This window comes from Genypterus blacodes, unplaced genomic scaffold (genome assembly GCF_046128005.1).
Source record: "Genypterus blacodes isolate CSIRO-AG114 ecotype Tasmania unplaced genomic scaffold, CSIRO-AGI_Gbla_v1 ptg000147l_1, whole genome shotgun sequence".
Lineage (NCBI taxonomy): Eukaryota > Metazoa > Chordata > Actinopteri > Ophidiiformes > Ophidiidae > Genypterus > Genypterus blacodes.
The window spans coordinates 404168-617500 of NW_027466949.1; the positions used below are offsets into that span (position 1 = coordinate 404168).

Sequence of the window (213333 nt, forward strand, 5' to 3'; positions counted from 1 at the left end):
TGAAATGATCATATTGTCCCACAGCTGCCTAAGATCTTCCATACTATGACAACAACTGAGAAGGGTCAAAGGTCGGATTTTGTTGACTTGATCCGAGGATTTGAAGTGGAACGATGAGAGGAATAAAGATTTGAGACGTTGACAAGGATACATTTTACTAATAGGACAATATTTGCACAGTAAATGTAATGTTCTTCCTGTCTTCTCCTCCCAGTCTAATGAAGAGTCTGAGTGAAGAGAGAGATCATACGGGAAGGAGTCAAAACACCAATCAACTTCAGGATACACTTGCTGAAAATACAGCGCCCCCTATCAAAGAGAGGGGAAATAACAAAGCAAAATGCATTTACAATGGAAAACAAGCGTTGACGCAAAGTGGCCACAAGATGTCGCTTTTGTCCGTAGAATAAGCAGGGGACAGCATCTGAGTCTTATCGAGTCGCTCATTAAGTGGATGGATTGAAAATGATTTTCCTTCCATGAAAGACGGATTAGATGAACATTAACATTACACTCAACATACTTAACCAACATTTATATGTTCATTATCAGAGCTTGCATGGTTTTAATGATGAGGGAGTGACTGTGCCTGCTAATGCTTCATTTCTGATGTGTAATCTTATACGTCATGATTCCACATATATCCCAACTTGGAAATGTGCTAAACCAATAATAATACTGTAGAAAACCGTAGAAAATAAATCAAAACATTTTAAAATGTAAGCATGTATGGTAAAGTGTTCTGTGTTTGTGATGCAGGTGCTGTGTGTCTTTGCCAAAACACTTAAAGGCCAAATCCTTGTACTGCCGGAGCTTTGCTGAAAGATGAATGAATAAGGATGAAGAAAAAGAGATGATTGGAGCAATGATTTCTTTTCTGTGGTGCAATACGTCTGGAGAGCAGCGCCCCTCTCTGTTCATTTGGACTACATGCAGCTGCTCGACATAAACAGCTGCACATCTGGGCAGGCAGAGATGCCTGAGGGAGCGAGGGGGGGGGATTGAGCAGCGACCGCACGACGTGTAAATGAACGAGGCCCTGAAGGGGACGGCAGTCGACAAACACCCGTTGTCCTCTTGGCCGCGTTTCCAAGGAGAATAAAGTTTCCTCTTGGATTCTGGATGTCCCAAATAGTGATTTCTCTTCTCCGTGTTCATGTCCTTCGTCAATGTGGTTCTCTGCTTTTCTCATTGCTTCATGAGAGAGTGGAAGAGACTTACTGCTCACTGTGGAGCAACATGTAATAACTTTGCCACTCTGCACAGCTCTCAGATAAACATTGTACATCTACATTATCATTGAACTAATAATCATTATTGGAAATCTGCAGTAATGTTCTGTATCTCACATATCTGCAGGACATGGAGGGAATCACTCCTCCCACATTTGAGTTTGAGTCTTTCCATGTTCACAATGTTTCTTTCCTTGTGTGTTTACGTCCATTACAGTAAGCATTAGCAGGCCTGCAGGGTTGTCCTGTGAGGGGACGCTGGCGATCTTTGGACCTATTTTTTGGGTGTGTGCGCATGTGTGTTGCTGTGGGACATCTGATCTCAGGGCTCGCCGCACGCCACGCTTGCTTGCAGGTGGTCTGTCCGCACTTGGGGGCCGAGCAGATTTAATATTTCATGGGAGCGCAGCACGCCCCTGGACGCCATCATTGAGTCCACATGGCTGGCCGGAAAGCTGCTCTGTGAACACTTGGCTGAAATATGCGGCCTGCGAGCCCCCTCTCGCTCCACCATGCTGCTTGCTCACTTGCTGGGCCTCACAATTAAAAGCTAACCACAGCTACAGATGTTGGCAGCTGTCTTTAACCCATTAGATGCCACTCTGAGTTTGATACAGTTTGAGCTGGAGTTGCACAGCCTGGGTGGGAGTGAAACAGAAAGAACGGAAGAAAGGAGAAAAGACAAGAGCTGCCCGATGCATTTCATTGTGAAATCTTCCAGGCAAAGTGTGTTTGCTGAGCCGCCAGCTTTTCCAGTTTCGATACCTCCCCATACCATATAAACAGGAAACCCAAACCAAACCTGTTTATGACCACCATCCAAAATCCGGAGTTGGGAATTCAAGTTCTGCTCAGAATTCTATTCACCATTCATAAAATTCCAGTGAGGCCGAGCCTTGTTCCGTGTTTGCAGTATGAAGCTGAACACATCATGTATGGCGTGGAGTTGGACTACGGCCAAAGAGAACAGAGGGAACTTCACCAGCACCATTATTCAACAAGGTCAAACCCGATTTGGATTTGAAACCAAAGCCAAAACAGGGCATCTTGAAGCTGTTAGGAAACTATTCCAGATCTTAAACAGACCAGGGGGACTGTGTACATCTCCCTAATTGCACATGTCAATTTATGTACAAGCACTTGGTTTAGTCAAGCTCCATTACCCCCCCACCCCACCCCGGCCCAGCCCTTCTCTTTCATGCCGGCTCACTGTCAGTCAATACGTTTACATGCACTTTAAAACTTCGCTTGTCCTGTCTCACTCTCTCATCATCTTTAGTTTCCTCCATCTATGCCCCCCCCCCCACACACACACAGAGCTTCCAACACAATCCACACATTTGCAGCTGATGTCCTCATGCAGACGCACCAAAATATACACACACACACACATGCGCGTGCAGAATGTTGGGCAAACCAACAAGTCACTGAGACAAACCATGTCAGTTCACAGCTTGACAGCTTGTTAATGTTGTGTGACTTCCCTGGGAACGAAGAATGCATTGCAGAAACCCAAGACTGCATGTAATTAATCCAACGCTGGCAATAACTCCCTCAAATATTTACTGTATTCCTCTATCGGCGGCGAGGGAGACAAATTAAGATGCCTGACAAAGACCTCACACGTCCATGGGAGTCGTCAGAAGAGAGAGCAGGTGAAAAGAGGCAGTTTGGAGTCCTTGCTCACTTCTCCAACCGTCAAGGGCCTGTATAATGTTTTAACACACTCGCCGTAACCCTTCGCAGGCCCGACTACACAATAATACTGTCATCGCCCGGTTTGAGAGTCCAGTCCGGATTGGGGGAGGCGCGGAAATTCAGCATCCATGGGAGACTGACCAGAGAAAACACACAGGCTGATGGCCTCTTATTGACGGTTTGAACCCTTGTACTCTAATTTGGCCTACATACATAATTGGGAAGTCATTTACCTTGACATCATCATGAAGGCAGACAGGTGGATTCAAACGCCTCACATTTCCCTCTCCACCTCCGTACGATGGATCCTAATCTCCAGATAGGATTAATTAAAAGCTTTAAGCGTACAGTTACAGCAGAAAGATTAACCCTAATCCCACAACTCGTGATTTTATATCATATTTAATGATATCTTGTGTGTGGAAAGCTTTTCTTTTAGTTCTATTTCAGAATCCGTCCATAGATTCCAATTAAATCTACCGTAAAGTAAGACAAGTAAGACAAACGATTTGTGTTAGAGTAGATCCAGATTGTGATTTGTTGACCCAAGTCATCAAAATCTGGCACACGTGTCCCGTGACTATCTACATTATCTATCCTGCGTGTTTTGGAACAGACTGAAGATTTAAAAAGAGATTTAAGGGACTCATTTAAGGGAATCAGATGTGAGTGTTTTCCAGTTTGAGCGATTCGCAGCACGACACTCACTTAACTACGATTAATCCCGGTTTGTATGGAGACTTGTAACGAGCCATAATGACTTTAAACACTAGAGGGTAGCCTATTCAAGCAGGATTAGGTGTTTTCCACCTCATACAGATGAAATTACCCTGCCCCGCCAAACATTTCAATAGTGGGTAGATAGGGCCATTAAAATGCCTTTAAAAGGTCACAGTAAGCCAACTTCAAGGTTTGTTGTCTTGCCAGTTGTGAGTTACACCGAGAGGCGGTCGGGACGTCTTATGGGCTTTGCGAGGAGGGGGGTCCTGCCATTCTACAGGTTCACAGGAAAGATGGCCAAACATGTTTGCTCATGCCATGGGACACAATGTTTTCAGAGGAACAGCAGGAGCAAGCGGAGGAGGGAGGAGGGAGGGGGGAGGGGGGTGCTGGAGGGTGGCGGATTTGCAGAGAGAGGCAGGGAGTAGGGGAGGGGAGGGGAGGAACAGGTCTGAGGGAGTCTGGTGGCCACATGTCGCCCTTGCTTGCTCAGAGCTGGGATACGGCCGGGGGAGGCTTTCGTGCTAAACATCTACGACTGAGGCTGAAAATAAAAACCCCTGTACAAATACAAGGGCTGGGTGGCGGACTGGTGAAGGAAGGGCCCAGACCAGACTTGGACCCTGACCCCCACCCCCTGCCCTGGCCCCGACATCCGACTCCAGCCAGTTGTGGTTGCATGAATGGAGCCCACTTCCTCCTTTATTGTGTTTCTGTTTCACATATTAAAGATGTCCTCCGCTGCGGTTTGAAACATCAGAACCCAATAAACAGTTTTCCTCCTTCTATCTCCATCTCCGACATAACAGCCGAGCTCAGTAGTCATGTCAGCGGCTGACACGTCTACATTAGTGTCAGAGAGGTATGTCACATTACAACACAGTCAAACAGGTTAAAGAGCACCTTAATTACTCGGTTACTGTCCTTCAAAAAGGCTCCGTGTTTGCTTGGAAAAGAAGTTTCCAAAAGCGGAGAAGTCAAGGTTGAAGCAGAAGGAGCGAGCCACATCAAACGAGGAGCGCGCATGAATCTGTCAGCGATGAAGGGCTATTACTACAGTAGCAGTGCCCTGCCTTAGGGAATATGCTGTCAGCTTCCTCATTAAAACACTGACCTGGGCAGGAAGGAGCCTTGGGGAAGCTCACATGTTCAGCTCCACTTCTCCACCGCTGCCGCCGCCGCCGCCGAACACAAGTAAACATGACGACAGGGAAGATCATCTGTGATATTCATTGTTTTGATGTGTAGTGGAGCTGATAGTGGTGGAAGAAGAAGCTCAGATGTATACAGAAGTACTGCTTGACTTAAACAGAGGTGGCAAAACTGCAATGGAAAAATCTCCCATGATGAGAAAAAGTGCTGCGTTCAAAAGTGTACTTGTGTAAAAGCAAATGTACTTAAGTATCAGAGCTAAAAGTACTTAAAGGAAAAGCTAGAGGAACAATGAAAATCACTCAAACTCAGAACTCCTATGTCCAATTTAAGAGAGTTTGGGAATGAAATGATCAAATTTCCAAAGATTCCAGGAGAAAAATGTTTGTAATTTTGGATAAACATAGCAGCATAAAAACTCTTATCTCTGAAATGTAGAGATGTACAAGCAGAAAGTAACACAAAATGGAAATGGAAATACTTATGCACAAGTACCTGAAAATTATACTTAAGTATAGTTCTTGAGTAAATGGCCATGTGTGTGTGTGTGTGTGTGTGTGTGTGTGTGTGTGTGTGTGTGTGCGTGTGGTAGAGGAAGAGAGCCAGAGTGAGATAAACCGTGTGTGTGTGTGTGTGTGTGTGTGTGCGCGTGCGTGCGTGCGTGCGTTTGCATCCTGTCTCTGAAATTAGTAACACAAACACATCACATCTTAAACAAGCTTACCACATCCAACTTCTGCGAGCAATTAGAAAAGCATCAACACCATTACACACTCTGACACGCTATGCCCGAACCCTTCCCCTTCTCCCGATGAGTCAACACACACACACACACACACACACACACACACACACACACACACACACACACACACACACACACACGCGCATCAGCGATAAAGCTAATGGGGCTCCTGCAGCTCCGGGCTTCTGAGACAAGCAAAACCAGGAGCCCGGTCCTGTCCGGTGTGCGGGGGAACAGAACCATCATGGAGGCTGTGCAGTAGTTAGTGAACCTGTCTGTCTCCTGTCACACTGCTGTCACACACACACATCTACCCAAGCATCAATACGGCTTCCCCCCCTTTGCCAAGGTCTATATGCGGCGAACGCACATGTTTTGATTGCTGACGGCCATGTCAGGAGTCAAGTAGAGCCTCTTAAAATGTGGCCCGGGGTCAAAGGTCACCCGCTAATGAGTAAAAGCTTTTGCTTTTTTGGGGGGGTGAGGGCGGGGGGCTTTGTTGGCAGAGAGGGAGTACGGAAATGTGCTCACTAGGTGGTAAGGAGGTGAGGAGGGGGAGAGAAGGTGTGAAAGGATGGGTAGTGGCAGGGGAGAGGAGGGGTGAAAGGGCCCAGAGGTGGTCAGGGGCGGGGTGTCAGGAAGTGAAGCGAGAGGGGAAACAAGAGGTGAGGTCTCAGGTGAGAGGGGTGATAATGATATACTGTGTTTTCTCTGAGGCGTCTGAAAAGAAGGAGGGTGAAACACGGCGTCCATCTTTAATCCTATAGTGTCCGTCTTGATTTATAAGAACATTTGTTTTAGCTCTGTTCCAAAAGCTTTGTTCAATCTTTCATTTTGAGTACAGGCACTACAATAATGCAGTTTTAATGAAGTTATGCTGACAAACTACCTAACTGAATCTTAAGTTAGTTACCACCCCCAAATAGAGAAGCTATTCATTTATTTGTCTTTCTCCATTCTGGTTTCTTGACCATTTGAAGAGATAATAATTGCAAAACATCTTCTTCTTCTTTATCTACAGGTAGTACAACACTGAGTCATGAGTGGAGTCTGTCTACTTTAAACTATAAATAAGCCTTAAATAGAACTATGACTGTACTACAGAATCAGACAGAAGGCAAAAATAGAGACGTGGAGGCTGAATTGTTGGATAAAGGTCAACGTCAAGCTGCCATTTCATCCTCCAACACCATTCTTCTCTCCGTTTTATGTTTATTTTCTTGTCTGCCAATTGGTTTTGCAGCAGTTGTGTGTATTTATGCCTCAGAGACATTAATCCACCTCTTGTTACCTGTAAGTGTTGAGCAGACGTGCAGGTCTCCCTCTCCACTGTACTGTGAGGGCCTTTGTCAGAGGCCCTGACATACTGAGGCATGTTCTCCCCAATGCCCCTCGGATCTCTCTGTGTGGGTCTGCGGGGACCCTGGTCAGTGTAGTACATATACGTGTACATATATGTTTGAGGATGTGTAGACGAGACACTGGGGGAGAAGAAGGCCGGCCCTTGTGCTGGGAGAGTTAACTTTAAGTGCTGCAATACCACTGAGCGCAAGAGAGACGTTCTTTGTTCCCAAGCGCTCATCTGATCTGGCCATTTACCTCTGAAACCAAGAGGTGTGTGTGCGTGAGAATATATATATGTGAGGGTGTGTGTGTGTGTGTGTGTGTGTGTGTGTGTGTGTGTGTGTTTGTGTTAGCAGTGGCGGCCTGTTTGAAGCCTCTCTGATGGTTCTTTTGGCGCTCTCCAGGAAACGTTTGTCTGTGCATTGGATGAGCTCCTCCAGATGTTCTCACAATTCTGCAGGAAGTGTGTACGCGCCTGGCTGGAGTGTGTGTGTGTGCGCGTGCCGAGCGTGTCGGTGTACGCGTATCCGTGCGTACTAGTGTGTCTACGTGTTTAGATAGAAGGAGAAGGGAGGGGGGCATGTTCCAATTAGAGATAGGTAAACTGTTGATGTAAAAGAAACTAAAGCTAACATTTACAGGCCGTGACTCTGTGATGTCTCCCATTGTGACTTCAGTCTGCGCTGTGGCGTAGAGCCTAAAGCGCGGCTCAAGAGAGACGGGTTTGAAGGATTGTTATTAAATTCCATGTTATGGCTTCCAGAGTGCACTTGAGTGCTCTAAACACATTCTAATGTACAATCACAGCAGAAAACACTTAAGAGTGCTATTTTTCCTCCCAGACTTTAACGGCCCCGTTGAAGTGTCCACGAGCAAGTCACCCCATCCCTAAAAGAGTCCAGGTGTGCTGATCTATAGCTGACCTCTGTGCTCTGACCTCCCTGTGGACACGAGGAGGGAGTTAAAATATGATTTTACCTTTGCGAAAATGGAGCTCCACTATACAGCCGTAAAAAAAAAAAGCTCAGAGTTTTAACGGCCATTAAGAGACGAGAGAAGGTCCGTACATACCAAGGTTCATCGCACCAGAGACGGAAACCAATCACGCGTCTTGATTTCAGGGCTCTGGGGTAAATTCTGAAGATATAAGGCGTCTTTGTTTTGGGTCATTCGGGATCGGAGTCTATCTCTCACTGCAGTTGAGGTACACAGTGTTACCAAATGACGTAAATACAGGTGGATAAAGTAAACAGATAGTGAGGAAGTTTACCTGAAAGGACACAATGAGTGACAGATAAGCACAGGAAACACCAGGAGGAAAATACCTGCATCCCTTCATCAAAGGTACACAACGATGGGATGAGAGAGATTTGTGTATTTTGACGATTTAAGTCAATTTGAAACAATAAAGTTGTTGTTTTCAGGTCCAAGCTGGCATAAATTGAAACAACAGACCTTGAATATGTGATGATAAATTAACTTACTTGTGTATTTCAGACATGCATGCAGCAGGTGATGTGATTTAATGGGGTGCTCATGTTGCTGTGTGTCCGCTGCAGTTCTATTAAGGCAACTGGCTTATAAGTGAAAAGGTTTTATTGCTGTGTTTGTGTTTTTCTGTCTTTCTATCACATTGTGGTTCTAATCCCATAATGTGGCTTTATTGCCCACAGGTGCAGGTTCCTCACAGCTATCACCATTACGTTTGTTTGCGCTGAACAACATCTTACTCCAGCCGTTTGGTTTCAGTCTCTGCTCCGTCGCATGTGCCAGGTGTAAATTAATTTGGATGTCAGTGATTCCCGTCAGCTCGATCTCCCCCCCGTAAATTCCAATCTCCCTTCACTTCTGAAGAGCCACACTTGAGCTGTGACCTCATTTGGACTGCGAGCACCTGTGGAGTGAAAACAATTACCCCATTAGTGCTAAGAGGGGCCGTGCTTGCTCACCTAGAGACCCTCTTATCCCCCCTGTCCCAACCCACTGCCCCACTGTCACCCGCCCACCACCACCACTCCATCCTCCAGACAGCTTTGGTTTCTTCCAGCTCCCACATCTGAAGCTGGGGAGTATCTTGGAGGTGTGGTAGCACTCTGAAGGGGAGAGGGGGGGAGTCACTGGGATCAATGGTGTTCTCCTGGTTGACAAAGCTCAGACAAAAAGGGCCTTCTCTGCCTGAGACAGACGGGCCAGCCCACACACACCTGGATGGCCAGGGGAATCGTAAGAAGGCTCGCAGAGCTTCAAAGCCACCCTGCCACCTGGGCTCATCGCCAGGAACAGGGAGGGGTGTGTGTGTGTGTGTGTGTGTGTGTGTGTGTGTGTGTGTGTGGATGTGGCACACACACACATACACCTAAGGGGTTTAAATGTTAAGTCTCAGCAACTGAAGTCATACTTATCTCAAAGTGATAGACACAGACACCGAGACAAGCAGCTATACATCCACATGTACAGACCAAACAAACACTTAGCCACAAATCCACACATATCCACACACACACACACACACACACACACACACACACACACACACACACACACACACACACACACACACACACACACAGATACAAATACATACACACTCACAGCCTCTTGCTGAGGCTGGGAACCTGGGTGCAGGCTGCTGTAGGAGCTGTTTGAAGCCAGCTGTCACAACCTGACAGCCTGTTGTTTTAGAGGCCTTTGGTATGGCCGAGGGGCCGAGGGGAGAAAAACAACACCAGGAATGTGTACAAGTCAGGACCCAACAGTAAATCCTTCGTCCGTTTCCTTTCTCCCAATGCAGACAGAGGGGAGCAGGGTCGTCCAAGGGAGAGAGCAGAGGGACGTGGGAGAGCCTTGCGTCGACCAGAGCGGCCACTGTAGTGATCTACTTCTCTCTCCATGTCTCCCCTCTCTCTCTCTCACACACACACACACGCAGAACCTAAATATGTCGACTTTCTCACACCTTCTATTTCCTTTATCCTCTTCTCTTCTCTTCTCTTCTCTTCTCTTCTCTTCTCTTCTCTTCTCTTCTCTTCTCTTCTCTTCTCTTCTCTTCTCTTCTCTTCTCTTCGTCCCCTATGCTGCCTCCCACATGTGCTTAATTGTGATTGTTTTATCATGTGGCTGTTTATCCTGTGGTCGCCTTCATTAGGCGCAGATGCACACAAACAACCACTTAGACGGAGAAAAGAAATGGTGGGAATTCACAAACACACAAATACGTTGGGACGCACATATGCACGGACTGATGGCTGCAAACACACCCGCAAAACCTCACTAATCCAGCTAACGTAATACAAACACGATGAACGAAAACATGGAGCAACATCCAAGTGCTTCCACCATGAGCACATTTTAGGCACTCGCAGATGTGGACGCACGATCTGGCCTCGCTCTCTCTTCTGGAAACACAGTTCCCGTTTCAATATGCAAATACGCGTCCATAACATGCACCGACACAAACTTTGTCAAACTCATGCATGCGGAGACGCGGCCGTCCATACTAAGGAGATGCAGTGAGTTTTGTGTCTTGGGACAAGAGCGTGAGACTTTATCTGATATTGACCTCACTTTCTTTTTTCTCTCTCGCTGCTCGTTGCTCCGTCGCCTCTTTAACCTTCACACACCCCCAACTTGCAAACACTGTCAATAAATAAACAGAAGTAGACACACATTTACACACAAATGCGTCACATTTGGACTTTTGCTTTTGCTTCTGGTCAAGTTCAACTCCATCGCTTCTGGACAGCTCCTACTTCCTGCTTCTACGTCATTCACACAATGAAGTGAAATTGGAGGTTTACTCAGATTAAAAAGTTATCCAGGTAGAACGCATCACCAACATTAATTAAACTAAGATAACCTTTGAGAAACAATTCCCTGCTCTTTCTCAGTATTTGGGTGGGGCAGCATGAGGTCATTCTTAGCTGTGGGGTGTGATTAACACTAATACCAAATGGAATAAACATTATTCGACTATTTATGATCCGTTTTACTTGCGTTGAGCATAATAACAGCACTGAGGTAATGACAAGGTTGTTCTTTTAAAAAGTAAATTCACTCGCTACACAACACTATTAATGACTGTTTTTTGCATGTCTGTGTGTGTGTGTGTGTGTGTGTGTGTGTGTGTGTGTCTGTGTGTGTGTCTGTGTGTGTGTGTCTGTGTGTGAAAATACACCCTGTACCAGATCACACACTCGTACGGTACACTAAAGCCATGTTCCATGACCCCGGTGGTCCAGCTTGCTATGCAGGCCTATACATCATCGTCCTCAACACCCCTCCGACTCCTCTCCGAGCTTTGAACTGAACGCGGTTCACTGAACAAGCTGCTGCCTCCCTATAGGGATGCATAGAGAAGCCCAGAAAATCACCAGAAAACTCTTGTGGTGAAACTTTATGGAGCTCTCAAAGGAAAACCCAACAGATGTTACAGAATGAGAGAAAGTTGTTCGATGTTCGAGGGAAGATTCTTACAGTCTGTGATCTGTATTCAATTAATAAGGGAACATATGATTCTTTCTTAGGATGATGAAGTAGTAAATCTCGTTTTCTTGCTTTCTTACTAATTAGAGGTGCCTGGGTAATTACATCATGGCTGGGAGAGGGGGGGTGGAGGGGTGGAGGGGGAGGTCGGAGAGCAATATTGGTGTTTACACAATTAAGACTGATACATCTTGACTGTGTGTGTGTGTGTGTGTGTGTGTGTGTGTGGTCTGTGAACATTTGTTTCCCTCCCTACCCAACATGTAAGTACAGCGCAAGCGAGTGTTCTGACAGTTGAGCACCTGAGCCAACATTACTCCCTTTTTCTACTTCTGCAGTGACTAGACAGAATGAGATATTGAGGGATAGAGAGAGAGAGAGATAGAGCGAGAGGGAGAGAGAGAGAGAGGGGAGGGGGGGGATTGTAAATGTGAGGTAAATGTGAGAATATCACATTTTCTTGCACATATTTGTGGTTTGGTGCCTCTCCAGGTTGTGTGGGATGAAAGTGAAATCTGTGGTGTTTTCAAGTTCTAATGTTCTATCCATCTGTGTCGTGAAATGAGGTGAAATGCATCAAAGTGTGCTGTTACTGTGTTTGCAGATGCTTTATCCTATATTTTCTCAATTGTAATGCTGAGAACAATGTTTCCTGGCTGGATATGTATTATTAAGCACACACAGGATCAGAAAAGCTTCTTGTTGATGAACATTTGTGACTGATTTCCCTTCTGAATACAATCTGTAACCTGACCTACTTACAAAACCCTAATTATTTACAAAGAGCACCTAGCCACCTATTTCATAAACACATTCTTAAGCATGATGTAAATGCCTCTAACAGGATATCAATAATAAACATGCAGCACCAGGACGCTGCATAGTCTGCTGACAGCTGCTCTGAGTTGTTTATGTGCGGCCCTGTACATAAATGCTAACATGGGGGTCTTTGAGTTTCCAGTCCCGTATTCCAGCCTGACCCTAAATCTGAGCCGCCTCCCCCCCGGCCCCCCTCCCATCTCAGACTGCGTGCACCGGGGGTCGGCCCGCTGGGACAAACTAGCTGGCCTTTGGGTGCTGCCCCCTGGCCTGAGGTTCGCACCCCCACACACGCACACACACCTCGCCAGGCCTCCGCATTGCCTTGTGCAGCTTCGGTCCTCGGGGAGCTATGTTAAGCCCCCCCGCTCCCCCATGTGTCTGTGGCTCTCTCACCACCAGGAAACAGGGGCCTTCTCCTGCACCTCTCGGCCGCAGCATTTGACAGCTAATATTTTTCTGCCGAATCCGCGTCTGTAATCCGCACTTCCATGTAGGGATCCCGTTACGACCTGTCTCGAGTCGGCCAGCTGTTCAAACAGGGTGATTAATTAAAGGAATTCTGTTTGTAAAACAATCCCTGACCCCTCTCTCTCTCCTGCCATCTCATAGTCTCTCTTTCCTTCATCCTATCCTCTCTCCCTCTTTCTCCATCATCATTCATTCTCTCTCTCTCTCGCTCTCTCCCCGTCGCTCTGGCTCGCTCCCCTCGGACTCCCTGTCCTGCTCTGGCCAAGCTCGGCGAGCGGTTAGTTCTTATTAAGACCCCAGAGCGCAGAGTTTGCAGTCTCCTTGCATTAAGTCTGATTCTCCCTGAGGAACTACACATTAGCAAGACAAACATCTCAAATAAAGGGGGGTTGAACTACGCTGCGTGTGTGTCTGTGTGTGTGTGTGTGTGTGTGTTTATGTGTGTATGGTAGTGTTAGGGAGGAAGGGTGATGGAGGCTGAAGCGCTCGGGGGGAAGGCAGGATGGGAGGTTTGCAGGGAGGCTGCGTTATTTTTTTTATTGCTCCATGCTTTGTAGCAGGTGAGGTCTCTTGTTGCCAATTTCGGAGCTGAACACTCACTCTCTTTCCTCCCCTCCTCTCCATCTCTCAATCTCACTGCTTTCCGTGAGTAGTGCAGGTGCCTGCTATCCATCACGGGCCAGACAGATGCCTCAACTCCCATCAGGCCGCAGTGCACGGTGACCCCGCTCGTTCACGGCATCCTGCAGCGCCGGGGCGGCAGGGTCACGCAGGCTCTGAGCGGCACCGGGGAGGAGAGGTGTGGCGTCCTGCGCTTACACACTTTTTGTATATGGCCCTCAAACAATCGTCGTTGCACACATACACTCTTGCACAGCTGTCTCATCACAGGGACCCCCGGAGCACATAAACCCCCCTGGCTAAAGTGCTTATAGAGGAACCGGAGCGTGGAGTGCTCACAGGACGTGTACCACTCTGGTGAAAACACAGCACAGACACGGGCCAAGATGTAAACAGCTCGAGCCGCACCTAGTACACACGAGACATGTATGCACCCGGTGCTCTCCACTGTACTCTGGACTCGCAAACGCGCACAGATGTTTCATCACAAGACACAAAAGAGGCCGTAAAACCAATTGGACCCAAACCCGTAGCACACACGACCTTACACATGCCTCGCAATCGGTTCTCTCCCTAAAAAGCCAACAGGGAGTTTTTGAAAGTATTTCTATTAGGAGTCTGGGTTTTGTCTGTCTAACAACATCTGTTGTGAGAAAGGACTTGGTGAAAGAATTAAGGCAAGGCCCCGGATAAAGGCCCCTCGCTACCAGGGTTACCGAGCGACTCTGCTTATGAGCGCCGACCGCACCACCTGGTCACCTCAGGTCTTACATCAAACACATCCTGTCACGGAGCGCGGGGCTTAGATCCTGCACCTGACCTCCTTCACACCAACATCCCAGTCTTACAATCCCAGGGAGGGAACTCTGCCAAATGCCTGGTTTAAATCCGTGAATCTGGCCTGGCTTATGCAAAAAAAAAAAAAAAAAGCCTGCCTCTTCCCGAGAAGTTATCATGGGAACAGAATCAATTAAAATCAGAATGCTCAGGGAAAGTCGTACGCTTAGGGATTTTGCAAAGCTGAAAAATTGGTAAACCGATTTGATCTTTCCCTTCCACTTTTGAGGATAGAGCAATTCCAAGCGGACAGAAGGGAAGGTGAAAGTTAAAAGTGGAATTATAACATTGCCGGGTGAGTTTATAGTTTGCTGACGCTCTTCCGCAACTCTGGATTCCAGAACTCTGAGATTCCTGGGAGGTATTAGGTGACTCTAACCGGAAATCCCCTCTCTGTGACCGCTGGCGTTTGTTTTCCTTAGCTGAGCTCCGAGATGGGTGGCATTGCGGGCCCGGGCCTCACTCATTCTCCTCTCTCCCACTTCCAGATGCCCAGGAGGGAATCGTTAGTGCTGCCTTCATGCCCGGCTGGCATCGTGTGGACGGGATCCAGCTCCTAACATGCTGTGCTGCCTGGTTACAGTTTACAGTCCTCCGCCACTCCCTCCCTTCCTCTCCCTTTTCCATCTGGCCCTGCGGCCAAGGCTGTACCACCAAAAAGGAGGCTCAATATTCACCGCGGCTAAAGGTGGAAAGCCCTTCCTGTGTGATCATCCACACACACACACACACACACACACATATATTCACTTTTTTTGTGGCGAATTGGTGATCTCACACCTTTGCTCTGCTGGCTGCACGACTGTTCTTCAGATGTGAGCCAAAGGTTCAGGCACAGTCAAGATGTGGTTTTACGAGAGAAAACCTGGGCCGGGTTCCTGGCCAGACGCAGCGGTTTTGGAGGGGGACAGAATCCTGCCTTTCCTAAAAGAAAACAAAAAAAAACAACAAAAACCACGTGTTGCTCTCACGTATACGACTTTGCTGTTTACCTTCAGCGGCAAGAGAGAGAGAGAGAGAGAGAGAGAGAGAGAGAGAGAGAGAGAGAGAGAGAGAGGAACATTGCATCGCATCAACTACAAAGGAGCGAACGGACGCGCAAGGGAAGGAAGAATGAGACGAGGAGAGAAAAAAGAGAGCGAGAGGAAAAAAGGAAAGAGAGGAGAAAAACATCTTGAGCTGGAAGCGTTCCTTTATCCTGGCCAATCTCGACTGCACCTGTGATGACAACCCCTTGTGTGCAGTGCAGTGATTGTGTAACCTGGAATGAAGGGGAGGGTGTGTGTATGTGTGTATATGTGTGTGTGTGTGTAGATGGTGTAAGGGGCTGTAGAGGGGGGCAGGGGGGTGAGGGGGATGACAGTAAACGCCCCCCCCCTCCCCTGTTCCCCTTAACTTGTAAATCCATGACAAGACCCAGACAGTCACCCTGAAACCCCCACCCAGCGTCCCCCTGCAGGGCATAGATGGGAGAGAGAAGGGAGGGTGCCGGGGCAAACATCCAACATACACCCTCCCTACTCCTGTTACCCTCCTTACTCCCCTCCAGCCCTCTCTCTCACCCTCCAACACACATCCTTCCCTACACACACACACACACACACACACACACACACACACAGAGAGTCAGCGCTGCAGTGCGTTTCTTCCATTCCTCACAAGCTGTTGTTTTAAATCATAATAGTAACCAGACTGTAATCACATTATTGCACACATGGTGATTTTGACAAGTGGTGGGAGTCATGTGCTGAGGCTTTGGCAGGGTTAGCACACCATTCTCCCAGCTGTGAGCACCCCCACCCCACGCGCCCCCACCCCTTATAAATACACACACACACACACGGACACACACACACACACACACACATATCAGGAAGAAAGAAAAGCTTCTCCGCTCTGCTCCACTCTAACCTGCATGCATTAGCGCGGCCTAATCCGAATCAGATTTCTATAAATTGTGTAGTTACACATGTGTATTCTATAAATAGCGCATTTTTTGAAGCATACACACATAGTTAGCTGCCTCTCAGTGCATTCAGAAGAATATTAAAAATTCCAATTCGACTCAGGCATAATCAGATCCAAACCAGCTATTGTTATAAACTTTGGTGAACTTTCTAGATTATTATCCTTTCCTCAGACACGCAATCTGCTCTTTGCCTCGTCTACGTCAGCGATCTCAGCACCTGCCACGCTTCCCCCTGTAGGCAAAAAGTCGTGGATATTTGATGAATGGATTTGATCGTTTCTGTCACTATAGATGTATTTCTTCTACTTAATCACAACAGTACAGAACGCCTTAAAAACATTCTAACTCCCTTTGCTTCTTAAAGGTTTTCTGCCTGGAATCGTTAACTGGTTAAGAGGTTCAAGCAGCATTTGATCAGCCATGATGGCATGTGCCCACACACACACACACACACACATACACACGTGGAGGGACGACTTATCGTTGACGCTGTTAATTGAATTGTGGCGTCAGCAGGCCAGTTAACTCGCCACAGAGCCTCGGGGTAACGTGAGAGAGACGAGGGGTCGAACCCAACACGCTGCTCTCTCTCTCTCTCTCTCTCTCTCTCTCTCTCTCTCTCTCTCAATCCCATCTTCTGAGGTGTGGCTGCTCTCTCCACCACACTGCTAACTAGATCAGGCTGCGGGGTGGTCCTCATCTAAGCTGGCTCTTTGTGTGTGTGAGTGTTTATGTGTGTTTGGGACCGATTTAGTCATTGAAAATAGTTGTACGAGAGGCTTTGTCGAAAACATCATCACGCCTGAGTGTTTGCCAAAGGGAGGAAAACCACCGAAATGCCCAAATCTTTCCACAATTTGAACGCCAATCAGGCAGATCATTTAGAGTTTAAGAGGAGGAAAGATGGAGAGTAAATTAATGACATCCACCACCGTTTCCCTAAAACATTTAGCTAACAAACAGAATGGATTTAATCATTTATACTAACAAGGGCACGCTATTTCCCCCCTCCGCCCTCCGCAGTCTACTTCCTGCTGAGAAGACAAACAAGCAGATGAGTGTTTCCAGAATAAAGGCATTGTAAAAGATGGATAGACAAGAGTGACAGGCGGGACAGATGGACAGGCGGGGAGTCGGCGCAAACAAATGCATCAAAGCGTAAACATAGACTGCGTCTGCTGGTGAGATGTACTACAGAGCTGTCCCTGACTTTTATTCACTGTGCCATTGTGGTCTCTGATTTATGGCGGAGGAGAAAGATGAGAGAGAACATTTCTCTCTAAACAAAGAAAGCAGATGTAAACCCGCTGCTCGAAAAAACATACCGTTCTTTCGGGTTGTTAGACGTCAAAAACATTTTCGTGCAACTTGAACCGCTCAGATCCACCTTTAAAAGCTCGCAGGTTGGGATGTGAGGCGGTGGTCCAAACAGCAGATAGCGTTCAGAGTCCTGGAATCCCCGGAATGGTTTTGTTTAACTTTGCCTCCAGGGAGAAATATATTATGACGATCGGTGGAAATATGATGCCCATATACGCCTCCATATCTGCGAAAGGGCCCAAAGTGAAACTGCTCTATCAAACTTTAAGAACCGAAACGAGATAGTAATGGTTTGTGGCAGAGTGATTGGAAGAGAGGCTTTGAGACGTGTAGTTGTCAACATTTTGAACTCTGGCACAGGTTGTTATCAGGCCTCCAGCATGCAGCGTCGGCACCGTGCGTGTTGCAAATCTGCAGATAAAGAGGCTGAAGGGAAAAACGAGAGGAATCGAGACTCGTTTAGAGGCGCATCTTCTTACTAACACACATGTGGGCGTCTTAAATCTCACCCAGGCGTTACATTAAGGCGTGTGAATGCATGTGCGTGCGTGCAAGTGTGTATTCTTTGACGTACCTGAACGTCTCTGCTGATGTCTTTAACCTGAAATATGCCTAATCGTTATTTATGATCTGATAAATACGACGGGCGCGATGGAGGAGGAGGAGGAGGAGGAGGAGGAGGGCACTGCGTTTCCTTTAGAATACACCCCCTATTGGCTCGGAAAGCAAAGGAAAAACAATAGGTTTGGATGGTTGGAAAACATGTGTTTCATTGGTTTTGTATTTGCCTGTTTTGTATTTGCGGGTGTATTTATTTCAGATGACAGAGAGCCAAGGAGAGAGCCAAGGAGAGTATGCCAGGCCCCAGTTAGTGTGCAGGCTATAATTTCTGTTCCCTTTGAAGTCTGTGTGTGTGTGTGTGTGTGTGTGTGTGTGTGTGTGTGTGTGTGTGTGTGTGTGTAGCATAAGCGTATTTCCGTAGACGTCTCCTATGTTTACCACTACATAAGCGTTTGTATTGGATTTAACACAGAATCAAACGTTCAAATTCCCTTAAAATGAGCATTGGCATTTTTTCATTCGTAAAAATTGATATAACAGCTTCTTCTGCTACCGTTACCATGACGACTGCTGCCAATGTCATTACTACAACTCCACTGCTGCAGGTGTCAACACTGGTTAAATGCACTATATTAAAGATCCTGATTAATCTTTCAAAGATGAAAGAAGAGACATTCAACTTTTAAACTTTGATTGAAGCATTCGGTCCGTTTGGCATATACCGTTGAATGGAATGCTTTAAATGTGTGGTCCATTATCAATCATTCACAAGATAAAGTGAAATAGAAGGATTTATTTGGTATGATATCTTATTTAACGTCTCTGAAGACAATGTTAAGCCTGGCAAAGGTCAGATTTATCGCGGGGCATGCTGTGCAGGTTCGGGCGTTTGGGCGGTGCGGCTTCATCTTAGCACGTCGACAAAAAGCACAAATTGAATCGTCTGGGCTGAACTGAACTGAGCTGAACTGAAAATGAGTCTGTTATTAACGTTAAACAACAAACAGCCAACACTCGCGCAGCTCCTCACTCAGCGGCAGCGGAGAAACTACTTGAGCAGATGGAGCCGGTTCTTCCTGTCTGCAGCCACTCAGGTCGTGATGATGGAACCAAAACCTCTGCTCTCAGCACTCCAGAGATAGAGGTGCATGAAAGGGGGCAGAGGTAAGTGTGTGTGTGTGTGTGTGTGTGTGTGTGTGTGTGTGTGTGTGTGTGAGGATACCATCGGCAGTGAGTCAGGGGCCGGTTTACTGACTTACCCAGGACAGTCATCCAGTTAATATTGCCATTTAGTGGCTGTGGTTTTAGGATCTTGTAAGATTGTAAAAAAATAAAAGGTAAACGTATTGGAACATATGGGCAAACACTTTGTGAGAGACCATAACATCACACACACACACACACACACACACACACACACACACACACACACACACACACACACACACACACACACTCCTAAGACTTTGGAGAAGTGAGTGTGTAGAGAGAGAGAGAGGGAGGGAGGGAGGGAGGGAGGGAGATTGTCATTAGTTCATGTTGCCTGCTGAGTGATGCTACACAGACGAAACCTTTAACCATGGACATCAAAGCGAGGTCAATTAGGGGCGCTATTCTGTCCAAACAGTGGGGACGTAAAAGAAAAATAGAGAAAAAAAAATGTAGAAAGTCACTTTGTGTTTGCGGGAAACGCAAAGCCTCTGCTGGTTGAGTCACAGAGGAAAATGGCCCCCACAAAGTGAGTCACACACACTAATTGACTCGCTTACACACGTAATTGAGTCACTATCTGGGAACTCTGCGTGACCCTGAGACCAAAACTACACCCCCCTCCCTCCCTCTCTCTTGCTCTCTCTCTCTCGCTCTCTCTCTCACTCTCTCTCTCTCTCTTGCTCTCTGTCTCTCTCTCTCTTTCGTGGTAAGGTGTTTTTACGGGAAGACAGGTTGCAGGTGTTTCTCAAATCGGAACGGATCAGCGACAAACGGAACCAGATTTAGAAACCTCTAAGCACCGATGTGTGTGTGTGTGTGGATGTGTGTATGTGTTTACGATGTGCTTCAACTTGCAATTTTATTGATCAGTTAAAAGAAAAAAGATGCTGCGGTTAACAAGAAGTAGGGGGTGCGGTGGAGGGGGGGATGTCTCTTCCCGCTGATGCTACCTGCGGTCGCACGTTGATGATGTCACTCAAAGATGACTAAAGCCACCGAAATGTTGGCCGGCCTTGGCTTCATTGTTTGGGGCCAGATTGCGCCTCAACCCTTGGTGAGTGTTTGCTTTTATTGGAGCGATTCAACAAGAATTTAGCATAATTACTGTGTTCAAGTTCCCTGTTTTGCCCCACAAATGGTTTAATTGCATAGCTCATTGTGTTTTTGCTCTACCTACCATGTGCAGCACGAGCGTCAACACAGCTTATAAATGCTTCTTGCTCTGATTATGAGATTTATTCCCCCTCGTGTTTGGTCTTCAAAGAATTTTTACAATCCGTCTTTGGTTTGAAGCACAGGGCAAAGCGTGACATCTCTCCCCCGTTGCTCAGACAGCCTAAGGTGTTAGGAAACCCAAATAATGTTCTGCTTCAAAGCCAAACATCTTTCCTCTGGTTCGGTGTAAAAACCTTTCCATCAAATGTTTGATAGCTTCAATCTGCTCATCTGTAATCCAGAGGTTTGTAACATCATCTCAGCAACAGCGGGCATATCGTGGCATGGGTTTCTACCGCCGTGTCTGATCTTGTAAGTTGTGGACATGTCCGGCCCCGTATGAAGATAACTGTTATGAATCAGAGTCCAGATAGTGGCCCGTGAGCTGTGAAACCCCACGCTTGGCAGGATGCAGGACAGCAGAGATAACTCACCTGTGTGCTGATAGGAGGGGAGACAATGTCCCAAACAGATTAAAGGCAGGAACGATCGCAGAACAAGATGCACAGCTTCCCAGGGGATAAACACGGGGGTTGGAGAAAAAAAATCCTAAACAAACCAGATGAAAGAACTGCTGCTGGATGTTTTTATCTAACTGTCTTTGATTCATTTCTGGGTTTGCACATGTTTGTCATTTATACAGAATATCAGGGTCTATTCATGTTTGGGTTTGAAAAGTCTACCCGGCCAAAAACATGACACGTTCAAATCTGCTTTCCACAGCTCGACTTCAGAACCACATTCTTCCGTGGCACAAATTCAAAACCGCATTCTGACAAGATATAAAACTCTGAAATGTCAACAATGATATAAGTCGGGCGCAGAGCTGCTGAGAGTCTGATCTCCATCTCGCTCTTTTCCTTCGGTCCCCCCGGGGAGAGACTGTTGTGTTGTCACGTAACGGTCTTCACAGTCTGCTGGCAAAAATGTCATTTGGACGGGCCTATCTGCGTCTCCTGTCAGTGCAGGCAGCAGATAGGCTCGGCTAATCTCTGACCACAGGGAGTGTGCGATGAGTTTCGGGGAGGTTTTGGCCTGGAGATGTGTGAATGTTTGTGTCTATCGCTCTGCAAGATAAACTGCAGGTGTGGCGATACAGATGGTGTCACTGGACCTCTGAGACATTCCACCGCCACGATCCAAGTCCAAGTTAGTGTCTACAGCTGTCAGCGTGCCGTATCCCCCAATGGATGACGATCGCATGAGAGATTTTGTCTCCTCAGCACGTAACGTTGGCTTGTATCGCTGCATAAATCTCATCCGATGGCGGCGATGCGGAATCTGACAGAACGTGTTAACGATGGAGCGCATCATCAATCACTGTACGCTCGCCTGGATTAGAAACGACTTCAGTGATGACACAAAACAAATAACAGTGAACCGTCTGACACTTTCAATCACACAATGTCTCCTTCAATGTTGCACCGAGCCAATCAGCATTTCAGTGCAGTTAGTTTGGCTTGAGCTCATTCTATGAGTAAAGGGATATGTCAGCTCCACCCTCACAGTGTTCATGAGTTTCATTGAACATACTGTAAAAAATAATTACTCAATATGGAGTGACATCATTGTCCACAGGCGTGGGTCTCCGGATTCGCTGCTTTGGGGATCACAAAGCCGCTCACATGGGTAAATCATGAAGTAGAACGTCACTGCCCGGGGTGTGAATTTTTTGCTGCCCTGCGCAAAGTTCCAACAGCTCTGGGGTCGATTCAAGCGCAATTGTGAAATAAAAGACAAGCCAAATAAACATCTCTGTACAAATGCACAAACAATCAAACGGATTCCGATTAAGAAATGAAATGAGGAAACGCGCTAAGCGATCGCAGCCTCTGCAGAGGGGAAAATCACGCAGCGGGCCTGAACGAGCCCTGAGAGTGTGTGTCTCTATGCATCTGAGAGTGTTTATGGACTGGCTCTAAGTGGAAGTCATTATGGGACGTTTGAGTATACTCGCGCTGATAGCAATGGTTCTGGGTCCACCCAAGCCTCCTAACGTAGGTGGTCCGGGCCAGGGAGAGAGATGAGGGACAGAAGGAAGGAGGCTAAAGAGAATGAGACACAGAACACAAATGTGTGTGTGAGAGAGAGAGAGAGAGAAGGAGAGAGAGAGAGAGAGGCAGAAACGTTGGCCTCCACCCTTCCTCTACTATTTATTTGCCTCTGTTGCAGATGTGGTCGTAAGGAGGGGAAGGAAAAAAATCTCCATAAAGTTATAATTATCCACATGAATGCAGACCAAATTCTGGAAAACTGCAAACACACACACACACACACACACACACACACACACACACACACACACACACACACACACACACACACACACACACACACAAAAACAGATGCAGGTTATGCGCTCACCACACAGTTTTTCCACAATGAATTGTTGAACTTTCTCACATCCTTTTAAAAAGTCAAAACGCCTTTGATGCATCACCTGGATTGTCATCTGCTCCGACAAAAAACCTCATAGTCCTGTTAAGATTTAAGACGGGCACAAGTCGACGAAACAACGTGTAATCCTCTAAAAACACAAAGGCTTGTAAAAGTTCAGACACCGGATTCCTTGAAGGCAAAGTCCAGCTTAGTTCTTGCACATTATGAGAAAAACCTGCTATTCCTGATTTGGCTTGGTGGAGCAGACAGAGTGCAGCACACTGTTGCAACGCAGGCGGCAACCATTTCATGAGCGGCTAAAAAATCTGTTTACTATTGCATGCCTACAACTGGTTTGTATCAGCTAAGTTTACTTAACAGTATATTTCACCTCAGGACATTTGGAGAGATAACCAAATAAACCTTTCAAGGCAGGAATGTTCCCTGTAGTTGCCAGGTTCAAAGTGAAGCCCTTGACGGCCCCTGAGCCTCGCGCGGTGGGTGCCTGCGCTCGGTGTGGACATGTTTTACTGAGGTCTCACTGGTCACTGAGACATGGGGGTGTAATGAGAAAAAGGAAGTGCATTTACTATTGAAAGACGAGCGTGAGGGCGGTGGGATGGAGTGCGGTTTGGCTTGCGGGCTGGCGGTGGGAAGGCCAGAATAGTCCAGCAGCAGCAGCAGCCACCCCGGCTTTGACACTTAGCCCAGAAGAGCACACTGAGAATTCAAACATCGTCTCTCAGATGTTCCACTTCCTCTTGTAAATTGCAGGAATTCTTTCATGTTACAAGTGCTTTTGTTTTATGGCCACGGCCCTGGAGAGTGGCTCTGCAGAGCCCCACAGCTCGCAAATTTCTCCACCCGGATGGCTGCCGCAGGATTTGAGACTGTATGCGTGCATGTGTGCGCGTTTACAGATTTGATTAAGGGTGTAGTGGGAGAGAGGGAGGAGGTGAAGGAGAAGGTTGAGTGTGTGGGCATATCCCTTCCTCACTAGCTGCTCCATTAATCACTTTGTTGTCCCAGCTGCAGTTTAAACCGCAGCGTGGTGCATCCCTTCTGTAAAGTCAACATGATAAGAATTCCTGGATTGAAGTGGCACACCCCGCACTTCCCTGGCACATGGGCCGCCTCCTCTGAAGACGAACTGGGGCTCTGAAAGCACTCTGAGGTCGGCTCACTCACACCCTAAACGCATCACTTCCTGCCAATCATGCCAATGATAGGGTGTCCTGGCACCCAGACTGTGATGTCACCGCGTGACACACAGGAAAGGGAAGAACCCCGTCTAGCCCTCGCCAACAGTCGTCTGGGTACCCCAACCATCTAATTAAGATGGAGCATACATGCGTCAGCGTGACGACAACCCTGAACCACCAGGAAGGGCAGAGCTGACACCAGCAGGTCTCTCAATCATCACACATTTCTTCTTTTTCCTTCTTTTTCCCTCTTGTGTTGAAGTGCACTGCAAGAAATGCCAAGCTAGAAACCAGCAGAACAAACATTTGCACTGTGTTTTCTTCAACAACATGGCAGCTCCAAATGTCAACACAAAACAAAAAGGCAACATTGCTTCGATCTGCCAATGGGTTGGGACACATGTTGGCAATGTTCCTGTCAGGTTGCATAGTTAGGCAGCTTTGGAAAATCGGACCGCAGATCTGCTAACACTGACAGACAACCGACCAAAATGTCTTGTGGAAGACTCTGGACATTGAGCGGACATTGAAACCCCACACACACTGCACATCAAACGACAAGCGATGAGGCGTGTCTGCTCGGCTTTATATACTAAACACGCCTCCCTGGGGAGGTATTTCACGTATGTCTGGATAGGTAGAGGCCAGACGCAGAATACACTGGAGGGATTTTATCTGGCTGCAAAATGGAACATCTGGGCTAGTTTACTTAGGCTGCTTCCTCCGTGACCTGCACCTGGAGGTGGCAAACGGATGGGCGGGTGGATGGCTGGGGAGTTACTGTCCAAAGAAAAAAGATTCTAATTTCTCCTTCTGAGAATGTACTTTACAGACTTGTTTGGAATGTGTAATAATGTAGTGCCTTGGCTCACAAAAACTACTTATGATTAAATGTGCGACATAAAATATCAGCTTTTATAGCAACTAAATCCACGGCAGGAGAATTCTCACTAAGATCAGACTAAGATCAGCAGTGTTCTCCCCGCTTTTGGGATTTCCGAAAACCTACTGACCTCAGCCATTTTGTGTTTTGGCGTCGTTTACCGATAGAATCCATCATATGTCCCACAGACAGCTCTAAGGCCAGACAACTACCAGATGGAGTATCTATTTGCTCCTCTTTAACTGTAGTCTGTACATCAGATAGATAGACAGACATGCAGACCTGCAGAGGGAAGAGAATTGGCCGAGGACCAGAAAGGCTGCGCAGTGAATTTGCTCTCTGTTTTTAATCCACTTGGGTTCAGAGAGAAAAGGGCTTTTGGTCCGGGTCCATGCTGGCAGGTGGGACTGTGTCAAAGGTGATCTCAGGGCAGACTGACGTACGGTCCTTTCTCCTTCCCCTGCTGGACTGAGCTGTTCTCTCCATCCTGCTTTTCTTTCTCATTCCCCTTGTGTGCCAGTGCACCTGTGCTCAGCGGGGGGAGCTTTAGAAATGCGAGGCATTAACGCAGACATCCAGAGCGCGCATGCTTTCGTGATTGATCTTTCAACCGGGTCGTATTTAAAACGCGTAAGTAGCATGACGTGTGTGTTTTTGTCCGTGTATGTGTGTGTGCAGGGTGAGCAAATATGTACTCTTGATGTTTATTTGCTCGTGTGTGTGCTGGTATTCCAGTTCTCATTTGTGTGCAAGTGAGTTCATAAGATCGAGTGGTGTGTGTGTGTGTGTGTGTGTGTGTGTGTGTGTGTGTGTGTGTGTGTATTCTCGGCAGCGCATGTGCAAGAAGCTGGCTGCTGGGATCCATCCGCTGCCAACTACCCAAACACCATAAATCAAAACAGGTGTTTCAATATGTAGACGGCTGTAACATGAAGGCCAGAGACGTGCCAAGCAATTCCTTTCCTCCTCTGCTGCGCGGATAAAGGCAAGATGTCAGAGACGATTCCTCGGCAGCTACAGCTTCACTGTCTTACTGAGTATTGTCCCAAACTTGTGTATGGAAATGAGACAAATTAATACAAGAGAGCTTCAGCTTCAAGAACAGAGGCGTGGTGATCCAAAACACACACACACACACACACACACTGCAAATCGACTTACCTCCTCCTCACTAAACAAAATCTGGTAGTATTTTTGTGGTTGAGTGATGCACACAGATGACTCACATGATACTCTCACAAAAAGCTCTATGTTCGCTGCGGATTGAGACCGGTGGATGAAGGCGAAATTGTTAACCTGCTGAGAAGACATGTTTGTGAACTTTGACCTCCCAGCTGTGCCGTTTGGCCGGCTGTCCAACACCACGTTTTCTACTGCAGGGCAAGAAAATAAAGACAAAAACAGAATCTTTCTACGGATTCATTTTGATAGTAAGTGCTGCTTCCAGTAAATCTAACCTCCCACTCAAAGTATGACAACAGCTTTTCCCAGCTATAGTTGGCTTCCTCCTCCCACTCTCCCACGGCATTTCCACAATTTGCCAGTGATCTCTACAGAAGCATTACGACCTTCACTCATTCTGGACAAAACCTTATATATCTATACTGTGTGATTTATCGTCCAGGGGCTCTCGCACCTGGTGCTGTTTACTTGGGCAGGTCTGAACCCAGCAATTGCACAGAGACCATTTTGAGGAGGTGGTCTTGGCCCGGTCACAAGTGAACTCTGGAGAGGTTTGTTTGTATTGTGAACACGATCAAGAGTCTGTTCTGTAGCACCAACGAGGTGATCTTTTTATCTATTCATCGTTCTAGAACCGGAGGGACCGTTGTGTATACACCTTTGATTACCCATAATACATCTGCTTTTGTTGTTGTGCGCGCTCAATATGTGGCTTCATTGACCGGTTCAACCATCTCCAGGCAGCAGCTTTATGAGGAAGCAGGGTGCATTCAGTTTCTGGATTCTGTTAGCATAGTTTTGCTTGTTATATGGTCCAAATGAGGACCGTCTGGCAGTTCTGCGTGTTGCTCCATGTTACCCCCTGAATTTCTGAAATCTCAACCTGACTGGGCTTAGCGGCGGTGCTGAACACTGCTCATTAGAGGTCTGCGTGGGCCTGTTTTTTTTAAGACCTCACCTGCCGCCTCCAGCTGATTTCGCAACTCTAGCCAGCTGCACCTGCAGGACTTGTCTACCGCTTCCAAGCAAGCTTGCCAAGTCCACAATCTGAAGTCGGAGCCAGTTACCATCACATTTCACCAAATGATTTACGAGTCATGATTGACAAGCTCTGTAAAAGATTCCCATAAGGGCTCTCAGTGTGACAAAGAAAACCTATGATTTACAAACTGTTGCAATTTTGGTGCGTGTGAGGTGAACTATGGCACACGAACAGAAGGCAGCGCAGCCCACACCATGACTGCACAGTGCAACGTGACCACCAGGCAGCTTTGGAAAACAGAGTGAACCGCCAACATCTGCTGCAGGTCTCCCAGGACCTGCGGGCTTTGACAATGCACGCCGCTCCACACTCGGTCGTTAGGTTACATGTTTTGTGTACTCATGCAAACGTTGCTTCAGTCTCCGGCAATTTCTTATTCCAGCTTCTATCATTATATTGCATTTGTTTTCTGTATTTACTGAAATTAAATGAAGTGTTGCGTTTGATTCTTTTTCCGTATGACCTCAGGCTTTATGTTCATTTTTAACAAATGTCTTGATTCAGCAGATAAGATTGGTCTTTTCTTTTTGTCTTTTGTTTATGTCAGCTAATCCGTCTCACTCAGTCTTCATGTCTGCTTTTCATTGTCTCATCTCTCTGCCTGTCCTGTCCCTGAATGGTACATCAATCTCTTTCCATTCTACTCTTTTTATTTGTGTGTTCATCCTCTGAGTAAATGAAGTGAATTAATGCAGGAGGACATGTTTACTGAACTGACTGTCATTTTATTGTCTCATTAAGCCCCAAAGAGATTCTTGATGGCTTTGTTTGGAACGTGCCATTCCACAGTCCCATTGACAGAAATAGTGGCTTTCCTGTCAAGCTCATATATTTTTGGGAGCGACTTCCAGGCAGAGCAGTGGTGCAAACTTTCATCCTTCCACTGTGGTCTTTCAACCGTGCAAGCACCACTGTGGAAGTTGCAAAAGAAAAGACCTCAGTTTTCCCTAAATGCAACATTGTGAGCAGGATTTTGAGGAACAAACAATGACTTTTTGCAATTCTAGTGGCACTTGCATGAAAGACCCTGGAGAAAGAGGGAAGTTTGGGCCACCAGAGCCTCCACTTGGAAGCCACTCGCATAGGAAATTTGCTTAACACTCTCATCGGGACTGGGAATGGTACATCATAAACAAAGCCATCTAGGGTCTCCTGTTAGCTGTCAGTTGTAACGATGTGACACAGGTGTGATCATTTTCCTTCCTTGTCTCACTCTCGTCCTCGTCTCTCCTTCCTTCCCTCTCCCTGGTTTGATAGCCGCCTGTGCTTGTAAGGGTTACAGTACCCAGCCCATAATGCACTCCAGACGGCCTGACTTCCTAATGACTGGTTGCGCTCCAAGCCTTTCCGGGCACGGCTGTGGCCGCGAGCCTCACACAAACACACACACATGCATGCATAAACACAGGCATGCTCGCACACTCCACGTGTTGACCAGTCAATTGGGGTTCCTCTGTCATGTGTATTGTCTTCACATTTTCACACATACACACCCCAACAACACCCAGCGCCTCTACTGTTGCAGTTTTTTCCACTTGTCCCTTTCTACTGTGGTTCCACCTCAACACCTCTGCATCTTTCTGCGCTCCTCCGCCTCTAACGTGTCTTTAAAATGTGTTTGATGGCAGGTACATGGTGCCTCGGCAACACATGCACTGTGTACATCCTCTCCCCAACGTAAAGCACAAACCAATTAGTTCACTGGAAAGCCCCTGACTGCATCCAGTGGAGCAGACCATCATCTGGAGCAGCCTGGTCTTCATTATGATGCCTCTCTTCTCTACCTTTTCCACAGCATGTTAAACAGCGGCGTTCTCACTCAGCTTGCCCGCTCCTCTTTCTTCTACACATTCCTCATTCTTATACCTTCCTCCGACAACTCATTCCAAATCTGGAGGGCCTATGTGCACCACCTCAGCAGGGGCTTTGTCCATCACCACGGCAACAGGTCTGTTTGTTTGGTGCGTCTCTCTTCCCCTCGCTTTTTTTTTATGACCGGCTGAAATGTTTAATTGAGACTTTGTGTTTTCACTGTTTTCCTCACTTTCCAGCTTTTTACAGGTCCCAGTCACTCACTCATAAAGTGACTAAGTGATTACAAAAAGGTGTGATTTTGAGTAGACTACAGAGGACACACTTGTAAAGTTTTATGATTTTGCTCCTGAACGTCCTTCGATAAAAGTCACAAATCCATGTCAGAGGTGGACGCAGTCATGTCGTATAGTTTAGACCTTGGACTGGAGTGGACTGTTTTTTTTGTTTTCTCAGCAAAACACAGAATGCAGCGACATGTTACCTGAATTGTATATTTGTCACCCGCTCACTTTCTGGTTGGTGTACAAAGTGAACATGATTTTTCCACACTTGGGAGTGGTAATAATATCTGACGTGTATGATCAGCATTCAATTGCACAGCCAGGCTGTCCCCCAGGGTTCACGGCTGCAGGCCTTAAGTGCTGGGGCCATATGTTAATGATCTCACTCCTGAATGCCCCAGCGTCCACGACTAAATGTATACAGTTGTGTGTGTTCATGCCAAGAGCAACAAACAGCCTCTTGACGATCACTCGCAAAAGGAGGGAGTGTCAAGAGTTTATTCAGGCTTTAACCTAAATCTCTGGAAAGTGCTGGATTATTTTCTCTCTACACTTGCTTGAATATGCAAATACACACAGATACACGCGTGGTTGAAACAATACCGCTCCATTAGAGGCCGGACTGCACACATGGCACTCGCCGCCATTACGTTTGAATCCGTTTCGGTGACATTTTCTTTCTGACACTAATGCTGTTATTCTTTTCTCTACTTTCCACCAGCCTCCACCCGCCTCCATCTCCAGGTGGTTCGGGCCCCACTCGCCCACTGAAATGAATAATGTTGCTTTTGGCTGAAGTCAAAAACCTGTAATTGTAAGCCAGGGTCTCCTATCTTTGTCAGATGATGATGGGTGGCCTCCCCATACAAATATTTGGTATTGTGCTCTCACCTGAGGAAGCGCGACCTTTTACTGCCTCCAGACTGACATACAAACACACAACCATACTCTGTGCACAAGCAGGTACCTCACACACACACACACACACACACACACACACACACACACACACACACACACACACACACACACACACACACACACACACACACACACACACAGGTTGTGCTGTTGCATCCTGCCAGCAGAGGGTGCAGACAATGTGCCCCCATCCTCCTGGCTTCAGCCCCAGATTCCTTTTAGGAAGCAAAGAATGAAGCTCCGGATGTTGGAGCAGCTAAATGATTCAACCAGAGAACAATAAACTGTGATGGCACACACAAGCTTCACACACACGGTCACATGTTTACGGATATGAATACAGTTTAAAGATGCACTGGGTGATACAAGCCTTTTCAAACAAGACCTCTGTGTCCAAGTCTCTTTCTTATTCTCTCCGTCTGTCTTGTAGGCTCTCTCGTCTCTCACACACACACACACACCCACACACACACTTATTCCCACTGGAGATCTGGTAAAGCAGAAGCAGCACATTTTTGTCGATCCTGGAACAGCAATCCTCCATTCACCTCAAATGAAACCCAAAAGCTCTGGCCGCATTCCCTCCCCTATGTTTTTTCATTCCACTTCACTTTTATTTACATTCACTTTTATATACTCAGCTGATTCTCTCATTTCAACTAAATATTTTTTTTTTCCTTTTATGATTTAAGGAATCCCCTAAATAAATACTATTGATAACGACTGTATGAGTAAAACTGACACGTCGCTCCTCCTTGGCTTATTTCTCGTTCTTTCAGTCTCCTTTCATATCTTAAATATCCATTATTGTTTCTTTAATGAATGAAAAATTACACATTTTGATGCGACTGTAGTTTCAATGAGGAAAAAAACCTGAGCTGAACTTTGGTAGCGTAAATGTCTGTCTTAACTGGCTGCAGTCATAGGAAACATCTGACAGAGAGAGAATCCTACTTGAAGGAAGTCTGGCCAGCACACACACACACACACACACACACACACACACACACACACATAGGCAGTAGCATTAGCTCAAGGCCAACACGTGCTAAAAACACTGACCGCTCTGTTTTCATGCTTCGTCCTTGTCCTCGCTTGTTTTTCTCTTTGGCATTAAAGAGTTTACATCTCTGAATCCAAAGGTTTAGAAGTCCTGCAAACAAGCGCAGGTTATCCAATCAAAGCTCAACGCTGCACAGCTGAGTGTGTGTTAGCTCAACGACACACACCTGTGACCAATCGGTGTAACGAGCGGCTTTAAAACAGGAGCTGCTTGAACACAGGTGTGTATCTGAACATGAAACACAACACAAGAATGCTGCTAGACTGAATAGCAAATGTTTAAAATGGAAAATGATATGTAAAGATGATCATTCATGCAGAGTGGTAACTATTAGCTGTTTTATTCCTTTATTGCTACAAAGTTGGGAATTGTTTTTTATCATGCGTGAAGAAGTAAAGGCAAAAATAAACAAAAGAAGTTATCTCAGACCGTTTGAAAGATTAATCACAACTCACAAATTACATTGGTCAGGCCTCCGACTCCATTTGTATCAGTTTTCTTATTTTTCGCTGTTCATTTCCTGGGTGGAGAAAGAGGAAGACGCACACATGCACTTTTACCAACATTCACCCCTCCTGCCTCTCTCTCCTGCCCTCCAGCCTATAGATATGGCCTTAAGCACACACGCACGCACACGCACACACACACACACACACACACACACGATATCTTTGCAAAGCCACAGGAGACAGTGTACCAACACAACACAAACCTTCATCAGTGGTCTCCTTCCCCAATGATTCTTGATAACCTCTGTGGCTCTTGTTAGTTCAGAGCAGAACCAGACCACCACTTTACAAACACACACACACACACATACACACATATATGCACACACCACAAATATCCCACCCCCAGCGTCCCTAACTGTGGCTGACACATCAAAGGCCTGTGTCCGAGGAGGGAAGTCAGGGAGGGTCTGGGGAATCATGGGAGACAAAGGAAGCGATTAAGAGATAAGGATCAGTCTAAGATATGACATTTCATCCTGGGCAGATCCGGTAGACACACTCCATTCAGGGAAGAGTACAGCAACGGAAGGGAGGAGGGAAGGAAGGAGGAGGGAAGCTGCAGGGTCTCTCTCTCTCGCTCTCTCTCTTTTCCAGGCCTCCATGCACTTCTTTCATTTCCACACGCTGACTGCAAACATGGGAAAGGGTCCGTGGCAATGCAGCTCCCCCCAAAATGGAGTCCATTAGTCTTCCATACTCCGCCCCACCCTTGCACACACTCAGACCCCCCCTCCCCTCCTCCTCATCTTTGTATGTAGACAGGACAACAAGGTAGAGCAACATCAAAGGAGAAGCATACATTAGAGAGCGACTCCTTCAACTTATAGACAGACAGTGGCAGAAAAGTTGTAGTGTTGCCGATTCGCCGCGTGGTTGTGAATTATTTTCCTCAGTCATTTGCCAAAGCACTCGCAGTTCCTCATTTTTTCCTCTTAAATAGTATTTAGCAATACAAAAGGAGTGAATGCGAAAAAAACGTCCTCATTGTGGGCCTAATTGCCTCGGGGTCGCGTTACATCTCCGGTTTCACGTTGTTGCTTTCAAACTGTAGCCCGCAAGCCCGAGGCACAATCCACCTGCCTCTCAGAGAACCACACAAAGGGTCAGCGTATGAACACAGAGGGAGTCTGTTAGCAAATAAACACTGAGATCTAAACCCCGGCCGTGCTGCAGCCAAACACCCGGTCCTCTTTTCAGGAACGACTGCACCTGAATCGCTGCCCGGTAGCCAAAATAAGCATCTGGAACGCCAACCGTCCCTAAACACAAGTGTCACTAAACAACACCACAGATCAGCTGTTATCGTGTTTAAATAAAAGCAAATTTTTTCCTCATATGTAAGATAACTCAACAACCAGATAAAGCAGTGAGGCATAAACAACTTTGCCACATAACAGGAGGCTTTGAACAACTTTTGAACGCGGCTTTCAATAGTGAACCCCATGTCTTTAATTTCCAACTTTATTAGAGCGACAAGATGGGAGAAAAATATGACTTCGATGCGACTTCCTTAAGTAGAAGTAAGAAAACTGTCTGCAGAGCGATAAATACTCTTTTTGTTGTTGTTATTGGTGACATTTATGTGAGCTGGAGGCGAGCGGAGCTTCATAAATAAATGTTTCAGTGCTCGACATGTGTGATCTGTGGCTTATGGATAAGTGCCTAATGAAACCAAATACTACACATAAATACAAACACCTGTTGTAAGGTTTAGGACAACAACAACAAATCCTTTTAAAAAAAACCTTAAATGGAAGAAAACAACTTTAAATTACTTTAAATGTGACTTTAAAACAAACTAATGTTGTAAAATCGCCTTGTGAAAATAAAGCCCTGTGGGCCATTAGGGGGACGATGTGGGTTAAAAGTTTTTTTTTTTGCTGAGTTGCAGTGTGGGAGAGGCTGCCAGCACACCTGTTCAGTGGGAGATGCGAGGCAGGGGCTCTAAATACAGGCCAGAGGAGCGTCGGGGGGCCGGGCTGTCCAGCAGCCATCTTTTCATTAGCCGTATCTAATGAAACTGCACAGGGCTTGTGGAAGAAAGGCCTACTGCAGGGACACCCTGCCCTGCCCAAAATTACACCAGAGACTCGCCCACAAAAGAAGCATTCCGTCCGCACAGCGACACCGGCACTTGACACCAAATTTTAAACCTGCAGTTTGTTTCTTGGACAAGTGGAAATTTCCACTGCGATCCGTTCACAGTTGGGGAGGGTTAGGAGGGGAGAGAGATGGCTGTCAAGGGGGTTTAATCACACGGTGCACCCCCCTGCTCCACCCCCCCCACACACACACACACACACACACACTCCATGCCCCTGACCTGCCGTCCCTTTGCGTTTTGTTTGGCAACAGTTGTCAAGATGGAAATATCTGATACTCTTTCTAATCACTCAAGCAACAATTACTGTTATTAAGCCTTCTTTGAGAGCACTTCATTGTTTTTCCCCTAACACCACTGACAGACACCAGGGGTGTTAACGGCCAGAACAGAGCGAGCAACTGGAGATTTGTGCTTGTGCCCACGTACTTAAATGTGCACGTGGAAACAAGCACGCACACACACAGATTATAAATCAAAGATAGACAAAAGTTCAGTGTCTGACAAAATTATAGCAAGAACGATAAAAAACCCTCACAAATGTCAGTCAAAGATACAGGATTTTAAGTTTCTGCCTTTTGATGAATAAAAAGTGTTTTTGTGGGTCTGTAAGGTCACCAGGGCGATCGCACTCAATAAGAAACAGATTATATTTTATGGTGACATGACCTCTGTCTAAACACTGAAGAGTAAAAACACATATCAATGGATTACATCGCCCATCTGGGGCTTATTCTAACAGGTACCGTGTAATTCCTGGGAAAGTTGGACCTTAAAAGAGTCAAAAAGTACAATATCTCTGGTCTTCATCAAAGCTGAAGATGTGCCCTGGAGTACATATGTGCATGTGTGATACGCCGCTGACCCCGAGGTCATAGTATTCCATCGATGACAGGCCCATCCTCTTAAATGCACTGCGGAGCATCGCGGCTGCCATGTGCCAGCGCAGAGGTGTGTATGATGAGTGGAGATGAGTCACAGACGGGGGTGAGAGGAGGTGTCACACAGATAACCCCTACAGATGGACAGCGGTAAGAGTCTAGGGTTTCAGACCTGCTTGTGTGCGAGTGTGTGTGTGTAAAAATGATATACCCTGAAAAGAGTGTAAGAAAGAATGTGTGTGTGTGGAAGAGTGAAACCAGAGGCCATGACCTGGAGCAGCAGTGACACAAGCTCTCATCACGATTAACTCCTCCTGATTCTCCGCCTAACAGAGGGAACGGAACAATGCTGAGAGCGTCGACTAACTCTTTCCAGTTTGGGAATGTGGCAGAGCACACAGCGTGACGCACTTTGTCCTCAGCACACACACTTCACACACACCCAGAAGAGAATCAGTGTTGAATGATATTGAATAAATGCTGTTATATGCCTCCACGCTTGTTACATCTGCACTGATGCTAAACAGGCTGGAGGTATTGAAGGCTTATAACTGAGTTTAATGAAACAAATACTGACGGATTTCCACTGATGATATGTAAATAGAAACGTATTTGGAGTGAAAATGTGCGTACACACTTTCATTATTGGTGTAAAGTTGATTGTAAAAGTTGTTCATATGGTAGATTCTTAAGAAATGTCTGGATGAATGTGGTTTAAAATGCAAATTCATCAAAGTTTGGAACACATCAATATTTCCACAGAATCCACTTCCCTTACTGAAGTAAGAAATAAGATAATTATCAGCAGGATTAATGTACAATTGTTACTGAAGTACTCTTTTACCTCATGTTTAACATAGGTTGGCTCCATTGTGAGAATGTGAACATATAAAAGAGAGTGAAAGTAGAAATAGAGACGCACTTCAGCTTAACGTACAAACTGAAGAATTTAATGGATAGTTTGTATTCTACTGTGTGGCCTCTTGGTTGATTGGACCTAGTTTGTATGAGGAAATATTACCTTTATGTATTATTGCTGGTGAGTAACCACAAAAAATGCATATTGTTTTTAAGTTTCTAATATTCTGCCACCCTTCCTGTTTGAATTGATACAGCAGTTCGGTCGCGTGGTTCACCTGAGAGTTGATTTAAGTCTCTCTCTCTCTCTCTCTCTCTCTCACACACACACACACACACACACACACACACACACACATACACTCACTCACATTCAAGATTCAAGTCTTGAACATCTGGGAACCGTGAGGAAAAAAGGAAATTTCAAGCGATAGAAGAATGGAGTGCGCCCACCCAAACAAGGCAATACAAGCTGGGATCATCTTCCTTTGTTCCCGTAGGAAGGTTTACTGTCTATAAACACTCGGCTTTTACGGCGGAACGTCCAAATAAAAAGCTTTTTGAAGAGTTCACCCAGTCAATTAGTTGAGCAGTGTCAATAGACCCGCTGCATAATGACTCACCTGTAATTGCGTGAGAACGGGCACTCACAGGAGACTGAGTGGCACGTCACATAGGAATGACAAAGCCCTCCATCTCAAGTACTCACACACACACACACACACACACACAAACACGCAGGCTACGTCTACATCTCAGCTAAAGTTGGTAACAATGGGAAGTGTGGCTGAAGACACCGAGTGAAACATTTGGGTCGGTGTAACAAACCTTCCCCTCCCCTCTCCTCTTCCAAACATAAACTTTAAGGGCTCGACACAGGCCGGCGGTAAACTAAATGGCAGGCTCGCCGGGTGTGCTGAGCCTACATAAACGTTCCCTCTGCGGGCCTTTTAATAAACATGCATCCTCTGTGTGTGTGTGTGTGTAGGGTAGGTGGGATAATGAACAGGCAAGACAATTACCATAACTGGCTGATGTTATCTCAACTTCAGTGGGAGATCAGTTGAAATGTTGTAATTGCACTGTCAAGCTGCTGAAAAGGACAACCCCCCCCCACACACACACACTCAAACACGAGTATACCTCCCACCCATCGTCCTTCTCCTCTGCCTTCAGCCACTTCAAAATTAAATTCTTTCATCCTTTACCAGTCTCCCTCTGTTTCTTTTGACAAGTGCAGGCATCAAAGAGAAGCCCAGCGGCCATCTGAACGCCTGCACGAGCGCCACGTACTGAAGACGGACGGCCTCAAACTAACTAACCCTGCTTATTTGAGTACTTCCTTATCTCACTCTTTCTCTCTTTTAGTGTAGAACTTTCCAACAACCCCCAAAAAAATCAATTTGCCCCGAGTTTGACACCAATTCATCGTAAATATACATACAAATGATCAACAACACATTTCCTCTAAGGTGTTAAGATACTGCCTGTGTTATATTTAAATAACGTGCGACTCTGCGGCGTACAGAGCACTCGCTGTGGAACAATACAGAGCCAACGTCCCCCAACAGTTCAAAGGAGTCGCTCTCTCTAAACATTATCATATAATTTGGGCCAGCCGTCAGCTTGTAAATAAGTGATGTAGAAGCCTATTGTGTGATGGGGCACAGGTTGGAGACAGGCGTCTTTACTCTGCCGGCATGAGCCGCTGAAGACAAAGGCAGGAGACAGAGCGTCTAACCTTTGATTCTTCTGAGGACACAGCCGCCTTGTATCAGGGCAGGACGCATCGGCCACAATCATGCCCCCAATGTGGGGACGTCAAGAACAATAGAATCACTCTCCACAGTCAGTCTCGGCAACCCGCCCCGGCTGCAATTGGATTAGTGAGTGTCCAACCACCACGTTAGCCTAATTGACATAAAAGTGAAATTTGAGAACAATAAGGAGTAACCCAAAGGGCTTGCTCCTGTGTAGTGGCGTCTTTGAAATCGCAAACCATTCCCATAACAGAAATGGCTGTTAGGAAAAACAGAGAGGGAAAACGGGAGGTAAAGGTAATGATTTCCACTATTTTCTCATTCTTTACTGAGACGCAAATCCTTAAATGTCGGTGAGATTCCACATTAAAAACCAAACATTCTTTTATTTGGGAGAGACAGAGCGTCAGGGAGATTTCTCTGCTGGTTTTTTTCCTTTGATTTGAACACAATAAAAGGCCACCAGGATAAATATCAGTCAATCTTAATCCAAATTCATGTCAAACAGGAAAAGCAGCTTGTGGTCAACTTTTCTTCTTTTTTTTTACAACCCCTGTTAACTTAATATTTCATGATAATAACACATATTTCAAGAGGGTAAGACTGAGTTTGGTTTCACGGGGGCTTCTTAAAAAAGAGATTAATTTAAGTCAATGCACAAATCTGATTATTTCAACTGATTCATTCCACAAAATCAGTGTGACAAATCCACGCAGTGCTCCAATTTACGCAAAATACACAAAGGGGGTGCATCTCGTGATCCGCTTGAACGTGTTACTGGAAGCAATTCATGTTTTTATTTTTCTTCAAAATGTATAATATGAAAGCAATAAATATTACCAGTAAATAAACTTTTGACTTTTTAGATTGTTTTTACTATTTTCTCAATAAAAAAAACTTAATACAATCTAATGTACATTATGAAAAGTTGTACAGCTTTTTATTTATGTTTAAAATAAGGACTCAATTTATTTTTAATATGTAGATATAAATATATATATTTTGTCAAAATATATGATCATATTGTCAAGGAAACAAAAAAAAGTGAGACAAACATACACCTCAACATAAAAGTTATAAATAAGGGTCCAAGTGAACATTTTTGGGAGTAAAGACCTTCTGATTTTTTTTTTAGCGTCTGTGTTGCTTGTTTCAAGTCGCCCAGTCCAAGTTCGAGTTAGTCTGTGTGTTAGCGGCAGCCGCAGCCCTCCACTACCATTTCCTGGTAGTTTTTTAGGACCACCTTGTCGTGTTCGTCTAGGTAGAGCATGGAGATGGCGCTGAGCTCTGTCGGCACGCAGCAGGCCTTGGGAATGTTGTTGTTCACAGAGTTCACCAGTGTCTGAACAATGGCGTGGTTGGTTGAGTTCAGGTGATCTGCCAGAGGAAAAGGGCATTCCCCGTGGCAGTAATAGGCCTGGTAACCAGGGGGCGCCACGATCCAGTCATTCCAGCCTACGTCGCTGAAGTCCACGTACAGCGCGTGGCGTCTGCAGTTGCGGTTGCGCTTGCGGCCCCGCTGCTTGGGGCTGCGTTTGGTCCGGCGGGTCAACGGGTGACCCTTGCCGTCGTGGCCGAAGGTAACCAGGAGGGGGCGTAGCTGCTCCCAGTCCTCGCCAGGCTCCTGGTGTAGCGAGCGGCTGACGCGAACATGTCGGCCCTGGTGGTGCGGCGTCTGGTCAAGGTGCTGGACCTCCACGGCCAGCCCGTAATTGGGGAGGCGCTCGCGCGTCCAGCGCAGCACGGCCGGGCTGACATCGAAACTCTCCCAGCGCGACGCGTTGTGCTGCACCAGCCGCGTATCCAGGAGCTGCGTGATCAGTTGCCCCGGCCGCGGAGGCTTCAGCACCTCGTACACGTTTATCCGGTGGAGCCCCCGGTCAGCCAAGTGGGCGTCGGCGAGGGCCTCGTCAATCTGATGACGGTAGAGCCTCAGCTCGGCCGACGACAGCAGCTCGTCCTCTGGGATGCTGCTGAGGTTGAACAGGAAGCGGAGGGGCATGGTTTCTCCATCCTTCGGCGTGCCCTCGTGCACCTTCTCCATGTGCTCTGAAAAAACAGCAGGAGGAGGAAATGTCACATCAAAACTTCTCCTCCCAACATTCTGACACCAGCAGCTGAGATTGTGGAACGGCGACTGCGAGTGGGAGCTTCCACGGTCTTAAGATACACCAATTGATACGAGGGAACGTCCGCGCTAGCTCCTCAAGGCCTTCTGGATATTCAGGAACACAAATACGCATCATCCATCCTCCCTTATCTCTCTATAAGGATTATCCAGCACTTCTCTCAATGCCTTTCTCTGAGCACTTTGCTGAAACACGCATTACCGAGGAGGGTGGTGATTAACGTACCACAGCTACAGTATAAACACAGTGGAGGCTCCCTGTTCCACGCTCAGTCTGCAGATTTCTGGCAAGATCACCATTGTTGGGGAAAGGAATGTTGTGTCTACTATTTTCCTGCTCAATCCACCCCTGTTATTTCACACCCAGGCCTTAATCTTGCCCAGGTGGTTCTCGTTATTAAAACCCGCTGTGTTTTTGATTAGCTCGGCAGTTTGTTCACTTAAGACATTTATCATTTTCATCATGAATAATCATTAGGGATTCAGACGGTGCTGTAGAATGTCATTTATCTTAAGCCCGTGGGAAAGGACGGCTTACGGGGGAATACAGTTTGGAAACGGGCGCTCACACACACACACAGACACACACACACACACACACACACCTATTGGTCTCCTCCTGTGCTGTCTACTTTGTACTTTACATCTAAAAGTAAAATGACTAAAAAGGAAATAGAAGAAAATAAAATGTACTTTCCCTTTACAGTTTGACTGCCTATCAGGTTTAATTTAAGGGTCATATTAAGGATCTGAAATCAGGGTGGAGGGATGAAGATCGTGTCTCTCTTGAACCATCTAACCTCACTTTGCTTTGAAGACGTCGGCTGAGTTACACCATCGCACAATGGTGCTTCCATGAAAGCCAGCAACAAGTCCACACTCCCACTCCGACGACTTCAAAGCATATTATTAACATAGTTTAGCAAAGGAGAAGGAGGGTAAATGCCTGTAGAGAGCAGCAGCAACACACGCACACGCACACGCACACACGCACACACACACACACACACACAGGGGCGTGCACATATTGCATCATAGGCGGCAGTTCCTCCTCCAGCGGCGGTGCTCCTTTCTTCCCCACTAGCCTTGGTGCGCTGCTGTGTTAGTGTGTGTTTGTGTGTGTATGTATGTGTGTGTGTATGTGTGTGTGTGTTACCACTAGCAGTGTGTTAGACAAGCCCCATTAAGGCTGACTCATCCCTCCTTCCTCACTCCTCCCCCTAAGGGCGGACATGTTCTGCAGCCCTGAAGCTCCCCGTTTCTCAGCTCTACTACGCGATAAGTCCAAGTTTTGTTGTTTTTTTTCTTCACCCAAGGCCGATCCGTCTTGCGTTCCATCCTCGCTGTATTTTCGACAGAGCGGTCATAATTAAGTAAACAGAAACCCCTCTAGCCCCCCCTCCACCCCCCCCCAGCTGCAGCTTCTGAGACTGTTTTTCCGTCTCTCCAGAGGGCTGCAGCATCTGCTCTCGGCACCCACATTGTTGGCAGCGGGGGCTTTATTTAGAAGGCTGCAGAGTAGCATTAAAGATAATTGCACGTTGAGGAAGGTCCTTCTAAAAGAGCCCTCGCTATAAACTGGAGACGTACGAGCGAGGAGCACACACACACACACACACACACACTCCGATTCTAGGCCAAGACGGGGCTTTTTTAAGCTGTGTTCTTCTGGGTGGGGTGAGAAGTGTAGCTCAGTAATATGAAGGTATGCTTTCCCTTCAGCTGCTAACCAAATACGCAGACTTCTGTCAGATGAGGCTCTTGAGAGAGGGGAAGCCTGTCTAGCAGAAGGCTTTTTTGCCCAATTTTAGACAGTGTTTTGCGACCACATCCTTAGATTCCTTGGTTGATGGTGAGATGGGTGGAGCTGCCTTACAATCGTGTTTCTTAAGATGTAGGAAATGTGTTTTATTTTGCCTTGAATACTTTACAAGTCCATGCCGGCACTGAAGAAATTCGCTACAACCTAAATTATTTAAATGCCAGCAGACAATAACCTCAATTGTGATTTAAATGTTCTTCTTCTTCTAATCGATCGTTCCCTGCCTCCATTCTGGTATTACCTTCATGGTGGAAGCCCCTCACAGTGTTGGCTCTGCTGGCCGACCTCTCCGGGTACTCAAAGGCGATGTCGTGCACGCCTGCCTCCTCGGCCTCGCCCGACTGCAGGCGGTAGAGGTCCAGCAGGTAGTGCGGCACCGTGGTGGAGCGGCTGGGCCTGGGCCGCCTCTTGAGGCCGAACATGTGCAGCAGCGTGGCCTCAAAGTCCCGCAGCAGTTCATGGCTCTGAGCGGCCGAACGACCCTGCAGGCCCGGCACTTTCTTCTTCCCTTCCTCAGGTATCAGACTAGCATGGTTGCTCTCTCCCAGCAGGACTTGGCATATTAAAATGACCATCAGCATTCGATTACCAGGAATCATGATGTCTCTGAGGGCAGCAGATGGCACAGGGAGATAAAGGATTAGGAGTGGACGGAACAGGCCAGAGGGGGGAAAAAAAAGAAAGATACACGCTTTCTTCATAATTTCAAGGCGACTCTTCAAAACTTTCCTGCAATGTCCCCGCTGAGGGAACATTCTAATTAGTTTTAATAGCGCAGTCGGGCTTGTTTACAGTAAAGCGCTCCCTGATCAGATAGCCCTCTCGCAGTTTATCTTTGGCGACATCCTCCAAAGGTAAACAGCCACTTTCAGAACTTGTCTTTCTGAATGGAATTTAAGGACCATTTCTCTTCGCTCTCGCCCTTCCCTCCCCCTCTCGTCTCCCCTATGATTAGACAAATAAAAGACGGAGCCCCCGGGGGGTCAGAGCAAACTCGATAAGGGGAGTCGCAGGTCCCCGTCAAGCCTGATCCAACGAGGGGAGGGGCGGGGCCAAATTCACGCAAGTCTGAGACAGTCCAGGTCTGGATGAATGCCACGTGAATTAGTGAGTCAGTGGACAGAGAAAAAGGGGGGAAATGCCAAGATGCTGCTGCTCGTCACATGCCTCGTCAATTGAAACGGCATGGTCCACTTTACTTACCGACAGAAAATAAAGCATGGGAAAACAGTCCATGTTTGTTGGGAGCAGGCAATGGACACGTTCTTCCAGGAAATGTTAGGTGGTGGTGGGAGGCTGCGGGAGAACGTTGGAGTGACCCTGTTCCTGAAAAACACAGAGAAGAACAGGAGGGAATTATGAACAGAACGCAGTCACGAGCGTGTTATTAAGTCTAAAAAGGAGCAGAGCGACTGTCTGTGCGTGTGTGAGACCCGGTGTCTCTTTAAGGCTTATCATTTTGGCTCATGGGGCTAAGCTAGCTATTTACTGTAACAGGAATGTAAGGAGGTATGTGCCACAACACAGACAGCAGATCCCCCAGTGCCTCACACTCACCTCAAACACACACAATGCACCTTATCAAATAATGACATCTATTCTCTGAGATTACCCAGAAGCCCTTTCAGCCCCCTTTTTTTTCTTCTTATACGTTTTTTTTTACTCTGCAGCGATGGCAGGTCATTGTCCAAGAAAAGAAAATCATTACCAAAGCAACACTCTCCTTTCATGTCCAGTCAAGAGAGCAAAGAGGCCGATAACGCAACTTTGATGGTGAGTGGTTAAAATCTATATCCAAAAAAGGAGGAGGGTGTTTGCTTACAGAAAGTGTCTCCGAGTGAACTCACCCAACCTTTATCCCTCCAAACAACTGAGATCACACAAGGAACCGCATACACTCGCTTACAAAAACAAAAAAAGAGAGCTTCATCTCTTCGTGTCTGCTTCCTCACTTCAGGGATCAGCGGGGTTAGAGTGGCGCTTACGGCAGGATTTACCGCCAATAGGAGTTACTTCAGTCCACCGCAGACTCACATAGTCAGCATTATGTTTTTGAATCAGACATATTTAGCTCTGGAATCTGATTTGACAACAATATAATAGAAAGTTCTTGGATGAAAACGCCAGAAGTCTGTGTTGTAATCGCATCTGACTCTTCGACTGCTCCCTTTCTATATGTAATGCTGCTGAATCAGGTCTGGTCAAGCGGCGGCACCACTGCACTAAAGGTCTGGCCTGCGTGTTCCAGCGTGACGCGGGTCTTTGGTCATCCTTTGGATCGCGTTCCACTGGAAGGCACCCAAGCATTACTACAGCGAGGATGCACATTAACAGGAACATGTGTGTGTTTGTTAACTTACAGTTTTGCGAGTGTGTGTGAGCATGTCTGGGTTCATATCTGTGTGATTATCTCGGCCCCTGCATGGCTCAGTGTACACGCAATCAAGAATCTTTTTTTTTTCTCCCCCAACAGCATTAGACTTTGACCTCTGATTGACCCCCCTCTTTCTCGGTCATGACACTAGATCCTGTGTGTGCCAAAGACCGATGTGCAGTTTGTGTATGCGAGCTAAATAGTGTGTGTGTGAGTGTGCGTGCACGCGACTGTGTGCCATTGCTCGAATGTTCGTGAGAACTGTGGCAGAGAGAGAAGAGGGTTCAGAACATGATCAGCTCTATTACCCATGGGGTGGGGGGATACCGTGCGTGTGTGTGTGTGACTGTGTGAGTGTGTGTGCACATCTCTGACAACAAACGCTCATTGTACAGAGAGGGCCTCTCCCATGATTACAGGGATTCATAGCACTCAAAAACACTGACCATACAGAACATCTTGTAACTGTAACCAGCCACTGACAAAGCTGCAGGCTAAAACAGACAGACACTCAAAGTGGTGCGATGATGATGAAAGAAGATGTAAGACAGACAGGGAGTAACTTTCAACTCTGGAAAAAGTCATCGTGTTCATGCTTGCTGGCCTGTTTTCACCAGGCACGATAAAGAAAGAAAGAAAGGCCAAAAGTTAGGAGCTAGAATAAAAACCAACATGTCTGAACATTTTTAATTTTCCTGATTTACCACTGAGTCTGTGACATCATGTGCTCCAATTACTCATTACTACAGAAAAGACTCTATATTCCCACATCATGCATTTTTGGGTAGCGTCTATTTTCTGAAAGCCGAGACGTAGTTTGAAACAAATGCAGACCAGGGTGCAATTAGGTCGGAGCAGTCCTGCCCTTGGCTTTGCTTGGTCCCCCTTGGCCTCTCTCGCTCGCTCTCTCTCTCTCTCTCTCTCGCTCCCTGACCAGAGATAATGTGATCAGACTATGCACATGGCTCTTCAGATGTGTTTCCTGAGGAATCTGACAGTGATGGTGGGAGGGGGGGGAGGGAGGGAGGGAGGGAGTGAGGGAGGAGGGCAGCAGGTTACCAAGGGAACGGACGAATCTCTGGCCTGATTTTACCATTTTGTGGTCAGTTCACCAACATGGCGCCAAATCAATCGCCATCATGGGAATTGTAGTTTATTTTCAATGAATGGTTAGTTGCAAGGTGCATTCAGGTACATAATGGGAAAAATGGATACATCTTGCAAATGTTAAAAAATAAAGTTTACTAAAAAAGTAAAAAGAAATATAAATTGTGTTGTTTACCTTCCAGATAACAGATAAATGTAAACTAAATAGTGCCTGGATTAAAACTAAGGCTTCACACTGAGCCATTGTAAATGCAAAATCCTAATTTGTGCAGAAAATGAAGAGAAAAAAAAGAATCCAGAGTCCAGTTCTGTCTCCTGTTGTTTCATAGTGTAACTTTGGGATTTTATTTGCTCCCAGTGAGCAATTCAGCAGTAAGAACATTCACAGTCGGTGAGATCACTGAGAGCAGGTTAATGGTTTTGTTGCTGTATAAAAATGATGAGCTGCACGACTTTGGAGATGTGAATGTCTTCCAAACTTATTGTGTTGATTTCGCTGAAACAAGGAAATCAAGTCGCCTCAGCTGATTTTTTTTCCTGAAGTGCAATCATCATTTATTACTCATCTGTTTAACTCCAAAACAGCAATTAGAATCAACAAAAGCCAGCAGCTGGAACCGAAACTCCCCTAAAACATGCAAATGTAGCCCAGCTGCGAACAACGACGGAAGTTGCGTTTTAAATAGAAAAATAAATAAATAAAGTTTGTTCAGATCAGTTACGGTACTTAAAAAAAACGCACTGAAATGTGTGTGTAAAAGTAAATATGTGTGCCAAGGACGCCATGCGCCCGCAGGCCTCTGGGTGCCCGTTGCCCCCTCGGTGTATAAAACGATACACTCCGGTCCTTTATCATCCACAACGCTGATTTAAAATGAGGATAACAGGTGTGAGCTCAAGTCCTTGAAGTAACGATGTCCATTCCTCCTTTATTGCAACTATATGACGTCAATTTCCTCGCAGGAAAAAGATGATCCAGCCTTTGTAAGTAGCGATTAAATTACGCACGAAGCATGATTAAATCTCTACCCACCTGAATTCTTAAATTTAGAATTTTAAAAGTTGAACGTTGTGTGTAACAGCCAGATTTCCGTCTTCTGATGGTCACGTTTCCATCTTTACACATTACGCACCGCTGAGTGAGAAGATGACGAGGAGGAGACGCAGGTGTCCAAATGTGGCACTAAACGCGGCGTAAATTCAGGAAAAAGCAACAAGTCTGAGTCACGTGAAGATTAAAAGTTGTGTGTCACAAATATAAACGCAGAGGGTTTGGGAGAATGACCTCATCGCTCAAGTCTGCCGGCACTAAACTCTTTAACCTGCTGCACTAAAACTTCTTTATTTTACTTGACTCACTTTCCGTGGATTACATTTAAGATTGTGAAATATCTTTGTACATTTAAAGCAGGAATGACGTTTAGCTCACAATAAAGTCGGAGAAATACTCAAACCAAAAGCCGAACTTTCTTGGGTTCTGTTGTGTTTCTAAACGGTGAATTCTCTTATTCTGTGTGTGTATGCGTGTCTGTGATCCGTGTGTGTGTGTGCAGACTGGCGCTTACCATCAGTAGAGGTACAGGTATCCTCAAAGCGAGTGAAGAGTGTGAAGGTGTAACGGCAGTCCAGGCGTAAAGCCCAAAATCGGCCTTTAAAGCAGCAGCAGCAGCAGCTCGGTGCCGCTTTGGCTCATTAATCCCTTTGTGACGAGGCGAGGACGCGGTTGCGGTGCCGGAGCGCAGGTCCAACCCGGCGCTGAGGCTCTGCAGCGGGGTTCCTATCTGTCTCCAGTGCGGTTCATGAGGGCGGTGCGGTGCGCAGGGGGGACTCAGCCAAGACTCTCCAAAAACTGATCCAGCATCTATGGCCCCTTGCAGTTTTTATGTGTCCGCCCAATTTACCCTCCCTGCCTCCTCCTCCTCCTCCTCCTCCTCCTCCTCCTCCTGCTGCCCTCCTCCCCTCTCCCCGACCCCCACCTCCCTCATCCGTCTCAAACACCTTGGATAACCCCCCTTCCCTTCCCTACCCTTCCCTCCTCCTCCAACTTTACATAGAGGACGATCGTTGCGCGCACTATTTGTTTTCATTCATTTTGTGAATCTTTTGTAATTTGACCATGAATAACGGCCGAGGGGGGTGCAAATGCTCCATAGAGTCAATAGGCTGCATCTGCATAAGAACGCCGGGATCCCTACAGACAGTAAGCGAGTTTATCTTAGTTGCATGTGGTTTAAGTAACGTCACGGGTCCGAGTACCTGCGTTTGTAAACAACGAGTTAAAAACAAGTCCAACTTGATCTTTATCTTTGGAAGACTTGTTGATAGTAATAACAGAAATCAAATGGAAAATTACTAAACGTGGATTGTTCTCGTTTGTTTGTCCACTAATACATCATATTAATTCAGTAAGAGTTCAATCGGTTATGGAGATATGGGTGAATATTTGCCTCAAACTGAATCGTCTCACCTCAAATTCTAACCCCATTTATTTCCAAGTTATAGCTCATAATTCTTCTCTCAGTCCTGTGTGGGGTTTTTGACAGATTCGACCTCCCTTGACCCTGTAATTATGTATTAATTAGGCTGGTTGTATTTCTCCACTTCATCACTGATGGCAAATTGACAAAACTCAAACCGACTACACCCAGTCGCTCTACAACTCAACAACTTCTCTGTTTATTGGTTTCATTTTGGTTATGTCATCAGGGATAAAGTATTCCAGTTGTAAAGTCAGCGGAGACAAGTTTTCTTATCATGGAACCCGAGTAGATCAGACGAAGATGCAATAGATTTTTTTAAAATGATTTGGTTAGAGTTGCATGAATTTTGTTAAGTGGAGCATAAAGTAGAGCGACTAAGGTGACAGTTACAGCAAGAATGAACTTAAGAGGAAGTTATTCTTGTGTCCTGCTCCTTTTTCAAGGGAGCAACAATTAGGTCAAAGGCAAATCTGTTCTCATTCTGCTGGGTGTCCAAAAGAGCGTCCCCAGGGACTACTGGGAGGTCCCCAACCCCACTTTGAGAACCACTGTGCAGCTGGAATATCTTTGGATTGGCCCATAAAAAGTGGATTAAAGTGCACAAAAAGGTCTCGGCAAATAATAACACAAGACGAGACGATAATAATTTCACTGATGTGCAATTCTTTATCTTACGGTCAAAAGAACAACAACCTCTGCTCGAACAATTTGGTTTTTTCCTTCCAAAGCATCAAGACCGACAACCCAAACCCACAAAAAGCTCTGAAAAGCTCTGACGTGTTTGCTTTATTTGTCTTTGTGTTTAAATGAGACATTTTCAGCTAGAGTGCGTTGACAATATCTCAGAGAGGAAAAGTTTACCTCCTTTAAACATGTTTTGAAGTTCCTAAACACCATTTATGCTTAATGAGGTGTAAGTCACAGTTATTTAAGGCAGCAAAATTGGCCACAACGATTCCTTCCTGCTTAAATCCGCTCTGGTTCTGCGGCTGCGGTCATATAAGCTCCCTGAAATACAGAATACTTTCCTTGCTTCCCTTCCTTTTTGCCATGCTGGGGGATTGACCCAGGAAGGAGACTGAACAGGAAGCAGTGGTCAGCGATACTCAGATGATCTATCGCTTGTCAAGTTACATTTGCTTTCCCTAGTCGTGCTTGTTGTCTCTGCTCGGAGCCCGTTTAGAGTGAGCAGGGACTTAACTTTTGTTAATCATTATTGAACGTCTCAGTCACCCTGACAGACCAGAATGCATTAAGGCTTTGCTTGGAAAGCCTCTCGTACCAGTCAGCTCTTAACTGCATTGCCTTAAGGATAAATACAAAAAGTTATGCAAAAGCTGCAGATAATTGGCATGGACTGTGTGTGTGTGTGTGTGTGTGTGTGTGTGTGTGTGTGTGTGTGTGTGGCTTTTAGGATGTGCTTTGTGACTCACTCAGCCCAGTATTCCTCACCTTCTAGCGCATGCTTTCTGCATGACGCCCGACCTTGGATCTCAAGCTGTGATTGTCTCGTTTCAACACCATTACTGAAACCATTTGTGTTGTGTCTCTTTGATGGGGACCCTGTCAAACGCAATTTATTTCTGGTCCAACTCGCAGCCTTTCTTGTGGGATCATCATGTCCTATTTTCACTTTCAAGTCATAATGAATGAGAGTATTCATGTTTGTTGACCTTATATTGCACCAGTGTATTCAAATATGTATTAGATTTTCATTTCCTCAGCCTCACTTCATGATTTGACATCATAGGAGTATTGGAGCTACATTATGTTCAGAATTTTGTACAGTCACTCAGTGTTTAATGCCTCCCTTGTGATAATTAATGTGATTTTATGTGACACGTATAAATATTATAACCCTTTTAATATGACACTATAGTTTTGAATAATGCATGAACACACAAACACACACTTCATTTAACTAAGAACTAACATAAACTGGACCATCACATGTTCTATACACTCTTTGATGTGTTTGACAGATAATGTTATTTGATAGAAATACATAAATATTTTAATTGTAGTTTCAGATTCTTTGTCATTTGGTATCTAATTTCACCCATAGTAATAGATTTACTTAATAACCCGTGGCCTTGTTCCACAATCTTTCACCGCTGAATTGTTTAATTGATCGATTTGAAACTATGGTCAGTTTCAGTTCCATGTTCAGGTTGCCGTCTTACACTTCCAGGTGTATTTCCTGATAGGAGTGCATTGATTTTAGCGTGGGTGGCCGGTGTGGCTCCTCTACAGGCCAGGTTGCAGTCGCAGATCTGCTATGGATGTTGGTTCCTGGGTGTTGACCGGGCTTAGCCCCCTTGAGCCCCTTCAGTTCCGAAGGAGATTACCAACTGCGGGTGGCTCAGACCCACAGGCACTGACTAACTGACTGACTGACTTATTTCACTACTTATAATATGAATCTATGATCCCAAAGTCTGGGGTTTTACTTACTTTTCAAAGTAACTCAGTAGGTTTCACTCAAGCTTCCATCCCTCTTTTCTGCGTGAGCACAGCACATTCACAGAGCTCAGTTATCTCCTGACATTTGCCTTTGGCCATTTGGGAAAGAGGTCAACAGAGCTTTGGTGCCTTGACGTTCAGGAGAGAGAGAGAGAGAGTGGGGTGCTTTCACCTCTGCGCCCGTGTCACTAAATCCTGCTCGGAGCCGCTCACCTGTGAACATCAGCCCTTAATCAGCAACAGCTCAAAGGTGACCCGGCTGCCCAGACCCCAAGCCCGATGTCATAACACACCTTCATTTTCTCTTTCTTCTCTTTTCAGACGCTCCGCGAAGTGCTCACCAGTGCAGACACGCGCCACAGCCATTGATCAAACCTCAGCTTTCACTAATGCCATGACTCCTCATTGGAACATTCTTCAACACATCTGCCTCGCGTTTCCCAGGGCTCTCTGGCTGCAGCGCGTTTGTCCTGTAATCCCTTCACCCAGCCCTGGGACCTGAAAGCCTGTAAGTGGTGTGAGGGGTTAAGGGAGGGAGAAGGACAAGAGACACAGAGTTTGAGGATGGATTGGACAAACTATTTTAATCCCTGTAATGGAATTGGCATGTAAACTCATGAACCCAGAAGTAAACAGAAAGAAAATGGAGAGGGATGGATGTTGAATTGGTCTGAGGCTTTCCGGGGGAGCTGTGTTGAAACTCACATTTTGCCCCCTCCGAGCTCCCTGCTCCCCCTTCAGCAGAACAAAGATAGGTCCAAGTCTTTTCCGGCCCATCTCCCTCAACGGACGTCACTGTTTAGATAAACACTGTAAGTTTCCTTCTGTAAAGAATGTTTAGGTTTCAAGTCACTGATATCTTGCGGGTTCTGCGAGCCAAGAATTCACATGTTATTCTGAATCCACATTTGGTAAATTGAAACTATTTCCAACCCCCACACCACCAAATCCGCAGCCATACCATTGTATATCAGTGGTGTGTAACATTTCATTCTGTTTGTGATCATTACACTCATTCCTCACTATGTTTACATGCACACTATAGACCATTTCCCCCCAAATCACATTGTGGCACTACTATCATATACACCACTCACTAATTAATTGACTTGTAACATCATCAATTTCATAGCAATTTCATTCTGATTAGTGTACGGTATTGCTCTATGGCCTACAGCTTTAGTTAGAGTAGAACGGAGCATTTAATATGCATGGGAAATGAATAAGAAGTCCTCCATTGTATTCTCCATGACATAATCACAGCCCTGTAGTGAAACATGCATTAGCTCCGGTTGTTTTAATGATAAGTTGATGTCATTTCTGTTCTGAATAAAAAAGAGTACGCGCTGGAGAATATCATGGGGTCCATTAGAAAGCGAGATCATCAGTGACACTCCAGTGTGTGTGACTGAGGTTAGGACTGTGAATGATGTGGAATGGCTGGCCACACTCCTGCCAAGTGAGTGACAGGACTTTAATGTCCCCCATCTCCTGCTGTCGCTGGTGCAAACCTGCCCCTTCCAGATGTTATCAAAGGGAGCTGGTCAAGTGAGTGGAGGAAGGGGCCCTCTCTCTCTCTCTCTCTCTCTCTCTCTCTCTCTCTCTCTCTGTGTCTGTCTGTCTCTCTCTCTCTCTCTCTGGCTTCAACACTGTCCAGACGCAGCCTCCTGAGTGGGGCAACGCCTGATGCCGGGACTCTGGGGGGTTACGCCGGGAAACTTTATCGATGGATTAAAAAGCTTTTTTATCACCATTTGGATTGGCACTTAAGATACTCCTTTAATCTGAGAGGGGGGACTGACTTTGCATCCAGCGCAGTCACTAAGAGGCAGGCCAAGTTAATGCTCTGGTGGTGGTGCTTCTTGGAGATATCGGGTTCGCCACAAGTGCTGTGTTCTGGTGCTCGAGAGAAAAGGAGATTACACTTGAACAGATGGAAATCGGCCAGAATAGAACATAATTAAGTCAAATGAAATTCCGGAGATAGTCAAACAGTACGCCGAGAGGTCGTGTGACCACAATGTCAAAATAGAATATCAGTGTGAAATCCCTAAGGAAAACAACCATATTACTCTGAAAGAAGACAGATGTTTAAGTATCACTTTAAAATGCAAATGGGGAAACTATTAAATCTGTCTTTTAATGAATTCTAAGAGATAGCAGGTTTAAACAGGGCCTCAAATCAATCAAATCATGCCATTTTCTTGATTCTAATGCAGCAATCTGTCAACATCTATCCAGATCCTGCTATTTTTACTCTCATCAAGTTTTGCAAAATATTCCTTATACATCACAGACTTCAAACTGTATGTTATTAACACTATATAGCAGCTGTGGCAATCCATGTAATCTCATAAATCATCAATTAACTGTGGAGCAGCCACAGCGATCTTAAGAGACCTCTGTGAAGTAAGACATCAACATGAGCGGCCTTTACAGAGTATTCTCTTTTTTTTTTACACCACGCCTGCGCGATTCATATCTCTTTTTGCAAGTCGAAGCTGTCGAGAAGCTCTTAAATATCAACACGCCTTTTCAAACCATGACATTTAATATAGCAAGTAAATCACTCCAGGGACCTGTTATTCCTTCAAAGAATGTAATTACATACTTTCAAATAAAACTTGAAAGGGCCCAACAACTTTTAAAATGCAGTGTGTGCTCCCAAGACAGCGGGAAGGAATTCCAAGCAGTCAGAATATGCTAACATCCCTGTGTGGGCGAACCACGGGCAAGAGGTAAGAGGAGAGGAGTGGAGGAGAGGAGGAGAGGAGAGGAGAGGTGTGAGAAACAATTATCGCAACATTTCAGTTACATTCGCCCCATTTGATAGATGTGATTTATGCCTTCTACCGCATTAATCATAAATCTGTCTCGGTATATTAATTAAGAATAAACCCAGAGAATAACCACAACTGCTTTGCTTTCTCTTTGTTAAGTATTTAAGTTTGCTTGAAGGGTGTGAAACTGATTTTCGATTGTTAATATCTCCTGGTCCGCCCTCCTGGTATGAGCGGATTGCTTGCAATGTTATCAATGTGTGGGAGATATGACAGCATTGCAAACAGTTGTGCACATTTTGCTACTTGCTATTAAGAAGGAAGGAAGGAAGGAAGGAAGACAGGAAGGAAGGACATTTAGATCAGAATGAATTGTGGACTTACTCTATGCAAACAAACAAGAAAATGAGCTTTAACCTGTGCAGCAAATACATTAAAAAAAGGTGAAACATGAACATAAAATGATACAGATGTATAAGATTCTGAGGTGTCTGTACTTACTGGTAAAGGCGTGTGAATGGTGGTGTTCTTGCTCTGTGAGTAATCTACAGATGCTGTGCAATCAGCTCCCTGACTGATTATGTGCTTGACTGATACGTCAAAACAGTAATAAAAGCAACATGAGCTGAATTATTAGGAGAGACGGATTTGTTTATCTAACTTGGTGTCTTCAGCTTGCATATTTGTCCAGGAGAATTTGTTTGTAATGTCAACAGCGCACAACAGCTGGACACAGAATAGAGGGAAGATTTTTTTTGGGGCCGTCTTGAAACTTATCAAGAAATATGTGTGTGATTAAGCGGAGCGTGATGATACATGTTTGTCACTCCATAAAACAAGTAACAGACGCGGTGAAACGAAGTGCCGCTCGCTTTGCTTTGAAATATTTCTCTAAATTGCTACTTCCAAAGTGTAGCCAATTATTTCACAACACTGGAAATACCTCATCCATTCATCCATTCATCCACCTTTCCATATTTGATCCTGCTCGGGGTCACAGGGGGCAGGATCCCATCCCGGCAGTCACAGGGAGGGAGGCCTGATATACCTGATTGAAAACTGGGATTCGAACCCATGACCATGTTGCTGTGAGGTGACATTTGTAAGTCTTACAATAATTTTCCGACATCCTTTTCCAACAATAAGTCATCATGTTGTTACAGTAATAATTAGATCAGGATTCAACAAAAGTCTGATCGTTGTTGTTTCTTTCTGTTTAGACGAGTATATTATTCATTTTTAAACTTGTAAGTTAATTTTAAGAATCTCCATCATCTCCATGTGTCGTAGAGATCCTATTAAACGAGTTTCCTGTCAGTGATCCGGGTTTCTCGGCAGTTGAATCCCGTCTGTGTTTGTGAGTATATAAAGCTGCTCCAACCGTGGCTCTGTATCCGATGACTCACTCCTGATGTAATATTTCATGCTGCAGTCGGATGTTACTCTCAGGGGTGTCTGGTCTGCTGTTGGGATTTGGCACGGAGCGGTAGGTGGTCAGGCGATGAGGTCACCACACTCCTCAGAGATCCAGCAATGTTGTAACCTAGGTTGGGGATCCACTGTGCTCCCGATCTCTCTGTGGGAACCAATATGTTGCAGGCTTGTGCCATGGAAAATGCTCTTATGGAGCACAGCGGAGAGTCGCCTCCAGGTTCCACCCAGCACCACATAATTAAACTAGGCGGGAATTTTACACACTTTAAAGACAGAACCTCTCCACTTTGCTTTCAGGACAGCAGCATGTAATTGCTTCTGCTGGAATGGTTGACGTTTTAGGAGCGGTCGGAATATCTCGCTTGAGCCGGTAACAACAAAGCTCTCGTGCTTGCATGTCTGAGGTCGATGACGTCGTTATGGGTGGAAATGTTACATATATGAGCATGATGCACATCCACATACATATATACACATTTCACAAGCTACCACAACTTCACACATGTGCTGCTCAAAGTCACCAAGAGGCCACGGGAACATCAGGAAGCTTCTCACAAGACCAAACATTGCTTCTTACTCAGATGCAAACCTCTTCCAGTCCAATCAGGCATCCAATCAAACCACCATTTTTTTTGTATGTAGCAAAACAGCAACTGTGAGGATTAAAGGCTTTTGAAGAAAACAGAAAACTACATGATACTAAAGCCCTCTTTTCCTTTCATCTCCTCTCTTTCTGGAGTGAACAAATTTCTTTCTCAAGCTTGCGGTTTTCTCTGTTTGATGTCTTTGTTCCCTCTTTCCAACATCAGGAATTCCAAATAGAACAAAGAAATCTCCTCAATTCCCTCCATTGTTATATATGATATTCTATGATATTAGTTGCTTCCATTTCCAAAATTTTCACAGTATTTGAAGTGCCAGAAAGAAACCACAACATTTCTACTGCAGTTGTGAACTTGAGGTCCAAACGTGCATCATATCAGTAAATAGGGAGCTAAAGGAAGGTAGGAAGGGAGGAAAGACTGCTGAAGAATTCCCATTTGTAGGATATCCTATGATCTTTTTCTGGACGGCTGACTGAAAAGTTAATTTCTAGCCTGGCTTGTAATTGTAGGTCATTTTGCTCTATGAGAGCAATTGCAGATTTGATAAACAAGGTCCTCTGGCAGGACAGTGTTTACTTTCTGGGCCTTGATTTGAGAGCTGAAGCTCCAGGGTGGGACACACTTTACCCCACATACACTCACGCAGACACGCTTACCTAACATGCTACACGCAGAGGTAGAAAGTATTTAGGTGGACTCGAGGACAATTTTGAGGTTATGTGTGCGTTATGTGTAATACTTTCTGCTCACACTCCACTGTTTTTCATGAGGAATTACTAAATGTATGTTTAACTCCTCTACATCTGATGACTCTAGCTACTTCACACATTCAGATTATACATTTACATTTACATACAAGAAAACAATTCAGTACCTTTACTCTAACTCTACATTTCACACTGACTTTTCACCCCAAAATAGATTTATTCAATACTTTCTTAGTATTTCATTCTTGAATTTCTGTTTTTGGTAACTGAATACATTTTGTTTTCAGACCAGAGATAATTGTGACCAAAGATGCAAGCTTATCCAGATCAGTTTCAATCATATCTCCATCAGAGCAGAATCTTAGTCATGAATGAATGTGCAGGTCTTCATTCAGCCTGGTTAAAGTTATGGTCTGGAACTGGGGTGGGCTGGTGCAGATCTTAAATCAGATAGTTACGAGGCCGGATGTAATTCGAGTTGTTGACTGCTGGGAAGCTCTTAAAAGCATTCTTAGTCATACTACCTGTAATTCCACGTCAAATCGAGCCTCTTGTTGAAAAGCCACCTTCAGGGAGGAGACTCATCGCTGTAATGCCCTGCGACCGGAGAGGAAGTGCGTTACCTTGTGATGATGCTTCAAGGCTCAACAAACAAACAACGGCGTGTCCGAAAAGTAAAGTCACAGGGAATCCGATTCATCTTCAGCTGCAGTTTTAGAGACACGGTAATGGGCCCCGGCTAACTGAAGCCACATTTGATCCTCTCTCGCGCTTCCTCCCTCGTCCCCGGGGCGAGTTGACGTGACACAATTGTTCCTCTGTCAATAAGATGAATAAAGGAATAAAGAAATAAATAGAGAAAGGTTGGGTGATTCCAAAAATGAGTCAGCAGCAGCAGCATTGCTCCTGATGGTTGGAGAGCGGATTTGAGGCTGACATACAGACTTTACAAAGACGAGGCCGGGGCTCCTTCAGAGTGTTTACATCCATACCAATATCCCTTTATCATTCAGCAAACCCAAACAGGCCATTTCTATTCTGACGCACGCAAACAACATATCCTTAAGCGGTTTCGGATAAGAGCTTATGGGAAACTGGGAAAATATCCTCCGGTTTCAGCGATATTAGCCTGGGAATGATACATGTGTTCATGTGAATCCGGTTGTTGTTGGTTTTTGTGGTTTGGCTCATGTGAATTTGAATCTGAGGGCTCATTGGAAATGTTCTGTTTATTTACGCGTGTGGGGATATCCGTCTAGAACTGATATGTATAAACATATTTTCCAAAATTTGATCTTAACCAGAGCTATCAACCGCCACCCAGAAAACTGCTTGTGTGTGTGTGTCCGTAAACCTATCCACACACCCCTCCTTTCCTCCCTCCATCATATTTTACTTTGTTCCTGTAACCAACACCTTCCGTCCCTCCTTGGGAGACATAGGTGCGAAAAACGGGAAGCCCGAACCTCGCCGCGGGGGGCGGCTGGTCGCCATGGCAACTGCTCAGACACGACCGGTGGTTGGTGTTGGGTTAGCTGCCAAATTTGTTGCGTTACTCCACTAGTTTCCCCTCCAGTGCTTCACCCCACCCACAGGGAGGCTGGGTCGCAGCGGGAGAGACGAGGTGAGAACATCCAGGAGGGATGGCAAGGGGGGAGTGACAAGGGAGTGAGAGAGGGAGAGAGAGAGAGAGAGAGAGAGAGGGAGCAGGTGAGAAAAAGAGGAGGGGAACGAGGGCGGCCCGGTGACTTCTCAGGGGTTTCCTACACTCACACAGGCTGATTTGGGTAGACAGGGACACACATAGCTATGGCGTCTCTTCCCTGTTCTCCAGCCTGTGAAGACAGACTGTGATTATTCAGGAGTGTATTTGTGTGTGTGTGTGTGTGTGTGTGTGTGTGTGTGTGCGTGTGTGTGTGTGTGTGTGTGTGTGTGTGTGCGTGTGTGTGTGTGTGTGTGTGTGTGTGTGTGTGTGTGTGTGTGTGTGTGTGTGTGTGTGTGTGTGTGTGTGCGCGTGTGTGTGTGTGTGTGTGTGTGTGTGTGCGTGTGTGTGTGTGTGAGTGTGTGTGTGTGTGCGTGTGTGTGTGTGTGTGTGTGTGTGTGTGTGTGTGTGTGTGTGTGTGTGTGTGTCTCATTATTGTGGCTATGTTCACTCTATTACAAGATTTGAGGCCACTTGCTAATGATTTGGATTCATTTTCAACAGAACAACATTACATTCTCATTTCATAATCCACTTACCTCTTCACTGATCCACATTGTTTCTTTAGCATGATGGTGCAGTGTCCGCTAGATGATTTAGCTTTTCAGCAACATAAGAAATAACATACTTCTTATTTTAGCAGGCAAATAGCTCAAATGTCTCTATTGACCTCTATAATGTTCAGAGGTCATATGAAACAGGATTAACAGGTGTGTTACATACTCTGACTAACGGCTTTAGAGAGAGACACACCTGGATTCACCTAACAATCAATCACAAGTCCCTGTAGTGCCTTGCTCAAGGGCAATTCAGCAGTGGTTGCTGAGCATACAGTAAGGACATGTGTCTGAGGTTCGTCTACCTTTTTGTTATTTCTCCACGATACTAAATCACTAGAAATGCTTCAACGAAGGGTTCACCAAGAGAAGCTGTTGACAACAAAGGACAACAAACATTTACAGAAGCCGCTGCAACCTTCTTGGCAACGCACGCAGGAGATGACATCAGAAGGAAACATGGTAATTCACTGTTTACGTGGTGTATTTTGGGCTTGATTGTGTGTAACTCTGCAGCGTTTTGGGAGTCTTTAAGAACACTTCTAAGCATCGTCCCTCAGCCGCTGTTATTATTGCCTGCATCTGTGGAAAGCCAAATAATGGTGGGTGGTCACCTTTCATCATGGAATGATGGGAATGGGTTCTGTAAGGTGAAACCATACGACGCAGGCATGGCTGTGACATCATTGCTTTTACATTTTTTTTGGTGCATGCTCTTGTAGTGACAGGAACCATCTGGGCTGCTTGGAGGAGGTCGGATGATCAAGGGAGTAGCGGCGTGTGTGTGTGTGTGTGTGTTCTTGTGATAGTGTCTGAAGAACACTGCATGTGATGGAGATTTTTTTCTTCTTTCTTTAAGCTTGTGTGTTTTTTTGTGCACTTTTCCCACATCTGCGCTCTCTGACAGATGGTTTAGCCCACTTAAACTTTTGAGATTTTAGGGTCTTGCGGGGAAATGGTGTGCAGGACTGTGAGGAATGTGGGTTTCTGGGTAAAACACCAGATAACTTGGAGCTGAAGTCACACAGCGCTGATCCACCTTAAAACTCCTTGACGCTCTTCCTGTCTTTTCCACTAAAAGGTTGCTATTTGTGCAAGCCTGCCTGCATTAAACACACATACATGGCTGTATATACAAAATATATACATATATATAGTATATACACATACACACATACAACCATGGAGACAGGCACACACACACACACACACACACACACACACACACACACACACACACACACACACACACACACACACACACACACACACACACACACCACACACACACACACACACACACACACACATACACACACACACACACACACACACACACACACACACACACACACACACACACACACACACACACACACAAAGCTACCCACTAACGCCACCCTGCCCACACTCTATTTCAGTCTGGACTTTACCGTTCCAGAGACCACAGGCCCCACCACATAGAGAGGACTGTGTTGGGCTTTCTAACCCCAGTCAGACCAGGCGATTCGGCCGGGGTGGGGTAGGGCTGTGGTGGCGGGGGGTGCAATGCTATCTCGCAGCTGTTTTGCTATGGCCGGTGAGGTCTCTCAGCATAAATTTCACTGATATCACCTCCATCAGAGGGCCATAAAGCTGATTTATTATAAATACAGCTCTTGTGTGTTTACTGCGCGCATTCTTGGCTCTGCAACATCTTTCAAAGTGAGCACTTGCAGGTGCTCTGGCTCAGTCTCCATGGGGCAGACTGGAGGAAATCAAGGGAAAAGAGGAAAAACATAATGAGTGCAAGGCAGAGAACAGGGGGGCGATGGACAGGGAGGAAGAGAGAAAGGGATAAGTAATGAAGGTGGCAAGCTAGGAAAACACGGCAGACATTACAGAGGTGATTTAACTGAGTCTGAGGTGATAAGGATATAATCTATTCACTAGTCACTTCAACTTCCACAGCAAGGATATAATGTGCAAAAGTACTGAGTTACTCTATCAAGCCCAGAAAATAAACCTGAAGGCAAAATTCCGGATAATCGTCCTGAGCTGCAGACATTGAATTCCTCACCACCACATGTACAGTCACAGCGTTGCCAGGTCCTGTCTGGTGGCACGCAGGAGGCCACAGTAGCAGGTTGGAGTTCAGGGTGGTTTCAAGTGGAGCACAGAGGGTTGGGAAATGTAAAAATGCAAAATGTTATTTATGTGAGTGTAAAGGCGACATATCATGCATCCCCTTACTGTTGTCATCTAGTTAGCTTTGGATGTAATGTGGTAATGGATGCTTACAATTCTGTTAATGAAAACAATATACTGTACATTTAGGCTTTAGAGCTCAAATAAACCATACATAATCTATAAATAAACTTAACATTCCTCCATTACATTCCTCTACCACTGATAATGACATCAAATCAGCTAATGGTTACAAAATAGGCCACATATAAAGGTTGTATTTTCTGTTGTAGAGTGTAGAAGTGTAGAAAATAAAAAAAACAATGGAGAATTATCTACTTAGCCTATACACAACATTATGGTACTGTCAATAAAGCAGTCTGAAGTACTGTATTTAATTACAGTTCTGGGATATCTGTGTTTTTTTTATTTTGTGTGCACTTTTACTACACTACAATTAAGATGCATATACTTTTTACTACTTGGATCCATTCACTTACTTTCAAAACTAACCTCTAAATGAATAAACTACAAAAATATTGTCATTACCAGGTTCAAATGTTTGGGTATTACATGGGGTTGGGTTTTATCTCCACATTTTAAGATTTTGTATTATTTCACTCCTAAATTTCCATTTATTTCAGGCCAAACTCTCAATATTCTATGTTAAGTAGATTTTTGATACAGGATCAACATGATAATATAACTTTAACTTGAATAAAGGTTTGCATACTTCATCTCCTGCTGCAAATCCACACAGTATCTTAGCCAGGCTTCTCTCTCATAATCACCCTTTCATCTTGTGCTATGCATCTCTATCGAGTAACTGTTTCTGTTCACAGGCGAGCGGTGAGATAAAATCTCATCTCTCCGTTTGTGGACATGAATCTGTTTTTGTATACTATCAGCTGTCAGAGGGCATGGGAAACATGCCTCAGTATTACATCCAGTAGTATTTAATCTTGTTTATGAAATCAATAAAGATTTGGCGCTGGTGCTGTACAGTTCAGCAAATTAACAGTTCTCATATTACAACTCCTGTTTAGTTTAAACACTTTAATCCACTCACATAATAGGCTTTTCTTTGCTTAATCTTGCCTCTGTGTGTTTGATTGCAAAAGCAGTATAAAGAAGATAACATCGAGAGGCAACAAAATGGAGTCCAGATGGAGTATCCTTCACTATACGGCTCCACCGATCCCATCTGGGCATTTTCTAGATTTCGCCTCAATTTCCGACATGTTTCCCAAACTTAAAGTGGATCCGAAATAATGAGAGAAAAGAAAAAGAGAGAGGGATGAGAAATCTGAGTCATCCCAGAAATGCGAGGGAGCTGCTTGCTTTGTGGATACAACAGGAGGTTGACGGACTCTAACACCGGGAAATGTGCATGCACCACTGATCTGCATCTTTGTGTTTGTCCTGCCTGATGTAACACACACACACACACACACACACACACACACACACATACATACATACACACATACGCACACAGGATCAGCATGAGATACAGATTTTTGGCTGGTGAACAGAAAGGGTAGATTATGAGGGAATCTTTTAGCAAACCCGTCAGCAATGAATGTGTTCAAGTTAAGCTCAAACAATCCAACCCTTCTCTCCGTCCCCACGAATCAATCTTCCCGTCTTTCCTTGTATTTGTTAAACACTTCACTGTAAAAGGAGAGGAAACAGCTTCGGTAAACAGTAACATTACGCTACCATTGTTTTAGAAGCACCTGCTATGCCATGGAGAGCGGTTAAGCTTGGTATTTATTTGCCAAGGCACACACACACACACACACGCAGAGCAGCATGTAAACAAATACCCACAATCGTCCTACCGCTAGTCCACAATCTGGCTTGTGTTTGCTTTCCGGCATTTTTTCACGGGGTGGAAATATTTAACCCTGATGAAACATGCATTTATCTAGCTTTTTTCTCCCCAACCACAACCTCTAAAATCAAATAAACGAGGGAGCGCTATTCTTTTTTTCCCTCCATAAAACCCCATCAAGAGGAATGCTGGTAATCCATGTCTACTCCTCCATCATGCCTAGTTCCTCTCATTACCAGCCATGTTGTTCCTATTACGCCTCAACATCCTCTGCTCTTATCAAGATGAATGCACTGAGATATCATTTCATGTTCCCCCATTTCGCTTATTGCCTGGCCAAACACAGAACACAGGTTCACTGCACTGAACCAATTTGCTGCATGGTTGTGGTGTGGGAGTCTCTATTTTTCCTTCCATCCCCCTGTTCTCTCCTTCTTTCTCTCCCTCCGTGAAAAGCTTTTCCACTGACGTTCCTGGCTGCTGGGCTGTTTCTTCTTTAACATAAGGAGTTGTTTACTTGGCTCTTGTTAAAGATGGAACACTAGCCTCAGAGACTCGAGTTTGTTAAATTGATGCAGAGAAAGAATGGCAACAACAGGCGCATATGACAGATATCCATAACAAAGAGGAGGGTTGGTGTTCAGTAAGGGGATACAGGATTACAATACGTTTTGACAGGTTCCACATCACAGGAAGTATCTGGGGATTTTCATAAACCGGTATGTGTACGCTACACATCACAGATGCATGTTGTGAAATTCCCTTTTGCGGTCACTTTTTGATCCTGTAGACTAATGGAACACACACTGATTGTTTGATCTCTCTAAAAGGTTGAAATAACCCAGCAGAGGTTCTGGTGGATGGTCACTGTGACTTAGTGTTATTCACTTAACAGTAACAAGTTTTGTTCTGTTAGCAGTGAAAGAATTACATTTTTTTAATTATAAAGAAAATACTACCTAGGTATCAAAAGCAAATGTGAAAAAACTCCCTAAAAAATTTAAGAAAATGAAATGAAAGTATTTAAAATTGAAATTTACAAAGAAAAACACAAAATCAACAAAAAAAATAATAAGTAAAATAAAAAATTCACAGGTTGAAACTAACTTAGTCGTCTCCACACACAGACACTCAAATACATAAATCAGTGTTACAGTTGCTTCCAAATACGTCCATCCCATAATTCCCATCATATCTGTCTTCTCCAGACTGCAGAGATGCTACGGAGGACAAGAGACATAGAAAGTCACTGCACGGGCGAGAGAGAGCGAGCAAGAACAACAACGAGTACAATTAGCCAGTGTGTGAACAAGCTCTTGTTTATTGACTTTCAGGGGGAAACTTTATTAACCTGCCCTGTCTTGAATAGGAGACACCTGCTGTTGGCACTTAGGCTGTCATTACTGCTGTAGAGAGCCCCAGGAAGGGCCCTCGCCATGCCCATCGCTGCCTGCTGTTCCATTGTCCAGCACCCCATCATCCAGCAATTGAGTGCTACAACGTTTACAATGAGATTGCCCTTTGTTGGGTATCATCGCTAAGCTGACAGACCTTTTTCCCCTCACTTGTCAGCAATCAAATTATGGCGGACAAACCCACTCACTCTGGTTTTGTTCCCTTTGTCTGTTGGTAAAAATAGGAGCTGACCGTGATTGACTTTTTTTGTTGAGGTTGCTATTGGTGAAGTGGGCGATAGCGAAAGAATCATAACCACGACAACACGGACTAAAAAAACAACCAGTTTGGACGGATAATGATCCCAGATGGGAGATACGGAGTCATTGTGAGCGCAATGGGAGAGACGAAGGCTCCTTAGGTAAGACCGGGTAGTCCGGTTTCACACATCACCCTGTCAAAGAGGAATTCAATGTCACTACACTTGTTGTCATTTGCAGTTGCCCAGTCATAAGCACCTGTGTGCAGTGCTGGAAAAAGTACTCAGATCCTTTGTCTGTAAAACTACGAATAAAGCAATTGCCATATTCTGTATTACCAGTTAAATCTCCTCCTTTCAAAAGTATTGGCAGTAAAATAAGTGTATGTATAGTGTACGATTCCCTATCATAACAACAATTGATTTATATGTATGTGGTTCATTGTGTTACATGAAGGAAAATCCTTCAAATTAGAGGTTTATAGAGTTTTTATTGTGGTGTGAATATAATGAAGATTTTGGAATGAATTGTATAAATTCTGGAATTTAATGATAAAAACCCCTAAATTACAGAATCTTGCCACGACATCGTCCAAATTTGGGGTATTTTGTTTTTCAAACGATTTTTGTTTATCTCGTAATTCTGCTCAGTTTTATTCACTAACTGGCCACTGCAGGTATGAGAAAAATGTAATGTAGTAAAATCTGAAATCTAGTACAATGGTAGTTACAAGTAGATTGAATACACAAAAATAAACACAAATATCATTATAATATAAAATTGTTAAGTACTTCTACCTCTGGGAGTATTTGCATAGCACAGGTCCAGTTTGGTTTCTATTTGCTGTCTGTAACACCGCTGTACTTGGTGAATAAATACGATTCTCACCTCGCTCCAGAAAGGGCCTCTAACTGTCAGTGAGGAGAGGAGGGGATGGAAGGGTCCTCGTACTGAGTGATACTTCCTCTAAAGTGCATAGTGTCAATGGCTGACTTTCAGCAGAGCAGATAAAACCCAACTCTCCTGGCTTTTATCATGGTTCCCGGGCTCAGGGAGCGCTGATACTGCCCATTACAAGGACAGCACCGAGGCGAGCCTGGATGCGTGGGCTTCGGCATGTCTGCAGCTAAAAGGAGTATCTGTGTGTAGTTGTGTTTGTGCCCGTGCATACGCTGATGTAAAGAAAAAAAAACGAGGTAAAGGAGGGAGATTAACGGCGATAAACTGAGCACGCTAAGCTGGCTGAAGTCTCTTTATGCAAGTGTGTATTTATTTATTTGTTCTCTCTCAGGATGTTAGGTAACTGGAGCCCAAGAGCCATTTACAACCAAATATCCACAAATATACAAGCTGTGGACATCCAGCTTCTGACCTTATTGGGGGCAATATATATAAACTGAGGGCCCCTTGGGCAAACATGATGTTGATGATCACAGCTCAACAAAAACAATGTTGGGAAAGTCAGCAATCAGCTTCTCCTTCCGCCCCCCCAGTGCCCAACAACAAACTATTCACTTATTTATACACTGTTTAAAAAAAAAAAAAAAAGGTTTAATAAGTGAATTCCCTGCTTTTACTTCTGCTATCATTCCTGTCAAACGCACCCACAACTTCTGAACACAGTTGCAAGCACTGAAGTGATTAGCTGTAGCAAATTCCAGAGGGTTACCAGTGAAGTTACAGTTACAGGTCAGCCAATCCTGCCTTTAGAAATACCTACCGGTAAACAAGTCAAAGCATGACATAAGCACATGTTTGCGGTAAACCTGCATTCTGCTTCCCTTCGCTCATGTTGCTTGCTGATTTAATTTAAAGGAAATGCATACGGACCCACACACACACACACACACACACACACACACACACACACACACACACACACACATATTGAGGCGTCTCAGCGGGTGTGTTTGTGTGTGCATGTGGAGAGAGCGGGGAGTGTTAATTAGGTGTGGAATGATGACCTTTGCCTGGCCTAAAGGGACCTTTATGCATAGCAGCCATGGAGAGATTAATAGGTATTGCTAGGCAACATGAATGAGTGGTCTGCAAATTCTGTCTCAAGTCATTAAAAACACTTCATTTGCCCATGCCAACACCAAAACTATGTGCGGTGTTTAGATATGGACTGTAAAGCTATGATTTAGATTATGAATATGGATTTAGTTCATCTATTATCCATGTGTGACAGCTGTTTTTATAGAGTTCATGCGATTATGGGCTGCCACAACTGTGAGAGACGTCGGGACCAAATCTCTACGTCCAAAAACGTCGGCCTGTCCTAGATTGCAGGATGAGACGCAAAACCACAGACGTCCAGCTGTACATTTCTGTCAATGTGGGAAATATAAGAGCAAACTCTCACAATATCACTGCAGCAACCACCCACATTGATAAAGCAGCCAATGGGAACGGAGGCCAAAAACTCCAGAGGATGTCGTTCAGGTTCGCGCTCCCTCCCTCCTCCAACTTTCTTGTTCATAACTTATAGCGTGAGTTTGTGTGTGTGTGTGTGTGTGTGTTTGTGACAGAGAAAGAGCGAGACGGCGTTATGACCAAAGCTTGTTTTTTACGTTTGCTCATTTTTTAAAGCCGTGACAGCGAAACAAATGGATGACAAGCTGATGACGCGTCCCTGCATTTGTTCCTGCCGGTTTTCCTTGCTGGTTGTAGCGCTTCCATTCCCCTCAGCATACATCGAACATCAAACTTGATATAGTGCGGCGTGACACCCGGCTCACACAGCGTAACATGCAATTAACTTATACTATATTTCTGTAACCACGCAGTCTTTAGGAGACTTGAACAATGCAAAGAAGCAGCAGCTGAGGGTATTCGTGTCAGTGGGGGAATGAAAAGTGTTGTTGAAGCTTTTGTGCATTGTTCTCTATTTTTAACATTAATAACATGCCTATATCTTAAAAGCAGATGCTCTGTGTGAATATAAATGTATTGTTTCCTCCCCTCGGCCGCTGCCAGACTCTGCTAACCGGCCCGCACGCACCAGAACGCACACAAAACCTAGTGTGGCGGATCGACCTGTATAAATAGATACTATAACATAAAGGCACCGCCATTCTCTCTCTCTCTCGCTGCCTCTCTCTCTTTTTATCTTCGTCGTTCTATCTGCTCCCTTATGTGTTTGAGAACCTCAGCTGAAGGCACTTTTGTGGCGCTTTTAAAGAGGAACCCCTTTGAGAGGCAGCTCCTCGGGGACTGGGGACAGGCAGTCGGCCAGCTTCCAGAGTAAACATATAATCATCCTTTGGACAGCTATAATTATATCTGGGACGTGAAGGAACAGAAGCAAGCGAGAGCCAGCCAGATACACAGCAGCAGAGGTAAAGCAGAAAGCCGTGCACTTAATATTTGTTTTCTACGGCGAAATAAAGCTCGGGTTGTGTTCAGGCAAAACAGTGAAGATCTGGGCGTGTGGAAGAGAGAAGATCCATTCGCGGCTTGTCGAGGCGAGTTTTGGAGTTCGGTCCTGGTCAGTGCAAAGTTTACGCAAACACACGTAGACATACAGACGTAGACATTTACCGCCAAGACACGTCTTCATACGAACACACACATACACACACCTTGCATGCACATCTCCACCCACGTACTGTTGAACCACACTAGAAACAGTGGGTGGTTTCAGGGCCAGTATGGGGAGCTCCACTTAGGCCTGTTCTTTAATCCAACATCTCTCAACAGAGCAACTTTAATGCGGTTAACTAACTAGCAGGCTTTGTGGTCAACAATCATTCCAACAGGCCCCACTAAAGAGAAATTGATTACAGCGCCTGGCTGGAAAACCAAATGACTTCCAGGATATTTTTTCTGTAATTAAAAATGAATTTGTTGCTACCGAGCAGCAGAAATGAACCTGGCCCATAAATACCTGTTTTCCTTCGCATCACCTGATTTGGTTTGAAACCAGCCAAGCCTTCGTCTTTTATGTGAAAGTTCCCCTCTAATTTTCCTTGTCTAGGGTGCCCCAAGGCTGGCTGGGTGGGGGCGGAGAAGGGTGACATCACACCATTTAGGCAAATTCCATATGAAAGAGAAAAAAAAGCAATGGTTTAAGCTATTCTCAATAAAACAGCGGAAACACTATAAAGTTATAGGAAGTGATTAGATGATAATTAAGCAAACTAAACAAACCCCCCGCTGCTCTCGCACATCATTATGGCCTCATCGCCTACAAAGCAAAGCGCACATGTGCACACCAACACACCAATGTGAGTGCAGAGAGACAGAGAGAGAGAGAGAGAGAGGGAGGCTGTCTCTTGGGCTGGAGGTTCAGGCATCGGGAGCAGCAGGGACCGTGGAGGGAGGGCTGAGGGAGCAGGCTGCAGCTGGGGTCAGGAGAAGGCACGTTAATCACCCCTATCCTGTCAACAACAAAGAGTGGGCCTCACCCAAATGCTCTGCTCAGTAGTCATAATAACACCACGTAGGTATCAGGGTGAGTCAGGTTGAGGTGTCAGTACGGAACCAAAAAGGGGGACTCGTGTGTGTGTGTGTGTGTGTGTGATGATGCAACTAGAGTTAAAAAGGAGAAGGGGAGGAACCCAGAGGAAAAAAATCTCAAGTGGTTCCTTTTCTTGCTTAAGTATCACTTAATTACAACCACAGGGTTTTTTTTCTTCTTTCGACCGAGATCCCACACAGTCACTCACCCCCCAGTGAAAATGTTATAAATTACCATCATTGGCTGGTGTTTGACATGACTTATTGGTTGTATGCTCCACCCATCCCTGTAAGCACAGCTCCTCTCTTCACCAACACATAGACACTCATCCTGCACACACGCATGTTAAACATTCCTTATTTGTATTGTTCCGCTATGACTTCTGCTTTAATCATCATCTCTGCTCTTGATGAGTTGCCTGTTCAAGTCAGCGACATTGCAACAGTGTGTCTGTGTATACCAATGGTCCTCAAAATGGGATAGATTGTAGTTTGTAGGAGGGAGACACGGACATTTGGACGATTTCTTATGTGGTGACAATAAGTAAAAATTACTAAGTCAAAAAAAAGATGAAACACTGAAGACATTTCCAAGTTGTTATAGCTCAGCGGCTATGAAAGAGCTCTTATCATGTACTAACACTGACTCCCAATTTGTTTTTATGATTAAGATCCAATCGTTCCCACAAGAAAACAAGACAAATGTTAACCTTGCTTGGAATGGATCATTTCCATATTTTGCATATTATTGGCAGTTCACAAAGTAAAACAAGTCACATTTTGACATTTTAACATTGTGTGATAATACTGTATAAACCTGCACCTAATGCATGCTCATCATTTTTCACAGCCTTAGAAGTTTATCCCAGCAATGTGTTGTTTCAAGCTTCAGTAATTGAAACACAAGTCTTTCCTGAAGTGACCAGACTCTGACCCCACATGGGGTCACATTACTGAGCAACGGACATGTTTAGATTTTGCGCTCCGAAAGAAAACATCATTAGGATCTGAGAGTACATTTCACTTTTCCCTCATGTCCGCAACTCGGAGGTAATGGCCACCTCCCCCCCAGCAAGGACCGTGGCCTTAGACCTGACCTTCAACCTACTGACCCGAAAGAGTGTGCACACGCACACACACACACGCACACACACAAACATGCATATACACACACATACACCCCAAGTTTCCACATTTACAATTTAAAGCAGCACTTACACAAGTGCAAACTGTCTCCAAGTGGTCAATGTTTTTCTCTTCCATCTGGACTGTTTCTGCTTCAGCAGTTGTCTGATCTGACACTCAGCCTGATAATAGGGTCGGGCCCAAGTGAAACCAGAAACAATTTGTTTTGGTCTGAGCTATCATTCCATTTCCCATAAGCCATGCCTCTCCCTTCTCTCCTCTCAGCCCCTCTTTGTATCTCTTGCCAAGAATTAAAAGGCATGACTTTAGACACAGTTACAAAAAGCAGCTGGTGAGTAACTTTCCTCTTAGAAACATACTAAAGGCCATTCCAGATTTACATATCTTATTCCAAATCACAGACTGCATGCTTTTTACAGAGCCCCAAGGCTGAAACAAGGTCTTCTGCTCCCTCAGATGGAGCAGCACTTGAGAGCCCTCCTCTGGAATGAATAAGGGAGGAAGTGGAGAGGCCACACTAACCCTAAGGCAGGAAGTGACATACACTCAATGACGCTCGGCAGCAGTTGTTTTGAATCTTGTAAGACAAAAAGAAAGTTCTTAAGAGCAATGATAGAGAGAAAGAGGGAGAGAGAAGAAAGGAAAAAGGTAATTTGATTAAAGTCATTGCCTACAGCAGCATTTCCAATTCTAAACATGTCCGTCCTAAACCCGCTGATGTAAACACAGCATGCTCTCTGACCTTTGTGGTAAACATCTGCTCAGGGATTGGCTTTCACCCGTATTCAAGCACTGCCTGACATGACATTGATGAATACGCTTTTAATCACCAAAAGCAACACATAAAATGAATCTTCATTATCTACTTAAGTAACTAAGTAAACACTGGTGTCCTGTGAGTACCAGAGACACAAGTGAAGCTGTGCAAGGAGAATATACTGACACAAACAAAACACAGACGTTTCAAGATTGTGATTTATTTTTAAGTTTCTTCCAAAACAGATTTCGTCTGAAATATGAAAATCAATTTGGTGTGAAGTATCTAAAGTTTCCTTCAGTTCTTCATTATTTGTTCCCACTGTGCCTTTATCTCTCTACCACATACAATTTACATGTTAGACGGTCCTGCTTGTTTCAACGATGAATGGAGAGAAGTCTCAGCGCCTGAGGGTCCAGAGAGACGTGCCTGAGGAGAGAAGGAAGACCCTCAAAAGGCCGAGCGGCAGCCGCTGGGCCTGGGCCTCGTAAAAAAGAGCCGCAGCCGGCTGGGCCGAGGGGGAGGAAGGAGGCAATTAAAAGACCCACAAGTGGCCTGAGCACCGGGCACCAGCTGACTTTTATCATGTCATGAAATAACTAAACGCGAAGGCTAGCAAAGAGAGAGCTGAACAGAGATGGAGGGAGATGGGTGTTGTGAGTGCGTTGCTGGATAGGGGCTAGGGCCTGGCCGGACCACCGCTGAGAAAAGGGGCAGGCTATCAAGACAGACGACTTCCTACTGCAGTCTGATTATCCCCTAGAGGCCCGAGGAGAAGCCCTATAAAAGCCTCCTCATTAAGACTGGACCATTTATAGACGGCTTAATGAGTCTAGGCCACCAAAAGAAAAGAGGGAACGAGGGACTGATAAAGAGAGTGTCCACTTACTTCTTTGGGGGTTCCTGTCTCCGCACCTCCCGGCCCTCAGAGGTCTAGCCGAAATATTATATCAGTCCGCCGGTGAAACAGACTGATCGCAGACGCTGATTTGGGTTACATCAGCTGATTTTTGCTGATGATGTCTTTTGTAGTGGTGATGCCATTTGTCCATCAAAGCAGATTTTGAGCCCCATGATGAAGTAGGTTTCCTACAGTTGTAACACCCGTCTCTCTCATTTCAGTTGGTCATATCTACAGCTCTAGCCCTGAACTGGATTGATGACGTGTCCAGTGTTTCCCCCCCAGACCCCTCATACCCCTGATCGTGTTTAATAGGATGAAAGAGAGGGATAGCTACTTGTGTAACACCAGTTCTTGATCACAACTCTGCATCCAAATCATTCCGAATCAAACATTGTCCTTGATGTTTTTGTGAATTACGTTAGTGACTGCAACATTCCTGCTTCTGCTTGCTAATTTTTCCACGCCGATCACCTACACCTCCAGACAGTTTCACTTTGAGGTTAAACTGAGCTCAAACCAAGCGACTGGATGCTGAGCCTTATGCATCTGATAAGTCCTACAGTACAAACACAGTGATAAGCTCCTATAGGTCATTCGTCACACCACTCCCCCTCAAGCTCCGTGCATCCTGGTCACCGCCCTCCATGCCTGATAACCCACTCTGATCCTATCTGTCGCTCTGAGAACAACAAACACTACATCTTAACGCCACCATTTTCCAGTCAACCACAAACGTATACACACACACACACACATACACGCATGCTTGCACACCTGCATATAATTACGCATGTGCAAACCATATAGTACCTTCATAACCTTAATTAGAATTGAATGCTTCTCTGTGGGGAGAGAAATCAACATAAATGGAGAGAAAAATAACACAACCTTTAAGGGGACTCTGTATTTACGCTTTATTCTAGACCACACTCACAACCACATTGTAAAATCCCTGTGAGAATAATCATGCAATACTTATTATAATGCAATGCCCATAAAAGGTGCAATAAAAGCGCTGGCAGTCCTCCTGGAATCCTTTCACGGGGCACTTGTAATGACTGCAGATGGATCGGTCTCGACCTCTTCTCTCGCCTTGTGGCACACTGGGTGTTTTTCTCCCCCGAGGAAAATAAAGAGGTGTTTTGTTCTGTCAGGGAAAGGCTGAGAGGTGGTATCAGTGCGCCACTTTGTGCCAAGGCAGAGGAAAAGAAAGTCAGAGAAGAAGAAGCGCTGAGCCACGGAGGAGTGAATGATTATTGGTGTCTTTCAGTCCTTCCGAGCAGACGGTGGTCAGACAAAAGGGCTGACTGATCAAAATCTTACACAGTTAATAAGATATTTCCCCTCCTGCAGATCTCTTTAGCATTTGAATCGCTAAGGAGGCACCTTGGAGCATGAAATGTGGCTCCAATTGTTTCTCTGTGTGTGTATCCACCCATAGCGCTCGAGAAGGGTTATTGGCAAACAGGAGGAGGGGAGTTTGGGGAGGGGATGCTGAGCTGAGAATGCGAGGAATGTCCAACCCTGTTTACAGCTCGGGCCGGTTCACACCTGCAGGTCAGGGTGCTATCACCAGCCCCGGCCCCTCCTCTCCCTTCTGCCCCCCTCATTACAAGAGGGTCAAGCTCAGAGGTGACCTAATTAGAAGCTCATTACATCACAGACAATCTCCATTAGCATGCCAAGCTGGCCTGTTAATCCATTAGCACCACAGAGGCCCCCAGTGCTGCCTTTACATTCCAGCTCACCCAGGAACACACCATACATAAACACACGGTTGCATACACACCTATACTTGTTTAGATGGGAGACACTCAGAATGTTTACATGCGCTCAAATAACTTGCAAATATTTCCTTACTGCTATTACAGGGGAAAGATGTGATTCAGACATATACAAGAACAGAAACAATTGCATTTCTTTGTACACTCGATGTGTGTTGCGCAATTGCAGTATGAGGCGAGTCTGCCCTTTGAGGTGACATCATATGTGAGGCATAAGGTGCGTTAAAAAATTGCTTTACATTCACATAATCTAAGTGTGTTACTTATAGAAGAAGAAGAAGAAGAAGAACACCCTTTTATTATCCGAGACTGAGAAGTTTCTTTTCCAAACAAACGCACTTTACATTTCATGCAGTTTCACCGTGTATACATACATACATACTGTTACACAATGTTTTTCCACAAAAATGCAAATTGAACCGCCCAGCCTCTGCTTCCAAAGACAGGTCCCCAACAAACTGAGAATTTGTACATGACCATTTCACTGATAATCTCTGTAAGAAGGCACAGATGGGGTTCGAACCCATGATCTTTGGTTTACGAGACCAACGCCTTACCACTTGGCCACTGCGCCGTGCTGAAAATGCAATTCAGTCACATTAAAATTGTTAATCTTGAAGATTATGATTGGGTTCTGCGTCTGACAAAACCTGTGACTCTGTGATCACCTCTTTAGTGTTACATGTTTCTCAGCAGTTCAAGCAGTAGGAAGTCTCTGCTCAGTCTGCTGTATCTCATCATAGGGTCGTTTTGTTAATACAGGTGACTTTGATGAAAAAACTGCTCATATCCAATCCATGTACATTGGATTCTGAGAATTGAACAATGTCCCTGTTGCGTGTGTAACTGTGGTTCACTTCCAATGCCAGCTCATTGCCATTGGGATTCAGTAGAATAAGGTTAAGAAAATGCACACTTGCACTTGCCATTTGAAGAGGAAGGGATGGCCTGAAACAAGGTCTTCGGGCACAGAGGGAGGAGGGAGGAGGAGAAGTGTCAGCTACTTCTAACTTTTTATATGACTGCCATCTCTGAGCAGAGCTCCACCTGAGTGTTTTGGCTGCAGAACAGGCCGGAGGCAAACTCAAAGCATGTTAGCTCTCCTGTCTTTCTACATCTGCAGAAGAGCATGTGCAGATCTAAGATAAATCCTTTCCCCCCCTTTTGACCATTAGAGAGAAATGAAAAAAAAGATTACACACACACACACACACACACACACAACTGAAAGCCATATTTCAGCAAGCTATTTTTTGGCACTGAAATTGTAAAGTTACAACCCTATAATACTTGGGAGTATTTTTCCTAGGTCTGCTTGACATTATCTTACACTTCCAACTGAAGTTTAAAAGATTTATAAGTTAAAAAAAGTTTAAAAAATAGAAGAAAGATACATATCCTATCCCAACAAGGTGCCGGAGGTGGACTCAAGTATCTGTCAATGGATTCCTGTGCTTCATTATCCACAGTTTTCTTCCCATATTAATGAACTGGCCGTGCTGTGTCTTTGTTGTATAAAGTGCTGGGTGCAGCTGTGGGGTTGTGGCCCAGTACTGGGGACTGAAAGAATCAGTATCTATCTCCTCACTGGGGACCTGGGAGACACTGAACCCCTCTGCCTTCCCTTTGAAACGTCTCCCCTCTGGTGACTGGCAGACCATACAACGCTCAGTGCTTTGTAAGTGACTCCATTGTCGGGGGCAGATTGAGAGGAAAAAAGGGGGCTAGCCTTGGGGATAGAAAAGCAAGGTGAAACAAAAAGGTCTGGCTCTGTGGACTGAGGAGGGCAGGAATGGATCAAAGGGCTGGGTGCTGACCTGCGGCCTTTGTCCGTCAGACAGCCTTGGCTTCATTTAACCTCTCTCTGGAGGCCGGCAAAGCCCGCTGGGATATCGAGCTACACAGAAGCCGTGCCCTATGGGGACATTTCAGTGCCTCCTCTGCAACCCCTCCACCTATCCCTCTGTCTCCTCCTCCACCCCTCCACCTGGGACAATATCACAGGTGAAAGTGGATGGGAGGGGCTGGACTGTGCATCGCCCCAACCTGTCAGGGATCCTCCACAAAGGGTGCTGAGCCCTCTCTCCGGATGCCCGGCGGCCAAGTCTTACCTTTCTGAACAGCATTCACATGGCCTTACTGCCTCCCTGCCCTGACTCCACTGGGAGAACCACAGCATGGAGGGAATCAGAACAGAGAGCAGCTCTCAGTCACTCACCTGGGGATGGTAAACCTCAGCTATGTGGCAAACAAAGGTGAACTTAGTGGATCTTTGCTGCATTGTTTGGTTGTGGAAACTTAAATCTTCTAGCCTTAATGAACTGTTGAATAGGGAGGATTTTCTATGGTTTAAGGGGCCATGTGTGACTTTTAAAAACCTGTCCATCATGTCTTCTATAGGAGCAGGCCTGCAAAACAGGCTGTACACAAAACATCCAAGGACCTCTTCTGAGATAGCCAAATACATTTTTCAGCATCTGTGCTGCATCTGTGCAGCTGTTGTTACTCCAACGGGCCTATTATATAAATTAAATATGAGCAAGGCATTCACACATGAAACTAATGAAGTCTATGTCTATGCAGCTGGTCAGAGGAGAAGAACAAACCCCTCTCAGCGATTTAGAAATTCAATTTTAATAGAGACGCAACAAATATCAGGTTAGTTTGTGCTTTGTAGGCTAATCGCATTATTAAAGTGGATTTGGAGCAACAGGCGAGCATTTCTATAAGATTTGGCAAACAAAAGCAATTTGCAGGATTACTTGGTTGCTCATGGGGCCCCACAAGAAAAAGAGAGGTCAAGGTGTGGAGCAACTGCAGAGGAAGACGGAAGTTGGGGATGGGAGGCAAATGGGAGCAGGAGTACCTGCACTGAAATGGGGATGGGGGGTCTAACTACGTTGGGAACGAAAGCGGCCAAATTGTACTGCTTTCATTAGTGCGCTGAGTGAAGCCTCTGCCGAGGCCTCGATTCCCAAGACTCTCAGATAACAAGTGGCTTCCCACACTGAGGCTTTCTGTTTTCTGTTTCCTCTCCAATAAAACCAGCCAGAGAAAGAGAGAGAAAGAGATGGAGGAACAAGAGTGATAGACGGGTGGGGAAAGAGGAGAGGGGACCCCCGTGGTCTGCTGTTATCTGTCTAACTCAGTCATTTCGGGGGCGGTTTGGTTTATTTCCCCCAAGCCCAATGAATGGCCGCCGACAAGGCATTTCTGATGGCCTTGATAAGATATCCCACCCCCAGCGTCTAACCCCTCTAGCCCCCGACCAGACCTCCAGCCCCGGCCTTTCAAGTAACCAGGTTAACCTTCCCTGCAAGAGCTGGTACTGAAAGACAAAGTAAGGTGGTCCGCTGCTGAAATGCACAAATGTAGCAGACCTGAGTGAAAGCGGAAGACGACAAGTGGAGGTCAGTTCCATGACCTCCCACACACAGTAATGCAGGGAATCAGACAAAAGCATTCCATAGGCCATGCCAGCCATCCTGTTAGTGATAGGCTCTAGATAGGGTCTATATAGGAGTCTACTCCAGCTGGCTGGTGTATGCAGAGAATGTTGTGTTTGTCTGAGGCCCAGCTTCGGTCATATGGATGTAGGCTTTTGAATGTACAGAGGTCAGCACTGTTGACTGTTTAACCAGCTGCCAGCTGCTATCATACTGTACAATCAATGTGTTTTCTTTATATGCAGCGGGAATGGTAACAGTCAAAGCACACCGCAGAAAAGAAAAGTCCTGTAAAGAAAAGTTCAGTCGTGCATTTGTTTTTTGTTTTACATGAGCGAAAGGGGGATTAGGAAGAAGTTTAAAGAGAATTAGATTCTCTGAACAGCACCTGGCAAGAATTTGCTGCACGGAATTTGTAGTGGTTGAACACAATGTTAAATATGTGGGTTAAAAAAAACAGGTTTGATGGTGCAGGTGCCGTCGCACGAGCTTCGTCGCGACAGCATGGATGGCCACGTCTCCTCGGCTCTGTGGAAACGGCTCGTTTAACGCCAGATTAAAAAGAAATTAGGATGCGGCCTAAAACGGGACGGCGGAGAGCGTCTGTCATGTTACTTCCTCTCACGCACCGTATTCTCTTCTTCCACTTCCCTTACAGACAGGAACACGATCGAAAATATGCTCACACACAACTGACAAAGAAAGATTCTTTACTTCAACTTGGTTTCTTGTTAAAATCGAGAATACGGAGGGAAGGAATTAAGTGAGACACGGTGAGATAAGAGACAGCACAAGCGCAGAGGCGAAACACACGTGCAGGAATACACAGAAACGCCGGCGCAGCTTCGGCATACTGAGCCAAGCTGCTTCTCATTTAGAGGTTCCATTACAAAGCGCTCACACACGCACACCACCAAATGGTCCTAATCGAACCTCCCTGCTTTGCCCTGTCCGCTCACCTCTGCTGATAGCAGCTGCTCGGCTCCCCCTCGCCCTCAGCACGGAGGGAGTGATGGAGAGGAGAGCGAGCGGGTGTTTGTGTTGGAGAGGTAGGGTGGCAGGGGTGATAAACTGTGACCTTCTCCCCGCACTGCGACATGCCTAATGGCTGCCCTGAGTGCTCCAGCTCAAGGTGTCTGAGCCTCTAAAAGGAGGGGTATTTTTATCCTCCTCACTTACACACTCACAAACACACACACACGCACTCATACATATTAGCAAACAAGAGTAGTGTGTGTGTGTGTATAGCTATAGCTGACGTCCGGGTGCACCACAGGGTGAGTGAGGGCTGGAGAGTTGGCACGCAGCGCTGGCAGTACTCAAGTTCCTGATAGCTTTCAGGGGCCTTTGATGTTCTCTGCATCAACCACCCCCCAACCCCACTAGCCCCCTCACTGCTACACCACCACCCCCCCCCCCCCCCCCCCACCAACCACCTCCACCCCCACCCCCGGCCTCCCCCTCGCAGGAAATTGCATTCTGTCCGCTGCCATAGCAGATAAATGAGGCAGGAGAGGGGCTGCATACTGTCACCAGCCGACCTGGCCTGTCTCACACTGCATCCTGCAGTGTGTTAGCCGCGTGTGCTTCCATCCGGCACCCACGGCTGGCTTGGGGGAGAGAGAATGCACAGACACACACTTGCACACACACACACACACGGGCACACAGAAACACAAACACAGACATAGACCATAGACAAGCATGCCATTGTATAGTCTCACACACCGAGCTCAGTACCTTAGAACCTTAGAAGAAATGTAGATGCCAAGAACAGGCTTTTGGTTAGTTTAACACATTAGATACGTTAGATAAGGTATATGTAGCCATTCATATGTACTAACTTTACTGTCAAAAGCAGAGAAGACACACACACACACACACACACTGGCAGTCGGGTAGCCGCAATGCCTCTCCTTATTGACGATTTGCGACACAAGATAACAGTTATTAACAATAACAACGCTCTTCGCACTTGCAGCTAACATGTCACGTCAGATTACATCATGATGAGATTCCTAAGATCCCTCCATGGAGATTGTCTGGGAATGTCGAGGAATAATACGGCTAAAAAGGATCGCTCACGCAATGGGGACCCCAATGGTACTTATGGGCATGGAGGCCACCAGAAATTTTACGGGAAGCTGCGCGTGAGCACGTGTGTGTGTGTGTGTGAGATCATGTTTTTGTGGCGTATAATATTGTGTGTGTGTGTGTGTGTGTATCTATGCACATGTGTGGCTAGGTACATGTCTGAGATCATGGGCGTATGTGCAAGCAACTCGCCTCAGCCAACAAGTATGTTTGATTAGTGTTGTGCTACATGCAACAGAGTCCACTGCAGCAAAATGAGTTACAGCTCCAAGGTGATGTCAGACCTATTGGAGCCCAGCGGTGCGACCCCACCCTCCCTCCACGTTGTAGGCTTGGGGCCCTTACACCAGGGGGGGGCCACTATGTCAAACACTTAACCGGTCCTTTCAAAAGTTAAACTATTTCACGTTTATTTATCAAATATGTCAATTCAATTCACCGCGTCCAAGTATTTGCATGCATGCTTTTCCACCTTTGCCCTCAAATTATCGAGAGTTTATTGAGTTCTTGAAAACATAATTGTGGAAATTTAGGTTGCTATGCCTCAGTCATTCCACATGTAAATTTTATGTTTTCTATGACTCATTGAGGCCGTGGGCATGTTTATTATATACAGTAGAACATTTATTACCTTAATATATTGCCATTTGTAAGCCTGCTGACCACCCCCACCCCACCCTGCTATAATGATTGAAATCTGCCCCTCGCTCTAAACTGTGTGTGTGTGTGTGTGTGGACCAAACCCAGAGGAAGACGTACCAATTCACACATCAGGTGGACAACATTCGAACATCTGCTCGGGTGTTTATTCGCAACATTGTGACCACATGACAGTTTTTAAATCATTTTCTCAATGTTTACTGCCCGTAGCCCAAAGCGCCAGAAACAATAGAAATAGGGGAATGATATTATTTTGTTCCTTTGGCTGGCAAACAAAATAGTTGTAACATTACTACCATCATCATCTGGTGAGGGACACGGTTAGATAATAAGACTGTTTTGTCCAAATCGGAGCTGTTGCTGTTTGCGATCACTCAAGTACTCCATGTAATATCCAAGAATAACAGTAATTTCACTTAACTTAAAAGGAAAAGACTGATTTTCAATTGGCAATCTTGGCCTCATTCTCTCACCCGGGGCTCCTGCTCGCAACGGGCCGCCATCCCAACCCTGCTACGCTCAGGAGAGTGTTGCTGTTGATGGGAGCGATCCTACATGTGGTGAGTGAGGAGAGCAAGGACACCATGTGGTTCTCTGCTGTGCACACACACACACACACACACACACCTTCCCAGTTACCCTCCACCACCACCATCGCCGCCTCCGCAACTGCCCCACATGACCCCTCATCCTCTTCTGAGCTGTAGCAGAGCCCCCCTACACATCAGCAGCCTTCTGATTGACAGGCCGTGAAGATACACCAACATGGTCTCCATTTAGCTCAAGTACCGCACCACAAACACCTCGCGCGGCCCCCCCAACCCCCCACCCCCATCCACACGTCCCAGGAGAAAACACACTTGAGCCGAAGTGTTTCAGAGCAGGATGTTTCCTGGGGAGAAAAGGTTTCGTCTCGGGTCAGCGTGCACCGCTGCGATGGAGGGTGCTTTTTCACGAGGGTGTGGGAGGGGTTGCTCGGCTTAGGGTGAGAGGATGGAGGAAGAGCGAAGAAGTGGAGGGGTGGGGGTGGCGAGAGCTGGAAGCAGGTCATGTGAATGTTTAAAGAAGAGAAGCATGGCACTGGCAGGGTGGCAAACGCGTGTGTGTGTACGCGGAGGAGGGCTCTAAGTGGAGGCTGGGGGCGTCTAGGGGGGTTACAGAGTTTGGAGAGGTGAGCTGGCGGAGGGGGGGTGCTGTGGGTGTTTAGTCCTGAGAGGAAACATTAGCAAAGCGAGGAGGAAAAGCTGCCAAATTAACTTCTCACCCTTTCAATCACACCCCTGAGAGTTCCTGCCCCACTTTACTTCTGCTGATCTGGCTCCACTTTTTGGGATGAAGGGGTTGTTTCTTATCCTTTCTTGACTGTAAAAAAAACATTGCACCCTCACACCAACCCTAGCTCACCCCTCTGACCCCCACCCACCCACCCGCCTCCCTCCGACCCCACTGCACCCACCAGCCCAAAAACATGACTGCAAAAAGATCATTTCTGCACCCAATCCACTCCCAGGGACCTCCTCGCTATTCTGCTGCCCTCAAATCTGCAACTGGTTGAAGGTTTTTTGGTTGAAAAACGTGGCCAGACCAAAATAACAGTAATCAAATTCATATCTTGTTAAATACATCCACTCCCAAACGATGTCTGACCCAATGAATGGAGCCCTGGAGAGAGAGAACGAGGAGGAGGAGGGGGAGGAGAAACTGCTCTGTGCATCGCATCATTCCATAAAGAAGAAAAACCTGCATTAATGTGGTTTTAAATATCATCAGAGGAGCCGAGCAGATGGTCTTTCATGACTGGTGCTTTTGTAAAACCATCCATGTGCATTCTGCTCAACAGCATGGTGTGGACGGTGGTAAGTCCAGACCTCCCTCTCTCTCTCTCTCTCTCTCTCTCTCTCTCTCTCTCTCTCTCTCTCTCTCTCTCTCCCTCTCTCTCTCTCTCCCTCTCTCTCTCTCTCTCTCCTCTGTCCCCCTTCTACACCGCCTAATTTGTTTGTATCTGTGCTTTTTTTGTTTTTTCATCTTTCCCCCCCGCCTGCATTCCCTCCTTCTTTCTTCTCCTGCTCCCTCTCTATCATGTACCAGATTAGGTGCTTGGTTCCTCCTCTTTAGGTCCCTTCAATCTAAAATAGATGATTAGAGTCATTCTGCAAGACAAATGTAACTTTTCTGGACGCTCTAAATCTGTTTAGGCACATTTAATAGTGTCAATTATTGTGGGGCCAGACGGGGGACTTGGGCCTTTCTGTAGTCAGGGCCCTTAATAACATTGGCTACAATGAGAAGCAGATGCTGACCCGCTTGGTCCCTTTGAAAAAAGACATTTGAGTAGCTCTGCTTCTAATTTATGAGCCCCCCTCCACATCTGGAATTCTTTATAATTAAAACATAAACCCCAAAGTTCTACTTCCACCTGTCAAACGTTGAGAAGATGAACATAGTAATGGGCTTCTCCTGCATTGGTGGAGAGATGGAGAGACTGGTTTTGCTTTTTCATTTTTAAGGGGGGAATGGGGGCAATAAGGGGGTGCAAAGAGAGGCCTTCTCTTGTGATTGTTTTGCTTTACGGCGAGGTCTGCCACACCGCATGATCCTCAGCTCTGCAACTCTGTAGGTTTAACCCACGCCACTACAAATATGCCTTCAGATGTAAGTGGCCATCATTTGGTTTCAAGTGTGCAAATTGAAATTCAAAACTAACAAATGAGGACTTTTATTGTCACAATTGGCTTCAAAGTGATATGAGACTTAAACATTACGGTAAATGAAAACAAAGTTTTCCGATCTGGCTCTGAAAAGCAACAGGAAGCGTCACATTCAAGCTAAATAGGTTTACTTTCCTTGTATTAGCCAGTAATGAAAGCAAAGAAATGGATTTGCCATGGCTGATGAAAAACATAATTGCCCATAATAGGGTTTGTTCCAACAGATCAATAGGACCTACATGAGTGAGCCCTGGCCGTGAGTGTGTGTGTGTGTGTGTGTGTGTGTGTGTGTGTGTGTGTGTGTGTGTGTGTGTGTGTGTGTGTGTGTGTGTGTGTGTGTACACGTGTGTGTGTACGTGTGTGTGTGTCTGGATGTTAAACTATGCGGTACGTGTGTGGAGGTGTGTGAGAGCAAATCCCCTCAGACTTCTAGTTGCCTTCATTAAATCGAATTAAGATCCAGCACCCAGCAGATTAATTTTCATTCTTTTGTTTTTTTCTTCTCTTTTCTTCCTCTCGCTCTCCTCCCTCCTCGCACCCTCCTCCCTCGGAGCGCGAGGCGAAAGCAGCTGTGAGAGGGGCCGCGGAGCCTGTGGAGGTTGGAGAGTGCAGCTCGTGCAGTTAATCCTGCTGTGAGTATGACCATGTGGACAGCATTCCTTCCATTTTCTCTGCTATTACCAGATCACCATAATTAAGTCTTCAGTGTTAACGGGCGACCAGACTCGAACAGGGAAGGAGCTGATCTGCACAAGCTTCCTGTGGCTACTGGTGGAAATGAGGAGGAGGAGGAGAAGGAGGAGAGGGGTACCCACATGTAGCAGGGTGAGGGTGTCTGAGAATCTACTCCTGAAAGCCCATGCACAGCACCTGTAATCTGGAGGACACACAACCACACTTGATGAGAGATGAAAACACAACCAGGCATATAAGTTGTATTCACAAAGTAAAAGTCGGCATCCTGTAGGAATCTAGCTCCTGAAGACGACTCCACAAATCCTCTGCAGTACTGTCATGAAGACAACCGGCCTCTGCTGCTACTGTTAACTCATACTGTCAGCTGTGATGGAGAGAGGCAACGGTATCTGCAGGTGTGAGGCCGTTGAAGCCAGACCAAAGTAATTCCCAACAACGACATAAAAAGCCTCAAAGGAGATGGAGGCGGGTGTTTTCAAAAGGAAGGAGGTTACACTGTTGTCCTGGGGGGGAGTGGGGAGTGGGGGGGGAGTGGTGGGGGTGAGCGTAGTGTGCAAGAGGTCTGATGAAAGGGAGGGAAGAGTGAGAGAGAGAGAGGGGTGAGTGACTAACACGAGGGAGGGATGGAGCGAAAGGGGAATGAGCTAAATGAGGGTGACGGTGGAGGCGGGGGTGAAAAATGGGGAGAGACGGACACAAAGGACGAGAGAGGAAGAGAAGGGGAGAGGAAAAGAGAGAGAGAGGAAGAGAGAGAGAGAGCGAGCAAGCTTTGACACGGGGGAGGCAGCGAGAGAGGAGGGCCTCTTTGTGGATCATTGGCAGATAATGGGCTCATTAGGCCAAATGTAGCTTAAAAAGGCTCCGGCTCTCTAAACAAACAGAACGGGCGCTGAGGAGACGGACTTAAGGGCCCGACATGGAGAGAGATATAATGAGGCCCTGTGCCCGCCCCCCTCTGTCCTACACAGACAGAGGGGGACCTACCAACCGGCTGCCCGCTCAAATTCCCTAAATATCAGTCGTGCCCTCATTCAAGTCACCGTAGCGGAGATCAAACCAGCCTGCTTCAACCCCAGCTGCCCTCATAAACGCATCTCCCAGTTCATACCCGTGTTCTTCATTCACTTTCTCTCAGTCTCTTTCTCTTGCTCACACACAAACACAAAACCCCTTCACTTCTTCGGTGGCCCGGCCCACACAGCGGCAGGCCAGACCTCCTTGTTGCTGAGTGGTAAATACTCAATTTGACTCATGCGTCAGATTGATTTTCCTTCACGAAACACCTGGAATTGCTTTCTAGCACCTTGTAAAATGTTGTCAACATGCAACATCATGGCGTATTAATCACTCATTAGGCTTAACAACCCAGCACTGTCTTCATCTCCAGCTCCCTCCACGGGGCAGTAATTGCTGGGGAAAAAGCTCAGTGATGCAAATAAAATGTTACTGAGAAGGCGAAAGAAATGTGAGCTGTCGTGCTCAATGCTTGTGGTCAGAGGATGGTGTTCCAACAAAGACATTTGTGGGAAACACAAATTCCTATTAAGCAATGGGGACGTGAGTTGCATTGCCACAAGGGGAAAGGATGTTTGCTCACTCTGTTGCCACTTAAAGATCCATCTCTTTGCAGCAATGGCTTCGGTGAATAAGAAATTCTTTTAGAGGGGAAAATTGATAATGTATGACAGTGTGTGTGACTGAAGTGCTCCACTATAACACACTATTAGGTACCATGGCTGTTAGCAATAACAGAGCAGTTCGCCTTGAACTCCTTTGTAATCAACTCAGGGAAATGTTAACACAGAGCACGGCCATCCAACTATTGAAACTGCCATGAGATTTATAGTGAGGGGAAGTAAAGAGGCTGCTGCCTGGTTCTCCGGGAAACCAAAGTACCGTCTTTCCACTGCTCCCTCTCCCATTACAGAATGTTTGCCTTTGTTTGCCTTTATTAATACCAATATATTACACTGGGAAAAGCAGCAGAGCAATACTTGAAGCGACAGAAATGGGGATAAAAAATGGAGGTATTGTGAGGGGGGCCGGGGTGGTTTCTGTTCATCTCCAGCTGCTTCCCTGCTCATCATGCTGAGAACTAACATGAAACACACTCACGCTATGGCCTCCTCTCACACACATCTGACATCCATTACAGATACTGATGGAGGACCAAGCCTCTGAGGGGACTTGCGGTCCCATCTCCCAGCTTCTCTCATAGAAAAGAAAGGAGGGGAGGAGGAGGAGGAAAGATATTGAAGGAAGGAGAATGGATAGTTCTGACAACCTGACTTGGGTCCAAACTTGAGTTACAATGCGTGCTTTTGCTCCTTCAGATGTGTGTGAAACCCCATTGTAGCGCAGCAACTTCAGCATGTGCAGTTTTTTTTACCAAGCTCAGATAACAAAACATGCACTTTTGACACAAAGCACCTCGTATTTGTAACATGGTTTCGTTTATTGGATTCTAGGCTACCAAATTTTAAGGATTATTGACCAAAAACATTCAAACGGATACTGAAAAGACCTGTGTATAGTTCAGTGGATAAGATGCATACCAGAACGTCATGCTCCACAGGGTTTTGTGGTATGTCTCTCTACTTTACCAGCCATTTAGACAGTTAACCGAACATCATTTCATTAACTTGCAAACAGACAAATGGAAGAACAAGGACTTTGTAAAAAACAAATAGGCTGAGATGGCTAGAAAAGATACAAATGTGGAGGATTTTGTAACAACAAATAGAAAATATACCAATAGAAAGAAAAAGATTGCAGCTAAACCAAGGTTACACATTTGCAGAATCTGGAGCAGAACCATCTTCAAGGGTCCCGAGGCCATTCTGTGAAAACATTCCAAAGCTGTCTGTGGGATATGTCTATTCCCTGGGAATTTTCCCCACTCAGATAAGTCAACCCTGACAGTGTGAAACATCATCTGAAAACACTAAGGATTGGCCCAACACATGTAGGTCTCCATGTGAGGCCGCAGAGGTCCTAAGGGCAGAACACTCACCTTATAGATGACAGGCACATCTAAAAGAGATGGTTCACTCCTTGACAAAGTATTAGACACCACCCTCCTGCTTTTCATGGGTTTGCCATATGTTCTGGAAGGGAGGATAAACGCAGCACAGGTACAGACTACAGTGATAAATGCAAACATCAGCGTCAAATTTCAACAGAAACTGGCACAAAATATTAGGAATCAAAGAGTGAGAGTTCATCCGGACGATCCCGAGTTAATGATAGATAATAGTAGAGTTGGTTGAAGAAGCTTGCATTGGGATAAAATGAGCAGGGAGAAGGTGTCTGTCTAAACAAGGTAACACTAGCTCCCTGTTTGATGTGTATGAATGTGAGTGCGAGGAACAGCAGCCTGCTGTCTCTTCTACATGTTTACTTCGTCGTGTTACCCCATCGGGCCACCCCACACATATTGACCCACACCCTGCACAGACAAACAGTGGGATAAAGAGAACGATAGTGTGAAAGAGAGGGAAGGCACACCTCATTAATCTTCCTGGCACTTTCCACTCCACGGCTGTCTGTTTTAGCGGCAAGTTTACTTTTACATGGAGGTGAAAGTGACTGATACCCAAACGGCCGCCTCAAAATGCAAAATGTTCAACGTCACCCACAAGTAATATTTTACACAGTTTGTAATTTCCATGCCATCCTGTTTTCTGAACTCTTTCTTGCCCTCTGTCTTGTTCTTGTCTCTTAAATTGAATTCTCAATAGGTTTAGATACAAACACTCTCTTCATGGCATGTTGAGGAGCGGGCCGGTTTATTATGACGTGCTAAAGAGAGCACATCAAAACGTACATGTATAGTTACTACACTTTCCTCAGAAGTTTCACTGTCTGAAGATGGTGTTTGCGATGTGTTCTGACTCACTCACGTCCAGTTATTTCACTTCAGCGAGAAAATTCTGTCTGCAGACATAAACCAGGCAAGTGGTCTTGTCCAATGCATATAAAGGCGCAATATGTGCCTTTGTTCTGCTGGAGCTGACAAAAACGAATCCATTTAAAGCCATTCCACATGAAATCATTTGAGTGTCTCGCCCACTGCAGACTTGAAAGGTGGCGATAAGATATAACAGAAACAGCATAAATTCATTCAGTCAAAGATCAGTTTATACTGTGCAAAAGAATGCAAAGGTGCATAGAAACCTCAGTCTGGAGCATAGTTCTGCTGTCAATCCATACACTCAGGTTTGGAGCACACTAAGCATGTGATTGAGAGGTTGTTTGGTGAAATATTACTTAAATCACATTGAATTAAAATGCACTCACTCATTCAGCCTTTCTCTCACTCACAGACAGACAAACATTGTGGCAGCGGTCAGCCAGCCCATCCCAGGTCAGGCTCCAATGCGGAGGGACATCAGACCTGTGAATTGTAGGGGAGGTGGGATGGGGGGTGCAGGGGGTGAATGACAATGGGAGCGGTAGCCCTGGAGGAGGTCGTTATGGGCAGCGAGACCAGGCAGCGGCTGCCGTGTGCTGAAGTCAACAGCCCCCAATCACCCACCTGGAACCTGGAGCCCAGACGGCCAGGGGGAGGTGGAGCCACTTGCATGACTTCGGCTACAGTCTGCAGGGATGGAGGAGCCCCAGCTCAGTCAAGCAAACCCCCCTCGTCCCAACCTGCATGCCCCCCGCCGCTCCATCCCACATCCACACAAACAGCCTTAAAAAAACAGCCTTCACTTCATCTGTACCCAGCAGTACCCTGTTGACTATACCCACCTATCTCCACCTAGCAGCTCCGCTCCAGTTTAATCACCTCTGGATGTGGGTGCAGGAAGGTGGGGTGGGGGCCTCGGGTGGAGGTGAAACCACACATTACATCATGTATTTACTTATCCAGGGTAGCCAGCTTAGTGTTGGCCATGACATGGAGAGTGGAGCTGGAGGTGAAAGGTGAAGGATTCAGGAGTAAACGAATCATGACCAAACCAAAGAGCGGGGGGCAGGGTGCTTATCAACACCCTAAGGTGCACAGTACTTATATACTCACATATATGTGACTGGAACGTAAATTTGCGTAACCTTCTCACTTGGATGTGGGGTTCCTGTGATTGCTACAGACAAATTTCTAAACTAATCTTTCGAGACTTTCCAGATGTACAAGTCTCTCAGATAACTCCATAATGTTTCCCAGAATACAGAGTAAGCACTTTGTGATTATTTGCTATTAATGAAAACAATTAAGGGCTCAGAACTTTGGTTGCCTGCCAACTACTGTTTCAACATTTTTCCTTTCTTGCAAGGGGAATTTGAACTCTCTAAATTGCTTCCTTTTAGTAACCATATAGTAAACACCCTCGAAACCACTCTCAGCCATCTGTCCATGGTCAGCATCACCTCAGTAAGTGCTTGTGACAGGTCAGCCTTGTAGTGTATCCAACTACCCCACCTTAGCAAGGTGATGCGGCTCAGGAAAACCAAAACAGAGCAAGCAAAGTAAGCCTGCAGACTGTTTCATTACCGGCAACATGGGGTTCCTTTATCACAACGGTGAGGTCTCCTTCCTGTGGAAATGGATGGCTAAGAAAGGGTGGAACAGAGGTAAAAGCAAAGATAGAAGAGGTGTGGAAGAAAAGGGAAAGCAGAAGAAAACAGAATAAGGACAACAGAAATGGGTGGATGGATTTCCACTCATTCATCTCCCATGTCCCAGCAACCTTTGCCTGTGTGTTGGAGCGGCAATGGCCTGTGCGGAGACATCAAGCACATTCCAAGAGTCGGCCCAATTACGGGCAGATGAGGGGCAGTTCTCTTTGTTTAAGAACAAAGCCAGAAGTGACACAACTGGTCTTTAAAAGGGGGCTCTCTCAGTCAAAGCTGAGGAGAGGGGGGGGCAGTGTGTGTGTGTGTAAGGGGGGGTGGGAGGTGACCAGCTGGTTATAAATATCTATTTGGTCAGTTACTGGAAGGAAAATTTGCAGTTTGTTTGTCATCCACTCGTCCAGGTGGCGGACCCGGCAGTTGCAAAACATCAGAGCAGGCCGAGGGAGAGAGAGAGAGAGAGAGAGAGAGAGAGAGAGAGAGAGAGAGAGAGAGAGAGAGAGAGAGAGAGAGAGAGCGAAAGAGAGAGAGAGGACAACCTGTTTGAGTCGGACTGCCAGAAATGAGGAATTTGACTAATTCTTATATGAAAGCCACATGTCATCCTCTACTCCAAACCTGCACTGAGAGAAAAATCTTGGAGCGATCTCATGCATATTTAACCCGGTAATTATTCCGGTCATACACATTAGCTATTACTGCAATGTGAATTCATCTTCTGATAATCATTGTCAGAGTGATCTTTAATGACTATCATCTGGAAAATACATAAATCAGAATGTTCATGTTGAGTTTGCAGGGCCTCAGTAGATCATCTATCTAGCAACCAAGAACTAAGAAGAAACAAAGCAATCAGAAGTTTAAGCACCAGGAAATGTTTGCGTTTTTCACCTGAAGTCAATCTGTTCAGAGCCATGAACAACAATAATATGCTAGTGTGGGTAAAGAACTGTCGGGGGTGCTTCAAATTATCCCACTTTAATAATGTACATTGTGCAATTGGTTGTTGATGGCCAGAAGAACGGAGCATTGGACTGCAGAGGGGCGGGACGAGTTTAAAGTTTAATTCCCACTCTGCAGTAAATTAGAACACAGCAGGGTAATGTCTGTTTATTCCAAATACAGCTGCATGGGCCTCTCTCCTATCCCTCTCTCTCTCCCCCACAGACCATACCAAACACCCGGGATCACCTGGACCAGAAGTACACACAGAAATTGTGCTACACAAAACACACATTATGCAAACACACGCACATGCATAAACAAACAAACGGCCATATGCACGCACATGAACACACACACGCGTTCTTTCTAAATGTCACACACGCACACACATTTACAGAGGTACAGTTTAATAGCAAAAGTTTCTCTAGAGTGCAATGACATCAATACATGTTAACATTTTAGAGTATCTACCTGATTTAAATATCCACACTGTCATATACGTCATCGGTGTTATATAAACGTCAGAGCAAAGTCTGTGGTGTTGCTTTTCCGTTTTTATATAATTTATAAGAGCCCAAAGGAATCCACAAGTTACAGTCCAGAGGATGCTAGTGTTTATCTCTTGAGTAGGGCTTTGCTGCCCTCTAGTGCAGAGTCAAGCTACGTACAACCTGATATCAGTGGTGAGTGTGTGTCTCCCTCCAGTGTCCAGTAAGAGACATGCACTTCAAAGGAGTGACACGAAGAATCGTTTCGTCACGCTCGCGCAACTCGTACGTGCGCGTTCACGGCGGAACCCTGTGATCCTATGCGTCAGCTGTGACCTCGTGAACACGCGTACTACTGATTCTAGTCAAGCCGGTGATGTGTTTAGAAACGAAGGAATTCATATTTCAACTTCAGCTGCGGGACTGGAAGTGTTGTGACTGCATTCCTTCTCCAAGACTGGACTGAGACGACTCGGTAACAGGAACGCAATTTGTCGCCCATTGTTGTACGACGGGGAGAGAAAAAAGGCGAACAGGTTTTCCGGTTTTATCGCTGAAGCTAAGCTAACATCTCTAAGGGTCCACAACCGGCTGCGCTAAGCTAGATAGCTAAATTAGCTACAGCTGTTTGTTGTACAGTGAAGCTTTTAAACTTTTTAACTTAGACCTGTGGCGGTGTTTGTGTCGGTGGGGTGACTAATGAGGAGGCAGTTACGTTAGAATGCTCAAATAGTTATGAGCAGATACAACGTAACATCCAAACCCTCCACTTTAAGCTCTTCTCTGAGCGCTGACAGGTATTCATCACTCAGCGTCGGCGGCAACAACAACACACAGTGGGATTTGGGCAATGATGTGCTTTCGTACTGTGCAGAGACTCCCATGGGTGAAACCATCCAGTTAGGGATGTCCTCAGTCCAGCAGGGACTGGATGGACACCTGCCTCTTATGCATGCGGCCCAGGAAGGGTTGTTGTTGGGCCTGAACGAGACGTACCCCGTCGGATGTCACAGTCAGAGTTCCCCCGCTGGTTTCCTGGACAGTAGCTCTCTGGACTACGGCGATGACGATCAAAACAACGACGGCCCGTTGTTCGACAGGAGGAAGAGGTCGAGGTCCGTCAGCTCCAGGCAGCGCTACCATGAGATCGTAGAGGAGCTCGGCCCGGAGGAGGTGCGATGGTTTTATAAAGAAGACAAGAAAACGTGGAAGCCATTCGTCGGGTATGACTCATTGAAAATCGAGCTCATGTACCGTAAATACTGCGAACTGAACCCGGGAGTTGTGGGAACCCGGGTCAGCAGCGGCGGCGGCGAGGAGTCCGGTCTCGGCCTCGGCCTGGAGATCAGCGGGCTGAATGGAGGAGCGGCGGTGTCCGTGGAGACGAGGACCAGCACTGTGCACGGAGGACCAGGCTCCGCGGAGACATCGACCCTGTCTTCAGATGAGAGGGACCCTGACAGCATTGACATCACCGTGGAGCCTGTGTGTGTGCGGGGAGGACTGTATGAGGTGGACATCAAAGAGAGGACATGTTATCCTGTCTACTGGAAACGTAAGTAAACACTCCAATGTCCACAACTCTCCTATATGTTTCACAATGTTTGTTATCTGTGCCACTGTGTCACAAGTCCACTCATTTCTTAAAGTGTCCTCTTCTTATGTAGCTCTCCTAAACTGTGCTAATTAATTCATGGGGATTTACAGGAAAAGGCCGTTGAGTTCCAGTTACTATAAGGCCTCAGCAAACCTGACCTCTCTGAATGGGGTCATGTTCTAAAGTGCTTTTGAAGGTTAGGCTAACTATGTCTAAGTGACAGACTTATTTTCTGAATGTTCATGCTGGAGATGGATGTTTTGTTGCCTTCATCCCATGGATAAATCAATGTAATATGAGTTAAGGAGTATATATTAGGGCAGGGGAGGGAGGGATTGTTTATTTCCTCGGCTGTCTCAGTGTGTGTTCATCAGTCTTAGCTTTAGTGGTATGATAATACTGTCTATGATGTGGTTTTGCAGTTGCTGTAAGACTATAATTGTCACTGAGAGTGGGATAGTAAAACACACATCAGACTTCATGCTGATTTGTTTGACTTGAAGAACTGTGAATATGCTCTAAATTACCACCAGAGGATCAGTTAATCGTGCCAGTCAAGACTGTAATCAAAGCTGAGCCACTGAGACTTGGCCCTCCTGGATTTGCCATACTTGTTGTGTTTAATTGTGAGTAGTTGAATGATGTGCTTTGTGATGAAACTGACTGATGCAACTCTCTTCCTTGGGAGAACTTTTATTATACAAGAACATAATTGAATTGAATACTTTTGAAGATATACTTCAAACCCTAGCCATAAGTGTCAGACGCCATAGTTTGCAACAACCACAGGAACTCTGTATGTCTCCTTACCACTCTCATTTTTCTTGATGTATACAGAACAGGACCACATTCCAGTGATGAGAGGCCAGTGGTTCACTCACGGAACCTGGCTTACATTAGACGAAGAGGAGAGCGACCTCATCGAGCTGGAGCACCTGAACCATTTCCGGGGGCAGCAGATGCAGGACACCTTCGAGGCTGATATGGTGGTCAAGACTGTGGACAGTAAAGATGGTGAGAACAGAGGGTGGGTGTGGGTAGAACAATAACGATGTGGTAGCGTCATTTTAAGCTGAAAGAATCTGCAGTAGAATGCTCAATATCTAGCCATACTGACTGTATTAGATGTTTTCCACAGCATATCAATTACACACTTCTCTGGTAACTATAGCTTCAGTGACCTTGCACCATTTTCATTCCAGGTAAGCAAACCTGGATATGTGTTTTAAAAGAACACAAATGTGGTGCTGGGCTAGGGCAGCGAGGAGCAGAATGATATTTCTTTACACAACAGTTAAGGCTGTGTGGGTTTCATCATGTCATCTCAATGTCAAGCAGGTGCAGCTTGTGTATCTTGGCACGTCTCTCTTGCAGGACAGGCTGAGGTGAGGCAGCCTTTAGCTGTGAAAGGCAGTAAGAAAGGGGCTCTTTGATTCAGCAGTGTTATTGAGGCAGCTGACTCTTCTGTCTGCTCAGGACCTCCATCGATGGATGTTGAACGTGTGGGTGTGTGAATGTCGCAGAGAAAGGGAAAAGATGCAGCAAATGCAGATGCACTGCAGAGTAGTTCACTTTTATACAGGCCTTCAGAAAGAGGAAAGATCTGCATAAAGGTATCAGCAGAGGAGACAAAAGTGACTTCAGGCCACTGTCATCTGCATCATCACTCCTGCATGCAAGGTCACTTCTGTTCCAAAAGCATGCGTGCGTATACACAAATACAGCCTGAGAATTCTGTGCACGCAGACGTTCACGGAGGGCAGAGTGATCATAATAAGATTATCTGCTTGGAAGAGTGCCACTGGTTTACAGGAGGAATAGATCATATGATCATAAGTCTGGCCAGTGGGGGAGATGTATTACAGCCCAAGGTAGACCTAAATATTGCAGCATAACTCAATGTGTCATGTGGTTGGAAATGAGTTTGTATGATAAGCTAGAAGTTCTTTCAGAGCATGGAAGTCAAATCCTTCAGCTTCCTGTTGGAAACAGACTGCTCTTGTTGATAAAGCGTGGAACACACCCACTGTGTCCGCCCGAGCATGGAGGCAATAGATAGATCCTCAGGTCTGTCTGTTACAGTGAGCCATGGCTGTACAGTAGTTCATCCTAAAACTAATAATTGGAAGGTACTTGGAGATGTTAGTAGGCCATCTTGAACCACAACACACTTGACAAATGGTTATAAAATGATTTCTCGGTTCTCTTCTGTCTCCCCTTCTCCTTGTGCTTCAGTCCCTATTTGAGATTTTAAAGCTTAGGGAAGCTGAAGACACATGGCAGACATACCATGCTGCTATGCAGGCATAACATCAGAATGCGGGAAGGACTACTAGGTAGAAAAAGTACACTGATGTCATCGTGCGATCCAGGTTTAACTTTCTGCTGATTCTTAGACAATACTGAATACAAACCAGCATAGAGGCAGAAAGTGATGAATGATATTAGCTATTTTTTCTACCAGATAATGGCCAGCAAATACATTTTGTAGTAATCATAAATGAAATTAGATAATGGTTAAATAATGAAAAAAATGGTTAAAAATCCAACTTCTTGTAGTATTTTTTTCTTACCATTGTTTGTATGTAAATCGTAGGTAGTTTATTTTCCACAGGTCATAGTTGATTGTCACTATTTGAATGCAGAGGAAAGTCGACAGGAGGTCATTGATAGAGAAGTAACTATCCGCAGAGACTCGTAGCTCTTATTGCAGTCATTAAAGCTGAAAATGCTCACAAAGCATGGTGTTGGTGTTTGCATTACTCAGCTGTTTCGCCTGAATCAGTGGAGAGACAGGGAGGGACATTTTTACCTCTAAAGCTTAGTATTGGTTCAGGGACAAACATACGCAGCACATTATATTTGGGTATCACTCACTAGATGTTCCATTCCACATTTGAGTGGTTGACAAGCTCACTACATATCAAGACACCATGTCTGTTCTGCATCGTCATAACAACAACGTGACTCTGGTGGTCTGATCTGGAAATTGCTACTTATGGTCCAGTTGTGCTTGTAGCTGACTTCGATGTCACGCGTCCTCACCCAAGGGACAGCCAGTGCCTAGTAGATCCATGGTCTTAGGAGAAAGCCTGTCGACCGATCCGTCAGCGCTGTAAGGCCCACATGGACCTCACTGAAAGCTTTGGTAGCTTTTACGTCAAACGCATCCTGTGCACTCAGCAAGTTTCCCCTCCGCAGACGTCCAGCTCTGCTGAGGGAGGCACTGCTGACATTTGCAAGTCTGATCTCTTTGGTATCACTGATTGAAAGATTTTGTCAAGTCTGAGCCTTGTGGACTTCACTCATTTGATTACCAAATGCCGACAGGGCCTTTTAAATGTCACATCGAGCTTTGTGTGTTGACTGTAAACCTTGTGAAGAAGAGCTATGATTACTCTGATGTTGATCTTAGCCATGTATGTGATTGATTTATTGTGTTTATGATTCACACTGTACGAACGTTAGACAAGATACGAGACACAATTACCAACAATGATACTATAATGCAAAATGAACTAACATTCATTTCTGTTTGTCAGCATGCATGTTTTATTTCCTAACAAACCCCAACCTGTTTGGTCATTGAAGTGTTTTTATTCAGTGGTTTAACAATTATATAAGTATTTCTAAAGTTTACCAAAGTGCTGTTATTTTTGGTTTTAGTTTAATCATATTTGATGTTAATTTTTTATATAGTTTTTCCTTAAATCCATTATTTAATCATTCAAAGCTTCCTTTTCTGTGAATCAAAAGATTGTTGTTCCTTGTGGCATATTTAAGTCTTGACTCAGAACACATTGAGGATTTTGTAGAAAATATTAAAGGTCATTACACCTTATTATCTTATCAGTACATAAAGTTGCTTAAGTACAGTTCAGACGCTACCTCAGTAATCTTGGGCATACTGTATGTCAAGCAGCATTGCGTTTGGACTTTTGGGTCCAGGCTCTTTTACCGCAGCCTAATACGTAGTCGTTCGCCTACTTATTGCTCTCATCTGTACCTGGAGTCATCGGGTAACTAAGAGAGAGTGTCCGGCGAGTGTGAAGCGGTAACCATGATAGCATTGCAGCTTGACAGACGGCCCTGTTTAAGAGTGAGGTAGCCTGAATGCCTGACACAAGACCATGGCCCTTACTTACTCTCTTTTGGTTGTTAGTTTTCTCCCACCTGCCCCCCATCTACTTCCCCTTTCTGTTCAAATGGAGTGGATATCAGACGAGTGCTAAAACTACATGTCTCAAGCGCAAATGGTGCCAAGGTACAGTAAACAGCAAGCTTTTCTTTTCCTTTTCTTTTTTTTTTTACTTGATTCTACTATGTTAGATCTGCAAGCTTGTTTGCTATATCCTTGTAGATCTAGCTTTCTGTGGAAGTAGAATGTCCTCTGTTGTGGCGCATACCTATGATATCAGCTTATAATTAGAAAACGATCTAGGCTCAGTTAAGAATGGTTGTATGGAAATAGATGACAGCTATGGTCTCAGCTCTCCATTTCAGCCTAACTGGGCCTAGGTGCTAGAGCCTCTCCCTGTTTTCACTGCTGTGGTAGCTTTTACTGCCTTTTCCCCGGACACTTCCTCTCATCCGTTAGACAATCCAGTCCCGACAGAAACCTCTCAAACCAGTGGATCTGGGATAAATAAGATGGCCCTCAAAAAAAACCCCACCCTACTCCCGTACTGTCCAGCCTGACCCCAACTGCACTCTCGCCCCTTCTGGCAATATGAGCATGTCATTAATAAATCACTGTCACCAGCTCCCGCTTCCAACGCAACAAACAAAGCTCTCTGTTAAGAGCCAAACACAAGTGGTGAGGCGAACAGAGTGGTCATTGTGGCCTGTTACTATATAGACCCTAGCATGTTGGGCTGTGTAGAATCAGCTGCTTTGATATTCCAGCACTGTCCTAGTTCTGGGTCTATTGAACCTTATCAAGAATGCTGAATAAAGCGGTCATGAGGTCAGCATCCTCATTTCATACTAGAGCCAAGGGGCTGTTTCCCAGAATCTTCATGTTCAAAGTAGTCCTCTAAATAGCCAAACAACTACTCATTATCCTGTATTACACACCCTATGGTTGCCTTTGAATGTTCAGTGTTGAGAGTAGTACTAACAAGCACCAACATTACCCCGGTACAACCTCTCTTCCATAAGGCGTGGAAGCCCTTTCATGTTAGATCTGACCTTAGTCTAGCATCGTTTGTTCTATGATCATTTCCCATGATCACTTCCCATGTTCTCCCGTTACTCCCTGTTAACCCTCTCCCTCCTCCTCCTGTGTCCCTCAGTTATTCTCTGAGGTATTTTTGACTGCCAGATCCACACTTTGACCCCCTTCCCCCACTTTCCTTTCAAAACTCTGCTTTGCCTTTCACTGTAAAACAGGAAGCGTCTGTATAATTTAGCACCTCTCCATCTAAATGGCTGCGTTTCCACCTACTGTTTGTACTCTGCGCCATGCAGCCAACAATCAGTATTGATAGGAAAGGCTAAGTGGATATGTTCAACTAATCTGCTTCCTCAGCTGGTTTCTGAGACCTCCTGTTTTACAGTGGAGTTAAGACCACAGGTAAACCCAAGAGTCTGAAATGACTCCATCTGTCTGCCACCTTCTCCTCCTGTGTCTTAACTTATGAAGTAGTGTAGATGAGGAAAGAAGGCCAGATTATACTGATTGAGATTCAGCCTAACTAGATTGCTGCTGCTGCTGCTGCTGTGATAGAGCGGTACAATGCCGCTCTGTGTTGCGATAGAGGGTAAGCCTGTGTGTGTTTTGCTGCACGGTGGTTTTCCTTTGAGGATCTGCAAAGATAAATGAAAATGTGTGACAGAGAAATCTGCATATGTCACTAAGGTCCAACACTTATATCCATTGTGACAATGACAAACTTTCAGCTCCTGCTTGTCATTCTCCTTCAGTGACGGACTCGCTCAGTTTCACGCTGTGTGAAAAGAGCAGAGCGGAGGTGCAGGAATGCTTCTACTCCCCCCACCCACCAGTCATGCTTATCTAGTGAATAGTGAAGAAATGAATCTCGAAGGCTACAGAGGCTACAGTGTAACTTTGCGTGACATACACACACTCTCAAGGCCGGAGAAAGTTTTTATTCATTTGATTCAGTTATTTATGTCTTTAGCAGTCTGTTGAATACAAAGGACTGACAGTGGAGACACAATGTGTGTGGTTACCTCGTTGTTTTCCTTACAGAAGACATTGAGGAAATTCCTTTGTTGAAAATATTAATTTTCTAGCTCAAAAATGAACCCAAATCTAGATGTTTGGTTTCCACATTCTCAGAGCATTTTGCCTGGCATGTGTCGCAATAATGTGTTACAAAAAGTAATCTGGAACATTTCATCCCACCCGGTACTTTCCCCTGTTATTAAGGCTTTTAATCTGCTGATTGGTTCAGAGCAACACAAAGCCTCATGACTGTGCACTGGACTAACGCCAAAGTCTAACGCCATCAAGATGAATTTGATTGTAGAGGATATCTAAAGGACAGGCTGCAGACTTGGAAATAACTCAGTCAACCAGTTTCATTTATCGTTCTTCTCTTCTGTAGCCAATAGTCTCCCTTTGAGTCATAGCTCTGCTCTTGCCCTCGTCACTTGAAACAACAATGCGGAGAAAAGCAAAAGTGGATGCCATTGCGTCTAAACCATAAAAGTATCCCCATCCAACCCAATCAAGACGGACAAGCAAGAGCTGAGATATGCAGTGGTGTGTGATAGTGTGGTGTGTTTCTCCTAGTATACAGCAGATCAATGCTCTAGTCTGCATATGATTAAGCTGTCTAGATTGATTTGATTTACTGTTTCATTGCAATAAAGACAATGAAAATTGCAGTGTGTGACCGTGCGGTTCCCGTCTGTATTCACGATTACTCCTTTCTGTCCCTGACATTTATAAACCCTCTACTTCCCCGTCTGTGTCGGTGAACCTGTTTCCTACACCTTGTTTTGCAATTTCACCGCCTTCATCGTCAAACTGTCATCGTACCTGCTAATGTTCGCATCTCTTCTCTTCCCTTTTCTGTTCATTCGCTCACACCTCACTCACTTCCCTCCCCCACCCCCTGCAGCCGTGCACAGTCTGAAGCTGAGTCGCACCCATGTGGATTGGCACAGCGTGGACGAGGTCTATCTCTACAGTGACGCCACCACATCCAAAATTGCACGCACCGTCACCCAGAAACTGGGCTTCTCTAAAGGTCTGTGATCACCCACTGTCATCATCTCTGCAACATATAGAAAATTCATACAAAGACACACTCCCGTTTACTGCATTCACAATCAGCAGTTCTTTGCTCTCATTCAGGCATTGATTGAACATGTCCATGTATAGATACAGGTCATTGGAGTGGATTAGCCCAGATAATCACACATTCAAATCCACAAAAGTAACCGAAAAGCAACTGGACGCCTGAAATCTGAGCTGTAAGGATCACTCCAGCCCGATCTACAATCTCCCACTTCTCCAGCACAGTTTTATCTCCAGCTTGCAGATTAAGAGGAGTTGACATTGGTTATCCTCAATCTGCCTTGACATTCAAAAGCTCAGTGGGAGAAAATCTCCTTAGTGCTATCCAGACGGCAAGAATCCCATTGGCTGCCATCTTGGTGCACATGACTGGACTTGACTGTTGATTCTAAGTACAGACACACACTTTTCCTGGTAGACACGGCACAACTGTTGCCACACAGGGGGGCACGGCAGCTTTCCTCACCTGCTGCTCCCTTCGGATGCAGAACAGCTTGTTACTGAAAACAGCATCATTCGGTTATATGTCGGTTATTTCCCACCTTTAAAGGCTGAAGTGTAAATATGTAAAATACAAGAAAAACTTCTGTTCCCTGTCTGTGATATTCCGCCCAATCATGTCCTCCCTCCTCCCCCAGCCTCTAGCAGTGGAACGCGGCTGCATCGAGGTTATGTTGAGGAGGCCTCCCTGGAGGACCGACCACCTCAGACTACACACGTCGTCTTTGTGGTCCACGGCATTGGACAGAAGATGGACCAGGGACGCATCATAAAAAACACTGGAATGTGAGTGCCAGCGTTGTCCTTCATTGATTTAGTTCATTTGCTTGTACTTTTGCATGTCTGCATATTGTTGTATGCCTGTGTTTTCCATTGGAATCTGTTTTGCCGTATGCAGACATCCTTACAAAGACAACATCAACCTTTTTGTCAGACAGTATAACATAATACATACTTCATTCTGATTCTTCCAAGGACTTTACAAGGCAACTTACAACTTGCACTAGTGTATAATCAACATTACTATCTATTAAAGTCGCTGTGCTGGTGCACTAGCCTGCAGTCACTCCTGTCCAAACCTGCATTGGGTGCCGCAGTCACAGGCCAAATCACCTAAAAGCCACTCTCAGCCTCAATTTACCCCCCGTCAGCAGTTAGCCTCACCATCTTACTCTTTGTGTATTTAGTGTATCTTGCGAGATAACGCGCCACTATAAAGGACTCACTGCAGTGTGTGTGCAGGCAGCTGCTGCATCAGTGAGCAACAAGACATTAGTGACTGTCAGAAAGAGAAGAATGACTGAGGAGAAGGATGCAAGCACAGCCTGGGATAGAGTTAAGACAGAAACATTTTTTGTTTGTTTCTAAAGCTTAACTGATTTTAGAGCCAATACTGCAGATGGGTAGGACTAAACATGCCAGTCATAACATATTTCTCTAGAATATAAATACGTAATGGAGTGCATTTCTGCAGACTAATTTGATTGAGGCGCCGTTGTGACATACAGTATTTCACGTTGGAGCAATGACTTCATTGCACCAAAATGTGACCTGCTGCTCTGTCCGCTAAGGGGCTAAATACTGCAGAATTTAGTTTCCTGCTAGAAAAGCTGTGTAATAAATACACAGATTAATGCACCTAAATATTGTTGTTTCTTACTGCATTGCATACTGATTTATATTTATTTAATGTATATATCATATGCATATCAGCATGATAATGCAGATCCATTATCAGTGATAATACCAATTGTATTGATCTTCTGATGTAGCTGTCAGACTCTTATTAGATGTTCCGTACTGTGACGTGTCTCTTCAGGCTGAGGGAGGCAGCGAGGAAAATGGAGGAGAAACACTTCTCCGAGCACAGCGACGAGCACGTGGAGTTCCTGCCGGTGGAGTGGCGCTCCAAACTGGCACTGGATGGAGGTAAAGTGCGTTTAGCTGATAAAGCAGAGCTGGAGTCATCTGTTAAATGATTTACATTTATGAGGTCTTAGATAGCAGGCAACAGTAAAGCCGTAAGCAGCTCTAAACACTTACTGTGTGGATACATGCCAAGTGAGCTCAGTGTAAGACCTGTGATTTTGGTGGTGTACAGATACAGTGGACTCGATTACACCAGACAAAGTGAGAGGACTGAGAGATCTGCTAAACAGCAGCGCCATGGACATCATGTACTACAACAGCCCCCTTTACCGGGATGAGGTGACAACGGCAACAGTGTTCCAGATAAAACTGCTTTTATGTAATTCCTCTTTTAAACGTCCCTTATTGGGTTTTTTTCTAGATTACCAAGGGTCTAACCGAGGAGCTAAACAGACTCTACACACTCTTCTGCTCCCGTAACCCTGAGTTTGAGGAAAGGGGAGGCAAGGTGTCTGTTGTGTCTCACTCGCTGGGCTGTGTCATCACCTATGACATCATGACAGGCTGGGACCCCGTGCGCTTCTGTCTGCAAGAGCACCGCGCCGTGGAAGAGGAGCTGGACCTGCACTGGATCTCCTACGAGGAGAGGCGCCTGTTGGAGGAACTCCGGGCCACGAGGAGCAGGTAGGACCGGCTCGTGCACAGTGAGGGACATTAGAACAACCCATGCAGGTCAATTCTCTCCATGATTTCTCTCACATTCACTTCACCTCATACCTAGCCTGCGCTCAAATTTCATTTTAGCACAATGACATAGCAAATCATGTTTCCTGTTTGGTTTCAGCAAGCAGCATTTATCTCCATCAGGTAAAAAAAGGAATTCTACTGGCTGGAGCATTGCCAGGAATGTGTGTGTTTATGTGCCTTGATAAGGTCTGAAGAAATAGCGATGGTTATCAAGTTAGCAAACGTGTTTAGTGAGGATTGTAATTCTATTGTTCAGTTAAAGTGTTGGAGAAGTTGTTAACTGCTGGCTTCCCCTTATGCTTCTAACAGGTTACGGAACTTAGAAAATCAACTCCTCAACCTACAGGCCTCAAAACCGTCAGCACCCCCAGCCCTCAAATTTAAGGTAAATGTACTGAGTTATATGGATATACAGTATATCCGTTACCACAATGTGACTGTTTTGGTTCTGTATATCAGATTTATTTAGCTGTTGAAGCCTGAAGATGTAAATTAAAATGGCATAACTGCACTAATTTGTTGACCTTTAGAATCATTACCAGAGAGTCTTTATGAAATCTATACTTCTTATCTTTATTCTTTACCTTGCAGGTGGAGAACTTCTTCTGCATGGGTTCTCCTCTGGCCGTGTTCTTGGCTCTGAGGGGCATCCGCCCTGGTACCAGCTGCCACCAGGACCACATCCTGCCCACCTCCATCTGCAGCAGGCTCTTCAACGTCTTCCATCCCACAGACCCTGTGGTCAGTCTCCGTCGATTGCCCAAGCCCCAAACAGCTGCTCTCTCACTTTCTCCCTCATATACACATTTAAGACCGCAAGTCTCAATTTTCTTTTACTTTTAATTCTTGCTGAATCACCAACCTAACCGAAATGCATTGCGCTCTTCAGGCCTACAGACTGGAGCCCCTCATCCTGAAACATTATAACAACATTGCGCCTGTTCAGATACACTGGTAAGAATGTGAATATGCAGTTTTCCTTACTGACACTTCCTAGTGATGTTGCAACTTATGTAACACCACCACAATACTCTGTTCTGTTCCCTTACACAAGCGCCATCCAAACATGTCAACAACTGTCTTGTGAATTTTATGGATATATATGCTTTGATTTCTCAATCAGGTGTAGCGCCACTAATCCCACACCCTACGACGAGATCCGGCCTACTTTCCTGAACCCAGTCAAAGAATCAACATCTGACACTGAGAGCATTCCCAGCCCTTGCACTTCCCCTGTGCTTCCCCGCAGGCACTATGGAGAGTCCATCACCAGTCTGGGCAAGGCCAGCATACTAGGCAAGACAATCGTATTTCAGATTCTGGTGCAAACACTGCTCTGACAATGACTAAGACTCCAGACAAACGTCAGTCAGTTATTGTATCAACAGTGCCATCATGTGGAGAGTGTCAGCATTGGCACAAATAGCTGAATGACTGTCTACTTCCTCCCTCTCCACAGGCGCTGCTAGCATAGGGAAGGGCATCGGTGGCATCCTTTTCTCACGGTTCTCACGCTCCAGCAGTCAATCCTTAGTGTCTGGAGGAGTGGAGGGAGGGGCCATTGCTGAGGATGAAGAGCAGAAGCCGGCTGACAGCCAACTGGCAAATGACCTCGCCATTATGATCCGGCCCACCTCACCCATCGCTGAAACATCTTGTTAGTTCACCTAGCTGTCTTTGTTGAATAATGTGAAATGCAAAACAACACATACAAAAATCACTTACTGTGGTTCAGACATTCATTTTTGATTGTGTTGTTATATACTTTGTACATCAGTTTTCAACCAGTGTCTCTGTCTACATCTTACAGTGGAACTGGAGCGGCGCGTGGACTTTGAGCTTCGGGAGGGTCTGGTGGAGAGCCGCTATTGGTCAGCAGTGACTTCACACACAAGCTACTGGTGCTCACATGACATTGCACTCTTCTTGTTGACGTTCATATACAAGCAGAGGAAGATACCCTCTGACCCGACAGAAGATAACTTGGAGCCAGACTGAGACAGTACACCTGCTCTCTTAAATGTGCATCTTTTTCCTCTATCTCCCTGTCTTTTCACCTCTTTAACCCTTTGAAGTAATGACTGACAAACTGGCTAATCCCTTGACTGAAAGACATTCATTATTGTCTTTTTTTGCGTTTAGTTTGTACATAATTGCTCACCCTAAGGGTGACTGTTTGGATCTGGAACCCCCACGGAGGTTCACTCTTAATGCCACAATGACCAGAGGTCCTATTTCAATGTAGAAAAACCGTTTTAAGAATTGTTTGTACTCGTACAGAGAAGTTTGTTGCTGTTACTTTCTAACACTTCAACCCTAACTCACACGATGCAGCCTGTCCATAGATTTCCGGTTAGCAGCCATGCGTTGACCCAGCCTAAGGTCTGTCATCTGTTCAAGAGACTGGTGATACATCAGCCTGAACTTTGCTCAGCACGGCTTTCATTTTGCCTTTGATCTATCTGTTACATTGACACAAAGGAGGGCTAGATATGACTGTTAGACAAAAGAGAAACAATGAGAGCATGTCATTATGACATCTCAACCGCACATTGACGCAAGTTTACGCCCACATAAACCGCTTGTAATGTGTACATCTCAATCCCTGAATAGGAGATTGTGTATAGTTACACTCACTATACGTGGTCCTGTATGTGAATCTAACAAGAGGTGTGTCCAGATGGTAGTTTTACATTCTCTTGATGTCATTTATTGGATATAAGCCCTGTTAGTCAGACTCATTTCAATTAATATTCTCTTCCAGCTAAGGAGATCATTTTCAATACTCATATCTTTATATTGATATCAAAAATTCAATCAGTGATACAGATGTATTTTTTGTTAAAAAAAATAGAAAATTAAATATTTTTCTTAACCGTTTCAGGCTTCAGATTTAACTGCTGTCCAAATGTCAATTTGTTTTTAAATTATTTTCTTTTGCTTTACTAGGTTTTAGAAATGGGAATACATGCAGCACACATGAGAGAAGTCATTTGCTTGGTGCAATGCACACACATCTTGTTTGCCTTCTTTGTTGCTGACCAATTCATACTTTACCCTTGATATCAACACGTGTTGGCTCATCTACTTATTTGTGTGCCGTTAAGGCTTTTTTTGATTGTCTGGACACATTGCTCAGAAAATGTGGACAGCTGGAGGGAACAAACTGACTCGTGCATTCGTATGAGTGTCACCTTTTGGTTTATGAGAGCATGTATAAGGGCATTTCTTTCACAAAGGTAGAGTGTAGGATTTCTTTCTACTATAACCATTTTGAAAAAAGAAACACCTATCTGTCTATCAGCCGAGTGATTATGCTGAAGTTACAATGCTTCAATCACTTTGCACAGATTCATGTTCATGGTAAAAAAAAAAAACATTGCAGAGTGCCAATTCACATCTTAAAATGTTTTCTGTTAGTTGCTCACTCATAAGCCACTCATAAATGTTTATAACTTTTTTTTTAATCATTTGTAAGACATTTGCAATGTATGAGGAGATGCAACGACCCTCAGATTAATCTTAGAGGATGTACATGTGGCAGACTTGATTATTGTCAGTGTCAAATTTATTTTTGTCCTTCATGTGTGTTAAACGATCATAAGTCAGGTAGTTTATCATAGTGTGTAGCTCAGATCTCTATTTTGCTTGCTTTCCTAACAGTCAATGGCTGTTGACTGATTCACCGCTGAATGGAATCCATTTATTGCTATTTAATGTGATTAGTAGAACTTGTGTTTGCTTTTTGTTATGTGAGCAAAGGGCTAATGGTTTTAGACTGATACGGCAGGTAACCGAAATGTGTAAAAGCACTGGTTGTATCGATAAAGTTACAAATAAGGGAGAGTGATTTGAAAGTGTCTGCGACTGGACCTTGCACATATTGATAAGCTATGAATTGCACGGGAAAGATGTCAAACGCCTCATTTATTTGAGCGTGTTTTGTGCTATGATGCGTAAAGTCAATTATTCTAACATACTTGGAGGGCCAGCATGCAACTCACCTTGGAGACCTTAGACTTTTGTAACCTGATCACCGCTACTGCATTATTTTTAGACAAATGCGAGGAGAGTTCCACTTTTGCCTCTGCGAGTGGTTGAAGACTGTTAATGGAGCTAAAGAGTGTGGATGGAGTATACTATTCAATAACAATGTTCCTATTTATGTTTCTGTTATTTGGCTTTGTTTTTCCAAAAATGGTCCATAGAATTTCCAGACTTTCCCTCAAAGCTTTCCTCTGTTTTATGTAGGGCTCACTTCACCTACAGTACATTCACCTCATCTTGTTACGTGGAAACTAGGGAAATGTTATGTAGATACTGTCATCTTGACTACATTCGCATTTTACCCCACAAGATTCTGTCATCTTGAATGCTGCCGATATTCTTTTCTCGTCCGAGGCATTGCAAACATCAGGGAAATATCTACTGTTGCATGTTATGTTGATCCAATACTCTGACATCAATTTGAAGCCATTGTTAAGTCAAAAGTAAAGCATAAAGTGGTGTCGCATGTGTGTCTGTAGTCTCACCTTTCAGATGTTCAGAGGCGATTACAGCCATATGTCATTAAGTCATTGAGCAAAGTAAGAGGTAACAGATCAAAATTGATTGTGTCTGAGTTGAATGAAATGTACCTGTATAGGTGTTTCAGACTGTCCTCTTACAGTGAATGGATGTCCTCAAAATGTCTGTCCCTAGAGCTGTGCAATAATCCCTGTATGCCTGTAATGGATTCTAACTGCCATCCAAAGCACTGTATTTATTTCCTTTTATTAAAACATTTGTTTTTTGGATACAGTGACCACTTTTTCCTCATTCTGTCCTGCTGATGATCACAAGAAACTAAATGTGAATCTGAATCCTTTGGGGGGAAAATGTGATGTGAGCGTAGGTGGAAGATGGTCTCATAATATTCAAACGGAAACATTGCTCGTTCCCCAGCCTGATCACGGAGGACAATAGAAGGATTTGTTCATCTGAAACTGAGATCAAATTCTTTCCGAGGCACCCCTTAGCGCGAAGAACAAAGCTGCCTGACGGACCATGAATAGGCTGCATTGTAGTCCACCCGCCAGCCATGGTTTCAACATGAGTTACTAATGCAGTTAAACAACATCTGCAAAGGCCAGCCTCACAGATGGGGCCACTTACAACAGGATTGATTCCCATAAATAATGCACCATGTCCTGCTATTCAGTGTTTGGCCAGTGGAGGGCAGTCGTCTATAGGAAGAATTGGTACACCCACACACACACCCCCATTGACCATCTGTTGTCCCCTGCCCCTAGCTCTTTCTTTTTCTTTTTATTGCCTGTAGCTAATGAAGTTGTTGTGACAGTTGTTAATGCTCCTCCACTGAGATGGTGTGTTTTGATCTTTAATAACTACTAAGTTGGTATGAGTTTTGTGAAATGAACTGAAATTAATTAGACATGAAATATAAGAAAAATGATGTGTCCTTTCAAACACACCAGCTTTACTCCACATTAATTGACTGTAATTAGTTTTCCGATGGCCGTTCGTCTGACAGTAAACTCTCTTATAGGCCTCCTCACATCCACCACCTCTGGCTTCTCTCCTTCGCCCTCGTCTCCTCCCTCTTCATCCGCGGCGGCCAAGACAGCTCCCTATCTGACTCTCCTGCTCTGCATCTGACTGACTCAAATGTTTACTCTGCAATTAAAACACAGCCTATAAAAGGCAATGGGTCGGCTGCCAGACACTGACGAGGGGGTCAGAGCTGCAGGGAGAGAGAGGTTATAAATCGCTTTGATGCAGACCATAGTCTGAAGGCCCAGATTCCTGAGCTGAGGATTGGAACTCTTGAGCTTGAGGCTTGGAGCCCTTACGTTCACCGGAGAGACAGAGCCAGAAACGCTGATGATTCATAGGCCTTTACTGCAGACCACTTGGAGAGTGTGTGTTGGAGAGTGCGTCGTTCTGGTGCTTTAAAAAAAAGAGGAGTCATCAACCTTCTTCTCTCTCTTTTCCATTTGTATGAGCTTTTGATTGAAATCACATTCAACATGCTGAAGATGCAAGACACCATTCAGGGAATATTATGTCATACATGAGAGACCTGAATGTTTGAGTTTCAATTTTGAAGATGCCGGAGAAAAACTATTTAAATGTCCTCAGTGGTAAAGAAATGAAGTACAGCTGCTGAAGTCTCATATATACTTTGCCAGAATTCAAAGTTTTCTACTGTATTTCTCTGAAAGTTGCGGTCAGAAGTTACTTTTCACATTGTAATAAACTTAGTCAACAAAATGCTCTTTGATCCATTGTACTGGAGTGTTTTCCATTGTGGTATTGCTACTTTCATATAAGTCTCACAGCCCATTTTCCACCGAGTAAGAGATCTTGAACTTTTACCACAGCAAGCAAGGAGCAGTCCGTTGCAACTTATCAAATGTTTGTCGTGTAAAAGAGAGGGGAGGGGGGAAAAAAACAGTATAAACTTAAGACCCAAAAGTTCCCGGATGCTGCCTGCAGAGCTCAGCACTATTTCCATAAAAGGCAGCTTGAGATTAAGTGTTTGCTCTGTATATCTGCCACATCGCTCTCCACCTAACAACAAATATGTTCCAGTGTAGTTTTCATGCATTAATACTTCTACTGCCATCTGAATAAGTTTGGACATGACATCACTGCGGACACTTTTCTTTCTGACATCTTATAAGAATGTTTTAATAATGAGACACTGGCTACAACATTCAAGTCACAATGTAGTGAAATACATGTTATTGGGACAAAAAGGGGTTTTCACGGTGAGGAAATGGGAGGAAGATCCACCTGGGTAGATTCCTCAACGTCTCCTGTGTGATAGGATGTGAAGTCAGTCCTCCAGTACTCCCAAATAAGCTTTGTTAATCCTACTGCTCTGAAATCCATTTGCCTCAGTCTGGGTCGTCTTCTCTACACTTGCAACAGGAGCTGTTTCCGTCTGATCAGTCCGGGAATCCTGAGTTCAAACAACAGGAGCTTTCTTCACCACCTCTGCAGCAGCCTTGGTGCTGAGCGCCTCGCCTCTAACTTCTTCTTTGTCTCTTCCAACTGCTGAGTGAGACATTTCATGGCCTTCTCAGTCTAGTTCAGGTTGTTGGCATAGTCAGTTTCTGTCCTCTTCAGCATCAAACTGAGCTCCTGGATTGACCTTGCGGCATCCCCATCAGACATGAAAGCAAGATCATGTTTGCAGGAGGTCTCCATTTCCCTCAAGTGAGCTTCTCAGTTCCTAATCGAGATTCTCAATAATCCTGCTGTTCTGAATTTCAGTTGCTTCAGTCTGGAGTGTCCGTCGCCAATCCAACTCAGCCTATTTGGACTGAGCTTCCTATCTGCCCAAAGTATCTTCAGCCTGAACAGTCTGTGAGTTTGGTGATAGTCCTCCTGGCTGTCTGAGACATCTGGCTGCGAACATTCTCCAGCTGGCTCCTCAGCTGGTGAATTACTTTTTCAACAACCATACTTGAGTCAAGAAACTGTCTCTGAGCCTCCATCAGCTTGGCTTTGACAGCGGCGCGCTCCTCGTCTGCTGTCTGCTATTCCATCATGCTTGTCACTCTGCATCTGCGGGGCCTCTGTCAAGACCTCAGCCTGGAGATGCAGCTCAGCTTTCCTTACTGGATTACTGCAGAGCAACATTGTGTCAAAGCCATTGTGCTTGATCTTCTTCTCTAGGTTCTTGAAATAAGCCCTCACATGTGACTCCGGGTCCATGCTATTGTTTGTTTCCTTTCTCCTTGGCGGTTTCTTGCAAAATAAAGGAAGTTTTGCTCCCAGGGTCAGGATTTGTGACCTTCATGCATTCTTCCTCTTCAGTAAACACATAGAGAATGTTCTCCCTGAAAACAAGTCAAATCTCCAGGCTCAATCAGTGTTTCTGTATAACAAACCAGACGTCTGAGCTTTGCCTCTGTAGCTTGACATTGATTAGGCCTTTAAAAGAGCAGGGACAGCTGGTAGATACACAGATAGTGAGTTAGTTGAAGAAAAAACATTGAAACCCAAATTTACGCTTCAACTAATTTGATTGAATTTCAGTTAATTCTGTTTAGTGTTGATTAAATTAGAAATCAGTTTCTCGTCTCAAATTTTGTACACAAAATGCCTCGATTATGTCATTTTTCTTACCGATAATACCCTTGATGTGTGTGTGTCTGTGTGTAGGGACAGTGAGTACGAAAGGAAAAGTGGGATTGGAGCAGTGACGTTATCTGCTGGAGAGAGAGAGAGAGAGAGAGAGAGAGAGAGAGAGAGAGAGAGAGAGAGAGAGAGAGAGAGAGAGAGAGAAGAGGGGGGCGGGGGGAGCGAGAGGAGGAGGAGGGGGAAAGAGGCTGGACTCCATTAGCCGAAGCCTACAGGAAAACACTTTGGGATACTTCACTCCGGCGAGTTCTTCGTAGATATTTTCCGCTTGTTTTGACCTCCCGAAAGAAATATTTCTACATGTTTTGACCAAGGGGACTTACTCTAAACCGCGCAGTCGACAGTTTTGGGTGTTTTCTGCCTCCGGGTTGGTGTGTATGTGAAGGTAAGTTCGTTTTTCGACTTGGCTCATACGCCGCTATATGAATTAGTAGCGTTTAGGTTTAGCGCCGCTACTTTCGCTTGCTAGCATTCACCTTCACTCGCCTTTAGGAGACGTGTTCGCTTCGTTTTGTTGCGTTTTGTTTGCCGGTACTGTTTGCCGGTACTGACTTTTTCTGTTAAACTTCCTCCGGTAACCACCGACTGATTGAGTGTGTGTGCATGCAGCCGCAGTTTGGTGTCTGCCTGCCTGGGCTCAGCTTACATAATGAGCCTCCCGGTCTTATTTGTAAGAGCGGCGTTTACCGTTATTGTAGCAGGTGACCGAGCACGTTTGCCGGGGTAAAAGCTGCCGGGAGCCTCGCTGAACTTCTCGCCCCGGGGCCTCGTCTTTGTTTGGGGCCGGCTGGTATCGATCAGGCGGCTGTTTTGATCGCCGGGCCACTCCACTGGACACAGAATGACAGATTGACTGCAGTGTAACTTTTTGGCAGTGACCTCACTCACTAGGGTGCGTCTGCTTCCATTTATTCATGTAGTAACTTCAGGGAAAACTAGGATATTTTCCACAATCGCAACATGGATTCCCCCCCCTCCGGGTTCCTTCCTCCTCACAGTGTTCACAAATAGAAATACTCATTGATTTAAATCAGCGTATCTGTGACTATAATGTTTTGATTTCACGTTATTACAGCTTTAATTATCAATCAATTAATAGATGAGTCTACATACAGAGAATAGTCATTGACAGCTGTTAAATAAGTGCAAATGTCAAAGATTTATTGGTTCCAGTCTTTGAGAATTTGCCACCTTTCCCTGTTTTCTATGTGTTTGTCAGTGTTTGTCTGTACATTTTTGACATGCTATTTGGGAAATTATAACAAAATTGATTAGTCGATAATGAACATAACTCAAATTTAGTTGCAGCCCTGATTTGTGTCCTTTATGTTTAATATCTGACAGGTTAAAGCCTAATCGTTTGTTTTAATGAAGGTTTACAGGCCTTCTGTGGTCTTTACTCCAGATTTCTGTCTTTGCATAAGGTCAAAATGTTTGCATTCACTCCTGTGTGACTGAAGTTTAACTGGACCCCCCCCCTCTCTCTCTGTTTGACAGGATGGCGCTGGACGGGATCCGGATGCCCGATGGCTGCTATGCCGATGGGACATGGGAACTGAAGATGCATGTCACCGATCTCCACAGGGATGTGTCGCTGAGGGTCACTGGGGAGATTCACATCGGCGGCGTCATGCTCAAACTCGTGGAGAAACTTGGTAGGTCAAAACTGTATGCTGTCATGAAGAGGCTACAACCAAAGGACGGCGGCTTTTCAAAGTGTCTTATCTCAGGAATCATAATAAGGCAGGAGCAGAGTCACAATAGATACAATAAATTAGGTCACGCAGTAGTAAACAAGACACTGTATTGGTCTGCAGGTTCCTAATGAAGGTGCAATCTGTGATGGTGTGGATAAGGTTCTGGTTGGCAGTAACAGTCTTAAGTAAACACCTCTCCTGTACACAAAAGCACAAACTGTGTCTGAATATAGGCCGTAGTTAAGAGACGAGGTTTGCCAACTTTTTCTTTGCTAAGAACTCCAAATATACTTTTTGCCAAAGAGACAATGGAAAATGATCTCTAAAGTGCGTGGTTGGGAGTTTGAAAGCACACGCTGCATCAGTGTCCGTGGATAGAAAAGGAAATGGCAAGTCATCAGATCAGGAAACCTGTTGCTTCAATATATTTTCATATTGCTCAGGCTGTTGAATAAATATGAAGAACATTTCTTTTAACAATATACAGGCCGTTGGTAGGTCTGCGGATGTGGCTTGGTACCCTAGAATAGGCTGTAAAGCAGGGTACAAAGAAACCATGCACAGGTTCCCTGCCCCCACCAGATCATGCTCAGTTCTCTAACTGCAATTACGCACTTGACAAGTTTGGGTGCAAGTAAGCATAAGAGTCCTCTGTTCCAGCCACTTGAATAGTGGCCTGTTCCATGGAGGCTGGAGAAAGGTCAGTGGCGGCAGCGTTGCGATTTGGGAGTGACCGTGTGTTGTGTGTAGATGGTGTTAGAATGCTCAGCATTCCTCCAGTGCCCCAAGATTTTATTCCCTGCCCGTGGTCCTGTTTTTAGCTCTCCTGTTTGAGCCCCACATAATTGAAGTCTTTGTTCTTTGTGGTCGTCTGTGCTGAGCAGCATCTATACTTGGTGAGAGCAATGCTGCTGCTGCTGCTGCTGCTGCTGCTGCTGCTGCATGTGGGATGACATGAATTCATTGATCCTCCCACCCCAACTCCACTCCAGGCTTGGTCTTCTCCATTGTTTGACTCGTGTCCATGCTTCTTGGTCTTGTTGAACGGTACAAGTTGTCATATTACAATTATGCTTACGTGTGTGTCTGAGTGTGGGTGCGCACATTGTAAGCGTCTCCCTCCTATCCCGAGTCAACAGGTTGTTTCCCCTCTGTAATCATTAACCCACCTTTAAAGTAGCTTTTTTCACACACTGCAGCAGATTGTACAGTGTGCGTGTCACACACAGTATGTCAACCTCTGTACTTGGTACGTGCAGCAGAGATATGCCTTTGATAGTCCAAAAATACAATCTCACTCTGTCCTTTCCACTCGGCAATGACATTCAGGCTTCGTAAGAGTGTGTGTGTGTTACTGAGTAGAAGTTGAAGTTAATGTGAGAATCATGACTAGGTGGACTGTTTCTAAATGAGAAAGAAGAGTTACTCATTAAGAGGTAGCAGAAGAGCAAGCACGCCTCATGTCCCGTGGGAAACATCTTCAGGTCTGTTGTCTGTCAGTGACCTCCCTCACATACCCGGCAAGGGACTGGCTGATAGTTTGGATGGAGTGATTTTAACACAGATACACGCCTTTTCTATTATATACATGTGGTGCAGTGAGCAGGGACAGAGTTTTGGCAGGAAATGCCAGTCTCACATTGAAAGAACATCTCTCTCTCTCTCTCTCCCTCCCTCTCTCCCTCTCTCAGTAATTGTCCTCCTCCGAGCTGTCAGTGTTCTTGTATGTGCGTATTCACCGGGCACGTATTTGCACAAACAGCAGGCACTTGTGTGTGTGTGTACGTGTTGTGTGCTGCTGTCAGCTGTTTTCTGTGCGATGGCTGATGTTCTCATTAATAGTATTTGTGCATGTGTTCCTGCATGTGAGCAATGTTGGGGCGGGCGCGTGGGTGTGTCTTGTCCACATGCATCCTGCTTCCATCATTCATCTCTTCCTGTGACGTGCCGGTCGCCCCTCCGCATCACGGGCTCAGATGGCCCTCGATAATGGATTAAATAGACAGATGCCAGGAAGGCACTCAGTTATTGATCCCGGCTGTGAACGCAGCTTCCATTTCCCCGCGCAACTCTGCAGGGGAGCAGTATTTAAAGTCAGCTGATTGAACAACACTGTTCCCCACACCCATTATCCTTTTCATCCTGCCATTGCTTTCTTTCTGTTTTTGCCGTCTCTGACTTTGTTTTCTCCTAAAGTGCCTCTCTTCCCCTCTAAAAGCTGATGTTGTGCCACTTAGATGGGAGGACAAATATTTCACAAGCAGCATTAGCGGACGGGAGTTTTATTTGATTTAAAGTTGTTGTTCCTGCGCCGCATACCTTTTTATCTCAGGTCCTGTGTGATGTAACTTACAGTAAGTGCTTGAGTGAACAACATTTCACACAAGCGTATTGCTACTCAGGCTGAATGGAAAGGAGAGATTATTCTTTTCGTGATAACAATGTACTCCATGACCCCTGCTAGCCATAGACTCTCTCGGCTGTGGATAGAAATCCAGATGTTTCCATCCAGACGACTACTGAAGAAGCAAATCTCGGAAAGAGTAACATGCCGGAGAAGATGAGTGACAGGCGAGCGTATTGTTGCGGTTATGAGCGGTGCCCCGATTGTATTGGCTCTGCCTCCACTCGCATTACGGCTCTGGAGGTAGAACGACCAGAGCAGGACGGAGAAGAAAATGGGAGGAAAAGAAAGCTCAAAGGGGGGGGTTTGGGAGAGAGGAGGGTCTAGGATTCTTGTTGTGACGCTAGCCGTGGCGCTAAAATTCCATAAAAGTCTTCGATGAAGCAGGAAATGACTTCTGAGGATTGGCATGTTGCTCTCTGGTCACTGCCGTCATTTGTAGATTCCCCCCCCCCCCCCCCCCCCCACACACACACACACACACACACACACACACACACACACACACACACACACACACACACACCCACACTCACACACACTCTCTCCTTCCTCAACAAACTTTATTTTCCATTATATCTAAATAAATAATGAACACCCCCCTGACTTGCCCATCTATTCAACAAGGCCAAATAATAATAAACTCAAGTGTCTGTTATTCACTTTCTTAATGCCTTGTATCGATCGACTGCTTCTAGCCCAGCCTCAGGCACGCTGGCTAGTTCACGCTCCTTATTTAGAACTGGAGCAAACTAATTGGTGGAGTGTGACACTGATGGTTCGTGTGGTTGTTAACAATGACTGGCCTGAAGTCTGTAGCTGCTGTGACCAGAGAGAGAGAGACTTCCCTACACCTCAGAGAAGATGTGTTTTGCGATTACTCCAGACTTAATTTGTCACCTTGCCGTTCTAAGTTTCTGGCCAGTGGCTCCTTTAAAAATCCCATGAACAGAACATGATCTATAAGCAGGTTTGATGATAATTTTGTGTCTATTTTGCACAAACCTGATGATGGCCTGTGTGTGACAATGGAGTGCAGGTTTCATTAGGAAACACATGATTTAACACAGGATGTCGAACTTCCTCTGGGTGTTTTTTTTTTAAGAGCCTTCTCCCTCCTGCCTTCTTGCACTCCCACCTTCCCGCCTTTTCAGTGTTTACTGCATTTTTTTTAAATGATTTCGATTCTGTTGCGCCTGAGGACAAAGAGCTGAGATAACGTCTCTCCCCGTATTTAAATTCAACATCTCGCGTCAGGAGAAGGTTGGATTTATTCGATAGGTGGTTATGAGTGCTCCCCCCCCCCCCTCATATCATCTTGCTATGACACATGGACCAGATATATTACTGCGTGAAATGAGATTCATCGATCGTGACTTTGGAGCCGTCCTTAAGGTCTTGCATTACAAAATGAAAGATGGTCTGGCTGTTTGTGTGATCGTCCTGCTCTCTTATCTCTCTGAAGAGGAAGTAGTTAGCCTAAGTAGCGGTCCTGCCCAGGCCAGAGCTTTCCTGTTGTACTAGCAAGATGCTGCAGTGATTGTACCGTTAGACTTACACACACTGTATGCTGACACAGGCGCACCTGTCCTCTATATTTACATTTGTACGAGGGTGGAAGAACAATGAATGTGGTCATACTAATCAAAATATCCATGTGATACAGTATTTGGTGATGTTACAAAACCCAACCCCCCTCCTTTGAAATGCACAATCTCTGTGCTTGTTAAAAGAGGGGAGATTGAATTAGTAATGTTTGTCATCCTAAACATGGGTGATGTTTATAGCTCCTGTGGGAATGCCAGGCTTTTGCCTTTTGGCCCTCTCACCTTCCTGTATTGGCAGATAGCGGCTTGAATCCCGTGGTAGGAAATGTAAGAGCGCCGCATTGTTGTTGCAACACCGCACACCTGTGGGCCTAATGGAGTAAACCGATCTGGAGCTTTTGTTTAGGCTCTCAATACACATTTCACTCACGTTGAGCTGTCTGCCTCTGAACTCTCCCTTTTACGGGGCAAAGCGTTGGCAATAGAACTGATTATGGGCCAAATACAAAGTGATTTTATGTTTTCCATTTACAGCAAAATAAACATGTCATTGTCTGTGTCTGTGGAGATCAGCAGCTCTGTTTATCTTAGTGGAGTGGCTTGTCAAAGTCCTGAGGGGATATCTGGCAGGATGCATGGATGGACAGAAAGATGGATGAATATTCTGTATCTGCGCCATTGATCTGAGACCAGGAGTTACTTTGTAATGTCATTATTCTGTTGGGTCCTAGAACACTTAATTGTATAAAGCTGTGTCAGGGCGGAGGAGCAGTACCACCATTGTTTTGCTGTGTTTGGATTATGACACAAATGGATACACACTCTTCTCTCTCTGAGGGGGTCTCCTCTAATAGCCTTTTAGCCTTTTCTGGTGCCTCCAAGACAACGCTCTTCTTTTCTAATACACTGGATAAAGGAGTTCTATCTGTAGTAAGCTTACCGTATTCACCACAATGAATCGTCTCTCAACTAGTCAGATTTCAGATTCACTCCAAGGTAATACCCCGAGTTATTCAGCATCTAGAACCTTGTTCTGTCTCTAGCTACTCCTGTGTGGGCCTTTCATTTTGACACAACTGTAAATCTGTCTACTTCAGCTCTAGCAAAGTTGGTAAATCCTCCAGTGCGCCCAGGTGAGCGGAGACTTGAACACTGGTGCACCAAAGCCCCACTACTGGTCAATCCCAGATCGGAAGCCTGGACGATTCAAGCTCTTCACAGGGTTGAGCCCTGGCTCCAGCTCTAATCCCCAGACTGCAGATAGATGTGTTTTTTATGCGTGTGTATTTCGAAACAAGAATGCACCTACTCCCCGAGTCTTTTGGTTGCCACATTGTTGATAGTGCACTTAGTAGGCCCAGTAATAGTCAGGGTGTTCCCCAAAACCTAAATCAGTGTCATGTTTAAGTTGTGTGTATGTCAGTGACCTTAGATGCTGGCTCAGAGAAGGTAAGACTGTAAGATTCTAGATTGTTTGCCTGGCAGGAGAATATGGGTCCAAAGTCACTGTCTCTTGCATATTTAATGTTTATGATAAATGGGGCTTTGGTTTTTTGATTGACTATTGGCAGGAAGTTAAGCAGCTGTATCACGAGAGACTGAAATAAACTCGGCTAACCTTGTTTGACCCAGAACCTGTCGATGCTAAGCACTTTGAGCTTGAACAGTATTGGTTAGTGAATACCAGAGGGACAGGGCCAAAATAGATCAGCGCATTATTCAATGGCCCGAGCTTTGCTGCTGTCCTAGTCGGACAACGTGATGTATTACAAGCACTGCACACCCCTGACATATTTGTGTTCCAGATGGAAGAGATGCATTACAAGTGTTGCTGTAGTTGGCTACCTTGAGATCTGTCTTTACCTAATAGCAGACAATCGTAAATCACGAGTCCAGAAAACAAGTTTGTCTGCTGGTAGAATGCTTCTCGTGCCACAGACGTGTGACGATGACTGTTAAGTGCGACACGTATTGTCTTTCGCACACGTACATGTACTGCCAAATTCAGTGTATCACTTCAATCTTCCACTGTAATCTTGCATGAATACCTTTCTCTCTGTCTACCAAAGAGATAGTGTCACCAGCCGTCTCCAATATGTCCTTGTCATATGTTGGAAATCAGATTTTGATGCTATCTGCTGCTACCGCATGTGCGAGGGAGTGCCTATAGGCCAGTACAGTAGGGCTAATTTAAGGACGGTGCAGAACAGTTGCCTCCTGTGTGTTTGCTTGTCAATTCTAACCTTCACCCTGCTTCAAACACGGAATATATTTAGAAACGGAAGGACCTTAATGGTGTTGGGTGGGGAGAAACTGTTACTGTGTGCATGCGTGTGTGTGTTAGTAGGGGACTTAGGAACCTGTAGAACTGTGTCTTTGTTGTTCATTGAAACAAGTTGTCGCCTTGCACTGCTGCCCCCGCCGGCGTCAGCCAGGAATCACCAAGGAAACGGCATGACTGACCTCACCACTCAGTCATGGTTTTATCAGCTGATTGCCGAAAATGACAAGAGCCTTGAACTGTGTGGCCATGAGTTTGACAGTGTTAGTGAAACAGTGGCAGTGAAAATGTCTCTCTCTCTCTCTCTCTCTCTCTCTCCTCCTCCCTCTGTCATATCACCATGCTCCCTGTCATAGCTCCCCTGTCCCCTGCTCAGCTCTCCTTTTCTTGCCCTTTCTTTCGCTCTCATCCTTCCCTCCCCCTCACAGGCAGGCCTCCATAAACATAGCTGTCTCCTAATGTAAACACCAGATACTCGGACTAGAAGGGGAGGGATGGAAGGAGTAAAGAGGAGTAATGGGAAGGAGAAGGAATGAGCTGAGAAGGGAGGGACACTTAAGGTTACAGTATTATCCTTACGAAAGTCCTTCAAATTGGGCAGAAGTGCACTCGTTCTTCTGTTATTTGCTTCCAGTATTCTGACGCCATTGCTGTTTTTACTCTTTTTATAGCAGTTTGTGGTAAATTTGTGTCCAACGCAGAAGAAGTGGTGTTGGTTGGGAGCAGTGGTGCTGATGAAAAGAAAAAAAAAAACCTGTTTTGACACAATTTATGGATTAATAGAGCTTGTTAGAAGACACACACAAACACACTAATATAAGTAATGGATGGATAACCCCCCATTGACAAACACTCAAACACTCTTCCCCATCCCTGCATGCGCACACATAATCTCTGTATCATCTTTCATGTCCTGCAGAGGTCATAAAACATGGGTTCCCTCTATGTTTCCCCTCCCCCTGTCTTTCGAGCCCTCTATGCCTTGTGTATACACACACACACACACACAGACACGCATCCACACACCACTGCTGAGGGGCTGTGTGTCCACATTTAATGCACCCAATTACTTAAGCCCCCACTTCTTCTAGCTGCTGCATTACGTCAGGCCCGGCAGGCTGTATTTATAGCAGGGGGATGCGATTGGCCCTCTCCACCTCCCTCTCCGTGGATTGAATTACCACCTTGTTATTGAAAGGACCCAATGGATGGGTACCCGCACAGCCCTCATCCAATCACCTTGCATCAGACCATTGCGTAATGACACAAGGAGGCTAGGGGAACGTCCAGTGAGGGTTTTTGGCAGTGGACGGACTAAGAGGTACACTGCAACAGGGGCCACTGGAAAAGCGGTGAGCCTAACAGACTACCAAAGTGAGACGTGCACCCAGGTCTTGGTGTGTGTGTGTGTGTATGCACCCACAAACTATATGGCGCTTTTGTATCATGAGTATGTGGATGTTTCTATAGGACGTGGGTTGCGGTAAATACAGGAGTGCCAAATGCTAATGTGGCCACCAGCTCCTCTGCATCCCAGACAGCAGAAATTACAAGGTTGTATGAGGGGAAAAACTGTGAGCAAAGTTATGAAAAAACATTCAGGTCTATTTCCATTTTTTCCTCCCCTTACTCCCTCTCATTATTTCAACCTTTAATAGCTACACTTTTGGGAGCCGTTTCAGTGATGTTTGCAATGAAGTTGTGTTCTGCACAGCTGAGGCATCAGAGCAGAGTGTTGACAGCCAGACCCCATGCTGCTAGAGCAAGACACACACACACACATGGGCACACAGGGTTCCCAAAAGAAAGCTTGGAATGTTTTCACTCAAGTGTTTGTCAAGCTGTTGGGTTTCAGACTGTTTACTCTGGGAGCAAACAAACCCCTCAATTCACAGAGTCCACTGCCTTCACAATGACATCTGCATTGAGATGCCAGCGACCACTCGGTCTGAGATTTTCCTCCATCCTAATCACGAGTGTAATCTCCCCAATGTCCTCCTCCTCGGCCGGGTTTGCTTTACTTGCGTCACAGCCGTCGTGTTTCCTGCTTCTAAGCAGCCATTCTCTCATTTCACCCACTCGTCTACTAATCCCATTCATTCAGCTTTGAGAGGGGATCAGCGGGAGAGTGTCAACAACGCACACGGATGCCCCCTATGTAAATCTAAGGTCAGGGAAAACAATAGCAGGACACGGAAACGGGAGGATACTTAAGATTGAGGTTGCCATGACACCCTGCTGTTTGACTGACAGATGAAAGAGGTCAACACAGGGTAACATTCAAGATCCCCTGATCATTAACATTGTTACCATCTCCCCCTGTGAATGTGCCTAGTAGAAACAGAGGCATGACTGGTTCCACCATGATATTCAGATTATCTGGTAGGGATATTGTTTGAATTGAAAATGTTATTATTGGTCAGCACACTGTATGTGCCTTTTAAACACTTTTAAACATGCTGACACAGCAAAAAAGGATTTAAAACAATTGAGACCGCATGTCCTGATGGATGAATGACTGAACAAACCCACGTCTGTGATTCAGCGCAGCCAGCAGCGAGGCAGAGTAGGCTGGAGACTCAATGAGCGGGTATGTGGGTGGAGGAAACGAGACACGTCTGGCCTTCCTGGACTAATACCGGACTAATGACATCACCACTCTGGAATCACTAAAAGTATAATACGCTAAGAAATATATTCAATCTATCTCTTCCAACAAGCCTGTGAGCTTATTATAGTTTACCCTTGAACGTGCTCTGTATTCACCATGGCACACATCAGATCTGTAATGGTTTAAATTCCCATAAAAGCCGATTCTTGAGCCGGTTGATCTGCAGTTCTTTTTGACCTAAAACATGCTCAGTGGTTTTGTAAATGTATGCCATTTATTGTGATAAATAGAAATTACATGGGTGCTGTACTGTATATCTCATTGTTCACGAGGGCTTTGAAGTGATTTGCAGCTCAGATGCTAAGCAAGCATACACACTATCATATAGAAACCAGAGCAAGGTGATCTCCAAAACAGCTGCTTTGAGTTCCCTCAATCCCTGTGGTTTTCACCTTCTCCTTGAAGTCGGACACACACACCATTAGACCTCAGGTCCATCCCCATTGTGCTGTGCCCCTGCACAGTGAAGGCCCTGGGAGCTATGTTGGGTTTTAGGTGGCTTGTCGCTGCTTTAGAGGGATCATAGTATGACTGTGGAACAAAGAGGGAGGTATGAACCTGATATCCCCGCAGTGTCACGCAAACATCCACTTCTTTCACACTCCCAGTCCTCTCCTCCCTCTCACTTTGACTTCTCCGCCCCCATACACACCCTCTCTGGACCCAGTCCCCCCTCCCCAACTTCACCCCAACTGTGACCCTCTGCCCTGGAGGGACATATTTGAGCTCTGGTCACTAAACTGTGACACATACCAAACGCTCTGCTTATACTTTGGTCGTCTCTGTATCCCAGCATGCAAAGCCCCCTTTGATCATAATATTAAATCTTCATGTTAAGAAATACTAAGTGCATCTGCAATCCCATGCTAGTTTTCATTTGCATCGCGGCAGTTTTCACATCAGCAACTACTTCAAGGCCCAAACTCAACCATTCCATTCTTCTTCTTCTTCCCTTTCCTAGATGTGAAGAAGGACTGGTCAGACCATGCTCTATGGTGGGAGAAGAAGAAGACGTGGCTGTTGAAAACCCACTGGACGCTGGATAAGTACGGCATCCAGGCAGATGCCAGGCTGCTTTTCACGCCGCAGCACAAGCTGCTGCGTCTCCAGCTGCCCAACATGAAGCACATGAAGGTCAAAGTCAACTTCTCAGATCGCGTCTTCAAGGCCGTCTCCGACATCTGTAAAACCTTTAGTAAGTTTAACACAGAACACCTCTTCATGACAGTGGTTAGTTAGGGCAACATTCAGATGTGGAAAATAGTCATGCAGTGAATCAGAGATGAGGTCCCACTGGTGTACTTGTGAGGAAAGAGGAATCCTTGTCCTCACTGGAGGTGCTTTTCTTGTTAACACTGTTTTTGGAAAGGTTCTGAAAGTTCAGTTCGGACTTCAAATCTAGCTAATCATGTCCTTCCTCTTGCTTTGTTTAATTTGTCGTGTTTATTAAACATAACTGAGCTCTGCATGCCAGAGTCATGTTTTTCTGACTGGTAGTCTACTGTTAGTTCTGGAGTCAAGCCCTCGGAGCCCAGGCTTCATTAGTCTCCCAGTAATGTTTAATAAACAGAGATTATCAATCTAGCTCAGCCTACCAAAGTACAAATTGTTGTATACAAAAATAACTTGTACTGTTTGAGAATAACTAAACAGATGTATATACAGTATAGTGGTCAGTACACACACACACACACACACACACACACACACACACACACACACACACACTATCAATATTTTACATCAAAGGCACCACCCTGTCCCCTCCTAGAGTGTGTGTCAAAGGTCACTCAATGGAGCCCAGTCACCCCTGACCTGCACACAGCCACTTTTCCTAGTCTGACCGTGGCTCCAGATTTTGCCCTTTGCCTGATCGTCAATGTCTCCGGTCGGGTTTGCAGTTTAAGACAGACCGTAACCATATAAATCCTTCCATCAGGCAGACTCATAGAACACCTGTTGTATCGGTCACCAGACTGTGTCAGGTTGTTGATGGTGTAGTACAGGGGACACTGAGGGCGACGCGTTTTCTAGCGGTTTCTTCCGTCATATTTATCTCCTTGCACATCGCTGCTTGCAAGAAGCAAAACTGCGTTGTGGGAAAGTTGTTCGCCGTAGGTTATGACTACTATAGCTGACCTACAGCTGGTCATGCCTTGGAAGTATTCCCTTTTTTTATCTTAAGTTTTACTATTTCCTGTGCATATATTTCTGCTGACTGCCTGCAAGTTGCATACAATGAGAATCGCAGAAAGGACAGGAAGAGACGGGACCCGTTCTGCTGGCCTCCAGACAGCAAACAGGGAGGGGCAGAGATGGAGACAGACAGAGCGATCGAGAGGAGACTGGATTTCCTTTCAGCAATTAACAAACTATTAATAGTAGCAGTTTTTATTCTTATAATGATTTATTCTTAGGGAACTTTGCTCTGTGAGTTAGTCACACAGAAGCTATTTCCTGTTCCAAAACAAGTTCAGTTTGGCAATGTAGTAGTTTCCTGTTTTTATCCCCTCTGTAGCTTTTATATATATATTTATTGCATTTCTTCTGAAACTCTGTCTTTTCAATACAACAGCCAGACACGGCCAAGCCATAGGGTATCAATATATCACTGCAACTTAAATGTAAGCAATCAATTATTACAGCTGTACTTCTCCCATGGCCTTTGCAGCTGTGTACAGTTCCAACTCAGACACACTCCATCTGGACAGACTGTGAAGCAAGGGAACTCTGCTAAAGGGCAATGTACTGTACTGTAATGCTTGATCTTACTCATCTCTGGTCCTTCTCTGACCTCTGATTATCTTTGGAGACTCGTACATCCTGTGTTGCATTGCTTTTAGGAATATTCTGAGAATCCTCTGAACTCAAGAAGTGGGTATTTATGGAGGTATTCATGGTGTTTGTTGTGTCACACAGCCAGTTGAAACAGTACAGAAAGGCCTTGTGATATCTTCTATCCCCATTTAAAAAGCACAGCATGTTGTTGTGAGGCTAAGGCACCGGATCCCCTGGCTTTAGTGAACATTGAGTTGTGCAACAAAGAGTCACAGTCAGACCTGGTGAGGTTGTTCTGTCTAGACAATGTGGCCTTACCTCCGGGACTTTAAACACATTCGAACACACACGCTCACTCCTTCTGCACCGACTTGTCTGTTATACTCATTCACTCTTATTCTTTGCCTCGATACAAAAATACAGAATGTGGTCCTCATCACTAAGTGAACTTGTGACTGTGGAGCAGAAAGACACAGGTGGTACTGCTTCTTACTGTACCAGGGTAACAACAGTCACACTGCTCCACTTAAACGCTGTGTGCTGTTAAGTCTGCACTGTTTCTAGTACTGCGTCTGGAGAACTGAGACAGCCCTGCATGCTGCATAAAATACAAGAGGCACTAACTTTAATATAACCTGGGACATTTGTCAGCTCTGCTCTTAAAAATTACAGTCAGTGGAATAGATGGAAAAACTGAGGACCAGACAGGAGACGCAAGAGACTGTGAGGACGTAAGTGAATGCTGAAGGGGAGAAGTCCTTGTTCAGGGTGTTGTCCTCTGGAATGGTTTTGGATTTGTGGCAGACTTTTGGCGTTTTGGTCCAATCCACTTGTTGTCAACACATAGGAGGGGAGCATTTTAGCCTGAGCTGTGCTAGTTGGGGAAAGAGGGTATCGAGACGGCTGATGTAGTCATTTAATATACTATAAACTAATACACACACAAAATTGATGGGATATGCTTTATATGTTGTGTCTCATGTACCACTCATTGAATTACTGCGTCACTCTACTCGCTATAAATCCCTATTACTCCCATTGGTCTAGATCCCTTTTTATTTCTAATTCATTACTTTCCTGGTAGTTGTGTTATTGTCAGTCTACTGTGCAGCTGGTTCCTTATAATGTTGCCAATCTTAAAATATGTCTCTGCTTGACAATCCTAGCTGACCACATTCTCGCTCCCCTCTACGTTGCTCATTTCTCAGCCACGTTTTCATTCATACCGCTCTGGAGCAACCTCCAGATTTATTGCTCCTGCCTATTGATCAGTCGCTGGTTTCACGCTCCAATATGCAGCTCCTAGAACTCCTCAAGGGTCTACAGCGAGAAAAGAAGGTGGAAATCACTCAAAATTTCCATATAGGGTCTTTATCTTTTCTTTTTTTTTTTTTTTTAGACGGTTAAACCTTGGTGCGGTAAAATTAGAATGTGACGGTGTTTGTGATTCTTCTGTGGTCAGCCTTACACAGCGCAATGAATCATGTGTTCCAAGGAGCAGATCTCGCAAGCCTCGCTGGCTCAAAGTCAACTTCTCTCCTCTGGCTCTGAGCCTGGCTCTCGCCACAAGTCTGGGAGATGGAAGGTTTGGGCCTTATTGTCGAGGTGTCATGTCTGCTAATGGAAGACGGCCAAGTTTTTGTAAGCACTAAAACCATCACTCACCATTCCTCGCGCACACTGACCACAACTATCTGGTGAGCGTAAAAGCGCATTTTCCCACCAGATCGTAGTTTTTAAATTATCACAATAAACACACAATTCAACACTCAACTGATTATGTCAGCAGAAATTAACTTGAAGTATTGCCGGTTTGAAACATATCCGTGGAACCTTTTTTTGGACGATCCCGCTGGACTGCTTGGGTCTTGGTCTCTATATTTGACCTTTCTTGGTGGTATTTGTGTGTTGGCAGACATGGAATCTCCATCATGTCTCCTGCTCTTTCTTTTTATTTGCCCTGCCCACTTACAGTATTTCATGCCTGTCATAGCACTTCAGTAAACGGGCCTAAAATATTCCTGCAGTGCTGATACTGGCTATTTACAGGTATCTTTAGTTTTCTCCACAGATCATTGTGAGTGATTTCATGAACACACCCGTGATGAACAATATCTTGAGTTACATGGCCGATTTCCATTATATTTACTTATAAAGATATAAATCATATCAGCTACGTCTTCCTGGTGTTGACAATGAGGTCATAAGAATGAACGTTGAAAGCAACTTGGTTGTTTGACATTGTAGTAAAATGCCACATGCCTCTGCTATGCCTCACCATGAGACACAGCTGTGCTCACGTACACCCGGCCCAAAACACACTCTCTGGCTCTCCTCATGGCTTCGTAGCTCCTCGGCTCGGCAGCACGTCTGTGCTCGCATGGCTGTATAAGGGCACAGCGATTGTGCTACTCCACTAAAGCAGAGTGAGAATGGAGAAGGAGGGAGGCAGAGAGAGAGAGAGAGAGAGAGAGAGAGAGAGAGACTGAGATCCCATCTGGTAGTTCTTAAAACCCCTGGAATGCTTTTGCTTTAGTTACACAAACCAAACAAGCTTTCTCGCCAAGCCAAGACGTTCTCTCTCCCCCTAAGGATTCATCTCCTCTGCTTCCCCAATGCCCTCCTCATCTCAGTCAGTCAAGAATACCAAGAAACAGTAAAAGAATATTACATTTTTACTCCTGCTTTCAAGACAACAAAATGAAAGTCAGGAAAATAAAGACTCTCAAATATCACCCTCCTCCTTGAATTATGGAATGGAGAAAAACAAATCCAGCTGGAATATCCAGATGTTCTTCTAGACTAACACCATCTATTCTAGTCATGACACATGCTGGCCGTCTCCTCTGCTACATCAGAACCATCCCATCCTAGAACGTCATCGCTGCCACTGAGTGATGGTTCCCTGGCCTCCAAGCCCAAGGGAGGGGAAGGAAAAGAGATCGGCGAGCCTGGGGACGATGGCTGCTCTGGTTTAGTCATTAGATTGAATTTAGTGTAGCGTTTTTTTGTCAAATGGAGATTTTGCACATTGCTCTCCCATTTACAAATGCATATACATACATAAACAAAAGGTTGTGCTGTTTTTCATTTCACTTCTTACCATTACCTCATCTTATTTATTGAGGTCACTGTCGGCAAATAAATCCTGGTTGTGTGTGTGTGTGTGTGTGTGTGAGAGAGGAGCAGTCAGAGTCAAGGAGGTGAGGAGGAAGGTCGAGATTTTGTCTCCCCTGCGTCAGTTTGGGATTACGGTTAAAGCAAGATTTGTTGGGGCCCCCAAGAAAAAGGATTTGCAATTTCCAACCCTCATAAGCACAGCTGTCTGCAATTGTTACCCATCTCCTGAATCCCTTAGCTGCCTTCCTTTTCCATTTGTTTGTCTCAGCTTAAGTTCCCTCAGTGTCCCTGTATTCACTCACTTTGTCAGATTCCACACGTTGTCTGTGTTCTTGGCTAGAGGTCATGTGGTTTTTTTGGAAGCCTGTAGTTGAAAGAATACAAATGATGTCCTTAGTGACACAGTAACACAACAACCTGCCTATCTTGGGGTCCGACTTGGCTATGATGGGTTGTGTTTATGACATCAAATGAACTGTTTCTGTTTTTCTGTCTACCCGTCAAGATATCCGCCACCCAGAGGAGCTGTCTCTACTGCGTAAGCCTCGTGATCCCAAGAAGAAGAAGAAAAAGTTGGAGGAGGCAGAGGAGGATGATCTGGAGTTGGAAGGTCCTCTGCTAACCCCTGGATCAGGTGAGCTGACAGATGATCACTACCATATGGACTCTTTGGCCCAATACTAATAGTCAAATCCGTTTAGGAAATAAGCACTCACACTTCACGTGCTTACATGTTGAGTTTCAAGGGAAATGGTTTACTTATTTATGGTAATGCGGTCACAGAAATTTAGATTCAAGATCTGTGTGGCACTACCTGCTCTGTATTGGGTGGTAATTCTGTATTTCATTGTGAAATGTAATATTCTCTTTCCCGTCAGCAGCAGGTTGTGTAGCAGGTTCCGCTGGCTCCCATGGAGCATCTTCCATATTCTTTTTGTGTACCGTTCTCCTGCGGTTTCCAAACCACTTTGATAAGTGCTGATTGCTGCACCCTGCCTCCAGTGACCAAATATGAGTGTGTGAGTTTGAGGCCAGCGTGGGATCTACAGACCTGACTCCCAGCTCCTTGGCAGGGAGGACAAAAAATGGTTGAGATTCCACACATAGTTGGTCACGCTGCCATTTTAAACCCAAACCCAGCTACACAACTGCAGTTGTACGAGCCTTCCTTCCTTTCACCAGTGACCATTTGAGCAATGAAAGGCAGAAAACAACAGTCTGTACAGCTGTCTGAGAGATGGCATTCACTAAAACTGATAAGAATGTAGATCTATGAGTCGAACTCATTGTCACTTGAGGTCATGAGTCAATTATAGTTCATGTTTCTGCAGGGAGCCAGTAAGAGACGCTTTCTGTCCCTCTGGAATAATCATGGTCACACTATTAGACAGTTGAGAGACAACGAATCAAAAGGAATGCAAGGAATCTGTTTTATGTCACAATTCCATACGCATACTCTTTCGTTTATGCACACCGCACGCACACACGCAGACCCACAGTCATTTCCTGCTGTCCTTATCACATCACATGCTACACTCATGGAGAGTGTATTTCATGGCCAAGTTGTAAGCAGTTATTCCGTCCCTCGTGGGGAAGGGCTGGCCTCTTAGCATGGGGCTCCTGATAAGAATCACAAGGGCCAAGCTCAGCAGGAAGACAGCACTGCCATCTGAACTACAGCCCTCTGTCCTGCACGAGATCTGTACATTGCACTAAGAAAATAGGGAGAGGGAAAGAGAGAGACTTTGTTGTGCAAATTCACATTCATAGTTATACTGTGTACACATTTTTACCTTTTCTTATCCAGCCACTGTACAACCCTGTAGAGACATGCTGAATCGTGAAATCAGCTCTGACCTCACAAGCAAAGGACAGTGGATAAATGAATATTTAAGGTCACGAGGAGCCCGTGACCAGTTATTTCCTCTTAAAGGAAGGCAATCCTTGCTCAGAAGCCGCACTCACCCTCCATCATTATGTGTGCTATTTTGGAAAGTCCATGCCTACTGTCTGTTTGCATACTGCATACCAAAACGACCAATTCTGCACAGCCCTGCAAAGAATCAGTCATTTTGGTAGATGGGCCATGTTGTTCATCCTCAGCTGTTGTTGTGTCTCAGACCCACAATCATCGAGTCTCTGTGGGTGTGCAGTATCTTAAATTCACATGCTGAGACGGAAATGCTTAGGACAGTCACATTTTAGGGCTGGGTCATGTTGACCAATTCCTCGCCTCGGTTTTCAATCAGTCATGCTGTGATGGACGCTTGTGAATGGGTGGATGGAAAGGACAGAGTTAAACTCGTCATGCCAGGGCGATCTCCTTCTGCGAGGAGGGTAAACTGAGTCATCTGCTCTGAGGCCAGCAGTTGGCAGTGCCCATGGAAGTCCCATGGATCTCCTCTTCTCGTATTTCCCTCACATTTCTTTCCGTTTCTCTCTCCCCTTGGTAGTTTACAGTATCTGTAATCTGTCCACTTGATGTTGTTTGTCCCCGTTCTGCTGCTTTCCCCTTCTCTTTCATATCTTTCTTTCTCCTACTCTTTCTCCTTCCACCCTAGCCTCTGAGGTAATATACATCGGACCTGTCAAAGGTAAGCTTTCCTCTTTCTGTTTCTTTTACTCTTCTGCACTGCTTCCACTTCCCCCCCTATCCTCTTCCCCCCACAGCCGGAGTGCTCAAGTCACATGACAAGTCATACCCATTCAAACCAGCAGCTGAGTCACCTGACTGCTCTCTCAAAGGGAGTCAGTTGATTCAGATGGTCAAATGATTAAGGCTCTGCCTTTCATTAGAATCCTCCTCATAGCTCACTCTTTCTTACAGCTCTCAGGCCTGCTCACTGTGCTGACTGTTTTGCTGAATATCTGATCACTGTTACGGCCTCTGAAGTGTTGCACAATGAAGCTATTATAGTCAGATTTGCATATGTAGTATACTTCCTTCGTTTTTTGGAAATGCTCATGAAGAGTTGTGCTAGTTAAGAAGCAGAAAGATGATGGTGCTTATTGTACCCTGGCTACAGCCACAGCCCATACACAAATTGTGTGTAAAAGTCACATACTCAAGAGACGCTTTCATTTGCTGACGACCCTCTCATGGTTTACATTTAGCATTTACAGCCCTTGGTGGTCCATCATCCCTCCGTCTAAGCCCTATACCAATCCCCAGTGTGTGAGGATTAGGGAGTTGAGGCATGTTAACGTTCCCTATGCCTTTTAGCCTGTATTGGAGAGTCCATAAACAGGATGAAGGTTGCCAGTTCATGTTTTTACTGGGCAGCTTTCACTTTGTGCATGCTCTGTAGATATTTTGGATTCCTCAAGAGACCCTATGGAAGAAGGGAGTACGCTCCCTGACCCGACAAACTCAGCATTGGGGAAAAACCTTGAATGAACCGCTGAATAACACCCTCCCCCATAAGGGATAGGTGACCATAGCGTGCACCCGGTTCTCATGACCTCAGCTTACAAACACAAACACACACACATGAACACCCACAAACACAAACCAAGCCCACTTCCTGATTTCAGAAGGGAATTAGTGGTTCAGCCAGTGTTGCTTCTTGACCTCGGCGCTAAAGAGGGAGAGGGGGAATGGGGGACCATGGTGCCAAAAATACCCCACCAGGCCAGCTTACAGGAAACACAAACAGCTTCTCTTTGGTGGCTTCCTTTAGGTTGGAACAGAAAGCCAAAATCCAGTGCTAGAACATCAACAGTTTTCTGTAGACACACCTATTAAGCTTTTAATTACACCACCAACCGTGTGATGTGTATTATTGAACAACCTTACATGTTTTACTTGAGTTATAATTCACTCTCCTCCATATCCTCGTACTCCCCCTCTCCTCTCTAGTTGCGCAATAGTTTGCTGTGTGCCGTGCATTCCTGCAGGTTTTCTGACTGTGAGTAAGTGAGCGACCTTGATTGTGCATCATCTGCATGCTGATTCGAGTAGGTCCTGCCAACAGCCAAAGGACCTTGTTGAAGTCACTCATCTGCAAAGTGCTGGATGGTAGTCGCACAGTGTTGTTGACCACTCGCTGGCCCGGCTAGGCTGCAAGTGTGTGTGTGTGTGCTGCAGTGACAAATATCCACCTGTCTCTTCCCCAGAGGCTTGTATTGATCATGAATATGTGATTGTGAACTGGGAAGTAGAGGACAACGTAGAAATTAATCGTAATAATTAAAAGTTTGTATCATTTTCTCTTTTGACTTGTGTCTGCTACATGGACTAACTGATGGCTGTGTGTTTTCAGGGAGCATCTACTCCAGTCCAGGGTTGTACAGTAAGACGATGACCCCCACCTATGACTCCAGAGACGGAAGTCCACTGTCGCCAACATCGGCCTGGTTTGGGGACAGCCCGCTCTCCGAGGGCAACCCTGGTATCCTCGCCGTCAGCCAGCCAATATCCTCACCAGACGTCCTGGCCAAACTCTATAAGCCACAGTCCCTACTGGACAAAGCCAAAATCAACCAGGGGTGAGCTGAACTTAACTTTGGTTTTGACTAAATCTATACACCAATTCTTTCCAAAGAGACAATATTCTGCATTACTAATCCTGGCTCTCTGCGTAGGTGGTTGGACTCATCCAGGTCTCTGATGGAGCAGGATGTAAAGGAGAATGAGGTGCTCCTGCTGAGGTTCAAATATCACAGTTTCTTTGACCTCAACCCTAAGGTAAACACCTAGAGAGGCCCCCACCTTTCTTCTTTGTCTTTGCTTTCCACTGAAGCAGTCCAACAGCTTTGCCTTATGAAGTAACACAGGACACCAATCAGGACATATTGTGCCATTTGCCTCTATGATTATGTCATCTTATCTGAAATGTTCCAGCCGTCTATTTGAGTACATACCAAGTATATAAGAATATTTTACTATTATTTTGGACATCTTATCATACCGTCATTGTTAATCCCTCCACAGTATGATGCCATCCGGGTGAACCAGCTTTATGAACAGTCCAAGTGGGCCATTCTGCTTGAGGAAATCGAGTGTACGGAGGAGGAAATGATGATGTTTGCTGCGCTGCAGGTAAGAAGTGTGTTGTGTGTGTGCTTGTTTATCAGATTTTATTTTCCCTGTTTCAGCATTACTTTGGTTGAAATTCAAAGACCAGCAGCTTTTTTTCATCAAGCACTGGGCACATTTTCTTTTCAACCACAAGCTAATGAATTAGCTGGGCTTCTGGCCCAGAGCTGAGTTGTCTGTTCTGCTGCAGCATGCATACTAAACTTGGCTATTGTACATCATTGCGGAATGAGCTAATTAGGGTATTATCACCTGTTCTCCCAGCGGGCTCCTCAATATGCTACAATATCATTAGGCTTTTGAAAAAAATGTCCCTTGTGAATCCTTTATCACAATTAACACAAAAGAAGTTAATGGATTTGCCTCAGTCGGTTGAACAGTTAAGTGTTTCTGTGATCGTCTGGAAACTGAGATTCTGACCGATCGGGTCATCGTGACAAAGATGCTTTCTGATTCAAATGTGTTAATTTATGTATTACTGATTCGGGTGTTGATGCAACCTGTTAGCAATCATAACTTTAAATCCTGTTGCTAATCCCAAAGGATTTGAAACGTGTGTGTGTTAGCATCAACAGCAGTAAACCAAACTGCCCTTATGGCACCTTGCTGTAGCTGCTCATACGAGCCAGTCTGGCCCGGACTTAACAGCTGATGGTGCCATTAGACACATTTGTTGTTCCTTCAAGAGCAGTATAATTAAAGAGCAGAGTCAAGAGAAAGGTTTGTGCAGGTTTATAGAGAAACGGTGCAAGTGATATACAGATGTGAGCCCCTGTTGCCCCCTCGGGTTACCACCCCTGTAGGCTCGGGGTGGCGGCCCGGCTATTTCTGAACCCCATGAAGCGCGGGTGCCAAGACATGGGGACGCCACTCTGTCCTCACCCCTGCGGTAATTATAGAGCATCTTAGGCCACAGGACCAAGCGACCACCCACCCCAACTAGGAAGAGCCGGACAGACCTGCTCACATTCCTCTGAAAGCCCTCTCACACTCTGAGGTGTTAGGTTTGTTTCACCAGGCTGGTTATAATTACTCTTTACCGGTTTCCCGTTACTCCTCTCTGAGATGGGATGCTAATCTGAGTGGTGTGTTTAGACTGACAGTTACTCTGCCGCTACCTGTCTGTTAGCGATGCGCTAGCTACAACTATGTTTCAGCTGGACGTTACGAGCCCAGGGTTCTGGCTAAGGTTTCACTGGTATGAATCATAAACTCCCTCACTGAGGGAGCTGGCCAGAGAGAGTGGATACTTGAGTCTAAATAAAGACCAGTAATTGTCCACATCCAGAAGCTCGCTGGCTAGTGTTAGCGTGCTATCACCTAGATGTGTCACTTTGTGAACTTATAGATAATCAGATGTCAAGAACATAAACAGCCTCATAATCCTGAGACTCCTGACCAAAAAAGGAGAGGCAGCACAAACGGTGCAGGTAGCAGATGCAAATGGACACACACGCAATCGCTCTCTCTCTCTCTCACACACACACACACACACACGCACACACCCCTCAGTGTTACAGTTTGTATAGACTCAGTGGAGTGTTAGGTGTAAAAGGCGGCGGAATGGTGTCAGGGAGAGCCCTTTGTCCCACATTCTGTAATCGTAGCTGGCTAAAGCCTCACATCTCTCTCCCTCTCTCTGTTTCGGCTCTCTATCTCCCTCACTCTCTCGACAGCTGTTCATTCATACATTGGGGGGTGGGTGAATACCATTTGTCAACAACCCAACCCATATTTGTTGTCTGTGACTCACGCTAACGGGAAACCGAGGTCTGACTTTTTGGTAATGGCCTGGCCCTGACGAGTTGGTATTTCCATTGTTACACAAACACCCAGTCCCCCCCTCCCCCGTCTTACATATGTTCCCAGTAAAGCCAAAATATTTTGTTGGGTACGGTTCAAAGACGCACTGTGAACATGGAATCCAGCTTCTACCGCTTATTTCCCCTCTGTGAGTCTTCGAAACCAATCACTTCCTCCTCCTGACCATCGTGTCTCTGCCTCAGATCATCAGGTTTACAGGTAAACTGGTGCTGGCACTGCTGCACGCTCTCGCAAAACATAAATGCCAGACAGGTCTTAAAGTATTTATTTGGTAATTATCAAAACCAATTGGGTTTTATAAGATGAAGCGGGGCAGTTATGCAGCGGTAGCACATGGAACAAGAAGCTTTATAGTATCCAGGAAAAACTGTCAAGCAGTGTTATAACAGCAAACAACTAGCAGACTCTCCATCTCTACCTCTCTTTGCTCTCTAAATCCGTCAGACTGATTTGTGGATGTTTTTAATCTTAATCTTCGATCTAAAAACATCACCCATCATAGATGATTGGAAGATTGTTGGTTTTAGGCCAGCTACAATGCAGAGGGGATGAAACACAGAGCCCTGGTTCAATCCAGAGGCTCTGCTGCTGCATGTGGACACATCTGAAGTGTGTACATGTGGTCTAACAACAACAACAACAACAACAACAAAACGATAAAAAATAATTTGACGTAAGGGTGGTTCATTTTCATTCAACTCATCTCTCCTCCTCCTCCGCAGTACCACATCAACAAGCTGTCAATCATGTCTTCAGACAACCACATGAATAACAGCGAGAAGGAGGTGGATGAGGTGGACGCGGCCCTATCCGACCTGGAGATCACTTTGGAGGGAGGGAAGACATCCAACACGCTGGTATGATATGACACCGCCACTACTCTACTAGAGGGAATACAAGTATTGTCCATCGGTTTCTGTTTTCGTGGAATCTGCTTTCATTGACGACACTAATACCCTGACGACAGGGAGGAGACATCTCAGTGAATCACCCTGCGAGGCTTCTCCTTTCTCATTGTTATTTACAAGGCCTGACAAAGAAGCATGGCTGTGAGACATCTGACACGTAAACAAGCTCAACAATGTCTGTATTTAGTACAGGCAGATTCATGATATGTGGCCATTGTTCCAGTAGCCTTCCTTGAAAAGTGGTGAAGTTTATACAGCTTATCAGAGGAAGCTGAGCGCCAAGGTATTACATAATAAACACCGCCTCAGCTCCACACAGATGAAGTCCAGTCTGGGGTCGCAGTCTTGGTTATGTCTGCCTATTTCTTCTTGAAATGTTTCAGGCTTAGACTAACAATGTTTTGATTTCCGCCGCTTCCTAGGGTGACATCACATCTATTCCTGAGCTAGCCGATTACGTCAAAGTCTTCAAGTAAGTCCTTATTCAGAACTTGTGTTATTCAAAATGCTGTGTGCAAAGATTGCACTTCTCCAAAATATGTTTTTATTTATTAATCTATATTTGACCAGGAAAGTCCCAATGGGATTAAATAACTCCTTTTTTCAAGACGCAGAACAAGTTTCACAAAGACTGCAGAAACACAATCACATGACAAAACACAAACCATGACATGGAAATCCTCAGATTGAACAATAGTACAACCTAAACTGGCCTTCTCAACGTCTGTAAGCAAAGATTTAAAAACACCGTAGGAGACCAGAAGGTCAATTTTAAAAAGAGAATTGGTAGATTAGACGAGCACTAACATAAATGTAATAAAAGCCTTTATGTGACGAAACAGTCTGGATCTCCTCACCCTCTAACAGCCTTTGTCAGGTTTAGAGGCTTTTGTCGGCTTTTTGTGAATACCTGCAGATTAGCTTTACTAGCATACAACACAAACTTCAATTTGCAGATTGCAGGTGTTGAATAGCTTTGGTAAGGAACTAAGAGGCTGGCTAAAAGGAGGAGTTATAGTCTGTTATACATCAGGGTAATGGACTGATTGTTTGCCAAAAGAAATTTGCAGGCTGGGGTTTTCAGTTTGGCCTCAGAAACTGATTACAACAGTACTAAGACTATTTTGAAGCATATTTCTTTTTGGATATGAGCCCTTGCTGACAGGCAGGTGGCCCCTGGGGTGGCTATCTCATAAAATGTATAAACCCTGGGAGGGGCACATTACATCAAGAAGCATTTCCTCTATAATGCTCCACTCTTAATGTTCACGTCCAAAGCTGGCCCCTTTCCTATTCACCGTGCTGACTTTGCACTCCAGAAACGGCTCCCCCCTCTTTTTTGTCTGTCTTTATATTCTCTTGGCACCTCCATACACACACACACACACACACACACCAACACAGCTTTACTCTCTTACTCTAAGAAAGACAGTTTCCACTTGAGGTCTGACATGTCTCCCTCTATCTTTTGTATATTTTCCAGACCCAAGAAACTGACACTGAAGGGTTATAAGCAATACTGGTGCACATTCAAGGACATCACAATTTCCTGTTATAAGAGTAAAGAAGAGTCGCACGGGACGCCTGCTCTCCAAATGAATCTTAGAGGTACAGACACCCACACACACACACACACACGTGTTCACTATGTGTAAACACACGGAGAAGCCCATCCCACGCTGGCAAAAGGAATACCGTGCCTTTTCTCCATCAGTATGTGATCCACGGTGGAATGTTTGAAGAATGGTTGTGACCTTTGACCCCCTCTTTCTCTCCCCAATGTGGCTCCCACGTGTAGGTTGCGAGGTAACTCCAGATGTTAACATCTCGGGTCAGAAATTCAACATCAAGCTGCTAATCCCTGTGGCCGACGGCATGAATGAGATCTGGCTCCGGTGTGACATGGTGAGACTAATGAATGAAGTTAATGCGCAAATTCCTGTCACTCCATGCGGCTCCTTGTGCTTTTACCACCGCTGAAGCAGCCGTGCACACTAACACGCACCTCCAAACACTCAACCTGCTTGACTCTGTCCTCTAGGAGAAGCAGTACGCCCACTGGATGGCTGCGTGCCGCCTGGCCTCCAAAGGGAAGACCATGGCCGACAGCTCCTACAATCTGGAGGTCCAGAACATTCTCTCCTTCCTCAAGATGCAGCACATGAACCCTGACCCCCAGTTCATTGAGCCCATCACCACCGATATTAACCCGGAGTGCCTGGTGTCCCCGCGCTACCTGAAGAAATACAAGAACAAGCAGGTAAACCATGCAGGGAGAAAGGCCCGGATGGAGAGTGAACATATTCACTGCTGCAAGTTCTAAAAACATACTGATACACTAGTAGCCCTTACTGGTAGCACCAGACAGACAGACAGTTGGCCGTGTTGTTTATGTGTATTTTTGGGAGATAATTTACATGTTTGATGAGTCTGCCAAAAGGTTTGACGGTGCTGCATCTGATGCTTCCCAGATGGGTTCCTCCTGGCATCAGGGTTGTCTTGCATTGGAATGTAGCCTGCCTCCCCTCCTCTACTACATTTCGTCCTCCCCTCTCTCACTCCCTCCCCTCCCCCGCCTCCTCCCGTCCGAGGGGAAACCAGGACAGCAGGCGTCCATACCACTCGACACGTTTACAGTAGAGATGCTCACCTAGGACTGAATTGCAAGCTTTGATGGATGTATTATCTCGGTGCTCAACCTTTGTTTTGCACTGGTAGACGATGGAATCGGTTGGATAGACGTCCACTGGCCTGCAGGTACTCCTTTTATCTTAGCCTAGTTTGTGTTAACAAAAGCAAAAAGTCGGAGCATCTGGCACCCAACAGCATGGAGCTATCACTGCTGGGCCACCAGAAGATCTCCTAACAACTAGGTGTATATTTAAGCACAAAGAATGGATTAACTCTCTTGTAAGTGATAGGAAAATTGCACCCTGTGCCCAGTGGATTTACATGGAAGCAATAGGCTGGTGTGTGTACATTGGACCAGCTGAGTACACAGCTGCTGTAGCTGTGTTAGTTAGGGATGGGATGAGAGAGGGAGGCGGGCTCACAGCTTACTCACTCAATCTGGTTTTGTTTAAGTCGTACAAGAAACGTGGAATGTTGCTAAAGGGAGTGTGTCGGTAAGTGATGACTCAGAAATGGCTGTAAATTGAAATGTACAGGATGTGTGGAAGACACCCAGCGTGGCTCATCCTGTACGCACAGAGGCGATGATCGTCAGCAGAGGAAGGGAATCAAACAGGAAATATTTGGGAAGTGAGCAAGGGGAGTAACGACCGTGTATAGTGATTAAAAGTTGCATATTGGAGCAGAAATCTGTGCCACGTTTCCCCACACACGTTGTCTAAGAGCCTAAAAAGCACTTTGGCCTCAGAGCAAGAAGAGCTATTGTTACAGTGGACCACAGTGAGATCATCACAGCGAGTTGTTCTTCATCTTAGCTCAGAGGGTGTATCTCTCTCCATGTGGGGCTGTGGTTCTGTCTGGGCGGCCTCTGGTGTCGCTCACAAACCCAGTTAGGACCTGAGGCATCCTCAGGCACAACATCAAAGCACAGCGCTGGCATGTGGCATGTACGCATGTGCTCGTCAACTCTTGTAGTGGGCGGTGGGCTTCAGGAAATGAGCCGTGCTTGGGAATGCTGCGCGGGAAAACAGTCTGGGAAAAGCCCGCTTGTTCTCAGCTGCACCCCCCCTCTCCCCTCCCTCCCTAACTAAACTTCCTGCTGCCAGAATCATCCGTGGAGACTTCCTTACTGCATTTCCCAGAGGATACGCACAGGAACTTTAAGATTAGTTGTACTGGTTTAGTCTCAGGACAAACGTATAGATTTACATAAGAGACAACAAATGATTAAAGCATACTAATAACAGAAAGGATACTTGAGCTGCTGTTTATACAGCGCCATCTTGTGGATGGAACCAGACGTACAAGCAGTTTGATCGCCACAATCGGCTGTTATGAAAGTTTACACATACACAGATCCATTCTACTGGGCTGAGACCTTTCCACCCAGAAATGAACAGTGTCTTTGTATCACACACACCTCACGGCTCTGAACCCCTCTACAGTGTGACTGCTGCTCCTGTGCTTTGTTTCCCTCTTGAGGCCGAACATTGCATGACCCCCCCCTCAGGCTACACAAACCCGTCTCGCATCTTTGTTCTGTGTTATTACAATTACGCCTGAATTCTGATTCAATTTCAATCTCTCTCTCTCTCTCTCTCTCTCTCTCTCTTTCTCTCTCTCTCTCTCTCTCTCACCTCCACACAAAATCACCTGCTTATTTTTCTTTGTCCCATCTGTCTCTTCTTTCTTCCCTGTCCGCATCACCTTCATCCCTCTGTGTCCCCCTCTCCCGTCCCTGCCTCTCCCCTCTCCAGCCAGGCTTTATCAGGGACTTGGTAAGTGAAGTTGTGCGTCCGCTGGGTGCCTGTGAGGTGTAGCTGCGTGCACAAATGTTTCAACTGAGATCTGTTTTCACGGTGCCTCACGTTAACCAGCATCAGTAGCATGTAGATCTAGTAAGATGTAGATCTGGCTTGTTAGTTTCTGTGTGTTGTGTGTCATTAGAGTACGTTCCTCAGCCTCTAACATGGGTTTAGATATTTATTCCATTCCATTCAAACAGTAGAACATTGATACCTTGTGTGTATTAACAAAAAGAGAAGATGGTAAGACAAAACACCCATATTACAGTAGACATTTTCAATAATGTCAAATTTCCATGTCGCCTTCATGTTTGTAGAGTATGAACCTAGAATTCAAGAATTATAATCTCTGTTAAGATTGGTTATTAATCAAAGTAAACGTGATGATTTAGGGACTGTGGGAAAAAAAGCCGGATTCCAAACGCAAACACAATAATCGGCTTTATTCATACCTGATGTCACACGTTTTTAATTATTATCATTTGCTTCCAACTTCACAGGTCATTAATAAATGATCTCTTTAAGACTGAACTAGTGTGTGGCCAAGGTGGAAAAATAAAGCCCCGCTGACATCACCATGGCTACCTATTTAAAACAAGTTCCAAAATGTTGATTTTCATACCACAGAGACGTGAAGTGAAACCGGTAGTGGCTTGAAACGTCGGAAAAAGTGACTCCCACCTCTAAACACAGATCCTGGAAAGTGTTCAGCAGTATTAGGACGGTCCAAAACAAAACCACAGCCCAGTAAAGAGATGATAGATTCCTCATCGTGGAGAGAGATTTGAATCATTTGAATCATAAAAGTTGTGACTGCAGTAAGAGTAAACACACATGCACACACGCACGCACACACACACACGGACAGATTGGAAACTTCCCTTGGCTCATTAACCTTAAAGTCTTGGCTCTTTAGGAAAGCCATGTGTGCTTACATGTTTGTCCGTTTTCTTGTTGTGTGAAGTTGAATCTTACCCTTACCGTCCTCACATGATGGACTGAGATCCTTGTCGTCTTTTCAGCTTCCACTTTTTTCTATGTGGGCGTCTGGGCTCAGTGGGTGATTTCAGTTGTGGTGATGGGAGACATTTGTTTACACTGAGCAAGTGTGTTGAATTGTGGCATCACACTGTTTTTAATAGGCACGGCTGTAATTTTTGTTTATGTGTATCTGTCAGATTTCTGCCCGGATCCTTGAAGCCCACCAGAATGTGGCCCAGATGAGTCTCATCGAGGCCAAGATGCGCTTCATCCAGGCGTGGCAGTCCCTGCCCGAGTTTGGAATGACTCATTTCCTTGCCAAGTAAGTATCTGTTCCTATTTTTATCTCTGTCCCCGTCTGTCTCAGCTGTTTAATCCACATGCTGTAATTTCACGTTGGACCTCCTCCTCTTCCTCTGCAGGTTCCAGGGCGGTAAGCGGGAGGAGCTGATTGGTATCACTTACAACCGTCTGATCCGGATGGACGCCGGCACTGGAGACGCCATCAAGACCTGGCGCTTCAGCAACATGAAACAGTGGAACGTCAACTGGGAGATCAAGATGGTAGGGAACACAAGCTCCAGGAGTGATCCAGATGTTTGCTTTGGACTTTGATAACAGCCTCATTCATTTGAATTCTGTATCAACATTTTTGTGACCGCTAGAGGGCAGAAATGCTCCAAACAGTCACAGCAACAGAGCCTTCCCTTACATTACTATCAGCTTATTCTCCTCTGACGGCTGACACTTCCACCTTTGACATCCAAACCTGTGACCAATATTTCATCCTCTCCGTGTCCACAGGTGACAGTGGAGTTTGCGGACGAGCCGAGTCTGTCCTTCGTCTGCGCCGAGGTGGACTGTAAGGTGGTCCACGAGTTCATCGGCGGCTACATCTTCCTGTCCACGCGCGCCAAGGACCAGAACGAGTCTCTAGACGAGGAGATGTTCTATAAGCTGACCAGCGGCTGGGTCTGAACAGCCGGGGGTTTGGGGAGGTCAGGGGCCACGAGGGGCCGGGGTGGAACCACATTTTATGGGTTTATTTTATTCTACTATCTCTTGGTCTCTGTATTTGTTTGGATCTGTGCCGTTGAGCCGCGGCGCAGCACCACTATGCCACAGCTGACACCTTTTTTTTTTTTAACTGTCGCGTTTTTTTTCATTAATGCTGACAAGGCCATTGGTTAAAACACTAATATTCTGCTGAATGCAGTCCAGATAAACTCTGAACTTAAACTCCTGCGGTTGAGCGGAAGCCTTACACGCAAACAAGCAGGACAGTTTGTCTCCGTTTCCCCCCCGACAACCTCTGTCCAGCCCTCCTGCCTCCTCTCGTCCTGCAGTGACGATCATCAACTTACGTCCATGACAAACCCACTAAGTCCTTTTAATCCCAAAGACTCACATCTTCACCTGTACTCCTCACTCCCTTCCCCCCTCTCTCTCTCTCTCTTTTTCGTTCTTCTACAACTGGACTAAAGGAGCTGATGTCATCCCGTCAGCCGGCCAGCTAGAATATATTGTGATCATAGTGCCACAGATGCCTGCAGTTATATCAAATTATTTATCCTCAAAGATGGACACAGTGGAAAGTATCGAGTCGGAAGGGGCATCTGTCCATCTTATCCACTCTATGAAGAATTGTCACCTTTTTAATCTCTTTTAAAGTCACTTGTAAGCACTTCTGCAGTATACAGTGCTGTGTATGAATAAGCTGTCGTCCTATTTCCTTTTTTTTGCCATAAATGTCTCGCGTCTCATGGAAAGCTTATCCGCAGCAGCAACGGGCGGTGTCTCCTCCCTGTCGGGTCTCTCCCTTTGCATCGCTTGTGCCGACGGTGTGACTTGTAACGGTATGGACGGTATGAGTTTTGCCTTTGCTTATAATGGGCCGCTGATGGCGAGCATGTCTGAGGGGGACACACGGGAGGAGAAAAACAGATTAACTATATAGATGATCACTGAAAATCCATGTGTGTTTGTCTTTAGAATGTCATTTGGTGTTGTGTTCGATCCTCGCCGCAGTCTTGAGCGTTCTCTGCGTATCTGAATGACCTTTGGAAGATGGACATGCCTGTAGTAATGAAACCTAAATTCAAGGCAGTTAAATCATAAATTTCCACTTCCCTGACACTGCACATTTGAAATTCTTCCATCTGGAATCATTTTGTGCCAAAGTGGAGGTTTATTTTGTCTGATTTACTATCGACCGAGATGCAAGTTGCTAATTTTCAACGGCACGTGTTGAAATGGCGTCGGTGGAATTGAACCCCCAACACCTTTCGCCTCGGTGCTCGTACACTACATCTTCATTTTAAACTTTCTTTTTATCGCTCCTCTGTTCCTTCCACCATATAGTATTATTGTTTTTATCATTACACACCAGCAAAAGGTCACTGAGTTTGAAGAATGAATATGCAAGCTTTTTTTTTAAATTCAGTCCTCAGTGTGAAGGAACAGTCAAAATGAAGTATTAGTTTTTGTAACTAATGTAAAAACACAGGTTTTATAGAATTGTACAGTGTTTCTTTCTGATTTTAGTTTTGTTTTTTTGGGGAGGGGGGCGGGTGTTGGAAGTTTTTCTTTCTTGTTTGTTACAGACGAGAGGGGGCGGGGCATCTGTCAGCATGGTTAGTATTCAGAATGGTGCCTGCTTATGTTGCGGTCTTACTGAGTTTTCAGATGAAGATATATATGAATATATATGAAGATAACACTAGTCTCAAACTCCAGGTTCAAAGGGTTTGATGAAGATTTTTTTTCCCCCAGTACATTCTATCTTTTTTTTATATATATATATATATTCGCCCTTTCAATGCGCTCTGTTTCCCTTGCATCTCTTATTTCATTTAATTCATTTCCTGCTTCTTTCTTGCCGGACATTTGTGGCACAGAGTTGCTTTTCCCCCCCGCCCCTCCCCTGCTTAACTGATGCTGTGCGTGGATTTGCCTGTGCGTCCATTTTTAAAAAGAATTACATCACTTAGTATTCAGATTTATGTCACAAAGGACGTGTACCATTTAATAATGTCTGAATGAAGGACACCCACATAGTTTAAACCCTGGAGTTTGAGACAAACCCGCAAAAATGCAAAGAAGTAAAGAGAAAAGCAAACTAGTGTTGTTGTTTTTTTCTCAGATGTTGTTTTTGTTTGCCTTCAGCGTCCGGAGCAGCAGTGCATGTCCTGCTGTTTTTCAGACTGTATAAATGCATTTATTTTAAAAATAAAAGTAATTTTTATTTAAGCTGAGTTTTTTACCGCCTTTGATTCTGTTGATTCGTTTGTTAAGCTTCTGAGTCATTGGAATTGTATGGCGCTTGGAGACTTATCTGAGGAATTATCAAATGTTTAAAAAAGTCAAAGTAGATAAAGTGCCTTCAGACTAATTTGGCATCTGGGGAACTGGTAGAAACTGTATACTCAACTAACTGTGTGGAAGTGTGAGAAAGTGGAGAAGCTTTTTATCTATAAAAGTGTGAGAATGGATGAAGCAATAATTGAAAACACCACTTGTTGCAATAGCGCCATATTAGCACCAGAGGGCAGTATACATCAATCTGTACTCCCATCTGTTGGCTGCAGTCTCAGCCCACAGTAGTTTGGTTTGGTAGATTCCAAACTTCTCCCAATGTTTCCTAAATCTTAGTGTTCACTTATATCCCATCAGGAGAAGATGAATGACAGATTGCAGAGGAGATCAGATGATGCATTCTCTGTCTTTCTGCCTGTCTGTCTATCTGGGACAGGCAGGTGTTAGAGGCCATGATAACAGAGGTGCTGCTCGCTACACCTGAGGTCCATAATGGCATCATGTTGCTATGACAGCAGAGGGGATCACAGGTTAAACAAGGGAGGAATTTGCCGTAAAAATGATTGCGAGCAAAGGTCACAGCTGCAACAGGAGGGTCAATGGCAGAGAAAGAGACATGGCTCCCCTCAAACGGTCTGGAGACTTGATGGTGTGTGTGAAATAAGTTGGTGATGTCATTGCTGTTGATGGTACAGATGTGAGGGTGCATCTGTTCTGCACATTTCCTCCTTTCATTAGATTCCAAAGTAGATGTTTACACTCAAGCGGCACGTATCTTTGATGAGTGACGGCGTGTTGGATTGTCTTGCCGTCCAGGACTTTGCAGGACTTGCTGATGTGTGCTGCATTGCAGTGGGAACAAAAGAAATATGAACATCCAGCCAGTGTGGAAGAGGCACATGGGACTGCAGTAACATTACAAAGGCGCACATCAAATCAAATCCCACCCCTGCTACACCTTTATGTTATTGCTCTCTCTCAATTTTCCCTCCCACAAAGCCCCCACCTCCACTAACCCCCCCTATGCCGACGACTACCTCTGAAACTCCCTCTGCCTGCGCTCCAGTGGGAATTGTCCCATTGTGTGTCGGCAGCGTGTGTGGGAAGCGGTGACGTCTCCGTTCTGGAAAGGCAGCGGCGGCTCCACCTGGTTTTGTGGAATTCCTCCGACCCCTTGAGAGGGATGGGGTGGATAACGACCTGCATGTGACGTGGGGGAAGAGACTCCAATGCCAGAAAGTGTATTCTCCATAAAATCCCTACGTTGATGGATGAGGAATTCACAGCTCACAAACAATTACAAAGCAGGCGGTAAAGGCCGAAAACGCACAAACCGCACTTCCTAAATAACACAATGCAGGAGACAACAAAGCACCTGTTGCGATAGTTCAATTCCAGGAAGCATCACTCGGCTTTTTCCCCTCATAGCCCGAGTTCACAGCCGGTAAAAGTCATTGTTAATGTCACGGAGGAAAGTGTTTGTGACACCGGGCCACCTTTAGCCTGCAGTGAAGGGATTGATGTAGATAATGTCAGCCATGACAGCCGATAAGCTAGTTTAGAGATTCCCTCAAAGGAAACCCCCCTCTCTCCTCTCCTCTCCTCTCCCTACAGACTGAGGTTTTGACCTTTGCCTCCATCAATTATCTCTTATTGTAATCCGCAAAGGTGACATCACTGCTTGTCAAGAGCGGCCAATTGTCCCAGCACATTTATTAGATTTCCAAACTCCTATCCTCATCTCAACTGTGTTTTCCTGCACAACATAAATCCTTGGATGTTTTGTTTTGTCATCTTACAACAAATGACAGAATATTAAATCACTAAGTAGTCTGATATGTTTCTCGTGAGTGTGTGGGGTGTGTGTGTGTGTGTGTGTGTTAAAGTAATTCCCTTATGTGCCTTCCACGCGGCCAAAAAGCTTTTGGACGACTTCGCTGCACTGCCTTTTTTCTTCTGCTTGAAAAAGTGGAATAGTGAAAAACTCCCTCCTCTTTAACGACCACAAACCATGCAAACAAACAGAGGAGCAGAGTGGTAATTCATCATATTCCCTGTTGCTCTGAATTTGTTTTCAATAGCTGACAACGGCTTTCAACAGAACATGCACCATTACTAAAGATGCCAGCCTGACCTCTTTCAGATATTAAAGCGGGGGGAAAAAAAGAAAATCCACCCTGGAAAGAGCTCACATGTGTTCCTGCCGTTATTTTGGACACATCTGAGATTGGTTGCCATGGAAAAGTCTCCCAGCGTGAAACCCAAAAGAGTCCAAGGCTCTTATCTCCATGTCATGATGTCACTCTGGAGCTGCTGAACTGGCCGGTGTGGCAGCTCGCACTGGTTCAAAGGTCAAAACAACAACTGAGTGCTCAAATAACTTTCCCAGTGACTGTCAATCTGTGTATTCTAAATTTGCTTGTGTGTGTGTGTGTGTGTGTGTGTGTGTGTGTGTGTGTGTGTGTGTCCGTCCTATGATCAGAGAGAGCTCTTCTCTTAACTGATGTAACCTTTTGATGAACACATTTGCATTATGTTTGGAGATGATTTCATGGTTTCTGGTTGATGGTTATTATCCTCGTGAAGTCACACACGACACACACACACACACACACACACACACACATACACTGTTTGATCTGTAAACACCTGACACCTCTTTATCTCACCTGTTGGCTGCCTGAGCTCATACACTTTGTAACACCTTTGCCCTGAGGTCCAGGATGCAGAATTTACAAGTGTGTCATTAAAGTCTCAGCGCTGATCCCGAGGCTGATGAGGTCATTTCACGTGGGTTTCTTATCTTAATAGAGACGCCAAGTGCTTCTGTTGTTGACTCTTGCGAACTGCACGCTCACGCACACGTCAAGCACGCCCAAACGTCTAGCTGTCTACTGGAGAGTATCCCAGGTGCCTCTCTGTGTACTAGCAGGTCGACAGGTGCAACTACATGAACACACACCTAGACACCTAGACAGGCAACACTCAGAGCAAATAGACAAATACTGCAAACCAGAAAATACAGGTAAAACTATATAGATTCCAGATATTAAGTGAGGTAACTTACAAAATAAAGCAGAAATCCTCCTAAATCAAGACATTCTGTGAAATTCTATCATTTCATCTATCCCAAATCTTATAGTTCACGCTGGCTAACTCAATATAATGGGACTATATGGGACTCCAAAGGCAGATTGAAAATTGGCACTCGATTGACTCTGAATGGTCTTCCGTGTGAGATATTGAGGTATAAGATGTTGATGTGCTCATAAATGGAGCAGTGCTTTCTGACTCCATTCTATTTTCCTCTCTTTTGTGCCTGTTTGGTCCAGATTGTTCCCTGATACGGAGAGATAAAAAGAAATGAAAGACAAAGCCTCAGTGCTGCCTTGTCCGTCTGTGTGTCCTCGTCTCCATCGCCCTGTCCGGCCAGGGAATGAGACCAACACACTGGACTATGATTGGACTTTTCTTGTTACCTTTTTGAGCACATTAATTGGCTAAATTAGCTACTTTTGATGGTCGATCTGCAACAAAAAAACATTAAATAGTAGAGTGAATGGGCTGCTAGGAGACAGGGACAAAGGACACATGACAGCAGAAAGGACACAACATGTATTTACAGTTCTGTATAGAATATAAAGTACACAAAGACACAGGGTCACATTTAAGGATTTATTCACTCTAATGCTAATATTATAATCCAACACAATGATAAAGGGGACTTACCACAAACAACTTAACATTCTCTCACACACACACACACACACACACACACACCACACACACACACACACACACACACACACACACACACACCAATCAATTTTCTCTTTCTGTCTGGATGAGATAAGTGGCCCGTGTGATATGTGGCTCCATTACAGAGTCCTTTGCCCGGCGAGCTGCTTGGAAAAAAAGATTTCCACTTCAGCACAACCCGGAGTATTAACTTTGATTCAGGACGGATCCGTCTCCTCCAAATCCTGCTCTTGCTCCGAGCCTAAGCTGCCGACTGAGAGCAAAGTGAGATTAAACGTTTCTCCAGCGTGGGGAGGGAACGTGGAGGAGGGTGACCAGAGAGCCGCGCCACATGTAGTTGCATTTCCCTTGTGTTCTTGAGCAAAGCACTCAAAGTCAAAGTGTCTATAATTAGTGAGATACAATATCAGTTTAAAAACTAAGATAACACGTTGCAAGTAAAGATAAACGAGAAAAGATTAGAGATGACAAAAGATTAAATAGTAAAACATTAAACAATGAAAAAACAATATCAATGAAACAAACAATAAAACATTAAAAGCAATTTAAACACAAATGCTGAGTATGCAAAAAATGTAAGAATTCTATTCAATAAGGATAAGTAGAATGAAAAAAAATAAGATAAGATAAGATGAAATGAAATAAAAATAGAAATATATTTATAATAACATTTTTTTTGAATGTGTTCCTTGTTTCCAGCTTTACCTGTCCTATTATTCAAAGTAAGTGAGGAAAATGCACTGCACAATGTCAGTGCAATGTTAATTTCTCATTAGAATACTGGCCTGACATGTTGAAAATGAAATTATTTTTAGCAGCGGTGCATGTTCACGCATCTCCTTGCACATCTTGCATAATGCCTCCTCTCCTTTTATCTTTCATCACTGATCTTCAGGGGAGGCGATTGTTATATACGGTGAACTGAGGCAAGAACGAGGAAGAGGGGAGAAGTGTCAAGACGAATGTGTTATAGATAAATAGAAAAATAGTTCCATGTAAGTGAACTCGCTCCCTCACAAGACGCCAATCTGGGTTTAATTAAATATTGATTTCTCTTCTCTCAAAAGTAGATGAGGGATTGAACTGAACATGCATGCATTTAATTAGCTTTATATTATTCATCTAGAATTCAAAACAGGGGATCAAAGCACATTTCTTTGCTATATTTCATAAAATGACAAAGTAGCTATGATTGATGTGAGCATGAAAGCCATTATTTGCGGCTGCAGTGGCATTCAGATGATGAATGGTTCAAATGTGCTTCAGATTTAATAAAAGTGTCTCTCTTTGGTCAATGAATTTGGCTGTGATTGTTTTACAATTATGGGACTGAAATATTGAAACAGCATCAACAAAACATTCCCCATCAGTGTGAGCGATGATCTAACAGTCACTTTAGTCACATGGATCATTCCTATAATCTGACAGATCTTTACCTGGTTTCTACTCTAATCACATTAAGCCTTTCGGTAGCAATTACCAACCTTTTGACAGATATACCTTTACAAAGTGTGTAACAGCCATTAAATGTGGTTTTGCTCCATGCAGAGTTCCCCCTCAAATGCTTATTTGTGCTGCCACACTAGACTCAGTTCTGCGTACAACAAAGGGCTTAATTAAAGCCAAGTGTAGTCACATTCATGCTGGTTACCTTGGGAATTAAAGCCAAGTGCACTCAGGCAAAGAAATCTGATTGAACATGGGAAATTGGCAAATTTGAAGTGGAAACAACATCCTGCAACAACAAGAAGTGAGCAAAGACCACCTCAGAGGCCTTGGTTACATATGCTGGGTGTCTACTGTGATTGGTTAGGGGGGGGGTCACATGTGAGATATAATTATAGGAAGAATCTGTCAAATCCAAGGACGATACGTTTCTTATTTCTCACTATGAAATGATCCTAAAAGTGGATTATTAAAGCAGATAGGAGTGCACACACACACACACACAGACACACACAGACACACACACGCACACACACACACACACACACACACACACACACACACACACACACACACACACACACACACACACACACACACACACACACAGGCCCACAGGCCCACACACAGGCACTCACATTTATTTCTTCACTTGACAGCAAAACCTAAACAAGCGGTTTCAGGCGCGGCCTCTCTGACAGCTGCACACAACGCAGTTGCGTGTTTCCACAAAGTTCCAAGCTAATGAGAGCCTGACAAAAACTAATCACACGTACGCTCCTTTGATACTGTCAGACATTCAAAATACATTTCAAATAGGACACACACACACACACACAAACACACAGACACACACACACACACACACACACACACACACACACACACACACACACACACAAAAAAACACTGCAAATACAGGCTTTTTGAAGTGACAATGACTCTGAATGTGATTCTTCTTCCTCTCCGGACTTTTATGTGTGTTTTCCACGTCACACAGTGCAGCGTAAGCAACAAATCACACAAATGCAGTGTTTGATTGTGCAGCAAAGGCGAGAGAGAAGAAAAAAAAGTTGAGACAGGGAGTGTGTCTTGGGTGTGTGAGTGTGCGTGTGTGTGTGTGTGTGTGTGTGTGTGTGTGTGTGTGTGTGTGTGTGTGTGTGGTAGCCATCTGGTCCTGCGCGGAGATGAGAAGCAGCCGGCGAAGTTTTGGAGCAAAGGGTCCCTTGCACCGTTCCATTCCTCTATCGTCAGACCTTTCCGTGTTTACCTTGCTCACCACCAGAGCCTGAGGCACCTTGGTTCTCCCTCCGCCAGCTCCACGTGGAACATGAAGAAGAGGATGTTTGTGTTTTCCATTTGGGGAGGAGGAGGGAGGAGAGATGCAGTGCCAGGGCGACGGCAGCTCCTGTCTCTAGTGGGAGGACTTCCCTTCTAATGGCTCTGATACTAGCGTTAACCTCATCATCATCATCATCATCATCATCATTCATTACATACTGTCTTTATGTGGACGTTGAGCTCCAATCCACATCCCAAAATGAGAGCGTGATGAAGATGTGATGATGCCAATCTGTGAGGACAAATGAAACTATGAAACTGTTTAAGGGAAAATAAAAATGGAATTATGGGAGTATTACATTTCAGACTCATCTATAGCCCTCCCCAAAATATTTTATAATGTCTAATTTGCTCTTTTGGCATCGCCTTGAAAATCAGAGAATATTTTATAATGAAGAAATTGGTAGAAGGAAGGCTGCTTAACTTTAGTTTGACTTAACTGTTGGACTTCTAAGAGAAAGTTACACCACAAACCTTCGGCGAGTGATCAGTCTTTTCCACTAGAGTTGCTATGGTTACCGTTCCGCCTCTGTTTCCTTCCTCACTGTAAGATCGCCGTCCTATAATGCGGCTTGGAAACTTTTGTCCACATCCGGGAAAACCCGGAGGACGTCTGAGTCTCTGCGGCGTGTCATGCATCCAAACGTAACCTCAGCCATGAATTGAGCAATAACCTCTGTCAGGCTTCTCAGGCTGTATGTTGGGTAATCGGCGTGCAGACTGTTTGTGTGGCAGATACTGACGCTTGAGTGAGTTTTCCACCAGCCAGTATCTCCCAGGAGAAACTCAGCTGCCTGAATCCCCAGACTCACAAGCAGGAAACAGCTAATGCCCTTTTAACCCTCTCTGCTTGTGTGTGAGAGTGTGTGTGTGTGTGTGTGTGTGTGTGTGTGTGTGTGTGTGTGTGTGTGTGTGTGTGTGTGTGTGTGTGTGTGTGTGTGTGTGTATGTGTGTGTGTGTGTGTAAGTATCTCATATAGCCACTGCTCTCTTTTTCCCTCAACCTGGAAAAAGTGACTCATTACTCAGAAAGTGTTTGCGCGTGCAGGGGAGCACAGAGGTGCCGTTCTGTACTTCTGTACCAAAGTCTCTGCACTGAATCCATTAGATCTGCTTTCTGTCCTAGAGGCCTTTGCAGCTTTAGCAGCCAAACAAGCCTATCGGATCAGAAGTTACACACAGCAGACAAGCCTCTGTAAATGAGAATGGGCAGGAGAGGGAGAGAGGGGGGGTAATAATGCTCTCAGAACATTCAACAAACGCTTTACCAAGTTTGCATTCCTGAAACCAACTCTTTCCACGCGCTCCAGCTCTTGATCAGCTTGTTGTCAGGATAATCTCACAAACACAGGATTCCACAGAGCTTAAAGGGCCAGAGAAATAATATTGAGCATTCATGTTTGATTATGGATGTGCCAGCTGCCAAACACATTCTGGATCTAAACTATGTCATCTTACCTTCAGTGAGATCCCGGTGACACCTTATGGAGACAAATACTTCATAACAGCAGCACAGCCGGACAAAACAGCAAGACTGTGCAGTTTAAATTTAAAAAATGAAGCTTGGAACATAGACGTCTGGAACATTCCTGCTGTTTATCAACCACAGATAAATGAATTCATCCTAGTTTGAGATTCACTTAACGCCGCCGCTTTCTCAGCTGACAGGAGGACATCTGCCAGTACAACTGCTCTTTTGTGCAGATCATAACAAATAATGATGAGCTTCCGTGAACATCATTCACCATTACATGTTAATTAGCAGCTGCAAAGACAGAAACAGAAGCATGTAAAACTCTGAAGATACTCAGGAGGCAATGATGTCTACATTGCTTCCAAAGTGAATACAGATACAGACGATAAAGAAGCCAAATCTATAGAGAGAGGAATTAAAAAAGCTCTGTGGGGAATCTGGATGACTCATGCTCAGCCAAGCAAAACATGAAGCAGATTGATAGATCCACACACACACACACACACAAAGAATTCCAAACGCCTCTGTGTGTGAATTCCCAGGGAACAGATTGCTGCTGGCATGGCTGTGGAAACAAAAGACGGTGGCCAACAGCTGGCATTTAAGGACGCCGGCGAACATTGGCCCCACCCACGCATCCAGGAATAAGCTGCTGGGGTATGTTCAGCTCGCCCGGGCCTGTCAGATGGAGACACCTGAAGAAGTTTGACTGCTTTTGTTTCTTATGGCAAACCTCCCAAGCACGGCGAGATGATACTTCGGAGAGTGGAGTTGCTCAGGATTGGGCTGGTGTTTCCTTGGAAATAAAGGAAAAGTACTTCATCAGGTGCGATGGATTCATGCACTTGTTGCTCAGAATGTCACAATTTACGACACACCAGCAATGTTTACAAGCACTAAACAATCTGAGTAATTGTCCTCTCTTCAACTAAGGCAAACATGCGAGCAGGATGTTCACACAAATACTTAAAAGGCTGACTCAAATACCGGGTTTACATTCCTGAATAAAGCCATTTACAATTGCATTTTATGAAAAGAAGGTCTGTTATTTGGAGGAAGCCCTTAGACAAAAACATTAGAGGGAGGCTCACCTGTGTCACCCCCATGCAGTACTCAGAACAACCAGTAGGAGTCACTGATGCGGCCGGCACCTGTAGGAGGGGCATGACCCCAAAGTCTTTGCAGTAAAACCCATTTTATTTGTGTAAAATGTGTCACAATAACATAATTTTCATAGATTCCACAAGAGGGCGCTGATGGTACTAGGAACACCGTTTGAGAACCACTGCTCCTGTCACATTCCTGTTGAGTTGGTTGTTATGATGACATGTTTCAGAATGGCTACAATTCTATTTGAGTGCAATAGAATTATTAAAGTGTGTTCAAAAATACTACATTTTTATTTGATAGAGGTTTTAATTTAATCTAATCAAATGCAGATATGAGTGCAGGCAGCGTGGTGTAGTGACACTCTACGTGATTGGCGGGTAGTCTAGCTGGGAACCTGCTACTGGTTTCCCAAGAGCACACACACACTCCGCAGAAACGGCAGCAGGAAAAACAAACTCTCCTCCTGCCGCGCAGACACTAGCAGCCGTCGTGGAAGTGGAAGTGGAATCGGCGCGATGTTTAAGCAGAAATGTCACGGGTTAGATTGAGCAGATAACCACAGCGAGGAGGAAGAAGAAGAGGAGGCTGCTTCAAGTGGACGAAGAGTAAGAAGAGTGTGAGCCGGAGAGGATCGCCGAAGGATTTCAGCCGGACACACACGTGGAAAAACGCATCGGTGAGTTAATAATCCACGCAATCCCAACAAAGACCCACGCAATGCGAAAGTTTGACGTCGTGTTTGTGTTTATCTCCACGTAGGACTCGTTGCTTTCTGCGTAGTTGTCACTTGTACTGCGTCAAAAACACACTTTGCGCGGAGAACAAGTGCGTTCCGTGACGCGCACCGGTTCCATATTGTAATTAGTGAAACCTGCCTTTAATTTATTGTTTCTCAACCTTGAGGACCTAAGTGGTGCGGGTTCGGGTTTTAGTTTTTTTTTCTAACAAAAGCTGCCCGACTTCCTACTGTGATAACGCGTCCGAAACATTGCAAGTGTTGAAATAATTGAGTCAGAATCGGTGTGTGAGCTTGTGTTTGACGGATGCGCACCACACCTCCGTGTAAACTGAAACCAAAACACATCGATTCTGATCGTGTTATTGATCATAATATCTGATTAAGTAAACATGTTTGTCTCTGTTCTGTAAGTGCAGATATCTGAGCTGAGGTTGATAACTTCAAATGTCAACTTAATCTGAGAATAAGAAGTATGATGTCATGATTTCATATCCCTAAATGAGGCAAGAAGATGATTTTGAGTGGATTAGAAGCGATAATGTGATTGATTAATGTGCTTGGATGGTTATTTACATTTAACCTCAGATACACTCTTAAAGTAGAATTGGTGTTTACCTCTGAGATAAACTTTACATGTGCGGTGACCCCAAAGGTGGAGTATCTCCGAGCGGAGCAATTACCACCTGCCTCTGCCCCCACATCAGTGTGACAGCTCGCCTCCTAATCTGGCCCCAGCGCCTCCCAACCCACCCACTTATGTTCAAACATTACCTGTTCTCATGCTGGAGTTTCGGCTCTGCCGGTACGCCATAAAAAGATGAGCGTATACTTTCCACACACACACACACACACACACACACACACACAGACACAGACACAGACACAGACACACACCCCTGTACTTCAGTGTCCAATTACAGTCAGCATAATCTAAACTGTCGAGCTGGCTCCCTCCCTCCCTGCCTGTCCACCATCTCTGCTTGTTCTGCTGCCAGAGGACGTCTCTCTCTCTTTCTCCCCTTCTCTCTTTTCTCCAGCACCAAACATTTTAAAAAGAGCCTTTTATCTCTTATTGGCTTCTATGCTAAATAGAAAGAGGAACAGAAACAGGCTCTCTGTGTTGATGATGATGATGATGAAAGGTTTGATAATGCTGATTCCTTCGTGGGGGACGACGGGGTGAGACGGTACTCAAACATCACAATCTCCTGTCTCTTGAGCAACACCCCTGCTTTCGTACCTGGAACTACTAGTCTGTGCAGTATTACGCAATCAAGTAAAGAAGCCCTGGCATAAGTCGGCGTCTCGCTCGGTTTTCATTGAGTTGTTGCAACTTGATAAGGCTTTTGTTTAGGACGTAAAAGAGGAATAAACCATTAGAAAGGCCTTGGTGTGATTCAGTCCCTCTTACTGCAGCCATAGAAACGATCACAGAGTTACATCAACAGGAATAAAGCGTCAAGTCAGTGTCTGAAGCACTGAAGCACTCAGCTTATACGCTTTTACTTATACTGCATCGTTTCAAATATTACTGCACTCGCACGTCGCCATTGCTTTCAGCCCATCTTTGTGTACACTAATCATGTTTTCATTCATGTATTGTTGATGCCTTAAACCGTACTCTCTCTCTGCTGCTAATTCAGCCCACCCCCACACACACACACACTCACACCCCCCCCCGGTGACACCACGCCGCTATATTAGTGGGTAGAGCTTCCGCTTGGGAACCGGAGGGTTGCCGGTTCGAGCCCCTGCCGAGGTGCCCCTGAGCAAGGCACCGAACCTTCAATTGCTCCCCCCTCTGCGAAGGGTGGTAAATGTAATGTAAGTCGCTTTGGATAAAAGCGTCAGCCAAATGATCGTAATGTAATGTAATGTAATATTACCCCTCAGTTGCAGCCGAGTCGCCCAGGAGAATGGATGGATCCTTCCTCCCCCTCCCGGCTCGTACGTTTTGAGGGGAAACTGGAAAGTTTTCTCCTCGCTCAACCCGACGGGCAACTTTTTGTTTATGTTCCATCCATTTTTCCCACCCGTCCTGTTAATTTCCAACATTAGACATCCGTGTGACGTGTGCGACCTTGCGAGCATCGTTTAAATGTCATCCTGTATTACACACTGAGTGATTAGTTCAATTAAAGTAAGAAAAAAGACGCATCAATCACCGAGCACTGATTAATCACGTTTACATCGGAATCTAATTAATGAATTTCCACTGAAATTCACAATAATGAAATGGCCTATAAATAGTCTCAGATTAGCCAGTTATGGATGCTGGCACATGACCGGTGTAGTATGATCCTCACACTGAGTGCGAACGCCACAACTGTCATGAACCTGAGATCCCTTTATTGCTCAATCAAGCGACCTCTCCCGCCATTCCTCGCCTGTGCCGTGCAGCCGTGCAGACAGGAAAACGCCGTGGCACACGAGAGGATTCACTTAGAGTTGCGAGTCCGAATTCGGATACCTGCTGTCTCGACAGAACAAAGCGGAGGGACGTCTTTGTTTTCCATGGAGTGTGCAGAGGCGGTGACTGAGGCGACAGAGTGGCTGATGGGACAAACTGTGCGAGTGCCAAGCAAGGAAGACGGAAAAGGAGACGGATCAGTTCGGAGGAAAGAGCGGTCGACTCGTGCGAGGCCTCTGTCTGAAAAGTGAACAAAAGCCCGATGGTTTGTTCTTCAAAGGTGCGACTGGCTCTGACACGCTTTGATCCTCTTCTTCTACCCAGCAGCCCGTCTCCTTTGAACACCTCCACGCTACGACAGCACAGCACAGCTTTGGCAGGCGATTATTGGAAATCTGCGAGTGTTTAGATAGATGATGAAACATGTGGGACGGCCCATATGGAAGCACTTAGAGCGGAATAATAACTCTTATAGTGCTTTGTTCCTCTGAGCAAATACACAAACAACCACAATTACACACTAACCGATTCCATTCACCCTCTGCCAGCCCCGCCTCTCAAATATGGGGAATCACGGCGAACACTCGAGATTAAACTTGACAAGCAGAAAGAATCGGCAATATTTAGAATTTTTGGAAGCGAGATCAGAGGAGGTAAAGTAGACTCTTATTAGAGCAAGAACCGGGCAATCGGGGACCAAAATTGGCTTTGTTATGTTGCGGTTTGTACCCCGCTGCTCAAACTTGATGAGCTTTGCTGATGGAGTTTCTGTCTCGAGTCTCTGAAGGTAGTCTCGAGTCTCTCTCTCTCTCTCTCTCTCTCTCTCTCTCTCTCTCTCTCTCTCTCTCTCTCTCTCTCTCTCTCTCTCTCTCTCTCTCTCTCTCTCTCTCTCTCTCTCTCTCTCTCTCTCTCTCTCTCTCTCTCTCTCTCTCTCTCTCTCTCGTTTTAATGTGCACCCTGTGAAATAGACCCTCCATTGTGCGGTCTACTTTGTTATTTCAGAAGAAAATCGCTCGTCTTCGTGTTTCACAACCGGCGAGCTGTTTCATTCCCCTGTGTGCACTTGTGCTTCGTGTGGTATATCGCTGCGATAAATGGCTCTCACTTTTATGTGTCATCTTACCAAACGCCGGAATAGAGTTTTTCCTCAGCGTGAGCTGGAACGTGCAGCAGAATGAATCGCGGCGTTGTTGGCAGGTTAGCGAGCTCAAAACAAACACGAGACGTCCAAGTGAGCCGCAGTGGCCGAAACGTTTCTTGATGCTCATATATAGATCGAGCGCTCTCCATTGTTTGTACCTCCACGCCAGGCGACATGAAAGACGAGCGTGGAGGCAGCAGATGAAATGATCCGTCTTCTTACTGCTGCACTTTGGTATAGTTTCTATGGCGACATTACATCAGACGGTTTGCTCCGCTGCTTGTGTCCAGATATCATTGTTATCATCAAGACAACAAGTCAGACAGTGGTTTAGTTTGTCCTTGACAGAAGGAAGTTTTAGTTCTTAGTGGTAAACACACACTGCTGTCCATCATGTCCTTAGTGCTGGTACACACTCTTCCTCCTCTTGATGCTGTCTCACACACGAGCAGCAATACTGCAAATTCTGCACATCTAGAAACAACAGCACGGACAATTCGTAGCCTAAAAACGAGAACTAAGATCAGACATTGCTGACGGTTTGGTTACAGCATCAAGATTTTTGTTGTTTGTGACGTTTCTGTGTCCTGGTCTGCATGGCAGCCGATGTGATTTCATGCAGCTGGAAGTGTACTTTAGGTATTGAGGAATGAGGAAGGTGAGGTAAAGATAAGGCACAGGAATGTCCCGGGCTTATCAGTTTCACACACGCGTTCACTGGAGAGAGGCAAACCTTGACCTGTTGTTATCCAGGGGTCCTTCACCTCGCCTCACTGTCTGAGTAGAATAGAATAGCTTTTATTGTCATTGTATATGATAATACAACGAAAAGCATTTGTGCTGTGCCTGAATCTTTGAACAGTAATAAATAACAGCAATAAACTATAAATAAACAACTATAAATGAGTCATAAATAACAATAAATAAATAACACACAGTTCCATTCATACATTAAAACATAAGTAGTCTCACAGCTCAAGATGTCCCAATAGCTCAAGATGACTCATATGACATGTCTCGACATCCCATACGACATCACATGACATATGACATCATGACATCCCACATGACATTACATTACGATCATTTGGCAGACGCTTTTATCCAAAGCGACTTGCATTACATTACCACCCTTCGCAGAGGGGGGAGCAATTGAGGGTTAGGTGCCTTGCTCAGGGGCACCTTGGCAGGGACTTGAACGGGCAACCCTCCGGTTCCCCCCTTCATCACGCACGCACGCACGCACGCACGCACGCACGCACGCACGCACGCACGCACGCACGCACGCACGCACGCACGCACGCACGCACGCACGCACGCACACGCACGCACAGGCAGGAGAGTAATATACTTTCTACCTCCTTCTCCAAGATGGACTTTTAGTCGGTGTCATTGTCCTTTTCAGCTTTGATCGTTCACCTTCTCCAACCTGCTGCAGCTAACCTGAAGAACCGAACTCTCCAAAGAGTTTCGGCAGCACCGGCCGAACTGATTTCACATCAGGCAAGCTTGAGAGAGGGAATGTGCCGCTGTTGATGAAGTGTTTCTGCAGGAAACTCGGAAACGAGGTGATAAGCGGCTGTAAAGCACACGTGTGCCATTTTCACTGCTCCCTACAATACAGCAGCTATTGCCATGAGACAGACACTGGAGCTGGGTGCATTTCACCGCCTGGAGGCATCTGTCTGCCTCCTCCTCCTCCTCCTCTTCCTCTCCTCTTCCATGCGTTCTCTTTTACATCCCCCCACGCTCTTATATCCCTCCTTCTCGTCATGCTTCAGCAGGCCACCTGAGGGGGGGGGGTCTTTGCCTGGTGACGGCATGCAGGGTTTTGCCTCTCAGCTGGAGAGGACGGTGAAGAAGGAGAAGAGGGAGAGAGAGAGTGTGTGTGACTTTTCAATGATTCATGTCAAATTTTGTCGAAGCACAGAAATCCCCTCACATTCATAAGGTCTGCTTCTTCTGTGTTTGGCATGATGGGGAATGTGTAGCTGCTGAATATATTCAAAACTTCCGGGTATTCCCTTTTAGAACAGACTGTTTGCAGTATGTGCTCACAGTGTGACCTGCACACACACACACACACACACACACACACACACACACACACACACACACACACACACACACACACACACACACACACACACACACACACTCGACTCGTAGCACAGTGTCGCTCTTTTGTGTCTGCTGAGAAGTCTGGGCCGGGAGCTTTCTTGCTTTTTAGGCCGTGCACTAATGTTCAGTTTGCTTCAGTTCAGTGCTCCGGTGCAGTGCTGCTGCTGCTCGTGTTTCGTGTTTCTTATCAGAACGTTATTGTTCTTTTAACATTCCAAGTAAAGGCTTGTTCACTTTCCAATTATGCTCCAAACTCATTTTTGGCTCACGTTGCACTCAAACTCGCTGATATTATATTGATTTCTTGCAATTTCTGACTGACCGAAGTAAATCTACCTTCAATCTAACGGAGGCGCTGGCACGTAAAAGGGGACGGACCGAATAACAAACATCTGTGAAGTATGATGTAATACCAAACGGTCGCTTTGCAACAACTTCTGCTTTCGTGAAGCTCGTCAGTTCTTCACGAGGCCGCGTCGGAAAAGAGGTTTAATTCAGTCCTTTTCTTTTTCGTCGACAACGTGAACACATGGCGCAACTTGTGATGCAATCAATCCCCACAGAACCCCCAAGAAGAATCATTAACACGCTCCGCCGCCGCCGCTTCATGCCGTTGTGGTCGTGTTGTCATCCGCTCCATCAACAACGGCAGCGTCTCATCGTTGTGTGTCTTTCGCCCCTCCTGTCAACCTCACGTCTCCGGCTGGTTTCGCTTTGGGAGATTTGCTGAACATTAGAACCTCGTCCAGATATCGACTCTTCCTCCCCCTCCTCCTCCTCCCCTTACGCTCCATTGGCAGCAGCAGCTCTGATCCGTTTGGTAAACAAATTGGCCTGTTCTTCATTAGCGGGCCCCGTTTTGATGGAGGCATTGTGTGTTTGCCTCTCTGCCTTGGCAGCGCAGTAATTCATCTACTGCTTGAAGCCAACAGTTGGATTGGTTCGTCAGCTTCAGATGGGCCTATGTGATGTATGTGTGTGTGGCTGAGAAAATGATTATCCTCCTCACTCCTCTTGAGAGCGTTTGGTCCTAATTAACCCACTTTTTTATGTGTGTGTCTCGCACTCAGGCACGGTCTCACTCTCGTCTCTGGGGCTCCATTCACGTTCACCAAGAGAAATAAATTCACCAGTAGGAGACGCCTCTAATAATAGAAACACCATGGCTGTTGTGTGTCGCTGAGACTGTCGTGGTTGTGTGTTTTTCAAGAGCAAAAGCTGCGGTTTAGCCTGGAGGCCGAGCACAAACAGGAGAAACGGTTCCATCTGTTCCGTTCTTCTTGATTTCATCTCTGGTTTGACAATCCAAAGACAAATGTTTCAGATCGAGGACAATAATCTCCAAATCTGAAGCAAATAATTGCTGCCGGTGCCTGTTGTCGTCGTTTTCAAACATCTTTGCAATCATTAACAGCAATAAGCCAATGGGGAATTTGACAGATTGTGAAAGTCAAAAAACAACAGCTAAACAAAACTCTGACGTCATACTTCCTTCCTCTTCAATCTTTCTCTCACCTTCTCCGTTCTCTCTCGGCAGCGAGGAGCCTAACGCCAGTCGAGATGAGCGGCAAGTCGGCCATCAACAAGGAGGTCTTCACCCCCCACGATGAGAAGATGCTGGCGGCCGTGCAGGTGAAGCGGAGGACCAAGAAGAAGATCCCCTTCCTGGCCACCGGAGGACAGGGGGACTACATGACCTTCATCTGCCTCTCAGGTCAGGCTTCTTCTCCTGTGTGTGTGTGTGTGTGTGTGGCCTCACATTACAACACGTGTCTCCCTTAATTCACCCACTAATGCGCACACTGATGAGCATGTTTACGTTTCCTCTGCCAATAAAATGACACCTTAAATCAAGTTAGCCCTGGCCCTGAGGTCAACCCTTTTAAATTGATTAGATTTACCCTAAAATTGAATCACGGTTTCACTAGAAATTGAGGTTTAAACTGTTTTAGTTTTTTTCTGTCTCTCTTGAATGCGATGTGAAATATAGCTGGCTAATTGAATTGGCCATGCATATTCACGGGGACAGTTTATATTGGCGCTTAAGGAAGATGCTGGTGAAGATCAATCATGTGTCTCGCAGCACTTTATTGTGTATTCAACCGACATGCAAATGAGCCACAGGGCCTTAAAATAAAACAAACCTGAGTCACGTCTCCTTCCAAGTGTAAATGAATGTAGGTTCATCGTGTCCCCGCTCTGTCCTTCAACTTTGCCTGTCCAACTTCTTTTACGACCACCGGACGTCCTCACACGCGTCTGCACGGCATAATTGGAATTCATAACAGATCTTTAAAGCCATCTTTCAGTGTCCTTGGATCATTGTAATCAGTGTGTAGCAGAACGTGCGCCCTCGACAGATTCCCACTAATTGTTGGGTGGAAGATTGCGAGAAGAAAGGTTGTTGGTTTGAATCCCATGTGTGGATATGAACATTGCGTAATCGAGAGTATTTGATTTAAGCTTTAAGGCCGCCGCCCTCCAGACGACTCTGACCTCTGACCTCTGACCTCACCGGCCCACAACAAACCTCACAGGGCGAAGCGGTCACCATCGTGGAAAGCGACCGGCTGGCAAACGTGTCGTTCTGATTTTGATAGATGCTTGTTCGGCGAGAAGAATGAGTTATACTAGAAGTCTGTTTATATCCTCTGTGTTTGTGTTTGTGTGGCCATGAACAAGATCAACATCTAATCTCAAAAGCGTTCCAGTGGGATTGTTCAATTATTTCCACTGCTAGGTTGGGATTGTACCGGGCATTTCCTCTCTTTCTCTCCCTCTGTGTGTGTGTGTGTGTGTGTTTGTCACTACAACCATCACCTGCATCTCCTTGGCCAGACATGAAGCGACCCGTCTTTGTCATAAATCCCCTGTGATGGGTCAAGGGCCGGCCAATTGAAACTGCCTTAAACTTGCTATTAGCTGAGGATTTATACTGCGCCTTGGATCTCTGCATCATCCCGTCGCAGGAGGAGGAGGTGCAGGAGGAGGAGGTGGACTGTGGGTTTTGGCTTTCTTACCTCAAATTCTAGTGCAGGTAGCAGAACAGCCTTGTCTGTGGCTGACGATACAAAACAACACCAATATGGCCTCCTTGTTGTAGTTGGCCCATTAAAAAGTTTGCCTCTCCCCTCGGTACGGTTTGTTTCAGGCAGCTTGGAACTCAACAACAGGGGCAAGCGGGCAAAGAGCATCCAGAGGAGAACCAGCAGCGCATTTGTGTCTGGAACAACTACAGGATGACCGTGACTCGGAACGTCTGGAATTCTGCCACCGTTGTGTGTAATTCAGCTTTATGAGCCTAGTAAAGTTCTGTCTGTGGACTCTGTCAGCCCCGCCCCCGTGACATATCCCACCAATGAGCGGATTGACGCTCTCACATGTCTCACGTGTCCATTTGTTTACTTTTTCTCAGACGTCGTAACAGTTTCCACCCCGATTCCGGATAAAAGCTAACGAACCGCAGGTCTAAAAATGTCCCAATGTTCTTTTCTACAATGACTGATGTTCAACCTAAAGCCTAAACCTAAAGTCAGTACTGAAGTATGTGGTTCACTTGTATGTGGCAGCACTTGAAGTCAGCCAAGCATTGTTCTGAGTGTGTGTGTGTGTGTGTGTGTGTGTGTGTGTGTGTGTGTGTGTGTGTGTGTGTGTGTGTGTGTGTGTGTGTGTGTGTGTGTGTGTGTGTGTGTGTGTGTGTGTGTGTGTGTGTGTGTGTGTGTGTGTGTGTGTGTGTGTGTGTGTGTGTGTGTGTGAATGATAAGCCCCCCCGGCCCCATTCACAGCGGCTGGTTTGTGCATATGTGAAAGTGCTTTTGATTGTGTATGTACACAACTGTGTGGGGGATGCAGTGTGTGTGTGTCTCTCTCTCTCTGACAGTACCATCAGAGTTGGGGCCTGCGGGGCATTCAGTGGCAGACTTACGTAATCTGTGGTATGCCACGGGAAAAAAAAGGAATCCTGCAGCCTGACGAGCTCGACTGAAGCAGCGGCCGCAGGCACAAACACCAGAACCTCCACACTGCTCTGATTCCAGCCTCGTATGCGGCCGCCATGTCCCACAGATCGGAAAACCAATTGGAATTTTCCATCTCGGCTCCTTTTTAAATCACACAGGAAAGAATAAAAGTGTACACAGATCTGTTTTTGACTTTTTCCTCTTAAATCCTTTCATTCCACGGGCGGCTTGTCTTCCTGCTGGCGTGGAGCTCCGCACCCGAGCTCTTTTAATCCATGACTTGGCCGTTTGTCCGAGACGCAGAGCTACAATCTATCAGAGGAACAGAAACGGGCCTGGATAGCTGCCGCGTGGGGCTCAGCGCTTCTCGTCTCCAAATTACTCGCGGCTACAGGAACACAAGACCGGTTCTGCTCAATTGGGTCTCTGCTGTTTGGCCCCGAGACGGGAACTTTAGGAAATGAGCGAAGTGTCAGCGGAGCAGAATAATAATATTCTTAAAAGATGCCCCGTAGTAAGAAAGTGTTTCCCATTAGAGGAGGCTTCACCACAAAGGCTGAATCAATCGCGTCTGAGCCGAGTTTGGTGTGTGTGTGTGTGTGTGTGTGTGTGTGTGTGTGTGTGTGTGTGTGTGTGTGTGTGTGTGTGTGTGTGTGTGTGTGTGTGTGTGTGTGTGTGTGTGTGTGTGTGTGTGTGTGTGTGTGTGTGTGTGTGTGTGTGTGTGTGAAGGAGGCCGTAAGCCTGAGAGGAATGACAACGCTGAGGCCCGACATGTGATTGCGCAACATGGCGGTGTGTGCTTTAATGTAATTTGTCTGCTGATCTCTTCCGCATTTGTGATGAACGCAGGACATCTTGTTTCCTTCTACTTTGTCCAGTTGTGGCTCTTGGCTGGTGCTCGTGTTAGGCCGTGTCTCCAGAGATCGGTGAGGTTCAGACGCAAACAAGCAAGTGTGAACAGGTCATTTAGATTGTTTTGGTCCAAACTGGGGGAAACAAATTACAGTTGTGAAGGCAAACTAAAGGCCGTAACATGCTTTTAATTCTTCCAACATGTACGTGTGTGTGTGTGTGTGTGTGTGTATGTGTAGTCGTGTGGTCTTTCTCGGCGTTCTTTGCTCTCCAAAATTAAAGAGACGGGCTAGTAAGTGCGTCGCAGGAAGTTCTGGAGGAAGATTTTCAAGGCGTCGGGAGGATTTGGCCCGTAAACTTTATTTGTGTTGCTCTTTGTCTTGACTTACTGAACCAAACACTCTCTGCATTCTTCCTCTTCCTCTCAGTTCACCTCTGTAACCAGAGTTACACCCCTTTTAAAAGCCGCTGGGTGCTACTAATACGCTTTGATCTTACACACACACACACTCGCACACATACAGACGCGCACAGAAACCCATGTTCGTGCTTTAACAACAACATCATCAGGGGTCGTAGCGACATAGGAGTGTGCTGGATCATAGCCAGGAGCTCGGAATGGGCCAAGTCAGTTAGTGTGCTTTCTCTTTGATCACTGGGCTTCACGCAGGGCCTCTACGGCTGGAACACACCCGCTCACACACACACACAGAATGTTTTCCAGAGGCCGGTTGAGTCGGAACAACATATAGCATAGATGTCCGCTGCTATGGCGTGTTATTCTACACGGGTTTGGTTTTTATTTTCCTGGGATCAAACAGTGTAACGGGGGTTTTGTCTCTTTTCCGTTTCGTTTCAGCTTCAAGCAAATCTGTGTTCCGATGATTCCATCCGTCTGAGTGTGTGTGTGGAGGTGTGCAGGTTGGGGTGGGGGGGCTTTAGAGGGTTTAGCGAAGGAAATGAGGTTCCCCACCAGCTGTCCGTGTCTAAACCGTACCAGGGGGCGCCACCGTCTGGAATTCCTCCACCCAGCACCCGGCCTGATGCATGCAAGCCGGCCTCCTGCCCCCATCAGTGCGACACAAGCACATGTTGTGTGTGTGTTTGGTTACATTCATGGCTTTATGTTAATGTGTGAATTTCCATGTGGGATGCATGTGGGCTCCCTCGCATGTGGGCGCATTCTCTCAGCGTGTGTTTATGCCAACATGTGACTTTATGGGTTTGCATGTTGAGTGTTTAAGCGTAGGCGATGCATTTATGTGTGTGTGACGCACTGGGAACTTCATGGTTGTGGCTCGTGTGTGAGTTCCATGTCACTTTCTTTCACCCCCGTTAAGCCGCCTCACTTCAAAAGGCCGATCTCTCTCTCTCTTTCTGTCAGTGAAACACTCGGTAACAAAGCTGGCGGCGGCGGCGCGTTGGAATACAAATCCCACAGTAACCACTGTATGGTTTGTGTTTTGCAATCTCCACCTCGCTCCATCCATCATCGCCGGCCTCGCGGTTATCGATTAGCTGATAAGATGGATGGGCGAGCGGTTTGTGAAGCCGCTGATCAGAGAGTCAGATCAGCTCTGAACTTGATCGCCGACTAGCACGCTCCGCTTTCCAGATGGAGAAGCAACAGAGAGAGATCAGTGATGCCTCCCGCCGCTTTAAGTGGCAATGATGTAAGGGATGATGAATGTTTCTCCGGCCCCCCAAGAGAACGAAGTCCTTCTTGTGGTTTAAAGGCAAAGATGCGATTTAGCCGTCGCCTATACATGCAGGTTGTTACGCTTACATGTTGCGCAATCCCAATGTGGCCCTGCCCATTGACACAAATGTGTGTGTGTGTGGGTGGTGTGTGGAATGTTGCCTTCTGTGGGTTCCTCGCAGCAGACTGATGCTCGCCTCCCAGCATTTACTGAGGGTAGACGCATGCAGCCCACTCACTCCGGACCAGATACATCAGCATGACACTAATACCACAGCAGCTTCTGCAGCGTGTGTGTGTGTGTGTCTGCTATCTATACTAATAACTCTCCGTATCAGCACGCTATGGCAGCCTCCATCTCCTCTAATAAGGCTCTTACAGCAGCGCCGCTCAATTTTTGGGCCTCCCGCTATTTACAAAAGAGAAGAGAGGGAACTGTCTTCACCCCTCAGTCTCCCCTCCCTCTTATCTTGTCCTGCTCCTCCTCTTCCTCACCCCCTTCATCACATCTCCTCCTCGCCAACACGGGGGTCCTTTTTATTTAAGTGTTGAGAGGGAGCGGGTGAGAGGTGAGGGACGACAAGGAGACACACACACACATCTATGCAGATTTTCTTTTCGGGGCTTTGTGTCGAACTTCAGCTGCTCGGCCGCACAATAGCAAATAGAGTGCAAATGTTGTAGTCCTTTAGAGTCGCAGCGTTTTTCATCACAGGCGGTTTGAAAGCACCACAAAAGCTGATTTGCTTGATGTTAGTTGGTGCAGTTTGGCGTGAAGTAAGGACCGACACGCTGCACTTTGTACAACATACCTAGCGACGCAAGCTTCGTTAGGCTGTAGAATGTGGAATTAGACGTGATTGCTAATGAGCGTGTAGACATCAGCGCTTTGTTTTCAGGAATCGGTTGTCAAGTTTCAGCATTTGAGTTTTCATGCAGGCTGATGATTACACAATGTGTCGTCTCTATCTCACACACACACACACACACACACACACACACACACACACACACACACACACACACACACACACACACACACACACACACACACGGCAGCAGGTGGAGATGGACAGATGAAAGGATCAGGTGGACTGGGGATTGTGCAGTGCTGTGCATACAAAGCCAGCTCGTTTTATCCCGTCTGCAGTGTGTGTGCGTGTGTGTGTCCTGGGATATCTGAACATGCCCCAGTGGTTCTGACAGCTCCCTTGGTTGTGTTCTCCTACACCAAGGCCAAACTGTCCATCATCCGCCGACATCACACACTCCTCTTTCCTCTACTGTCCAACTCTCTTTCTCGCTTGCTTCTACCCAAAGGAGGTTTTTGTCTTCCTTGCAAATCGACCTCCTCCTCTTCCTCCTCCTCCTCCTCCTCCTCCTCCTCTCCTCTCGCTGTGTTTCTCCCCCTCAGCAGCCACTGTTTGTGTTTGTGTGTGTGTGCCCGCGCTGGCGTACACATTTTGTTTTCCAGCAGACGCAGCAGGGGATCCAGCAGGAATCTGATGATTGGTGCAGCGGAGGCAGCGTGCGGTTGTTGGTTGGGAAGACCCCCCTCGGTTCGTTTTAACTTCCATCGTTTGGCTTCTGTTGCACCAGATTTAGGGGGAGGGGGGACGGATGTACTGTCTGGCTTCTGTTGGGGGTATTTCAGATTACATTAGGGGGATATTGGAGGTCATCGCTGATCATGACTTTTCCTAACCCTGTTACATTTCAAGGACGGATGGATGGAAGTGGCATCCATTCTGTCCATTTGACAGATAAACAAAGAGTCTTTTGGTTGTCTGACTTTGGAGCAGATGCAGAAGAGTGGCTCCCCACCTGCGCCTCCACTCCACACTCACACTCACAGCTGGTCTTCACAATAATAGCGTGAGGCGTGGTCCTCCTAAACCTGACGACTCCCTATCCCTGTCCTCTTCTCAAACGTGTGAAAGTGTGTGTTAATGCGCTCTGTTCTTGGCTTTGTGAACTGTTGTGATGCTCGTGTTGACGGAACATCAAAACGGGGGGAACGGCCCAGAGAGATGAGGCGATAGGCGGCGTGCAGGATCAGAGAGAGGAGGTAGTAAGTCCAGCAAAGGGCCACACCACACATGTTTTTGATACTTTGTACTCTGAGCGCATGTATTGGCTCACTAACGGAGCAAAAAACCATGACAGCGGAATCCCCTGTGTACCTGAGGCGGGAAAAGACATCTCCGCGCCGTTTTCAGCTTTTGCTCACAAACCTGTACGGCAACTGGCGGCGCCGCGTCTCTCATCAGGGCACAGCGGCATGAAGCAACGATAGGAGCACAGGAAGGAAAGACCAGAGGAGCCTAATAGGACCCCTGGGTCAAACGACAAACTTCACCGTCGACTTCATCCGTTTTGCTGTGTGAAAGTACGTTAAGGTGCCACAATATGATGGATTCGTAAGCGGAATTGTTTACGTTGACAGGCTGCGGCTCCTCTAATGATGTGCTGCTCTGGGTCCGTCTCTTGGCTTGGCCGGGGCCTCCAGGGTCCTCGGCTTTAGGAGAGGCAGCCGTCCATATAATAAGGTGATGGCCTGTTCCCGTCAACGGGGGATGTGTTTTTACGACTTGTCTGAGGCGAGCAGTAAGGTTTGTTTACAGTGTATTGGCATTTTTTGTGATTATTAAAAGCCTGCCAGAGAATATTGATGGCAGATGCTCCTTTTGGTCCAGGTCTTTGTCATTAAACGGTCCCAGGATTTAAGCCACCAGAAGTCATCCTGGCAGCGTATTGTCCGTTTAACACTGTTTCATTTTCACGGCGGTCAATCACGCCAACGTTGTAGCAGTTTGTCTCCGGAAAAGGTTTTGCTGTGAGGCAGAACGACAAACGTGAAAAATGTTTCCGTCCCCGCAGCTGTTTAGCAATGACATACAATAAAAAATACTATTCTGTTTAGTTCTGTTAGTGGACATGTTTCCAATGAAGACGCAATCGAGCAAACGAGATTGTTATCGCCACATTCTCCACTAATCACCGCCGCCTTCAGCGAGCCTGCAAACTCATCTATCACTGTGTGTGTTTTGGTTTGGGTCCAGATTAAGATGTCACAAGCCCGGTTTGTTATTACCATAACGCGTTTATGTGTGTGCGCCCTCAGGAAGACGCCTCGCACAGAACAGTTGAAGCGTCTTGACGTGGAGCACCTGTTTGAGCAGAAAGGTGGCGTATTTGCATGAACACGTGCGAGTCTTTGTAAGGCCTCAAACGGACAGATTTATTGAGCTTGGCTGCGATTGCGACGGGTTTGGTTTGCAGGCGCGGCTTATAAATCTGCTAGGTAGGAGTCAGGCAGCACAACGTGGGATTATCAGAAGCTATTTGAGATATTTAGACCTGTGGAACCTAAAGGAGGAGGAGGAGGCCCGTCCGGTAAACACGCGCTCAGCAGCAGGGAGATGGAATGGGAGGAGGAGGTTGGGGGAGGGAGTGTAGGATGGGAGAGGAGGAAGAGGAGGAGGGAAGCATCTCAAGGGTTCTAACCTCTGAAAGTCCTTACTGGAAAGCAGGAGACGGAAAATCCAACTTGGAAAGCTCCTGCTGTTGTTTTTCCGTCCGGCTTTTACAAATGTAACAGGAGTCAGAATTCAGTGGAGTAAAGGCTGAGATGCCTCCTCCACTAATATTCCTTGGAAGGGGGAAATGGAAAGTCGGATGAATGACTTGATGTCTTACTATGATGCACTAAGATCAGAGGATTCATTTGTCTTTCTTTTTTCTGTATGTGTTTTTGCATACCAGGCAAGTGTGTGTATTCCTGGAGGTGAAGACATGTGCACACACACAGCCACACACACACACTCCCTGCCTTGTCGCGTGTGTGTGTGTGTCCCTTGATTTACAATTCCTTTAACAGCTATAGAGATGTATAATACCTCGAGTGCCGCATAAATAAAATATAGGCCCGGGCCACAGGAGCCTTTCTCTCCGTCTCTCCTCGTCCGCCGTCTTCTCCCTCATGTTCTCACACATTTATGCACAAAGAGAGGAGAGCACAAAAGCAGCAGCAGGAGAAGTGACTCACCACCTCCTTCTCCTTCCTTATCTCCTCTTAATTATGCACTCCTTTACATTTACTTTCTTTGTAGCTCCTCCCTTTGTACTTACTCGCCACTGAGATCAGTCGCCGTCTCCTCAGAAACTCCTTCCTACAATGGGACCAGTGTACTTCAAAAGCCGCTCTCAGAGCCAAATCACATAAACTCCAAAGGCAGCCAGACGGCATCTCCTGACAAGAGCGTGGACCCGGGGTGGAGCAGGATGCGTCGCTGCCTCGCGAGGCCTCTTCTCTCCAATTATCTCCTTTGATCGTGCTGTTTGAGCCTCCTCACATGGCGTTTGGGTGTTTTTATCACAAGATCTCAATATTTGCAGTATTAGATTGGAGAATCTCGCTGATGGAGGGCATATTAGGATTCAGGTCTTACCAAAAGTAATTTAAAGTAATTGAATCAAGCCTAATCTTGAGATACCATCAAACAGAATCCTCCTCTTCATTTTGTAAAGCAAAACCTTCCTTATTTCCTCAGGATTTAAAGTTCCCTTCTCACGGGGTAGAGGTTCTGGCTCATTATCTGACTGTAAGTTACCGAGGCAATCGCTGAGAACTATCGATCGGGCTCCTTCGCGGAAAAAGTCCACGCTGCCCTCACATCAAATATTTGTTTTTCGCTCCCTCTCTCTCCCTCCCTCTCTCCCCTCCCTCCAGCTGCTCCCGGGGGTTAAACAACAACGGCGGCTGCCTCACGCAGAGTTACAGTTCCCAAAACCTCACCGCACATAAACAAAGACGCTACACGGAATTGCTGATGCATCCATTTTGGCGACGATTCACGGCGAGCGTCTGACTAAAGCCACGCATCTAACTTGCACGGCGAGGCGTCGTGACTCACCACGCAAAGTGACACCCGGGCACTTTCTAAGAATCCCGTCACCCAGTGTATCTCATTCCTTATGCATTAAATCATCCGTACTGGGCCTTTAATGACACCCAGCATTTGGTGTCGAGGTAATCCAAGTATATGTGTGTGTGTGTACGAGTGCTCACATTTACATGCACATAATCTCACATAGGTGGAGGCCCCTCATCGCCCCTCATCGCTCCTCATCGCTCCTCATCGCTCCTCACTAATCCCTCCTGCTCAGCGCTTAGTCGTAGAAATGTACATTATTCTCTCTCTCTCTAACTGGGGGGTTTTACAGAATCCATTTGGTTATCGCTCCAGAACGCAGGGAAGCGCGATAATCCACCCAGACGTATGGAGCAGAGCTTCCTGGCATTAGACCTAAAAGCAGACGGGCAGCGATGTGGAAGAACTCTTTAATGAAATTTCCATATCGATCTTGTCCGCAGCGCTCTGATGGAATTACGCTTTAATAGACTTCATTTTACAAAACCTGGCAGGCGAGCGGTATTTTGCGAGGCTTCATCCATTCATTCACTCGTTCATTTCACTTTAGGCGCGCAGGTGATGCCGCCCGACGCTGCGGCAAATTTCCAGCTTTCTGAAGAGTTGAAACGTGGCAGCGAGCGCCTCGGCTCTGTGCTGCTGTCAGACTCCAGCTGGTGGAGAGGGAACGAGGAAGATTTAGAGGGGAGCGTGGCGAGAGAGAGGCTCCTCCAGGAGGGCTCCAATAAGGCGTAGCAGGATTGATACCATCACATGTAATGAATTCAGAGCCCTATCTGATTCGGCGGTGATATGCTCGCTGGGCGCAATGATTCTTCTATCATTTGAAAGCCGGAGGTATTGATTTTGAAGTGAGGCGCGTGGATTTGCTGAGCCAGTGCATCTGGAGTTAACTCTATCAGTCTCTTCAGAGGCAGAGCGGATTTATCTACAGCTCCGAAACGGGGAGGAGTTCTGCCTTCCAAGCACATCCCAAGGTCCAGCTGCAGTCTGATCCTTCTTCGGGTTTCTTCAGTATGTTGGACAAGACAGAACTCCTGCCGATCTCTTCTGTGTGTTATTTGTGTGGGTTTATGTAGTGAAGCTCCACATCTGGGAATGGAGGAGTGAGAGAAACATCTTTCACAGAGAGATCCATGGAAACAGTGGCCCTCCCCTCCTCCTCCTCCTCCTCCTCCTCCTCACCTGCTTCAGTGAGGGAGTGAGTGCAGTGTGAGATTTGCACTCCCTAAGCATCGGGCGCTCCAGGCTTAAACTACTGGAGCCAACATTCAAAGCGCTCATGCTCATGGACGGGACGCCGTCCAAAATAGTTTCTTAGATCCGCGACCTAGACGGCTTTTTACTAATTCCTCCCCCCCTCAGGCGGCCCCGCAAGGCCCACTGAGGGAGCGAGCAAGAGCTGAAAGTAGAACTCCAGACAGCGTAGAGGTGTAGAGATGAGGTCCGTCTGGTCCAAAGTAGACCAGAATTAGCTGTTCCCCCCCAGGACGTGCAAGCTGGACACACAGGCTGGATATGGGAACTGTGGGAGTCCAGTGTTTCAGGAAGTAGTAACAGATCCACAATGAGTCCAAAATGAAAGTTCCTGTAATGGCCCCAGAGTTATAGTAAGACTTCCCGTCATGTGGAGTGTGTTTTTAGTTAATCTGGCTTGTGTAGGTCAGCTGAGGACACTGTTTACATCAGCACTAATGCTACACACTGGAGTAGGGAATGTTGGACTCCTGCCACAAACTCCAAGTGTTATTGCTGGCACACACACACACACACACACACACACACACACACACACACACACTTTACATATCACTCTTTGTCTCGGTTATCAGATCAAGTCCTCCTGTTACAAGATTAGACTAATTGGCGTTTGGACAAACTTTTCCTCTTTTCTTCTGATTTGTGTGGTTTCCGATAACGGATCGCGACAGGTTTGAGGGTGAAGTCGAACTCCAATCAGGTAATCGTAGATGAAGGAGATTGCTGGGAATGAAACTCAGTCGGAATAAGGAGTGTTTTATTGTCACAGGTGCGACCGCAAACACATCCTGCCAAGAGTTTCATTTCAGCGGAAAACTATCGTCCCTGTGAAGCATTTCACAGAAGTGTGTTAGCCGCTCTGAAAGCTCTGACTTCATTTGCGAGGAGTTGTCAGCCTGACAGAGACCCAAACATTGCTGATTTCATTGCTGTCTTAGATGCAAAAACGGGCTAGTTGTGGTTGTTGTGCATAGATTGGTCCCAGTTGCGCCAGTTTGCTATCTGTTTTACTGCATTTCTGATGTCATTTCCTCTCTTGCTGAAGGTTTTACTGCTCTGCGGCTTCTCGTCCTGAGCACCTGAGCTTCACTATGGAGAGAATGTGTTTATCTCACAATCACACACTGGTGGTAGGCGGGTTTCTTGTTTTCCCACAGGAGTTTGGAAAGTCCTGTGAGTTGAGATCTTTTTTTCACAAGACATTTTTTAATCTAATGTTTCTGATCGGGATTCTCAAATGAAAACAAGGCCGCTCCCTCTGCGTCTGATCTACAGATGACAATTACTCTCCTCGACTGTTGACGCAAGCGATTAAACATGACTGTCTTTTATGTCGCGCTCGCTCCCTGATGACACGTGCGTCGGCGCCTTCATTGGAGAGCGCTCTATCGTTTTCTCCCCGAGCAGATCTGGAGGTTTACGACGACAGTCTGCTGACCTAAGACGGAGCTGGTGCCAAGCCGAGGCCCGGGTCCAGCTGTTGTCTCTCCGAGGCTCGGCGCTGACCTGACTTGCCCTCCCTTTGTAATAAATATTAGAATGCAGTTTGTGTTCCATCGCACCGTCCCTCCCATTAAGCCCACAAACTCTATATTGAGCAATCGGGGACTCCAGAAGAGCAACTCTTCCTACACTTTCATTTCCTCCTCTCTGTCTCCGTCCTCGCCTGTCCTGATGATCTTTCCATCTGCTTCCCTTTCCTCCCCTCTGCTCTCCCCCGTATCTTTACATATCTGTCTCATTATTTGATGACACAGCGGTTGGTCTGAACCTCCAACGTCTCCTCCATACTTACACGGTTTCAGTCTTATGTTATGATGAAGAGCCGGAGCCTTAGGGACGAATACTTTGTGTGTGTGTGTGTGTGTGTGTGTGTGTGTGTGTGTGTGTGTGTGTGTGTGTGTGTGTGTGTGTGTGTGTGTGTGTGTGTGTGTGTGTGTGTGTGTGTGTGTGTGTGTGTGTGTGTGTGTGTGTGTGTTTTCCTGGAGTATTCCTGCTATTTTTGCCGCATACCTCTTAGATCTTAATGCTTTAGAGAATTGCTCATATTGAAAGTGTTAAGATAAAAATGACGCTGTTTTAGTTTTTTTTTTGTTTCATAAGTAACTTCCCTCCTTTGATCTCCCCTCTTGTGACGCACTTGGGGGGCTTGCGCTTCATTGACACCGCGACCCGGCGTGTTAGCGCGCTGTCATGCACGGCTTTTATGCGGGACAAACCGCGATGATGTAAAGCCTGTAAGACTTCAAAGTGGTCTGGCTCGACTGGACGCCAAAGTTCACATCAGCAAATAATGTTACTGCAGTTTCACTCGGGACTCGGCTGCCAATCACCTGTCAATAAAGGTATTTTCTGCAGGTTAGGATATGGGCCGGTACAGTATGGATCAGCGGCGTGTTTAAAGAATGAGACGTCCGACCTTTGCGTCAGTCTGTGAGTAATGTGCGTCATCAGGAAATCGATTGTAATTTGCATAATTAGAGGCTGTAGCCCATCAGGCCTGCGATGAACAACTGAACACGGTAAAGGGATGTACATTCATTTCCACTTCCTTAGCTCAGATTTACGCCCCTGCGTTTGCCTTCTGACCTTGTTTAGTCCCAACATTTACTGTTAAACAACATATGAAAGTGATCGATCTTCATCCTGCGTGTCAACTTGAAACTGTTTGGGTCTGAGAATAAGCAGCACCGTCCACTTCATCCCGTGTTGACGCTTTGAGGATCAAAACGCCTCAGACCGCCGCTTTCCTTTTGTTTTTGTTCCGAAGCACTCTTCCCACATTCATATCCCGTGACCTGCGCTCTCACCGACAGGCCCGTCTTCATTAGCTCCCACTGTAATCTGCAGCCATCAGACTGGCGGATCGATGGGGAATGTGGGCGGCCTTCTAACCTGCCGGCCCAGCAGTCTGCTCTCTCGCGCCGTCGTCACAAATCAAACCTCCTCGCCGACCAATTAGTTGTTTTTATTTGCACCTAAGGGAGCTGATCATACGTGTAAATGTGTGTGTGTGTTTGTGCAGTGAAGCTGTGGGGAGTAGGAAGTAATGGTCTCTCCTTCTGTGGCCTCCGGGCTCATCGATTAATCAGCTGCTGAGTAACAAAACAAACGTGCCCATTAGCTGCCACGCAACAGTCATTTGCCTTTTTCCTTAATGGGATTTTATTTTATAGTTGTTATAGTGTGTGTGTGTGTGTGTGTGTGTGTGTGTGTGTGTGTGTCAGATGATCTAACCCAGCCTTCTGTGTTTGCTAACCAAAGAGTGTTGACAGGTTTGTACTGAGTCTCCATTAATGCAGGCTCAGAACATTTTACAAATTCAGGTGATGAACTTGGCTTGTGTTGTCGTCCCACCGTCAAATAATTTATTCATCCTCTGATCCGCCAATACTTGATTTGGCTTCATTTCAAATGTCAAATGGACGCTGATGTATATCCATTTCAAATACACTCTGATGTGAACTGTAGCTCACACTGCTCTGTCTGGACCCCCTGTTCTGTGGTTCCCTGGCTCTAGTCTCCACTCTGGTCCCCACTCTGGCCTCCACTCTGCCCCGTGGTCACTGAGCTGCAGCAGCGTGTGTGTGTGTGACTGGCATGCATGTTAATTGTGGTAATGAAGGTCACCCAGAGGAGCAGCTGGAGTCCCTCTCTGTATCTACAACAGGCCCTGTTAGGAAAGCTGCTGCCTGTCGCGAAAGTTGCCAGGACGCCCAAGAAGGACCATATGTCTCACCCCCTGCTGCCTTACACCTTTTTCACCAGCGCTAGTCAGGGGGCAGACACTCAGTCTAGAGCCTTACGAGGTCTAAAGCCACAATTGAGCTACAAAGAGCGAGAAATGGCATCTGTGAATCAAGCTTCTCTGCCGCCTGATGATGTAACACAGTGAAGTCTCAGAGGAAAGTGCTCACACAGGCAACGGATCGTGGCCATTTGAGTGGAAACAGTCTAAGTTTATGGTTGAAACACACTAACCCCCCTATTAGTGCTGTTATATTTACCGCTATACTGCAGTTTATTTGCAGTTGCAGCTTTGTGAGAGGAGGTTGTCAGATAAACTTGCTGACACCCACATTGCCAGCATATATGAGAGCAACTTCTACACCTGCTCGCATTCTTAGGCTTTACCTCTGAACTATCATTCAGTAGTCATGCTATAGGTTCAGTCTTGCATTATGTAATGGAAGCCTTGCACACACTCGCACTCCAGGCATCGCCGCTGCCACAGAGAGCTGCAAACACTGTTACAACATTATTATTTTATTGGGTTGTTTATTGGGAGTTGTGGTCTGCAGCTTCGAGCACAGCCGGTCCTCCGTGAGCCCCTTGTTAACCCTGTCAGGCCTAGGGGCTTGTTGACCTACGCACCCTCACGCACGTGGAAGTACAAGAGCGACTAAAGCGCCGTCATTGACAAAGTCGCCGTATAAATAAATGTGCTGACCGTGTCGCTCCACATCAGTGTTCTCCAGCATGTGTTCAGGTCAACACCGTGTAGGCGGGCGTCATAGTGGCAAGTGTCAGGATGTAAAGGTTAGACGGGATGTGGAGCGGCACCTTGGCATCTCCGCCGCTCCAGGCTGCTGCGCGGCTGAACGGGCCCGGTGACAGCAGGCTGCAGGGGCATGAGACTTCCTCCGCCAGGCGCCGGGTGGGCCCCTCGCTGGTATTTCACATCAAAGAGGCGGCTTAGCACCCCCGCAGGCTCCCTGACGGTACTGTCACAGACACACAGCGTGCGGCGCTGTGATGCCAGGAACTCACACAGAGCGAAATGTGTCTTTGGCACCTTCTGCACACTAATTTACTGCTCAGGATGCATTTGTTTATTTTGGAGAGCGGCTTAAGCTTCAGGCTGGGCGCATTAGAATAACACATTTGGCAAATATACTCGCCTGCCCTCAGAACACATTCAGATGAGAAGATCAATATCAATTTCATGTCTGTGGTCCAGCACCGTGTCTGGGACGTGACACCATCCAGCCCTACAACTCCTAAAGGCTGTTGTGCAATGTTTTTATCTAGAAAGTTAGACAGCTTCAGTGAGTTTCCACTGCATATCTAACTGTCTGTCAGGTACACTTCTGTCCTATTGTGGTTGTTGTACCTGTTTCCTTTGCGTACCTCAGTAAATTACACATCATCATAGAATATTGATATAGTAATGACGTAATAACATCATTGTTGACACGTTATATAACCCGGGGAACAAACAACACTTCTCGGTGAAACCTTATGTATCAGGACTCAACTTGTTCTCTGTGTCAAATGTGTCGGTTTGTGAGACCAGATCACCTCATCTCTGCTTGGCCCCTGTGACCCCTTTGTAAGGAGTAATGAATTGCTCATCCTCCTGTCATGTCACTACGTGGAACTACGCTGTTTTTGCAGCACCAGGCGTCTTTGCGAGCCCTCAGGCGCCCTCGCGTCAGGTCTGAGCAGAGCTTACATCATCTCTGTATTATCTACCGTCTAACGTGGACGGCAAATAAGGCGATGTTGTGACTTTCACTAAATTGCATCTTGGTGAGGTGTGAAACGACGACATCACCCCCCGGGGCCCCTATTACAGCCGTCATCTGAGCTGTGTTGCCGCTGCACGGGAAACCATCCAAGTTGCAGCTTTTTTTTAATAACTCCTGGGTTGTTGTTGTTGTTGTTGTCCCTTAAGGAGAAGATGCAACAATGGCTCCTTCTGTTTCTATTCAGAGGCATGTCTTTGTAAATGCCATGTGTGGTGCTGTAGTCGTAGGGAGGCAGTAGTCGAGTGGGTAGAGCTTCCGCTTAAGAACCGGAGGGTTGCCGGTTCGAGTCCTTCCCGAGGTGCCCAAGGCACCGAACCCTCAATTGCTCCCCCCTCTGCGAGGGGGGTAATATAATGTTATATAAGTCGATTTGGATAAAAGCGTCTGCCAAATGATCGTAATGTAATGTAATGTAATGGTGCGTTATCACAAGAGGATATTTGGACGTCATTCCTAAAGCATTTCTGTAAGGTCTGATATTTTTCCGATGTGAGTCACGTAGTGGTGGTTTGACCGCAGCAGAATCAGGCTGAACTCAACAATCCCATAATGATTTAGATTTTCTTCTGTGCCAAAGTTGTATTTACTCCACGTGAACTATCGACCTTTTATATGAGGCCGAGAAAACATTTCAGGTGGGTTTTTAATCCTGATGGCCTAAGTGACGGGAATGACTCTCACTTCAGCTCTGTGCCACACAGACATTCACACACACACACCGCTCATTTTTTGGGGCTGCGATCTTATGAAAAGTGATAGTTGAAGCTCGAGGAGTGAATTTCCCTTGAAGCATGTTATCACACGGTGCGTTCACATTTCTGCTCTTGTTGTCTCAGAATAATCCTCCTCTGAGTTTACCCGTCAGGAACCAACCAGCAGCGGCCAAAAACCCTTGTTTGTTTTCTTCAAAGACCGGTTATCTCTCCGAGCGGTATTTACAGCATTCCTGGATGTTCTGAAAGAGTTGTGCAATATTAATCTCTCCTCCTCTCTCTCTCTCTCTCTCCTTTCATATTAGACACAGACAGCGCTCCAATAAACCTTGTCTAAAAGAAAACAGATGGGGCCAGGAAATGAGTTCTAGGAACAGGGCCTGAAATTGAGTGCATCAAATCATGACTTGAATTCACTTTTTAAGGCCCAATTTACAACAATAAGGAAAATTTCCAACTCTTCATGCAAGGAATTGGAATAATTTTGTATCCCGGAATAGTGGAGAATGGTGCAGTGCGTGAATTGAGCTTGATTGACAGTTTATCTGTCTGAACACCACACAAACAGGTTGTTCCAAAAACCCCCAAACCTGTCTCTCTCTCTCTCACACACACACACACACACACACACACACACACACACACACACACACACACACACAGGCTATGACCCAGCTTTGACACGGATGTTGTTTTGGGTTGCGCATCAATTTACATCATCTCTCAGTCAGTAAGTGCAGAGGAATGCGCCTTGTTTTGACTGATTGTTTTGACGACACCGCCGCTCACTATTGGATGATGATAACCAGATTCGGTTGCTACGGGGCCGCATGCGTGTGTCTTAACACTCGCCAGAGTTTTGGCTCGCCTGGCCGCAGTTTGTATACGTTTTATCTCCGTCTGCGCGCAGCTGTGAGATTTGACTGTAAAGTATCTGGACGTGACCTCACATCCTTCCCTTCTCTCTCTCTATCCCAGGCCGCTGTAATGCTGTCGGTGTGTGTGTTTCCCTCGCTGTAGCTGCATAGAAACACAGAATAAACTACATGTCATTTTTAGATTTGCGGAACCCACTGGAGCAGCATGGACGCTTAATCAGTTGCAGCAGCGAGCCACAATGGGCTGATGGGTATTAAATACAGCCCGTAGCATCACAGTGGGAGGGAGCGCCGCACGTCTCTGCCCCAGTGTAATTAAATATTTCCTTGCATCCGTGGGCTCCCTGGAGGAATGTCTACAATGTGGGCCGGGGCTTTGAGCCTGAATGACGGGGTTATTAGGTGGTCAGCGGAGCAACCGGTTGATGGACGAGCAGAGGGGCCGTAATGTGGAATCGGGGGCCTCACAAGGGGCCTCGCTTCCTCATTAGATGTGGACGGGAGCAGGAAGCGGGATGAGAGAGGGCAGAGAAATGCGGTGACGCGCCTCTGTGGAAAATGAGTCTAGCTCCTTTGTCTCACTATGTGATGATGAATCCTCCCCTGGTGTAATGCTTAACCCATTTCTTCACGATTAAAATGAATCCGTGCCTGACCTGAGACGGCAACAACGACTCAGATACAAGACAACACACATTTCTGCATTTTTGTGTCGACCCGTACACACAATGTGCATGAATGTACATGCTTCCACGAAGCACATATCCCCAGATCTCCCCGTCCCTCTGCCAGGTATCTGTCCTCAGGTGTTTTGTGTCGACGGTGAGGACGTCTGAAGGAGCACTGGCCAACGCTGAAGCCTCAACTGAGCCAGCTTGGCTCCACAACTGCTGCTCTTATGGTGAACACAGCTGTCACAATGGCTTCCCACCGCGTTTCATCTTCCAGCTTTCCCTCATTTTTCCCCCTCCCCTTTTTTTTTTAATCTCTCCCTCATTAATTGCTTCTGTTAGAACTTTATTCCCCGACGTCTCAAGCCACTCTCCGTGCTCAGATAGATCAGTGCAGATCAGTTCTGGACAGGAAACAGATCACACGATGTTCCCGATACGTTTCACACGAGTCCACTAATCTTGCGGTGTTTAAACTGACAAAAGAGCTCTGAGTACATAATGGTCTCTTAAGGAGGAACTTAAGGCCACTTCCTTTCATCTGTTTTCTATAGCGGACGCATGTGATTTGCTGATCCTCCACCATGTTTACAGCGTGTTATCCTTGAGGTGATCGTTGGAGTTGGATGGGTAACAGATGTGAGGTGAAGGCGGCGATGTTTGAAGGAACTCATTATTCTCTGGGTGCTGGGATCCGACCAAATCAACTTGGACCAAAGTCAGGTTTCGGCTCATTGGAAAATGCTAAAGCGACTTTTGTTTTTTGTCTCGTTTCCAACCATTAACCCTCGTGCTGCTCGGTGTTGTAGTCGTCGTAGCAGCCAGTAGCTTTACCCCACGCATATTCCCACTGTGAAGCTCCATAGCCATTAGCACCGCTGTGTAATTGAAATGGTTCTTTAGGGGTCATTAGTCTCTAAATTAAAAATAGAGGCTTAAAGGAATGTCTACGCTCTTAGAATGGCCTCAGTCTGAATCCCCTTTACTGTCCTGTCGTCCAGGCAAGTTACTCTCACCGTGACTAAAACATGTGATGTATGATGATTGTGTGTGTCGTGTATATAAAGGCGTCATTGTTGCACAGAGGAGGCACTGTCACTGTGCCGTGCAAACCTAATGGTATCTCTATCTATCGCCCCTGAATCAGCTCTCTCTCTGTTCTGCAGTTATTATAGGCTGCGCTCTTATACACTGTCCGTCCTCTGCCGCTGCCTCGCCACTGCACGGGCGACCACCATGCCTTAGGTGGCCGGGCAACACACAGCAGGCACTGTGTTTGCGACCTCGTGAATAGACTGTAGAGGGCTTTGTTCTAGGGTGTTGTTGCACGTCTAGCCACTGCTGCGGTTCACTCCAGTGACAGCCTCTCTCTCTCGCTCTCGCTCTCTCGCTCTCTCTCTCGCTCTCTCTCTCGCTCTCTCTCTTGCTCTCTCTCTCTCTCTCTCTCTCTCTCGCTCTCTCTCTCTCTCTGAAGATAACGGTGTGTTCCAGCTCAAGCAGAGAGTGTGTGTGTGTGTGTAGTAGGGAGAGCTTTAAAATAGACCTGTAATCATAGACCCAGAGGAAGAGAAGTGTTAGACGTGCCCTCAGACCAAAGCTCTTACAACAAATAGAAAAGTTCAACCTGTGGAGTAAACTGTAGGAATGTTTGCCAGATAGTGACCGTGAGAGTCCAGAGGGCTTTAAGGACCTAAACCTTTAATCCTCAGCTTTTGTCTGCTATCAGTATGCAAATTCTTATTAACTTCACTTGGGATTCCAGCATTCTAATCGTGAAGCTGAACTCATGACTGATGTTCATGTTTGGTTTCGAAGAAATGAAGTCAGCATCAGATCGACCAGCCGATGACTTCCAAATGTGGAATATTAAATGTTTACATTAACTGTCTTAATATTTTCTAGAGGGTTAGCGGTTCCTTTTGGTAACATTGATTTCCTCCCCCGCTGAACTTTACATTGGATTGAAATCAGCCGTGTAGTCTCACTTTGTCCATACGAGTCTGTCATCCCTTTGATTTAACAAATGGCGGTCAAATAAACTAGAACTGTTATCCAAAGGCTCTTTGTGTGTGTGTGTGTCTCTGTCTGTGTCTCTGTGTGTGTGTGCGGTGTACAGGTCCTGTGCTTCTCACCGCAGAAGTCAGATCGCCATGGCAACCGTGCCTTCCTAACATCAGCTCGAGAGGCCCGAGTTTGTCAAGGGTAGTGGCTCTGAGCAGCCTCTCTAAAGTCACACGAGCCTGTTTAACTTTCAATCTTCATCCTTCAACGACAATTAGAGGCAGAAGAGTCAGATCCTCCATGTTTTTGTTTAACCATTCCGTCTTTCCGACTTGATGATCTCGTCCCCCCTCTCTACCGCTGCACTCTGCCTGAACCGACCGCTCTTGTTATCCTGCCGGTTCAGACTTTCACATCTCCTCTCCTCTTTTCATATTTATGGATTTTGTAGATGGCAATATTTGATATGCATCAGTGTTGACACGAGGTTTAAGCAGTATTATGCATGAGGGGGAATGTTGTACCCGTGCAGGTGGTCCGTGTCCATATTCTGTGTGGCGAGCCTTAAATATTTACGCATACCACAATCAGGCTCACTCGCTATCACATCTGTGTTGCTGGTGTTGTGCTGGATCACATACGTTCCCATATAACAAACCCGCCGTCGTCCCTTTGTGCCAGACCGCCTTGTTACCGTCTCAACAATGCGAACCATGATAACATTTCTGAGAGGAAACGCTGATGTGGCGGTACGGCGGGAGTTTCCCCTTCGCGCACCAAGCCAAGCACAACAAGGCCCCCCTGGTCCGCTGGAGGATAGGAGGGCGGGTCAGTCGCGGTCGGAACATGAGAGGGGGACGTGTTGTGTTGACGCTGCGATTGAGACCGACTGCGTCGGCTTTGACTCTAACCCTGTATCGCGCCGACGAATGAATATGTTCTCTTTCTGAATTTACTGGCCAGCATCTGAAATGACATAAAAAGGGGACAAAATTGAGGTTTAACAGCAAGGGAAGTGTCTGTGTAAACACTTTCTCTCTCTGGATCATCTCTTGTGATTTCAGTTTCCATCAAACAATTCCCACCGTAACCTCCCGTAAGTGTTTAATAAGCCCAGTCCAGGTTGAAATTGATTGGTGCGGCTGCAAGGTGTCTGGCTCGGCCATTAAGACCCCATTGTTGAAACGCGGAGATAATTGAGTTCCACGACTGGGCTGGTACTTTTTCTATATGGAGGCCTCAATTTGATGTCATTTGACTGTCGCCTCTCGTTCCAAAAAAGAGAAAAAGAAGATGGTGAAGGAGTTCACGCTGAACTCTCAGTCGCTTCTCCCGCTGGTGTTCAGAAACGGATCATTTAGGAAGCACTTCCCCCGTTTCCCGCCGCCTTCCCCCGGTGTTACGCAACAGTTCTCTAATCCCCGAGTCCTGGTGCGATTGTTTTGCAAGGCGGGCCTCGCCGTAAAGCCCCACGGAACGCCAGGCGAACATGCTAATGAGGCGAAGCGTCAGTCAGAGCCATTCATCTCCTGAGAGCTGCACTCATTCACAGTGATGCTTCCTCTCATACTGTACGCTGCACGGGCACTGTGTGCGCATGACATCACCGGGTTGCTCCAGCTCATTGTCAGCCCCGTCTTCCTATTTCCATACCGTGAATCGATTCGTCTTGTTTGAGCCACTCCAGCGTGTTTTGCATGAGAAAAGTGAGATCTCTCTTCGCCCGTTGCGCTCAGCTTCACATAATCTTCCCTCTCACGGTGAGGATGAGAGGGAAGGAGAGGCCGGAGCCAGCAGGGGATGATGACAACGACGGCGGAGAAGGTCTTGATCTTCCTGCCGTCTCACCCTTTTCCCTGATTGAATTCATGCACGTCAGCCTTTTCATCTCTCGCTGTGTAAGAGCAGTGAATCCTCCTTTTTCTGGCGAATCGGCTCGCAGGAAACTCGCCCGCGTTGCCGTTACTGCGGCTCAGAGACCGCCAGGATTCTCCAACCTTTGTTTCCGGGCCTCTACCCTTCAGTAAACTTGCTTCACTACACCTCGCCGTCATCCTCCACCTCTCTATGAAAGTCTCTGCTTTCTAGAGCTTCCATTAGCCCGTCGTGTGACCCAAGACAGATCCGGTCACTCACTTCATCCGTCTGGGGCTCATGTGGGTTTGTCGGGTTGAATCACAGTAAACTCGTCCAAGAAGCGAGCAGAAAGAGCTTTAATCCGCCTCCCTCTCGTCTGTCTGTTCCACCTTATGACCGCAGGCCTGCACCCTCAACTATTAACTCCAGCTGTCTAAATGGACATGCAAAGCATATCCAAACAGCCAAACATCCCTTTCACCTGATGTAACACTGAGCCTGGGATCAGGGCCTTGGTACCTTATTTCGTTTTCATTTTCCAGAAAAATGCGCGGGAAGGGCGTCGGCCGGGAACAGCTGTTAGTTGAAGCATAACAAACTGGCAGGATGACGCTGTCGTTTTTCGGGGGAAAGAGGAGAAAGAGAAAGTGACCCCCGGCTGCTTCCCACCCCTTCTGTCGGAAACGACACGTGTAGGAGAACGGAAGCAGAGATCCGAGGTCGGGGCTGTGAAAACAAAGCTGTGGCCCCTCAGAGGGACAGCTTGAGTCCACATGGCAGAGCTGCGGACACGGATGATCCGGAAACATCAGGGGGGCTTCTTATCCATGGGAACGGAATGGAAGTGTTAGCGGCGGCAAGGGGGCAAGTTCAGGACAAAATGATGATGTCATAGGGCAGCAGGTGGTGTTTGGTGCACCCAGTTCCACATTCGAGTTCAGTCTGTGTTTCCTTTAGACCTCGTTGTTGTCGAACTGAAGTCCTTTAGGTCAAATCTGTCATTTTAATGCGATGCATCCCTCATAAAATGTGTCAAGCGGCTCATTTGAGTACAATTCTGATTGTTGTTGCACCATCTGAGAGGAATCTCATCTCTCCCTCTCTCTCTCGCACGTTAGACACCATTACATAATACTTACGTCCGAGCTCGTCTTGGAGGAAATTGCCCACCTCCAGGCTTGAAAGTAATTTGTTACCCACTTGGATGTAGTCGGCGCGGTGCAGTGAAACAAACACATCACCGGGAGAAATGAGTTGTGTTCAGCTCGCTGTGAAAACGCTCAGCAATTTACGCTTTGACAGCCGCAATAAAGCCACGTTTTTTTTTTTTACGGTTTTCAAACTGGCGGTGCATGCACGGAGATTTACTTTTTGTTGCCGGACGAGCGGAGACGTTCTCTCATTGTTTCTGTCACATGGCCGCGGGCAGTTTGGCAGCATAAATATGAAACCAGTCAACTTCCTCTCATTCTGTGAATCCAGTCGCTCTATTACTATAGAGGAGGTGGTGAAAGAGGGGAAATCGAGGAAGACGAGCGCTGGTATTAGGGGGAGAAAGGCAACTTCTACTGAGGCATCAGAAATGCAGAATGCTCTTTATTTCAAAGTCAATTTGAACTCATTTGGTGTGTGTGCTTGTTGTTTTATCACTACAGTGACGAATAAGAAGCCCACCAGCGTGTCCCTCACCAAGGTGAAGCAGTTCCCAGGCTCCTCGGGCTTTGTGAAGCGGTCACAGTGGACCATAGACCAGCTACGGCAGATCAACGGAATCGACTCTTCCAAAGTGAGTCCCTTCCCTCATTCGCTGTAATTCATGGCGACATCGCCAGTGTAGGCGCCGTCTCAGCACTTTCCTCTCCCCTCCTCCTCTTTTAATCTCAGGACTGTCCGGAGTTTGACCTGGTGTTTGACAACGCGTTCGACCAGTGGGTGGCCGGCTCGGCGGGGGAGAAATGCACCTTCATCCAGATCCTCCACCACACCTGCCAGCGCTACATCTCCGCCCGCAAGCCCGAATTCGTCAACTGCCAGTCCAAACTGCTGGGAGGTAAGAGCTTTGAGATCTTATCCGCTGTCACCCTGTGCTGTAAGCCCGTCTGACTCTGATTATTTATGACGGCAGCCTGCACCTGCTGCGTATTAAAATGCATGTTTGTCCCTGGTACGGAGCATCTGTTAAGGTCGCTGCTGAGGTCGGTGAGGACGTCCAGCAGAAAGCCTCTCACACAGACTCTTACAGCACAACCAGACGTTTAACACAGCAACTAACTCCTCATTTATCATCATTTATCGCTGTATCTTCAGTTGCCTTAGGGTGCTCTCATCTTGTCTAATGCAACAACCCCAAACCTCACCTAATGAACTCGTAAACGGTGCGTTTAACGTGTTTTCACCCTGGTTTTAAAGGCAAATCCATCAACTGAATGCTTACTTGTCCCTTCTGGAAGACTATTAACATCACATCCGACAAAGCTGATCAAAAGCACAACCAGCTCTACCGGTGATCGATCACGGACCACAACAGCGTCTTTGTTTCTGTGTGTTCTGCCGTGTTATGGTGACGGTGGTTTCCCCATCGGCGTGACCCTGTAGACAGTGAATGCATCGTCCTCGCCGCCTTAATCGGCTATCGATCCGATTCTCATCTCTTAACATTCAGCCCTGTTGTATTATTCACACCGTTATTAATAGGAACACTCCCCGACCCGCCTCCTGCCGAGTGTGCACATCTGTCCCACGTCGCCGGATCAATGCTCTGACATTTTGACAGAAATAAAACGTTTGCATACCTCTCCCACCACAAACGAGCTCCCTCTGTCACGGGATGAGTTATGACGGCCCGAAGGCTCTAAACACACGGCATGCCAACAAAACAGGAGGTAAATGAAGTACGTACACCCGGAAAAGGTTAAGACTTTGGGAATCCTGCGTCTTCTCATTGATGGGGGATGCTGCTCCTTTTCCTTCAGCGTTCCGTGACATCGCCGTGACCTCACTCCCACTCCTCCAAACATGTCTGCATTTAATTCTCTTAACTAACCCGGGTGTGTACTACGAGTTCAAGCGCGTGGGCTGGAGCGTAGTGATGTCACAGAGGGCAGCGTTACCCAAGGGGTGGTGTGTGTGTGAATCAGTTGCATATTGCATCTTAACCCACACATAGATCTGCAAATCATACAGTTGTTATTGTTCCGGTCGTCCTCGAGGGTTTTACAGAAATCGAGCAGGATTATGGGAGGTGTATGTGGCCTATGATCTGATCTGATCTGATCTGGACCCCCGACGTCAACGGTTCAGCCTGCCACCGCCGCCGCCTCTGTCGACTTCGGTTTAAGTCTCACACCAGTGCAAAACAAAACTCATGACGCTGCTCAGGTGTGGGACCATAACTGTGGGAGACTCCATCTACAGAAGCTGTAGAGAGACGACGCGCTTAGAAGGATGGATGTTGACCTAGATGTTCCCGCGTTCCGCTCCCTCAGCGTGGAGAGGATGAAAACAACATTAATTAGGAAACCTCCGGGGCTCTTATTGGTTTTCCCTGCGGATGAAAAGAGTTATCGTCACGGCGATGTCAGTGGCGTGCTGTTCCTGGGAGCTTCTGTTGTTCTTTGCGTCTCTGTCCCGCTGCATTTGCACTGTGGAGTACTAGAAACACATTTAGAGTAAATGTTGTATACCTGGACATGATGGTGAATCCAGTATGATTAAAATGTCAGCTTGTGCCCTTTTATGTCCACTTATGTTGATCGATTTTCATTTTTTGCCACTCAGGATGTGGTTTCTCGCCGATAACCATGCGATGTACACTCTGTGTGGTTGATGCGCAGATTTGTGATCTCGGTCTCGGTGTGCTGTGTTATTGTCGGGGAAATAAAGTCCAGAATTGTCGAGCTAATTTGGTAATTGCATTGTTATCAGTACAGGCTCGGGGGCCGGTCCTCACGCCATTAAACCCCCCGTTTATACTCCGATTCCCTCCTGAGCTCTCTGAGCGGAGTTTAAGTGGATGTTTTCCTCCCCGTCTGCGTTTTACACACTCCACCGCCTCCAGCTTACACAGCCAGCATCAATGTAAAGGTGATTACATACAGACACATCTGTCCCATCATGCACTGTGTGAATCTCTGCAGTCAGCACGGGCTCGGTTTCTCCGCCAACAACCACCTACCAAACCAGTTGTCTCAGTATCAAATCTCAGTTTCTGCAGTTTCCAATATTTGACCTTTAATCCGTTTGATTAATAAAACAGTAATCGGTTCTGTACTTGCATGACTGAAGGAGTTCTTCTAACTTGTGATTTAACCATCCCCTCCAAAAACACAAAACAGTAACCCCCTGTATGGACTAATTCCAAAATACATCATGTCGCCATTTTGAACATGGGAACTGACTCTTGATGTTTTCTCACCGCAGAGGATGAAGGTGTAGATTCGGTCTTATTCCGTTGCAAGGTCTTAATGAAAAGAGTGAGGAAAGAATTGGTTGCACACCCAGGTCATCTGCTCAGACGAGGTAAGCCAGTACGGTGCACAAAACTACTAAAAAGACCTACTAAAAATGTGGCGTTACTGCAGTAGTCAAGGTAAAGGTCAAAGGTCACTAAGACCTGACCAGTGAGATGGTACGTTGACTAATTATGGCAACTCTGAACTGATTTGGTTCCATTTACGAGCCATATTGCAGGTTTACGTTCACACAAACCAATTTTGCTTCCCCACACGTTTTCACCCAGTGGGCACAAGGTCATGTCAGGTATTTCCCTGGGACTTGTTGTCACTGTAAAGATTTATTACATTCGGCTACGACATTTGAAGATTACACCCATAGGTTATGAGAGTTACAATCACTGTGTGTGTGTGTGTGTGTGTGCAGATATCATTTTCACACACAAGGCCGGCGCGATCACTCTGCTCAGCGGTGCCCTAATGGTTTCCTCAGTATTCTGTATTACACTCTGCAAATTAACATTTAAGTTGCTGTTGGATCCTGCTGCATAATCACCATGGTAATAAGGATAATCATGGCAGATTGTGGTAGTTTGATGCATTATGTGACGCTGACATTTAAAATGCTGATTAAAGCCACAGAGTGGAGCGCTGATGAATACCCAGCAGCTATTTATCCGTTGGTTGGCAGAGAGGCTTTGTGGTACGTTGGGCACAGAACGTTCCACGCTCGGCGCCGCGGCGAGTCCTTTCTTCGCTCACCGACACTGACTGAAGTGAGGGAGGACAGAGCCGGCAAGGTCAAGTCTCTCTCGGAATAATGTCTTCGCTCTTCTCCGCGGCGTCAAACAGAGGAGCTGGAAGTCCTGTTCAGGCTAAACGTACACGCTGTTCACAGATAAATTGGCGTATATCAGCAGGTTAAAGGAAAGAGACGCAGATCCAAAGGGACTTGCACTAATTTAGCTGTTGCATTGTTCATTTGGAAATGGTGGCGCAGCATTCATCACACCAGGTTATCAAAAAGCATTCATCAGATATAAATCATATCCAAATACACACTAAAAGTTGATAGTTTTAGTATTTGACTTCTTTCTCGCCCCTGTACTTCTGCTTCTCAGTCATCCCTGCTGTAATATACACACGGCCGATTGATGGCTCGGGTGGGACGCGTATAACATTTCTGTCATAATAGTGAAGAACGCCATTGTGATATTGTTCACACACTTCCTTGTTTACACTCCGCGGCGGAACATTTTCCTGCCGCGTTCATGCGATACAGAGAGAGAAAAGGAGCCCGATTTGGTCGTTTGAGCTTTACGGCCACATCCTGCATGGGTTTGTGTTCAACTGCAACATATTATCAAACGTAGGCACCTGTGTAGTTGAAATAGTGTGTTTTCCTTGTGTGTGCTGCTGTGGTTTAAGCCTTCCCACCCTGTGCCGCGCACTTTGGGACATATTGCATTTGTAATTTGCACTAATCTGATTATATTTTATGCCAAAGCTGGAGGCATTTGGTGAAATTGTGAGCCGGCAATCAGCATAATGACAGAAGGCAGGATGGGGAAATAATTGGCATCACGCAGGTCTCAAAGTGGAGGTTTTCAGATGGTCCGAGAAATCACCGCCATGCTGTTTGGGCGCTGCCGGCATGAACTCACACACACACACACACACACACAGTTTTCCTTAATGATCAATTTCCTGTCCCTTTCAACGTAAACGTGGAATGACACATGACACTCCAGACTCCCATTACAGTTAAGATTGCATTAGTGATTTCCTGACTGAATAAATATCAGCGCCCACTTAAAGAGACAATAAGGCTCCTGAGTTGGAACCGCCTGACTCCATCGACTCCTACACACGGCTCCATGCAGCTGCTCTGGCTCTACCCCGCCCCGCTCTGTAATTGCATTGTCCACCGGGGGGAGCTCCACGTCCGCCGACCTAGGGTGCAGGGGCGTGGGGCGGGGAGAGAAAAGGAATCACCCTGGGGACAAATAATGGCCAATGTTCTAAGAGCAGTAGGTGTGGAGCAGTAGCGAAGGTGGAGAGAGGAGGAGGAGAGGGGGGAAACGTATGGAGGATGATGGGTGTGTAAATCCCAGGGCTCGCCCGGAGGAGGAGAGGATTAAGAGGAATCTGTCTGAAGGTTGAAAAAGGTCTTATCTTTCCTGGAGGGGCTGTGGAAAAGTGTTTCTGCTCAGTGGAGTGAGTGGGAACGAGCCTGAACTCCTACACAGCTGCCATAGATAACACAGGAAGTACTACAGAGAGGAGATCTCAATGCAAAAGGTCAAAGTCTGTCAATCTCAGTCGTGATTAAAAGAGAAGGGATTCCCAACCTCGGCGCTGTCACCATTAATCGATTATGCGATTCAAATGTAATTGATTATTTGGCTCCACACTGGCCTGGGACGCAGGAAAACACACACACACACACACACACACACACACACACGGCCAGCAGTCGTTTACTACAATATCTCTTATTTGCGCTTCAGCTCGCGTGCGTTTGTGTTTCCGTTTGTCCTTTGTCCCCGTGTACCCGTCTCCGTAAAATTGTTTTCCGACTTTATCAAGTTAAGTATGAAGGAACGGCAGCTGCCGGGCCCTGCTGTTCGCTCTCCCAGCAGTACAGACGCCCCAATTACCTGTCACTCAGCCTACCTGCCTGCCTGCCACAGGACACACTCCACCATATTGCAGGTGCCTGTCGGTCGGCGGCGTCTCGCGGCGTTCTGCGTACTCCTCCTCAGTCATCTACTCCGTATCTGAGTCTATAAATCAATAAAACTAAACCTGTTTTTGTCTTTACTCTGTCACTTTTAAGTCCCATGTTAGTCACTAGAGTGATCATCCCAGAGTGCTGTAATCATTGATGTAATTTCAGGGTTTATTATGTATCCCTGTCACTTCATGGTTGCTTTAGTTAATAATCTGTCACGGCCTCGTCTCTTGTTTTGTCTTTATGGAGCCACTAAAGCTTCCTGCTTACATCAGCCATCGACGTTAACTTCAAAACAATGCAGCCTCCTTCTCCGAGCGCCTCGTTGCCGGCGGATACATCTACATGAAATGACAGATTATACACCAGTGGGGAAAGAAAATGGCAGCATATCGTCCAAGTAAAGCAGAGAGATTGCAGCCGTGCGGTCCGATTGTTAGCGTCGGTGCATAACAGTGGCGGTCCTGACGTAGCTGTAGATGAATGGCTTGTCAAAGGAAACAACCGCGGGGGCTGCCAGAGCTCTCCAGAAGTTGATGTGTTTTCTAGCTTATATCCTCTTTTGGGCCTACAGGCACCGGCGGTGCCAGCACACATCCTCCCTTTATTACAAAATAGTTAAAGAAGCGGCCGAGCGGCGGTGGAGTCGGATGCCAAACTGCTGCTCTGGGCATCTTAAAGAGATGGTAGAGAAGTGGCGTCGCATGCGTCCAGATGGCTTTCTTTCAACTTTACAAGGTTCATTTCACTGGGTCCTCCCTTGCAGCTCCGACGATGATCCCTCCTCTCAAATAAGCAAATAGTTTGAGCTTCTCTTAATATAAACATCAATCCTTAATGGTCCTTCTTTGAGCTTCTACATGATATCACAGGTAGATTCAGATAAATGCTCTCTAGTTACATCTCACAACGTTCTTTTCTGCTTTCCTCTTCACCTCCCCCTCCTCCTCCTCCTCTTCCTCCTCACCTCTGTCTCTCTTCAGGCAACAGCATACTGCACTCGGCAGCCGACAGCGTGACGAGCGCTGTGCAGAAGGCCAGCCAGGCCCTGAACGAGCGCGGCGAGCGGCTAGGCCGGGCGGAGGAGAGGACGGCCGACATGATGAACAGCGCCGAGCAGTTCTCCGTCACCGCACACAAGGTGAGGTCGTAGGTCAGCGGTATAACTCAAATTTAGGAGGGTAAAGTCGGCAATACGTCAGGACATTTAAAGAGGCTTTGACTCTGCTGTGCTCGTCTTCCTCCCTCGCATGCTTCCTGTTGAGCTTCCTCCATCCATCCTCCATCTTGTGTACGGCACCAAAACTAATCGCATGCTGCTTAATGAAGCTATTAGCATAATTTGAGTTTTATTGCAAAAACAAGCGAGTGAATGAGCGAATGGCTTTCTTAGTAATGGGGCACACCTGATTATGATCGCCTCCGCCATCTTTCTAATGGCGTTCCGTATATCACTCACTCCTCCCCCACCTACCTGCAGCTCTGCGTCTCGTGTGTAATAAGTCGCCCCTGCTGATGTCCTCTTGTCCACCTTGTGTAGCCGCTCTGAGAGAGGCGTGACGCCGCGCCGGTGATGGGCGATGTCATTGAACACCGTTTGAAGAGCCCGGCAGAGTCCTCCTCTCAGTGTTCACAGATGAGGTTTCCCCCGCCGCGCCATTTGCTAAAGCATCAGCGTAGGGAGAGGGCTTTGAGTGAAGAGTCGCTCAGTGTAAAGTGTTCACTCATTCACTTGTTGGCGTCACCTTGTTTCAAATTTCAATGTAATTTGTCTTGCAAATTACAAGCAAGGCTCCTACAATTGCATGTCTGTCATGCGAGGTGTCTGCGTGTCTCGTAGACGGACGTCTGCACATGCTGCACAGGAAGCAGAGGTCACCTTGACTCCGCTTCCACCTTTTCTGTTTTACTTTGTGATAGGAGTCTGTTTTTTCCCATCTCTTGCACACTTTTAATCCAGCGCTGCCTCTCTCTGTGCTGCTCTACTGCCCCCACTTGTTGGAACGGCAGACTGCATCTGCCTCCATTGCAACATCTCCTCCATACTCTGTGTGTGTGATTGTGTACGTGTAAATGTGTGTGTCTCCCATCCTGTCTTCCCGTAGCTTTGGATTAGACTTGTATCCCCGGTCATCTCTCTCTCTCTAACGAGCCTCCAGCCAAGCTTTTCTAATGAGATAAATGAAGTAGCCAGAATGCCGAGTCACTGCTGTATAAAGAAACATTAAAATAAATAAATAAATAAACGCCGGGGGCTGCTGGCTGCTTTCCACTGTGCAGGAAAGTAAACTTGATATTTATTGCGGGGCTGAACTCTCCACACCACCCGACATGTTCCCTGCATCCCTCCCTTTTTCTGTGACTCCACTGTGCTGCTTATTGCTTTTCTTTTCAAACAGACTCATCCGTTTCTTTGCCGGCTTGAGAGTTTTCGCTGATTCGCTGATCGCTGAATTGCTCTGCGGCCGCTGTGTGGAGTAGATTTCTCACTGGTTTATCTCCAACACCCCTCTCCTTCCCCCCCCATCTGTCTCTCTGCAGCTTGCCATGAAGCACAAGAATTAAAACCCACGAGCCAAACCAACTAGGCCGGGTTGGGGCGGGGCGTGGGGGTCACCAATCGTCAGCCGCTGTACAGGACGTGGATTCCAGATTTTATTCTTTGTTTCATTTTCTATTAATATGATTGCCGTTTGTTAACAATGTTAACATTTTAAACGTCTATCGGATCGTGTTATATTCCAAAATGGAGGAAAAGAGGGCAAACTACGGAACCTTGGGACAGTTGGAGCAATTGAGTGTTTTTTCAGGCTCATACCATCACACCGTGTTTACATACTGATCAGCTGACCGGCAGGTTAACCGATCAGAGTTATTGATATTGAGGTGTCGCAGCTGTTTGGCACCGTCCGTCTGTCTTATAGGAGAAGATAGTGTGTACATCTGAACCTTTGGTAGAGTGAGATGATTGGTCACATGTTTGACAGTAACATGGGGGGGGAACGCAGCATACAGTTTGAACGGCAATCAGTCAAAACAAAAGCATTCATCTCATTGAACAGTTTGGACTCATTGCAGTGTTTCAATACGTTTTGTCCGTCATTTCAACTGATTGTCAACAGTATTAGAGGTGTTTCTGACATCATACCATCATCTGCTCACCAGAGAAATAATTAATATGAAGACGGAAATATTTTAAGAGTTCAACAACAACCAGAGAACAACCAAAAACTCCACAGAATAAGGTTGTCGTCTCTTTATAAGTGTACTTGAAGAACTCGAAGAGAATCTGCTTTTTTCCGCTCTATTTCTTTACGTGAAAAGGGGGAGAATTCAACCAACCAGCTTCTGCATTCTGTAAAAAGTGAAAGATGTAATTCTAGTACTATAATCAATGTCCGTAGAGCTGATTTGTTCCCATCACCATGGCAAGTCCTGGCTGTATTTCACCTTTGGTGCTTCAGTAGTCATACCTTGGGCTTTTTGTATAATTTGGGGTCATAATGGTTGTAATCTGGTATGTATACTAATATATAACGGACGCAGTGTCCCTAATAGCAACACCAGTGTGTAGTGTGTATATATATTTCTTTTTTTTTTACTGTCATTTTGGCTTCCTGACTGGCAAAGTATCCCCGCTCACAACAACAGCAACAACAACAAGTGTATTTCATTCTTTTATATTTTGGATTTTATAAGTCACAAAGTACCGACAGCCTCACCTTGCCGAGCACCGCTGAGTTCATAATGAAACGTTCCAGTTGCCTAACGTCTAGTGTGCTTTTATGCCTCCTCTCTTACACTTTGGATGTTTATTGTTTTAATAAAAAAGACACTGAAACTGATTTGGTATTATGCTCACTGTCCTTCTTTTATATGCAGCTTACACGTCATTAGCAGACAATAAGAGTCTGAAGTTGTGTACATGTGTTTTTGTCGGCTGTAGTTTTTTATTGTTACACTCTACTATTACTTATTGTTACACTAAACAGGCTAAAAGTGAAGCTTAATGCTCGCCGTGTCAGTCTGTCCTCATAACACAGGGGTATCAACTCTCCTCAATGCTGTTAAGATCCAAAATCATCATTCAAATGTTCTTTATTAGTGCCTTTTGCTCGCCTCTTTGTGTAAATCAGTTACAGGTTCATATGTTCTTGTTTTCTGTAGCAACCAAGGGTAACACTGCCTCAACGGATCAACTAAGTGTGTTTTTATGTATTTGGTCACATGAATGAAGTACTTGGTATCATGTTAACTGGGATTTATACTGCAGGAGGGAGTTATTCAGACGTACAAGGTGGTATTGATGAGGGTCATGATGAGGGGTCAAACTTCTGCACAGTTGCGTGTGACGACTCATTTGATATCATTTCTGGCAATTTGATCCTTTTAAGTAGATTAATGTTATTTGCATGCCAGGATTAATTTCAGTTTCTAGTACTTCATTGTGTGTGTGTGTGTGTGTGTGTGTGTGTTCACATAATGTATTGTGGATGAAGAATTTTGACAACAAAATTGGGAGTTTTTAGAATTTTTGTCAGTCTTCTAGAGAGGATTGTGTGTATATATATATATATATCACTTAAAACATAATAAAAATGCTTCCCCAAGTTGTGGAAATTGTTTTTCCCAATCCTGGTGGTGATGCCTCTGACTGTGTGCCTAGAAGAAATCATTTAAAGGATTAATAATAATGGGATTATCCTCCGGACGGCATTCAAATGATGTACAAGCGCTGCAATTCTCTTGTTTGGCCTGTAGAGGGCACTGTCGCCACAATATAAAGCGGGACGTCTTTATTGTAATCTTTGAAACGTTGCCAAATCGACTTCATCGCTTTTTCTGATCAATTGTTTGATTAAAAAAATAACAGATGAACAAAGGAGGAAAACAATACTAAGTAAAAATGTTATAAATACACAAAAATATATTTCATAATAAAACCAAAGCGTGAAATGCATTTAAGATATTGTTTAGAATAAATCTGCCTCAACTAGAATGAAACATAATTTGATGTAAGAACATAACACATTTAAAATATTGGAATTATACCCATATATTCAAAAAAATCATCATACCATCATAAACAAATAAAAAGTTGTAATCTTTACCACTTGAAAGCGTAGAAGCAAATGCAGAACCAATGTAGATTTAATGAATCTTATCGAAACATCTATGATATGTGATCTCCTCCCTCTCTGCCACCTCCCAGTAGTTGTTTAATCTTCTGCTTAATGATGTGGACCAGGCTGACAGGCAGGATGGGAGTATGCTTAGTAGCCATGTTGAAACACATGATCTATAGGTTCAGAGCTGGAAAGGGAGAACTAAGTACCTCATAAAAGCGCCTGCACCCGATTCGGCCTCCATTACTCTCTCTGCCAACAGCCCGTGAATCATTCCCCTCTCTTTTCTCAAACACAACCCTCTAATCTCCCTTCCTCCCTTACCCAACGCTGAAATCCTCACACAGCTCCTGGTTTCACGTCTCCGCACCTGGAAGTGAGAGGATTAACCGATTTCATTCAAATCCCAAGATAGTGATCATTTCAGTGCTACTTTTTAACACTCCCCTCTGCACCTCTGGAGGGTGTGTGCTCCTCTCATTTAAACACTCATATCTTCTCCATCCGCCTGCTTTATTGCCCAGAACTGTATTGATTGGAAGAAGCAATTATTAGTACGTAACTTCAGCGTTTGCATTGATCGCGGGTTGGAGGCGTGAATTAAGGTCTGATTGAGAGCTGTTCAATATCCGTGATTGCTACAGTGAATTTCTTGACAGACGTTGAGTTACAGAGCTTCCGAGCTGAGCAGTAAAATGTTCTCCCTGCCTGCATACAGGGAACAACACACCAGCAGGAGCCTTGAGCTGATCGCATGATGCAGTGCAAATGTAATTGCTGTAAATAATGTGCATTTTATTATTATATTTATACATATTTATACATTATTATATTTACTGTGTCCAGCCTGTCTGTACTCACTTTTCATTCAGACTCAGATCAACACTTTGCATTTGACTCATTCACATGCTGAAGGATCACTGCTGTGGGCGACACACATTAGGAACCTGATTTTTTTTTTAGCATAGCATTTGTGTGGGGATAGTCGGGTGTCACCTTGAGGCGTCTGCCAGGGAGTGGGTGTCACTTCTGAGAGGCTTAGTGGCAGCTTGACTACTTAGCTGACTGACTGTCCCGCCTCGGGGCAACTTCTTGCTGACCTTCCCAAAACTCCACAGAAGTGATTACATGTTACACCCAACAGGCGAGGAAGGCGATTGAATTAGAACTCAAACTCAAACTTCTCATTATCTGGTATAAATCTCTGCCATGACTCCTGAGTGGTGCAATTCGTCAACGTGGTGAAACGTCATAGTTTAACTGCAGCACTATATTACCTCTGTGTCTCTGAGGTATTTGGGAAAAGTAGGTCCTGCAAACTCTTAACTTCGCTGCAGTAACTGTGGTTTGTGCTGCTTGGATGCTGTATCAAGTATTTGAGTATGGCCAGATTGTTAAAAGTTTAAATTCCTATTATCATGATTCACAGTGATGTAGGTGTGACCAGTATTTCAACTCAAATCTACACTGATTTAGGAGTGGCAGATTATATAAGTGTCTGTTCTCCAGTTTTGCAGGTGGACGGTTTCATCAGCTGCACTCACAAATCCTTTAATTCTTAATACTTAAGTTGCAAAATATGCAGAAAAACAATACTTGATGTGACAGACAGCAGGGGAAAAATGCTGCCTAATCCTGAGTAATGAACCTGAGCTGTTAAAATCTCAACCTGCAGAAGCCTGGAGTCATGTGACCCAGGGTACAAGACAAGAACCCGCTCTGCACATCTTTGATGCAGCTACGATGATGTGGGAGGAGCCTCTGGCATTTCAGTGATGCAGGCGGCGGCTCGTTACGTACGCCAGCTGTTTGTGTATAGAGGAGTGGGAGAGGCGTGGGAAGGGGAGTGTGTGAGCGCGTCGACAGGATCTGAATTTGCTTGCAGATCCTGTGTGTGAGGGATTGTGAGGGAGAGACGCAGGGGCGGGGCCGGGCCGGGAGGGGGAGGAAGAGAGGGCAGGGGGATGGGAAGTCACCTCGGTGCCCTGCCCACAGTGACTTGGCAGATGTGTGAGGCGGCGTCGTGCACAACAGCTGCTCGCTCTAAATCGGGCTGGACCATCCACACACACACACACATCCTCCCCTCTGCCTTTGGGTTCCTGTGGAGTGCAATGTCAGCCATGCTAGAATAATCATCCATTATACTGATCTCCAAACTACGTCACAGGCAGCACTTCTTCCTCTCTCTGCGTCGCCACCTTGACGCCTCCTCGTCTCTCCCGGTGTGTGTTCGCCCTCTTTCTGAGTTTTCAGGTCCAAGAGGGGGCCTGCAGCATGGCTTTGTACGCAGTGTTTTCAAGACTTTAGTGAAAAATACACTGTAATTCTGCATGGAACACTAAATAGAGAGGCATCTTCTCTCCCTTATTAGAGTTTCAGTAGAGGTACTGAAGATACTCTGCATAGATCTGCAGTGACCCAGTTACTTTAAGGACTTATTTGCCATCGTGTGTGTGTGTGTGTGTGTACTGGATGCAGCATTATTGTTGTTTTTCCTCCATAAGTTACCGAATATAAGGGCTGCCATCTGTTTGATAGGGCCTTTGTCATTTGTCTTTATATTGGCTCGTCTGTTACTACGGTAAAATTAATTGATGTATGAAGATGCAACATCAGACTGTGAGGATGTGAGACGTAGATCATACAAAAGCAGTCCTTCTTTAAGTGCAAACAGCTCGTACAATACTGAACCACACTGAGGACGTCTGAATCTCACGGTACGACGCGGCATCATTATCGATCCGGCAGCCCCCCGCTCCATCGTAACGACCTGCTACTGTATTGACTGGATTGAAGAAACGGATTGGCTGCATACAAGCAGTGACATGCAATCAGTAACCCCCTAGTGGAGGCACTCACAGCCTCTGCCTCCGTCTACGGACACAGCAAGGACGTGAGGCAGTTAGCGCCATGTGAAGGCAAACATCCTACAGGGTGTTTGTCCTGTTTGCTGCAGAGAGACGCAGCATTTCAAGCTTCAGATCTCAGAAACAGGAAAGGTCAAAAAGGCCTCAGCCCGGATCCAATTTGTTCCAGTATTGAAAGGCAAACCTATAAATCCTGCTGTGACATAGAAATGATTTGAGATGAGGCACAGGTGAATACTCGAATGTGTCTGTTGGGCTTCTGCATGTTTTGTCTGTATGAACCTTCTATTCAGTGTAAGGAAAGATGACTTTATGTATCTGCAGTCACACCTATGCAGGCATTTCAAAACTACTGCCAAAGGCTTCTGATTAACAAATAACACATTTAAAATGGCAACTGGGATAATAAAAGACACAAGGATAAAATAGCTAAATAAAAATAAATCAAAAACCTACTAAATACAAATTTACATGTAAGTTTAAATGAAATGTATCTGTAAAAAAAGCAAAAATTGATGAAATACTCTAAACTCAATCAGGTACAGTCGTACATCCAGCCACTCCATGTCCTTTGATGCATATTCATACAAGTAAGCACGATCATTCACAATACTCAACAAACGCCTGAATGACGAGGAACTCAGTCATAAGATTAACGCACACGCACACACACACACCAGCATGTCATAGTGTTTGACAGATGGCGGGCCATTAGTCGTCCTTACATATCAGCCTGTTCCAGTCAGTCTCTGTTTACATTGATCTGTGGTCAGAGGTGGTAGGCTGATTAAATTCTGTGTGTGTGTGTGTTTGTGCTCCAGTGTGTGTGTGTGTGTGTGTGTGTGTGTGTTCACCCCACTCAGTTCAAACATGGTCAGCCTCATAACTCTCTGTCGTGGCACATTTTACGACTCCTCCTCCTTCCCCCGTTTGTTTGCCGCTTACATTTCCTTTTTTTCTGCCTTTGATAGCTCAGTTTGTCCCTCTGAAGCTAAAGTATATTTTCACACGTGTCTCTTAACATCTCTGCTCCCTTTTGAAGCAGAGCTCTGTTAAAACAATAGGAGCGAGGATGGGGAGGAGGGGAGGAGGGGTTGGTGTTTGTGATCCTGCAGGTCCCTGCACAGCGTAAGCAGGATATCAGTATTCCGGCAACGCCCTCCAGTTTTGCAGTGCAGGCGGCGTGAAGCCTCTAAATCACGACGGAATATGCAGGAGAGGGAATTCATAACACAATCTGTCACTTCATATTTGTCTATGATACATCACTACGGCCTTGTTAATATTCTCCAAATTCCACCAGAGGATTGGCGGGGGGGTGGTTATTTTTTTTATTTATTAAATATTTTTTGCTGCGTCTGGGCATGAGGCAACTGCAGTGTGTGAAGCCGTTGGAAGCAGCGGGAGTTTGTATCTGTCTCCGTATTGACACGGGAGATTTATCTCCTGGCCAAAGAGGCGGAACCCAAACAGTGTGTATCAGCAAAGTAATGGCAGCCGCGGCCCTGACACCAGAGGGCAGCAATTAACGTGAATTAATCACATTGATTTAGACGCCATCGCTCCTGGTTAGAGATCTGTCTCTCTCTCTCTCTCTGCGGCACGACCAGACACCAACAGACACACAGACATCTGACCTGTTGTTGATACGCCGCCTCACTAGTTCTGACCAGGTTAATTGCTTCTCACCTTTGTTCCCAGAAGGAGGCGGCTTCATCATTAAGTCGCAGCAGAAGGACACAACAAGTCAACAACAGGTCAAAAATGCAGCATATATACTGGAAATCAGTCACCTTGTCAGTTTCCTCTCCTTGTTCACGTCATTTTCATGCCCTCTCATCTCTGCTGGACCGTGTCACGCTCACAACTCCACTACTCTAAACAACCACTGAGGGGCACTGTAGCTCAAGCTGACTCCTGCAGAGCCGGAGGAACTCAGATGAACCTTCTGGAGAAGAGGAACGGCCCGCAACGGCGTCAGCTCCTCATTTGAGTGCCAGCTCCTAAAAGTTACCCAGGGTACCTAAATCTGCTGAGCTATCTGCTCCTCGTGCTCCTCTCTCTCTCTCTCTACCGCAATACGACTTTTCCAACCCACTCAGATAGAAACTATATCTCTATCATTCCTCTTCCGGCTGGCCTCCTTATTCCTCCCTCTTTTGGTTCCTCTCCTTCTCTGCGAGGCATCAGGTCCAGTCCAGCTGCAGTCATACCGTCTCATTCTTCTAATTCGATTAATCTTATTCCTTGTTATTCCTGGTCACACTGCCCGTCTTCCATACTGGTCCCTGATTTTCCGCTCCAAAAACCCCCCGCAGCCGTCTCCCGTCTCCTCTCAGATCTCCATTTGATTGCTACTAATTTAATATGGAGAGAGAGAGAGAGAGAGAGAGAGAGAGGAGAGAGAGAGAGAGAGAGAGAGAGAGAGAGAGAGAGAGAGAGAGAGAGAGAGAGAGAGAGAGAGAGAGAGAGAGAGAGAGAGAGAGAGAGAGAGAGAGAGAGAGAGAGAGAGAGAGAGAGACTTCATCAAAGCCTTGAACCTATGAATCCCTGGAGTTTACACTATTTAATTGCTTCAGAACTGAGGAGGAGCTTGGTATGTTCATATTCACCCCGTATGTGTGTGACTATGTATGTTGGTGATTAAATTAGCATTTTGCACAGTCAGCAGTTTTCATCAGGGGTCAGCAGTTGACATCGTGCGATTCAATAAAGCGTGACTGAGGAATCATCGAGCGTTACGGGAGATGGGTCTTACATTTCTTACCTTCAGGAGTGTCTCTCTACTCTTGTACATTGGTGGTTCTCAAACTGTGGCGCGCAGGCCACTGGTGGTACGTGAAGCGCCTCGCCCCGGTGATGTTTCTGTTGAAAATAGGACACCTGGCTCATCCTGTAAACCTCTCATAACAGCCCACATGCATGTCTGAGCTGGAGAACCACTCAAGGAGGTTTTGATGCGACCGATCGATCCTCCAACCGTGTCTGACTGTGCGAGTCTTTGTGAAAGCTGCATAGAACGCGAGCTGAGGTCGGTTTCCTGCAGACTTCTCTCTCTCTTCTCTCACCGAGTATTCATTAGGAGCTGCCAGCGTACAGTACACGCGTGTTTTAGGGATTACTGAGGTCTATTAGCAGATAAGAGGGACTTTCTCTGGAGATAGGCTATGTAGGTTAAACACAATGTGTCCCAACACTCGCTTTTTAATCACATCCACAGATAAGCCCAGCGTTCCGAGCGCATCTTGTCGTCCGTTTTAACATCATACATGCGGTTTGTTTCATCATGCTCTCACTTACTGTCTTTTTCTCCATCTGTCTCGCTTACTGTCTCTCTCTCTCTGTGTCTTCGCTGTGGCAAATCTCAATGCTGATTCTTTTCCAAAAGAAAGAAAGCTTTTGATCCAAACGGGATAAATATTATATCTACATGTCCTCCTTTGACCTGTTTATCTCGCAACAAACAAGTGGAGGAGGGGGGGGGGGGGGGGAATCCAGTTTGGGGGGGCAACAGGGATGGTATCAGTCTCACAGAGAGGATTAGAGCCGGGCCAGACAGACAGTCACGACAGGGGGAATTGGGACGACTTGGACACCACCTTGTCACGTCTCCCTGTCTGGGTGTGTTTGTCCCACATGACAGCTGGAGAGAAAAGGCATCAGCCATTCTTGACATCCTCATTCTCTCTTTGCACGTCTCCATCGTCCCCTCAGCTCTCTCTCTCTTTACACCCGCCCCCCCTCAGCCATCCCCCGGCCCACTTGCAGACTCTTTTTGGGTCAACAGTCTTGACAGTCGTGTCCGTCTCCGGTAATTCCCTCCTCTGCGGGTGCCAGGAAAAATGCGTTACCTGCTGCAGCTGAGTTTGCAGAAATACACTAAATTACTGCTGCCTGCTGTCTGCTGAGCTGATGGACTGCAAGAATGTAATCTTGGCAGCCCGGCGCTTGGAGTTGTCATGCGTAGTCAGAGGCGAGTGTCCGGGACGTCTCTAATGAGTAGCAAAGTAAATTGAGCAGAGTAACCCGTGCCTGCAAATGGTCTAATTTGTGAGGGCTAATTGGAATGTAACAGCGGAATTCCGTACGTGTCCCTCTAGTGGTTTTCTGTGCTTAATGGCATCTGAGACAAATCATGGCAACTCCTTCCATTTCCCTCTAATGATGCAGCATAATGATAGTGTGGGAATGGATGAGGCGTGCTGAGGACCCTTAAAGGAGACATATTATGCAAGTTTCTGTGTCCATTAATGTTCAGAAAGCGCATCCATCCGTTTCTGCTCCCAGCACTTCTGTGCAAACTGAGAATAAAACATGCTCTTGGTGCGGGTTTCTAGATCCTCCTCAATGTTTACCACTTTATTACATCTTTGTGTGGTCCTTTTTTTAGCTTCACTATGCAGCTACTTGGCTTTGCAGTATAATATCCCAAACAATCCTCTTTAAGTTTCTCAGCTTTGATAGTGTTCAGCTATATTAAATCATAAAAATGAGGCAAAACAACAAACATAATAGTTCCCCTTTGAATTAAGTTCATTTATCCTTTTAAAATGATTTTTAAGTGTTGCCACGTTGTTACTTCCCCTTCTGTCTCTTCTGTGGCTTCCTCCCTCTCTGCTCTCTGCTCCTCTGTCCTCAGCTGCCGCCGCGTCTTCAGTCTATCATCTTTTTTTTCCCCCAGCGAGGAGAACGCGTTCAGGATGACTGCATTGCAGTTGAAACAACAACAATGGTCGACTCCCAGATCAGACAAAGGGAGGGTAGCATGTGGAGCCAGCTTCTGTCGTCCAGGCCTGTGTGTGTGTGTGTGTGTGTGTGTGTTTGTGTGTGTGTGTGTGTGTGTGTGTGTGTGTGTGTGTGTGTGTGTGTGTGTGTGTGTGTGTGTGTGCGAGAGAGTGTGTGTGTGGAGGTTTTAAAGAGCCCCAGTGCTTTCCCGGAGCCGGATTGGACTGGGCTTGCTAAGCTTGGCGGGTCGTCTGCCAGGGCCGACGGATCCTTGAGGAATAAAGTAGAAACGCCTGTACTTCTTCAAACCCCTGCATCTGTGTGAGTGTGTGTGTGTGTGTGCACCACTACAGAGAGATGAGGATGAAATAAATGATGAAAAGAAGTCGAGGGAAAGAGCAGAAAGGGAAAAACTTTCACTTTCTCGTACACAAATATAGCACAGGTCCAGCGTATTAAAAACGCTGTTATCCTCACACCGTCTGCTATATTTAGGCGTGTTTGCAGTATTCTAAGCTGCATTGTATTGACCTGAGTGCCTGTTTAATGTCCACTCAGCCTCCCGTGGTCTGTGTAAGCAACCCGGACAGGTGTTTTCCACCGCGTGTTATCCTTTGTATTCAGCACGGCTCCCACACACACCACGCCCAGGCCCCGCGCCAACGCAGCAGTTCAATCAGTGTTAGCCCAACGCCCAGCGCGCATCAGCGAGGTAAATATAACATCCACTCCTGGGATTTGGATCTAATTTAAATGCCATCTGAGTTGTTTTGTTTGCTGCAAACCCTAGAAATACATACAAAGGAGAGCTGGAGGTGGACGTAACAAACACATCTGTGCTCATATGTTGTTGTAGTGTGAGCTGCCTTTGCAGATTAAATAGGTGCAACACTTATTTGTCCTGTATACAACCATGTTTAAAGCAAAAAAAGGTGCCACACTTGCAAAAATAGGAGACTAAAATTAGATCTCATGCACGGATTTAAGCCAATTGTGCATCTTGGGTAGTGACACATCATTTATTGAGGTAATACATGTCTAAGGTCGCTCTAATGCTGGAAATAGTTGTTATAATTCATAGTTGACATTCATGTGCCAAACTTCCAAATTCAAATTTCTAAGGCAAAAAACTTAATTGCTCTTATTTTACTTTGAACAATTGGATTGGTTGCCTCATGTTCACCTCAGAGATTTCAGTCTCACCCTGGTGTCCGATGGTGACAAGTCAATTTGAGCAAATGAGGTGAATTTACATGCTGTCCCCTGGTTTTGATGGAGCTGTGTTCATTACAGCGCCGTACTGGGATTTAGGCTGATAAAAAATCGGTAAAGTCCTCCATTAAAACACTAAATCCCCGGCATTCAAGCGTTGTGTTGAATTTATTAGTGTCCCAGCTTGGTTATCGGCTCTGTCCGTCAGTGTCCTGCCGCCTATCGGCCTAGGATGACAGACAATTAGTGGCAGCAGAAATGGCTGTTGAATCAGCCGCTGAATTCCCCCGTGACAGCTCAGTGCGATAAGACAGCGACTGCAGAAGCACAGCGAGTGGCAGAGCGGGGCAGTTACACCACAGCATTCATATTTCAACAACCACTCCAGCAGAGACACACACACACACATACGCACACACACACACACACACACACAGGCACAAGAATGCAACTCGTGCAACAACAGCATAAAGTGATGCACATAGATACAAGAAGAGACATGATGTGGGATAGCGGATCCACACAATCCTGATGCTGTTCACACACAACACACACACTCACACACAGTTTCATTCTGCAGACTTTTGAGAGACAGTTTTGTGTGTGTGTGTGTGTGTGTGTGTGTGTGTGTGTGTGTGTGTGTGTGTGTGTGTGTGTGTGTGTGTTGTGAAACACCAGGGGAATGCAATGATTCTTCACCACAGTTGTATTTTTAACCCCACTCCAGGGAAAAGTATGGAGTGTCATATTTGGAGTCGCATTGCCTCAAAACCACTCACATATTCAGTGCACAGCAGCAATTAGGAGAAATCAAATCTCTGCATTCATGCGCAGGGTTGATGTTTATCACTCTGGCTGGGGCTCTGATTATTTTTGAATGTGCGAATTCCTGGCAGTTGGGAGGGGAAATAAAGTCAAATATCATCAAATATACTCGTAAAGATATTCTGAGCTCGTGCCGTTATCAAGCAACAGAGCTGCAGGTGTGTGTTAGTGAGTGTGTGAAAGATTCTTCTTCTGAGTCTTGATTACGCATGTTGTTAACCAGAAAACACACACACACACACACACACACACACACACACACACTTTACAGGGAAAAAACATATGAATGAACATGCACACACACACACACTTTTCATGGAAATGACATATGAATGAACACACACACACGCACACACACATAGTGCATGATTACCAGTGCCACACTCACTTCCCTCCAATACAATGAAAATGAGTCATATCCATTTAGTGCTAAATGCCTGATTAATCACACACACCATCAGTGTGGATTGACATCAGTGTGTGACGGGAGTAGCACGTGTAAATGTCAGGAACAGAACATGTGAGTCATGCTACTGTCCATGGCTGTATTACTCATCAGTTCCAGTTAATCCAATGTACAACCAGTTTGATTGTACATTGAAGTCCGAAAGCCTGAAAGAAACTGAAACACACAGAAGCTTAGTCATGTTATAATGTGTGTCCAATCACATTTTGAAGTTCTGTATATCGTGGAAAAATTTAATAAATATCAGTATTTTCTACCCAGTGTGAAGCGAGGCTTTGCTGTGTGTGTGTGTGTGTGTGTGTGTGTGTGTGAATGACAGGGGGTCGCATGTTTGAAGCTGACCTTGATTCTTTGGGTTTTCTGAATCAGCAGAGTGCGATAGTGTGTGCTCAGCATCCCACGAGCAGGTACACACAGTAGGAGCTGAAAAGGGCAGAGGGTGTGTGTGTGTGTGTGTGTGTGTGTGTGTGTGTGTGTATGAGGGGGGGGATGTGGCTGTTTTTAATTGGAGGCTCCATAGGTTGTCATGTCAACGAGAGACACCAGGCCTTTGAGACCTGTGTTGATCTCTCAGGTCAATGCGCTGGTGTCGCTCTCTGATGTACTGTGCGTATGTGTGTGCAAAGTGTGTGTGTGTGTTCAGCTGCTTATTCTAACATGCATTTGTAAAGGCCAGATTAGGATTTGTTTTTGCCACGTGTGTCCTGCATCACTACCTTTTTTTGCACATCCACCAGAAGAAACGGCGCAGAAGAACGCTTAGAACCTACAAATAGATTTATGTATATAATTAATATTTATTGATAATATGTGGATGCCTTTTAGGCCCTACACTGTCCCCTGTTGGATGTAGTATTTCATTCGTCTGTGCAGTGGGATGAAGTGAAATCAAAGAAACGCTGGAGATGAAGTCAGTTTTAACCGCTATGCTGCTTTGCTTCATACCTTGTAGCCCCGCCCCCCTCTCAAACATCTGCTTCCATACACTGCTTGCATACGCTATAATAATTATCATACAATTAGAAGAGTGGAACATTTCCTCAGGGTCTTGGCGAGCGCAGCTAACCGTTCTCAAATGTATTTGACATTTTGTACGTTGAGTCAAGATTTTTCCCTAACAAAGTGGAAATGTAGACGCAGAGAGCTTCCAGGGAGCGAAGAGTGCAGTTAGGTCTTATTGTTTCTTTTTCACAGCTAAAAATAATTGAGCTGATCATTTTAGAGATGAAACCATTTCAGATTTAAGATTGTAGACTCACTCTGTTGTCGACGTTGGCGTCTCCATCTTTACTGGGACATATTAGACTGAAGCCCCCCAGAGTCTCAGGTGTCTCCTCGTTTGTTGTGTTTATCTGTATGAACCTGTCAGTCTTTAATGGCAGGTCTGGCCCTGACCCTGACCCCCCACCTCCTCCCCCAGACCCCCCACAGAGCCAAACACCACGTCAAAGCTGTCTGCCTGTTTTTAATGGGCTGCACACCTTCCTTTCAGCCCCGGCTTATACGTGAAGACTGTCAATCTCTCTTCCTCTCGAGATCTTGCCGGTTTCTTTCTTCTCGGCCGCCATTAATTAAAAGGCGGTGTGAAACCTCTCTCTTCACCTCTCACCTCTCTTCCAAACCACTCATCCTCTCCTTTCCCCCCACCTCTTGATACTATTGCCTGTTTCCATGACAATATTGAGAATGGTTTGTATATTTATAGGAATATTCACGAATAGGATCGACGTGTCTTCCTCTGCGTTGTGTCTTCCTCCCTCTCTTTGCCTCCCTGCCTGTGCCAGTGTCAGTCCCTCTCACGTCTCTATTAGCCCTCCGTCCCCCCCTCCCCCCTCTCTCCATTCCTCCATCCCTCCCTCCCTCCTTCTTACCTCAACCCCCTGGAGTGGCGCGATACTGCTGATGCATCACACAGCCAAGATAATTTGTTTAACTGACAGATTAGGAGGGTAACTCGATTTGTGTCCGATACAGTATGTAGTGTCTGTTACCAATCTAATAACGCCAACCTCTCCGCCCTCCTTCTGCTCATCCTCCTTCTTCCTCCTCCGCCCTTCCCCCCCTTCGCCCAAGAGCCCTCCCAGGTCTGCCGTGCTGCATCTTCTCTGCAACAGCGCGCTCCCATAGCAATGAAAGAGAGAGAGAAGGAGAGAGAGACAGAGAGAGAGAGAGAGAGAGAGAGAGAGAGAGAGAGAGACAGAGAGAGAGAGAGAGAGACAGAGAGAGAGAGAGAGAGAGAGAGAGAGAGAGAGAGAGAGGGAGCGGCTTGTCTCCAGGGTTGTAACGCGATCGCAGGCGATGGCCACCAAGGCCTCCAGATTAATTGAATTGCGAGGCCGGGGGAAGCTGCGAGGTTTGACGAGGCGCTCATTGACTCATTGATTGGCGCAGAGGGGCTTCAGAAATATGCCCCGCAGTCGCAGCCAATCAATCAAACAATTAAGCCCAGGCCTCTGTACCCGGCTCCGCTCCGTTTAAGTCTAACCTCCCTGGCTCGACGGTGCTGCAACACTCCAAATGAATTGCTTCTTGCCACAGAATAGACCACGGCCACCTCGCCTCAGCTCCTCCCCGGACCCCCTTCTAGTACCTATGGGGGGAAAAAAAACAGGAGCTGGCAAGTGTGAGTTTGCGTTTCTCACACGTCGCATCTCTATCGGAGCGTTTGTTTATTCTGCAAGTCCCTGCGCTGCGTCGTGTGTGTGAAAGAGTGTAAACTTGCTCCAAGCCACCTGCCTCATGGACGCACACACACAAACATGGATACTTCACCTGTGCTCAGTAGTTATGTAAGTATTAGGGTAACTATCTGAGAAGGGAGAGTGTGTGCGTGTGTTTGTGCTTTCTGTTTGTTCAGCTAAACAGATGCAACCAACCAGAAGAGGAGGAGGAGAAGGGATAAGAAGAGGATAAGAAGGAAGAGGAGGAGGAGGAGGAGGGGGTCTATTGGCGTAGTGGCCTTCCCTGGAGGTGCGCCCCTCCTCCCTCTGTCTCCTCCACCTTCCTCTCCTCTCCCGTCTTGCAGGGCAGTAAAACCGTTGTCCTACAGCAGCCGCGGGAGGATTACTCCTCGTTCTGGCGCTGCGTGACCGGAATCCGCAGCCGCTCTCCTCCAGCCATATGGCGTTATCAATTTTGTTCACTATGGCAGAGCCTGTCACCTTAAGACTGTACCGCCCTGGCACGCCGCCCCAGCTCGCATCTGTCAGAGGGGACTAGTGAGGGGTTTAGAATCTCTTTCTCTCTCTCTCTCTCTCTCTCTCTAAACTCCCTCTTCCTCCCTTCCTCTTGCTTTCCCTCTCCACTTTTATTTTGAGGAATATTATATAAGGGGTGTGTGTGTGTGTGTGTGTCTACCCTGATACCTTTTTGGGGTGTATTGATCAGGTGCCACCCTCCTCCATAACTCCTTTCTTCTGCCCTTGTAGCGACGACATCACCAGGGAGGCCGGTGTGATGAGATAAATCAAACGCTCTCCTTTTTTTGGAATGTGTCCTTAATCTTTCCAAATGGCCACCTGGCCTGATTTGTGACCTTGAGTGTGTGTGTGTCCGCTGCTGAAGGGATAGAAAGGTGTTACACACACAGGCACACACGCTCACATACATTCAGAGGAATGACGGGTACGGCATTTGTCTCACAGACGTCCTTGGGCTGTAAGCACACGAGTGAACGACCCGGGATGTCTCCAAATAAAGACTGAAGGTGTCGGGGGGGACACTTCTGTCTTCAAGGAGGCAAATGGTGTGGACATGCAGAGACGCTGACACTCCTGGCTGCAGCTGGACAGCAGTGTGTGTGTGTGTCTGTGTTTACGTGTGTGTTTACGTTTGCTACATTTACGTTTAGCTGATGTTCCTGTAGACTGACTTTAGATATTTTGACCTTCTTTGTGTCTCTTCCAAGAGCATACGTAGTGTGTGTGTTTGTGTGTGGTTGTGTGTGTGTTTACGTGCGTGCGTGTGTTCTTGCATTCATACACATGGAAGCTGTTTATTTTACATTTCCCTTGAATTTATGCATGTAGTCTAGAGAGAGAATAAAGTCATAAACGGTCCCAGTGAGACAGTTTGGTTTCACATGTTTTGAGGTGTATCGTGTGTGTGTGTGTGTGTGTGTGTGTGTGTGTGTGTGTGTGTGTGTGTGTGTGTGTGTGTGTGTGTGTGTGTGTGTGTGTGTGTGTGTGTGCGTGTGTCTTGATGTCTGTACGCATGTTTATGCTTTCGTCACACATTTGCTTAGATTCACAGCCTCAGTATTTTGACAAGAAATATATATAAAAGTATATTAAAATACTAATTATATCCACTAAGTATTACATATTGAATAATCGTGTTTTGGCTCATCGTATCGTGGTTTGTGGCATCACCTTCCTCAAAGTAAACGTCTTAATCATTGAGGCTCTGGTGCTAAATTAAACTCATTTCTCTCATTTTGGGATCTGGAGACCATTTTCTACACTTTTATCTCCTCCTGTCTAGACTTCTCGGACTCCCTGAAGGTTGTAATCGGTCATCTCGCCTGCACCACACTGGCGCCATGAAGAAGAGACCCTTTACTGGAGAAAATACAGAATCGATTTTCTTTTCTTAGGGTTTTTTGTGTGAGCTTCCTGAGGGGCCGGAGAGTCAGAGTTGGTGACTTAAGTGGGTCACGTAAGAGAAACCGCTTAAGTCAAAGTATGTATCTACTTAGAATACTCGAGCTGTGTGAAGTGTGTAAGTGCATGGGTGGGAGTGTGTGTGTGAGGGAGAGAGAGAGAGAGAGAGAGAGTGAGAGTACATTACACCGGGTGCTTTAAGCTAACATGCATGAGTTACGTCTTGGCCCTGGCGTCTCTCCTCACACAGATGTTGTTACCATAGTTTCCTTTCCTCTTCTTCCACCGAATCGATCCATTGAAAGACATTGATTTGCTAAATTAGTCTTTTATCCTGGACGTCTTACCCGAATCGGTTGCACAATGGAGGGTGAGTGGGGATGAAAGCCAGCTGGCACCAGCAGCTGAGACATCTCTGGCAAGGAAGACCCTACAGGAAAAATTACATTCACATTATCGGCCCTTAATTTGTCTTCTTACATCCACGTCTTCCGAAACATTCTAACGCATTCGTTCTGCTCTCGTTCTGAGAGGCTTTATCCTTTCCTTTTCTCTTGTGTTTTTTCATTGCTGTGCTGCCATAACAAGAAAATGGGAGCTGCTAATGACTATCACACTTCCAATCTCCAATTAGCCAAAGAGAAGAGCTGCTTAATTACTTCTTACAATGTTCTCTTCAGAGTCAGCCCTTCAGGCTCTGCACGCCGCACAGCCAGCACCATTCTGTCACCTAATGCTTCTGCATCCCTGGCATGTGTGTGTACGGCGCCTTCGTCTGCACCCATGTCGTTTAAAATCACTTATACCTCGGACTGTTGGACATCGTAATGGACCGTAGATGAGGTCATTAAATGGCCATGACTGCCTGTGTGCCCTCTCCTGTGTGTTCCTTATTCTCTACCAATTAGCAGTGCTGAATGACAACGTACATGCAGACAAGGATACATGAAAAAAACATGACCTTGCTTAGTACAGCCCAGCATTAGGGTGAGAGTGAGCAAGTAAGAATTTGAGTAAGAGTCGAGCAAAACAAAAGTGTGTGTGTGTGTGTGTGTGTGTGTGTGTGTGTGTGTGTGTGTGTGTGTGTGTGTGTGTGTGTGAATGCCCCCATCTTCACTCTGTGCTGACTGCTGACAGCGTGCAGGTTCGCTGTGGAAAAAGCTGCTGAGGAATCCCACAGGGATCCTATTAGGGACACTTCAGCTGTGTGCTGCTGAGGCTGCACTGCAGGCGTATCCGTGTGTGCATTTATTTTGTATCAGACATTTTTACACATTTATTTTACTGTCATACCCACTTATCCCAAACCTAAACCCCCACCCCTTCTTTGTGTGCTTAAGTAACTAAGACGCAGCGGTGCAGGAGGTTGAGATTGAGGCGGCTTTGCTATTGAACAGTCAGGAGGTCACGGGTCGATCTTGCTTGGAAGTCGTCAATGCACATCCCTCATGATAATCAAAGTTGGATCAATATGTGACCCTGTTAGCAAAACGCGGGTCGATACACAAACCTCGTTATTATCACGTAATGATCAGCCGAAATGCAGCTCATATCCAAATCCTCACAAAGACCTCAAGCTTCTGAGCAGAGTTCAGACTGATAGAGCTTCAAATCAGACCAGATAGGAAACTTGATCTCTAATAGAAATTAGTTGTGACGGTTTTAGATGAAGAATTCCTCGCGAATAGAAATTGAAAAGTCAAAAGTGGGACCAGGGTTCAGGTTTTTTGTTTGATTGAACATGAGGACATTTTAAATAAGCAACAAAAATGTAAACTAAACTTTTCCTTCTCCTTTCCCTCCATCGTCCACATTTCCTTGTCTTATTGTATTGTGATTGACAGTTAATTGTGGTTGAAGTGAAAGTTTTGATTTGCTGGTTCAGCCCAGAAGTTGACATCATTCAAGTTCCAATAGCAAGTCTGAAGGAAAACATCAAACATGGGACTAAAATCTAGAAATATCCTCACCTCTCATCAGGTTTGATTGATCACTATTATAGTTGTTGTATGGAGTTCTATTTCCTCTTGCACAGATTCTTCAGTGTAGTTTTGTCTGGATGTCCATCGCATTTTCCTTTCATAATATTATTGGAGGAGGAAAGGGAGGAAGACAAATTGGTTTCATTCACTTATTTGGTGTGTGTGTGTAGCTGCGTAAACCTTTGGGAGAAGAGGAGGAACATGGAGGAAATACATATCGGAACGGCACGGCACGGGCAGCGCTAATGCACTATTTGATGCAGCTGTATGAAATATAAGACGGATTATGTAGGTGCATGAACACATACACTGTATCGGCTAAGTCCTCCCAGAGGTCCTCACTTACATTACTCCAGCCGGCTTGATGGATTGAGGATTTATTTTCTTTATGAACAGATTCAGACTCATTAGGACCAATTTGCCCCTTTAATTTCCCTTCTACATCAGACGAGGCCGAGCTGCCCGATTGCCTTGGTGGACAGGGACTGTGGACGTGCAGTAAGCTGTGTGTTCAAATGTGTCGCAGCACGGAGGAGGAGGAGGAGGAGGAGGAGGGGGGTACTGAACTGATTGGGGATAATCAAAGTGCTCCCTATAGTTTCTGCAGTATATTATATACAACCCAGATACTTTGCCTGCTTTTCTAAGCTGCTGGATTTTCACTTTGCCTGCATAAACCATTAAGTTTGTATAATTATCCTCCTACATCTGCAGGTCCCCTCAGTTTGCACACAGAACACAAAAACACACACCGGTGCATGTACAGAGAGCGTATACATGCACACACAGCCTGAAGTATCAGTTTACTGCAGGACGTGTTAATGCTGTTTGTCTACACAGCAGAGAAAACAGAGCAGGGCTCCACTATTTGAATTGCAGAGGAGGGTGAGCAATGTGTTTGGCTCTTAGTCAGCTGCTGGATGACCTTCATTCACATCTATCGAGACAGCATGGATCCCTGTGAAGAAGAGGAGGAGGAGGAGGAGGAGGACGGAGAGAGAGAGGAGGCGGGGTGTAGATGTTTCGGTTCTGTCCACTCGCTGTATTTCTGTGTGCTCCTGGCTCTGAAACAGATACTCCTTCACACAGGAAGTGGCGGTGGAGGTGGAGGTGATGGGGGTGGGGTGGGGGAGGGGGGTGGAGGTGGAGGTGGAAAGGGGAGAAGACCTCTCAAGGTGAAACGGTGAACGAGGCAAAGGGAGGAAGAGACAAACGCAGGGACAGAGAGGTGTAATGGGAAACCAAACTAAAAGAGATGCAAAGAATGAAAACCAGGCTGCCAGCCAGATGGAGAGAGCTGCACCGCTGGGGTGAAGAAGAGGAGCGGAGAAAAACAGGAGAGGAAGACGCAGCAGGGAGAGGAGTCTGAGCCACAGGACGAAGATAATAAACCTTCGTCTCTCCGGAAAAGCAGATTTATTCATGAAACACTCCCACTCTCACACTATATTACCTGTAAACTCTATTAGAAAGCTGAGTAATTGTTGTGAACATGTTTGCTCTTGTGCACACACAAACACACACACACACACACACACACACACTTTGCTGTCAACACACAGGTGATGTAAGAGATGTTATTCTGGACACTACTGACCATTCATCAGCTCTGAAAGAAACCTTGAGCTGCTTCTTGACCTGCTGCTTGAAACCTATAAACACCGCAACACACACACACACACACACACACACACACACACACACACACACACGAATAATGTGACAAAGACGGAGGGACTGTTGTGTTATTGTAAATTGCAATAAAAAGTGTGGGAGGACGAGGAAAACCAAAAATTTTCTGACTGCTGACATGCCCTTGAGCAAGGCTTTTAATCTGCAGTATCCCAGACAGACACAGAGCTGTGACGATGATATTAACATGCATCCCGAATAGTTTATTCCTCGATATATAGAAACTATATTGAGCTGTATTTCCCCAAACAAATCAGCTTTTTCCTCGCCTGACTCATCTCATCGATCGACTCGTTGAGGATAAATTCCCTCATCTGCAGCCTCTGGCATGTAGCTATGCAGATAAACACGGCGTAGCTGCAGCGAGCGGTTTATTGTGGAATTTGGAATTATTACCTCCCTAAAGCAGTTCATTATTGTGGCCGCCAGAAAACGTGTTACTTTCCTTCCTTCATAAATCTATTTTCTGTTGGGTTCTGCGTCTCTATTTTCTCCTTTTCCCTCTGTCTCTGAAATTGATGAATGTGTGTGTGTGTGTGTGCGTGTGTGTGTGTGTGTGTGTGTGTGAGATCTCTGCCGCCTCATATTTCAGCAGCGAGATGAGCTGTTTCAGGGGAGCTAGAGGGAGCAAAAGCCAGCAGAGATGAAGAATCTGATGCTGGTTTGATTGCTCTCATAATGCTAAAGTGGACTTGTGCTGACCTATAAAGTAGTTTGAGATAAAATCCACAACATCACTTAATGCGTAAACTGGAAATCCAGACATGCGGTTCAATTCTACTAAACTACATCTGCTGTGACTCTGCTGTAATGTCTGACGTGAAGACAGGAGCAAATGTGTGTGTTATGACTTCGCTCTCTATATTGCAAACATGCAGTATTTCAACCTCCTCCTTTATACGATGAACACGAAGGTCAGAGAGGAATAATCTGATTCACGTATGATGTAATCCAATTCCCCGAGCTGAGACGGCAGAGGCAAGGCGCGCTTTGTGTGCGTATACTGACTAATGTGCCTGTGAGTTCTGAGCCGCGGGGGGCAACGGGGGCTCCTAGACTCCAGGAAAGACTCCAATCCCCCCTCAACCTTCACCACTGTCACATCGCTCCTCCTCCTCAGAAGAAGAAGAAAGAAGAAGGACAATGACACCAATGTTTATGACGTGATGTAGAATGAATGGAACACAATTGTGACCCATGAAGGAAAAGGAGAGGATGAAGAGATGGAGAGCAGAGAGGAAGAGAAGTTGATCCGAACCTTTTTTTTTTTTTTGTTTATGCCTTCAGGTCGGACTGACTCTGCTTTGACATTGGGGCACGATGACAGTGACTCTGTTCCAGCTGCAAGACACTCCA

The 213333-nt window shown here is 45.8% G+C and overlaps 4 protein-coding genes and 1 non-coding gene across 7 annotated transcripts; 3 read left to right on the forward strand and 2 right to left on the reverse strand.

The window, feature by feature from the left end:
* Positions 1 to 37644: 37644 nt before the first annotated feature.
* Positions 37645 to 46562, reverse strand: bmp4 (bone morphogenetic protein 4). Its single transcript, XM_076165622.1, has 4 exons — positions 46275 to 46562; positions 42432 to 42554; positions 41470 to 41834; positions 37645 to 39327 (listed from the first exon to the last, which is right to left on the reverse strand). Exons 3-4 carry the CDS (start codon positions 41825 to 41827, stop codon positions 38468 to 38470), a joined length of 1218 nt encoding a protein of 405 aa, XP_076021737.1. The 5' UTR covers positions 41828 to 41834; positions 42432 to 42554; positions 46275 to 46562; the 3' UTR covers positions 37645 to 38467.
* A 26087-nt stretch (positions 46563 to 72649) lies between these two features.
* trnat-cgu (transfer RNA threonine (anticodon CGU)) lies at positions 72650 to 72721 on the reverse strand. The gene has a single exon. It is a non-coding gene; the product is annotated as a tRNA-Thr (tRNA).
* A 16279-nt stretch (positions 72722 to 89000) lies between these two features.
* ddhd1a (DDHD domain containing 1a) lies at positions 89001 to 105048 on the forward strand. 2 transcript variants are annotated; one of them, XM_076165515.1, is made up of 14 exons: positions 89001 to 90316; positions 91196 to 91372; positions 94521 to 94622; positions 97450 to 97578; positions 98267 to 98414; positions 99448 to 99557; positions 99730 to 99836; positions 99919 to 100181; positions 100554 to 100629; positions 100836 to 100985; positions 101134 to 101198; positions 101368 to 101540; positions 101704 to 101901; positions 102055 to 105048. In XM_076165515.1, exons 1-14 carry the CDS (start codon positions 89497 to 89499, stop codon positions 102240 to 102242), a joined length of 2706 nt encoding a protein of 901 aa, XP_076021630.1. In that variant the 5' UTR covers positions 89001 to 89496; the 3' UTR covers positions 102243 to 105048. The 2 variants fall into 2 exon arrangements, with proteins under 2 accessions (XP_076021630.1, XP_076021631.1); XM_076165516.1 differs by lacking the exon at positions 94521 to 94622.
* A 3542-nt stretch (positions 105049 to 108590) lies between these two features.
* fermt2 (FERM domain containing kindlin 2) lies at positions 108591 to 141332 on the forward strand. The gene is made up of 15 exons (XM_076165538.1): positions 108591 to 108783; positions 109896 to 110053; positions 119960 to 120193; positions 125402 to 125530; positions 129159 to 129384; positions 129481 to 129583; positions 129830 to 129937; positions 132481 to 132615; positions 133089 to 133138; positions 134150 to 134274; positions 134465 to 134571; positions 134708 to 134926; positions 138281 to 138405; positions 138506 to 138647; positions 138888 to 141332. The coding sequence occupies exons 2-15, from the start codon at positions 109897 to 109899 to the stop codon at positions 139059 to 139061; spliced, it is 2034 nt and encodes a 677-aa protein (XP_076021653.1). The 5' UTR covers positions 108591 to 108783; position 109896; the 3' UTR covers positions 139062 to 141332.
* A 9576-nt stretch (positions 141333 to 150908) lies between these two features.
* stxbp6 (syntaxin binding protein 6 (amisyn)) lies at positions 150909 to 192323 on the forward strand. Of its 2 annotated transcripts, XM_076165595.1 has the most exons (7): positions 150909 to 151203; positions 158476 to 158652; positions 182949 to 183079; positions 183178 to 183343; positions 185713 to 185811; positions 189462 to 189619; positions 191020 to 192323. In XM_076165595.1, the coding sequence occupies exons 2-7, from the start codon at positions 158499 to 158501 to the stop codon at positions 191041 to 191043; spliced, it is 732 nt and encodes a 243-aa protein (XP_076021710.1). In that variant the 5' UTR covers positions 150909 to 151203; positions 158476 to 158498; the 3' UTR covers positions 191044 to 192323. The 2 variants fall into 2 exon arrangements, with proteins under 2 accessions (XP_076021710.1, XP_076021711.1); XM_076165596.1 differs by lacking the exon at positions 185713 to 185811 and having other exon boundaries at positions 150918 to 151203.
* Positions 192324 to 213333: the final 21010 nt, after the last annotated feature.

What these genes read in the sequence shown, in the direction of transcription:
- bmp4 (XM_076165622.1), bottom strand. Translation starts at nt 41,827, where the DNA reads ATGATTCCTGGTAATCGAATGCTGATGGTCATTTTAATATGCCAAGTC. An exon ending in GAGGGGCTTCCACCATGAAG is followed by an intron (nt 39,328 to 41,469) that starts GTAATACCAGAA and finishes CTGTTTTTTCAG; the next exon opens with AGCACATGGAGAAGGTGCAC.
- ddhd1a (XM_076165515.1), top strand. Translation starts at nt 89,497, where the DNA reads ATGAGCAGATACAACGTAACATCCAAACCCTCCACTTTAAGCTCTTCT. An exon ending in CTCCGGGCCACGAGGAGCAG is followed by an intron (nt 100,182 to 100,553) that starts GTAGGACCGGCT and finishes TGCTTCTAACAG; the next exon opens with GTTACGGAACTTAGAAAATC. An exon ending in TCCATCCCACAGACCCTGTG is followed by an intron (nt 100,986 to 101,133) that starts GTCAGTCTCCGT and finishes TGCGCTCTTCAG; the next exon opens with GCCTACAGACTGGAGCCCCT.
- fermt2 (XM_076165538.1), top strand. Translation starts at nt 109,897, where the DNA reads ATGGCGCTGGACGGGATCCGGATGCCCGATGGCTGCTATGCCGATGGG. An exon ending in CAAACTCGTGGAGAAACTTG is followed by an intron (nt 110,054 to 119,959) that starts GTAGGTCAAAAC and finishes TCCCTTTCCTAG; the next exon opens with ATGTGAAGAAGGACTGGTCA. An exon ending in ATGACTCATTTCCTTGCCAA is followed by an intron (nt 138,406 to 138,505) that starts GTAAGTATCTGT and finishes CTTCCTCTGCAG; the next exon opens with GTTCCAGGGCGGTAAGCGGG.
- stxbp6 (XM_076165595.1), top strand. Translation starts at nt 158,499, where the DNA reads ATGAGCGGCAAGTCGGCCATCAACAAGGAGGTCTTCACCCCCCACGAT. An exon ending in ACGGAATCGACTCTTCCAAA is followed by an intron (nt 183,080 to 183,177) that starts GTGAGTCCCTTC and finishes TTTTAATCTCAG; the next exon opens with GACTGTCCGGAGTTTGACCT. An exon ending in CCAGTCCAAACTGCTGGGAG is followed by an intron (nt 183,344 to 185,712) that starts GTAAGAGCTTTG and finishes TTCTCACCGCAG; the next exon opens with AGGATGAAGGTGTAGATTCG.